Genomic DNA, 288358 nt, shown 5'->3' with positions numbered 1-288358 from the left:
TAACAAAAGGACTAAAGAGGGGAAATCATTTTAGTACTGCTATTGAGCTCATTTTCCAAGTCTTGGTGGAGCCAGGACCAGGTCTCCAAATCCAAAATCTACAGGTCAGTATCTTCACCTCAGTGCCAAATTTAATCAAGTACTAGTCTTCTTGTTGACAGGCTCTAAATTATACACAGGTTCCACAGGGAAGAGCACTATGACTATTAGAAATGTCTAGCATGGGCCAAAGAATGGGAAGTGGTGACTCTCTCACCACCTATGTATTATTTTTAATCTGAATTCTTCTTAATTAAGATCATTCCTATACTGAAATTAAGTAATTGATCTTTCTGAATCCAAATGAGGAATTTCACTTTATATTTACCAAGTTAGGAATTACTAATTTTAGTCCATTATTCTAGTCTGTTGATCTTATCTCACATCTTGATTCTGACACCAAATATATTTGTTATTCTTTATATTTATAGGACATTCACAAATTTGATAAGCATAAACACTACATTTTTATCCAAAGCATTCACTAAAATTTAGAACAAAGATATTTTCATACTTTAATAATCTCTATTTAATATTTTTCCTAAGCCAGAACTGAGAACAAATATTGTTCCCCATACCTAGGTTATATCTAATGGCAATCAAGGAGCAGGCCAGAAAACAGTGATATCCTCAGCCACTACAGATTTCTTTTAAATGTGATTTCATGAGAATATGAATATGAATAGAATACTACATATACTTGCCTTTGAAAAATAACATTATTTATTCAATATAAACGAGTAGAAGAGGCCAGTTGCAGTGGCTCACTCCTGTAATCCCAACACTTTGGGAGGCCGAGCTGGGTGGATCATGATGTCACATGATGTCAGGAGATCGAGACCATCCTGGCCAACATGGTGAAACCCCATCTCTACTAAAATTACAAAAATTAGCTGGGCATGGTGGCACGTGCCTATAATCCCAGTTACTTGGGAGGCTGAGGGAGGAGAATCGCTTGAACCAGGGAGTCAGAGGTTGCAGTCAGCCAAGATCGCGCCACTGCACTCCAGCCTGGGGACAGAGTGAGACTTCGTCTCAAAATCAATAATTAAATCCAAAAAAATAAAAATAATAAAAATAAAAAATAATAAAAAATAAATGGGTAGAAGAAAAGATGTGTAAGCAGTTCCGAGGAGGGAGTATATAGAAAAAAAAAAAAATTGCTCATGGAAGATGAAGGCAGTAGGAAAAGAATATAGACTATTTAGACTATTTAAAAACTTTTAAAAAATTGAAAACATTTTAGGCCGGGCGCGGTGGCTCAAGCCTGTAATCCTAGCACTTTGGGAGGCCGAGACGGGCGAATCACGAGGTCAGGAGATCGAGACCATCCTGGCTAACACGGTGAAACCCCGTCTCTACTAAAAAATACAAAAAACTAGCCGGGCGAAGTGGTGGGCGCCTGTAGTCCCAGCTACTCGGGAGGCTGAGGCAGGAGAATGGCTAAACCCGGGAGGCGGAGCTTGCAGTGAGCTGAGATCCGGCCACAGCACCCCAGCCTGGGCGACAGAGCGAGACTCCGTCTCAAAAAAAAAAAAAAATTGAAAACATTTTATAAATCATCACAAAAATATGAATTAGATCAAAGAACTAAATTGCAACCCTAAAAAGGACTTTACACTTCTCTTCAATGTTACGTAGGAAGATGCCCACAACCTTCAGGCGGCTTCCTAGCTCCAAAGTGGGGCAGGTCACAGCAAGCCCCCAGTGCTTACTGGCCAGTTCAAAGTATTTCACTCTTGGGACCAGTAAGAGAGTAAGTTGTGAATACTGAAGCAGTAAACAGCATGACACCTGGCTGCCCAGGAAACATTTTGTCTGCTATGCCTAAAAGGCAGCTTGCTTATGGGTCTTTAAAAATCCATACCGGCTTCTCACTGCTATTAGGAGGAAACTAATAAGCAAACAAAACTAAACTTTAGATTCTTTTTCCAGTTACCATAGAAGCAAACACTGGGACTCTTTTTGTATATATCTTTTTTTATATAAACTGGGTCCTGACTTTTCCATCAGTGTGCCTGTCCCAATACTAAAATAAATTTTTTTTGAAAAAGGCAAAAATATACATAAATCCAAAACACACTTCATGCTATGGCAGGGATTGTTACGGCAACCAGCACCTGGGTGTATATACACAAGAGGCCACTGCAGTTGTGCGTATTTCTACTGCTCAGTCAAGGCAAACAGCAACCAGCTGGCTGTGACTAGCTCAGACTAATAAGCATAAAATCAACATAGGCTGATCCAGGCTGAATATCAGCATCTGTTATGCCATTGTCTCTGCTGATATGTCTGACTGAGCAGAAGGAAGAGCCAAATAGACAGCCTGCTATGAGGCAGAACACAACATGAGGAGCCTCTAAACACCTGCCAAGTTTTTGGTGAAGGAGCAATGGTGAGGAGAATCAGTCAGCTCCACAGAGAAGGTGCCTCATGTGACCCTATAAACTCTGTGCTTTCTTTTCCAATCAATTTTCCCTTATGCATTGCTTTGGGGTACTTTTAAACAAAAGACAATAAAAAAGAGCCCATTGATGAGTCAGGAATTAGATTAAAGATCAAGAATCATAATATCATTTTATGTTTCATTTCACTCACCAGAGAGCCAGATGAGCAAATATAGCAGACCATGTGCTACTGCAACGAATGATGAGACATCGCTCTGACGTGAGCCAGTAATATGAAAAACATCAGTTATGGGGAAAACTTACCTCTCACCAGTTCCTTCCTCAAGCTACTGTGGTTCTGTTCCTCAACTTAGCTCTGTCCCTGGGTATATGCACCACTTCCTTTCACCTCAGAAGCACGCAGAACATTAACATTACGCTCAGGGTCCTCTGATGCTTGATTACTCCACAGAGTAAACTACTCATCTCTCGAGAGGATGGCCTCTTAAATCATAATTTAAAGGCCAAGACGGAAAACTGATGAAGAGGAAAAACAAGTGTTATTTTTTCCAATCTTTCTTCTCTAATAGGCCAGATTAAGGTTTTGAAAATACTATCCGTTCAATGAAATAAACTGAAAATCACTTGTCATGTTTTAATAGGATAATACTCTCTGAGTTCTGCAAAGTATTTTACAAAAAGAGTATGAATGCGAAAGTTTAGTGATTTTTAAAATGGTATTTCCGGCCGAGTGTGTTGGCTTATGCCTGTAATCCCAATACTTTGGGAGGCTGAGGTGGGGGGACATGGCGAAACCCTAGACAACATGGCAAAACCCCATCTCTATAAAAAAAATTACAAAAATTAGCCAGGCATGGTGGTGGGCACCCCTGCTGTCCCAGCTACTTGGGAGGCTGAGATGAGAGGATCACCTGAATCTGGGAGGTCAGGGCTGAAATGAGCTATGATGGAGCCATTGCACTCTAGCCTGGGTGACACAACAAGACCCTGTCTCAAAAAAAAAAAAAAAAGGATGTTTTAAAAGTGTGACCCAGAGGTGTGTGTGTAATTGACATGCAAACATTCAAACATATTTGTAGTAGCTAAAGAAAAAAATGCCATGAGGACTTAAAAAAAGAAAGAAAGAAAGAAAAAGAAGAAGTGGGTTCAACAAAATAATAAGAAGAGGCAAGGGAGATCAGAAATTTAGAATTTGTACTATTTAGTGTAAATTGAGAGAAAAATAAAAACTTGTCTTAAATCAATTGTGAGGATTCCAAAACTGTGAACAACTCTGAGGAAAAAAGACTGATGCTGCAAATTGGTTCAGCATTTTTATGTTTTCTAATTTCTTCAAGAAGTCCACACAGAGTACATTTAGAAAACAGATCAGTACCTTATAATTCAGTGCTTTTAAATTTTCTCTGTGCATCAGAATTATCTGGCTATTTTTTTTTAATGTCCAAACTTTACATCAACATCTCCTTCTCATTCTGTAGTTTGTATCACTTATGGGGGTGGAGCCCAGATACTAGAAACTTTTTAAAGCACTGCAGGGGATTTTACTCCAGCCACAGCTAAGAACCACTATAGCTGCAAAGGGAGAAATGCCCTAAAAGAACTAGCGAGGATAGGAGGAAAAGAGATTTTTTGTATCTCACCAACTGCCCTTTACAAGGTTTTTGAAGTCATGTGTGTTTGCGGTTTTAGAAAGTTTCCACTAAATGATGACACCATAGAGTACAGCTCCTCACTCTCTCTAGATACTTGAACTGGATAAACCAAGCTTTCATAAGAGAAAACTGAAAGTAAAGCTCAACCAATTCCATTGTCACATTTAAGAATTAAGACTTTTTTCGTTTGGTGTGGGTATTATAAATGTGATTGTGTACTTGATTTGGCTCTTAGTTTGAATGTTGTTATTGGATAATAGAAATACTGATGTTTGTACATTGATTTTGTATCCTGAAACATTACTGAAGTCGTTTATCAGTTCCCAGAGCCTTTTGGCAGAGTGTTTAGGGTTTTCTAGGTATAGAATCATATCTTCTGCAAAGAGAGATACTTTGACTTCTTTTCCTATTTGGATGTCTTCTGTTTCTTTCTCTTGCCTGATTACTTTGACTAGGACTTCCAGTGCCATGTTAAATAAGAGTGGTGAGAGTGGGCGTCATTGTTGTGTTCTGGTTCTCAAAGGGAATGCTTCCAGTTTTTTTTCTTATTCAGTATGATGTTGGCTGTGGGTTTGTCATAGATGGCTTTTATTGTTTTGGAGTATATTCCTTCAATGCCTAGTTTCTTGAGGGTTTTATCATGAAGGGATGTTGGATTTTTTATTGTTTTTTTTGTTGTTGTTGTTGTTTGTTTTTTTTAGATGGAGTCTTGCCCTGACACCCAGGCTGGAGTACAATGGCGTAATCTTGGTTCACTGCAAGCTCTGCCTCCCACGTTCACGCCATTCTCTTGCCTCAGCCTCCTGAGTAGCTGGGACTACAGGTGCCCACCACCACGCCCAACTACCTTTTTGTATTTTTAGTAGAGATAGGGTTTCTTCGTGTTAGCCAGGATGGTCTCCATCTCTTGACCTCCTGATCCGCCTGCCTCAGCCTCCCAAAGTACTAGGATTACAGGCGTGAGCTGTAATGTTGGTTTTTTATCAAAAATGTTTTCATGTATATTGAGAGGACCATATAATTTTTTGAAAACTTTCTGTTTGTGTGGTGAATCACATTTATTGATTTGTGCATGTTGAAACAAATTTGCATCCCAGGAATAAACCCTACTTGATCATGGTGAATTAACTTTTTGATGTGCTGTTGAATTCAATTTGCTAGTATTTTGTTGAGAACTTTTGTGTCTATGTTCATCAGGGATATTGGCCTGCTGCTTTATTTTTATTTGTTGTGCCCTTGGCAAATTTTGGTATCAGGGTGATGCTGGCTTCACCTAATTAAACTAAAGAGCTTCTGCACAGCAAAACACACTTTCTGCACAGCAAAAGACACAGAGTAAACAGACAACCAACAGAATGGGAGATAATATTCACTAACTATGCATTCAAAAAAAGTCTAATATCCAGAATCTGTAAGGAAATTAAACAACTTGACTAGCAAATAATAATAATAATAGTCCCATTGAAAATGGGCTAAAGACAAGAACAGACACTTCTCAAAGGAGACATACAAGTGGCCAACAAACATGAAAAAATGTGCAACATCACTAATCATCAGAGAAATGCAAATAAAACCCACAATGAGATACGATCTCACACCAGTCAGAATGGCTGTAATTAGAAAGTCAAAAAACAACAGATATTGGCAAGGCTGTGGAGAAAAGGGAATGTGTATACACTGTTGATGAGAATGTAAATTAGTTCAGCCTCTGTGGAAAGCAGTTTGGAGAGTTCTCAAAGAATTTAAAACAGGACTACCATTTGACCAATCAATCCCATTACTGGACATATACTCAAATGAAAACAAATTATTCTACCAAAAAGACTCATACACTCACATGTGCATTGCACCACTACTTACAATAGCAAAGACATGGTATCAATCTAGATGCTCATCAACAGTGGATTAGTTAAAGAACCATATATACCATGGAATATTTTATGTTGTTATGGCTGGTTATAGGACCATAAAAAAGAATAAAATCATGAATTTTGCAGCAACATGGATGCAGCTAGAGGTCATTATCTTAAGTGAATTAACACAAGAAAATCAAATGTTCCATGTTCTCACCTATGATTGGGAGCTAGACAATGGCTATGCATGAACATAAAGATGGCAACAATAAATGCTGGGAACTATATGGGGGAGAGACGGATGGGCACAAGAGTTCAAAAACTAACTGTTGGGTATTATGGTCAGTACCTGTGTGACAGGATCAGTCATACCCCTCTAGGTATATTGCATAATGTAATATGCCCGGGTAATAAATCTGCCTATATATAACCCCTGCATCTTAAGTACAAGTTGAAAGAAAAAGAATTAAGAAACCTGTTCTTAAAAAGGTGAAGTGACTTTACTTATTATATATGATGAACTGTATTTCAGATTGGAGGTCTGCTATATTCTCTTCAGTCCCTGTAGCTCTTTGTCCATGGCTAAAATAAGAAACTGATCAGTTTTAGAAATGTCATTACAAGTCTAAGAACCCTTAGCTTTTTTTTTTTTTTTTTTTTTTTTTTTTTTTTTTTTTTTTTTTTTTTTTGAGACCAAGTCTCGCTCTGTCACCCAGGCTGGAGTGCAGTGTCGCCATCTCAGCTCACTGCAGCCTCCACTTCCCAGGTTAAGAACCCCTATCTTGAAGTGTGGGTCTCAGTACTGTGCTCCCCAGGTGATTTTGGAGAGGCTGAATAGGCAGAGGGAAGAAGGAAACAGGGTCCACTTCAAGGAAGTTTAATGAATTCAGAGCCAAAGTGTTCATTTAGTTAAGAAAGTTGGGTGAGACAACAATGTCTATCTATATTTAAGAAAAGAAGGCTGGGCGCGGTGGCTCACGCCTGTAATCCCAGAACTTTGGAAAGCCAAGGCAGGTGGATCATGAGGGCAAGAGATCAAGACCATCCTGGCCAACATGGTGAAACACCTGTCTCAACTAAAAATATAAAAATTAGCTGGGTGTGGTGGTGCATGCCTGTAGTCCCAGCTACTCGGGAGGCTGAGGTAGGAGAATTGCTTGAACCCATAAGGCAGAGGTTACAGTGAGCTGAGATTGTGCCCCTGTACTCCAGCCTGGTGGCAGAGTGAGACTCTGTCTCAAAAAATAAAAAATAAAAACAAAGAAATTAGATCTTTATCTCATTGCAAATACAAAACATGGATTCCATTTGTAGAAAATGCCCAAAAGTTAAAACATAAATGTTTAAAATTTTAGAACAAAATACAGCCATTATTTTAAGGCTCAGTGCAAAAATAGATTTCTTAAGATAAACACAAAAGGCACAGATCACAAAATAAATAAAAGGAAAATTGGACGACAGTACATGTATAATTCTGTACCATAATAAGACACAATTTAAAAAACAAATTTCAAGACATAGGTTGGAAAAAAATTATTTTAAAATATATAACAGGGAAAGAATTGGTATCCAGAATATGTGAAAATACAATGTAATATTTTTAAATAACTAAATGGAAGAAAACAAGGGCAAATTCACAATTCACAGAAGAGGAAACTCTAATGACCAGTCAACGGATGAAACCATACCCAATCTAAAGAAAATGTAGATTCAAATAACCAGAAAATGCTCTTTAGCACTCAGCAAATTGGCAAGATAACTAATATCTGATCATTTCAAATACCAACAAACAATAGAAAGTACAAATTCTCATACTTCCCTAGGAGTAAAAGTTGCTCCAACTCCATTATGAAATGATGTAGAAATAACTGGCAGGTACACATAGATAAGACCAGAAATATCACATATATGTACATATCTTTGTGAAACTCTCACACGGCATACAAGAAATGTGCAGATTATTCACTGAAGCATTAATTTCTATTAGAAAAACAAAATGTGAACGACCTAAATATTCAACATGTGACTCTGAAAGTAAACCATGGCATGCCCTATAATGGAATCCTGTAGACCTGGTAAAATAAATGAACAAAGTTATATGTATCAATAAACGCTGAATGAAATAAGAGAAGAGGCAGTAGAAAAGAAAGAGAAAAAAGGGAAGTTTATTTCCTTTAGCCAAAAAACTTTCAGAGTTAGCGAGAAAACACTAAAGGAAGTACTGTAGTAAACTGGTTTAATATTCTGACCTTTGCAGTCAAGTAAAAGTGGGTTCAAAATCTTTATCTGACACTTATTTCCAATGTAATATTAGACAGTTGCTCAATTTCGGTAAGCCTATTATGTTCATCTATAATAAAAAACAATAAAATCTAACTTAAGAAATTGGTTCAGGCATTAAATTAGATAAGGGAAAATTAAAAGTTTTTCTGACTTAAGAAAATTGTTCAATTAAAAAATAGATTACAGTAATCTCTTTTCTCATCTTCTTTTTTCATCTTTATACATATTCTGCTAAATGCTATAAATATTATGTTGCCCGATAAGAATATGGTCCCTACTCCTGCAGAACCTATGACAAAGTTACGTCAGCTACCTAAGCGTCTCCTAGTATGAAACCTCTAACCTCTATGTGCTTTCACTAAACATAGCATTTCCTTGCTCAGGCTACCAATCAGCTGAACAATCAAAGAAACAAAACAACCCCTCAAACCAGAAAATCCATAATCTTGAAGCACATCTCGTTCTTTGAAGTAGATATTGCCATTATTAAAAAGGTCAGCTCTTCATTTAGGGTTTAGATGGGTGATATTTGAAGAAGGCTAACATATTGGATTAATGACTGACAGTAAGAGATTACCAAACTAGGTGTATAGTAAATGCTCTACAGATTAGCTAAATGAAGGTAATGTGTTCCATTTTTGATTTATCTAAACTGACTAGTGCTTTGCAGACATCAAACCATTTCAGAACATTAGGTTCATAAATAAGTGAACAGATTCTTTATCAGGATCAAACTAATAAAGTTAAGATTTGAGTTTCTCACCATGTAGTCAATAACATGAAGAAAGAATATGGAAGCTGAGAAAAAAGATTAGTGTGTATATCACTGTTATCTTCAAACCCCCTCCCTTATTTCAGTCTCTCTCAGTCTCTCATTAAAGACTTCATTAACAGCATTTTACAACAACCCAACGAAAAGGATAAATTTCAAGAGAAGTTTTATTAAATGGAATAGATTGCTTTACACATAAGAGTCATGGTTAAATTTCAACAATATAGCATGTTAATTGCAAAATAAAAATAAATGTAACTTTTAAGAGATCAGGAATTGTGTTAGCTGTGACTAATAACAACAACAAAAAGAAAAACACGCCCTCATTCCTATGCAATAAAGGCTAATAAAGCCTAGTTCTATAACATTTTAGTTTCAGAAATTATCCAAAGGAGAGCAGATCTGCCTCTAGTAATGTTGTTTGAAGTGGTTGATAGATGGTTTGAAAAAGAAAAACACGCTCTCATCCCTATGCAATAAAGGCTAATACAGCCTAGTTCTGTAACATTTTAGTTTCAGAAATTATTGAAAGGAAAGCAGAGCTGCCTCTAGTAACATTGTTTAAAGTGTTTGATATACTGTTTGAATTGAACAAGTCCTTTACTAATGTACTTATGCTTAAAAATTAAAAAATAAAAACAGAAAATGCTGTTACATTAAGTTGCATTTTAATGAGAATATTTACTTCAAGAGAATTTGTTCAGATTACTTAGGTCAAAGTTACACACATGTAACTTGAACATTTTGTTAGAAGTAGTAAAACTAATTTTAGTGAAACAAAAATATTTGAAGTTCTTAGGATGTATGCATTAGATAAATATTTATAGACCACATTCTTCAGATACCAAGATTAAATAAACCAATAACAGAACCATAACCCACAAAAAGCCTACACTTTATTATGTAAAGGATATTAGTAGACATCATTGCAGCTGTCTTTTTTCAGCAAAATTTTGAAGGATGGGTATAAGAGGATTAATTAGAAAAGATGGTAAGTGTGTCTCATCCTAGAGAGAGGAAAAAGCATAATTGTAAAATGCTATTACATTGGGGTAGGTCCTTGGGTAAAACTAAGTAGTTGGATGCAAATAAAGTAGTAGTATGGAGTCTCTAATGTCATTAATACTAGAGATTCAGTAGCAGTCTGATTTCTCAATCTTACCATCTACTTAGAGGAAAAGGCCATTCTCCTCTCTCACAACATCTCTTATCCTGGATCAATGTATACATTACGAAATATGGCCACTTTGGCTCCATGCTCTGATCTCCCAGAGAAAGGATAATGCTTCAACTTAATGGGTAAAGCAAAGATAACAGAAAATTTCAACCAATTTCAAGTAGCCCATGGGAGAAAGGGCTTGCTTTGTAATTGCATTCTTGCTCTCTCTCTCTCTCTCCCCCTCTCTCTCTGCATCTTGTTCCACTCATCTGCATATTCTCAGCTCCACATGGCCCAAAATCAAAACCATTTCCTTATACTTCATGGGACCCAATGATAATGACTTAAACTAGATTTTCTAATTTACATCTCATGAGAAGTTTACCCATATTATTTTACATTTTCCCAAGTGAACTTTTAAAAATTATTATAATATCATTGGCGTTGACTTTAAATGGTATTCTAACAAACCATGATGAGTAGGGAAACATTTCCTAGGTCCAGGATATTTAACTTTTGTTCCAAATTCTTATCCATGTTTCATGATTTGAGAAGTCTTGTTATGTGTCCCTTTTCATAGTACTAGATTTCTGAGTATCACAAAGAGAGAATGTTTTCTCTCTTTGCTTTAGTATCTTAACTCTGTTTAATGGGTAAATGAGGTAAATCTTGCCAATTACTCAAGAGATGAATAGAACATTGTGTTAAGTTTTGGGTTTACAAAGAACTACTAGATTATGTACGGTGTTGACCTTTACAATAAAAGCAAGAAGGCAGCATAGTTAAACAAAAATCAACAGTATGATTTATTTTCCATTAGTTCTGTGAGTTTAATGGAGAACAAGATCATAGGGGATAATTTTAAATCAATGAAGTAAAATGAAGTGAAGGAAAGAGAGTTAAGTGCATTTAGGAGCCTCTTTTAGGTAGCTTGGACTAGCAGTAAGTTTTCTCTTTTTTGTTTTCTCGTGACTCTGAAGTAGAGGTAACTTTCTAGCTAACTTTAGAATGGGAGCCATTCATACACTAATGAACAATATTTGGGTTATAAAGCAGTAGCAATTTTGTTTAGGGAGAAATGTATCTAATCCTTGTTATTTGAGAAAAATTTTGGATTCTTTCCAAAATTTTGGTTCTTTCCAAACCTATCATTCCACAAGATAACCATATTTCTGACCCTTAAAGGTTCTTATTTTCAAGATTATTGTGCCAATTCTACCTAACTGACACTTTAGGTTCATTAAATCCTTTTCACAACTAATTGACACCACAGTTTGAGTAAGATTGATGGAAATAAGTCTGAGAATAGTTCTTGAGTTAGGGAAAGATTAAGGGAGAAAGGAGAAAGCAGTTTTGAGGTAGTTAATACAGTTTCAACATAGAGGACATCCAGTGTTCAAGCACGAAAAGCCCAAGACATTTTGATGCAAATGATGTAGGAAAAAATTGGAAAATGTCCTTACATACATAAATGATTTCAGTCTAATATACAGGCTTCTTCAATCCAAAATATTACTTCTGATTGACAAAGCCAGAAAAAGATTTAGCCTACCTGCCCTGACACAGCAGATCAGATGGCATTTGGTAACCAATCATTTCCATAATGAGTGATAATACTTTGGCATCACTAGTGGGCTAAATCCCTGAGTTTTAAAGTTAGACCATTTACACTCCAATTTTCACTCTATTGCTCCTAAACTAAGTATCCTTGGATATATTATATAATCTCTCTTATTGCCAATTTTCTCGTATGTAAACTGAGAATGTTGCTTAGAAGTCAGAAAGAAAACGATAGTAATACATAGTAAATATACTGATTGCTTTGATGAGAGCAATAATGGTAACCTAGAAAAACAAGGGACTACTTTGCCTATGGGAGTTAGAGACGGCTTCCCAAAAGAAGAAAAATGAGTTAAAATCTAAATAATGTGAAGGAATTTGCCAAGTATATAAATTTCAGCTGTGAATTTTATGTGATAAAAACCTCATGCAAAGCCAAGAGGTATGAGAGTGCATGTTGAGCTGTAATTTAGGATGTTTGGAGTTTAAAGGGCAAGAAGGACCTAATATAAACCAAGGCAATGGGGAACCACATATTATTTAGAGCAGAGATAATATATATATAACCTTCAAAATTCATGTTGAAACTTAATCTGCATTGTAGTGGTATTAGGAAGTGGGGCCCTTTGGTAAGTGATTAAGATAATGGTTCAGTAAAACTTGCATAGTTAACATTCAGTAGTATCAGCTAAAATATTCTTAACAAAGTATTGTTTTCTTTTTTTCAAAAAAAAGTACACTAAGCCTTTTGAACGTGTTGAAGACAGTTCAATATACGTCTGGGAGATCGACAGACCCATTTTTATAAGCGTAAAACGAGTCCAGTATCTTCCCTCCACAATTTTAAGAGATATTCCAATACATGGTATTTCTTCCTTGGTAGGCTGAAGTGGGGGTGGTAAGTTACTAAAGATTAAGTTCTTTGGTCCCAAAACCTTACCTAGGAATAGCCCTCTTCGAATCTAAGACTACAATGCTTTTCCATAAATCCGTGGACAACGCCTAAAAAAAGCCCAGTATCAGCCTAACAGATCATGCAGTGACCAGGAATTACAGGACAATCAAATGGAAAGCCTGACTTCATGGGACAAATCATTTACTTAGTTGTAGGGACCCTAGGATTACATGTTTAAGGTTTAGGGGAGGGCTCTTTAGCAAATCTGTGCCTGTATTAGTCCATTCGCATTTTGCTATAAAGACATACCCAAGACTGGGTAATTTATAAAGGAAAGAGGTTTAATTGACTCATAGTTGTACATGACTGGGTAAGCTTCAGGAAACTTACAATCAGGGCGAAAGTGGAAACAAACATGCCCTTCTTCACAAGGCAGCAGGAGATGAAGAATGAGAACCAAGTGAGGGGGAAAGCCTCTTACAAAACCATCAGATCTTGTGAGTAAGTCTCACTTATCATGAGAATAGCACAGGGGAATCATTCCCATGATTTAATCACCCACGGGGTCCCTCCCCCAACACGTGGGGATTACAATTCGGATAACAATTTAAGATGAGATTTGGGTGGGCACACAGAGCCAGACCATATCAGTGCCTCTATGTCTTCCACTACAACACTGTATATAACAAATGTCCAACTGCCTTCTGTGAGGAAGTAGAGAGAAATGTATCACAGAAACAGATGTAGTGTCATTCCTCCTCTGGAATTAATGTAGCAGTGACAGTCCAACTGGAGAAGCCCAGTATAATTTATCTTTAACATGGAAATATCCTGATGATACAGCACATTTCTATTAGGTCTGATTTTTGAACTATTGTCAAAGGATATTAAACAAATCTAGGAATAGGCAAGATAAATAGCTTTTACTTTCTTGCTTATCATTTTGCTTTACGTTCTTGTGGAAGGCACACATTTAATATGATACAGACATAAACATGCTGAAATTTCACTTTTCTATTTCACACAATTTTGAGTCACTATTCTGTCTGATACAGAATGCTTAATTTAGTTGCTTATATAAAACTTTATCAAGTTGATAATTTATACTAACTCATTCAGGTTTCAAACGCAGCCACTTTGTGAAGTCCTCCCCTTCCTCTCTTTTCTGGGGCTGATTCTGAGCACCCTAGCTTATCCAAAGGGTCACTTGATCTTCAAACCATCAGATCTCTACCCCCCAATGTCTATATTCTATTCCAAAGAGTCACTTGATCTTCAGACCATCAGATCTCTACCCCGCAATGTCTATATTCTATTCCAAGAGGCATGAGAATTTCAAGATGCTCTCTCATACCCCAATAAGGTACTGGTAATGTTAAAGGGAGGATCTTTCATGCTTAGACAAACCTAAGGGACCCTCTATAAGGCTTGTCATTGACTTGAATGACCTCCAGAAATCAAACATAGCTATTCTAGAGAGACAGCACTACAGTCTACCCCTTCTTCTTAAGTCATGGATGAGATGGCTTAGAGTGAGCTGATAATGATTAAGAATGATCATATTCTTTATATACACACACAGCTTCTACTCATTCCTTGGTGTTGTCTCCCACTCTTTCCACCAATTTTAGGCCTATGGCTTAGGAAGGTAAACAAAAGGGGCACATTCTTAAATATGTCTTCCTTTAAGATTTTAAAAAAATAATTGTATATTTTTGTTCTTTGATTTACTATAGATGAGCCTAAAGAAAAGACTGCATATAGTAGTTTGTGTGAAAAGTTGTCAATGAATACTTTGAATATGGTTCTTTGAGGGCTTCTGCCAAGGGTACATTTTTACCAAAACAATGGATTTTTCAAACATTTATAAGCATGAAAATGATATGGATACATTAGCACTTATCAGAGAGCTCAATCGCAAATTCAGTTCTTGTTAGCTCTTTTTAAAATTGACTTGGAAACAAATAGCATTTGAACAAGTAAGTTTAAAGATCATGCTATGCTACCATTGTTCCATCCCAGTGCTTTTCAAACCTGTTAGAATCACCTTTTTCAAACCTGTTACAAGTTAGAAAACTTGTAAAAATTACCAATGTTACGCTTCATTCCATACCAATTATATCAGAATCTCAAAGGGTGGAGTTTAGGCATTAACTTTTAAAAATAAGTACCTGAATCTTTAATGTTTCAGATGTTCTAACGTTTTAAAACATTTAAATATTTTTATGGATTTAATGTGTAGCCAGAGTTGAGAGTCGCTGGTCTAGACTATCAATAACCGTTGCTTTTTTTGGTTTATTAAAATTGGGTATAAGAAACAGTTATAGGAAAAACAGTTTCTAACTTCTACAAACTTTCCACTGTGTTTCTCAGTAACCATTTGATATGGTTTGGCTGTGTGTCCCCACTCAAATCTTATCTAGAGTTGTACTCCCATAATTCCCACATGTTGCTGTAGGGACCCTGTGGGAGATAATTGAATCATGGGGGCAGTTTCCCCATACTGTTCTTGTGGTAGTGAATAAATCTCACGAGAGCTGTGGGAGATAATTGAATCATGGGGGCAGTTTCCCCATACTGTTCTTGTGGTAGTGAATAAATCTCACGAGAGCTGATGGTTTTATCAGAGGTTTCCACTTTTGTGTCTTCCTCATTCTCTGCCTGCTGCCATCCATGTAAGATGGCACTTGCTCCTCCTTGCCTTCCACCATGATTGTGAGGCTTCCCCAGCCACATGGAGCAGTAAGTCCAACTAACCTTTCTTTTGTAAATTGCCCAGTCTTAGGTACATCTTTATCAGCAGCATGAAAATGGACGAATACACCATTATAAAGAGAATAAAATGTTAAATGTCTATTATTTTAGCACCATGAAAATTTCCAATTTGGTCTCATTGAAACATAGATATGCTCCCTGACATTAGAGGAATGCTTGCAACCTATTTGGTCTTATTTGTGCTTTAGTTGCCAGAAAGTTTGTGGCTGAAATGATTGCCCTGTTGCATAATTATTTCATGTTTAAATTACTAATTAATATTACCCCTTTATTTAATATCATACCATTACAGTGAATTCAGTATTATTTTTATTCTAAATCAAAGTTAATGTCAGAATAAGCATTAAATTCATGGATCACCTGTTTGAGAGCTGGTTGTTAGTATAAAATTTTTGCAACAGTATCATGTCTGCTGGTTTAATCCCTAGTTGCCATTCCTGAATACATTTCCTGGTTTTTAGCTTGTATTAATTTGGAAGTTTCCATTACTTATCTATATCTGCTGGGAAGACAGTCGTGTCACTATACAAATGTATTTTACTTTATAAAATGATGTGTTTCAGAAACTTCAGGTATCAACCAGCCTTTTAAGATTCAATTATATTTTAAATACATGAGTTATATCTTTTAAAGCATTAAGCAGAAAGTATTTTTTCTGTGTGTGAATTGAATCATCATTTTGTAAGACATCTTACCTTACTCATTTATAATGGAATTCAATAATTTTCTATTATATCTCTACTTTTAATTTATGTAAGGTTATTATTATTACTATCTTTATTGCATTTGTTTCAAACCTAAAATGTTCATGATCCCAATTGTTTTATTCTAAGAAACTCTAAATAGATGGCCTTTGCTTCATGATTATCTCTAGAAGTTCAGGATAAACTTGAGAAGTTTGAATTAAGGTTGACCTAAAGTATTAGGATCCATTTAATGCTGGAAGAAGCAATTTGGTACTTCTTAGGTGATATTAGAAAAAAATACAGAAAAAGAATTTTTTCTCTTTTTTTGGGGGGGGGGATGAAAATGTAGCCTTGGAGTTTAAAACGTGATTGGAAAAAGAGTAATCAAAAGATATTTTGCCATAGGCAGTGTAGGTTGGCATCAATCTCCACACCTAAAAAAAACAATTGTGACTGTTCAGAAAGCAGCCTTTTAAATGGCTCCATGAATTTATCAGTCATAATATTATAGGCTATTAAAGTTGGAAAGAATTTTTGAGAATATTTAACAAAACACTTCAATATTTTAGATTAGAAAATGATATCCAGGCCTGGCACGGTGGCTCACCCCTGTAATCCCAGCACTTTGGGAGGCCGAGACGGGCAGATCACGAGGTCAGGAGATTGAGACCATCCTGGCTAATATGGTGAAACACCGTCTCTACTAAAAATACAAAAAATTAGCCGGGCATGGTGGCGGGTACCTGTAGTCCCAACTACTCGAGAGACTGAGGCAGGAGAATGGCTTGAACCCGGGAGACAGATTGCAGTGAGTCGAGATTGCGCCACTGCACTCCAGCCTGGCGACAGAGCAAGACTCCAGCTCAAAAAAAAAAAAAAAAAAAAAAGAGAGAGAGAAAGAGAGAAAGAAAGAAAACGAAAATGATATCCAAATAGATAAAATAATTCCCAGGGATAAGTTTATTTGTAGCAGGGTATGAATAAGAACCTCATTTAGCTCTTTTGTCCAAACATTAAATATCTCTCCTTTAAGCTCAAACAGAATGCTTTGCTCCAAATCCCCCTATTTAACACCCCACAGTTTCAATGGTAGACTTCTAGCTATCGTTAAGCATCTCAGAAAGAATGTCAAAATGCTAACGGTGAAGATATCCATGCTTGTCATTTCCAAGAACTAAAATAAGTTTCAAGACTGCGCTACCATGACAGAGGCTGGATAGAAATTTTGCTAGTATTGAATTTGTATTTTCTCTGGAAGTTATTTTTCCTTATATTTTCCTTTCAATTCACACACTTATTCAAATATATATAGTATCCAATCTTCCGAGACCATTTTTCTACTTTTTTTTCTTTACCAGTCATGAGTGAGTTATTTCATCAATGGTCTAATTTCCCACAAGCAAGTTTTTTTTTTTTTTTTTTTTTTTTTTTTTTTAGAGTTCTATAATTATAATCCATCAGAGGGAGGACATATCAACTAGATTTTTGCTACCGAATAATGTCCCAGATTAGCAGTGTCAGCAACATCTAGAACCTTGTTAGAAATACAGATTTTCAGGCCCTATTCCAAATCTACTGAATCAAAATCTGCATTCTGAAAGGATAAGGATAAGAATGACTCTAGGTGAGTCCCATGCAAGTTAAAGTTGGAAAAATGACTGAACTCAATCAATAATTTATGTAGATGTCAAGGGAAAAGTAATTTAAAAGTCCATAGTAAGACTATTTGTATTATTAACATTAGTTTAAAAATTCAATTCAATTCTATTTAAAAGGGACAGCTAAAGTGAAGACATCCAGGATAAATGGAGTGAACTCTTTGTTTTTCTTTGTTTTGTTGTCTTAGCTACTTCTGCTATTTATCTATTTATTTAGGTAAAACAAAACTCTACCCTTCTCTAAAGCAACATTGCCTATATTAACAACACGGTTTTTCTTTTTAAATGTTCAAAGGTCATACAGGTTCCCAGACACATAACGATAATTGAAATTACTAAAAGAATGAAAAATATCACTTTTGCATGCAGTGGCAACACTAGAATAAGATAAAAGGTGAGAGGTGGAAAGAAGTGGTGCAAAAAAACTACTTTTGAAAGAGAATCATCGAATCATTCATCCGATAATAAATCCATATATGATCGTATAAATGGATTATACTGTAGACTTGAATACTCCTCACTCCTGACATACATGCTGCCTCAAGTGGTCTTTCAGCACAAATATAGGACCCCTTGGTCAAAGAATACCCATTCTGCTTTCTACCACATTTGTGTCACCTTTAATATATACATCTTTAATTCAGTTAGGTATTTGCAATGGGTTAAAACGGTAATTTTACTTTTAACAGGTTTCAGAATAATTGGGAAATGTGGCAAAGGAGATGTGGTGAGATGGTCATGACTTTATTTAAACTAAATTTACTCTAGGGAAAATCTACGAGAGGGAACCAGCAGGTTACCTGTTCACTGAAGCAGAAAAAGCCTACTACGCAAAAGAAAAAGAGAGCACTTTTTACACAATTTTTCCATTTGAGTTTCTGGAGAGTATGCATCTTTACAATTGGTAGTCTGAGTGATAAACCAGTAAGAAATACTAACGTTCTTTATAAAAGTTGTCATATAATTTCTAGCAACTTGTCAATTTGGACAATGATGTTCCACTACTCTCTGCAACAGATGCAGGTGAACAAACATCTACAATTGTTTTGCTTAAAAATATTCACAGGCTGGATGCAGTGGCTCAATCCTGTAATCCCAGCACTTTGGGGGGCCAAGGTGGGCAGATCATGAGGTCAGGAGTTCGAGACCAGCCTGACCAACATGGTGCAACCCCTTCTCTACTAAAAATACAAAAATTAGCCAGATGCAGTGGTGCAGGCCTGTAATCCCAGCTACTAGGGAGACTGAGGCAGGAGAATCACTTGAACCCGGGAATCGGAGGTTGCAGTGAGCCAAGATCATGCGGCTGTACTCCAGCCTGGGCTGTGACAGAGTGAGACTCCATCTCAAAATACAAAAATATATTCACAAAAAATTTTGGTTGCAACTTTTAGAAAAAGAAGTTTCAATTCTCAGAAGGAACACTTTGCTTGTATACTGAGATCAGTACATGTCACAGCTGAGACTTTAAAATGGAAAAGCCTTAATTTAAAAGATTCATTGTCTCTTTTAGATTGCTGTATTGCTGTTGTTTCTATATCTTGTCTGCATTTAATCCCCAAAAGAGTAACGGCTCTGAGAACACAAGTGGGAGTGGCTGCTGCTACAATTATGATTATTTTCTCCCATACAACAGTTGTTAGCCAGTCGGGAGCAAGGGAAATTATTACTATACGCTAGCAGAGGCCTAAAGAACATGTGATGACATAATTTTCATGCTTCCTTTCCATATGAGGCCATAAAAAAAGAACAGGAGAGCTGGCTGTTTTCCTTCACACAGTGAGAAAGCTAAAGTATATGTTACTTTAAGAGAAATAATTTGCTCTTATGTGTTTCACAATGCCTAGCACATGTTAAAGCACTCACAAGTGTGTGTTAAGATCATGAATAAATGAAAAATTGAAATGGAATTGGGGGCAATAAGCCCAAACTTAAAGGCAAAACTTCGTATTTTCTGCTATCCGCATAAAAGTGGTAAATAATCATTTCTAACTTTTGATTAACATGCATTAGTCTTTTAATAAATGCTGATATTTTATTCCTTCAGCAAGTAGTTGTTGATCTCCTACTAAATGGCCAGTCACTGTTCTAGGCACTGAGTGTACAAAGATCAATGTCATATTCTCTGAGTCAGAAACTCAGAGTCCAGTCTGAGTGCAATGAATACTATCACATGCCCAGATGCCTTCTTCATGAAAAGGGGACTCACTTCTCCAGCTTCTGGGAAGATTGATGACCGGCGACTATACCTGAGTCCCTCTTTGAGAAGTTCTCTCAGCCTAAGAAACCTATTGGATGCAAGGTCACACCCCTTTCCTAGAGGTAGTCCACATCCAATGACTGGTTGCTATGAGTGAATTAAATCCTGGCTACCTTGTCTCAAATAATAATAATAATAATAACTGTGAAGTTCCATTCCAAGTCCAGAGGACTTCAAGTGATTTCCTGCCTCAGCCTCCCGAGTAGCTGGGATTACAGACCTGCACCACCACGTCTGGCTAATTTTTGTATTTTTAGTAGAGAGGGGTTTTCACCATGTTGGTCAGATTGGTCTCGAACTCCTGCCTTCATGATCTGAGGTCAGGGGTTCCTGGGGACTTGGCTGAAGATTGTGTTGCAACTGCTTTGCACTGCACCTCTTCTCTTTGCCAAAACCCACATCTCTCATTCTCCTCTGTGTTCCTCTGATAAATTTTCTCTCCCCAAATCTTCATCTCAGAGTTTGTTGCATGGCAAATTCAAACTAAGAGAGTTGAGGCTAGCAGAGGTCTGAGAAATAAGAAGCTGAAATGGATTCTGCAACCAGCTGTAGGGCACTAAAGATGCTCTCCCTAGTACACGGGCACTAATTGTAGGAGTGCAAACATCAGACTGTTCATGATTAGTAAACTGAGATGGGATATTGATGGAAGGGTATGTACTGACAGAGACAATAGGTTTTTAAGAAGATATATAATATACTCATTATAAATAAAATAAAAATTTGTCGATCCTTTTTGCAGCTCAATTGAATTTATTTATTTATTTATTTATTTATTTATTTTTACTTTTTAAAAGTTTTTGCATGAGTTATTGGGGTATAGGTCGTATTGGTTGAATATGTTTTTTAGTGGTGATTTGTGAGATTTTGGTACACCTATTCCCTGAGCAGCATACACTGCACCATATTTGCAGTCTTTTACCCCCACCCCCCTCCCACCGTTCCCCACAAGTCTCCAAAGTCCATTGTATCCTCATAGCTTAGCTTCGACTCAGTGAGAAATGGGCTTCTCATATCAGTGAGAATATACAATGTTTGGTTTTCCATTCCTGAGTTACTTCACTTACAGTAATAGTCTCCAATCTCATCCAGGTCTCTGCAAATGCTGTTAATTCACTCATTTTTATGACTGGGTAGTTTCTCTATCCACTCATTAATTGATGGACATTTGGGTTGGTTCCATGATTTTGCAATTGTGAATTTTGCTGCTATAAACACTAGTGTGCAAGAGTCTTTTTCATATAATGACTTCTTTTCCTCTGGGTAGATACCCAGTAGTAGGATTGCTGGATCAAATGCTAGTTCTACTTTTAGTTCTTTAAGGAATCTCCACACTGTTTTCCATAGTGGTTGTACTAGTTTACATTCCCACCGGCAGTGTAGAAGTGTTCCCTGTTCACCACATCCATGCCAACATCTACTTTTTTCTTTTATTTTTTTGATTATGGCCATTCTTGAAGGAGTAAAGTGGTATCGCATTGCGGTTTTGATTTGCATTTCCCTGATTATTAGTGATGTTGAGCATTTTTTCATGTGTTTGCTGTCCATTTGTATATCTTCTTTTGAGAATTGTCTATTCATGTTCTTAGCCCACTTTTTGGTGGGATTTTTTTTTCTCACTGATTTGTTTGAGTTCTTTGTAGATTCTAGATATTAGTTCTTTGTTAGATGTATAGATTGTGAAGATTTTCTTTCATTCTATGGGTTTTCTGTTTACTCTGCTGACTGTTCCTTTTGCCGTGCAAAAGCTCTTTAGTTTAATTAAGTCCCAATAGTTTATCTTATTATTATTATTATTATTATTATTGCATCATCTTTTGGGTTCTTGGTCATGAAATCCTTGCCTAAGTCAATGTCTAGAATGATTTTTCCAATGTTATCTTCTAGAATTTGTATATTTTGGGTCTTAGATTTCAGTCCTTAATCCATCTTGAGTTGATTTTTGTATAAGGTAAGAGATAAGGATCCAGTTTCATTCTCGTACATGTGGCTAGCTAATTATCCCAGCACCATTTGTTGAAAAGGGTGTCCTTTCCACACTTTATGTTTTTGTTTCCTTTGTCGAAGATCAGTTGGCTGTAAGTAGTTGGGTATATTTCTGGGTTCTCTATTTTGTTCCATTGGTCTATGTGCCTATTTTTATACCAGTACCTTTGTTTTGGAGACTATGGCCTTGTAATACAGTTTGAAATCAGGTAGCGTGATGCTTCCAGATTTGTTATTTTTGCTTTGTCTTCCTTTGGCTATGCAGACTCTTTTTTTGGTTCCATGAATTTTAGAATTTTTTTTTCCAATTCTGTGAAGAATGATGGTGATATTTTGATGGGGATTGCTTTGAATTTGTAGATTGCCTTTGGCAGTATGGTCACGGTCATTTTTATAATATTAATTCTACCCCTCCATGTGCACAGAATGTGTTTCCATTTGTTTATGTCAGCTATGATTTCTTTCAGCAGTGTTTTGTAGTTTTCCTTGTAGAGGCCTTTTGGCTCCTTGGTGAGATCTATTAATAAGTATTTTAATTTTTTTGCAGCTATTGTAAAAGGGGTTGAGTTCTTGATTTGATTTTTCACTTGGTCAACGTTGGTGTATAGAAGAGCTACTGGTTTGCATACTTTAATCTTGTATCCTGAAACTTTGCTGAATTATTTTATCAGTTCTAGGAGATTTCTAGAGGAGTCTTTAGGGTTTTCAAAGTAAACAATCATATCATCAGCAAACAGTGACAGTTTTACTTCCTTTTTTTTTTTTTTTTTTTTGAGACAGAGTCTCACTCTGTCACCCAGGCTGGAGTGCAGTGGCACCATTTTGGGTTCACGCCATTCTCCTGCCTCAGTACCCCCCCCCCACTCCCCCAGCCCCCGCTGGGCCTACAGGTGCCTGCCACCAAGCCTGGCTAATATTTGTTGTATTTTTAGTAGAGACGGGGTTTCACCATGTTAGCCAGGAAGGTCTCTATCTCCTGACCTCATGATCTGCCTGTCTCAGCCTCCCAAAGTGCTGGGATTACAGGCATGAGCCACCGTGCCAGGCCCAGTTTGACTTCCTCTTTACCGATTTGGATGCCCTTTATTTCTCTCTTGTCTGATTGCTCTGGATAGGACCTCCAGTACTATGTTGAAGAGGAGTGGTGAGAGTGGGCATCCTCGTCTTGTTCCAGTTCTTACAGGAAATGCTTTCAACTTTTTTTCATTCAGTATTAATGATGGTTGTGGTTTTGTTATAGATGGCTTTTATTACATTGAGGTATGTCCCTTGTATGCTGATTTTGCTGAGAGATTTAATCATAAATGGATGTTGGATTTTATCGAATGCTCTTTCTGCATTTATTGAGATGATCATATAATTTTTGTTTTTAATTCTGTTTATGTGGTGTATCACATATATTGACTTGTGTGTGTTAAACCATCCCTGCATGCCTGGTATGAGACCCACTTGATCATGGTAGATTATCTTTTTGAAATGTTTTTGGATTCGGTTAGGTAGTATTTTGTTAATGATTTTAGCATCAGTGTTCATCAAGTTTATCTGTCTGTATTTTTCTTTTTTGGTTATGTCATTTCCTGGTTTTGGTATTAGGATAATGCTTGCTTCATAGAATGAATTAGGGAGGTTCCTTCTTTATCTTGTGCAATAGTGTCAAAAGAATTGGTGCCAATTCTTCTTTGAATGTCTGGTAGAATTCTGCTGTGGATCCATCTAGTCCTGCACATTTTTTTGTTGGTGGTATTTTTAAATTACCATTTCAATCTCGCTGCTCAGTATTGGTCTGTTCAGAGTATCTAATTCTTCCTGATTTAAGATAGGAAGGTCATATTTTTCCAGGAATTTGCCATCTCTTCTAGGTTTTCTAGTTTTTGTGCATAAATGTGTTCATAGTAACCTTGAATGATCTTTTGTATTTCAGTGATACCAGTGTAATATCTCCCGTTTCATTTCTTAATGAGGTTATTTGGATTTTCTCTCTTCTTTTCTTGGTTAATGTTGCTAATGTTCTATCAGTAATATTCATCTCTTCAAACAACCAGCTTTTTGTTTTATTTATCTTTTCATTTTTTTCATTTGTTTGTTTCAATTTTATTTAGTTCTGTTCTGATCTTGGTAATTTCTTTTCTTCTGCAGGGTTTGGGTTTGATTTGCTCTTGTTTGTCTAGTTCCTGGAAGTGAGACCTTAGAATGTAAGCTTCTGCTCTTTCAGTCTTTTTGATGTAGGTGCTTAAAGCTATGAACTTTCCTCTTAGCATCACCTTTGCTGTATCCCAGAGGTTTTGATAGGTTGTGTCATTACTGTCATTCAGTTTAGAGAATTTTTAAATTTCCATCTTGATTTCATTTTTACCCAATGCTCATTTAGAAGTAGGTTATTTAATTTCCATGTATTTGCATGGTTTTGAAGGTTCCTTTTGAAGTTGATTTCCAGTTTTATTCCATTGTGGTCTGAGAGAGTACTTGATATAATTTCAATTTTCTTAAATTTATTGAGGGTCATTTATGGCCTATCATATGATCTGTCTTGGAGAAAGTTCCATGTGCTATTGAGTAGAATGTGTGTGTATTCTGTGGTTATTGGATGAAATGTTCTGTATATATCTGTTAAGTCCATTTGTTCCAAGATATAGTTTAAATCACTGTTTCTTTGTTGACTTTCTATCTTGATGACCTGTCTGGTGCTGTCAGTGGAGTATTAAAGTCCCCCACTATTATTATGTTGCTATCTATTTCATTTCATAGGTCAATTAGTAATTGTTTTATAAATTTGGGAGCTCCAGTGTCAGGTGAACATATGTTTAAGATTGTGATATTTTCCTGTTGGACAAGGCCTTTTACCATCATATAATGTCCTTCTTTGTCTCTTTTAATTACCAATGCTTTAAAGTTTGTTTAGTGTGATACGAGAATAACTACCCCTGCTAGAGGCAATAAATTAACAAATAGGCAAAATTATTCTGCCCAGTGACATCATGAGCTTGGGTCATGATCTAATCCAGAGTCAACCACATGTGTGGATAGAAGATAAAGCCAAATTGGCAGTATTGAAGATTATATATGGGCCCAAGGGCATGGGCTCCCACCCAACAGTGCCAAGCTAGTTATTGCTACTATCAGTTGTCTGGCCAGTCAGCAACAGAAACCAACAATAAGCATCTGATATGGCACTCATACTAAAGAATACCAAACAGCTATTTGAAGTCAAGTTGATTACACTGGACTCTTTCCATCCTGGAAGGGGCAGCAGTTCATCTTGACTGGAATTGTTCTATATTCCACACATATAGCCTTTCTTGCTGACAGAGTCTTAATCAACGTATAAGTGTATAAGTGTTTCTGAGTGTTTGGATCTACAGACACAGAATCTTACATGAAACAGCATCAGATCAGAAACTCCCTTTTAGAGCAAAGAAAGTGCATCATAGGACTTACCATATGGGACCCACTGCTTCTATCACATACTTCACCACTCAGAATCTACCAGAAAAATAAAATGGCCCTTTGAAAGAGCAATGAGGTACTAGCTTAAGGATGATACCCTGTAAGAATTGAGCACTATCATTCAGGGAGTAACAGACCCCCTAAATCAAATAAATAAATATTTTGTAGTGCAGTGCTGCTTCCAACAGGAAGAATACATGGTTTCAGGAAACAAGAGGTGTTTGTAGAAATGGCTCTGCTTATGACTAGTGATTGTATAGGGTAGATGTGCTTCCTGTCTATACAACTCTGGGATCTGCCAGTTAAGAGACCTGGGTTGGCAAATGTATTAGCAAAAACACTTCTGGCAGGTAATAAGGCAAGGGTTTTATCAAACTTTCAGCCACAGCTGTTTGGACTCCTTAGGTCATAAGACCAGCAGTCAAGAACAGGATAGTGTCACTGTCCTTCAATGGTAATTAGTAGGTCTGTGTAATAGAAATCTGTGTAATTGCTGTTAAACAAAGGGGGCAGAAAGAAAATGTTCGTAACTTTCTGGCTCAGTAAGATGTGTTTTGGTATCTCATTTCCTAATTTTGAAGATAAGCAGAGGAATGAAAAGGGTATGCTGCACTGCTCCTGACCCCGGGAAAAAAAGTGTTATCAAGTATTCAGATCATGCAGGCATAAGGCTCTGGATCAGTGGTATGTACACTATAGCCAAGTCAGACAGGCTTTCAAGCTGAGAACCATTTCTGTGCATCTCTTCCAAACTCCTGTTCAGTAATATCACACTGGTAGCTTGAAATTAGTGATGATGAAAGTATTTACATTATAGGAATTGGCAAGTGCTAGTAATCAGGATATTTCTATTGACTTATTTATGGAAATTTAGTTTGTCAGCCCATCATGGGTCTGGATCACGGACCAGACCAGTAGAATTAATCAACCTAGAATGGTTGAAGAATATATGAATCATTTGCAACCTCTAAACTAGTTGCAGCAATGGGACTGCAATTCCTCCCACTAACTTGTATTTTTTGTTTTCTATAATAAATCAACCAGAATTCTGGAGAAGTTATTCCCAGAACTTATATGAAGCAAATGAATCCAACCAGCACAAGGTGGTGGATGCACTAAGGTAACTATTCTTATTACAGCCAATTGCAGGCTATCAGTAAAATACTACTGAACGTGGAGTTGGAACAAGATATGTAAAAATGAGGCCAGGTGCGGTGGCTCACACCTGTAATCCCAACACTTTGGGAAGTGGAAGTGGGAGGATCACCTGAAATCAGGAGTTCAAGACCAGCCTGGCCAACATGGTGAAATCCTGTGTCTACTAAAAATACAAAAATTAGTCAGACGTGGTGGTACCTGCCTGTGATCCCAGCTACTAGGGAGGCTGAGGCAGGAGAATCACTTGAACCTGGGAGGCGGAGGTTGCAGTGAGCCAAGATCATGCCACTGCACTCCAGCCTGGCCGACAGAGCAGGACTCCGTTAAAAAAAAAAAAAAAAAAAAAAAAAAGACTATCAGCTTGAAGACCAGCTGAGTTGGCAGGCTTTGCTCTTCAGAGAGGACACTCTGGGACTGAGATTAGCAGGCAGTACATTTATTAGTGCGTACCCTTAGGATTAATACTCGTGGAAGGAGAAAAGAGCAAGTAGGATTGGGAAAAATAAAGAAGTCAAGCTGCTGGGATGCAGGGCTGGACAGTCTGAATCGGCTCCATGGTGAGCTCTGGAGCTGATATGTTCCATTAGAGTTCTCAGGCACTGGGCCAAAATGGATATGCCTTTATACTCTACCTCAATCAGCCACTGGATGGGCTCCCCTAGACATTGTGAACTTGACCAAGACAGCTCATTTCAGGTGATACAATCCTTGAAAATTCTGATAGATAATAGCTGTCTACTGACTACATACCAGTAGTGGGACTGCAAGCACCTTCTTAAAAAGGAGTTTGGGCAGAACATCTCCATATTCACCACAGTGTACATTCCTTCTTTAGGACTGTGACACTCATTACCCCAGCTTCTAAAGGGTTGGTATCTGATGGCTGTTAGCTGAGAGTCACTTTGAGAATTGCCTCCGCCAAAAAAAAAAGCTCCTTTGCAAAAATGTGTGGTCCTGGTCTAGGAAAATTCCAAATCCAAAGACTGGTTCTGTTAGGGATAGGGATGGATACAATAACTCAGTGTAGTTGTGTCAATGGCATCCCTTGTGAAGTATTATCCCAGCAGCAGGACTCTCTTGAGATCATCTGAGGCCTTTGTGTGACTATGTCATAAATCGTATATTCCCTCTTCCCATTCTCTCTTCCTTCAGTTCCCCACAAGTGTTGATCTGGAGGGCACATTCCAAGAAACTTCCTCCAAGCAAATCTCCCTCTCAGTGTTTGTTTCCTAGGCAACCTGATCTGAGAAGTGATGAAAGTCAAACCAGCAACTATATATCTGTGTAATAAAAGATAGGACATAAGTAAGCAACAGAGACACTGAAGCATAGTAAGAGCATTCAACTCGATAAGTTGTGAAGATGCAAAGAGGAGGGGTCAGTGCACCCTCAACAGGTAAGATGATATCTTCTGTCTCCCAGATGGCCCAACTATAATGAAGCTCTTAATCTCTCCAAATTTGAGGACACAATAGTTAAGCTTTTTATGAAGATATATGTAACTGAAATCTAATTATGTTAGCTTTAAAAATGTTTTGTTCTCATATATCGATAAATTGTTAGATAGCTATCCAGAGTTGGTATGGTAGATCTATAATGTCACTAGTGACAGAGACTTTTTTCTCTATCTTGGCTCTGCCATTCTTACTGTGTGACTGTTTTCCTCAGGTTCACAGCATAATTGCTGAATATATAGGCAATAGTTTTCTTTCTCTACAGAAGGAATGGGAAAGATCAAGAAGAATGGGAAAAATCAAAGAGCAAATTGCAACATGCAGAAGTCAAATCACTTGTCTCCTTTAAAATATTCGACTGAATATCTCTCCCAAAAAACTTCTGATTCTATCTTACTGGCCAGAGCCAGTTCCTATAGCACATCTGACTTCAGAGAGCATAGGGAGCAGCTAATCACCTTGTTCCCTCAACAAAATTGAGATTCTGTTAGTTAGAAAACCAGAAAAAAGCAGGTATTGGGTAAGCAACTAGTAGTATCTACAACAGAAGATTACTATGAAAGAAAAGCCTAGTAGCTGTGAGACCTTATAATTTTCACCAGGTTTTTCTATCTTGCAAATAAAATGTTATTTTGACTACGTAATACAAAAGCAGCCCTGGTTTCCAAATAACATAAAATGTATCTCTTAGAGTCTAGGGGAACTCACTAAAATAGGGTGGGGCATGGTAACATGATTTATGCAGAATCAATCACATACGCAAAATAGAGAAACTTAAGCTGATCATGTGGAAGCAATTTTTTCTTTTCTGTATCATATTGGTTTAAACTGCAAAAAGTAAATATCAAGAAAGAATCCAACTTACTGCAAATGCTGTTTAAGCAAAAACTTTTTATTGAACTCACAGACCAAATTTAAGGACTACGTTATTCACACTATGTCTTACATACACAGAATTCCAAAATGATTTATAAAGTTAAATAATACAATTACACAGTTAAATAACCACAAAGGGAGAAGAAAATTAAGAGAGCTTTAGGCAAGAGAAGAGACTTTCAAGAACTATATGAAAAGAAGAAAAGATAGCATCAATGAGGCAGAGAAATGTAAGAAGTTTCTTCCAGATGCCAAGAGCAATAAAGAAAAAGGCTTTTGATCCTATCTCACAGAAAAGCACCATGGAAGGAAGAAACAATTAGTGTCAGAGAACTGAAGGAATGAGACGGAATAGAGACAGATATTCCTTGAAATACATTTCCCAGCTACAAGCAGATGTAAACTTTAAAGGGAGTTGAGCATAAAAGGATCTCAAGAGTTTTTTTAAAAATGTCATGATAAAATATGTACATGATTCTGAAATTCCTGTGGAACTATACACAGTCCTCAAAGCAGAAAATATGAAAACATACCTGTTTCCTATACATAACTAGGTCAGCAATAGGGTTATAAGTGAGCTCTTTTTCTCCACCCCATCTGTCCTTAAATCAGAATATTTGATGTATTAGAAATAAAGATGTTATATAAACCTTCTTTTAAATGATAAAGATAGTACACTCATTGGACATCAACCCTGCTCCAGTGAGAAATGCAATACGTGTGGTTTATAGCTTTGCTCCAGCTTTTAATTCAACATCCCTACCTCCCATACCAATTCTATCTACTTATACTTCTTTACTTGGACCTTTAGCGATAGCCTATAATTATAGCTTATGTCCCAATTATGTTCTTTTCAGTGGGATGCTGAGGTATAATAAACACAGTACTAGATTTAAAGATAAAAGAAGGGATTTAGTAAATTTGCTCCACCATTCTAGTGTAGTGTGTATTTATCAATGCACCCTTAATGTTTTGTTTCGTTTTGTTTTGTTTTTGAGACAGTCTCACTCTCTCACCAAGGCTGGAGTGCAGTGGTGTGATCTTGGCTCACTGCAGCCTCTGCCTCCTGAGTTCAAGAATTCTCTGCCTGAGCCTCCCAAGTAACTGGGATTACAAGTGCCCACTACCATGCCCAGCTAATTTTTGTATTTTTAGTGGGGTTTTACCATCTTGGCCAAGCTGGTCTTGAACTCCTGACCTCATGATGTACCTGCCATGACCTCCCAAAGTGCTGGGATTACAGGCGTGAGCTACCACGCCTGACAAGCCCTTAAATTTTATGAGCCTCATTGTCCCCATCTATGAGAGAGGATAGCAGTTAAAGAGCCACTGAGAAACAAATCAAATGAACTTGATTACAGAAAGAGACAAACAAGTTTAAACGGAGGGAATGATGGAGTCAGCTAAGACAAGAAATAGCAGACACTTATTACAAATAGTATCAACAGAATATGTAAAACATATATGAGTGCTTTGTGAATTTTAAATACATGCATCTAAACTAGTCAGCTCAGGAAAGTCAATTCTGGAGGTAGTAGAACAAATTGTGAAGACTCTCTGAGGTAGGAAAGTCACTCTGGCTATCTCTTCAACACTAACTGTACAATCCAGTTTTGTTCCTAGAAATGCTCTTTAATATAGATGCCTTCTGGAAATGTAATATTGCATTATCCTATTGTACCCAAGCACTTATTTATGCATTCACAATCCTTCCTCCTTAGTGGGTATTCTGAAAGTGTAATCACCCTTTATTGATCTTTATACTGGGTGATATGGCTTAGCTGTGTCCCCACCCAAATCTCATTTTGAATTCCCACGTGTTGTGGGAGGAAGGCAATGGGAGGTAGTTGAATCATGGGGCAGGTCTTTCCCATGCTGTTCTCCTTACAGTGAGTGAGTCTCATGAGATCTAATAGTTATATGAGGGGAGTTTCCCTGCACAGGCTCTCTCTTTGCCTGCTGCCATCCACGTAGGACGTGGATTACTCCTCTTTGTCTTCCACCATGATTGTGAGGCTTCCCTGGCTATGTGGAGCTGTAAGTCCAATTAAACCTCCTTCTTTTGTAGATTGCCCAGTCTCATGTATGTCTTTATCAACAGCATGAAGACAGACTAATACACTAGGATATATAACTAATGTAAAACTCTAGAATGATAGACAAAATTATATATAACAGATACTAAAATAATGGTATTTGGATATTTGAAACGCTGTCCTATGTGCTCCATTTGCAATGGAAGGTGGATTTCATTAGTAGGTGTTTTGCCCTGTATTGCACTGCTTGATAAAAAGAGTTTCAAAAAGAGAGGGGCTAAGTTAAATTGCATGGCAAGTATATACAAAAATGGAATAGAACCCACAATTAAGAGGGAGAAGTGGGAAGAAACAAGAGAACTGGCAGAAGCTGGAAGGGGGAAAACACTGGGTAACGGGACTGACAGACACTTGAGGAATAGCTTTAGTGAAGTTTTAGCAAGTGATATGAGGGAATAGAAATTAGAACATTTTTGCTAGGTATCATGAAAGGCAGGCACTTCCCTATTTTTCCTCTTTTGTATAAGATATACTTTGCCTTTTGAGCCATTTTATTTTTAATGTTTAATTTATGTTTTCTTTTGTACATGACATTTTGCTAAGACAAGGACATGTGGCAATGTTAAGTGAGGTAAACATATATATATATATGGAGAAATTACTATTTATTTTAATATATATACATATAAATACACATACACAATTTGGCAGTGGAGGAAGGTTATAACTTTGAGGAAAGAAAAACTGAGTTGCATTTGAAACAACTCTCAGGGTACTATATATCTTCATTCCACTGAGATGCATTATAATCTCCAGTCAGAGTTCAGCACTTACAGTCTAGGGCTGCCACAGTAGTATTCTTAGTGAAAAGGAATAGTTAAATGGAACAAATAATGCCTAGAGCAAAATAAATATAGCAAATCATTTTTCAAAATCAGCTCCTATGACAATATCATAAAACTTGCCTTTAAGCCTTTAATCTTATTTATTTATTTTTTTTTTTTGAAAGAGGGGAGTATTCATATGGGAAAGTTTTCCCTTTTACATCTCTCTGGCTACCAATTTGACTCTTCATGTGAAAAGCTCCTGAGGTCCCAAATGTACCATTTTCAATAAATTATACTCCAAAGCTCATAATTTAAGTCACTTTAGATTTATTTCTTTCACCTCAATTTGTTGCTTTCCTTGGCTTTCATATTATATTTTTCTAAAGTCATCCTCAAACACTCTGCTTATTAAAAATGTTACAGTGAGAACTAGATAGTGATGGATATAAACAGCCAGAAGGAGTCACTATCACTGAAAATTGCTTTAATCAGTTCAGTTAAGTAAAAACATATGTTGATAAGAGTCATATTTCTCAGTAAAGCATATTCTTGTGGCTTAATTTGTTCTACAAGTGCAACCTCTTCCTCCCATTGTTTCTGTCTAAACACAATATTACTTTCTCTGTTTAATTATCTTAACAGCAGCCCTGTAAATAAATGCAATAGCTTAATTGTACTTTTTTGTGAGCTATCTGTTTCAGTGTGGTTCTAAATGATTACCTTTTTCAATTATTTTTGTGAAGCTGCTGCTCATAAAAATAAGATAAACCAGTGACTGAAGCAGAGAAGTGAAGGGTACATTAAGAAAAACATAGAATTGTACTGTAAGAGGAATGGAAAGAACTTTAGATACCAGCTCATCTTCCCTGCCAAATCATCAACCTAATCAAAGGATGAGACCCAGGTAAATGACTTGCCAAAACATTCATTAATTAGAAGAACTCTAAATACCAGAGTGTTGGATGCTGTGGTGTACAACCCAGGTCTGCCTTCCATTACTGAAATATTCATTCGTCCACTTGCTGGAAGTGTTGACTGCTGAAGGGTCACAACTGAGACCTCTCCAGTCATTGCCCTTAAAGTAAGAGTGTTGAGTCAATCAGAATTGCACTCCTTCTCTGGGGCATTTCACATCAAATTACTGAAACATGTAGATGCTTGAGCATCTTGTCTCAATTTGACATGTCTCTGAATGTTCCTTCAAGCTCGAGAACTCCCCATGATATGGGCCTTTTTTGAAATTACATCACAGTTCAGCTTTTGTCTCTACACAATCCTACTTCTTTTCTCATTCCCCTAAAAAACTGTTTCCAAGAGCACTTTCTAATAGTCTCTATACAGATTCCCACTTTAAAGTTTGTTTCCCAGAGAATCAATTCTATAGCTCACAGTTGGATCAATGTAAAAGTTGTCTAGTTGTCAACTTTAGACACTTATGGATAGTCTGCTGTCTGTTTTAATCAAGTTTTAAAGATAAGGACATTAATAAAATGATAATCTGAGGAATTTGCATCCTAGACACTTATTTCTTAGCAGTAAATTAAGAATTATAAGGTTTTGATTGTTAAAAGTAAGAAAAAGACTAATTTCAGAATCTAATCAGTTAAGTTAAGCAAATATTTATTGTGTCTCCAATAAATGCCCCCCATAATGCAAAGTGCAAAAGCGTTAAGCCAAATATGGCAGAGGCTTTGCATTCAAGAAATGGATATTGAATCAACTATTTGCAATAAAGTATGGCAATAAAGTGATAGAAGTATGTATCCCATTAGGCTGGGTGCAGTGGCTCATGCCTGTAATTTCAATACTTTGGGAGGCTGAGCTGGGTGGATCATGAGGTCAGGAGTTAGAGACCATCCTGACCAACATGGTGAAACCCCATGTCTACTAAAAATACAAAAAAAAATAAAATAAAATTAGCTGGGAGTGGTGGCGCATGCTTGTAATCCCAGCTACTCAGTAGGCTGAGGTAGCAGATTCACTTGAATCAGGGAGGTGGAGGTTGCAGTGAGCCAGCCACTGCACTCCAGCCTGGTGACAGAGCAAGACTCCATCTCAAAAAAAAAAAAAAAAAAAAAAAAGGAATTGGACATCACTACGTTGAAAACCATGGATAAAGGAAATGGCTTATAATTGGAAGGAAACTAAATTCTAAGACATCCAAATTTATATTTAAATTACTTTTAAAAAATTGGTATTCTTACATTCTCATGTTTGAAATGTATGGAAAAGTGAACAGATTCTATAAGAAATAAAATAACCTGCCCCAAAATAAATAACTTGCCCAAGTGAGGGGAAAATCAAAGATGATATTTCAGGTCACATAGGACATTCAATAGTTCAATTTAGTGTGTTTTTTCCAATATTAATACATAAGAAACCTACTACAATTCTAATTTCAGAAAGTCAGAACACATACTGTTAACTTGATTGGTAACACAATAGTCAGTTTTAGTTATTTCTTTTCATTCCATTTTAATTGAATTTTAAAGGAATTCTCCACTAACCCATTCAATTCCAGTTTTTTGCAAAAGCTTATTAACTTGTTATCCTGTTCCTAGTCTCCCTTCTCTTCAATACTTCCTCCTTACCATTCCCGGAATGGTCACTCTAAAACACAGATAATAGATTATTACGGAAAATATGTTCCTTTCCTTGTATTGCAGAGCACACTTATAGTCCAGCCACTCTTTTGCAAAAAGTCTCCAAAACCAAACTATGTATTTCAGCTTTTATAAATTTGTCCCTAAATTGTGTCTCTTGTCAAAATTGTGCCCTCTGAGTAGCCTGAACAGGAGCTCTCAGTAACTCTTCTCCGACCACAGAGATATTTGTTCCTGAAGTTCTGGGAATTAGTTCTTCAAAGAGAAGCCATTTTGAGGGCTGGCTTCAAATCCTTTTTGGTAAAAGTAGAATATAAATAGATCAGATTCAATATTGCTGAGGTTTTAGGCTTCTTGCTTCTTATCTCCAACAATTCTGGTTACTTAGAGACACTGAGACCAAATGTTCAAAAGCTCTCAAGTTGCAAACTCTCAAAAGACAAATGGAGGAGGCAGGTGGATGCAGGCCAGCTGTGAGCTCTGTCCTTAGACCTCACACTGAAAAGGGCAGCAGGAAATGAAAGGAGATGATGATACGTGCTCAGACCCACTCTTCAGAGTCCATATGTTAAAAACTAAAGTGCTGGCATCATAAATTCACTGTAACAAATATATAAAGTATTCGAGAAATTTGTGATGAAGATAAGCAGAGGAGAGCAAAGGACAGTTAGCAAGAAAAAAATTATGTATTAGCAATGATGTAGTAGAGGTAGAGTGATACTGAAGAGCTACTAATCCTTCTATTTAAAAATTCAAGATTGCTAATATCTGCAAGATTTTATTGCAGAACTTAAGTATACAGAAAACTCTATAATAGAGTTTACAGCAGTATTTTCTGATTGATCAACAATTTTGGAATTGTTATGCTTGACTTACATATAAAATGCATCATTGCCTTTAAATAATAGAGTCATGTTCAGAAACTCATTGAAGCAGAGTTATGAGTTACTCTCTCTTTTATGAATATAAGAGATATATCTATGCTAAGTGAATTACCCCATATCTCAGAGCAAGCAGAAAATCTCAAGGAGTCTATTAAAAATTTTATAACTCATAAAACTGTTACAAATAATTAAATCTGCAAAAATATTAACAGAAGTTAAATATTCAATATTGGACATATTTTAATTATAACATTTAAGCATTTATAATTACAGTTTAAGTATAAAATAAGAATTCAGGCGGGGCGCGGTGGCTCACGCCTGTACTACCAGCACTTTGAGAGACCGAAGTGGGTAGATCCCTTGAGGTCAGGAGTTCAAGACCATCCTGGCCAACACGGTGAAACCCCGTCTCTACTAAAAATACAGAAAATAGCTGGGTGTGGTGGCGCACGCCTGTAATCCCAGATACTCAGGAGGCTGAGGCAGGAGAATCACTTGAAGCTGGGAGGCGGAGTTTGCAGTGAGCTGAGATTGCACCACTGCACTCTCTAGCCTGGGTGACAGAGTGAGACTCTGTCAAAAAAAAAAAAAAAAAAAAAGAGAGAGAGAGAGAGAGAGAATGTATTTTTTATAGAGTTCTGGTTGAAAGCTACTCTTAGTAACTTAATGAAAGATGTGAAGTAAATGTTTATATAGAAAAGTATGTTGATGTATCTGATTTCTTTCATCACTACATCAGAATATCTAGTAATGAAGTTTGTGTTTGCTTATTTTTTCTTCTACATTAGAACAGTCTTAAAACATTATTTTAAATAAGAGATCATGTAAAACAGGCATGAAAAGCATATTTTTCTTACCAACAAAATTTTTATGAAAATAAGACTATCTTTAAAATATTTGATTAAAAATGTAAATGTGTTATCAAAATCTTAGAAAAGCAAGTCTATGGAGAGACTTGAAAGGAATTTAAATTTGGGGAAGGAGGGAACTATGATCTAAAAACCCAGTAGCATTTTTAGATTATCTATTTGGAAGTAGTATGTGGTTTTGAATTGGAGGTATATAGTCTCAATAAAGGTTTTCACAGTGGCTTTTGGGGTCTTCCAACTCCATTAGGAAGTTGGCGATATCATAATTTTTCAGCAGTAATATTATGTTTACTGATGGTGCAAAAACAATGATGGGTAAAAGCGTTGACAGTTTGTCATGAACAAGATAGTGGCAATAAACTGTACCGGTAGTCATTATGTCTTTCATTGCCACACACTCATGAAAAACAAAAAGCTAATATCACTAATAAGGGCCTTGATGAGTTGGGGAAATTATTACTCATATTAAATCCAAACCCTTGAGTAATATATTGTTTTAATATTCTGTGTGACAAAATGGTTAGTAGACATTTTAAAGCCTGTCTGCTGCATTCCTAAGTATAACATTTGTTTTGAGTCACAAGTTAAACTAGTTGCTTTTTCTCAGGGACCACAATTTTTACCTGAAAGAAGGACTGAGAAACAAAATAGTAATTTACTAGACATGGTCACAAAAAGGAATGAAGTGATTCTACCATGATAGCAAGTATTTGAAGCTAATGATGAAAATCTAAGTTTTGAGATAATATTAGCAGTTTGGAGAATTTGTGTTGACCACCCTGAGTTGACAGCTTCTCAAAACTTAAAGATAAGATCAATAGTGATATTAACAAACATTGTTGATATTACATCATTAAGTGAGTCAACTTTTGTAAGGTCTACGTGACCTTATGGACCAATATTTCCCGCATGACTACTTCATGATCCTACAAAACCTAAACCATGCTTAGGTAAAAGAACTATTCAGAATAGGCAATAGACTTAGGGCAAGCTTTATGAGACTGCATTTTGTAAAGTTTCTGTAATGTTGAATTTTAAAAGTACAATTTTTTTAATGTACAGTAGAATTTTACCGTGCCTGTTATCAACTTATTTCCTCTCAGTTACAAATCCACCCTTCAATACATGCTTTGTCATCATAGACAGAATTCCTTTAAGTATCTCTTTTCAATTTTGATCATAACATTAAGCTTTCTTAGTAGAGGAAGCTAGGGCCCCATTGCAGGAAGAAGGGACCCTCCTCCTCTGTCCAGCTCCTGCAGAGTGGATCAATGGTGTGGGGGTGAGAACTTCCTATTGAGGCCTGACCCAGTCAGTCCCCAGAACAAGTAGTCCCTCAGCAATCTTACAGGGGCAGACCTAGCAATGACCTTCCAAGGCCCTCTAGACACAAAAACCTCTGGCTAAAGCCGTCCTGCCAATACCAGTACTTTGATTATTTTACAGGACCCCTAGTAGCTGGCCATCACAGGGCTAAGGTTTTATCACTGGGCCTCCACTGTCTCTGCAGGCCCTGCCACTCACCTTTGGCTGGGAACGCCTATCTTCTTTGATTCCCTCACCATCACTTGCTGATTGCCTTGCTCTGTCTTCCAAAGGTTTTGTTCTGCTTGCCTAGGTACTACAGACAAGCTTCAGCCTGGAAAAACCCACAAACTCTACTACTCAATGGGTTAAACTGCACTTTTTCCAACTTTGTCTAGAACCCAGCCTTGAGAAGGAGCCTCCTTCTCTGTCTGTCTTCCTTGGGTATTCTCGTACAGTCCAGGGTATAGCATACAGTTTTTTTTTTCCATCCTGTAGTTACTATTTTATCATAGCTTAATCAGTACTTCTGTTTAAATGTAAATCATATGGTTTCTCTTCCGATTGGATGCAGATGAATACATATAATTGTGTCTCGGCATATAGACATATAACCACATGTCTGCTTGGCATATAAACATATAAGCACATGTCTGCATGACACTGTAAAAGAAAAGCAGAATACCCACAGTCATGCAACCTAAATGTCCACATGTTCTGTCATGTGCTTACAGGGAGCAATTTTCAGTTCTTGTTAACATCTTAGAACATACTTAAAGGCAGCAATGGGCCTCATTGAAATTACAGATCACAAAACAAATTTGGAGACTGGAAATAGTGTGATCAGTATGAGATAGGGATTGATCTGGCTGTAGGGATGTACCCCAAAGTGCATAGAACTGTGCCTGGTACATATAATAAAGGAGGGAAGGAAGCGAGGGAGGGAGGAAGGCCATCACATATATGGAAAAGAGTCTAAAGTGACAGAGTGATTTTTAATTAATCAGAGTTCCGAGTTGGTCACCAGTTGTTATTGTTGTTGTTGTTGTCTTCCAAATCCCAGCTCTATTATTTATTGAATGCATGAATGGGGACTTCTTTTTTGAAGTTCAAGGGTACATGTGCAGGTTTGTTATATAGGAAAGCTTCTGTCACTGGGGTTTGTTAGGCAGATTGTTTAGTCACTCAGATATTAAGCCTAGTGACCATTAGTTATTTTTCCTGATCCTCTCCCTCTTCCCACCTTCCACCTTCCAGTAGGTGCCAGTGTGTGCTGTTCTCCTCTATGCATTCATGCATTCTCATCATTTAGCCCCACCTATAAGTGAGAACATGAGGCATTTGATTTTCTGTTCCTGCTTTAGTTTGATAAAGATAATGGCCTACAGTTCCATCCACGTTCCCTTAAAAGGCATGATCTCATTCTCTTTTATGGCTGCATAGTATTCTATGGTGTATATGTACCACATTTTCTTTAGTGTAGCATTGATAGGTATTTAGGTTGATTCCATGTCATTGCTATTGTGAATAGTGCTGTGTAAACATATACATGCATGTGTCTTTATGATAGAATGATTTATATTCCTTTGAGTATATACACAGTAAGGGGTTTGCTGGTTGAATGGTAATTCCAGTTTTAGTTCTTTGAGGAATCACCACACTGCTTTCCACAATGGTTGAAATGAGTGTTCACAACCTCCTGCAGTGTGTAAGTGTTACCTTCTCTCTGCAACCTCACCAGCATCTGTTATTTTTTCATTTTTTAATAATAGCCATTCTGACTGGTGTGAGATGATATGTTATTGTGGTTTTGATTTGCATTTCTCTAATGATCAGTAATGTTGAGCATTTTTCATATGATTGTTGGCAGCATGTTTGTCTTCTTTTGAAAAGTATCTGTTCTTGTCTTTTCCCCACCTTTGTGGTTTGTTTTGAGGCAGAGTCTCACTCTGTCGCCCAAGCTGGAGTGCAATGGTGCAATATCGGCTCACTGCAACTTTCGCCTCCTGGGCTCAAGCAATTCTGCCTGCATCAGTCTCCCGAGTAGCTGGGATTACAGGTATGCACCACTGTGCCTAGCTAATTTTTGTTATTTTTAGTCGAGATGGGGTTTCACCATGTTGCCCAGGCTGGTCTGGAACTCCTGACTCAGGTGATCCACCTGCCTCAGCCTCCCAAAGTGCTTGGATTACAGGCATGAGCCATCGAGCCCGGCCCTTTGCCCACTTTTTAATGGAGTTGTTTTTTTTTTTTCTTGTAAATTTTTTGAAGATCTTTATAGATGATGGATAGTAGACCTTTGTCAGATGCATAGTTCGCAAAATTTTTCTCCCATTCTATAGCTTGTCTATTTACTCTCTTGATAGATTTGTGCTGTGCAGAAGCTCTTTAGTTTAATTAAGTTTGTAAATATTTGTTTTTCTTGCAATTACTTTTGGCATCTTCATCATGAAAATTTGCCCATTCATATGTCAGAATGGTGTTGCCTAGGTTGTCTTCCAGAGTTTTTATAGTTTTTGGTTTTATATTTAAGTCTTTAATCCATCTTGAGTTGATTTTTTGTATACAGTAAGAAAGGGGTCCTGTTTCAATCTTCCGCATACGGCTAGCCAGTTATGCCAGCATCATTTCTTGAATAATGAGTCCTTTCCTCATTGCTTGTTTTTGTCAGCTTTGCTAAACATCAGATGGCTATAGGTGTGCAGCCTTATTTATGGGCTCTCAATTCTGTTCCATTGGTCTATGTGTCTGTTTTTAAACCAATACCATGCTGCTTTGGTTATTGTAGCCGTGGCTTTGGTTATTGTAGCCGTGTATATCCTTTGAAATTGAGTAGCATAATGCTTCCAGCTTTGTTCTTTTTGTTTAGGATTGCTTTGGCTATTCAGGCTCTTTTTTGGTTCCATATGAATTTTAAAATAGGTTTTTTTTTTTTTTTTCTAGTTCTATAAAGAACATCACTGGTAGTTTGGTAGGCATAGAATTGAATCCGTAAATTGCTTTGCACAATATGGCCATTTTAATAAGATTCTTTCTGTCCATGAGCGTGGAATGTGTTTCAACTTGTTTGTGTCATCTCTGATTTCTTTTGAGCAGTATTTTGTATTTCTCATTGTAGAGATATTTCACTTCCCTGGTTAGCTGTATTCCAGGGTATTTTTTTCTTGGGGATCGTGTTCCTGATTTGGCTCTCTGCCTGACTGTTGTTGGTTTATAGGAATGCTAGTGATTTTTGTAAGTTGATTTTGTATCTTGAGACTTTGCTAAAGTTGTTTATCAGCTTAAAGAACTTTTGGGCAAAGACTATGAGGTTTTCTACATACAGGATCATGTAATCTTCAAACACAAATAGTTGACTTTCTCTCTTCCTATTTGGATGCCTGTTGTTTCCTTCTCTTGCCTGATTGTTCTGACCAGGACTTCCAATACTAGGTTGAATAGGAGTGGTGAGAGAGGGCATTCTTGTCTTTCACCAGTCTTCAAGGGGAATGCTTCCAGCTTTTGCCCATTCTGTATGATGTTGGTTGTGGGTTTGTTATAGATGGCTCTTATTGTTTTGAGGTATGTTCCCTCAATACTTAGTTTAGTGAGAGTATTTAACATGAAGTGGTGTTGAAGTCTATCAAAAGTCTTTTCTGCATCTATTGAGATAATCAGGTGTTTTTTGTCTTCAGTTCTGTTTATGGGATGAATTACACATATTAATCTGTGTATGTTTAACCAACCTTGCATCCCAGGGATAAAGTCTACTTGATCAATGTTGATATGTTTTTTGATGTGCTGTTAGATTCCATTATAAAATAATTCAGGCAAAGGTTATACAAAATAGAATGGTACAAATGATATACTCTGTTCTTTTAATGTCCTACTACAAAGTCAAATAGCACTTACCTTGAAAATAAATGCATCAATTTTTCTCAAGTATTCCATTCCCCTACACCACTGAAAGAACTGGATGTTAATAGGGAGGTCATGTTTATGTGTGTGAGAGAGGGAGGGAGAGACATGTAACTTAATGAGTATGTTTTTCAAAGCTAATTATGTACAAGCTACATGGGTACTTATTAAAATATCATATAGACCATATAGAGACCAGATGTGATGACAGTACAAGGGAAAACAAAAAGGATTCCAAAAATTCCTTTTAAGTTTATAAAAATTTGTTAGAGGGTTTTGGAAATAAGGTATACTGAATATCAAAGCAAAAAGGAGGTTCCTAATTTTTGTAATACAACAAAAACTTTGACATGACAGAATATGAAAAATGATAAACCATCTCAAAGAGAGATAAAGAAAAGAGATCCCATTGCTTCAAATTAGCTTAGGTTCTTTCTATTTGGTTCAGAATCTATGCTTCCAAGGAACACTACATAACCAGATATATCTATTATTTGAAGGAGGAAATGTGTTCAAATGTGGAACGATTGAAATAATATGTAGAAACTGTCTTTAAATAGTAAGACAGACAACTACTAAGTATTCAAAATGTGTTGCAATTGAAGTTTAAAAGAAAGTTTCAAGGCATCGCAAGAGAGCAACTAAAGCACCTCATGAAGCAGAGGAAGAAGAAGAGGAGAAGAGAAGGAATAAGACAATAGTAAATAAAGTCATTTAAAATAAAAGTAGCACTAATTTTTTATATGAATATCTTAGAATAAGAAAAACATCAGAGATGAAATAATTTAGTTTTGAGATGTTTTCTATTGATCTCATTAAACGTAATTTCAAAATTGAATTATGATGCATTATATTTCAGATCATGTGAGTAGAAAACACAATACAGCCATGCTTTCTGAACATTTCATATAGTGTTCTAAACATTTAAAAAATCAAGGGATATTCTCTTTTCATTCTGTACTAGTTCTTTTTCACGCTGCTAATAAAGACATACTTGAGACTGAGTAATTTATAAAGGAAAGAGGTTTAATTGAATCACAATTCAGCATAGCTGGGGAGGCCTCAGGAAACTTACAAGCATGGCAGAAGGGGAAGTAAACTCGTCCTTCTTCACATGGTGGCAAAAAAGAGAGGTGCCTAGCAAGAGGGAAAAGCCCCTTGTAAATCCATCAGATTTCAGGAGAACTCACTCGCTATCATGAAAACAGCAGCATGGAGGTAACCACCCCCATGGTTCAATTATCTAAAAGTGGTCCTTCCCACAACACTTAGGGATTGTGGGAACTACAATGCAAGATGAGATTTGGGTGGGGACACAGCCAAACCATATCACATTCTGTGTATTTTCCTCTTGCTAAACACGAAATTTAAAATGTTTTGCATTTTAAAGTTTCTTAGAAATCCCAGACAGTAAATTCCCTCACACAATTTTTAACAGCTAAAAAAATTCTTGGAAACATATTTAGAATTTCAATAAATTAAAAAGGGGAAATTATCTTGATGTTTATAGCTTTCATAGAGTAACATTGCCCTTTGAACAAATTAGGTGTAATTACGCCACAGTGAACATTCATTAAGTTTAGAGTAATTATTCTGTATACAGAGAATTTCAATTTTATTTTCATTCTTAGTTTTAAAAAGGTGTTCATCGAGTACAATAATTTACTTATTTAGTTAAGTGCAGTACTTTTTAAATTAAAATTATAAATCTACTTTAGAAAATGAAGAGCCAATTCAGCCATTAGAATTCCAGTGAAAAATTTGTATTTAAAACAATACCTAAGCTGGGTGTGGTGGCTCACACCTGTAATCCCAGCAGTTTGGGAGGCCAAGACAGGCAGATCACCTGAGGTCAGGAGTTTGAGACCAGTCTGGCCAACATAGTAAAACCTCGTTTCTACTAAAAATAAAAAGATTAGACGTGTGGTGGCACGTGCTTGTAATCCCAGCTACTCAGGAGGCCGAGGCAAGAGAATTGCTTGAACCCCAAAGACGGAGATCGCAGTGAACTGAGATCGTGCCACTGCAATCTAGCCTGGGTCCAGAGCAAGACTCCATCTCAGTAAGTAAATAAATAAATACCTACAATGCTAATTTTTGTACATGAAGAATGCTGAAATATTTTTGAAGGTTAAAGAGTAGAGTTGTGTTAAAGATACCAATGTGTTTTTATGCCAATACAAGAGCCTAAAAGATAAGGTCAAGAAGAAGGTAAATGAATTGTTGAAATCCTTAAGATATAAAAGGTAAATGTCTATGAAAATGGTATGGTTAGGGTAGTGGAATTATGGGTGATTTGTCTATACTTCCTTTTCTTTTTCTAAACTTCTTCTTATTATAATAAAATGCTTTTGAAATGTAAAGAAAACACATTTCTTTTAAAAAGCCATACGTTTTAACTTTTAACAAGTAGCTCTAGGCTTAAGACATAAAGGTTAATTTAGACCACAGGTGTAGTAATAGCCCAGAATACTTTAGGAAATTCAAGCATTGGGTTAGTGGTTGGATGAGATTATCTTTGTGATGGATTTTACCCAGAAAATACTATTTTTGTTTCGTACTCAAGAAACAAATGTATATGTATATCTTGTTCTCTTTTCTCTAAAGTATTATTATAAAGCATATGCTCTTTGATACTACAGCTTAGAATACCTTTTCTTTCTATTTCCAAAAGATTGTGAAGGAGGTCATTCCAAACCACCACCCACATTGGAGTGTTGAAAGTAGTTCGTAGTACCAAATAAACCCAGCAGGAAAGAAACAAGATACTATACTCAATGTGTATCTTTGAACATTTCTGACAAGTAGAAAGAAACTCAAATAACAGCAGAATATTTCCATAAACTAGCTACATACAAACATTTCTGCTCAACAACAAAGCTACAGCCCTTGTTAAAGGTATCCTTGTGCCAGGTACTTTGTTGAACCTCAATTGGTTCTAAAGAAAATATTATCCCTGTAATTCTATCCACTTATTGGATTCTTAAATGCTTTGTCTTCTAGGAGTCAGTTGTTAAAATTATCGGTCTTTCCAGAATATAATTTTTTTAATCAATTCCTGTGTCAGAAAACAAACAAACAAACAAACAAACTTCTTTTTCTTATTTGTACCATTTATTTTTCACTGCCTCTCAGAAGTGGTCACAACAGCATTGCCTGTTGGTCCTATCACGCCATCGGTTTAATCATTGCTTCTTACTTGTAGAATGTAAACATCAATATTTCACACATACCTTCTACATAAGTTGTAATAATACCCATAGGCGAGCTGCATAGTTTCAATTATTGATAATAATGTTCTAAGGGAGAAGGAATTCGTTTTTGAAGTTAGATTATTTATGTTCTCAGTTGCTACTGACACATTTTGGGAGGTTGGGTTTTGGAGGCATGTTTCCCCCCACCCTTGGAAAAAAAAGTCCTTTTGTGGAACTAAGATTGTCCAAAATGTAGAGCTCAGCAGTTTCAGAAGTCATATTTAATACTCATAATTTAAAAATGAAAAAACACGTATCTCCCGACAAAACAATGCAATCTTCTTGCCAACGCATGTTTCATCAGATATAAATGTGTTTATAACACAGTAATCCTTATCAAAACCACATTGACTTAATTGTCAGTTACTATTCTGTTCACCTCTGCTTTCCTCCTCTTTTATCATTAGCACTTTTTGAAAAAGTGGATAGTTTACAACTGATGTTCTCCATTTGCTATGCACTTTTAAACTAACAAAACAAACAGTGAGTTCCTGGAACAGGTCCTGTTACCACTATTGACCTCAGGCCAAGCCCAGGGAATGTTCCCCTCAGTGAGGAAGCAGCCACTCCTTCCCCTGGGAAACGCCAACCCAAGAGTATGAATAAACTAAGGGAACTTCAGTCTGCTGAGACAACAAATACTAGTGAATCATTTATTTCGTGGCTGGTTCTTTTTCACCTCCCACTCTCTCTTCCATATAAAATAAGAAAGTCATTGTGGTTTCACAGATCTAAATCTACAGTAACAAAGATAGATACTATGACCAAGGATAGTTGATCCAAAAATAACTGAGAAGAATCAGATGACTTGTCAGGTAGTGCAAGAATGTGTTAGTTCCATGCATGAGATCCACGAATTGATATAGATTTTGAACTCTAGACACAAAGTACATCCTTTACAAAGATGTTGGTACCTGAAAGAGGGACTCATGCAATGTCCGTCTAGCAAGAAAAAGTGTTCTTTCAGTATAAACCTTAACTTGGACATGGCTTGCACAGACAAAAGAGAGGTATTGAATTACATAAGATGAGAGAAAGAAAGGCCAGACAAAACAAAGCATTACCAAAAAAAAGTGAAACAAAAATAAAGACAAAGACTCAAACACATGATTTCCAAAAGAGAATATGATCCATTATGGTCAAATCAATTATTTACAGTATATCACAGAATTCTAATTAATTGGTTAAGCATTTCATGTTTTAAAAACAAGTATCATGTATACTTTTTACAATAGCTGTTAAGATAAAGTAAAAATATATTCCTTGACAAAATCTATAAGGCCCTACATTGTCTCCTTTTAGTCTATTTTCCTGTAATCTCACCACACTAAGTTATAATTATATTGAATAAATGGTTAATCTCCAAATAAATTATTCATCTCAAAATATGTTTTCTTCTGTCTGGAATGCCTTGGACACTCACTACTCACACCTATTTTTATTTCTCTACCTAAAGTACTTCTACATAACATTAACACAATTTAAATGTTTCTTCCAGTGTAAATGTCTTCTTATATGGTCCTATTACCTACTTTTATTACATGCTTTGTCACCTTGTCAAATAGCTGGTGACATGCCTTTGACATCACCTAACTATGTAAGGCGGGAATCATATTTTATTTATTTTAGCATTTGTAATATTATATACCACATTGAAAACCACATTTTTTTGGTGACATGTTTAAATGATAGAAGTGATTGAAGCTTATCTGTTTGGGTACAGCTGAGGCTTGTCAGTAAAAACTACTCTAAATTAATTATTCTATATTCAACATCTCTTTGGTAAAGGAAAATTAAATTAAAGCTTTCCTCTGATTAAAATGTACAATTATCCTCCCCAGAGTATTTCTTAACATCAAATCATGTTCCTGACATAATTGTCAAACACCAAATTATACAAATGTACATATTTTTCTATTAATGACCAAAGCAAATTTATTTCCTTAAGCAACATGATAGCATATATAACTTAGCAAATTTTAAATTAGATACTACAGAGACACGGGACAACTTTGGAAATCATAAGTGAGCTACTTATGGCATAATAACATATTACTAATATTGGCATTTCAACAGTGCATATTTATCTCACTTTCTTATAACAATTAATTAATTATATTCTTCTTATTCAGATGAAAATATATAGAAGATTCAAAAACTTACATCCACTTAAGATCTACTCTCTTTGACACACGAAAACCTGTATATAAATGTTTATAGCAATTTTATTCATAATTCCTCAAAATTAGAAGCGATTAAGATGTTCAAGCTAATGGATAAACAAACTGGTACATTTATACAGTGGGATACTATACAGTGATAAAAAGTAATGAGCTATCTACCCCCACCTTAATGGATATATTTTTAAAAGAATTGCAAAACAAATGTACAAACAAAAATAATAAAGAGAAAAACCAAAACACACTATACCCAACAGAGATAAAGAAGCCAGACGGAAAGGCTCTACTATAATTCCACTTCTATGACATTCTGGAATATGCAAAACTGATGGTAAACAAATCAGTGACTTTTTGGGACCTGGGGATGGGGCATATTCAATAGGATATTATTCTTTAGGATAGTATAGATAATTTGTAATATAATTGTAGATGTAAAGCAAGGCAGGAAAGTCCTAAAGAGGAGCTTAGCCCAAGAAGGTTCTTGGCTTTGCCCAGAAAAGAATGCAAGGGCAAGTTGGAGGTGGAAGAAAAAAGCTTCATTGAAGAGGCAGTGTTACAGATCCCATGGAGTCACAGCTCCGCGACTTCTCCTGCAGAGCAAGGCGGGCATGTCTTATGGAAAGCTGCTTCTGCCCTAGCCCTGTTTTAGCTAGTCCTCAATTTGGTCTGGTGTCCAAGCATCACCTCGGAGTCAAGTCCTGCCTCCTATACCAGATGTATGACAGTATGTTTTTATCAAAACTCATAGAATTGTAAAACACAGAGTGAAATTTAATGTATGCAAATTATAAAAATTATTTGGAAAATTGAGAGACTTCAGAGGATGAAATACGCAATGCAACAAAAGAATCAAACTGTACTACATACGTATAAAACAATTTCACAAAAGAGGATGGGGAAGAGGTATTGCCTTAAGTAACTTTGGAAATGAGTAGACTGTAAGACTAAATGCAAAAGGAGCTGTATGTAAGTACTGTATTCTATTAGATAAAGTTGTGTCCCTGAGGAGTGCAGTTTAACAATTTGAAACAAGTATATACGCATACTGGAATTGAATAATTATGTAAATAAATGTCCAAAGGTAGGAAGTTTTTTTACTGTTGGAATAGGAGGTTACAGATAAACAAGAAAAAAAGCTAGAATGGTCCATGTGGTAATGAAGAAAGTGGGGCTGGGCACAGTGGCTCACGCCTGTAATCCCAGCACTTTGAGAGGCCAACGTGAGTAGATCACCTGAGGTCAGAAGTTCGAGACCAGACTGGCTAACATGGTGAAACCTTGTCTCTACTAAAAATACAAATATTAGCCGAGTCTGGTGGCAGAAGCCTGTAATTCCAGCTACTTGGGAGGTTGAGGCAGGAGAATTGCTTGAACCTGGGAGGCAGAGTCTGCAGTGAACTGATATAGCACCACTGCCCTCCAGACTTGGCAACATTACAAGACTCCATTTCAAAAACAAACAAAAAAAATCGAAATTGGGAAACATCAGTATAAATTCAGGTTTAGCTTAAAATAGATATAGATGGTTAATTCTATCTAGAAATAGTATAGATATATGGCTATATCTACGGGTTAGGACACACACATATATTTCCTTGTTTTTTCAGCTAAGAGGGCCTAAAAGTAATGACAGCCCGTAGCAATGAGCACACCAAGTGCTCAGATCTTTGTTTCTAATGCTATTGCCCAATGAAAGAAATCGGTTTTCCTTGGAGAAATGGTTAATTCCAGAATTAGAGCAGGAAATAGACAAGATGAGCCTCCAGCATATTGTTGTGCTGGAAAATAAGAAAATGCAAAAGAAAGAAAGAAAGAAAGAAGGAAAGAAGGAAGCAAGGAAGGAAGGAAGGAAGGAAGGAAGGAAGGAAGGAAGGAAGGAAGGAAGGAAAGAAAGAAGAAAGGAAGGAAGGATCAAATTGTACTACATATGTATAAAACAACTTCACAAAAGAGGATGGGGAAGAGGTATTGCCCTAAGTAACCTAAGGAAGGAAGGGAGGGAGGAGGGAGGAAAAAGAGAAAAACTAAAACATGTCAAAGGCACAAGAACCAACTGAAAGAGTTCCCTATTTTCAAAGCTTGAACAACTTAGGAAAAAAAAAAAAAATTAGTATTAGGTTATAACCCATAGTTTAAAATAAATTTTTATGAGTCTTCAGTTTAAAATAATGTATTAATAATGAAAAAAGTTACAAAAATGTTGTTAACCTTGTACTTTCTTATTCTCTCATTCTCTTTCTCTTCCCAACACACACACACACAGAGCATACACACACTAGTGACACAGGATCCTTTAGGTGCCACTTCACCAGTTGGAAACCTTTGTGGCTTGCAGGGCCTCTACTCAAGCTTCCGTCGCACTCGCTGGGCTTGCTCTGCCCATTCAGCCCAACGGGCTGCACTCGGCTTGCACTACCAGCCCAGATTTTGTGCCCTCTGAGGTCACCAAGGGTGAGCCAGGAGCAGAGCAGCAAGGGTTGCAGGGTCCAACTACAGGCACAGCCAGGCACCCCAGTTGCTGTGGTGGGGCAGGCAGCTCCAGGCGCCAGGACAAGCACTGGCTCTGTGCGCAGCTGTGGCTGGACCAGGTTTATCTAAAGCAACTTCTGCCTTGGGCACCAGCATCTAGATGAGGGGAACATGGTGGCGCCCGAAAACTCAGAGACACCAGTAATCGTCGAGCCCCAAGGCGTGTTACAGCCTTTTGCTCAGGAAGCATTACAGCTCATACATTCCCGCCTTCCACACACTTCCGTGAACAGAGGCAGATCCTAGCTCGTTTGATCCCGCCGCCCCGCTCTGGCCTGTGGCTCCTGGGTTGGCGCAGGTCCCCCCACTGCTTCCCATCACATGTGCGGGGAGGGAGGGTTACAGTGTTAACAGCTCTGGCTCAGGGAATCCTGAGTTCTGGGCCACCTGAAGGGTTGCCATTCTTTCCTCCCACAGTCCAGCGAATGAGAGCATATCACCACCCACAGTTCGGCAAGCCAGCCAGGAATGTGTTAAAGTCCTTTTTACTCCCATTGTTCTGCGAATCCCAGGTTCTTGTCCTGGGTCCAAGAAGAATGAAGTTACCTGGACAACCTGAGAATGAGGAAGGCGGAGAAGAGTTGTACTGAATGCAGAACAGTTCTCAGCACAGAGAGGACCCAAAGTGGGTAACCCCTACCCAAAAGCCAGTAGGCCCCCATGTGGCTGAGTCCAGGAGTTCAATCGGCTCAGAATGGGGGAATGTGTGCTGATTGGTCAATGGGTGAGCTGGGAAAGAGCAGCATTTGATTGGCTAAAAGGCATCATGGAAGTTCTCACTCCAGATCAAGGACTTTACCCAGAACCGGCAGCTCAGTTTTCAGGCTTCCGGTTGTCTTTTGGCTTGAAGGTCAGGTTTCACCAGGGACCTGTCACTGTCTGCCTAGGAATCTGTCTGTCTCCTGCCACTATCACTAGTAACTCATATAATACATAGAAACTGACATGCTATGGCATTATTAGTGTTTATTTACCTTCAGTAACTCCATACTTATTTCACTTGAAATAAGACATAACCAAGAAGAATTTTGTGTTTATCTAATATCTGTTCTACAATAAAGATTACCTCTAAGCCATGTCACTTCCAAATATTTTAATTCCAAATTATAGAGACTCAAAAAAAATCAAGATTATTTTTTAAAATTTTTCTATAAGTTTTCTTTTAAACGAGTCTTTTTAAGTGAGGGAAATTTTGTATGATTTAAAAAATATGTATGATGATCACAAACAAATTTTCTAGTATTCCCAGAGGTACATTTGAATATTAACTGTAGGATATTTGAATATTAACAAAGAGGTATATTTGAGTATTACCTATAGTATTCTTTCTAAATCTGCCCAATAGTAAATGACTATTTACACGTGACTATATTGTTTTAATGTGTGGAAGAAAGGTCTAGAAAAAATATTAAATTATGAAATTATTTTTGTGTGTCTTCAGTTAAAAATTCTAGATGAATAACCGAGCTAGTGGATTAGGAGCATAGCCTAAGCTTCCAGTTTCTGCAAAAGTTTAAATCTCCAATCCTTGTCTGTTGTTATCTAATGTGTTCATTTCAGAAGCACCTAGTGCAATGAACAGAGTAAGGAGGCAGAGGCCCTGTATTATATTGAAGCTGGGGGAATGTGAAAGTTTCAAAACTATTGATTGTGAGGTTAAAGAGGTTAGTAAAATAAGTATGCCACCACTAGTGAAGAAACATTGAAGTTGTTTAGAATTAAGCTTTGGTTCAATTATCCTAAAAACTGGGCTGAAGTATTATTAGATTGTAGCACCATTTAATTTAGTGCTGACCTGCCTTTACAGTTGAGCAGATGAAACTCCACGATAGTTTACAATATTTGAACTGTATGCAAGTAACCCAAGAATTAATAAATAATTCAATTAAGTGTGCAATAATATTTAAGACATCCTCCAAAATTTGTTATTAGCAGAACATTTTTATGACCAAATTACTTACACAAACAACTGTGTTTGAGTGCATGTGTGTGTGTTAGAAAGAGAGAGAAAGAGAAAGAGGGCTGGAATATGAAAACACTATCATTTTACTTAAAAATTTAAACTGTGGAGTTCAGAAACTAATTTCCAAATAACATCTCTCATGTAGGTATTACTCAATTAATTTTTACCATTAACAAAAGAAATTCAGAAGCCTTCATTTTAGCTGACAAATACAAACATCTGCCAGAATAATATATAATCTTTGATACTTCTTTACTTTTTAACTTACAAGCTCTGAACATATTGTTGCAATTAGATATATGCATGGAATAATGTCACTGTCTTAAAATTACGTGAAAAAGTATTTATCATCACATTTCTTAAACAAAAACTCTTGGCCGAAACTGGATGGTATTTAAAAATTTTGCTTCAGTTTCTTGATAGTCTGACAGCCAAGATGACAGCTCTGATCTTTGGTAGTTGACTACCAAATCTGGGAAATGGAAACACAGTTCCTCATTTTTCGTCATTAAATTTATCAAATTTCAAAGTAAAGTTCCAGGTTTATTTGATATTTTTATTCCATTACAAATATATAAAACAAAAGACTGCTTTGAAAAGGCCATGAGGAAAATGAAAATTGTAAAGGACATCAAATAACTGGCAATGCAATTATAACTCTACATCATTAAAAGTAAAACTGAGCCATACATATTGTTGTAAAAATTGTGATAAATCACTGTGAATGTTAATTTTCTGTGTTCTTTGATTTTATTTCTGGTAAGTTCAAATTGTTTTAAATTTTATTATTTAAACATTTATGTCTGATACATCAGATATGATTCTCAGCAGTATATACATCTCTGTGAAGTATTACCAACCAACAATTATTATGATTAGCCAAATTTGCAGATAGAAAAGTGGGTGTCAGAGATCAGGTAACTCATCCCTATATATTCCCATAGAAGTGATGCAGCTAGGACTGAAACTCCATTAGCCTATTTCCAAATTAATGTTCTTAACTATTATGTCACCATGTCTCAATTCACCTAGACCTTTATTGATGTTGTAAATAAAATGCAATAATTATATCAAAGCAGATTATTTCTTTATATTAAAATAAATAACTATAGGACAGAAAACTTAAGAAAGCACTACTCAGGATAAATATTTACATTTGAAAATATAAAATGGAGAAGTTGTAAAAATTGTTAACAATGACCATTCCTTTTATACAGAACATACTTAGTTGTGTTTGAACCAAAAAAATTATTAAATTTTTATATTGCCATTATATTTCTTGTGACTCCAAGCCAAAAAATTCTCACTTAGTAATAACTTGTTATTACTGATATTACATGATTATACTTGGCAAATAATCCTTGCTATCAACTGTGGAATTTTGGTGCCATTCTAAATTTTGCTTTGGGCTGTAGAGTCAGTAATTATATCATAAGTTCAGTGGGCAATAACTATTATAGGAAAACCAGTGACCAATGAATTATGTTGTATAATCTCTACATATCTAGAATAAGTATTTTAACAAGTAAAAATGTGAAACAAAAATGACAAAGCTCACTTCTCTATTCTACCTAATATATATAGAGAAAAATAACTTTATCTTCATAATTAAATTTAATTTTATCCCAACAAAAAAGCAAGAAAGTGAGTTTTTTTAATAATTTATTTTTTTCATTTTCTTTAGTTTTGACACATTCAAAATTTCATTATGCTGAATTTACTGACTAGCAGTATTACATAAATATTTTTAACATACATGCTGTATTTATAAATATCAAACTGGTAAACTGTAATCATTGAAAGGTGGTATTTTAAAAGTATGCAATGAACTTTTCACGAATTACCTTCTTAAAAATGTGTTTTCATGATCACAGTTTCTGAAAATGTGACATCTGTTTCCCTTGGTGAAATAAAATCATTATAGAATTCCAAACATACTTAAGTATGAAGATCAACACTGCCTTTTCCAAATTATCATGGCAAGGCCATCAGTGGTAAGTCGGTTCTACGGAAGAGGCACTGATAAATTAAACATTCCTACCTGACTATACCTTTTTCCTGTCATAGCCTCTTTGAAACCTAAAATCATTACTCTACAGCTACTGAGTATCTTGGAATATTCTTTATTTCTTCTAACTCTTGACAGAACAGTTGGTCATCATATCAGATGAAAAAGTTAACTGACACTCTATTCTTATATTATCTGAGGAATGTGGTTTTAGAGAAAGGAAGGCTGGGGGAAAAGGAAGATAGGTTTAGCTATATTATACTTGACATTCAGATGAAAAAAAAATCCAGAAGAGACAGGAGGTACATATTTGGGAGTCACAGGCACAGCAGAGGCTGAATGAGTGAGAGGTCTTTCTACTTCAGAATATGCAAAGAGACAGTCACTTGGGGTGAATAATATTGGAGCTGTTTTTCACTTTTGGGGATCCATATTGTTATGCCTATCATCATATAAAGTATGTGCCCTAATAACAATTTTTAAATTCCTTCTAACAGAATCAAAGAACCAGTCTCCTCAGAAGTCTTTCAAATGGAAATAAGCCAATGAAAGACAATGTATTTGTCTAACTTGTCCATTGAATTTCAATGTGTAAGATTCAATTAATCCTGGGAAGGTATTAATTCCCGGGAATTAATACCTTCAGAGGTAAGTCGGTTCTATTGAAGAGGCACTGATAAATTAATCATTCCTACCTGATTATACCTTTTTCCTGAGATGACTTCATTGAAACCTAAAATCATTACTCTTGAGATCCTGAAGGATAATAACTTCTCACAAATATTTTCATATATTCTAGGTTTGGAACATATAGTTCGATATTCTATACTTCACAGCACTCCCATTGCCATGTGTTTAACTTCCTATAGTTGCTTTAATTGAGACATAAATCTTTTTTGGAGACTAGTAAATATCAAGGAGTTCCATGTTAAATATTTCAGACAAAAATCAGGTGAACTTTTTACTCTGTTTTATATAATATAATGTTTGATAGAGGAAAGCAAACAAGACCTCACTTTCAAAAGTCTCTTTATGTCTGCTTTTCAAACTCCTCCACAAATTCTTTATTTTCTCATTATCAATACAAAAATAACTGCCAAATGATGCTTAGGCAAACCCTCACTTTAGGGACTGCATTGAATTACTTTCCTTTAAACTTTTGACCTGGTGAAGGAAGTAGGGCCTTTTTCCAACAGGATAGTTTACTTTTTTGCATTCTTAGATGGGGGAGCATTGAAACAGGAATAAAAGCAGGCTTCATCTCATTTGTCTCTTTGCATGGGCACAAGGCCAGAAAGTCAGCATGCTCCGAGTTAAAAAGAGCTGAGAGCGTTATAAAACATGTTTCCACCTTTCTGCCCTTTTTGGGTTGAAAACAGAGTGGATTGTCTGCCTTGGCAGCTCCCAAAGTCAGTCACGAAAAGATACAGGCAGGCTCAGAAATGCCTTACCATCTAGACCAGCATTCTTAGTTACAGGAATTTGAAAACTACACATTTCTTAGAAAGGTAAAAGGACCAAATTGTTCTTTGCAGATTTTAAGCATACTCAGAGTAAACAAGAAGCTCTGTACACCCTTCCTCCACAGTACTGGCTTTCTAAAGTGAACTGTTTCACCATTTCTAATGGCAGATCCAGTGGGGTGTATCACTCAATTAAACAGAATTCCATTTGCCGGGTTTTGTTTCACCAAAAGGCAAATCGACCTCTGCGCTTGTAAGAAAATTGCAAGGGCATTTAGTCCGCGAGAATTCATCAATACGTAACAGGAAAATCAGATTCCTTGTGTAGCAACTTAATATAAAATGAAACCCATTTTCTGCCTACAAATTTCATAGTCATTCCAGTCTTTGTAGAATTAATTTTTTTTATGCTGCAGTATAATAAAAAAGTGGCATTAAATTATGGCTTCAAATTAGAAAAGTAGGAAATAGAGTTAAGATTTTCAAATCAAAATGATTTTCTTAGAGGCCATACTAAGCATATGCCAAAATGTACAGGAACATAAGATAGAGATATGTGTATGATAAAAATGAATTTTAAACCATCCAGAAATAAAGGAGAATGAAATCTCCTCAAATGAGTCTGTGATTCAAAATGTAATGCACTAAATTTTCTAATCTCATCTCATCTAAAAATACTATATATTAAAAGATTTAATGTCATAACCATTGGCTCCCATATATTCTAGTCCTTATTTTTGGCTGTAAATCATTCGTCCAATAACTTATTCTGTCCTTGCTCAGATGTTAAGCTCTTCAATGTTCTTTCATGTGATGTATCTTTCAGACCTCCGTCATTTCCTAACCTTGCTTTAGGCCTGCCTCTGGCTAAAATTAGCTCAGCATTGTCTCACCTCAGATTAGGTAAATTAAACCTGGTGGGCAAGGCTTATCAATGGCACTGAGCATGAGCAAAAACTTCCTTTGGGCAAAATAGCAGAAAATATGCAAGTTAAACTTATCAAATAGTATAATGTGGGATAAAAATGTTTCTTGATTTAAGTACAATTCCAGATTCCAGAATTATAATGTTCTTTTTTATTTTATAATCGTTAATGTTCAAAGCTTAAAACAGAGGCGTAAAAAAAAAAGCTTTCAGAAATTTGCTTATTCAGTGTCTCTGACCAACCTTATCAGTTTCCTGAGATCGAAAATGTTTTTTTAGGAATGCAGGACTTTCAGTGCAGGACTTTGTCAGAAAGTTCTGGACAAATGAGAACTTGGTTTGTGTGTGTGTGTGTTTGTGTGCCATTGTGTGTGTGTGTGTGTGTCTGTACATGCCCAGTGAGGAGAGATGGCTGGGGTAATTTGGGTGGGCATTGAAGAAATATAACTTGAAGTGAGTCATGGAAAGTGATAAATTTCTTAAAAGGGAAAATATTTAAGGCCCGAGGATAGCTTTAAAAGCCTTGAAATCTTGCATTCTGTACTATATCTGTGACCACTTTAATATAAAACCAGGGTTTATCTTTAGTGATGAAATTTCTCCCTTTCCTTTTCCAAACTTCAAGTACAAGTGGTGTTTCACATTTATCATGCATTTTCAAATACTTTTTTGGCACACTATCACATGCCTGTAAGAGATAACCACTTCTGGCCGGGCGCGGTGGCTCAAGCCTGTAATCCCAGCACTTTGGGAGGCCGAGACGGGCGGATCACGAGGTCAGGAGATCGAGACCATCCTGGCGAACACGGTGAAACCCCGTCTCTACTAAAAAAATACAAAAAACTAGCCGGGCGAGGCAGCGGGCGCCTGTAGTCCTAGCTACTCGGGAGGCTGAGACAGGAGAATGGCGTAAACCCGGGGGGCGGAGCTTGCAGTGAGCTGAGATCCGGCCACTGCACTCTAGCCCAGGCGACAGAGCCAGACTCCGTCTCAAAAAAAAAAAAAAAAAGAGATAACCACTTCTATTTTCCAATTCTAATAAAATATGCACTTCCAAATTGTTGGAATATAAATATATATATATATATATATCCCTGTCTCTCTCTCTATATATTAATATGTATATTTAATTATATAGATAATTCATGCATATATATAATGTATTACATAGTACATGTATTAACTTATTTTATTGTGAAATATAACACATACAATGAGAGCACAAAATAAACCTACACAGCCCAAGGAATTATCTAAGTTGTGCGTTTGCTACCCTAGCCAAGAAATAGAACATCAGGTATACTTAAGAGAGTCCACCTTATATGCCCTCCCAAACACTATCCCCTTTCCTCCAAAGTTAATCACAATCCTGATTCTAACAATAATCACTTTTGTCTTTTAGTCTTGTCTTTAACCACTAGGTATATATTTCTATACACTCCAAACCCAACTGTTCCATTTTATCTATCTTTTGAGTTTTATACATATTTTTGTGTGTATCTGGCATATTTTGTTCAAGTTTATGTTTGTGAGCCAAATCAATGATGCTGTGTGTAGTGGTTCATTCATTTCCATTGCTGTACAGAATTCCATTCCATAAATATAATGGAATTTATGTAACCATTTCATTTATAATTAACATTTGAATTGTTTTCAGTTTGCAGCTGACAAAAAAATTCTGCTATGAAAATTCTTGCATGTGTCTCTGGTTACCCAAGTGTACATGTTTCTATTGCACTAATTAAATTATTATATATAAGAAAACTGCTGGATTATAAATATGAATAATCTGCACTTCTAGTATATGATACTAAACCATTTTCCAAAGCTACTCCAAAACTTTACATTCCCACCAACAGTGTATGAGAGTTGCCATAGTTCTACATTGTCCCCCAGTATTAGTATTGTCAATCTTGTTAATATTGGTCATTGATTGAGGGTGCCTACTAGTACTTTATTGTGATTCTAATTTCCACTTTCCTGATTAGTTATTGTGTTGGATTCTTTTTCTTATAGTCTATTTGGAAATTATCATTTGTGAAGTGCCTGTTAAAGTCTCTTGTTTATTTCTTTATTAGGTTGTCTCACATTTTTCTTATAATTTGTAGAAATTATTTACATATTATTGATGTGAATCTTTTATTAGCTGTACATGTTTCAAATATCGTCTCCCACACTGCAGCATTTTACAAAAGTAAGTTTGAATAGAGCTAACTTTGCTGATCATTTTCTTTACTGTTGGTTCTGTTTTGTCACCTTTTGAAGAAATACTTCCTTATCCTGAATTCATGAAAACATTTTCCATCACTAATAGAAGTTATTCAAATCTTCAATCCACTTGAAATTCACTTTTGTGTATGACATGAGGTAGATGTTTCATTTCACTTCTTTTTTTTTTTTTTGAGACGGAGTCTCGCTCTGTCGCCCAGGCTGGAGTGCAGTGGCTGGATCTCAGCTCACTGCAAGCTCCGCTTCCCGGGTTTACGCCATTCTCCTGCCTCAGCCTCCCGAGTAGCTGGGACTACAGTCGCCCGCCACCTCGCCCAGCTAGTTTTTTGTATTTTTAGTAGAGACGGGGTTTCACCATGTAAGCCAGGATGGCATTTCACTTCTAAAACATGAGTATCCTAATTTCCCCCAGATTATGTGTTGAAAAGCCTACCCTTTCCCTCTTTATCATATATCAAGTGTCTAAAAATTTGTGGGTCTGCTTATGAAGTCAATATTGTATTGTGTTCCACTACTAGTCTATTCTTGAACATTCTCAAGCCACACTGTCTAAATTATTGCAGCCTTAAAGTAAGTCTTGAAATCTAGAAGAGGAAGTTCTTCCTTTTGGTTGTTTTCTTTAGGATGTTTTCCTTATTCTTGGAATTTTTATGTAAATTTTGATACTAGCTTATGTAGTTCTATAGACATACACACAAACTCAAATGCCCATTCATACACAATATAGATAGGGTTGCTTATCAAGTTGAGAATAAATGACTTCTTTATAGCATTAGTTATTCAAATATGTATAGTATATCTCTCTGTTTCATTAGATTTTCACGTAATTACTCTCTACAATGTTATAGCAACATATTCAGTTTTCCTATAACACCTTGAAGATTTTTAGTTAGAATTATAGATTTGTCATATTTTATGCTGTTGGATAACATCTTTGCATTTCGTTTTCTGCTTGCTGCTCTTACAGAAATATAGTTGATTTTTATACATTGCTTCTGTATCCAACAGACTTGTAAAATTGTTATTAATTACAAGTATGTATTCAAACATCCCTTTAATTTCTTGTCTATACAATCATATAGTCTAAATATTCACAACTTTTTTACCTTTCTAGTACTTAAAATTTTCATCTCACTAACACACTCTGGCATATAATTACTTATGTACTGAGATTCATTTCAATTTGCCCTACCCATTCTGTATTTCTTTTCCTTTCTTTTCTTGCAGTTATGGGTGTCTTCTATCTTTGCCTGACTCAATAGTATGAATATTCTTCCTGTGTTTTCTCCAGGAAGTTTATTTTAAGCCTTATCTTTGGGACTGTGACCTAATATTCTTGTATCATGTGAAGTAAAGATTGAAATTCATTAGTTTGCATATGAATATAAAATTATCTAACACCATGTGTCACGAAGACCACCCTTTCTCTATTAATTTAATATAGGACTTTCATCTAAAATCAATGGACCATGTAAGTCGTGTTTAATTGGGCTCACTGTTCTGTTTAATTAATCTATATTTCTGTCTAGTCTTGATTAATGATTTATAGTAAATCATAAAATTACATAGTGAAATTTCCTCCAAATATGTTTATCTTTTTCAAAAGTGTTTTAAGTATTTTAAGTTATTTTCCACTTTACATATATTGTAATCAGCTTTGATGTGTCCTACGTGAAATTTTTCTAATCAGTGTACCTTTTATTTCCTCTGTTTACACTGCGTAAGACCACCGGAAGAATGTTAAAATGTTAGGAGTGGATATTCTTGTGTTCTTCCTTAGATAGAAAGATTTAGTCTTTTGCAACTGAAGTGAACTGTAAGTTTTTTATAGATGCTTGTAATTTTGTGAAAAATTCCATTTTTTTCCTACAATGGTTTGTTTAATAAAATGTATTGAATTCTTCATTTTATTACATCTTTTAAGGTAATCATCATTTTCTTTTTTATTTCATTAATATGATGAATTATGTTGATAGATTTTCAGATACTAAAGCAAACATGACATTTCTAGAATAAATTCCACTTGGTGATGATTACTTTTCTCTCTTAATATTGTTGTATTCAATTTGTACATATTTTTCTAAAGGCTTTTGCATGTATGCTTTGAAAAACATTGACTTGTAGTTATTTTGTATTGCTTTGTCTTTGTCTAGTTTTGTTTTCTTTTTTAAATTTTATTATTTTAACTTCTTGTAGGTACACAGTAGGTGTATATATACACAAGGTACATGAGATATTTTGATACTGGCATGCAATGCATAGTAATAACATCGTGTGACATGGAGTATTTATCCCCCTTAAACATTTATCCTTTGTATTACAAACAATTCAGTTATACTCTCTTAGTTTATAAGATGTACACTTATTTTTAAATGTACACTTACATTATTATTAACTATAGTCCTGCTCTGTGCTATCACATACTAGCTCTTACTCATTCTTTCTATTTTTTTAACTCATTAATCATCCCCACTCCCTTCCCTCCACTACTCTTTCCAGTTTTTGGTAACCATCCTTCTATTCTCTCTCTCTATGAGTTCAATTGTTTGGATTTTTAGATCCTACAAATGAGTGAGAACATGTGATGTTTGTCTTTCTGTGCTTGACTTATTTCATTTAACGAAATGACCTCCAGTTCTATCCATGTTGTTGCAAATGATGGGATCTCATTCTTTTTTATGGCTGAATAGTACTCCACTATATATAAGTACCATATTTTCTTTATCCATTCATCTGTTGATGGACAATTAATTTGCTTCCAAACTTTTAACTATTGTGAACAGTGCTGCAACAAACATGAGAGTGTAGATATGTTTTCAGTATACTGATTTCCTTTCTTTTGGATATGCACTCAGCAGTGGCATCACTGGATTCTATGGTAGCTCTATTTTTAGTTCTTTGAGGAACCTCCCAATGGTTTTCTATAGTGGTTGTACAAATTTACATTCCAACCAAGAATGTATAAGGGTTCTCTCTTCTCCAGATCCTCATCAGCATTCGTTATTGCCTTTCTTTTAGATATGTGCTGTTTTAACTGGGAGGGAGATTATATTTTATTGTAGTTTTGGTTTATATTTCTTGGATGCTCAAAGATGTTGAGCACCTTTATATATGCCTGTTTGCTATTTACATGTCTTCTTTTTGAGAAATGTATATTTAAATATTTTGTCTCTTTTTAAATTAGAGTATTATATTTTTCCTATAGAGTTGTTTAAGATCCTTATATGTTTTGGTTATTAATAACTTGTCAGATGGGTATTTGCAAATATTTTCTCCCATTCTGCGGGTTGTCTCTTCACTTTGCTGATTATTTCTGATGCTGTGCAGAAGCTTTTTAACTTGATGTGAGCCCATTTGCCCACATTTGCTTTGCTTGCCTGTTCTTTTAGAGTATTTCTCAAGAAATTTTTGCCCAGACCAATGTCCTAGAGAGTTTCCCTGATGTTTTCTTCCAGCAGTTTCATAGATTGAGGTCTTATATTTAAATCTTTAATACAGTTTGATTTGATTTTTATATGTGGTGAGAGACAGAGTCCTAGTTTCATTATTCTGCATATGGATATCCAGTTTTCCCAGCACTATTTATTGAAGAGGCTGTCTTTTCCCCAGTGTATGCTCCTGAGACCTTTGTCAAAAATGAGTTTACTGTAGGTGTGTGGATTTGTTTCTGGGTTCTCTACTCTGTTCCATTGGTCTATGTGTCCGTTTTTATGCCAGTACCATGCTGTATTGGTTACTATAGCTTTGTAGTATAATTTGAAGTCAAGTAATGTGATTTCTCTAGTTTTGTTCTTTTTGTTTAGGAAAGCTTGGCTATTCTGGGTCTTTTGTGGTTCCATATAAATTGTAGAATTGTTTGGTTTTTTTTTTTTTTTTTCATTTCTGTGAAGAACGTCATGGTATTTTGACAGAGATTGCATTGAATATGTATATATGTATATATATGCATATATATATGGTGAATTTTGTATGAATTTCATGATTAAAAGGTTAAAAACAAGCAACTGTTCTAAGAGCTTACTCAGGAATGACTTATGTCCTGCCTAGCGCTGCCCTCAGCTAACATGGGGCTCCCACAGTGAAGGACAATGTGATGTCTACCCTTCCAGAGCCTAAGTGAATTCCAGCAGCCCTTCAGGAAATGTATTATGGACACTATACCAATATTAATTCTTCCAATTGATGAACTTAGAATATCTTTCCATTTTTTTTGGTGCTCAATTCAATTTCTTTCATCAGTGTTGTATAGTTATAGAGATCTTTCACTTTTTTTGTTGTTACTTTCTAGGTATTTAATTTTATTTGTAGCTATTGTAAATGGAAGTACTTTCTTGATTTCTTTTTCAGATTGTTCACTGTTGGAATATAGAAATGCTACTGATTTTTGTATGCTGATTTTGTATCCTGCAAATTTACCGACTTTGTTTATCAGTTCTAATCATTTCTTGGTGAAGTCTTTAGGATTTTCAAAATATAATATCATGTCATCTGCAAATAAGGATAGTTTGACTTCCTATTTACCTAATTGGATACACTTTATTTTTTACATTTGTCTGATTGCTGTAACTGGGACTTACACTACTATGTTGAATAACAGTGGTAAAGTGGACGTCCTTGTTGTGTTCTACATCTCAGAGGAAAAGCTTTCAGTTTTTCCCATTCAGTATGTTACTAACTGTGGATGTGTCATATATGACTTTTATTATGTTGAGGTATGTTTCTTCTATAACCATTTTTTTCAGGATTTTTATCATAAGGGATATTAAATTTTATCAAACATCTTTTCAGCATAAATTGAAACAATCATATATTTTTGTCCTTCATTCTGCAATATGATGTATCACATTGATTGATCTGCATATGTTGTAACATCCTTGTATCCCAGGGATAAATCCCACTTGGTCATGATGAATGATCTTTCAAATGTATTGTTGAATTCATTTTGCTAGTATTTTGTTGAGGGTTTTTGTATCAATGTTGACCAGAGATATTGGCCTATAGTTTTCTTTTCTTCTTTTTTTTTTTTTTTTTTTTTTTTTTTTTCTTTAATTGTCTTTGTCTGGTTTTGGTTTCGTGTAATACTGGCCTTGAAGAAAGAGTTCAGAAGTCCTCGCCCTCTTCTATTTTTCAGAACAATTTGAGTAGGATTGGTATTAGTTCTTCTCTTAATATTTGGTAGAATTCAACAGTAAGTAAGACCATCATCTCCTGGGTTTTTCTTTACTGGGTGACTTTATTATAACTCCAATCTCGTTACCTGTTATAGGTCTGTTCAGGTTTTAGGATTCTTCATGGTTCACTCTTGGTAGGTTGTGTGTGTCTAGGAATTTGTCCATTTCTTCTACATTTTCCAACCTATGGGCATATAATTGTTCGCTGTAGCTACTAATGATCCTTTGAATTTCTGCAATATCAGTTGTAATGTCTCCTTTTTCATTTTTGATTTTATTTATTTGAGTCTTTTCTCTTTTTTTCTTAGTGTGGCTAAGGGCTGGTCAATGTTGTTCAACTTTTCAAAAAAATCCAACTTTTTGTTTCATTAATCTTTTATGTTTTTCCTTCATTTAATTCTACTCTAATCTTTATTTATTTTTTTACTCATTTGGGGTTTGGTTTGCTCTTTCTTTTCTACTTTTTAAAGATGACTTGTTACGTTGTTTATTTAGTCTGTCTGTCTTTCTTTCTTTCTTTCTTTCTTTCTTTCTTTCTTTCTTTCCTTTCTTTCTTTTTCTTTCATGTAGGCACTGATGGCTATAAACTTCCCTCTAAGTGCTGCTTTTGCTGTGTCCCATAAATTATGCTGTGTTGTGTTTCCATTATCATTTGTTTCAATAAATTTTTCAATTTAATTTTTAATTTCTTCATTGACTCACTAGTCACTGAAGAGCATATTGTTTAATTTCCATGTATTTGTATAGTTTCCAAAATTACTCTTGTTATTTATTTCTACTATTATTCCATTGTGGTCAGAAAGGATGTTTCATAATACTTCAATTTTTTGAACATTTTAAGACTTGTTTTGTGACCTGATGTAAGTATGGTCTATCCTTGAGAATGTTCTACTTACTGAGGAAAAGAATGTGTGCTCTGCAGATGTCGGATCAAACACTCTCTAAATATCTATTAGATCCATTTGGTATATGGTGCAGATTAAGTCTTGTGCTTCCTTGTTGATTTTCTGTCTGGAAGATCTGTCCAATGCTGAAAGGAGCGTGTTAATGTCTCCAACTATTATTGTATTTGAGTCTCTCCCTCTCACTTTAGCTGTAATAATATTTGCTTTATATATCTGTGTGCTCCACTGTTAGGTATATATATTTAAACTTGTTATATCCTCTTGCTAACTAACCTGTTTATCAGTATACAATGTTGTTCTTTGTCTCTTCTACTAGTTTTTGCCTTGAAATCAATTTTGTCTCATATAAGTGTCGCAACTCTTGTTCCTTTTTAAATGTAGTATCTTTTTCCAAACCTGTATTTTCATTCTATGTGTCTTTTTATAGGTAAAGAATGTTCTTGTAGGCAAGAGATCAATGGGTCTTTTTCTTTTATCCATTCAGCCACTCTGTGCATTCTTCTTGGAGAGTTTGGTCCACTTACATTCAATGTTATTATTGATAAGTAAGTACTTACTCCTGCCATTTTATTGATTTTCTCATTGTTTTGTAGTTTCCCCTTCCTTTTTTCCTTTCTTCTTTTTAGTAAAGGTGATTTTCTCTGGTGATATGACCAAGTTTCTTGTTTTTTATTTTTTGTGTATCCTGTCTGTATTTTGGGGGTTTTCTCTTTTGTCTACTCTGTGTAGTTTCAAAAGCCTGTCTTCAGGGTCATTAATTCTTCCTTCTGATTGAATAGTTTTGCTTTTAAAAGACTCTGATACAGTCTCTAGTATGCCAGTTGCATTCTTCAGCTCCAGAATTTCTGCTGAATTTTTAAAACATTGTTTCCATCTCTTTGTTGAATTTATCTGATAGAATTCTGAATTCCTTCTCTGTGTTATCTTGAATTTCTTTGAGTTTCCTCAAAACAGCTATTTTGAATTCTCTATCTGAAAGGTCACATATCTCTGTTTCTCCAGAATTGGGACCTGGTGCCTTATTTACTTCATTTGGTAAAGGTATGTTTTCCTGGATGGTCTTGATTCTTGTATAATTTCCTGTGTCTGGGCACTGAAGAGTTAGGTATTTATTGTAGTCTTCACTGTCTAGGATTATTTTTCCTGTCCTTAAGAAGGCTTTCCAGATATTCAAAAGGACTTGGTTATTGTGGTCTAACTTGTATCTGCTTTAGGGACACTCTAAGTTCAATAACACTGTAGTTCTTGTAGCCGCTAAGAAGTACCACCTTGATGGTCTTGGACAAGGTCCACAAGAATTCTCTGAATTACCAGGCAGGGACTCTTGCTCTCTTCCCTTACTTTATCCCCACAAAAAACAGAGTCACTCTCTCTGTTCTGAGCCACCTGGTGCTGGTGGTAAAATGACACATACACCCCTATGGCCACCACCACCAGGAGTGAGCGTGGTCACTCCTGAAGCCAGCACAGCACTGGGTCTCACACAAGACCTGTCCTAACCACTCCTTGTCCATGGCCTATGTTCAATCAAGGCCCTAGGACTCTACAATCAGCAAGTAGCAAAGCCAGCCAGGCCTGTGTCCTTGCCTTCAGGGTGGTGAGTTCCCCCAGGTCTTGGGCAGTTGTAGAGGTGCCATCCTGGAGCCAAGAACTAGAGTTAAAAAGTTTGGAATTCTAACTGGTATTCTATTGTACTGCTGCTGAGCTGCCAGTCAAACTGCAAGGTCTTTGTCTAATTTTGGAATTCAGTTAAGGCTGACTTCATAAAGTTAGTTAAGAAGTGTTCTCTCCTACTCTATTTTATTAAAGAAGTTGTTTAAATTTAGTATTATTGCTCCTTTAAGTGTTTGATTTAATTCATCATTAAAACCATCATTGCCTGGAATTTTCTTTGGGGAAAGGCTTGTACTTACAAGCTAAATTTACTTCATTTACTTAGTGTGTTCAAGCTTTCTACATAGTTGCAGGCTGGATTTCTTAATTTGTACCCTTCCAGAGACTTATTCATTTCACATAGACTTTCAAAGCTTTTGGTATAAAGTTGTTCATAATATTCCTTTATCATGTTAAAGTCTGAAGAACTTGTAGTGAGGCCCCCTCTTTCTTAATACTTGTGATTTTCATCTCCCTCTTTTACTCAATCAATTTGGCGAGCTTTATCAATTTTCTTTTTCTTTCTTTTTTTTTTTTTAAGAACTAGATTGTGGTTTTATTGATTTTTCCCTATTGTTGTCTGTTTTCTATTTCATGGTTCCTGATTTTTTCTTTATTTATTTACTTTCATTTGTTTGCTTTGAGTTTCATTTTTTTGTTGTTGTTTTATTTTAAAGATTTTTACATTTTATGAATTGAGGTAAAATATACATGTAAACAATTTACCGTCTTTGTCATTTTAAGTATATAGTTCAGTGATAATAAATACATTTATATTCTTTTTTTCCCTTCATCCCTTCTTTTCCCCTAGCCTCTGCTAACCACAATTCTACTCTCTGTCTTCATGAGATCCACTTTTTTAGCTCCCACAAAGGAGTGAGAACATGTAGCATTTGTCTCTCTGTGCTTGGCTTATTTCACTTAACATAATGGCCTCCTGTTCTATCCATGTAGCTGCAAATAACAGAATTCCATTTTATGGTTGAGTAATTTTTCTTTGTGTATATATACCACATTTTTTTCCATTTATCCACTGATGGGCATTTGGTAGTTCTATTTTTAGTTTTTGTGTGAAACCTTCATACATTTTTCATAGTGGGAGTAATAATTTACCTTAACACCGACAGTATACGCAAGGATTCGCCTTTCTCCACATCCTCACCAGCATCTGTTATTGCCTGTTCTTTCGATAAAAGTTTGATAATTTTAGCTGGGGTGAGGTGATGTCTCATTGTGGTTTTAATTTTCATCTCTCTGATGATTAGTGATGTGGAGTATTTTTTCCTATACCTGTTGACTATTAAATCATTGATTTGAGATTGTTATTCTTTTTAACTATGGCATTCTAAGACATTCATCTCTGTAAGAGGACTGCTGTATCTGTATCCCACAAATTTTGATATACTCCACTTTAATTATTATTCATTTTACAACATTCTAATTTCTTGTTGCTAGTTCTTTACTTTATAAATCTAAATTATTTCTATGTTAACCCCATAATTACTTAGAAGTATATTGTTAGTTTCTTAATATTAGAAGTGTTTTAATTATATTCCTATTATTGTTTCTCATTAAATTCCATTGTGCAAACATTCTATCTGGTTTGAAGCTTTTGAAATTTATTGTGACTAGTTGAGGGATGTTTTCTATCCTAGGTAACATATAATGTGCACTTAGGAGAATGTGAAATCCATCGTTGCAAGGTACACAAATACATATACGTATATGTATACATATGTATGTATGCATATGTATGTATATGTATTTATATATGTATATATATGTATAATGTATATGCATAATAATGCATATATACATAGGTATATAAAATAAAAATATGTATATGTATGTATACATATATCTATATAAAATAAATCAATGTGATTGATAGCATTGTTTAGACCTTCTTTGTCTTTCCTAATTTCTTGAGTAGTTCTTTCAAGTTCTTTCAACTATGACTGTGGAATTTTTTCTTTCTTCCTGTATATTCTATCAAAATTTGTTCCATGTATTTTGGGGACTTGTAAATCAAAATATAAACATTTATACTGTTACGTCTTCTTGTTGTATTGAAATTTCGTCATTAAAAATATATCTCATGTCCCCTAATACGTTTTTTGAAGTCTATTTTATCTGATATTATTCACTCCCTCAAGCTTTCATAAGATTACCCTTTGCATGATGTATTTTTTCCCATCCATTCAATTACATCTTATTTGTCTTTTTACTTAAAATGTATCTCATGGATCCAGCATAGTTGCCCCTTTATTTGTTGCTTTTGTCTGTTTTTTTTTTTTTTAATATAGTCTCTGTCTTTTAATTGAATCTTTAGTCAATTAATATTTATTATCATTGTTAAAATTGTTGGGTATAGGCCTACCATTTTACCTTTTTGTTACTTGTTTCATGTGCTTCACTGATGACAGTTATAATAAACTTTTTAAAATTTTGTCTTCTGGTTCAAACATCTGGTGCATCTTAGAGCCAGTTTCAACTGATTGTCTTTCCTCTTGAAATGTTGTTACATTTTCTTGAATATTTCTATGTTAGATAATTTTGAACTTTATGCTGAGCATTATCAATGTTAAGTTGTGAAGATTCAGGATTATATTACTTTACTCCATTGTTTTGTTTTAGGAGATAATTTTCTTGGCTGAGATTGAACTAATACTTTAGTGTACAACAGGCCTGGGCTTTGTTTTGATATTTTTTTTCCTTTAGTTTGTCTTTTTGAGTTTGTCCTGCACATGCATATTTTGGGGACAGTCAGAGATGTGTATAGACAGATTTAAGGATTCTACTCTCTAGCTCTTTTTCTTCTGATATTCTTATATTTTGGGGGGGTGGGCATTCATGGTTCCTGACTTCACTTTTCTGACCCCTCAGCAAGAAATTTTGTAAGGATTTTCATCACTCCACTGTTCTGTTGCAAGTACTGTAGTTATTCCCAGTTTAAAAGTTGTATGGATGGGAATTTATTTGTATAGCCTTAGTCTCAATTCATCTATGTAAATGAGCATTCCACACTAGAGAATACCTTTGTTCACATGCCCATATATGCAGGAGAACAGCTATGGGATCTTTTCAGATATTTCTCATTTTATGCTTTTTTGCATGTCACAAACTCCACAAAACAGTATCATCATTTGGTAATAGCAATATGCTTTATAAAGAAACTAAAATAAAAAAGCAAAAATAAATATGTAGACTTTGCATTTACCCAGATGAGGGCTAGCTACATAATATTCAGGGCCCAAGGAAACATGAGAATTCAGGACTTTGTTATTCAAAAGGCAGGACGAACTGTTCCTTTCTACCACAATTTTTCTCTTGTAACCTGTCATGGTATTTTTTATTTGTTACTTAATGATGAGCTCCCTCTGGGTTAGGAATTTTATGAGGTGAATGCAGATCCCCATAGATGCCCAGCACCCTGCCCATTTCTGTGTGCAAGGCACAAACACCTGAGCTTGACCCTTCTTACGCCAGCACTCAGGCCTACCTGGGGCAGAGGATAGCAGTGATTGCCAGATGCCGATTTACAATCAGGCAGCAGAGAACCTATCTTGAGTTCTCGAGGAAGTGTTGGGAAGTGGGACCACGTGGGAGCTGAGACTCAAAGTCCCCAGGATTTCACACACAACAGAAAAATTTGAAGATGAAATTATTAAGAACTTCCAGACAATGACCACAGAATATTAACTCCCAAGTACAGAGCTTCTTTCTGAGTGTGGATAGAAAAAGGCCAGAAGTGTCCTGTGCAACACTATTGTTGCCATTCCCGTGAATCTGGTGCTGACCCAGACATTTACCATTTTTAATGATCTTCATTTTTTTGGAGGAATTAATTTTTCATTGTCTTATCTCTTTTCATTCTGAAGATCCTCCTTTGAAATTTCTTATTGTACAGGTCTGCTGACAGGAATTTTCTTTGTTTCTTCTCTTTCAAACCAATATAAACTTTCCACCAAAGTATGACTACTACTTTTCACTTTCCAGTACTTTCTAGTAGTTGCTTTTTGTACTACGTCTTGGATGTTAGTTGTATTCTTCAGAGGAAGATCATCTGGGATTGTCTTAGTCTCTCATACCTGCAAGCAGGACTTGATAATGCTTTATTATTTGATCCAATTTTCTACATGACCTCAGAAAGAATGTTAATATGAATTACCCCATTTTTCTTTTTCAGAATCTGAAGGCTCTGAACAACCACCACCACCACCACCACCATCAAATATTGTATTGATTGCTTTTCTTCCACAGAACAATGGTTATGTGGTTTTTAATTTCATTTTTTTCTACCTTAGATATCTTTTTGAGAACTACCCCTTCATGACTTTAAGACAATATATTTTCCAGAAACCATGAAGATGGGTCTTATGCCTCATCAACAAAATTTCTCTAATCCATCGGGTATGTCCATTGATTAAGAGATTGATAGATAACCCAGACTGAGGCAAGGAGGAAAAATCTCTTTTTTTCCTGCCAAGATCAATAGCTAAAAAGAATATGTGTCTTGAAGCACTGTAGCTACTACTGCTAACACTGGGCGAGGGTCTGCCTAAGAGTGACATCAGCAGAAAAGGAAACAAGCCTCATATAAGTTTTCAAAAAGATTTTCATTTATTGAAAGATAAATTCTGGTTATTATATGAACTCCTCACTACAGTGGCATCAAAGCCAACATCAAGGCTCAAATTTCCCAAATATGTGAACCAACAAACTCATTTCATCTATTTGTTTGAGATAGAAATATTTAGGTTTTGTCACATGCAATACAATAAGCTCTGAATAATGAATTCTTGTATCTTAAACTGAGAGATGAAATCAAGGCAATTAGGTTTACAAGGATTTTTTTTTGTTATTTTTTGTATGCATAATTTAATAAAATGATACTATATTAGCTAATTTGCAATCTGTTTACCTAATATATTGCACATGTTTTATAGTACATAACTTTTAATAAAAAATCTCATGACGCATTTAATGTCTTCACCCTTCTTGGTAATCATAGTTCAGCATCCACACTATATAAAAACGTAGTAATGATATTGTTGAAATACTTTAATATTGTGGATTCATAAAGCAGGAAGACATGTTATAAAGAGTATTTATTAAATTATTAAATATTTTATTGATATAACACACCAAAAGGTATAAACATACATTAATTGATACTTCAAAGCTATTCAATGTAAAGGCATATGTGCAGTGTTCACAAGGAAGAAATCTATAACCATATATTAACAGGTGATGAAAAACTATTTTCTATTGATATTCAGAGCATATGGCAGTGGGATCTCTCTCTTTTTTTAAGCCAGTACTTTAAAATTTGTATGCGATATCAACTAAGCGTCTCATTTGCATTTGGATCTTATCTCTTATGCGTTTTTATTGTTTAAAAACAAAGTTTAATGCTTTTTCTTTCTAGAATTAAAGTCTAAATTATACCTTTTACACCCCATGCAGGTGTTTTGGATAATCATTAGTTAATAATTCTTAACTACCATGATAGATTTATTTAAAAGCAGAGCACTTAGCATGTTGTGACATTGTGAATTAAGCACACAAGTTTGCAGAATAACTGGGAAAGTAAGCATTGCCACAGGAATATTAACTCATTCTCACAGCAAATTACTATACATTAAAATGTATATTTTTTTTTTACAAAGGGAACCACAAATTTAATATACTTTTAGACCTCAACAAACTCTCACAGAACATTTTTTAAGTCTTAATCAAAATATATAAAATAAAAGGTCAGAAATGTGGTTTTCTGTTTTGGTTGTTTTTTTGTGTGGTTTATTTTTTGTTTGTTTGTTTGTTTTGAGACGTAGTCTTGCCGTTATCACCTGGGCTGGAGTGCAACGGCAGGATCTCGGCTCACTGTAACCTCTGCCTCCCGGGTTCCAGCAATTCTCCTGCCTCAGTCTCCTGAGTAGCTGAGATTACAGGCACCCGCAACCACACTCGGCTAATTTTTGTATTTTTAGTAGAGACGAGATTTTACCTTGTTGGCCAGGCTGGTCTCCAACTGCTGACCTCAGGTGATCCACCTGCTTTGGCCTCCAGGCGGTTTTTGTTTGTTTGTTTGTTTTTGAGACGGAGTCTCGCTCTGTCGCCCAGGCTGGAGTGCAGTGGCGCGATCTCAGCTCACTGCAAGCTCCACCTGCCGGATTCACGCCATTCTCCTGCCTCAGCCTCCCGAATGGCTGGGACTACAGGCGCCCGCCACCTCGCCTGGCTAGCTTTTTTTTTTTCTTGTATTTTTAGTAGAGACGGGGTTTCACCGTGCTAGCCAGGATGGTCCCAATCTCTTGACGAGAAATCATTTTTTAACACAACAATCTAGGAATAGAAGGGAACTTCTCTAAACCAACATAAGCCATCTATAGAAAACTTAAATACTTTCCCCTAAAATTAAGATCAAGACAAGGATTTCTGCTCTCACCACTTCTGTTTAACATTGTATTGGTGTTCTAATAGAAAAAAATTGTGCAATAAAAAGAAAAAAGTCATCTATACTGTAAAGGAAGAAGTAAAGGATCTCTACTTGCAAATGATGTAATCTTGTATATAGAAAATTCTAAGGAACACACACACACACACACACACACACACACACCACAAACTATTAGAACTAATAATGAGTTGAGCAGGGTTGAAGAATGTGAGACCAACATGCAAATATCTAGTGTATTTCTACATTCTAGCAAGGAACAATCAAAATAAAATTAACAAAATAGTTTTATTTATAACAGTATCTAAAAGAATAAAATTCTCATGAGTAAATTTAATACAAGAATTTTAAAACTACACTGAAATCTGTGAAACCACTGCTGAAAGCAACTAAAAAGACCAAAATTAATGGAATGGCATCTTGTGTTCATGTATAGAAAGACAACATTGTTAACATGATAGTGCTTCCTGAATTGCTGTGCATATTCAACACTGTTACTATCAAAATCCCAGCTAATGTTTTGCAGAAATCGATAAGCTAATTCATGTGGTAATACAAGAAACCTCAAATACCCAAAACCATCTTTACAAAATACAAATTTGAAGTATTTACACTTCCTGATTTCACATCACACGTCCTGATTTCACAACTTAACTGCAAAGCTACAGTAAACAAAACTGCTTGGTACTGACAAAGGTAGATACATATTAATCAGTAAAATAGAATTAAGAGTCCAGAAATAAATGCTTAAATTTATGTTAAGTTTATTTTCAACAAGGTGCCAAGACCATCCAATGGGGAAAGAATAATCTTTTGAATAAATGGTGGTCAGAAAACTGGATATCCACATGCAAGAAAATAAAGTTGGACCTTTACCTCAGACCACAAATAAAAATTAACTCAAAATGAATCCAAGATCTAAATGTAAGAGCTAAAACTATAAAACTCTTAGATAAAAAGATAGGATTGTATTGTCCCAACCTTGGATTAGGCAACGGTTTCTTAGATGTGACACAAAAATCCAATGAGATAAGGAAATTTAGATAAATTGGACTTCATCAAAATTAAAAACTTTCATCCTTTGAAAGATAGTATCAAGAAAATGAAAAGATAAATACCAGAATAGATGAAAATATCTTCAAATTATATATCTGAAAAAGGATTTGTATCCAGAATGTATTTTTAAAAACTTACAATTCAATAACAAAAACAGATAAACCACTTTTAAAATGTGCTAAGGACACATTTTAAAGATACTTCTGTAAATAAGATACATAAATGGCTAATAAGCCTATGAAAAGATGTTCAACATCATGACTCATTAGGGCAATGCAAAGGAAAATCACAATAAGATACTACTTTGTACCCTCTGGAATGACTATCATAAAGATGAATGGTCAGCTTTGGTGAGGAGATGGAGAAATTGGACTCCTCATAGGTTGGTGCCAGGTATGCAAAATGTTGCAACAGCTTTGGAAAATAGTTTAAAGGTTTCTGAAAACCTTATACAAGCGTGTACTATATGACCTAATAGTTCCACTTCTAGGTATGTACCCAAGAAAACTAAAAATTTATCTCCACCCAAACACTTGGGTGGCTTATCTATATTATAGAATATTACTCAACCATAAAAAGAAATGAAGTACTGATACGTAGTAGAGCAACAATCAAACTTGAAAACATTATGCTAAGTGAAAGAAGCCTTGCATCAAATGCCACATACAGTATGATTCATTTTATATGAAATGTCCAGAATAGGCAATTCCATAGAGATAGAAAGTAAATTGGTGATTTCTAGTGGCTGGAAGAAGAGGAAAAGGAAGAATGACAGCTGACGGGTAAGAAGCCTCTTTGGGGATGATGAAATGTTCTGAAATTAAGAGAGTGTTGCTGTCTATGGAACTTTGTGGAAAAAAAATCCCTGAATTTTACGTAATAAAAAGGTGAATTTTATGATATGTGAATTATTCCTCAGTAACACTGTTTTGTTTTGTTTTGTTTGTTTGTTTTTGAGATGGAGTCTCACTCTGTTGACCAGACTAGAGTGCAGTGACACGATCTTGGCTCACTGCAACCTCTGCCTCCCAGGTTCAAGTGATTCCCCTGCCTCAGCCTCCAGAATAGCTGGAATTACAGGTGTCCACCACCATGCCTGGCTAATTTTTGTATTTTTAGTAAAGATGGGATTTCTCCATATTTGTCAGGCTGGTCTTGAACTCCTAACCTAGTGATCTGCCTGCCTCAGCCTCTCAAAGTGCTGGGATTATAGGCATGAGTCACCACGCCCGGCCTTTTTTTTTTTTTTTTTTTTTTTTTTAAGTCCAGAAAGAAATGATGAGATGAAAGAATCTCGTCTTGATCTGGACATTACATAAATATCAAGCAAAGTAATTTTTAAATGAGGATTCTTTCTCTAGATTGCTGAAAATAATACATAGCTTCCTGACAGTGGCAGAGACTGTTGACTAGTCAATAACCTAATTTCTTCTTATTTTAGAATTAAAAAAAAACACAATTATGATTTGTGACCATATGAGTGAGCTCTGACTAGTCATAGAAAGGAAAGTCCTAGTGAAGTATACTTTTTTCCACTCTGGCCCAGACAAACCTCTCATGTAAGACCTTCATAATCTTTACTATTCATCGGCTTAATGGAGACAAGCAAAAAGAAAGCCATGTGGTGAAGGCAGCATCGTTACAGTAAAAGTGGCTGACGTAACAAAACTGTTACAAGAGAGTCTCTCAGAAAATCCCTAGCGTCACTCTAATATTTAAATAAGCTAAAACTAAACTTTTATTACATTTTCCCGCTAAGATATTGGAGTTTACCCATTACTCCAGATAGCACTATTTTTTGTTTGTTTTGTTCTGTTTTTCTATAAAACTATTCTTATTAGGGAGATTCCAAAATTAGTAAAACAATTACAGGAAAATCAGAATAATCAATCAGAAGCATGACATGGAGACAATTATTTTGCTTCAGGTAAAAGAGTTTGTATTCCAGAAAGAAAATGAGACTGACTCTTGAATAGTCATAAAAGTGTCTCCCAGCATTCACTATATAGAATATAAAAAAAAAAAATAGCAATTGACCATTTAGATGGCAAGTTTATCATTTTAACTTCTTAAAAACTTTTAAAATGAAATGTCTTATCACAATTAGTAGTAATATAAACTTCTATCACTTTAATTTTTTGGTAGGAGAAATTGCAAAACTCTAATGTGAAAATACTTGAAGCCAGTTTTACAATTTGCTTCTTCCTAAATTCTTTGTTCGAGTAAAACTTAAATATTTTATGTTTAGTTCTGTAAGTTCAACCTATGAAAAGCAAAGACAAATTGCTATACCTATTCCCTTCACACAGGTAATTTTCAAAATTACAATCCAATATATTTAATTATCTACAATTACTCTGAAATTGTTCTTAAAAAATAAAATGCATTATTGTAATAGGAAATCATACTTCAAATTTGAGAGAGGAAATTGCATTCAGAAATGTTTATCGTTTATGTTTGATTTGAGTACTAAACTGTTAACCCAAATTATACATTATATATCATAAAAATTGAGGTATAGCCTAATTCTATTCAATTGTTTTGGATGGTTATCATGAAAGCCTGTGATAGTTTTTTGCAGTCTCTGATAAAATATATCATTTTAATGGTGAATAAAAAAAATGTAGCAAGACCATTTTGATGCAGAGTTATTGATATTTTTTAAAAAATCAACATCAAACAAGTGTTTTTTTGTTTTGTTTTTAGTTATTAAAATGTATACACATCAAACTTCCATGATCCACATCCCATTAGTGATTACTCCCTAACCCTAAGCCTTAAGGTTAAGACTTAAGTATTGACTTAGAGTGTGTTTAATGTTGAGCAGAAGTATAGGAATGGGATAAGGATGTTATTTATTCACATTACTTGTTAATAAAAATGCCAAAAAGTCTAGTAGCCCAATCACATCCATTAGCTCACCTTGGAGCCTCTACTTTCAAACTTATTCCAGGGAAGACCACTTTTCACCACGTTTACTCCTCATTCTTGATTGACTTCCCATATTTTCTTTTCTGAACTGCTATAAAAGCATCTTAATTTATTGTCTTGCTTCAATCTTACCTGCTGCAGCAAATCAACATGGAGGATCCTTTAAATACGTAAATTAATTCCAGTACCTTTAATACTCAAAAAAGTCCTCTGACTTCCCACAAACTTGAAAAGAAGTCCAAACTTGATCTTGATGAAGGCCTCACTGATGTTGAGAATAGAGTCACTGACTATACCTCGAACCACACCTTCTACGGCTCTTTCCCCTTCTTTATTCTAAAAGAGCCACACTGGCCTTCTTACTGTTTCTTTTTTTAAACTGCTTTATTGAAGCAAACATTACATACCGTATGATTTCATTCTTTTTTTTTTCTTTTTTTTTTTTTTTTTTTGAGACAGGGTCTCATCATTCCGTCACCCAGGCTGCAGTGCAGTGGTGCCAACATGGCTCACTGCACCCTCAACCCCCAGGGCTCGAGAAATCCTCCTGAATAGCTGGGACTATGGGTGCACGCCACCATGCCTGGCTAATTTTCTGATTTTTTGTTAAGATGAGGTCTCACTGTATTGCTTACGCTGCTCTTGAACTCCTGGGCTCGAGTGATCTTCCCACTTTGACCTCCCAATGTGCTGGGATTACGGGCATGAGCCATCATGCCCAGCCCATTCACTTTAAGTGTACATTTGTTTTAGCAAATTTATACTATTCTGCAAATATTAACTCTGTCTAGTCTTAGAACACTTCCTTTGTTTCAAAAAATTTATCTTGTGCTCTTTTCCAGTTAATTCTTCTCCCATTGACAGTTCCAAGTGACTGCTGATATGCTTTCTACATCTCCAGTTTTCCCTTTTGCAGTAATTGAATATAACAGAATCATACAATACAAATAAGCTGTTTGTGTCTGGCTTCTTTCATTTCATATAATGTTTTTGAGGCCTGTCTATGCCGTAGCATATATGTCATTCATTCCATGTTACAGGCATGCTACATTTGTGTATCCAGTCACCACTTTATTGACCTTTGAATTTTCTCTTGTTATTGGCTATTTTGAATAATACTCCTATGAGCATTAATATCCAAGACTTAGTATGAACATATATTTACATTGTTCTTTGGTAGATTTTATTTCATGTTCAGTAAAGTTCCTAGCTATTAAATAGTTATGTGACATGTGTATTTAACTTTTTAAGAAACTGCCAAACTGCTTTTCAAAGCAGCTATGCCATTTCACATTCCCACCAGCAATATACGAAGGTCCAGTTTCTCCACATTCATGCAACACTTGATACTGTCAGTTGTTTAAATTATAGTTATTCTAGTGAATGCATACAGTATTTCATTGTGGTTTATTTTATGTTTCTCTGATAATTACTCAAGTTTAAAATCTTTTTATGTATTCAGTTACCATTGGTAAAGTGTCTCAAATATTTTGCTCATTTTTTGAAAACTGGGTTGTTTGTCTTCTTGTTAGTAACTCGTACGTGCTCTTTGTATATTTTGAATATGTAGTTTTAAGCACATAAAATTTTGCAATTGTTTTCTGTTTATCTGTAGCTTCTCTTGATGTTCTTACATTTTATTAATTGCATTTTTTTTTTTTTTTTACTTTGAAGAAGCCTTCACTACTTTTTGAAGAAACTGAATGAGCCTTAACTTCCTTACTCTTCGTTTTGCTGGAAATGCTCTGTCTCTGGCTCTCACTCCCTCATTTTCTTCACGTCTCAGCTCAAATGTCACTTTCTCAGAGAGTTCTTTATCTGATATGCTTTATTTTGTGGTCATTAGTGCTATCTAATAAACGCATTTTAGGCTTCCCCACTTCCTGGGGACCATGTGGTTGGGTACAGCATGCAACTATTTTTGGGCAATGAGTTACAAGCAGAAATGAGATGTGTCACATTTCCTGGTTCTAATCCCTCCAGAATTTTATTTTCCCTTAAGCACAATAACAAACAACATTCAAGATGGTGCCTGCTCCTTCACCCTAGGTCTATGAGTAATTTCAGTAAGCAGAGCCTGGTGCTAACATACAATGTACATATGGTATAAACGGAAGAAGAAAAAAAACAAACAAAAAAAAACCTTTGTTTATAAAGACACTAAATTTCAGGTGTATTTGTTACCACAGTATATTCTGACTGATATGCCTGCCTGAGGAACTTTCCTATGGAAATTCTCTATTCACTTACACTGACCTAGAATCTGACATATGTCTGCCTTGCCTTCCAGCACAGAAATTCTATTAAGGTATTAAGGTAGGGATATCGTTTGATTCACTGCTATATCTGTACACCTAAAACAGCCTTGCACATAATAAATACTTGTGAAATATATGTCAAATAAAAATATGGCCTAACATCAAGAAAAGTGTGCTAAATTGGACATATCAAAACAAAACATATCCTTTAAAACAACATCCAAGAATATTGCCAGATTTGATTTTCTTCTGATTATTTGCTCAAAGCAGCAAAGTTTGGATGTATCTAGAATTGGACTTCCATTGCTAAAAGTTTTTATCTTTGATAAAACTTATAAATAAAACACTAAATCAATGGAAAATTATTTAATTCCTCTAAGACTGCTACTCTAGGCATTCTATACATTGCTTGCTAAGTAGAAAACTTGGGCCAATGCTTCCAAATGTAAACACTTATTAGTCTTGCATTATGTTTTTATCAGCTCTCACCAAGGAATTATATTCTTAGCTAGACATGGCAAGGCATTATTTTATCTTGATGTGTCAGCATTTTTATTTATCTTTATTAAATATATTTATTTTTATTTATATATATTTTTCTATTAAAATAAATATTTTATTTATTATTTTATTTTATTTATTTCTTCATAGCCTGCTCACCCCCTCTGTGTCCCATATTAATTTCTAATAGATTGATCATGTCAACTACTTTTTTTCCCCTTCCATTATAAATGAGTGTCTTGACTAGACCAGAGAAGGAGCATAGAAGTTGCTGTTGGATGGAGTTAAGACTTCAACCTTATGTCTATTCCGACCATAGTCACATACAACCTTCCCTCCTCAGGACTGCACACTTTAAGCATAATCTTCCTGCACTGATCCCCTCCCATGAACCTTGGCTCACTTCCTCAGTTTCATCATCTATTGGCTCAAATTTGTCCTTCATTGCAGGTAATCCCTACTTACTCTATGTCAAATTTAAAACCATTCTCACTCTTGACAAAACTTAATACCATTTCCTTATTTTATTTTTCTCTTTAGCACTTATTTTTATTTTTCTCGTTACTATCTGGTGTGTTATTTCTTGAATATTTAATTATTTATTCTATAATCACTGTGGAGGAAAAGATAACTGATTTTACAAATGTTTACATCTCTCTCTTTTTTGAACATTATGCCTATGTTGTTGCCTGGTGTATTGTGAAAAATGAATACATATTTGTTGAATGAATGAACCAACTTACTCTGATAAGGACTAGAAGTCTCCCTGAAGGAGTGGACAGAGAAGATGAGGACAAAAGACTTTTTACAATGATGTCCAGTTCTATACAAATATTTTTAACAGACGGGGATACCCTAACAGAGGAAAAATCGAATTTTATATTTAGCAAAAAGTCATCATAGGGAAAGATACTATGACAAGGACTAAGAACATGATTCAGTGACAAAGACTGAGATTAGCCATCCGTGGTAGTTCTGCTTCAGCATAAAACCCACCTTTGGGTAACAGTAGTAGCTCATGGATATTGAAAGAGGTGCACCACACTTACAACACTTAGAGCACTTATGAAGCTAAAGCCTCTCCCTCCCTTCATTAAAGCAACTATGAGCAAGTCAAGCCTCCATATCCATAGGTGGCATCTAGTATCAGTGACAGATGGCTGATTTTAAGCTCCGCCAGCACCAGCTCTGTAGAGATGCAACAGAACTATATTCCACCACTACTTGGGTTTTGCTTCATAAAGGAAGAAATGTTATGCCTTGTGTAAAATTGATATTGCAGAGTGCACACTTGACTAACTGTGAAAGTGACAGAAAAATTCACCATTGACTATTGGCATTCCGAAGCTCAAGTAATCTTACTGTGCAAGTCCCCATGGAAGAGTAATGAAAAAGGCAAGTTCTCCTTCCCACTTCTTATCTGTGACAACATAAATATACATGACTGAAACACAACAGTGGGTGTCTGGTTCCACTGGCACTGGGAATGGTTTCTTTCAAGATGTACACGTATGTACAATATATAAATATGGGTGGCAATTGGTAGTCTTGATGATGGAAACAACATTCTAGCTGAGGGAGCACTTCTGTGGAATGTTAGAGACTCCTAGTATGATTATCTACACTCAGCATCAGTGAACAACAATCAAAACAAAAAACGGCAGGCATTCAAGATTCTTGAAATTACTTGAGGAGAAAACTTCTTGAATAAAAATCAGTATCCCTTCAATCATGGAGAAAATGGCAAAAAACTTTTTATATTTGGACGTCAAAAATGTCGCCACCAACTGGTGAAATACAATAGAAATCACAACAAATTCTCAGAGATCTATGCTTGACACCTCTCTCGCTCTCCCTGTGTATACACATATACTTATACACACACACACATATGTATACACACACACACACACACGTATATATACACACACACACATATGTATATATACACACACACATATGTATATACACACACACATATGTATATACACACACACGTATATACACACACATATGTATATATACACACACATGTATATATACACACACATGTATATACACACACATATGTATATATACACACACACATGTATATACACACACACACGTGTATATACACACACATATGTATATATACACACACACATATGTATATACACACACACATATGTATATATACACACACACACGTATATACACACACACGTATATATACACACACACACGTATATATACACACACACACATGTATATATACACACACACGTATATACACACACACATATGTATATATACACACACACATATATGTATATATATACACACACACATATGTATATATACACACACACACGTATATGTACACACACACACACGTGTATACACACACACGTGTATATACACACACACATGTGTATATATACACACACACATATGTATACACACACACGCATGTATATATACACACACATATGTATATATACACACACACATATGTATATATACACACACGTATATATACACACACACACGTATATATACACACACACATATGTGTATACACACACACACACATATGTATATGTATATGTATACTTTTAGAGCTGGGATCTTGCTCTGTTGCTCAGGCTGGTCTTGAACTCTTGACCTCAAGTAAACCTCCTGCCTTGGCCTCCCAAAAGGGATTATAGGCATGAGCCATCACACCTGACCTACAGTTTATATTTTAAGCAGAGGGTTTTTATGAACTAACTTTTTATAACCTGGCTGCCATCAATGTTAACTTTCCACTGTACACATACAGACAATATAAAATTTTAAGACAGCATGCTCTTCAGTTTAGTACTGGAAAATGTATTTGTACTTATTATCTATTTTCTTCAAGAATGATTGCAAAATCTTGTCTGCTGTGGCATACGGAGTCATGGTAGGGGGCTTGAAAAATATCCTGAAGTTTTGGGTTGGAAAATTAAGACTTCCAGGCAAGTGCCATTATGTAGTCTTCCTCACTGGAGAGAAATTATTACTGTAATAGCTTCTACGCCACAGGCTATTAAATGATGTCACTAAGTGTTCCAGTCATCAAACTGTTTTCTGTCTTATCATTTAATTCTATATTTGTTAGTCTGAAATAGAAGAAGAGAAAGTAATATTATTACTTACCCCCCCTCAATTGGGATTTATCCCCCATGCTGAAATCTATATCACCACTATTAATGATTATACCAACACAGAGCTAAGTATAGTCAACTCAGAGTTTCCCTTATAGGTACTCTATCTTGAAGACAATCTAGTGTAAATTGTAACCGTTCAACCAACCTGATTATTTCTAGGGATACAGAGTTCATTTCCTATTTTTCCCTACCCTTTTCTTGTATGTGCAAACTCTAGCCCCTTGAAAATGCATTCAGGAGTTAAAGTTACATGACATTGGAATAGGATTCAAATGTAGACCTCAGAAGACCTCAAACTCAAACGACTGAGTAAATCCAAAGGCGATTACAAAAAATCTGGAGTCTAAAATGCCAGAGGGAGATTTATGCAGTCACCATATCCAACTCACCTACAGGACAAGGAAAAAAAGGATTTCATAAAATTTTTCTAAAGATGCAAATAAAGTGCACACACTTTTTAAAAAAATTGTTATGAACTGAATCTTCAATGTGATTTTATTAAGAGACTGAACTACTGTTGTGTATAGGGATGATAATTATATCGAAGAAATCCGAAAAGGAAGAAATATGATTTCGAAACTTTAAAAAGAGCACAGAAAATATTGCAATGTTTTGTATTATATATTCTTTTTCTACACGGAAGTCAATAATCCAGAACTGGTGTTTTAAACCTGTCCTACACTACTACACTTTCATAAAAGAAATGTTTCTGTTAATATGTGATTAGACAATATAAACTTTCCCATTTACAGACTCTATAATACATTTTAATAGAAAGATGTAAATCTGACTGAAAAATGAGAACTCATGATTTTAAAAAAATTATGTTGTTTTTAAAAACCCTTCATCAAAAATTATTTGAAATGGAGAAATTTAAAACTATTTAAAATGTGTAGGTGTCCTCAGGTTTAAAAATGCATGTACATAATTTTTTTTTCTGTCAAGTAACCAATTATTCTGCTTTAAAGAAAGAGTGAAGAGGTTCAAATAATAGCTCACTTCACATAATTAAAAATAACCACATTTTACAACATATATATATATATACACACACATATATATTTACACTTACTTAAATTTTAAGTATTATCTAAAACCTTATTCCCAGCTATTGTCATAGCAAATTGGACTCTCTGTACTCCTACAAATATTCACCATGTTGATAAGGAGAAGAGAAGGGGACATTACAAAGGTAAATATTAGGTGCCATAGTTCACACTTCCCTTTAAAAATAGAAATATGGAGGTGCAGCCAACATTAGAAGTCACCCAATGCCATCACTCATGAGTACTTAAGTAGGCACTTTCATGTGACATTAGCCCTCCTCTGTGGTTTAAATTCCATAGGATGATTATAGGAGAAGGGAGCCTATCAGCAAGCCAGATTGCTGCTTTCATCCCAGTTAGATTGCTGCTTTCATCCCCTCATTTCATAATAATCCACTATAATGAATTTGCAGTAAAGATTCATAATAGATGCATAGCAGCTGCCTTTTCAAACTTAAAACTCTCCTTTAAAAAATTCTGCCCTATTAGATATGACAGAATTATGTATTTATAAAATATCACAAAACTGATTTATGGTTTGTATTAACAAAACAACAAATATTTCTACTCCTAAGATTTCAGCTAAAATATATATTTTTAAAAGGGGGAGAAAAGCCCTGAATCTGTGACTCTGATTCATTTAACATCAACTGATTTAAATGTGAAATTTTGAGACACATGTGTTGTTCATGAGATCTTCTGTTGTCTCAATATTTCACACGATCATGACTCTTTATCTTTGCCCATATAAAGCTAATTATAATTTCATGCTGACAGCTACAAAAAATAATTGATGTTACCTTTAAAGCTTTAAAATAGGTCTGAATTTTGATAATTCACACTGGGATCAATTTCTACAAGGAAATGTATTATGTCTGAAGCTTTTGAGACATTATGATATATAGAAATTACTATTTTTCTCAGTAATTTTCTCTAGAAATCATATAGATTATTGAATAGCATCAATGGAGGTAAAAGACAAGTTCTTAATCTTAAATCACTGATTTCTTTGTACTAATATCTTCTTCAAAAAGATTCAAAAATAATATGTTTCCAATGAATATATTGTGTCACTATTGTCACATTCATAAAGGTGACAACATTGCTTAGTCACATTGGTTGCCATGGTTATACAGAAAAAAACTGTAGCTAGTTACGCACCAACATGTTGATAGATACTGTTGCCAGGTTGTTGATCTTTGCTTTCTATATTGTCTCTCATTTGTTTGTTCGTTTCTAAACTGAAAATGTGTAACAAAAAAAATTAATAAAACTTTTAAGCTCATCTAGTCATCTACATATAAAATAGCCTAACAAAACTAGTTTAGAGACTTCGATACACCCTCTAACAAACATTAAACAAGTAAGTATATAGCAAGACCCTTCAGACTTTCCACTAACTGTTAAGTCTTAGCCTGGGAGATGAATAAAACACAAAATGCTATGAATTCACTTGAAAATGGAAAACTAAGACTGAAAATAATTATATGAAAAAAGTGACTCATAAAGGATGAATATGTTTAGTTTTCATACTATCCAAACTTTCCGATGCTATACTTTGCACCTCTGTTTGTTGCACAAAGAATTCAGAATTTTATGCTCACAGACAAACATTTCAGGATTTACCATTTTTAGATTTTGCTGTAATATTTTGTAAGTGAATGTAAAACAACAACAGAAAAGAATATGTTGTTCTAGTGACAAAAAGTATGTCTCATAAACTTCATATAATTGAGATAATGATTGCAATCATCAGGTATGTCAAATGTGAAAATCATTAGGTGTAAAAAAACTTCAGTCATAAGACTTAAGCCTGTCAAATATGGATTTAAATGTGAATTAAAAGAACAAAATTAAAGCACAGGAATGAAAGCCTGGCTATATCATCAAACATCCTCAGAGGTGAGGTATAATTAAGTAAATTAAAATATTTTTAGTCTTCTCAGTGAAGAATGTTCTTTGTATAACATGAAAATATATTTTTCTGACATACTAAAACTTCCATTACATTTGCAAGTAGGCTCAAGGAAATACTGCTATGTAAGTATGTTGAGAATAAAATTACCCACTACTGCCTTGCAAGTTATGTATTTGTTTGTCAATTTTATAAGAGAAAAAAAGTAAGGAGACTTACTCAAGATGTATAGCAATGGACAGAATTACAGATCAAGTCCTTGCCTTTCTGTTCCCAAAAGTCAGAGGTCAGACTGTTTCCATTTCCATTGTACCATTCTTTTTTTCTTTTTTTTTTTTTTATTTGAGACAGAGTCTCGCTCTGTTGCCCAGGCTGGAGTGCAGGGGCACCATCTCGGCTGACTGCAAGCTCCGCCTCCCAGGTTCAAGCCATTCTCCTGCCTGAGCCTCCCAAGTAGCTGGGACTACAGGCACTCACCACCACGGCCGGCTAATTTTTTGTACTTTTAGTAGAGATGGGGTTTCACCATGTTAGCCAGGATGGTCTCGATCTCCTGACCTCATGATCCGTCCGCCTCAGTCTCCCAAAGTGCTCGGATTACAGGCGTGCTCTTTATTCAAATCAAACAAATAAAAAAAATTGTTTAAGATACGAATTTTCAATATCTAGTCAATTTCAAGAAGAATCAATGAAATTACTAGCAAACACATGGAATATCAAATCTGAAGGAATCTTGGAAGTTATCTAATCCATATATCTCATTTAGTGACTAAAGTATTGAAAGAGTTATCTGAAAGATCAAAAGATATAAAGAAGGGGAGTAACATCATTTTACTATCAATCTGGTATCTCAATAGTAACTGCTTGAGTTTTTTTCCAACATGAAGGTGTAATTGGAATGCAGTGTACTTTCAAGACTTCATTTCCTTCTCTTTTACTTGTTTCTGTCTTTTGCTTCCAGGGAATGAAGCATCTGTTGCCAATTAGGCTCATCAGCGCTCTACCATGGAGTCCCCGCAGATCCACTCACTCTTGTTAGTGGATCAGCAGGGGCATATGGCTGCTTGGGATGGGATTTTAACCTCCACCCTGCCAGGGTCCATGCAGGAACCATTCATCCCACCGCAGTGATCTGTGAAACTAAGTACATATGCACATCAAGGTTCTGATGCCATGGTAACCAGTGGGTAAGGAAGTCATTAAGAACACAGAGCAGTACTTGGAACTTCTGCACATTTTCATGGCTGCCAGCTGAGAGATGCAAATACTGTTTTCTAAACACCACCTACAGCTACTAGGAGTCAACAGGATATAGTATTTCATCAGAAAGTAGTATTTCAGATCAAGACAGAAAATACCATTTAGTTTGCACTTTTATGAATATTTGAGAAGAAATCTTTTGTTATATATTTTGATTTTTGTTATATCTCCTCTATACAACATTTAAACATTCTTATATATTAATATTTAGGTTTGCATGTTATGGGATAAATATCTTTCTAATTTCTCAACACTCTGTGGTTCATATATCATATGATAAGTAGTATATACATTTGGAAATATTTTTTTGAAGTCCATATAACTTTTTTCAATTCAATTCTAGATTATTTAACAAGTTTATGAACATTTGAATATATTTTTCTTAATTGACATAAAAGGGAGTATAAAATTGATTAAATCTTATCCAGTCACATTGTGATAACACTATAATTACTATCAGCATTCTCCTTATAATAATTTTTTTAAATTATCTTTTTCTGTATATTTCTGTCTTTGACATTCAGAGTGAGGTACAACCTTGATCTGGATTATAACACGGCATGTTCTCACAATGATCATGCAAATGAATACTAAATATCTCTCTGCATAGATATGTTTATTTGTACATGTGTATATATATTCATTTAAACTGTTATTTGGGTTGAATACAGTTATATATATATAATTGATTTAATATAATATCTTAATTAACAAAACACAAGAACTTTTGAAAAGACAAAAATCAAGATATATTTTTTTCATGCTAATGGCTTTCGGAAGTCTTCTGTTCTCCCACCACCTTTTAATAGTATAACTGGAGAACCTTCTGTAAACTCTCTCAAATCCTTTTGGAATGAAGTAGATATTAAATATGTATATAAATATAATAGTTGACATGGTTATTAGATTAACTGGATACAAACCTGATTCTGAGAAGAATCATCAAAGGTTAGAATTTTGTTTATGCTGAAAAATATTTCTCACTAAAAACAAATGTAGCCCTGATAAACTAATCACTGTCAGAAAAAAAAAAATTGCTAAGACTATATTACCTTTTAAAATATTTGCCATTGTCTAAGTGAGTAAAAAATCACTAAAGGTATACTGACAAGCCCATCAATAATTTGTTCTGTGAAAAGTAAATATCTGATAGGCTCGTAATGATGAATTTGTATTAATTTAAGGCAGCATAGTAAATATAAAAATTTAGTGAACTTAAATTCTAACATCTGTAGTAAGTGTCTAACTGTTTGAATACAACAATATTCATTTTTGAGGAAACGTTGGCTCTGTATTGGGCACATGTGTTATCCGCACGTGGGCAGATTTTGGACAGTTTCTTCATCATAACAGAAACCACTGTTGTCATGTTAGTACGTAGCTTTTAGTATAAATTAATGAATGGTATACCTTTAACCAATTTTATTGCAGGCCAGGAAAGAAGAATTCAACAATGCAATGATTGACATTCACCACATGCTCTCTTTGATATTTGAGAGAACCCAACTAACAGATATGTTAAACTTCCATTTCTCAAAGCCTAAGCTAGATTCCTATATTATTACATCTGGTCTGCATTATCTTGCCTCCCCCAGAGTTGTGCTTTTGCAGTTAAGACATAAAGTTATGTCTTCAGCTTTTCTTTCATTCTTTTTCACTAGAAATATCAACTTAAAGTGTTCATATCTTTTACAATCATGCTGTCAAAGATATTTGGATATTAAGTGATGTTATATTTCTTGAAGACCCAGCCATAGGATTGATTTCTCTGTAAGCTTACTACTAGGAAAAAGTCTATCTCTGCAAATGAAATTGTACTTCTTTATTGTACAAGAATTATACATAGCTTTTTTGGTGTGTTTTTTGTTGTTGTTGTTGTTGTTGTTGTTTTACTTTGGCTTCCAGGATTTTGAGAGTTAAATTCAATACTCAGTGAATGTCACAAATCTTTCTGGGTTGCTGGTACAGTGATCTTTCTTCTATTTATGAAATAAGGTCCCTAACATTTCTGGGCTTACTACTCCTTTGAGGACATAATCAATGTTATTAAGCCGCTGCCAAGATTAGCCAGCACATACACAAAAAGCTGAACATAAACTTTCAGGGATTTCAGTGATCTTAACCATAGGTTAAGCGCCCTTTTAAAACAATCTCTGATCCACCTTTTTGTTTTAACATCACAGGGCTAGTGTTTAATCTTATAAGGTATTAGAACTTCCTTAGCAGAAAACAAGTTCTAAAGTATAAATTCAAGCAATTTTAATATAAATAAAATAAATAGAAATAATAATACAGCAATAATATTAAAATATTGATAATAATAAAATACACAATATCAGTAACTTCTTAAAGGGTGATTAATCTCAAAATTAATAAATTTACCTCTTGTTTATACTATATTTTCTTTCCTTCCCTCTGCTAAGAATGGATATTGAAAAGGAAAGATTATACACAAAGACCAAAGGTTTATAAACTACATCCTAAATATTAGCAGCGTATTTCTTTACAACCCCTTCACCACAATCGTATTTCAAGCTACCAAGCCCTAGTTATGCCACATAATAGGTCCTAGATTTCTTGATTGTTCACTGAGAACCTTGATATCTATGGAATCCTAAAATCATTTTGAATCTCCATCCAGCATCAGGGCTCATATTGTGCTTTGTTATTCCATACAACACACTGAAATACTGAAAAGTCACAGATACCTATCACCATCCTATATTTCTCACTTGGAAATATTGTGGTAAGTGGATTTTCTAAAGGCAGCTCCTTGATATAAAGATTTTTCTTTTAGAGTCCAATTCAGATTCTTAGGGATCATTTGAAAAACTATAAACTGAGTGTGTGTGTGTGTGTGTGTGTGTGTGTGTGTGTGTGTGTGTTTTAAGATGGCTGACTAGGATGTCAGATACCAACTCCCTTCATAAGGAAGATCAAAGTTACAGGTGAATGATCATGGTCCAAATGAAGAGCTGAAAGAAGAGAGCCAGGACCTGTCAGAGAGCCCATGGGAAGAAGGTGGGCTGCAGAAAAGCAGCAAAGATCTGGCAGAGATTGACTCTCAAGCAACTCAGAACCCCATGAAAAGGATAATAGCAGGGGCTTCTCTACTCACCTTATCCCTACAACAATCTGATAACCTCCAAAATGTTGGGGAACCCCTCTACCCTGGTGACTCCAGGCAATCATGTTGGTGGCAATTTGGGAAGTTCCTGGGGACAGAGATCCAGGTGGCCAGCTCACATAGGTGCAGCTGTACTCCGCACAGGCCCAGACTGAAATGGTTGGTACCATACTGGTTGCACACTCGTTGTGGGCCACAGCCCTGCCAGGGGAACCTCATCCCTTAAGTTGCTGCATCAACAGATCCCCCACAAAGATAACTTGCTATGACTTTGACAATCATAGGGGACAGGTGGGTCCCTGGGGGAGCTAGCTGTGTTTCCCTGGAAAGCTACTCCTCAGCACAGGCCAGTTCTAGGGGATATGGGAGCACATCCCAGCAAAGCCACCCTTGGGAAAAAGGAAATATGGGCATAGCTCTGGCCACCGAAGAGGGCGGCACCAGCAACCGTGAACAGATGTGGTGAGGTGGTCACCTCCCATTTCCCCTGCGCACTGTTGAAGATGTAGCAGAGGCTGTCATCACTGTGGGCCAGCACATGTGCACTTGGAGACAGCCTTTCCAGTGTTTTTCACCATGGCTGTACCCCCATTAAAAGTGAGCTGGCATTTCACAGGCTTCCAGGAAGGACGGTGCCAATTGCTCCCTCCTTACACAGAGTAGCAATGTCCCAGCAACAGAGAGCAGACGAGCCACAGAGCTGTCTGCTCTGGACTGTGGAAAGAGGCTCTGCTCTTCCCCAAGCCTGTATTGGTGGGAGCCACCAGAGGAACATGATCCCTAACTGGGGCCAGGAGCCAAAGGACAATGTCTGTATGCACTGATGGTCATAAGCCTTATAATAGGACATGGTAAGAAAGCAGATTGCATTCTTGCTTGCCCAGGATGAGGAGCTGGTGCACAGCCCCTGCCACCCTACTCCCAAGACTTCAGTGCACCCCAACACAATCTCCCCTGCCCCCTCTGTCAGGATCAGAGCCTTCACTCACTATGAAGCCACCAGAGTGCAAGCCAGTACTTACTTCTAATCTCCACTTACTGGACAGAAGACTGAACTGTACCACCAAATAAAAAGCTTGCTGTTCAGAAGGGTGGGAGTGTATGAGACAGGCTTCCTGAAATGTCTGCACTCTCAGCCCCATAGAAGATAGTGTGTTGGCTCACCTGTCCAATACATCACTACCACAAGCAGCATTTGAGAAAGCCATCACACAAAAGCTATCCACAACCAAGGAACCCATACAGAGCCTTGGTCTCCTGAAAGGACAGGAAAAACAAAGCCAAAATATGATACACAACATACACTATAGTCATAACTTCAAGGGAAAAAAAGAATAAAAAAAATTAAGTCCCATTCAAATGACAGAAATTTTAAAAATGAGAAGTGACATCTCCTTCAGATGAAAGGGAATTAACAAAAAAATTTCAGCAGTACAAGAAGATAGAGTGTTTTGACACTCCAATGGACCAGACTAGCTCCTAGCAATAGACAGTAACCAAAATGAAAATTCTAAAGTAATAGATAAATTCAAAATATGAATTGCAGGGAAATTCAATGAGATCCAAAAGAAAATTGGAAATCAACATAGAGAAACAAGAAAAACAGTTCAGTATATGAAAGACAAACTAGTATATTTAAGAAAAAAAGAACTTGTGGCCTTGAAAAATTCATCTAAGAAATTTCAAAATACAATTGAAAGCTTTAACAATAGATTAGACCAAGCAGAAGAAAGAACTTTGGAGATTGATGATTTGTTTTCCAGATTAACCCAGTTAGACAAAAGTAAATTAAAAAGACTTTTTTGAATGAACAAAGCCTTTGAGAAATATGGGATCATATTACGTGACTAGATGTATGACTTACAGGCATTCTTGAGGAAGAAGAATAAAACATAAATAACTTGGAAAACATATTTGAGAGAATAATTCAGGAAAATTTCCCTAATCTTTCAAGAGAGGTAGATACCCAGATAAGAGACATTTAGAGAACATCTGCAAGATACCATACAAGATAAACCAAAACATATAGTCATCAGACTATCCAAGTTCAACACTAAAGTAAAAATTCTTAATGGGCTATAGAAAAGGGTCAAATCATCTACAAAGATTAAGCCATCAGACTAACACTGGACTTCTCTGCAGAAAACTTACAGGCCAGAAGAGACTGGGGATATATTTTTAGCTTTCTTAAAGAAAAAAAAAAATGCTATTTAAGAATTTTGTATCTTACCCAACTAACCTTCATAAGTAAAGGAGAAATAGTCATTCCCAGATAAGCAAATGCTAAGAGAATTCTTCACCACTAGACTGATTCTACAAGAAATTCTCAGAGTAGTTCTAAACATGGAAATGAAAGTAAGGTAGTTGCTATCATAAAAGCACTCATAAGTACATGTTTCACAGATCCTATAAAGCAATTACACAATTAAGACTACAAAGCAACTAGCAAGCAACACCATGACAAGAACAAAACCTCACATATCAATATTAATCTTGAATGTAAATGGCCCAAATGTTCCTCTTAAAAAATAAAGATTGTCAAACTAGATAAGAAAAAATGACTCAACCATCTGCTGCAATCGAGAATATGACATCCACAGGCTTAAAGTAAAGTGGAAGAGAAAGAACTATTGTGCAAATGGAAAACAAAAAAGAGCAGGGCTTGCTATTCTTTTATCAGACTTTAATAAAACACACTTTAAATCAACCAAATTTTTAAAAAAAAGACAAAGGAAGTGCATTATCTAATAATAAAGGAATTAATTCAACAAGAAGACTTGACTATCCTAAACAAAGATATACCGAATACTGTAGCACTCAAATGTATAACATACTACTTAAGGAAACCAGTGGTCATACAATAATAGTGGGGGACTTCAACAATCCACTGATAACATTAGACAGATCATTTAGGCAAAAAACTAACAAAGAAACTCTTGACTTAAACTGGACTCTTGACCAAACAAATCTAACATATATCTATACAACATTTGACCTGACAGCTGCAGAATATACATTTTTCTCTTCTGTGCATTGAACATTCTCAAAATTGACCACATGTGATACGGTTTGGCTGTGTTTCCACCCAAAATCTCATCTTGAATTGTAATCCCCATAATTCCCATAATCCCCACATGTCAAGGGAGAAACCAGATGGAAGTAATTGAATCATGGAGGCAGTTTGCCCCATGCTGTTCTCATGATAGTAAGTGAGTTCTTATGAGACCTGACGGTTTTATAAGTGTTTGGTAGTTCCTCTTGGGTTCATTCTCCTTCCTGCCACCTTGTGAAAAAGGTGCCTTGTTTTCCCTTCTCCTTCCGCCATGATTGTAAGTCTCCTGAGGCCTCCTCAGCCATGCTGAACTGTCAATTAAAACTCTTTCCTTTATAAATTACCCAGTCTCAGGCAGTTTTTTATACCAGTATGAAAATTTACTGATACAGTATTGTTGGTCACAAAGTCCGTCTCAACGAATTCAAATAAATCAAAATTATATGAAGTATCTTCTTGGATCACAGTGGAATAAAGTTAGAAATCAATACCAAGAGAAAGTCTCAAAATCACATGAGTACATGGAAACTAAACAACTTGCTCCTGAATGGCCTTTGTGTAAACAACAAAAATAAGGCAGAAAAAAATAGAGACACAACGTATCACGAACGGACATTTCTCAAAAGATGACATACACATGGCCAACATATGAAAAAAATGCTCATTATCAGTAGTCATCAGAGAAATGCAAATTAAAACCACAATGAGATACTATCTTACACCAATCAGAAAGGCTATTATTAAAAGGTAAAAAAATAATAATAACATATGTTGACCAAGATATGGAGACAAGGGAACCCTTATGTACCATTGGTGGGAATGTAAATTTGTTAAATCTCTATAAAAAATAGTATGATGAATTCTCAAAAAAAAAAAAAAAAAAAACTAAAAATAGAACTACCATTTGATCTAGCAATGCCACTACTGGGTATCTACTCAAAGAAAAAGAAATCGCTTTATGAAAAAGATACCTGCACTCATATGATTATCACAGCACTATTCACAATAGCAAAGTTGGTGAGTCAACCTACATCCATCAATGGTAGATTGTATAAAATAAATGTGGCGCATATACACCATGGAACACTATGCAGCCATTAAACAGAATTAAATCATATCCTTTGCAGCAACATGAATGCAGCAGGAGGCCATTATCATAAAGAAAAACAGCTCGGAAACCAAAAATCAAATACTACAGGTTTTCGCTTATAAGTGGAATCTAAACAATGGGTATGGACATAAAGATGAAAATAATAGACACTGGGCTGGGCGCAGAGGCTCACGCCTGTAATCCCAACAATTTGGGAGGCCACGGCAGGCAGATGACCAGAGGTAAAGAGTTCAAGGCCAGTCTGACCAACGTGGAAAAACCCCATCTCTACTAAAAACACAAAAATTAGTCTGGGGTGGTGGCACATGCCTGTAATCCCAACTACTTGGGAGGCTGAGGCAAGAGAATTGCTTGAACCTGGGAGGCAGAAGTTGCGGTGAACTGAGATGGTGCCATTGCAGTCCAGCCTGGGCAACAAGAGCAAAACACCATCTCAAACAAAAGAAAGAAAGAAAGAAAATAATAGACACCAATGACTCCAAAAGGTGGGGAGGTTGGAAGCAAGGTGGTGAAGGTTGAGATATTACTTATTGGGTACTATGTTCACTATTTGGGTCATGGGTTCACTGGAAGCCCAAACCTCAGCATTACATAATTTTCACATGTAACAAGCCTGTACCTGTACCCCCTGAAGCTAATTTTTTTTTAAAAATGTAATTTGCCATCTGGGACTTGAGAAAAAAATATGTATTTTTTCTATATATATGCAGGATGTAAAGAGACAGTAAGAGAGCACAAAATAGCTTTCTCCCTTGTTAATCTCTGCACATCCAATACAAAGAAAATAAACTAAATGCTTTTTATAAGTTTATTTTGTTTCAGCACAATTATTCTGTCATCTTATTTGGTAGCACCACTGTTCATGTTCTTGAGTATTACCTTAACCATTTGAAGTAAATCCAAAGTAGAGATTGATCATTCACTGGAGCTGCACTTGGCTCTCACCCACTGTGTTAGTTTCCCATGGCTGCTGTAACAAATGATCACTGACTCGAAGGCTTAAAACAGCAGAAAGTTATTCTCTCACAGTTCTGGAGAATGGAAGTTCAAAACCAAGGAGTCCATAGGGTTGGTTCTACCTGGAGGCACTGAGGGAGAATGTGTTCCCTGCCTCTCTCTTACATTCTGATGGGTGACAGCAACCCTTGGTATCCTTTGACTTGGGGCCAAATAACTCCAGTCTCTGCCTCCACCTTCATGAGACCTTATCTGTCTTCACGTGTCTCAAATCTGCCTCTCCTTTTTTAATGAAGACACTATTTAGGGCCCACTCAAATTCGTGATGATCTCATCTTGGATTTATCTTAATTACATCTATAAACACCCTTCTTTCAGATAAAGGCACACTGTTAGGCTCTGAGTGGACATGGATTTGGGGAAGACACTACTCAGTCTTCCACACCACCTTAGCAATTGCTTCTAAATAGTTCTGGTATCACCTGTCCTTTTCCTTTGTAATGCTGTTGCTGCTTCCATCAGACACTACTATAATGAAGTCTTTTAAAATAGCCTTTGTGTTTTTACTTTTACATACTTTAAAACAATATTTTTCAAAGAGAAAACATTCATTCCTTTTCTTTTCACCAAAGCAAACAATACTCATGGTAGAAAACTTGAAAAACATGGAAAATCAAAAAAAGAAAGGAAAGACTACTTGTAATCTCACTCCTCAGAGCTAATTTTTTTTTTTTTCTTTTTGAGATGAAGTCTCACTGTGTCTCCCAGGCTGGAGTGCAGTGGTGCAATCTCAGCTCACTGCAACTTTTGCCTCCTGGGTTTAAGCAATTCTCCAGCCTTAGCCTCCTGAGTAGTTGGGATTACAGACACATGCCACCACATCCGACTAATTTCTGTATTTTTTGTAGAGATGGGGTTTCACCATGTTGGTCAGGCTGGTCTCGAACTCCTGACCTCGTGATCCACCCCCCCCCCTCGGCCTCTCAAAGTGCTGGGATTTCAGGCGTGAGTCACGGTGCCCGGCCAACATTTTTTAATATAGTCATGCAAATGTTTTTTACTGGTTTATTCAAACATCCATAGAAATCATACTGGACATATTTCCTGCACAACATTTTATTTATCTTAAATATTATATTCCATTTTATAACAAGAATATGTAGTTTTCTCATGTCAGAATTAGAGACTATAAACTTTAGCAGACTAAAAGCAATCTTACAATAACCCCACTTCAGGAGACTGACTGCTGAGACAGGAGAACCCCAGAAGAAAAATGTATCCAGGGCACACCATCTGAATGCAGAAGCTGAGAGACTTTAGAGGAATCCAGTCACGAAATCTATCACTCGTGCTAAAGACTCATCATGGGAGTCTCAAAAGAGAGGGCTCTCAGAAAAGCCAACAAAAACATTTCAGAAGACACACACTGTGTGAACAACTGTCATACAAAGAATACCTACTGAAAATCCAATCCAATAGCATCAGTATTCCCTTTATACTTCAATACTCCTTATTCCCAGCCGATCTGGGATGAATTAGAACCAGTCTAGCAAGTGGACAAAAGTACATCAGATAATAATCCTTTAACCATACTCAGTAGGAGTGGGAGAAAGGCAGGTTGAATTGATAAGAGAGGTAAAAAGTTTGACTTACGTAAAACTGAATTCTTATTACATAAGAATGAGACGTTTGTACCACTTCAATTGCTCACAAAGTGCTGAGATACATAAGAGATTTGCCAAAAATGGAAAGGAAAGGTACAACAGAAGCCAGCAAAACCATTAGGAAAGGAGATTTTTAAAACTATAGACTTCACATTTCAGCTTGTTCAATGAACAGTCAGAATAGTTGTTCTATTGTTTATGCCCTTTCATGCTTCCAGACGAATTCTAAAATTAATATGTCAAGTTTCAAAAAGTTTTAGTGTGATTTTCAATACTTTTCTTTACTTTTTGAGATTTTGTTTGAAAACTGCTACATAAAGAATTAAATCGTCTGAAGTATATTAACAGTTACCATAAAATAAGTTAAGCCTTGTACCTCACCTCTGACTTAACTTTTAAGTTAAGTGCTTCCCAGCTTTAGGACAGTATCATTGCTATAAATATTACATCACCAGAGTTATATGGTATGTTCTTTCTGGTTGTTGGTTGATAAAATATTGTTATTTTAAAATAATTTCATGTAGAGTATGGAAATATTTTTCTGAGTCAATTTTATGCAGTGTTTCAAGTAGTATTTATTTTGTGCTTATTCTGAGAGCCATTGTGCAATAAGATTTTAATGATCTGAGGTGAATAAACTCCTACCCTTAAAAGGTCATAATCGAATAAGAGAACAAAATATATAAACAGATTCATGTAATAGAATAAATTGAATGCAATTAACATGAAAGCAAGTTCCATGAGAGAGAAGAAAAGAAAGCAAATGTTTTTGATGAAGACAGTCTAGGTATTTCCAGAAAACAAGGCTCGTATATTCAAAGATTATTTAAATTCATTTTTTGAGGCTATCTAGATAGGCAACCTGCAACTTAACAAGCTCAATAATTCTTACATTGTCTATGCTACTGTGATTAAGAGGCATCCTAAAACTACACTTATTTAATTTTGAATTTGTATATAGTCCCTAACATGTGGCATATTTCCTTAAGAAGCATTCCTTTTGCATTACCTGCTCATTCTCTGTTAGGTTAAACCTTCATGTGCCATGATGCCCCATCACTTTTGATATTTAGCTTGAATGCAGATTAGTAGATAGAATAAATATTTCCTCTAACATAACTTGGCAAAATAAATAATTTTTACATAGTTTCATCTGGCAAAATAAAGCATAGTGTACAGTATTCCCAAAGCAGTGAAAACAAAACCTCTATGTTCTCAGAGGGTATTAAGGACTCCAAAGCTACTTTTAAGGACGTGTATAACTAACAGCCTTTGAATATACACAGCTTAGAAACTCTGAAGATTCTGGTATACTAAGAAAAACTGTTCTCAGACACAAAAACTGGTAAACTTCCTCCTGAAAGTGGACAATTTTCATTGGTGAGAAGTGTTAAAATGTGAAAAACAAGACCTGAATATAGTGCCATTTTTCATGTTTGAAATTATGTTTCAAAAAGTGACAATTTTTAGAAGTCACTTCTACTTCACTGTAAAGGGTCGAATTTTCTTAGTATAAATAGAATCTGCATTTACAAAACGCATAAATTAGAAGGTGATTATTTATACTACAAATGATTCACTGCAGGGTTCCTTTAAGACTCTACTAGTGATTTTAAGTAATTGTTTATAGTTCATTAACTACTTCATAGAAAGACCAGACGAAGCAGACAGTCTTAATTACAAAGATCAACAAGATATAAAGAATAAAATATTTGGGAAATAGAAACCTCAAGTATTGGGTATGAAACATCTTATTTTTTAAGATAAGGAACTAAAAGAAAAAATACAAGTGGCAGTATGTCATCCAGCTAATTACCTGCATGAGCAAAGCAAAACCTCAGCCTTTTGGATTCCCTCCCTGAAAGTCCGTCCATTAAACAAAACCCAGCTAGCTACGGCTTAGTTTGCAAAAATGTGACCACCAAAAGACTGTTTAGTAAGACATCTATTGCAAAGTGAAGACTATTCATTTGTAACTATAAATCAAGAATTATTGATTTTATCGCATTCTTTATCAGATCAAAAGCTAGGAATAGAAAGTTGAGCAGAAAGAATACATACATATTGTTTGACAGCTTGGCATTAAAGCACCTCTTCTAAAAAAAAATTAAAATTAAAATTATTTGAGAAATTAAGGGATAGCCCAAGGGATGTAATAGTCCGTTTTCTAATTGACTCCTTGTGTTGCAAGTTGGGCTCTCCAGGAAAAAGAAACTTGGGCTGAGCGAGGTGGCTCACGCCTGTAATCCCAGCACTTTGGGAGAACGAGGCGGGCGGATCACGAGGTCAGGAGATGGAGACCATCCTGGCTAACAGGGCAAAACCCTGTCTCTACTAAAACTTCAAAAAAAAAAAAAATTAGCCAAGTGCGGTGGCGGGCGCCTGTAGTCACAGCTACGTGGGAGGCTGAGTCAGGAGAATGACGGGAACCAGGGAGGCGGAGCTTGCAGTGAGTCAAGACCGGGCCACTGCACTCCAGCCTGGGCGACCGAGCGAGACTCCGTCTCAAAACAAACAAACAAACAAACAAACAAACAAAAACTCCGATTGACTTTACTGCCCAGAATGTTTTAGGGAGTTCCTTTCAGATTAACTAGTAGACAAGTGGAAGAGGAAGTAAGATCAGGTTGAGAAAGAAATGAAGCTACAATACAGGTAAGCCAAAAGCCCTCAGCCAAACATAGGTGATACTGTGGGATTAAAATAGTCCATCAGAGTTATTTTGCCTTAGGTTAACGTGGTGGAATATCTTTACTGCCATCAGTCATTAGATGTGGGCCAGCCTGGGAGGGGAATGGCCTTGATGGTCACTGTTGGATCCTTGCAGGTGCTGATAGCTAAAGGCTGAGCACTACCAGCAGCTGGGGCAACATACATTTCCTCAAAGAGGGATCCATTCAGTGCATCTGTATGTCTAGCATACCCTCAAATTCAGGATTTCATGTATAATCTTTGAAGATAGCTAGGTACAAATATCTGCTTTGTTCATACTAGCAATATGAGTTTGCGCAATTTAAGAAAACTGGGTCTCAATTTCCTCATCTTTAAACCACAGAAAATAGTGCTTACCTCATAGAGTTATCTAAGTCCCATGCATAGCCCACACACGGTGATCAGCCCACAGCCAACACTACACTGAATGAACAAAAGCTGGACGCATTCCCCCTAAAAACAGGAACAAGACAACGAAGTCCACTCTCACCACTCCTACTAAAATAGTGCTGGAAATCTTACCCAGAGCAATCATGCAAGAGAAAGAAAGAAAAAGCATCAAATAGGAAAAGAAGTCAAACTGTCTCTCTTCACCAATGGTATGATTCTATGCACAGACAACCCTAAAGACTCCACCAAAATATTCCTTCAGCTGATAAACAACTTAAAAGTTCCAGGATAAAGACTCAGTGTACAAAAATCAGTAGCGTTTCTGTATACCAATAACATTCAAGCTGAGAGCCAAATCAAGAATACAATCCCACTCACAACAGCCACAAATAAAATACCTAATAATAGATCTGGAAATGAAAGATATCTACAAGGGGAACTATAAAACACTGATGAAAGAAATCAGACAACAGAAACAATGGAAAAACATTACATGCTCATGCATAGCAAGAATCAATGTTATGAAAATGGTCATACTGCCCAAAGCAATCACAGATTCAGTGCTCTTCCTATTAAACTACCAATGTTATTTTTCACAGACTTAAACAAATCTATTCTGAAATTCAATAGGAGTTGAAAAAAGAGCCCAAATAGCCAAACCAATCCTAAGTAAAAAGAACAAAGCTGGAGACATCTCATTACCCAATTTCAAATTATTTTGTAAGACTGTGGTACCAAAACAGTCTGGTACTGGTGTTAAAGTAGACAAATAGACTAATGGAATAGAATAGAGAAGCCAGAAATAAAGGGACACAACTACAGCCATCTAATCCTTGAGAAAGTTGACAAAAACAAGGAATAAGGGAAAGGATTTCCTGTTCAATAAATAGTGCCGGGATAACTGGCTGGCCATGTGCAGAAGAATGAAACTGAACCCCTATCTTTCAGCATATACAAAAATTAACTCAAGATGGATTAAAAATTTAAATGTAACAACTCACAGTATAGGAATCCTAGAAGAAAGTCTAGGAAATATCACCCTGGACATTGACCTTGGGAAATAACTTAGGACCAATTCCTCAAGCAATTGCAACAAAAATAAAACTTCCCAAGTGGGACCTAAGTAAACTGAAGAGTTTGAACACAGCAAAAGAGACTATCAACAGAGTAAATAGACACCCTACAGAATGGAAGAAAATATTCACAAACTATGCATTTGACAAAGGTCTAATATACAAAATATATAAGAAACTTAAACAAACCAACAAGATAAAAACACATAACCCTATTAAAACATGGAAAAAAGGACATGAATAGACACTTTTCCAAACAAGACATACAAGTTGCCAACAAAAATGAAAAAAAAAAAGCTCAATATTCCCTAATCATTAGGGAAATACAAATCATGATGAGATACCATTTCATGCCAGTCTATATGGCTATTATTAAAAAGAAAAAAATAACAGATGTTGGTGAGGCTGTGGAGAAAAGGAAATGCTTATACACTGTTGGTGGGAATGTAAATTAGTTCAGCCATTGTGGAATGCAGTTTCTAGATTTCTCAAAAGACTTAAAAACAGAACTATTATTTGACCCAGCCATCCCATTAGTGGGTATACACCGAAATGAAAATAAATTGGTCTACCAAAAAGACACAAACACTCATATGCTCATTGCAGCGCTATTCATACATACATGGAATTGTGAAAGGAAAATATCGTAGGCCCCCAAAATCACTAAACTAAAGGGAGAAATTCAAGGTGGGAACTGCTTAGGGCAAACTTGCCTCCCATTCTATTCAAAGTCACTGCTCACTGAGATAAATGCATATCTGATTGCCTCCTTTAGAAAGGGTAATCAGAAATCGAAAAGAATGCAACCTTTTGTCTCTTACCTATCTGTGACCTGGAAGCCCCCTCCCGCTTCCAGTTGTCCCGCTTTTGCTTCAAATTGTCCTGCCTTTTTGGACCAAACCAATGTTCGTTTTACATATGTTGATTGATGTCTCATATCTCCCTAAAATGCATAAAACCCAAGCTGTGCTCTGACCACCTTAAGTACCTGTCGTCAGGACCTCTTTAGGTTGTCATGGGCACATGTCCTCAACCTTGGCAAAATAAATTTTGTAAATTAACTGAGACCCCTTCAAATTTTAGGGGTTCACAGAATCAATCTAGGCGACCATCAGTGATAAACTGAATAAATAAAATGTGGTACGTAAACACTATGTAATACTATGCAGCCATAAAAAGGAAAGAAATCATATCCTCTGCAGCAACACAGATGCAGCTAGAGGCCATTGTCCTAAGTGAAATAATATAAGAACAGAAAACCAAATATTGCATGTTCTTATTTATAAGTGGGAGCAAAACATTGGGACATAAACACATGAATAATAAACACTGAGAACTGTTGGGGAAAGGGTAGGTTCAAAAATTACCCATTGGGTACTTTGCTCAGTACCTAAGTGATGAGATCATTTGTACTCTATACCTCTACATCACGCAATATACTCAGGTAATAATCCTACACATATACTCCCTGAATCTAAAATAAAAGTCAAAATTATTTTTTAAAAAGATTACTTATTATGGATATGATTTACTGATTATTCTCTTAATGAATGAGATAGTGTTTTTATTACAGGTTTCTTCCTAATACTCATCTCTTGGAAGAAATATTACAGACTCATGTGGCTTAGGGTAACTTGGACCTGAGATTATAAAAATTATCTTAAAATTTTCAGATTATGAAACAGAACTTCAAGGTCTTAAGAACGTATATAAACACACAAACATATCTGTATGTATATAAATAAATGTATATATATTTAGTTGTATATATTCATCTATATTCACAAATAAATATGTATTTTTATATGTTATATATAAATAAGTACACAATAACTCCTACAAAGTTCTCATCCTTACTGACTGCATAGGGTAGTTACCTTTATTTTCTGCATTTCATAGGTGAGAATACACAAATTTAGTTAAATTAAATTATTTGCCCATATCAGTTTGGTTATAAGGCCCCAAATCTAATACAATATACTTATTTGTCAAGGTTGGAGAACTTAGACAACCTCTAAATGTGTATTTTTAAAATTATATCTCTTAAACATTTAAAAGCCAATTGCTTCACTTAAAGAATATACTCTACTTTTTGTTTTATATCAGTTGAGTTTTCTCTTTTTGAAGTTTAAAGTGTAATTAAGTTGAAAATCACATATAATTAAAATTGTTATAGGAGATAATTTAAATCTCAGACGTAGTATGCACCTGTCTCAGGACTCCATTCTATTATAGTTTTGTTAACTGTATATATATGTATGTTCATATATTGCATTTCTTAAATACACATTTGTATTCATACACAAAAATTTCACTTCCTATGAACCAGTTAGACCCTTCCTGTAGCCATTATATCCATTTGACATAATGCTATGGGCTTTGCCTATTTTGTTTACCACTATCTTATATGCTTGCGATTGCAGCTGGCACATAGTAGACAGTCAATAAATTAACAATTATTTTCACATGCTTGCATGTGCATCCCTATCTCTGCAACTAGATTTTCAGTTCCCTAAAGGCAATGATCATATTGCTCTGGCACCCAGGATGATGCCTTAAATATAATAAACGTTCAGTGATACTTATTGTATGATTGAAAGGTCTAAGGAGCTTGTTATATAACCTTCTAATACCCCGAATGTCTATTCAAATGCAACCTTTCATAAGAGACCATTATTCAGTGGAATAGTAGATGGTCCCTAAGCACACGTCTCTATATATGCAGCATGGGAGCTAATCAGGAATATTGGATACAGGTTTTAATCAGAGTTCCTCAATAATTGATACAAAACACAGTATAAAAACACTATATTTTAAAATACTGTAATCCACATAAAATAAAAGTACAAAGTTAAAATAAATATAAGTCGATTAAATGTTTAACTTTCCTTACTTTTTAGGTTTGTTGTGGTTCCGATTTTCAAATATGTATTAGTTTTGCTTTTAGTGTATCTATAATTGAATCCTTTCTTTTCTTTATGGTAGCCTTTAGATAGAGAGCTTTCTTCTTGCTGTATTTATTTGGGGAGACTGAGTTGGCTAACAAAAATATACATCTTTTATTCTTATGAAGGAAAATGATATATTACCATACAGAAGTTGAGAGAAGAATAAAAACATAGGAAACTACAGGAAGAAATACAAGATCTATACTATTTTTAATGTAAATGCAGTTTTGTGAAAGAGGATCTTTGTAAAAGAGAATCAAGAAAGAGTTAAATAAATAAGGGGGAAAGCTCCATCATAGCCCTGTTTTTTCAGAAATGTTTCCTAGTTTCTGATATAGAGGTAGACAGAGAATAAAATTACAATGGAATTTAAAAATAGAATTTTCCTTAACAAGTAAATAACAATATTAGGGCCTAGAATCTATTTTAAAATAGGATTTTATACAGTTACACCTATTTAGCAATTCATTATTTAAAATAAACCAAACAACTGAGCAAAATAATGAAGTAAATAAACCAAATGAAAAGAAAATAGGAATAAATTATAGCCATCTTTTAGAGTGATGAGTGATGAGGCAATTTTAATATTTATTATGTTTCAACAAGGTAATCGTTGGCAAACTTAAACTTCAAAGAGTGTTGAAAGAAAGAAAGAAGTGCTGGTAAGCTCTGAGAAAAGTTTTACTAGAAAATAAGTGAAGCATAGAGGAGCCATTGAAATAGGCATCAAATTAGGAAATGAAGGCAGTGCTTGGCAAATATTCCAGAAAGGGGTAGAAGAGTTTATATGTAAGAAATAAAAGAGAAAAAAAAAAAAGTGAGGTGTATGAAGTTCATGGTATTGTTTTGCAATTTTGACATTGCAGCGACACCTAAAAGCTATTCTTGTAAGGAATTTACCACTACACTCTGATACTACATAGAGTAGTATTTGGGGAAAATGTATATAGAATAAGAGTGGAAAATAAGATAACGCTTACTGAGTTTTATCTTACATCATGTTCACCATAACCCTATGATTACCAATTTATAGATGAGGAACAGGAGGGGCATAGTAATTAACTAAATCCCCATGGTCTGAGAATAGGAGAGTCAGGGTTTTTACCAGGTATAACAACTAGACCAACAACTAGATGACTTCCTATTTCAGGCCAAGGAGTTTGAACTTAATTCTTTAAGAATCAAGGGGCCATTGCAGGCTTTTATTCAAGTTCTAGGGTTCTCTTATCAATAACTGTGCCTCATTATGATTGGGTAACTTAGTTATGGTAGCATCAAAATATCTGCTCACTGCCTGTTGAGAGTTTTCACACAGGAAAACTCAGAGAGACACAGGCGGTCTCTGAGCTGACTAGGCAGGTGAGAGTCCTGGGAAACCAAAGAACCATCTGCCTACAAAGACAAAGACAGAACCCCACAGAACACTCCCACCAAGCCTGGGCATTGCAGTTTACTGCCTCAGAATTTCCACTGAGGCTACGAAGGCTAGTCTCTAGAAGTTGTGTCACTTGCAGTAAACAATGTTGCAACTTCCATAGGCAAACGACACAATTATTGTTCCTTTCTTTCCAGTAATAGTGGCCAGATAATTGGCATGTATTGTTTGTTTTGCATCTATTTTAAGATCTCCTCCATATAAGAAGCAATTGTAAGTGCTGGGCAACCTAAATGGCAAGCATGCCCTACAAGCATGGAATAAATATAGCAAGCACTATTGAAAGCTTCCTCTGTAGAAGAGCTACGGGTTTCCCATGGATGATTTCATTAAATCCTTACAATAGCGCCATGAGGTAGGTGTGGTTATTATATTCAGTTTTACACAGTAGGAACAAAAGATTTAGAGAAGTCAAATAATTTTTGCCTGTATAATAGGTGATGATGTCAGGATGTGAAAAAAAACGTAATTCCTTAAATTGTGCTATTATCCGATGCATATACCATCTCTCAAATAAGGCAGCATTTGCTACATAGTTGACAAAAGGAAGGAGTGTGGCTATACCAGTTAAAATATATCTCCATCCCCGGAAAGAACAGTTCAAAAATAAGTGAAAGACAGGTTTTCTACTAATATTTTACAATTCTTATAGCACTTGACCCAATACTTTACATATACTGCATACTCATAAGTTATTCCACAATTTTTTTTTTCTTTTTTTGAGACGGAGTCTCGCTCTGTCGCCAGGCTGGAGTGCAGTGGCTCGTTCTCGGCTCACTGCAACCTCCGCCTCCTGGGTTCAAATGGTTCCCCTTGCCTCAACTTCCCGAGTAGCTGGGACTACAAGCATGTGCCACTATGCCCAGCTAATTTTTGCATTTTTAGGAGAGACGGGGTTTCACCATCTTGGCCAGGATGGTCTCGATCTCTTGACATTGTGATCCGCCCACCTCGGACTCCCAAAGTGCTAGCATTACAGGCTTGAGCCACCGTGCCCAACCTCTACTAATATATATATGTATTTTTTAATTCAGAATGTGTGATTATATAAAAAAGAAAGAAACAAGACAGAATAATTTCTTATTTTTCAAAGAATCCTGTCCTTCAACTATCATTTAAGGAAGCATTCTGGTCTTCCCAATTAGGCTCTGATAAAACATTAGGAACAACTTTAGAATTCTGAAATCACCTACACTTCCTTCTCAAGACCAATAGAATTTCACCCTAAGTGAAAAGACACAATTCTGAATAGCTTTGAAATGTGATTTTTAGCACGTGAGCCTCTTAAGTCAATGCTGAACATTGCCAGCATTACAGAGAAAGAAAAATACGAAGCGGGTAGATTAACAATACAAGGACTTAATAAAGAAGCTTCCTTGCAGATGAATAGAAAGGGCCACCTAGTCCTAGTGTGACATCAATACAGATATTGTGGTGCAGCACAAGCCCCTGCAGGTTAATGAAAGGGACAGGAGAAACTGGAGGGGAAAAGGTGGCAAAAATGACAAAAAAAGGTTCAATGATAAAATGTAGGGAAATACTGAGAGGGCAGAATATCTCTCTAGGAGGTCACAAAAAATGACTAGTAGACACTCGATCAAGGTCTGTAACTTCAAGTTAAAAACATAAATGAAGTAAGGGAGTTATTCGGAATCTCTGAATATAGTAGGGAAAAGATCAGTGCCTCGGAACTAAAGAAAAGCTACTTTGAACTTATATTTTGGGGGCAAAAGGTTTTTTAATACTTTGAACAATTGGACAATAGGCTTTAACACCTAAGGGAAGCCCATGAATGAATCTTAACTACAGACAGGGTATAAAAGGTTGGAGATGAAATCAACCAGACCCAGGGACTAAGTTGCTATCACAGTGGTAAGAATTAAGACTGTCCTTTTGCAAGTAACAAATATTCTATCACTTAAAAAAATTCAAAATACTTTGTTTGCTTAATCAAACACAGGAACTCCTTTGGTGCCTTTTGAAGATTACTGTCACAATGCAAGTTCAACTTTAAATGAGTGTGAAATAATAATGGGACTATGCATTGGGTATTAAATGCATAGCTAGAGGATGTTACATAATGAATTGTGCTTATTGAAGGTTCACTCACTATAGATTCTGTAAGCATGTGTTTGTTTCACCATAGCTCCTTTGAATAGATTCTAATCAGCCACATATTATTACATCAATGTAATAATATGACTAGGTGCTTGCTACTCCTTACCCTTGCCTACTACCCATTACTGACTGTCTTGAAATGTTTAGTCATTCGGTACTTAACTGGGTTAGAAAAAGCAAACAAAATGCTACTTATTTGCCAACACATTAACTGGCAATTTTACCCAAATTCTATAAGCACAGCGGATTGCAAAATATTTTAGCTAGAAATGCATGGATTTAAAGTGTCCTTCACTTTTTCTATCAACCTCAAACTAAATGCGTGCAGATGAAGTCTGGTTTTGTGAAAAAGTCTTTACACATATTCTTATTTCCTTTAGGCCGGGAACTTGGTCTTTGGAAACTTTTATAAATCCAATGTACGCTATTTATCAGAGAGCTTCTAATATTTATTTTCTTTTATTTTTTAAAAAATCAAGAAAAACAAAACCATGAAACCACCTCCTTTCTTTCTCATAAACTGCAGCTTTGAAAATTCTTTGTTCTGTCTACCTACTAAGCAACTACTTAACATTTTGTAACTAGTATAACCTATACACAATAAATTATAATAATAAGTACTTTTCTATATGCAAGATATAGATGTAGTATTTTAAAGTCACATGTATAAGTTATTTTATTCCATCAATTTTAGAACTGAAGGATTTAATACTAAGAGAAGTTTATAACTTGCCTAAGATCTTATAGTTATTTGAATAACAGTCAGAACTTAACTTCATGTCTTTCTGATACAAATGTTCATATTTTTTAATACCCTTTTACACTGTCTCATATTTACACCATAGAGACTTATGATCCCTATACCAGGAAATGTATGTGACTTTATTCCATTTCCATTAATGTACTGATCTTCCCTTGTAATCAGAGACAGCGCCTCATTAACCTCTGTGTCCCAGTGTAATATTTGACTTGTTGTACACAGTAAATAATTGATGAGTAAGTGGTCACTGCTATGGTTTGAATGTCTTTGTCTCCTCCAAATGTATGTATTGGAAACTTAATCTCCAAAGTAACAATGTTGGAAAGTGAAGCCTAATGCAAGGCAGAACCCTCATGAATGGATTAACGCCACTATAAAATGGCTCTCTAGAGTGAGTTCTCTTTTCCTGCTCTTATGCCAATGTGAGGAAGGAGCAAGAAGGTCCTAACAAGATGCCAGTGTCTTCTTCTTGGACTTTCCAGCCTCCAGAACAGTGGGAAATAATTTTCTGTACTTTATAAATTACCAAGTCTCAAGTATTCTATTATAGCAGCACAAACAGATTAATGACATCACTAAGGATGTGACATAAGAAATTTCTTTTTTTCTATTCTATTAGAGGTAAAACTTTATTTTCTTGCAATTATGACATACCTTGTTCTTTTAGAAAGTTTCAGGTTCCATTTTCACTGCCTGTCTTTTCCAAACCTTGACCAGATCCTTGACGTGTGGCCACAAGGTTATATAATAGAATAATGGCTTTGAAGTCTAAAAATTATGATTTCCTATTATAATTTCTCAGTAACTTTGTGGAACTGGACAGGTTTCTAAACTGTGTTGAGTAAAAACCTCATAATATAAAAACTGAGGGTGTAGATATAGGTGGTGTTGTGATATTTAGCCCCAAACTGGTACAAATAGTAGGCACTCAATAATGTGAGAGGTGATATCTTATTACCAAACATCTTAAGTATAACCAAATATGAGACATATATAGTTTAATAATAAACTTCAGGAAATATGTTTATGTACATGATGTTACCATGGACCAAGTCTAGTCTGAATTTTTACTGGAGTTCGATATTAGTCTAGTAACAATAAAAGATATAATGTCTCCGCTCTCAAGTGGCTCCAAGTGTATTGGGAAACACAGGTAATGAAAAAAAAATAGTTATACAACAATATGCTACAATAATGGTAAGAGCAGAGTGTTATGGGAACACAGAGAAAGAAACAATTAACTTTCCAGGGTCAGAGTAACCTCAGATAAGATAATTTAGAGGAACAATTAATTTAAAAAAAACCCACAATTTTCCAAAGAACAGGTAATTCTATTGTGAGCTCATTAAACAAAGACAATACTAAAAGCCCAGAATTTTCCGTAAGCTAGAATATAACTAGCTTCCACTGTAGCATAAAGACCCAGAACCATGACAGCACTTTCTTTAGTATTAATTTATTATTAATTTTATGATGTGATATATAGGTAAACAAGTGAACTTGAAAGATGAAAGGCCAACATTGCTGACTTAAAGAGCACTGAACTCCTTATCGGAAAACAGTGACTTTGACTACACACTTTGAGAATAGATCACATGAGTCTTAATTTTATGAAATGTCTCAAATCTTGGCTTGGTGCCATCACTGATTTTTATTTGAAGTCACGTGCTAAAAAAGAAGAAAAATAAATAATTATAAATATCATCAAAGAAAGAAAGGCAGGAATTTTTCCATGAACAACAGGCCAGAATTCCAACATCATAGTGGCACAAGCAAAGGTATGAGAATGTCACCAGAGTTTAGTGAGTTTACATAGATTTACCTCAACTTTTTCTGTGTTTAGTGGATTTAAAGAGAATTGCATGAAATTAAATAAGTGTCTAAAAGATAATAAGGAAAATTATATTTTTTCTTTCAAATTTTAAATTACGAGAAGATAATTGAAAAAAAATAAGTCTTTGAGACCCACAGAATGTACAACACCAAGTGGGACACTTATGTAAGCTGTGGACTTCGGTGATGATGATGTGCCAAAGTAGGTTCATTAGTTGTAACCAGTATATCACTTTGGTTGGGATGTTGATAATGAAGGGGTTGTGCATATGTAGGTACAGGGGCATATGGGAAATCTGTGTACCTTCCTATTAATTTTGAGGTGAGCCTACCACTGTTCTGAAAACATAAAGTCTTAAATCTAAAATAAAAATGTTTCTATAGCCATTATTTTCCATCCCTGTGCCTGTTTTCTTAACTCTGAAATAAGATGGTTTTATCACCATTCTAATTCTACAATTTATTTCTATTTCTAGAAAACTAAGACTTTCAGCATCACCAGCCACATTGTCCAGTTTTAAAGAGCCATGGAAGCACTTCCTCCATTACAGATTAAGTGAGCCATGATAGTGGAATAATTTTTTAAATTGCAGTGATTTGAGCTTTTCCAAAAATTGCAGGATAGTTATTTTTTATTTCTGTTGAGTTGAGGTAGATTGTTTTAAAATGCAATGATGCAATGGATACATACATTGAAATAATTACAAAGGTTATTTTATTTTTATTTTTATTTATTTATTTTTATTTATTTTTTTGAGACAGAGTCTGGTTCTGTCACCCAGGCTGGAGTGCAGTGGCACGAACTTGCCTCACTGCAAGCTCCGCCTCCCGGGTTCACGCCATTCTCCTGCCTCAGCCTCCCAAGTAGCTGGGACTACAGGCACCCACCACTATGCCCGGCTAATTTTTTGTATTTTTGGTAGAGACGGGGTTTCACCGCGTTAGCCAGGATGGTCTCGATCTCCTGACCTCGTGATCCGCCCATCTCAGCCTCCCAAAGTGCTGGGATTACAGGCGTGAACCACCGCGCCCAGCCTACTAATGCTATTTACAAACTTGCTATCTTTACAACAGTTCTAGTTATTAAATGCACATTATGTGCTTCTCATTGTCATTCTCTTTACATATTTCATTTCATTGCCACAGCCATCTTATTAGGTAGGTATTATAACTGTTTCTATTACAAGATGATGAAAGTAAGACTCAGAAAAATGGAAGTGATTTGTCAAAAACATAGAATTAATTCATATCCCAGGCACAATTTTAAGCTGAGTCTTTTTGATTGTATACCACCAATCACTTCTCTTAATCATGACCTTCAGATGTAGCAGTAATAGAAGAGTTTATTTATAGTTCTGGATTGTTTGGATGTTGCCCTAAGAGCTTATTACATTTGTGGACAGTAAAATAATAGGTATTTCTAATCGTAAGCCATTTATATTTGTGATAATGTATGTATAATAACTCCATGAAGTCAGACACTCGGTCTGGCTCTACTATCATAGTTTCCACCATAAGTTGAAAACACCTGGCATACAGTAAGCCTGCAATAGGCACATAATGTACACATTCACCAAATCATTGAATTTTGCTGGACTAACAACAGCATCAAAAAGGAAAGTTTAACTCAACAGAAATAAAAATACGATTTACTCATCCTTTGTTCAAGGATACTCATGCAAGTCCAAAGATAGGCATGGATTTACAAGCACAACCCAAATTACCTTAATAACACAGCAATAAAATCCAATCACAATTCCCTACAGAGATTTTGCACTCCAATGACCAGTGATTAAAACTGTCCTTCCATTCAAGCACATTAATTGTATACTTTGCATCTAGTAGTGACTCAGAAGTCTTGGGTTTCCCTAAATGGATGGTATTACTTTAAAAAATTAAACAATGAAACAAATGTAATTCTCATGTAGAATAAGCAAGTAACAATGGCAGCAGTAGACCCAAGGTGCTTGGTTGTTAATATTAATCTAACACTCCCTCAACCATCATACGCTACTGTGGCTATGTAGAACCTATTGGCAGTCTGAATATAACTTTTAAAAAAGACTCTTCCTTAAACAATTAAAATAAAGAGAAGACTTCTCACCACAAAATGTTCATGCATGCAAAAAACCTTATTTGTTTTTCATAACCAATAGAAAATTGTTTTTTTTAAAAAAAAAAAAAAGCTCGCTTGGCCCCAGATTTCCACAAATCTGTTTACTCCCTCCACCAAAGTCCATATTTCCAAATTGTCTGTGTTACAAATTAGATCTAAACAATATTCCCTATGAAGTTTTATCTAATAGGAATACTAGACCTTCAGTTCTATGAGACATTTCTTACCTGTCGGTTTTAAGAGAGGGGGTGATATCTCTATGATGTTCCCAGGTTTGCTCAGGGTTGAACTGGCTTATTAAAAATTCCTGGCCAGGCTCAGTGGCTCACGACTGTAAAAGCACTTTGGGAGGCCAAGGCGGGTAGATCAACTGAGGTCAGGAGTTCGAGATCAGCCTGGCCAACATGGTGAAACCTCGACTAAAACTCTGCTGAAAATACAAAAATTAGCCAGGTATGGTGGCACATGCCTGTAATCCCAGCTACTAGGGGGGCTGAGGCAGGAGGATTACTTGAATCTGGGAGGCGGAGGTTGCAGTGAGCTGAGATCATGCCATTGCACTCCGGTCCAGACAACAGAGCCAGACTCTGTCTCAAAAAAATAAAAAATAAAATTCCGTATTGACTTGCATTAATATAAATTAGTAGGTAGAGAACACAATCCAGCACAAAGTACAAATTTTTATTCAAATAATTCTATTAGCATAATTATCTTTTTTGAGGAAATTAAATGTACATTATTATACTTGATGTGCCACAAATTATAAAAGCAAAAATTTTCACTTGTAAGGTTCTGCAGTTCTCCAGTGATTAGCCATATTGTGCCCTGGAAACTAAAATTAAATACATAAATTAAACCAGTGGGGGAGATAATAACATTGTAAAGGGGGTCCAGATTTACTACAGCATATTGTACCTGAGGCTCAGCCTTAGAAGAGCCACTGTGGGTTCAGTCACACAAGAATCAAACCTGGTTTCCCATAGATCTGAGCTAGTGACTCAGATAATCACTTAGCATGGCACTCCACTAAAGGAAAATTCTATCTCTGATCAAATCGTATTTATGCAAATAGGTCTCTTCTGCCTACTTTCTGAACATTGTTCAGTCCCTTAATCTTGTGATACTCAGGGTATGAATTCAGCAGCAAGGTGTTACATAAATTCAGCACTACGGGTAATATCCTTTCTAATTTATACAAATGGAACTTGCGGCTCTTAGTTTTCTAAAGTCACACACATGTAGAGACATAACAAGGATGTTCACTGGAAGTAGCTTTTTGTTGAATTTATAATATTTGTATTAGCTACATTTAGTGATAATTGCTCCCCAGATGATAAGCCTAGGGAGTACTCAGTCTACTAGCTAATGATACTTAGTTGGATGGAAAGATCAGTCTGATACTAAGCTTAAAAGCAAATGAATAAAAACAAACTTGAAGTTCCCATAACGTTTTATTCCCTTCTGCATAGTCATTCTTTCTGATAAGATGGGAGATAAGTAACAAAATAACACCATGTATTAGGTTTTTCTTTGTGAGCCCCAGGCACATAGTGAAACTCAATTTAAACACAAATTCTCTCACTCCAAAAGACAAAATGGGTAGGAGTAGGAGGCTGTCTCCCCAGTAATGTTGGTATCATAGCTTCATCCAATATTCCCCAGCAATACCTGAACACCCAGCCCACAGATGTTCATTTCAGCCACATGTTCTTTTTAAATAAAATCTGCAATACTAGAGTAGGAGAGATTTTATGGTATAAGCTAATAATAGTAATTATTATTATTAATAAAAAAGATGAATAATAAAAAAGGAAGATAATAAAAAATTAAAAATCAGCAGCAAATGTGACAATCTTTTGATGTCATTTCAAGGCTCTCCAGAGAGCATTCTTCATTAAAGAGGCAGAAACAACTAGTGCTAGCACAAAGGATGCATGGTGGCAGGTATGGAAGCTACAATTGGGTCCAATATCATGGGCATAGACTCACCAAGTTAGGAGATACTGCTGTTGTCTAATGCCCAACCTGCCAGCAACAGAGACCAATGCTGAATCCTTGACAGACATCACATCTCAAGGTGACTAACCAGCCTATTGATGGTATTTTGAAATTCAGTTCTGGAGGAGTCAAGAGATTTATTTTGACTGGATACAATATATATTCTGTGTATGGATTTACTTGCCTTTTCTGCCCACAGAACCATTGTTTGAGACTTTCAGCATATTTGATCCAACAGCATGGGGTCCTAATAACATTATAACAAAAAAGATGCAAACGTCACAGCAAAGATTTGTGGGCTTGTGACCATAATGTTCAAGTTGTCCCATCACATACTGTATCAACCAAAGCTGTTGGCCTGATAAAGCTAGAGAATAGAATTTGATGACACAATTCAGGTACCAGCTTGAAGATGATACCCTGAAAGGGAGAGAACCATCCTCCAAGATGTAGTATGTACTCCTATGAGTGATCCTTATATGATATAATGTCTCCAATAGCAAAGGTGTTGCTATGGTATAAATGTTAGTGTCCTACCCCCCATCAAATTTATGTATTGAAACCTAATCACAAAGATGATGCTATTGGAAGGTGGGTTAGGGGAGGTGATTAGATCATGAAGACAGAGCTATCATGTATTGAGTTAGTGCCCTTATAAAACAGTCCCCAAAAAGCTGCTTTGCCCTTTTACACCATGTGGAGGACACAGTGAGAGAGTGCCATCTGTGAACCAGGAAATGGGTCCTCAGTGGACACTGAATCTGCCAGTGCCTTGATCTTGGACATCCCAGCTTCCAGAACTATGGGCAATAAATTTCTGTTGTTTGTCAGCCACCTAGTCTACAGTATTTTGTTACAGCAGCCTGAATGAGCTAAGACAGATTTAGTCCATGCTTTCATATTAAGAAGTAAGTGTTCTGCTATAACAAATACCTAAAAATGTAGAAGCAGCTTTGAAACTGAGTAATAGGTAGAGGTTGGGAGAATTTTGAGCTGTATGCTAGAAAAACCCTACATTGTGGTGAACGGGCTGTTACAGATGATTCTCATGAGGGCTCAAAAGCAAAGGAGGAGATTTGTAGAGAAAGCCTCAGTCTTCTTAGAGACTACATCAGTGTGAACACAATGTTGGCAGAAATATAGAAATATGGACAATAAAGTCTATTCTATTGAGGTCTTAGAGTGAAATGAAGAACATATTACTGGAAACTAGAGGAAAAAGCAATCTTTGTTGTTAAGTAACACAAAACTTGGCCAGGAGGGTGGCTCATGCCTGTAATCCCAGCACTTTGGGAGGCCGAGGTGAGCGGGTCACAAGGTCAAGAGATCAAGACCATCCTGGCCAACATGGTGAAACCCCGTCTCTAAATACAAAAATTAGCTGGGCATGGTGGTGCACGCCTGTAGTCCCAGCTACTTGGGAGGCTGAGGCAGGAGAATGGCGTGAACCTGGGAGGCAGAGCTTGCAGTGAGCCGAGATGGCGCCACTGAACTCCGGTCTGGGCGACAGAGTGAGACTCTGTCTCAAAAATAAATAAATTAATTAATTAAAAAATATAAATTTCAACCTGTGACTGGCACCTGTGCACTTTAGGTTCTGTGCTGAGATAATCAGCTTGCAAACAAAGCCGTCACTATTTAACAAGTACAGTTGATCCTGTGCATCAGGAGCAGGTATGGCTGCTGTTTCACAATGTGAGGAAGTTAAGACTGGCAGCTAGGTGAGCCCACTGGGTGTTCCTTTTTATTCCTTTGCTCTCATTTAAATGATATAAGAAGAAGTGCAATAGCCACAACCTGAGAAGAACATGGTGACTAGGGGCTAAGTTCTCCCATGGATTATGGTCTGAATTATTTGATTTCAGAGGAACTAACCATGAATGGATAACAGAATAAATAAATAATAAATCATGAGCATCAATTGTAGTCTCAATACCAGCTGCAGCTGCAGAGGATGCAATATATCCCACCAGCAGTCCTCTTACAAATTTCTCTCAGGAAGACAGCCCTACCAGAATCTTGAAGGAGTTGCTCCCAGAAATAATACAAACAAATGGATCAGAGTAGTACATAGTGTGGACTTCACTAGATGCTTTGCTGCTGCTCACATTCCCTAATTCTTTAAGGAGTGAAGAATTCATTTGCTCAAGCTTCTAGAATTAAGTAGTTGATGTAGCCTGGACTCCTTTCCTTAATGTGGGAAAATTCTAAATATCATCCTACTCCAGAGCTGCTTGTGGGATTAAATGAGTCCTTTGTTGTGACTGCACCAAAGCCCAAGGTCCAATGTCTCTCTCTGACCATTCCTGTTTTCTTTAGTCTCCCACAGTGTTGATTTTTTTTTAAATCCCACATATAAATATCTACCTTAGAATCTGCCTCACAGGAAGATGTACCTATGGGAATGATAATAATAAGAAACTAATACCAAAGTTCACATTAGTTTCCTAGAGCTGTCATAATTTCCCACAAACAGACTGGCTTAAAACAACAGAAATTTATTTTCTTGGAGTTCTGGAGTCTAGAAGACCAAAACGAAGGTGTCAGAAGGCATGGTTAATACTGCAGGTTTTAAGATAGACTCTATCTCATGCTTTTCTCCTAGCTTCTGGTGCTTGCTGGCATTTGTTGGTATTCTTTCGCTTGTAGGAACATTATACCAATCTCTGCCTCCATTTTCTTACTGCCTTCTTCTTTATGTGTTGCTGTGTCAAGATTTCATCTTCTTATAAGGAAACTGGTTTTTGGATTAGGCTCCACTAGAATTTAGTATGACCTCATCTTAACTTGTTTGCATCTACAAAGATTCTTTGTCCAAATAAGTTCACATTCTGAGCTTCCCGGTGGACATAAACTTCAGAGGGACTCTATTCAGCCCAGTACACAACAACAGAATAAAGAAGAAAAGCTATCTGATAATCTCAATCAATGCAGAAAAAATATATACAAAGTCAATAACAATTCATTATTGATAAAAATTTTCAGCTAAGAATAGAACATATTTGACTTGATAAACATCATCTCCATAAAACTTACAGCTAACATCATAATTAATAATGAAATATTGAGTGTTTTTCCTAAAATAGTGAATAAGTCACAAAAATATCTACTTCACCTATTTTTAGCAATGTGGTGAAAACGAAGAAGTAAAACTCTCTTTATAACAGACTTTATTGTTTCCATAGAAAATTTTAAGAAATCTGCAAAATACTAGTGGGACTAATGAGTGAATATAGCAAGTTTGTCAGATGTAAAGCCCGTATAAAAATGTATTTGTATTTCTCTAATATCCCAGCAAGTGATTGAAAAATAAAATTAATTTTAAAACACTACGATTTATAATGAAGACATAAAATACATAGAAGAAATCTAATATTACATATGTAACAATTTTACATCAAGCTGAAAACGTATGCACTAAAACTATAGATATGTAAATATCTAATAAGTGTAGAAATGTGTCATGTTTATTAATTAAAAGACTGAGTATTATTGGCCAGGCGTGGTGGCTCACACTTGTAATCCCAGCACTTTGGGAGGCCTAGGCGGGCAGATCATGAGGTTAGGAGATCGAGACCATCCTGGCTAACATGGTGAAACCCTGTCTCCACTAAAAATACAAAAACTTATCCAAGCATGGTGGTGGGCGCCTGTAGTCCCAGCTACTCAGGAGGCTGAGGCAGGAGAATGGCATGAACCTGGGAGGCAGAGCTGGTAGTGAGCCGAGACTGCGTCACTGCACTCCAGCCTGGGTGACAGAGCAAGACTCCGCCTCAGAAAAAAAAAAAAAAAAAAAAAAAAAAAGACTGAGTACTGTTAAGCTGTGAATACTCTTCTAAATGATGGACTAAAATCCCAAGTAACATGTCAGCAGGTTTTCTTCAGAAAAAATTAAGAAGATAATTATAATAAAGTTGAAGACTCACATGACTTGATGTATCAGTTAAGGTTCTCCAAAAAAAAAAAAAAAAAACCAGTAGGATGTGTGTAAATATATTAGGGGGTTTATTATGGGAGTGGAGATTGACAAGTTATACAATAGGGTGTCTGCAAGCTGGAGAACCAGAAAAGCCACTGGAGTAATTCAGTCTGAGTGTGAAAGTTTGATAGCCAGAGGAGTCAATGGTGTAATTCTCAGTCTGAGGCCCAAGGCTGAGGTGATGGACAACACTGGTATAAGTCCTGGCCTCCAAAAGCCTGAAAACATGGAGGTCTGATGTCCATCAGCAAGAGAAGGTGAAGCTATCTTCGCTCAAGGAGAAACAGCAAAATTCAGCCTTCTTCTACCTGCTCTTCTGTCTGGACCCTCTAGAGATTGGATGATTCTCCATGTTGGTGAAGGTAGAAATTGTTTACACTATATACTGATTCAAATGCTAATCTCTTCAGAAAACACCCCCAAGACAGACACACCCAGAAATAATGTTAGTTTTTAATTAATTAATTTTTTTTTTTTTTTTTTGAGATAGAGTCTCACTCTGTTGCCCAGGCTGGAGTGCAATGGCACAATCTCGGCTCAATGTAGTCTTGCTTCCTGGGTTCAAGTGATTCTCCTGCCTCAGCCTCCCAAGTAGCTGGGACTACAGGCATGTTCTACCATGCCCAGCTATTCTTTTGCATTTTAGTAGAGACGAGGTTTCACCATGTTGGTCAGATTAGTCTTGAACTCCTGATCTCAGGTAATCTGCCTGCCTTGGGCTCCCACAGTGTTGTGATTACAGGTGTGAGCCACCATGCCTGACCCAGAAATAATGTTTTACCAGCTATCTGGTCATTTATTCCAAGAATCAAGTTGACACATAAATTAACTTACAAGTTTTGCTGTTACTCAAGATAGCATACAGCAGGTATAACTGCTGTACAAGAGGCATAACTGGTATACATCAGACAAACAGATGAATGGGACAAAATAGAAATCATGGAAATAAATTTACACAGACACCAACTATTCAATAGGAAAATAAAATACTTTTTCAGCAAAACAAAAATTTAGTAACTTTATAAATTATTATATAAAATTAATCTGAACCTCTACCTCATACCATACACAAAAATTAATTCAACAGCAATCGTAGACCCAAATCTATATGAACAAAAACTATTAAGCTACAAAGAACACAAGACAATAATATATTAGGTTAAAAATAAGATAATCATCAATTGAATTTAATCAAAATTAAAAGCTTTCCTCTTCAAAATTCATCATTACAAAAATGAAAATTAAGTGAGAAACTGGGAAAACTTTATGTTCAATACATATACTGAGACGGAAGTTGTACCCAAAAGGTTTAAAGAACTTTTACAAATTAACAACAATATAAAGATGCAAAAATAATGTACAAAAGATTTAAACAGATACTTCAAAAAGGAAGATCCAGTAATTAATTTAAAATATTATATTAAAATGTCCCCAGCATCATTAATCATCAGGGAAATAATTGTTTGGGATAAGAGAAATGCATATTAAACACAAAGAGTTTCATTGACTAAAATGGAAACTTTAAGATAGACAAATAGTACTGATAAAAGATGAAAAATGCTACAATCATTTCGAAATATTGTTTGGTATTTTCTCACACCCAAACTTACAAATGTTTACCTTATGATACAGAATTCCACTCATTTACCAAAGAGAAATTTAAAATATGTACACAAAAATATTAGTACCAAAATCTTTCTAGTCGCTCTGGTCATAATCTACAATAATCAAGACAGTGTGAAACTGGACAGGTGACAAATTGTTCAAATAATGGTTGCTTATCTAAAAGAAAGTCCATTTAATAGGGAAGATTTTTTCAAGAAATAGTGCTGGAACAATTTTACAAATGTAGTCAAAATAGCTCGTATTTCAGATACAAGCTATTTTGACTACATTTGTAAAGATTCTGTATTTTTAGCAGAAGGAGAGTTTAACAAGTTGTTGTATACAGTGGAATTCTACTAACCATTTAACACAAGGAATGAAGTTTTTGTTATATGTGAGAACATGAATGACTCCCAAAAATAGTATTATGAGTAAAAGAAATCAGGAGCAAAAGAGAAAATATTGTGTAACATAATTTACATGAAGCACAAATAGAAAAAAATAATCCATGAATGTCAGAAATAAGCCAAATGTTTGCCTACAAACAGTTGGGGCTAGGGGTTGAGATTGACAAGAAAGGCTCAAAAGGGAAATTTTTGGGCTTATGGAATTACCTATATCTCAATTAGGATGTGGGTTACATGGATATATGTTTGTCAAAACTCTGAATTGTCCAGTTAAGATCTTTGCCTCTGCTACATATAAATGTTCTTCCCAGTGAAATCAAAGAAAATGTGCAAAAAGTATTCTAACTTTGGAATGCAAACTTAACAATAAAAAATTTATATTATACCAAATTTATATTATACCTAAGTAATCTTTAAGTGGAATACGGAAATTTCAAGTAGAAATAATAAATGGATTCGAGGAGTTTTACAAGTAATCTCAATAATAAAAAATGAACTATTGGACAAAGATTTCAATTTCTTGCTGATTTGACCTGAAAACTTGTATCAGTGATGGTAACATAATATGCCACAACAAGAACACTGATGACACTAAGGTCAGAATGGTTTATGAATGTCATGAATTTAAGCAGTATTTAAGATTAGCTATTGCACAAAAGAAACTCTTAATTCTCTGTTCACACTTGAAAAATAATTCCGAGAGCTTTTCTCATATTTGACAATTCTGAAATATTACCTTACGTTGTCAGTAATAAATAATGAAGCAGAAATAAACTTTTCTAAACTATCAATATTAAGGAACAATTTCAGATCAACCTTGATAGAGGAAGGACTTAATTATCTTTCTATTCTCCACAGAAGATGATAGTACAATGATATTTATAATATAAAAAAGCAATCAAAGAGTATGCTGCCAAAAATGCAGGAAAAATGATTATAGATGTCTGTTAGGTCTTTAATTAATAAATATATTAGGTTATTCTGCATTTTGTGATGCAGTATATTTTAGCATTTTTTAATTTGCAGTTTGTTATGGTTTCACATTTTAAAAACATATTTACTTCCTATTCAATTTTACAATCATAATTTTATCATCTTTTTTCTTAATAAGGATACACAAAATGACATAAGATTTAATCTCTGTGAAGCCTAGATCTGTCTGTGCTACAACTCTGGACTACCACTTCTTTCAAGGGTCAGTCTTACAGGTGACAATAACCCATTATTACATTCCCAGGGTGCTGCACCACTCCTTGTTAAGTGTTCTTCCCACTCCTACTCCAACCTGCCACCAACTACTCCTCTCCATAGCTTCCCTATTGCATTAATAGATTAATTCCACTTGAAACACTTGAACCTAAAGTTCAAGAACAGTGTTATGATTTTCTTAACATCTCATCTCCCTCTAAACACACAATCCACACTATGCTTTTGAGATAGGAGGTGGGACTTGACTCTGCAGGTGGGACTTGGAAACCAGAACAAATTGAGGTGTAGCTACAACAGGTCTGGGGCAGAAGCATCACCTCCATAAGACACACCCACCAGTGTGCCATGTCAGTTTACCACTGCCATGGCAACTTTCCATGGCAATGACCTGACAACATGGAAGTTACCACCCTCATTCTAGAAACTTCTGCATAAGCCACCCCTTAATTTGCATATAATTAAAAGTGGGTATAAATATTAGTGCAGAACTGCCTCTGATCTGCTAATCTTGGGCACACTGCCTATAGGGTAGCCCTGGTCCTCATGGAGCAGTACCTCTGCTGCTGTTGTACACTACTGCTTCAACAAAAATTGCTGTTGAAGACCACTGACTCTCCCTTGAATTCTTTCCTGGTTTACCCAAGAAACCTCCCAAGCTAAGCCTCAGTTTGGGGTCTTGCCTATCCTGTATCACTTTGTTACAATTTCTCACTCAACTCTGTTGCCGTTTGTAGTGTCTCCAAGCCTCTACACATAGGAGTTGTATTTATAGGGAAAGGGATAAAATTACAATATTTAATCAATATCAACTACTAACCCATAAATAATTTAATACCCTTATGACTCAATAAATACTGCAAGACAAATAAGGACAAGAAGATTTTATAATACAACAACGAATTCCAAATAGGAAAGGAGGAAAAGAAATATATTCTAAATTTTTTCCCTCCTTTTTCTTCTGAACCTCACAAAATTTACAATGAAGAGCAAATGTTGAGATATACCTAATGTAAATGATGAGTTAATGGGTGCAGCACAACAACATGGCACATGTATACATATGTAACAAACCTGCACGTTGTGCACATGTACCCTAGAACATAAAGTTTAAGAAAAAAAAATCTGCAAAATGGTATTTCTGCCAGTGAATAAATAGAAGATCTAATCATGGTGACCTTGGCAAGGTTGGCAGAAAAGCTCAAAAATGAAGAACTGGATTATTATGCAGTTATTTAGGTATTTACGTAAAAATTAAGCGAGAAAAATATTCAAAATATATTACATTTAAAGTTTGGTTACAAAATAGTTTGTACAATATGATACTAATGTTTATTTTAAAACATTTATAGATACAAAATAGACATAACATATACACAAAAATCTAGAGGGAAATAGATGCAAATGTGAAGGATATCTCTGGACAGTGAGACTGCTGAATTTATTCCTTTACACTTGCTTATCCATGATTACCATGTTTCAGCAATTAACATATTATATCTTGTAGTAAAGAAGTTTTTAAAATAAACTTATAAAGAAGGTTCAATGGGCTGGGCGTGGTGGCTCACGCCTGTAATCCCAGCACTTGGGAGGCTGAGGCGGGTAGATGATGAAGGTCAGGGGATCGAGACCATCCTGGCTAATACGGTGAAACCCTGTCTCTGCTAAAAATACAAAGAAGATTAGCCAAGCATGGTGGCACATGCCTGTAATCCCAGCTACTCAGGAGGCTGAGGCAGGAGAATCGCTTGAACCCAGGAGGCGGAAGTTGCAGTGAGCTGAGATGGCACTGCACTCCACCCTGGGCGACAGAGTCAGACTCTGTCTCAAAAAAGAACAACAATAACAACAAAAAAAAAAAAAACAGAAAAAGAAGGTTAAATGGCATGGGAATTATTCACAATATAATGAGGAAGAAATTGGATAAAGAAATGCATACACTATGATCCCAAGTACGCAAATATATGTGAATGGTGAATGTATGTATACGTACATGTATATGCAAATGCATTTTATTTAAATATATTCATATATATACAAACTAGCCTTCATGTACACTAGAAAAAGGTCAGAAGGCAATTTAGCAGAAAGTTAACAGGCTCTTTCTAGGAGTTAAGCATATGGATGACTTTGATTTTCTCACTTATACTTTTTATATTTAATTTCTTCTATAATTAACATATATTTATTTTTAAATTAGGGAACTAAAAAAAAAGAACAAACCAAAAAAAGATGCAAATGAAAGAAGAAGTGTCAGAAAACACTATCTGTTTTATAATCGTGCTCTGTGGCAATACTGCCCAAAGCCGAATGTTTACTGCTTCAGTGATGGGTTTTCTCCAAATTTTGGATGAATCTCTCTCTTTGTTCAGAGAGTGAGAAAGAATAAACCTCAGGGTTTAAACCTTAATGTGGATATAAACAACTGAAGAAAAATTAGATGAGTATGGAGAAGTGAAAAACAGCAGCACAAGAAGAAAGAAAATGACCAAGTAGATATGCAAAGATATGCGTAAAAATTTGCAGATAGGTCAGCAAGTTTGGAGTGATTGCAGCTTGATTTTAAGTTGTAGAAGGTATCTGGGGAACTCTAATACCTACATATTCTGGACAAAGATATTGTTAAATAAACCATCAACTCAGTAGAATCAAGAAAGACTCACAAACACACGCACATGCACACATACACACACACCACCACCACCACCATGTATTATGAATATTGACTCTGAGCCATAGATAGGCTGGAACATAGATCTGGCAAATGATTAACACCAACTTAAAGAGGAAAAAGGGCAAAGGAAAGGGAGTTATTGGGTGTTTCTGGGAAGATTCAACCCATACAGAGTATGTTTAGCAACAATGGTGTCCACTCTTAGATGAAAAATGAAAAATGTTTGATTTCATATTAAAAATCTGAAATTTCTTTAACACTGTGTTTATTGAGTGTTTCCCAGTTATCTTTGTTCAAATTTGATAAATACAAATAAATAATTCTTGTCAAAGAATTACTTGATCCTGGTAGATTTTAAGAATGATCATTAATATACCAGTGCCCAAGTAAGAATTACTTCTCCCTAATTAAATTAAACAGCAGCACCTACCCTCTGGGGAGATAAATTTGGGTAAGCATGGTTGTAGTTTTACCACTATAGATTGAAGGCAATAGCATCCTAAAAACAAAACAAAAAAGCTGAGGTGTGCCTATGTGTCAATGTTCTCAGAATAGTATTTCTTCAGTTATTAATTTCTGTGTACTTTGTGTGTGATTGATACATAAGTATTTACTTTATCTAACTGAATTGAACTGAGGTCATAAAATTATCGGGAGTTCCAGTTTTCAGTAGCACTTCACTCCTGAGTTAGAAGGAACTTTTATTACTTGACCCCAGAAACCATTTAAGCAACCCTTTCAGAGAAGGCTTCCATCAGCAACGCTAAATTAAATCTAATTGTTGAGGCTGGACCCTAGTACAGGGGAAACTACAAAGTGTACCCAAATCACCACTTAACTTTCAGAGTGTAGTAACTTTGTTTATTTCTAACTTATCCTATGTTTGAACCAGTGATTCACTTGTAAAAAGCAATTTTCAAAAATCATATTAACCATTTACTCCTTACAGAACCTAAGCCTAATCTCTTTTTAAATCTACTGTTTACACTAATATATATGATTATTTCAAGTAAGTATGGAAGATCTCATTCTAGGGTGGAAAATTATGCACATGTGGGTAGAGTCTAACATCCTTTTGTTTTTTTCAAAACAGATTACCTCATGCAACATAATCTCCAATTGGAAATTGAGGCGATAGCAAAAGTGGGATTAGAAAAAGACATGTAATGAGCATGTCAGATAATGTTAGTTACTACATGTGTTACTGAAACACCACAGGTTCCATCTAGGTCCTGCTGTTTGCTGCACAGAAAATCAATGACTGAGATGACAAGTCCTGCCACAGAAGGAGGCTTTAATCAGGTGCTGCAGCCAAGGAGATGGGAGCTCAAGCTCAAATCCGCCTTCCATACTGACTAAAATTAGGGGTTTATATAGCAGGGAAGAAACGTAACTATGTGTGGGAAAACAGGAACTCCGTAGGAGTAAAGAAGCAATCATGATGAATGAAGGGCCTAGTGTCTCACTGTCTGGATGTGATGATCTGGTGAGTTTCAGTTCTTTGATACTTTTTGAGAGGCCTGGGGATCCTTTCCTGAGGAAGAAACAGGTAAAACAAATGTAAGTTTCAAGCTTTAAGAGCAGAAGGATTAATTTCTGTTTTTATGAAAGAAAGAAAGAAAAAAAGAAAGAGAGGGAGGGAGGGAGGGAGGGAGGGAGGGAGGAAGGAAGGAAGGAAGGAAGGAAGGAAGGAAGGAAGGAAGGAAGGAAGGAAGGAAGGAAGGAAGGAAGGAAGGAAGGAAGGAAACAGTCTATGGAACTATTGTGTTGCTTTCTCAAGAATATAGTCAACGGGGTATACGGGTGGTAACAATGAGCCAGTGTTTAGAGTAGCTCCACACTTGAATACTTCAGTGATTTTTAAAAGAAGTAATACCATCTTATTCTATTTTCAAAGGTATCAAAATAAAAGTGTGCGTGGTGAGATGTAGACTTACCCCTGCAACTAAAAATTCTAATTTCACGTTTTTGAAACCTAAGAGTCTGATACAGAGAAAAGAGATTATCCTGCTACAAGAAGAAATTTGGATATGCAAACGCTTCATCATTAATAATTTATAGGAACTATTGGTACTGGTGGTGGATCCATACAGGTCTGCAGCAACCTCATTTCTTGCCTCCCCTGAAGAAAGAATTCGACTGAGCAGCATGAGGCAGAAGGAGAGACGGAGACAAGATTCAGATCGAAAGTGAAAGTTTATTAAAAAGTAGGATAGCAGGAATGAAAGGAAGTAAAGTACAGTTGGAAGAGGGCAAAGAAGGTGACTTTAGAGTTTCAAGTGTGCAGTTTGACCTTTGACTTGAGGTTTTTATACATGGGCATTCTTCCAGAGTCTCCATCTCTTCTTCCCTGATTCTTCCCTTGGGGCAGCCTGTTCATGTGCACAGTGGCCTGTCAACTCTTAGGAGGGGCCACATGCACAGTGTGTTTAATGACATTGTACACAGGCTCACTTGAGGTGTTTTTCCCTTTCCAGTCCAGCGTTTCTAGAGGACGGTCATAGGCCAGTTAAACTCTGCCATTTTGTCTTTTAGTGTGTATGCTTGAGCCCACTCGCCCAACACCTGAGATCTTATTGGGAGGCTGCTAATCACCAGTTTCAGGTGTTTCTGTCCATTGGGAGACTGCCTTCCCCTGGTGTTAGCTGCACCCAATTATGATTTTAGAGAGACAGCTTAAAAACAGGCTGGGTGTGGTGGCTCACACCTGTAATCCCAACACTTTGGGAGGCCCAGGTGGGCGGATCACCTGAGGTCGGGAGTTCTAGACCAGCCTGAGCAATATGATGAAACCCTGCCTCTCCTAAAAGTATAAAAATTAGCTGGGCTGTGGTGGTGCACGCCTGTAATCGCAGCTACTCAGGAGGCTGAGATGGGAGAATCTCTTGAACCTGGGAGGTGGAGATTGCAGTGAGCCGAGATCATGCCACGGCACTCCAGCCTAGGCGACAGAGGGAGACCCTGTTTCAAAAAAACAAAACAAACAAACAAAAAAACTGACCATCAGTCACCTGACCTTCCTGGTTGGGGGTTAGGGGATCGTCTCCTGTCCTGCTCAGGTCTGCCTGACTACCTACTCTAACACTACCATTGTTTTGTGGTAAGTATTTTCAAGTCCTGGAAAAAGGATGAAAAATAAGTCTTGCTATTTAATTTGTCAAACTTTTGCAACAAAGAGAAAAAGAGAGTCCTGGCCACTGTGCTTTACTGTCAGGCACAATCTTGCTTTCTCAGCTTCTAAACTATCTGGTGTTCCAAAAATCTACTCCTCTTTACCTGTGCTTTTGGTGTTTGTAATCAATAGACAATTTGGTAGTTTTATTTATGTAATTGAATGGTCCTCTAGAGAGCAGTAAAGTTTACATAGAGGAAATGTTTTAATACGATGGATCTCCAAAATGTAAAAGAGTAGATGAAAATATGAGTGCTCTAGTGTTTCTTGCCTCTTCATAGTTGATATCCACCCCCATTTTACCAGAAGTAGGATACAGTTACATGACACCCTGCTTCATACATTTGCTCGTCCCTGATATAGATATTATACTAATTTTACCCTCTAGATAAGGATGTGTACAGGGTCAAAAATAATAGATGCATAAAGTCAGGATGAATTTTAATTCCTGGTCCTCAAAAATTCCATTAAGCTCTATGGTTTCCCACAACCATGATTCCACCAATCAATTACACTAATAGTCTAAAGGAAGCAATCAAACCACAACATTAAACTAACAAATAAGTGTTTCTGTTTAAGGGAATGAAATGAACAACTTTAAAAACCGAGGCTATTAGATGTGAATGCATGTGTTTTATAGAGTTTACTGTGGCATTTTCCAAATATGCCAATAAAATTTATCCTCAAATTATAACAGGAGCATAGTATGCTCATAATAGGGAAGAAACGGATAGATGGGTGGATGAATAATATATGTGTTGATTTAACATCTATTAATTACTATATTCCAACTGCTTTTAGATGACAACCAGTGCTCTAAGGTGTTTGTCCCCAAGAAAATGAGCTCTGTGGTCTGTGAAAGGAACAAGGAGGTCAGTATGCCTGGAATATGCTAGGGAAAATAACACAGGGTGAATGTGGAAATGTAGGCAGCTGCCAAGTAATGTGTGATGTTACAAGCCATGGTATTTATGGTACTTGAACACTAACATAATCTATCTTTTTAAAAATTCATTCAGATTGTGACCGACAAAGCTGGTACCAGACAAAGGATGTAGTTTTTCCCTGTTTGATGTCACAAAACCAATATATGAGATCGAAAGTCAGTGCCAAGAAGTGGAGGCTTTATTCCATGGCCATGGAATAGAGAAGCAGGAGCACGGCTCACAAATCAATTTCTTCACTAGTAAGGGGTTAGAGGGTTAAAATATAGGTTTTCTCTAATGAAGGGGCTGGACATTAAAAGTAAAAGAAGGAATATTCATGTATTTTCTGGAAATGGGCAGCGAACTTCCTGGAACCAGAGTGGTACCTTCCTTTTTGTCTTTTTCTGACTTATTTCAGTCATTGTTACGACAATTGTCACCTGTCATGGTGCTGGTGGGAGTGTCATTTAGCATAGAAATGAGATTATAATGAAGTCTGAGGTCATTTTGAAGTCACTTGGCCTGCTATCTTGGTTCTAAGCAGTCTCAGCTGGTCTGGTTGCAAAGGGAGCTTTTTATCGCTGGTATCCTGTTTCTTAATGATAAGCAAAGTTACAACAGAGTAGAAATTCGGCTATTTACATAGGGATTACACCAGGTCACAAGATCATTGTCAGTTTTGCAGAGGGACAAGTGTGGAAATGAGACTAGACAAGAGTCTATTGCCAACAGGAGGTATTGGTAGCTTAGATTGAGATACTAAGAAAGTAGAAAGGAGAACCGATTCCAACTAGATTTGCAGTTTTGACAAATAGTACTAACTGATGACTTGCAAGGGAAAGATAAAGAGAAGATAAAACAAGGGGTTGAAAAACTCATTAGATGACAATATCATCTATTGAACTTGAAAAGACAAAGCACAGGGTACTAAAGGACAATCAAGAGTTACATTTTAGGCTGGGCATGGTGGCTCATGCCTGTAATCCCAGCACGTTGAGAGGCTGAGGAGGGCAGATCACAAGGTCAGGAGATCGAGACCATCTTGGCCAACATGGTGAAACCCCGTCTCTGCCAAGATACAAAAAAAAAATTAGCTGGGCATGGTGGCGTGTGCCCATAATCCCAGCTACTTGGGAGGCTGAGGCAAGGGAATTGCTTGAACACACAAGGCGGAGGTTTCAGTGAGCTGAGATCATGCCACTGCAGTCCAGCCTGGCAACAGAGCAAGACTCCATCTAAAAAAAATTAAAATAAAAAATAAAAAAGTTACATTTTGACCATCTTAATTCTGAAATGCCTGTTAGATACCTGAGATAAGGCAGATAGATATATACTCAGGTCTATATATAGTCTTAGGGTTGAAGTACCATAGGAAAGGTATGCAAAGAAAAATTAGAAAGATAAGTACTAGGTTTTGGATCCATTCCAACACTCAAAGTTTTAATAGAGAAGAAGTAGCAAATAAAACTAATGAAAGCCAGCAAAGTAGATGAATAGTGAGGAGAGTGAGAAGTCACCACCATCAAGAATTTTAAGAAAAAAAGGAATTGTCAATTACGTCGAATGCTACTGAGAAGTCAAGTGTGATGGGGCATTAAGCGAGCATTGAATTTGGCATTAAAGAGATTGTTTGGTAATGTAATAAACAATTTCAGTGAAGGTGTATGGGCAATATCTGGAGTGGAGTGGGAAGATGAGTAGATTTGAGGTGAAGATAGTGTGGGTAGTGCAGCGTGACTCTTGAGAACTTTTTCTGTGAATGACAACAGAGAAGTGGGAAGGCAGCTACAGCTGGGTTGAAAGATCAAGAGATTTCCTTGTTGTGTATGTGATTGTTGTTGTTTGTATGTTAAAGTTTTAAAAAGCATAATACCACAGCACGTTTGTATATAAGTGGGAATCATGTGAAAGAGAGGATAATAATGAAGATGTGATGATTCAGGAGAGGGAGAGAATTGATTGCCAGTGGGAGGCCCCTAAGAAGTCTAAGAGTACAGTGTGCAGAATACAAGGTGATAGGTTGGTGCAGGATAAAAGCAGGAACTCTTTTTCCATTGTAAAGAGTAGAAAGAAGGGAGCATGGTTCAGATACAGAATATGGATATTTTCTCTAATAGTTTCCAAATTCAGTGCATTCTGAAGTGAAGGGCATAGGGTGAGGTGAAGCAGAAATACCTTGAGTGAGCAAAGTAGCAGCATAAATTGCAGAAGTCAAGTGCAAGATGAAAATGCAGGATCCCTTGTTGAAAATGCAGGAAAAAAGTATGTAAAATACTGAATGTAATTTTTTCTTCTGTTGTCTCTCAACTTTCTATCATGTGTTTTGTTATTTAATATTGCTCTAAGCAAAGGAAAATTACAATATTAAATTCTTAGCATAAATTTAAGCACTCATTGTTACAATGCCTTTTTAACTGGGAATATAAGAGCACTAAATTATTTAAAGAAAATCAAAATTACACAATTTGTATTCCACAGCTAGTACTCAGAAGGTGCTTCAAACTAGCTAGAATAAACACTGCATACTAGATTCAGGGAGGTTGTAAGTAAAAAGAATTGGCCCTGCAAGGTGTGTAGCCAGCAGGAGGAGTGCTCCTTTGGGAACTAGGAAACTCACGGGGCAAGGGAAGACTCTCATATGTGCCTGGGGTCTCCACCCTATGTCTCACAGCATGCTGGGGTCCCATTCCTGCCAGCTGCTAGACTAACATAGGGCCTCATAGATGAGGTGGGCTCTAGGGAAGTCAAATCAGTTATCTCTCCTTCCTATACGCCTGTTGCTCCAACCATGGTGAATGAGCCATACTCAGGGTCCTTAAACTCCATTATGTGTCAGGCTGTACTTGGTACCTCGATCAAAGGTGGGTTACGGGCTTTCTCCCACCCACATGTGATCTTTTCCTGGCCTATATGCATTTGCAACTGTCCTAGAAGGCAAGGAGGTGTCAAGAGGCAGGACCACACATAATCCAAGACTTCAAGTGCTTGGCATCTGCTCTGTTATCCCATAGGACTTCATACAAAATGTGAGTTCTAAGATAACTTTAAGAATTTGAAGGAAGCAACCACAGATAACCACAGACCATTAAGCTACAGTGTGGGGTGGAGGTGACGGGGTTCTGAGCATAGAACTTGTGTGTTTTCAAAGGACCATAAACATGGTCCGGTGTGCAAGTCTCTGAAAGAGATCATTCTTGTCAGGTATGACGGCTTACTCTTTGTAAAACCAAATCATCATTACAGTTTAAGAGGAAGACATTTCTCTATGAATCTCATGTTTCTGCATATCTTGTTATCTTGCCAGAGAGTCACTGACTGCCTTTAATTCCAGACTCTTTTCAAGGATATTTGTATAGTGAACTGCCATGGAAGCTAGAGATAAGGCCTTTATCTGAAGCAAAGGGGAAGCATGCTTCTTGCCCATTATAAAATATTCAGGTTTTCAAAGCCCACACCTTCCTCCTGTAAGCAGTTCATTACTTGAGCAGGTTTCATCTAGCCCTCTTCCTATCTTCCTGTGGGAATTGGGGCTTAGGAAATTGGCCAAAATAGAAATGCTGATACTCTGGCTACCACTTAGGCTGACTCATTTATCTCTGACCTAAGGATTTCATAACTTCTATCAGCATCTATTAAAGTGTGGCAGGCTAACTTGAAAGTAAGGTAAGAATCCAAATTATTAATACCTTTGCTTTAGCTCTGCACTCTCTAATCAAGAGTTCTCAAGAATAATTGAATTTTCAAAGTACACACTGAAATTTAAGAAATTACCATTCCCCTTTAGCAGATCCAGGAAATGCAGACAAAAATGATTGGAAAAATAAGCATCTAGCTTCTAAAACATTGCTTTCCAAAGTGCTTCATTGGTTCATAATTGATGATACATACATACACAAAAAGTTGCCCACAGTGATATACATTCAAAGTAATATTGCTTTATTGCAAAAATTTTAAGATCCTTTAATGAAGAATTCTGAAAATTGTTTCTTCATACACTCCATCAATAACAGTGTTGAGCACATATCTCCAATACATATGCATGCATTTAAACATAAATTAAATTAAATAACTGAACTATAGTGTTAATATGATATACATTTTTAAGTATACAAAAATAAAAAGAAATTTAAAAGGTTATGAAAATAAATTTACAAGGAAACTTTCTCATGGTTCCTTCCTACCTGCCACTGAATCATCTTTGTACCCTCTGATATGAACACACCCCATTTGGAGACCACTGCTTCAGTGAGTTGATGTACATTACAAATCTGCAAACAGGAGATAGACGTGTAGTTTCTGCAACACAAATGACGATGGAACTTTTTTTCCTTTAGGGGGATTCTCTAAGATGAGTCTTTCTTGGAATGCATCTGCAATGAACCAAATGTTTATGTTCCCTCGAAATTCATATGCTGAAACCTAATTCCCAAGGTGACGATGTTCTTGGGAGGTGGTCAGCTATGAAGGTGGAGCCTTTATGAATGGGTTAATAGCCTTATTTTAAAGAGACCCCAGAAAGCTCCTTTGCCACTTCTGTTATGAAAGGGCACGGCAAGAAGGCAATTGTTTATGGACCTGAAAATGACACCGAATCTGCCAGTGACATGATCGTGGTCTTCTCAGCCTCCGAAACTGTGAGAAATAAATTTCTGTTGTTTACAAGCCATCTATTCTATGGTATTCTGTTACAATAGCCTGAAAAGACTAAGATGGTACCTTAAAAATACTGATCTAATCTCCAGAGGCTTCAAATTGGTGGCCCGCAGCAGTCTCATTTACTATAATTGAATTTGCATGACTTTACTGAGCAATGCAGTCAGTCTCCAATTTACCTAATCTTCGGAAATTTTTGAGTTACAAATCTTCTTTATTCATTTTTTCATCTAGCATATAAAGTCCTTTTCATGTTTTATCTTCACTTGGATTGGTTTGAATACCACACAAAGTTTAGTGAGAAGGTTCGTGGCTTTAGGGGAGCGTAATTTCTTCAGAATGGACACAGATATTTTTGGCCAGGGATAAGTAGGTGATAGCTTGCTTGATTTGGACCTACATCAAATGACATGCAAGGTAAGTTAATCTTTAATGCCTATCCCCACTATTGTGTTAGGATTATTTGTGCCCAAACACAGTATTCCTAAGTTATTTATGCTTTTTCACATTTTAGAGGGTTACAGCTTCAGCGTGTGGCTGAGTCTAAGGGAGACAAGTTGTTGGCTGATGTAATAATGAAAGAATAAGAGGTATAAATTTGTCATCTCTTTCTATGCCATGTCATTAGCTAGTGATCAACTTTTTCACACAGTTAAAAAAAAAAATGTTAAATTGGCTGGGCGCAGTGGCTCACGCCTGTAATCCCAGCACTTTGGGAGGCTGAGGCGGGCGGATCACAAGGTCAGGAGATCGAGACTATCCTGGCTAACGTGGTGAAACCCCGTCTCTAATAAAAATACAAAAAATTAGCCAGGCATGGTGGCATGCGCCTATAGTCCCAGCTATTCGGAAGACTGAAACAGGAGAATCACTTGAACCCAGGAAGTGGAGCTTGCAGTGAGCCAAGATCGCACCTCTGCACTCCAGCCTGGGCGACAGAGCGAGACTCTTGTCTCAAAACAAAAAAAACAAAAACAAAAAAAATTGTTAAATTTACTTCAGAGTTATTCTGTTGGATTTTAAATTAGATAGAAAAAAACAATTCAAATGTTTCTGACATTCTTATCAGGAAGGTAAATTAAATATTTCAAAGTACATAACTGAATTAGATGAATCCTGCATAATTTGCATTGCTTCTGTGATCCAGTGAAATAAATGGAAGAAGAGAGAAAGAAGTACATAAACAGAGTGAGTACCTTCTTTTATTTGAAACATTTTCAAATGTTAGCCAGGAAAAGGAGGTATTTTGCAAGGTGTTATGCCAACTGGAATTGTATTGCCATTCATTCTATTCCCGTAGGGAGAGAGTGAATGAGGCAGTAATTGATTTCTTCCAAGAGGAACCATCACCCGTGACTCTTACTGTTCTTATACATCATTAGTCAGACAATAGAAAGTTTCCTAATGGGATTTTAGAGTCTCTTGAACCTTAAAAAAAAAAAAGTATTTTCACATGTTTTAATTATTAAATTTCAATATTGTATGATGCATCATGTTTTTGCTATTCTCAGTTTTGCTAACCGATTTAGATTACAACAGTGGGACATATTATTGGACAGAATCAAAATAAAGGGTCTAGTGAATAAGGTACCTAGAATGAAGTATTTTTCCAAAGGTACAACACAGTTGTGGAGAGCTCATAATTTAACTTAATTATCCTAAAAAGGGAAATATATTGGAGGCATAAAAAGTACAATATTTAAATGTTTGAGCAACAAACAGGGCAAGGTGAACATAAAAATTGTCCATGTTGAGTGTTTCTAGTCCATATCCACATTTCTCTCTCGATCCCGTAAGAACCAAGAGGGCATGTTTGATACCCCTAACATTTGAACTAGAAAACTGGAATGAACAACTGTAACGAAACAGAACCAGAAAGGGTGATGATAAACATTCAGTCTCATGTTCAAATAAATGAATAGATTTGCATTAGGTTTTAAATGGTTTCTGTTACACCCAGTAGAACTTCAGAAAACAGATTGTGGAATCTCATCATCTTACCATTTTCTTCTTTCTCTCTCTTCCTTTTTATATGTATAGAATATATGTAAAAATGTTACATATATAAATATTTCTCTATATAATAAATTTCTACAGATAGAAACACATGTATATTTCTATGTATGCAAAGCATATATATATTTTTTTTAATCATGTCTCTGTGGGAACAAGACGTAATCCTCTCAAGTTGCCGTCACACTCTATTTTTATGGCTTGTACTTTTGGCAGGCTTAGATAGTCTAGGATGAAGAATCATATACAGTTAAGCCACTTGTCTATAACAAAGTACAAAGTCAGAGGAAAGAAGCAAGCTATCAGTTAAGCAGTAGTGTTTTTCCATCCCCAGGTATTGATCATATCACTAAACCTTAAAAGATTAAAGATCTATTTCTCAAAATGTAGAACTCAGGGATTGTCTTTCTCTCTTTCTCTCTCTTTTTTTTTTTTTTCATGTTGCTAAGGTGGCAACTAAATTAATAGTTTATTTGCAAGGTATGAAGTTTATTAATAGCACAGGAGAGGCAAATAAACAGAAAGAGATTACAGAATAGTGCTGATGGTAGTTAGCACTAAATATTAAAACTACCTCCTCTGCACAATTAGACTCAGTGCTGAACATTTGGAAACAGAAGAAACTAATGGCAAATTGCCTCAGCTTTCCCGACATCGGAAGCTTCCAAAGCTATGTGAATACTGTGGAAGTGATGAGGGCAGAAGTCAGGACAGTGGGCTCATGATTAAGCTGTCAGGAAGACTCACCAGGTGGAGTAATGCAATTCCAAAAAGCAGCATTAATAGCACTGACTGGGCATCGAAGAGGTTAATCTGCTGATGCAAATACTAAATAGCCTGATTTCAGTTTCCAACTTTGTTCCTCAGAGAAAAGTCAAACCCGATTGTACCAATGTTGATTTCCCCCCTTTCTCTATGCTGTAACCACAAAACGTAAGTTCCTTCCATAGTATCAGAATATATGTTCACAATTATAATTCATGGCATTAGTTGGCAACATTAGTTCGTTGTTTCCTTATTTGAAAGAGCATTTGAGTGCCCAAATTCTGATCACTATCAACAGTGAGTCGCCATGTTAAACCTAGGCAGTCCGAACTTTATTTCATCTCAGCGTAACTACTTTTCTGCTGATGAATTAAATAGCAAAATGTTGTTTTAGGTTGTGTTTTAAAGTTGTACCCTAGAGAGAAATTCCAGAATCAGCTTCGTCGACAGAGCTGCATTTCCTAGCTTACATTTGATTGAATGTGATCTGTCCACAGAGTGCTTTGGAATGAAGATGGTAGGTGATATATAATAACTAAAGAGAGAGAATTATATTGAGGCACTTAGGGAGGGAAACGTAAGAAACGTTATGGCCAGTTATTGACATGGCAATCAAGCTGTTCTAAAGGAACCTCATACGAAATATGTTGTTAATAAGAGCAGTTTCAATTACTTATTCTTATCAACATAAGCAAAAAACCATCAGTTGTAGAAAGATCATTTAAAAATATTTGATCAAGTTTTGCATCAAAAGTCCTCTTTTTCATTAATTTCTTTCTCCATATTAATTTTTATGCCACTTTTTTTTATATTAATACCTTTAAAGCATCTAATTATTTTCTCTCAACAAATTTAAATTGCCCCCCTGCAAAATACTAATAATGTCTAAACTAACCAGGAGAAGACTTTGCTTTTGAGACCAATCAACCCACAGAATTATTAGACAAAATAATTTTTTTCGTGAGACTGAGTCTCGTGCATTTGCCCAGGCTGGAGTGCAGTGTCGCGATCTCAGCTCACTGCAACCTCCACCTCCCGAGTTCACACCATTCTCGTGCCTCAGCCTCCCGTGCAGCTGGGACTACAGGCGCCTGCCACCACACCTGGCTACTTTTTTGTATTTTTTAGTAGAGGCAGGGTTTCACCAGGTTAGCCAGGATGGTCTCAAACTCCTGACCTCATGATCCACCTGCCTCAGCCTCCCAAAGTGCTGGGATTACAGATGTGAGCCACCGCCTGGCCGTAAATTGTTGCTTTAAGCCACTACATTTTTACATGATTTGTTAAATAGCAACATATATGTAAAACATCAAACATAGAAAATAATAACATGATAAAAATTTTGAAATTTCAGAAATTTTGACACCAAAATTGATATCAGTGTTGGTTTAAATATTGATACGCCTGTAATCCTGAGAGGTGAAGCCAGCTGGACTTCCTGGGTTGAATGGGGACTTGGAGAACTTTTCTGTCAAGCTAAAGGATTGTAAATGCACCAATCAGTGCTATGTAAAATGGACCAATCAGCAGGATGTGGGTGGAGTCAGATAAGAAAATAAAGCAGGATACCCCAGCCAGCAGTGGCAACCCACTTGGGTCCCCTTCCATGCTGTGGAAGCTTTGTGGAAGATTTCACAATAAATCTTGCTGCTGCTCACTCTTTGGGTCCACACTACCTTTATGAGCCATAACATTCACTGCAAGGGTCTGCGGCTTCATTCCTGAAGTCAGCAAAACCACGAACCCACCAGGAGGAACAAACAGCTCTGGATGTGACACCTTTAAGGGCTGTAACTAACACTCACTGAGGTCTGCGGCTTCGCTCCTGAAATCAGCGACACCACAAAACCACTGGAGGGAAGAAACTCCAGACAACACCATCATTAAGAGCTGTAACACTCACCGCGAAGGTCCGCAGCTTCATTATTGAAGTCAGTGACACCAAGAACCCACCAGAAGGAACCAATCCCAGACACAATTCCAGCACTTTGGGAGGCCCAGGTGGGCGGATCACTAGGTCAGAAGGTCAGAAAATCGAGACCATCCTGGTTAACATGGTGAAACCCTGTCTCTACTAAAAATACAAAAAATTAGCTGGGCATGGTGGTGGGTGCCTGTAGTCCCAGCTACTCAGGAGGCTGAGGAGGGAGAATGGCCTGAACCCGGGAGGTGGAGCTTGCAGTGAGCCTAGATCGCGCCACTGCACTCCAGCCTGGGTGACAGAGTGAGACTCCATCTCAAAAAAAAAAAAAAAATTGATACCAAAGTATAACCCCAAAAAATAACATTACAGCTTAGTCTTCCATGAAATATTGATAAATCTCTCTCTCTCTCTCTCACTCCCCCCCACACACAATATTATTATTACATAGATGTAAGCCATACATTAAAAGAATAAGAAATACAAATATGAGTAATTCACCCCAGCAAAACAATGTAGTGCAATACTAGAAATACGATGAAGATGTGAGTAATAAAGTATATTCTCACATACAATCAGAGAGGCAATATGCCAATATCAAAATATAACAAATATATGCTTTTTTATCTGGTAATTCCACTATTTGAAATTTATCTGATAGAAAGAAAAAAAAATATGGACTTAATATACATACTGTTGATTGTAACATTGTATGTAAATAGTAAAATCTGAAAATATAAATACTCATTAATAAGAAAACGATTATAGGATTTATAGAAATATTATATATTAGGCAGAAGTTTAAAATATGAATTAAATAAGTGTCAATATGGATAACTGCAGGAAACAAAGGTATGTTATAAAACAGTATGAGACAAGGCAAGTAATTGATACTATCTGCAAAATAGGGATATTGGCCTTTTCTCGAACACACATATGAAATTTTAAGAAGAAAACAGGAAAACATTAAAACTGGAAACAGGAAAACATTAAAGCCATGAAAGTAATTATCTTTGATGAGTGAGACAGGAAAAGAGAAGAATGAAGAGAGAAATTTACTAATTATATTATATATTTGTATTTGTCTTTAATTGTTACATGTGTGTTACATATATACATATATATATGCACATACATATATCTATTCTCTATGTTTATGCATCTGTCTTGGCACTCCCCATGTATTTAGTCCTTTTCCTCATATTACCCTTGTCATTATTTTAGTAAGGAGACCAGGCATCTCATAATGTCTCTCTTTTAATAAACTTTAATGAACATTTGTTAACTGTCTAATAAAAAAGAGGCATTATAAATGTGTATAGTTTTGAAACAATATCACTTCCAGAAATATAGTCCAGGGCACTGTTTTTTAAACTATGGTTTTATTAATTTGTGTGTAGGGAAATCAATGTGTCAGTAAGAAATCAACATCTTATACGAGCTATATTCAATAAACTAGAATAGGGATGAAACAAAAGAAAGCACATAGAAAACGTGAGTGTTGTTGGTTAGCTTCTGATGTATATGTAAGAGTATGAAGATATTTTGCCATAGGTTGCGAGTACTGGCTGAGTAGATTAGACTATCTATGTCCTGTTTCTTTTATATAGTTCAATGCTGTATTAGTTAATGATGAGTAAGCACCTAGAACTCTAACAGTGAGAAAAAGCTGAATAGCTTACAAAATCATAATTTTGGAAGCCTTTTAGATAGTGGAAGACACAAGGAGACTGGGTAAACTGTATTCTCAAAGAAAACAAGCACCTTGGAGAAAAGGTAGAACACAATTTAATTTTGTGCCAAACAAGACAGCAAGAGAGTAAGAGTCCGCCTCCATAAAAGCAGGTGAGAAGCACACAATTGAAATTTAATGAATTATTTAAGGCTAAATGTGGGGTGCTGTGACTTTTAGAATACTTGGGAATCCAAGATACAAGGAGATTTTTCACCTACTCATCAGGCCTTTTCACAGGCCTTCCTGAGATTCTCATTAAAAACTTGGGGGCAAGGGAGAAGACCTGTGAACATTACCTGAGTGTGTGGGCTTTGAGAGTAGGCTTAGGTCTGAGGGCGGAGCATCAGTCTCTGGAGGCACCATTCATGGTTTTTCACGACCTGCATGAGTATAAGCAGGTGATCAGCTGCCACTTCAGGACAGGCGTCAAATCTGCCCACACTGTGGAACCTTTTCTGACACATAGCAAAATCCATCTTCTGCTGGAGAGGAAGTGGGAATGCTCTCACTCACTAGTACTTGCCCTGACACTGGGCAAGTTCACCTGCCAGTAGATTAGATTTGTATTAACAAGGGCAAAAGCCTCTGTCACTAGCAGAGGGGCAGGATGCTGAAACATATTCAGAATCCTGCACTGATACAGGCACAGTTCATTGCCACAGGGGAGCAGAGAAGGGCCCTGCTCAGAGAGCATACTTGCATTAGAGGAATGGGTTGTTTATCATTACGGAAGGAGCAGGAATGCTGGGAAAGTCTCACCATTACTTGAAGGGTTATATTAATAATTGAAGGTACACTCATACATTTAAAATCTAGATTTTAAACCTAAAAGCAGAATTTCTCAACCTTGGTGCTATTAACATGGCGAGCCAGGTATGTTTTTGTTGTGGAGGCCACTGTATGTATTGTAAGACATTCATTAGGATCCCTGGCCTTTACCTTATAGATGCCAGTAGCATCACCCAGTTGTGACAGCCCGAAAGTTCTCCAGATATAAATATTGCCGAATGTCACCTGGGTGCACAAAATCACCACAGGCTGAGAACCAATGGCCTAGACTAATGATAGATAGATAGGTAGATAGGTACATAGATAGTTACATAGATACATAGACAGATAGCTCATAAGCTAATAGACTAAATTATAAAAAGTAATCACATTTTGAAGAGACCAGAAAGAGAAAAAAGGAACAAAAAATAGACAGGTCAAATAGAAAATGAACCATCCAAGTACCGCAAATAAAAACATTAAGGACTGTCTTCCATTTCATCTGAAACCATCTCTCAGATGTGGTGTTTGTCATTTGGGGTATGTCAGACATTAGAGAAAGTGTAGTGATATTTTACCTTCATCCTTAGAACATCCCTGTTTCCCCCTTTGTAGGTCTCCATCCACAGTAACTGCCTGCAGTCATCTCCCTTCTTTTTCAGGTAGATTACTTTTCACCAAAAATTCAGGGCGTAATCTTATGTATCAAAAAGTCATGTTTTCTGTTTGGCTCATACATGCTTTATTTACTCCAAGTGTCCTCATTAAAATGAACTTTGTCATATGCTTTCCCCACACGCTCCAAACATAGACTCATAAGAGCAGGGATCTTAGTCTATTTTGTTCAAAAATGATGTTCAGGTTGTTAGAACAGTGCCTGGGACAGTATTTGGAACCTAGAACTCCAGAAAAAAATATTTCCCGAATGAATGAATGAACGGGTGAGCGGATAATTGAAATAATGCAGTAAATAGGTATTTTTTTCCCTCTTGAAATTTATCTGCCCCATCTTCTTATAAGGAAAAAAATTCACCTCTTATTTTATAGTTTTTATTATCATTTTTATTCCCAATACATATGAAAGACAGATTTATTAAAATATGTTTTGGAGTAGAAATTAAAGCCCAAAGAAAAAATAGAATTCCTTAAGAAAGAATAATTTTTTTTTTTTTTTTTGAGATGGCATCTCTCTCTTTTGCTCAGGCTGGAGTGCAGTGGCGTGATCTCAGCTCACTGCAACCTCCACCTCCCAGGTTCAAGCAATTCTTCTGCCTTGGCTTCCCGAGTAGCTGGGACTACAGGCGCCCTCCACCGCGCCCAGCTAATTTTTGTACTTTTAGTAGAGACAGGATTTCACCAACCTGGCCAGGCTGGTCTTGAACTCCCGACTTCGTGATCCACTCGCCTTGGCCTCCCAAAGTACTGGGATTACAGGCATGAGCCACCGCGCCCGGCCAAGAAAGAATATGATTTTTAAAAAAAATGAATAGACAAGATTCCTTCCCTCCAAGAGGCTAAAACTTATTTGTGGAATATAGAAAAGCTGAATGCATCTAGCGTACAGATACAAATCAATTTGTCAGTCAGTGGAGAACAATCTACTGTAAAAATGAAAGACGTGATATGAGTGGTGGAGGGAGTGAATCCAGGGAGAATTCCTAGAAAAAGTTATTTTTTGAATAAAATAGTGAATAAAGTGTTGGAACACAGATTGTCAGCTCAGACAAGGAAGGCCATTCCCCTAAGATTAAAATGCTGACACTAAACATAAAAATCTTCAGGCAGGTTTTGTTGGAATGGAGTTAAATATGAAGAATGGAAAACAGAAGAGAAGATGTAGAAGCCTTATAAAAATGATAGAAGTTGAATGCTAATGTGAAAATAAGGGAACTTACCAATATATGTAAATATGTGGAATTAGAATTTAGAATGGAATTAACAGTTCTCCTAAATTGTGCTTAGTAAATGTCACTAAAATTATTTTAAAATAAATATAGCTTTAGGGTAGAGCAGGTCAATTCACTGATACACCCTTATACTCCAAGGAAACAGCAGTGATAAAGTAAAATATGAAAAGTGAAATCCCAAAAGGAAAACATGGCTCAAAACTATGATAATTATCTTTATAAACAAGAAATATAACAAAATTACACACTGCTAAGTGGGGGTGAACTGTACACAGACATGCTGGGCTCAGTCTCCGATAAGCAGTAGCAGATGGGAAATCAGCTCCAGCTAGGTAATAGAGGCTATAGTCCTGCCTACAGGACAGAAAGCATGTGCCAGGGTTTCACAGCTCAGCTCAAGGAAACATGCTTGTGTTCAAACCACTGTTCCAGCATTAGCTACCTGTGATAAGCATTTTACCTGTGATTAGCTACCTGTGGTCAAATGGTGCTAGTAATAACTACCTCATAGGACTGAATGAGGATAAATTGAATGGGAACATGAAAGGCATTCAGAAGAGTGCTAGACAGTCAGTAAGTGTATTCGAGTCCATCCCTATTCATCTATTTAAAGCTTAAGCTACGACGTTGTTCCATTTTCTTTACATCAAGTTTGTGCCTCCCGCTGGATCATTTATAACAGCATACAAACAAGCTCACCTCACTGCTCCTGCCAGCTCTTACTCCATTTCTTGCCCTCTCTGTAGCAAAATACCTTGAAAAAGTTGCTATATTTTGTCCAGTTCATCTCCTGTTATCTTTTAAACCCACTTCACCTATTTTTTTCATCCCCAAAGCTCAATGAAACTGCTTTTGTCAAGGTCACTAATATCTTCTGTTGCTTCTCAGTCCCAATCTTATCTGGCCAATCTGCAGCCTTTGACATAGTTGCTTTTTTTTTTCCTAACCCTTGATAAGATTTTCTTTCCCCCTGACTTCCAGGACTCTAACCTATTTTGCTTTTCCCCTTCTACTTTGTTGATTACTCCTTTTCTGTATGCTTTTTTTTAAATCTTCCTCCTCTACCAGACTATTTCATGTTTTAGGGAAGCAGACCTCTGTTTAAGGATACAGAGCTCCGTTCTAGGCCTCTTGTCTTCCCTATCACGCTCACTCATTTGGTGATGTCATCTAGTCTGTGGCTGTAAATACTGCCTATATACTGAAGTCTCCCCAGTTTATGTATCTTATTCAGATTTCAATCTCAACTCTAATTCTGAAATCCAGTTGCCCACTAGATATCTCTACTTGAATGACTAAAAACATCCCAGACTCAATACATGAAAAATTGAACTCATATTTTTCTCCTCCATCCTACCCTAGAAACTTGCTCTATTGCAGCCTTCGCCATTATATTAATAGTTGTCGTCAAATCCAAATTTCTTATTTGCTCTAGAAAAAAAGAGAAAGAGGGAAGGGAGAAGGTTGGAGGAAGAAGGAAGGAAGGAAGGAGGGAGGGAGGGAGGAAGGGAAGGAGGAGTGAGGAGGGAGAGAGGGAGGAACAGAGGAAGGAAGGAAGGAAAGGAAGGAAGGAAGGAAGAAAGAAAGGAAGGAGGGAGGGAGGGAAGAAGGGAGGGAGGAGGGAGGGAGGGAAGAAGGGAGGGAGGAGGGAGGAGGGAGGAGGGAGGGAGGGAGGAACAGAAGAAGGAAGGAAGGAGGGAGGGAGGGAGAGAGAGGGAGAGAGAGAGGAAGGGAAGGAGGAGGGAGGAGGGAGAGAGGGAGGAACAGAGGAAGAAAGGAAGGAAGGACAGACAGAAGGAAGGAGGGAGGGAGGAAGGGAAAGAAAAGGAGGAAGGGAGAGAGGGAGGGAAAAAGGGAGGGAGGAGGGAGGAGGGAGGGAGGGAGGAACAGAGGAAAGAAGGAAGGAAGGAAGGAAGGAAGGAAGGAAGGAAGGAAGGAAGGAAGGAAGGAAGGAAGGAAAGAAGGAAGGAAAGAAGGAGGGAGGGAGGGAGGGAGGGAGAAAACATTGGTGTTATCCTTCTCTGACATAACGCATAAAATCCATCAGCAAATTCTGTTGGTCATACCTTCAAAACGGATATTATATCTTTAATATAGTTGAAATTTGACTACTTCCAACTATAATCACTGCTACCAATCCGGTATGAGCCACCTTGACAGGATACTATAATAGAGTCCTAACTGCTTCTGCCTTTACTTGCTTACAGTCTATTTTTAACATAGCAAAAAGGATGATCCTTTTAAAGTTTATGGCAGATTATATAACTTATCACCACACATCCCTCCACAGGTTCTCCACCTTATTTAGAGAAAACCTTACATTCCTACGATGGCCTGCAATGTCATGATCTCCCACACCCATCTTTATGGCCACATCTCTTACTGCCCTTCTCCCAGGCAAATTTGCCATTTTGCTCATTCTCAAGTGTGCCAGGCACACTCCTGCCTTAAGAGTCTGTGTTTGAGCAGTTCCCCGAACATGCTTCCCCCAGGAGTTCACTGGACTAAATACCTCATCTGCTTCAAGTATTTGCTCAAATTCAAATTCGTAACGAGGCCTATTTTACCACTTAATTCAATACGGCAACTTGCCTCTTACAGTCTCAGCCTCCCTTTCTCTATAATAATTTATGCTTCTAAAAAAAAAAATATATATATATATATATATAATCTTCCAGCACACCCCATCATGGACTTATTTATTAAATTTATCATCTATTATCTGGGTTCTCCACTACAGTGTAAACTTCAGAAAGACAGAAATCTCTCAATATTTTGTTCCCAATGTACCCAAGTACAGACAACAGTGCCAGTCTCAATTGTTACTGCCCAAAACTTTTGGAAGCCTTTCTGTTAATGGAAATTAATAAATTGATCAAGAATGCCCACAATGAAAGCTTAAGTCAAACTGAAAGTACTAGGCAAAACAATAAGATTGGAAACAATGTTGCATGATATTTGGGGAAAAAGTTCACATATTTATAATTTGCACAATGACCTACACAGAAAACCCAACTACAAACTTTCTAACAAGAGAATTTATGTATATTGCTGTATATAAATTTAACCTGAAAATAGTGTTCTCAGAGATTAGTAAAAGAAATGGAATAAAAAGGGAAACCACACTTATAATGGCAAAATAAATAAAGAAATCTACAAATTACTTAAGATCAAAAGCAGTAGAAGTGCAAGAAAGTTATGAAGAAAATTACCATAACATTGAGAGACATTCTCACCAGGCACAGTGGCTGATGCTTGTAATCCTAGCACTTTGAGAGGCCAAGGTGGGAGAATCGCCTGATCTCAGAAGTTCAAGACCTGCCTGGGCAACATAGTGAAATCTCATCTCTACAAAAAAAAAATAGCCAAATGTGGTGGCATGCTGCTGTAGTCCCAGCTACTTGCGGGACTGAGACAGGAGGATAGCTTGAACTCAGAAGGTTGAATCTGCTGTGAGCCAAGATTGTACCCCTGGGTGACAAAGTGAGAACCTGTCAAAAAAGAGAAAGAAAAAAAATTGAAAGACATTGTAAAATACAGAGTAAATTAAGATAAACATTATGTTCATCAATAGAAAGTTTCAATATTGTATACCCATTTATTAACCTTTAATCAATATATACATTCACATCCCCCAAAAGATTTCAATTTCTCATTTATACTTGTTTGCAATCAACTATAAATATGTATGAAAGAACAAAGTGCTAAATGGCCAAATTTTTAAAATCAGCTTGTCTAACAAGGATTTAAGGCCAAGAATAGACAAACATACCAGTGGAAATGAACACAGAACAAAGGCACAGATCCTAAAAACAATCACACACATAAGCAGAATTTTTATATATAATAGAGAAGCTATAACAAATCAGTGGTAAAAGTTAAAATATACAATATATGTGTTAGGGTGTATGTTAGTGCATGGAAAACAATAAAAATTATCTTTCTCATACAATACCTGAACATAAAATCTGATTAAATTAAGGAGTTAAAAGTGAGAAAAAGTTACTCTGAAGATTTTAAAAGCATTTATGGAAAACTGTCTTCATAAATTCATAATAGGGAAGAATTTCTTAGAAACAAAAAGCTACAAACAACTAGGACAAATAAAGAATATGTTGACAAGTTGCATTCCATTAAAATTAAAATTTCTACAAACAAATACAGTGATAAAAACTGAAACAATAATTTAGATTGGAACCTTGTATTTGCAACACCCCAACACCACTAAAATTATGGCAAGAAAAAGAGTATTTTAAATGACTGTCATTAAATAATCAAAAGACATAAACCCTATTCTAAAAAGGGAAAATATGTTAACATACACATCAAAGACAAAAAAAATTATCGATCTCAATAGTACTTGTAGAACTGGAAATTAAAATAAAGCATAATGAAATAATATAAGACAATTTTCCACACAATAATTTGTTTTTATTTTTGTTTTAATGTTATTATTTTCCTTTTTTTAAGGTGAGTTCTTGCTCTCTTGCCCAGGCTGGAGTGCAGTGGCGTGATCATAGCTCAAGGCAGCCTCAGACTCCTGAGCTTAAGTGATCCTCCTGCCTCAGCCTCCTGAGTAGCCAGGACTACAGGCACACACCACCACACCTGGCTAGTAATTTTTATTTTTATTTTTTGTAGAGATGGGGTGTCGTTATGTTTTCCAGGCTGGTCTGGAACGCCTGACCTCAAGTGATCCTTTCACTTTGACCTTTCAAAGCACTGCGATTACAGGCATGAGCCATCACAACCAGCAATAAATTGTTTTACATATTTAAACTAAACTTTCTACCTGCCAGAAAGCATACTAAGTGTTCAATTCTTATTAACTCTTTTAATCCTCATGACAACTCTTTGAGAAAGGTGTCATTATCATTCCCATTTTGAAGATGAAGAGTCTAATGTAAAGAGAATTTGTTGTTGGCCATGGCCACAAAGCTAGTAAGTGGCAGAGCTGGATTTGATTGCAATTCCAGCTCCAGGATGCATCTTTTATCCCCCCTGAAGTACGTGATGATTATAAGTCTTGGTGAGACTGTTGAATAGAAACTCTAATTCACTGCTGGTGGAAGTGTCATTGATACAAACAAACATTTTAGAGAAGTAATTCGTTCTGTTTAACAAAGCTGAAGATTGGAAAGTATTTAGAAACCCTCTTTCTAGGAATATATCCTCAGATATATTTCACCCATTAGCACAAAAGGCATATATAGAAGTTTTCATTGAAGTGTCATTTACAAAGGTGAAAATCATAAACACGGTAGTTATGCATCAACAGAAGAATACATTTTTTAAATGTGATATTCCAACAATAAAAAACTTCATGGCAAGTAAACTGAATGGAATGGGTGTCTGTGATGGTGAATTTTATGTGTCAACTTTATTGGGCAATGGGTGCTCAGACATTTGGTCAAACATTATTCTGGGTGTGTCCCTGAGGATGTTTCTGGATAAGATTAATTGTTGAATCAGTAGACTGAGTTAAGCTGATTACCCTCCTTAGTGTGGGCAGGCCCCATCCAATCAGCTAAAGGCCTGAGTGGAACAAAAAGGCTGACTCTGTCAAAAGTAAGAGTGTACTCTTTCTGCCTGATGGCTTGAGCAGCAACCATCGGTCTTTTCTTACCTTCAGAATAGAACTGAAGCCAGCTCTTCTTAAATCTTGGTTCTTCCAGCTTTCAGACTGGAACTTATCCCATCAGCTTTCTTGTTTCTCAGGCATTTGCACTTGGATTGGAATGGAATGACACAATTAGCTCTCCTTGGGTCCTGCTGGCCAATTAAAGACTTGGAATTTCTCAGCCCCATAATTGCATGAGACAACTTCTTATTTAAAAAAACTATTTTTCTTTATATATGTACATGCTATTATTTTTGTTTCTCTAGAGAACTCTAATTAATATGTTATTGATATGGATAAACCTCACCAACAAAAATTAAAAGATTGAAAATCATACATAGTAAATGATTCTATTCACATAATAATTTTGGAACATGCAAAGCTATAGTTTATGTTGTTCATATTAATCAACACAATAAATATAAAACAATTTATGATATGATAAAGTAGAGATTAAATTGCAGAGGAAAAAGAGTAGGGCCAGGAGAATTAAATATTAGTTATTAATTATAAAATGTTCTAAAATGATTATAGCAAAGATTAAGATTTTTTAGACTAATTAGCATAAATGTACAACATTTTTCTCTTTAATTATCTAAAAATGTGAAATAGTTTACAATAAGAAGTAAGTGTACAATAGTATAATTTGGAATATATTAATAAGACCATCTAATATAATAGACATATAAAGAGAATCTTATTAAATTTTAATAAAAACAATTTTAAATTTCCTAATTTATTTTTTAGCTGTGTTCACAAATTTCTCATAAAATACATATTGACAAAAGCAAATTTGATAGCAAAGACTCTCCAAATTATTAAACATTCTAAATTAACCATTTACTGAATATGTACATCTGTTAAGTTTTAGATTTTATGACAGTAATAACTGACATATATGTCAGATACATGTTAGATATATGGTTGAATACTTAATTAGATAAAAAATAGACATATATGCTTGATATGGTTTGGTTCTGTGTCCCCACTCAAATCTCACGTCAAATTGTAATTCCAGTGTTGGAAGAGGGACCTGGTGTGAGATGATTGGAACATGGGGCCAGTTTCTAATGGTTTAACACCATCCCCCTAGTGCTGCTGCTTGTTTAAAAGTGTGTAGCACCTCTGCCCCGCTCGCCTCCTCCTGCTCCAGCCAGGTAGGACATGTCAGCTTCCCCTTCACCTTCCCCCATGATTCTAAATTTCCTGAGGCCTTCCCCGTCATACTTCCTGTACAGCCGGCAGAACCACGAGTCAATTAAACCTTTGTTCTTTATAAATTAACCAGTCTTAGATTATCTTTTTAGCAGTATGAGAATGGGCTAATCCAATCCTCAATAAAATTGCTGAAAATGTAGAATATACTAATTTAAAATGCATAAATATTTTTACACAAATAAAACTTGTTCATATCGATACAGCTTAGTCAACTACAATGGCAGATATAATATTTAAAACATCTACCTAAATAAACAATTTAAATTCCATTCAATATCCAAATGTGAGATATTTTTATACAGCTAAATATGTATTTGGGAACAAGTTTTTATGAATATTTTTACATTTCCGTATGATTCAGGCTTTCAGAGAACATTGCATAGGTTAAAGTCGTGTCAATCATGCCTTAGAAGTTAAGGATTGTGTATTACTCCAGAGAGATTTAGAGACTTCTCTCTCCAGAACCACTTGATTGCATTCCAGGGTAGAGCCCTTTTTCTACATTCCCCAGAGAAAACTTGAATACATTCCAGGATGCAGCTTTCTCTGTCATTTTCTCTAGCGTAGAAGGATATATATGCCAGTTGACCTGTATGAGTTCTAAGTCTCATTAATTGTGGAGTTCCTCTCCTGTGGTAACACCCGTGGCACACCCAGGTACATCTGGCTATCACCTTTTCACTGTGGGTATTAAGGCTTGGAGAAATAGTACAAGATGCATCTCTGACCACTGTTTAAGCTTTAACTGGTAAAGAATATATTCTTTGGACCAGGCGCAGTGGCTCACGCCTTTAATTCCAGCACTTTGGGAGGCCAAGGTGGTTGAGTCACCAGTTCAGGACATCGAGACTATCCTGATCAACATGGTAAAACCCTGTCTCTACTAAAAATACAAAAATTAGCCGGGCATGGTGGCACGTGCCTATAATCCCAGCTATTCGGGAGGCTGAGGCAGGAGAATCGCTTGAACCAGGGAGTCAGAGGTTGCAGTGAGCGGAGAGCGCGCCACTGCACTGCAGCCTGGGTGACAGAGTGAAACTCCGTCTCAAAAAAAAAAAAAAAGAATATATTCTTTGATTCAGAATCTTATGTTTTATATCACAATATAAATATTGATGTAACCTCTCAATATGCAGTGTACACTTGATTAGATGTGTGTAATTTCTATATAGTAAAATATATCTTATTTGTTTATTGAAATAGGTAGCCCATAACATGTTACTAAAGAAAATGAATCCATAAAATCTTAATAAGTATTAGTATCCTACATTAATGTATAACACAGTTTATTTTATATTTCTATTTGGTTATGACAAATAAATTATAAATAAAATACATTTGTTGCCGGTCAGTGTATTAAATGAGGCCAATAACCAGCAAGGCAAACCCATTTTCTTTATAATGTGGTGAAAGAGGGAAAATTAAACCTTCATAATATATCTTTTTAACTGGGTCACACAGGAATGTATCATACGTTTAGCAGAAAATAAGCCATTGAAGGTTTATGTTCAGATAGTGGTGAAATCAGAGGAATAAATTAGAAAGACTAACCCATTATTACAAAGGATGCACTAAAGCAGGGGATGATGAGACATAAGTAAAGAAGGTGAGAAGTTCTTAGAAAATCACAGTAAGATACTGGATTCGTGTGGAGACAGTGAAGTAGCTATGACAGCAGAAATATCAGAAATAGATATTTGGAGGAGTAGATATGGCAATTGAATAGATGTTAGGTGGTCAAAGTCTTAAAATACAGAGGCTAACAATTTTAATATATATATAAAGGAAATAATCTTGGGAGACTGAAGCAGGCGGATGATGAGGTCAGGAGTTCGAGACCAGCCTGACCAACATGGTGAAATGCCATCTCTACTAAAAGCCGGGCGCAGTGGTGCGTGCCTGCAATCCCAGCTACTGGGGGGGTTGAGACACGAGAATTGCTTGAATCCGGGAGGTGGAGGTTGTGGTGAGCCAAGATTGCGCCACTGCACTCCAGTCTGGGCAACAGAGTGAGACTCGTTTGCCTGACCCCCCACCCCCCAAAAAAGGAAATAATCATTAGCTATTCATTCAGCCTAGATATCTAACAATTAGTCCAAACTTGTGTGATTTTACTACATATGTGTTTATATGGCAGCATACTTTTGGCAGTGCTTCACAATATTGACTACTTTGACATACTCAAAACATTTTCTTTCCTCAATCAACTCCAAAGACTTTTCTTTATATTCTTCCGAGTTTCTCTTTCCTAATCTTCTGTGCTGGATTTTCTCTTCCAGGTAACTCAAGTATTAAAGCACCTTAAAGATTTCTCTTAGATGCTCTTGTCTAATCACAGTATGCATTCTCCCTTAGCAAACTCATTTAACATGCTAATAACCTGTATCTGAAATCAGGATCTGAAGTTCATAATCCTCTAGTCTACTCCAAAACTACATACACAAACTCAAAATATTATCTCCACATGCATGTCTCAAATACCATTAAATTCAACATGATGGCTGGGCGCGGTGGCTCATGCCTGTAATCCCAACACTTTGGGAGGCCAAGGCTGGCGGATCATGAGGTCAAGAGATCAAGACCATCCTGACCAACATGGTGAAACCCCGTTTCTACTAAAAACACAAAAATTAGCCGAGCCTGGTGATGCGCGCCTGTAGTCCCAGCTACTCAGGAGGCTGAAGCAGGCTTGAACACGAGAGGTGGATGTTGCAAGGAGCCAAGATCACACCACTGCACTCCAGCCTGGCGACAGAGCGAGACTCCGTCTAAAAAAAAGAAAAAAAGAAAAATCCACATAATTAAAACTGAATTTATTACTACCCTTTTCCCACACTTGCCGTCTAATCAATCACCGATCATTTCCATCTGACAATTTCTTAAAAAGTTGCATTTCTCACCTTTCCCATTTCCCCCATATTAGTCCAAGTCACTATCATTTCTCTTAATAAGTAAGTCTACAATTTTCTTATTCTCTCCCAGTGTTTTTCATACATTTCAGAAACATGATTTTGAAATGTAAATTAATTCATGTAAGTTACCTTTTAAAAATCTTTTAGGCCAGGCGCGGTGGCTCAAGCCTGTAATCCCAGCACTTTGGGAGGCCGAGACGGGCAGATCACGAGGTCAGGAGATCTAGATCATCCTGGGTAACACGGTGAAACCCCCTCTCTACTAAAAACTAAATTAAAAAAAAAAAATAGCTGGGCGTGGTGGCGGGCGCCTGTATTCCCAGCTACTCTAGAGGCTGAGGCCCGAGAATGGCCTAAACCCGGGAGGCGGAGCTTGCAGTGAGCCGAGATTGCGCCACTGCCCTCCAGCCTGGGCGACAGAGAGATACTCCATGTAAAAAAAAAAAAAAAAAAAAAATCTTTTAATTGCTTTCTATTAAGTAAATAAAAGAAATATAAAAATCTTTCTCATCCAGAAGGTTCTGCATTTCTAAATTCTTTTTATCTGGCCAAAATTTCGCTGTGTTTTTACCAGAGGACTGAAATGAAATCTCCTACTAGATGCACCTTATCCTGTTTTATGTTTCCACACTAACATATACTTCAATTTTCTAAACACATTCAGTTGTAATTTCTAGATTAATGTTTGTCTTCATTAAACTGTAAGAACAATCACCATTTGTTCACTGTTATATCTTCCACGTTCAACAGGGCTTGGAAAATACTAGATCTAAAAATCCTTACTTATTTAATATTGTGTGTGGTTGTTAAACCTAATAATTAGTTTAGATGCAATATATTTCTACAAATCTGCAAATGTTAATGAATAATGAGAACACCAGCCCTAAAGTTTCTTTTGGTTTTGTTTTTGTTTTTATAGTTGTATTAATGGATATGAGGGAAATAGTAACTTTATATTCAATTCTACTTGGTATATATACAGAAGAAATGAAATCAGTATTTCAAAGGGATATTTGCACTCTCATGTTTATCGGTGCCCTATATACAATAGCCAAGACATAAAAGCAATGTAAATTTCCATTAACAGATGAACTGATAAAGAAAATGTATATATACACATAATGGAATACTATTCAGCCATAAAAAGGAATGAAATTCTGTCATTTGTACCAACATGGATAAGCCTAGAGGACATTATGTCAAGTGAAATAAAACAGGCACAGAAAGACAAACATCATATGAGTTCAGTCATATGTGTAATCTAAAAAGTTGATCTCATAGAATAGTGGTTACCAAAAGGTGGAGAGAGTAAGTGGGGAGAGGAGATTAGGAAGAGGTTCGTAACGGGTACAAAGTTACAGTTAAATAGGAGGAATAAGTTCTAATGTTTCATTGCATAGTACGGTAACTATAGTTAATAATATACGGTATATTTTTAAATAGAAGAGAGGATTTTACATATTTTCACCACAAATAAATGATAAATGTTTGAGGTGATAATATGCTAATTACCTAATTTGATCATTATACATTGCATACATGCATCAGAACATTACACCATACTCCAAAAATATGTACCATCGTTATATGTACACTGTTTCATTATTTCTTACACTAGGATAAATTGGTGTTTACACTACTTTGAACCAAGGAAAACTGAGTTAAAAGAAGTTGCTTAGCCAATAAGTTTCCTAGATCAGACTCTGGCAGATAATAAAGTGTGAATCAGGATAAATAAAGAAGGGTTTGAATAATACTTACCAAGGCATTGTAGTCTCAAGTGTCCCTAAGCAGGGAAGGCTGATGAACATTTTTCAGGCACCATTAATAATTCTGTCATATGCTTGTACATTCAGAGGCTAGAGCAATTCAGTGATTTACCACACCCACCACTAATCTTTCATTTCAAATGCTATTTACTCTGAGGAGAATATTAATTAAATCAGTTATATAGAGATATAGTCTCATCAAGTGCAAAAGCAAACACTTGAAGTACTCTTATCAAGACTGATATTAATATTAGGTTCATCTACAAAATCCCCTGAGTGTCTGAAAAACACATACTTTAGGTTTTGAAAAATATTTGGTTCCAACATTTCAATTTATTCAAGTATTTTGTTTCATTTCCATAATCTGTTTTTGTGCACTGCGTTTTCATTTTAAAAAATGGGAGTGAGTTGAAATTAATTGCTTGGTTGCATGAGCCTTAATAATTACAAAATTCTCACATGGTTTATAAAGCACACTCCATTTTAAGAGATGCTTCTGAGTAAGAAAAACTGAGTTAAAATGTGGTTTTATGTATGAATGCCCCTTTGGTGAAAAAATAGTCTACTGAACTTTTAGATGGAATTACTTAAAAGTTTTATATTTTTCTATTACAATATCCTAGATATTGTTTACTTTCAATCTTCCTCTAATGCTCCAACAATCACAGAGGGCATATTGAATAGTCTCCAGGAGGTATAGTTTTCTACAAATTTCTCCATGCCACATATTTTCTAAGAACCTTAAAAACATGTATCTATGGGCTTCAAATCTCTCATGCCTGTCACTTTTACCACTTGGTCTCTTTTGGTTCCTAAACCTCCAGGTTACCTCTTGCCACTAGTAACTGGCTTCTGGACGTTCCTTTTACTCACACAATTTAAGTATTAATAACGTGTCCCTTTTTTCATTCCTCAAAGCTTGTCTTACAATAAGCCATTATATTTTTGGACTCTTTTTACTGAAGGGACAAGAAAAACGCAGCAGAGAGAATAGCTGATGTCCTTGCCTAGCTGTCAGTGCACAAAAAGGAGGAAAGTCATCTCAGCTTCCACCAAAGTTATCTCCCCACTTTAGTGTCACAGCACAACTCTAGTTCCATCTTACAGGGAAAAAAGAAATGATCTCCGCTCCCACCCAAGACTTCACCATTTCTTATTCCAGAATTTAATCCTTCTCAGGTGAGACACTTTGTAAACATTTTCTGGAAAAATTCCTGTCTCCACCTAAAAAAGAGGATCTGGGAATCAAGACCACAATACTACTTTACAGTATTTTCTGTACTTGACTTTTAAAACATTAAAGAGCATTGCGCATGGCACACCAATAGAGCAGCACCCGTTGACTCATGATGTCCTTAATCCAGGTTGGCAAGCATTCTTCTAAAATAGGGTGAAGTCACTATCGGTTTTATACATTCTTCTTGAGGTGATCTGTCCTTCCAACAAATATAAGTAAATGTATGAATGTAAAGAATAACATCTCCCAAGAACAAATAATAGTTTTCAGTCATGGGATAACATAAACCCAAATTCAAGAAAAAAAATAGTTTCTCTCTCTCACTAGGAATGCACATTTGCATAAGATAAACCTAACTTCTATCATTAACAACACAGGAGACATCTTGCTTGGAAGCAGCTGCATTTTAATTACCTTTCTTTTTCAGGGTTACTCTATAAAGAGAGGGTAGATATTTGCTTTATACATGCGTGAAAGAAAGTGCAAATCAGCAGTCAGCTTCCCAGCCAATGTAAACAAACACAAAGTCCAATTTCTACCCCTGATCACAAAAACTCCAAGCAAACCCCAAAATAGCAGTTTTCAAGTTTTCACATTTAAAAACTAAATCTTCATTACACACACACACACACACACCCCAACACACACACACACCCCCCACACCACACACTTCCAAAAACCCAATAGTCAGTAACTCCCTTTGCTTATTACTTGAAGAACGCTGACATACCATAAACTTCCTGTAACTTCTATTACTTTCCTTCCTGGTCACCTGTAATTAACCTTCTTCTTCTTAAATCTTGTAAATCATTAGGCAATTAATCATGCACTGCTTTGGAAAATCTTTTCTATTGTTTTTTTCAGTATTGCTTTTAATCGCACATTTTTGTCTTATCTTTCCACCTCCGTTTTATGCTTGGAGGGTACAATTGTGGAGAGGAGAGGCAGATTTGTTTCTCAAATTTGTTTTCACTGTTTCTCTGTACCCAATAGGTGACCATGAAATATATGTTAAACCTAGTCTATGCACATGTTCAGAATAATCTGGTCTCTTGTCTTTTATTAACCCATCATACCATCTATAAATTAAAGTTATTTTGGTACCACTGCAGGTTAAATATGCTGGCTCAGGCAATACTCTCATCCTACCTCCTAAATTAGAAATGACCCCAAATTTTAATCATTCTCTCTTCATTCTTGCTAGGCTAATTGTTTAATAGTTTGTCTAAAACTTTACCTGAGCAAAATCTGGGAAACTATACCTCTTTCTCCAATTCCTGTGTCTCCTTTAGCTTAGGATTCACCTGGAACATTCTAAGGGCTGACTAATAATTTCCCATCCTATATCCAATGAACATAACTACTCACCCGAGTATTTCTACTATCCCCATAAACATATTGCTGCAAAAAACATTGATTTTGTCACCCTCTTGATTAACATATTCCAATATTTTCCTATTATAATCTTAGCTTATCATCAAAGATCTTTTCATCTGATTTCATTTTTCCTCTTCAGTCTCATACTGACCAAATTATATTATACACACTACATCCTGCCATACTGAAATTGTTGCTTCATCTTGGATATACCACTTACCATGTACATATATATATTTTGACATAAACAAAAGCACGTCAGCACATTCTATCTGCAAAGCATATTTGTCCTTCAAAACACAAGTCAAATATCACCTCTGCTATAAATTTGTTCAAATCTTTTCCAGGTAAAATTATTAACAGCTCTCTAATTTGTATTTTTACAGCACTTTGTTTACATCTGTCATGATATTTTTAGTGTTTATTGTTTGTGATTTGCTTTTATGTATGGCTGTTTTTCCTTGTTCTTCAAAGGAAATAACTACTTATTTATACCCCAAATATAGCATGGCAGAAAAAAAGTGCAAACTTACAAGGTATAAAGATGTAGGTTAAAATTCTAAATGTGTCATTGGATTCAATCTGAAACTCAACTTTGATCAACTGTAGACAAATCATTCCACCTCTCCTCCAATGCAATCATAGTGCAGGGCTTACAACATTTATCTAATTGAGTGGTCATAAATATCAGTGGATTTTATATCTGTATATGGAAGGCTTTTTTTTTTTTCTTTTACAGAGTTTCGCTCTGTCACCAAGGTTGGAGTGCAGTGGTGCAATCTCAGCTCACTGCAACTTCTGCCTCCTGGATTCAAGTGATTCTCCTGCCTCAGCCTCCCAAGTAACTGGGATTGCAGGCATGCACCACCACGCCTAGCTTTTTTTTTTTTTTTTTTTTTTTTTTTTGTATTTTTAGTGGAGACGGGGTTTCATCATGTTGGCCAGGGTGGTCTCGATCTTCTGACCTCATGATCCTCCCACCTCAGCCTCCCAAAGTGCTGGGATTAGAGGTGTGAGGGAAGGGTCTCTTTAAATGAAAATTTTTATTATATCATTTTGGAAAATAGTTGAGTAAATGAATTCTTTAACTTTAGTATTTTCATAAATTGTCTGTGTGATTTAGCTTTTGGCCAATGAGTCTGCATCCACTAATGACAAGTCAAGAAAAAGAAATATAAAACTAGTTCTGCTTAGATGTAAAAAGCTGTAAAGAGTATTGCTCCCATCCCAACAAATAAAAAGAGTAGGAAAAACACACAATCACAGTTTTTCCACACCTATCAGAGAGCAGATAGGTGTAAAAATGGCGCCCAAGTAACTAAGTAAATTCCAAAGAAAGACAAACCTCTCCATGGAGAAACAAGGTGTAAAAACACCTTGCAGATAAGAAAAAATAGCCAAAATCTTATTGAACTGCCAAAGTCCAAGTGTAGGCAAGTGCGCTTGAATTAGTTGATTCCTAGCTATCAAGGAAGTCTCCACACATTTGCAAAATCTTTCTCATAGCTGTCTGCCGGTTGAGACAAGAAAGATCGGAAGCAGGACATGAGTGCAGAGTTATGCATTTGGGAGCTGATATTTGGGATCTGAGAAGAAACAATAATTAAATACTGCACATATCTGTGGACCTTTATCTGCTATGAAATGAAAGCCTAAGTCGTCTAATATAAAGGCAGCAAAGTCTGTCATACCCAGTACACAGGCAAAGATCCTGTGGCTAGGGAAATAACAGAAGAACAAACTCTACTTCAAAAAAGAACAGGGAACCACCTTGGGCCTAAGTTCCTATATTGACCCCAAAGAGTAGTCTCTCATTGCTAACTGATGGAAAGAAAACTTCCAATAAAACAAACAAGAGAAGAGGAGCTAGAATGCTGACAAATCCAGAAATTCAACCGAAACTCTACAAACAACTCAAAAGCAACGCAAAGTAAAGACATTTGAAGCAACTGAAAATAGTAATAGTAATAATAAAACCCACATTCAGCTCAACTTCCAAACAGAGGGACTCAGACCTATACTTCACTAACAACTTGAAGAAGAGGCACAAGTTTTCAAGGCATAAAAAGCATTGACAGTCTTTTACTCTTTTTTTTTTTTTTTTTTTTTTTTTTGAGACGGAGTCTCACTCTGTCGCCCGGGCTGGAGTGCAGTGGCGCGATCTCAGCTCACAACAAACTCCGCCTCCCGGGTTCACGCCATTCTCCTGCCTCAGCTTTCCGAGTAGCTGGGACTACAGGCGCTCGCCACCACGTCCGGCTAATTTTTTGTACTTTTTAGTAGAGACGGGGTTTCACCGTGTTAGCCAGGATGGTCTAGATCTCCTGACCTCGTGATCTGCCTGCCTCAGCCTCCCAAAGTGCTGGGATTACAGGGGTGAGCCACCGTGCCCAGCCTACTCTTTTACTCTTCTACAATAATGTCTTGGCAAGGTGGAGCAAGGTGGCAGAGTAGAAGCCTACACCATTGGGCTCCCCAGCTGAAAAAGCAAATTTTAACAATTATCTCCACACAGAAAGGCACCGTCACGAGAACCAAAAATCAGATGAGCAATCACACTACCTGGTTATAACTTCATATGGTGGAAAGAGGCATTGAGGAGGGCAGGAGAGAATCTTGAATTGCAGAATTCATCCCTTCCGCGTCCCCCAGCAGCATCCGTGCAGGATGCAGAGAGAGAATCTGAGCACTTTGCAGAGGGGCAGAGAGCAGCAACTGGAGGACTTTACGGTTGAACTTGGTGCTGCCCTGTCACAGCAGAGAATAAAACTGAGCTACGATCAGCCAACGCCCATGAACTGCAAGAGTATTTTGAGCAGCCCAAGCCAGGGGGAAATTGCCCATCTCAGCAGTCATAATTTGAGTTTCTTGGCAGGCTTCAGGCTGAAGTGCTCTGGGGTCCTAGGTAAACTTGAAGGCAGCCTAGGACAAAGGACTGCAATTCCTAAGCAACTCCTTGTGTTAGGCTGGGCTGACAGCCAGTGAACTAGGATGGCACATGACCCAGGCAAAGAAGATTTTGTCCTGCATCATGGGTACAGCTCAGCCACAGTAGGATAAGGCACTGGGCAGAGTTGCAAGGCTCCCACTCCAGGCCCTGGCTCCTGGGCAATATTTCTAGACACACCATGGGCAGAAAAGTAACCTGCTGCCTTAAGGAGAAAACCTCAGTCCTGGCAGGATTAATTTCATCTGATGACTAAAGAGCCCTTGAGCCCTAAACAACCCCCAGTGATACCCAGGGAGTTACTCTGTGGGCCTTGGTCTCTGAGATGTGCTAGCTTCAGGGCAGACCCAGCACATTCTCAGCTGTGCTGTCTATGGTGAAAGACTCTTCTTGTTTGAGAAAACCAAAAGTAAAAGAGAAGGGGAATTTGTCTTGCACCCTATGTACCAGATTGGCCACAGGTGGGTAAAGCAAGAAGCAGGCTCTTGGGGTCCATATGTCCAGAGACCCAGGCTCTTGGACAGCATTTCAAGACCTGGCCTGAGCTAGAGGGGAGCCCACAGCCCTGAAGGGTGAGTCCGAAGTCTAGTAGCATTCACCACAAGCTGGCAGAAGAGCCCTTGCACTTTAAGTGATCATTGGCAGTTACTGTCAGAAATCCTGTGGACCGGTGAATGAGATATCCACAGGGCAGAGCTCCCCTGCCTGTGGAAAGAGGAAGGAAGAGTGGAAAGGACTTAGTATTTTGTTCGAATGCCAGTTTAGCCATGGTAAAATAGAACATCAAGAAAAATGCTAAGATTTTTTACTCCAATTCCTATTTCCTAGACAGCATCTCTGTATATGTACAGGGCCTGGGGGAACTCATCACCCTGAAGTGAAGGGCCTTGGGCCGGGACCGGGGATGTGCTGACTTCAGGTTTGACCCAGCCAAACCTGGGTCCTAGTGGTGGTGGCCACAGGGGTGCTTGCATTACCACACTCCCACTTCCAGGTGGCTCAGCACAGAAAGACTCTGTATGGTTGGGAGAAAGTCAGGGAAAAGAACAAGAGTCTCTGTCTGGTAACCAGGCAATTCTTCAAGATCTTATCCAAGACCACCAAGGTGGTACCTCTTCAAGTTGCAAAACTACAGCAGTTTGGACTTGGAATTCAAGTCCCTTCAAATACCTGGGAAGCCTTCCCAAGAAAGATAAGCACAAACAAGCCCAGACCATGGAAACTGAAATAATTACCTAATTCTTCAATGCCCAGACACTGAAGAACACCTGCAAGTATCAACACCATCCAATAAAACATGTCCTCACCAAACAAACTAAATAAAGCACTAGGAATCAATCCTGGAGAAACAAGGACAGGATATAGAACCTTTCAGACACCAAATTCAAAATAACTGGTTTGGGGAAACTCAGAGAAATTCAACATAACACAGAGAAGGAATTCAGAATTATGTCAGACATACTTAACAAAAAAAAATTGAAATAATTTAGAAGAATCAAGCAAACATTGTAGAGACAAAAAGAGATGTTACAACTGATACTGCAGAAATTCAAAGAATCATTAGTGGCTACTACGAAAAACACATGTCAATTAATTGGAAAATCTAGAAGAAATAGATGCATTTCTAAACAAATACAATCTACCAAGATTGAACCATGAATATCTCCAAAATCTGAACAGAACACAAACAAATAACAAGATCAAATTCGTAATTAAGTCTCCCAGTAAAGAAACAACTGAGACCTGACAGTTTCACTGCTGAATTCTGTGAAACATTTAAAGAAGAATTAACACCAATCCTATTCAAACTCTTCTGAAAAGCAGAGAGAAAGCGAATATTTCCAAACTCGTTCAATGAAACCAGTATTACCCTCATACCTAAACTAAACAAAGACACAACAAAAAAGAAAACTACAGACCAATATCTCTGATCAACATTGATGCAAAAATCCTCAACAAAATACTAGCAAACCAAATTCAACAATACATTAAAGAACATCATTCATCATGACCAACTAGGATTTCTCTCAAGGATGCAGGGATGGTTCAACATATGCAAATCAATCAATGTGATCCATCATATCAACAGAATGAAGTACAAAGAACATATGATCATTTTAATTGATGCTGAAAAAGTACTTAATGAGTTCAACATCCCTTCATGTTTAAAATCTTCAAAAAACTGGATATAGAAGGAACATACTTCAACATAATAAAAGCCATATATAATAGACCCACAGCTAGTATCATACCGATTGGGAGAAAAGTAAAAGTCTTTCCTTTTAGATCTTGAATGCAACAAGGATACCCACTTTCACTACTGTCACTCAACATGGTAATGGAAATATTAGCTCGAGCAACAAGACAGGAGAAAGAAATAAAGGGCATCCAGCTTGGAAAGGAGAAAGTCAAGTTATTCTTATTTGCAGATGGTACAATCTTAAATTTGAAGAACCTAAAGAATCCATCAAAACACTATTAGAGTTGATAAATTCAGTAAAGTCACGGGATACAAAATCAACATACGAAAATCGGTAGCATTTCTATATGCCAAACGTAAACAATCTGAACAAGAAATTTAAAAACCAATCCCATTTACAAAAGTCACACACACACACAAATAAAATACTTAGGAATTAACTTAAGCAAAGAAGTGAAATATCTCTATAAACAAAAAGTGAAATACCTGTTTATAATGAAAACTATAAAACAACAATGAAAGAAATTGAAGAAAACACAAAAAAGAAAAAGGTATTCCATGTTAATGAACTGGAAGAATCAATATTTTTAGAATGTTCATACCACAAAAAGAAATCTACACATTCAATGCAATTCTTATTAAAATATCAATGACATCCTTCACAGAAATGGAAAACACAATCCTAAAATTTATGTGGAACCAGACCTAGACTTGCCAAGCCTGTCGTGAGGAAAAGGAACAAAACTGAAGGAATTACATTATCTGTCTTCAAATTATTCTACAGAGCTATAATAACCAAAACAACATAATACTTGAATAGAAGCAGACATATAGACCAATGGAACAGAATAAAAACGTGGAACAAATCCACACACCTACAGTGAACTCAAATTCAAAATAGCTGGTTTGGGGAAACTCAAAGAAATTCAACATAACACAGAGAAGGAATTCAGAATTATGTCAGACATATTTAACAAAAAAATTGACAAAGGTGTTGAGAACATACACTAGGAAATACCTCTTCAATAAATGGTGCTGGGAAAACTGGATATTAATATGCAGAAGAATGAAAATAGGTCCCTGTCTATTACTGTATATAAAAAAACAACACAATATGTATTAAAGACTTAAATATAAGACCTTAATCTATGAAACTACTAGAAGAAAGCATTCGGGAAACTCTTCAGGGCATTTAATTGGGCAAAGCCTTTTAGAGTAATACTCACTAGCACAGGCAACCAAAGCAAAACTGGACAAATGGAATCACGTCAAATTTGAAACTTCTGCACAGCAAAGGAAAAAATCAACAAAGTAAAGAGCCAACCCAAAGAATGGGAGAAAATGTTTGCAATCTACCCATCTGACAAGGAGTAATAATGAGAATATATGTGGAGCTCAAACAACTCTATAGGAAAAAAAATTAAAAATGAGTAAAATACTTGAATAGACATTTCCCAAAAAAAGACATACAAATGGCAAACAGGTGTATGAAAACGTGATCAACATTATTGATCATTATATAAATGCAAATCAAAACTGCAATCATATTATCTCATCCCAGTTGAAATAGCTTATATCCAAAAGACAAGCAATAACAACTGCTGCTGAGAATGTGGAGAAAACGGAACCCTCATATGCTGTTGGTGAGAATATAAGTTAGTACAAACACTACGGTGAACGATTTGGAGGTTTCTCAAATAATGAAACACTGAGCTACCATGTGATCCAGCAATGCCACTGCTGGGAGTATACTAAAAGAAAGGAAATCAGCATATCAAAGAGATATCTGTGCTCTCATGTTTGTTGCAGCACTATTCGCAATCACAAAGATTTGAAAGCAACCTAAATTTCCATCAACTGATGAATAGATAAAGAAAATGTGGCATGTATACGTGGTGGAGTACTATTCAGGCGTAAAAAATAATGAGATTCTGTCATTTGCAACCACATGGAAGGAACTGGAGGTCATTATGTGAAATGAAATAGGTGAAGCACAGAAAGACAAACATCACAGGTGCTCATTTATTTGTAGGATCTAAAAATCAAAACAATTGAACTCATGGAGATAGAAAATAGAAGGATGTTTACTAAAGGGTGGGAAAGGTAATGGAGGGACAAAAGAAAGTGGGGATGTTTAAGAGTACAAAAAAATTGTAAGAAAAAATGAATAGTATTTGACAGTGCAGGTGGGGGACTTAAGTCCATAATAATTGTATGGTTTAAAATAACTAAGAGAATATAATTGGATTGTATGTAATACAAAAGATACATGCTAGAGAAAATAGATACCCAATTTTCTAATAGGTGATTATTATGTATTGCATACATAGAGCGAAATATTTCATGTATCCGACAAATATACATACCTACTATGTACCTGCAGAAACTAAAAATTATTGTAAAGAATAATGTCTGACTTTCAGTCATAGATTTCAAGATATTAAAATATAAATAAGGAAAAACAAAGCAACAGAAAACCTCAAATATATAGATATATTTTATATTATATATATAAAATATTATGTTTTAATGAATTATTTTATATATACATAAAATAAGCTGCACCACAATAAGAGATGGCCCTATGTCATAACTATCCAATGAAAACTTTAAAATAATTATGATTAATATATTTTTCTTTCAATGTAGTGAGGAAAACAAAAAAGAACATAAATGAACAGATAGAGAGCTCCAACAGAGATGAAAACTACACGAAAGATTCAAATATTATACAAATATAGGAAAAAAATTTTGTGAAGACACACAGGAGAAAAATTCAGTTGGCAGGCTCATAAGTAGATTCAAAATAGTTAATTAAATAAGTTGTAAACGTAAAGATAGGTCAATGGAAATTAGCTGACCTGAAACACAAAGAGAGAAAAGATAGGGAAAGGAGCAAAAATATTAAATAATTGCATAAGTAGTAAGCTTAAAGATAGATTAATGGAAATTTTCTAAACTGAAACACCAAGGGAGAAAAGATAGGGAAAAGGGCAAAGAGATTATCCAGAAGCTGTGCAAAATTTTAAATGGTCTAAAATGTGTTATTTGAGTTCTAGAAAAAGCAGGAAGAGAACATAGCAGAACATAGAAGAGAACATAGCAGAGAACAAGTAATTTGTGGTAGAGAACTTTCAAAAATAATGAAAGACATAAATACATATTTAACAATCCCAATCAGGATAAACTCTCTCTTTCTCTCTCTCTCTCTCTCTCTCTCTCTCTCTCTCTCTCACACACACACACACACACACACACACACACACACACTTTGTGCAAAATCTGAATAGCAAACAGTAGTGGGTGGAGATAGAGAGCATGTACATTATGTATAAAAGACCAAATATCTGAATTACAGCAGACATTTTGCCAGGAATTATGCAAGCTAGAAAATACCTCCAGAGTGGTAAAAGTAAAAGCCTGTCATTTCAGAACCTTACACCCAATAAAAATGTTTCAAAAATGAAAGGTTTTTTTTTGTTTTTGTTTTGTTTTTGTTTTTGTTTTGAGACAGAATCTTGCTTTGTCAGCCAGGCTGGAGTGCAGTGGCACGATCTCGACTCACTGCAAGCTCTGTCTCTCAGGCTCAAGCGATCCTCCTGCCTCAGCCTCCTGAGTAGCTGGGCTTACAGGCATGTGCCACCATGCCTGGCTAATTTTTATATTTTTAGTAGAGATGGGTTTTCACCATGTTGGCCACGCTGGTCTCGAACTTTTGACCCCAGGTATTAGGCCCGCCTTGGCTTCCCAAAGTGCTAGGATTACAGATGTGAGCCACCATGCCTAGCCAAGTAAAGACTTTTATAGATCAACAAAAGCTGGGAGTTCATTGCCAGAAGACTTATGATATGGGCAATGTTAACGGAAGTTCTTCACACAGAAGAAAAGTGGTACCAAGCAGAAACTAGTTTGCGCTCCAGACATAATAAAAAATAAAAATCAGTTTTTAAAATACTTTTTTCCTTATTTTTAGTCACATTGAGTTACTTTATAGTCAAAGGGATAATTAATACAAATATAGGGCTTCTTATATTCAGAAATAAAATGTGTAACAATACAAAGATTGTAAGAAAGGAAATGAAAATTTTGTAATTTCTTTTTTTTTTTTTTTTTTTTTTTTTTTTTTTTTTTTGAGACAGAGTTTGGCTCCTCAACCAGGCTGGAGTGCAGTGGCGCAAGCTTTGCCTCCCGGGTTCACACCATTCTCCTGACTCAGCCTCCCAAGTAGCTGGGACTACAGGTGCCCGCCACCACACCCAGCAGATTGTTTTGTATTTTTAGTAGAGATGGGGTTTCACTGTGTTAGTCAGGATGATCTCAATCTCCTGACCTCGTGATCTGCCTTCCTCAACCTCCCAAAGTGCTGGGATTACAGGCGTGAGCCACCATGACTGGCCGAAAATTTTGTAATTTCTTACAATATATATTTGAATTAGAATCAGATTATTGGAAAGTTTGTTTTGATTTACAAAAGACCTATATTGCTAGTCCTAGGAAATTGCAAACATTTATAAAAAGATATACCATTGAGTAAAGTAATCATAAAAAATTCACAATTAGTTTGAAAGCAGGAAGAAAAAGTAGAAAACTGGATAAAGAAAAGGAAGAGAAACAGAAGGTAAATAGGAAATGGTAGATTTTAATTCAACTGTGTATATTGTTACATTGAATGTAATAAACACAAATAAAAGTTAGAGATTGTCAAATTGCACTAAAAACAAAAACCAACTAAATCCTGCCTACAAGAAATCCACTATAAATATAAAAATATACACAAGTTAAAAGCAAGGTGATTTCTAAAATAAAATATTGGAAAACTACACCATGCAATCTATTTTAAAAAGAGAAATGAATATATTAATGTCCAAAACATGCTAATTAAACTTGTATAAGAACAAGGATAAGTAACTTGTTTGAGAAGAAAGATAAGGAGGAATGTTACTTAATGATAAAGGGACCAATTCATGAAGAAGACATAAAAATTCTATATATGAATTAATGAATTAATGAGTCAAAAAAGAGACCTTAAAAATGCATAAAGTAAGACAGAATTGAGAGAATAGAGAATTACACAATTAAAGACACTAATAGTTCTCTTCCACTAGTTGATAGTACAAATAAATAGAAAATCACTAAGTATGTAAAAGATGTAAGCAACACTATAACTAATTTGTCAAAAAATTTACAAGAGAAAGACACTAAATAAACCAATAGTAGAGATAAAATCAAGTAATAAAAAATACTAACTCAAAAGAAATGAAGTAAAAATAAAAAGGACAGAGATAAGACAAATATAAAATGAAAAACCAGATGGTATTTTAAAATACAGCTATATTACTAATATTACCAATTTGTGTAAAAACTTAAAATAAAAAACAGAGTTTATCAGATTAGGTTTTTTCAAAGCCAGCCTTTCTGTTTGCTGTCTACATAAAACTCAACTTTAAATATAATGACATAGATAGACTAAAATTAAAAGGATAGGAAAAGATAACCAAGCAAAAGCTTTGACAGCAAGAGTTGCTATATTAATAAGAAAATAAATTTTAGAACAAAGAATGTTATCAGAATATAAAAGGAAACTACATAATGATTTCCGTAGGGGGTCAGTTCATCAAGAAAATGTAACAGTCCTTACCATTCATGCATCTAAATGCATAAAGCAAAAATGTATAGAACTGGAAAAGTGTATAGACAAATGCAGAATCATATATTAACACTTTTACCTCAGTATTTGTTACAATAGAAAGACAAAAATATCTTATTAAAAGATGATAGATTTAACTATACTACCACCCAACTTAATCTAATGATAATTGTGTAACATTCCCATCAAAAAACAGAAAAATACATGAGTACAAGTAAAAATGAACCTTTACCAAGATAGAACATCTTCAGAGTCATAAATATAAATCCTCCACCAATGTAAAAAAAAAAATACTGGAAATAATACAAAGTATGTTCTTTAAGCATATCATAATTAAGCTTGGAGTCAATAACAGATATCTAGAAAATCTTCAAATATTTAAAAATTTAAAAATGCTAATGTACTAACGAGTGAAAAAGAAAATCACAAGGAAATATTAATATTAAAATAAATGAACTGAATGAAAGAAAAGTAAAACATTTGTGTGAAGCAACTAAAGTAGAGCTTGGAGAAAACTTTGTAACATTAAATGCTTACATTAGGAAAGAAAAACTTATGAAATTAATGATCTAAGATTTTATCATGGGAAAATTTGAAAGAGGAAAAAATTAAACACAAAGCAAGTATTTATATGGGAATAACAAAAATAATAATGTAAATCAATAAATTCAAAATGGCTAGTAGAGGAAACAAATTCATATAAAACATGGATCTTTGTAAAGCTCACTAAAATTGGTAAACTATTGAAAGGACCATCTAACAGCAACAAAACAGAGAGTAGACAGACATAAATTATCAATATTGGGAATGAAAGAGGAGCATAACTGTAGATTTTAAAGATTGCCTAATATAATAAGCAATTTTTATATTAAAAATTAAGAACGCAGAAAAAATGAAAATAACCCCTTTAAAGACAAAATGTTATGCCAAGCTCCATCAAGATGTAATAGGAATTGTGAATAATCTTACACCAATTAAATTAAATTTGTATTCAAAAACGTTCCCAGGATTAAAACTCCAGGACTAAACACTTAAAGTAGCAATACTACCATGTTTCCCATAGATTGGGAACACTCACTATCTCATTGAAAATTCTAGCCAGGACAATAAGGTAAGAAAAATAAATAGAATTCACAGAGATTACAAAAAAATAAAAATAAACTTGCCTCCATTGGAAAATATGATTGTCTACAAAGAATATTCCAAAGATACTATGAAAAATATTACTAGAACTAATAAATGAGTGTTGCAAAATTATAGGATAGAAAATTTCTCCATGAAATTCAATTGTATTTTTAAACTATCAATGAACAAACAAAAATTAAAATAATTGTATGAAGTACCATTTAAAATAACACAAACCTATGAAATGTTTAGAAATAAATCTACCCAATTATTTGCAAGATTTGTATTCTGAAATATAAAAAAAGTTGATTAGATCAAGCAAAATATTTAAATAAATGAAGAGACATACCATGTTCATAGATAACTGTATATTTTTAAGATGTCATTTGTCCCCAAATGGATTTAGAGAGTCAATATAATTCCAGTAGAAAACAAAGCAGGCTTATTTCATTTTCTTTCATTTAATTAACAAGCAGATTCTAAAATTTATGTAGAAAAGCAAAGAGTGTAGCATAAACAAAACAATTTTGAAAACTTAAAACTAACTTGAAGGTCTATACTTTCTGACTCAAAACACATTGTGAAGCTAAAGTAATCAAGGTCAGAGGCTGATGCAGAAGACCACTTGAGGCCAAGAGTTTGAGATCAGCATAGGCAATATAGCAAGACTTTGTCTTCAAACAAAATTTAAAAATTAATTAAAATTTTTAATTTAAATTACATTCCTTTAGTCCTGGCTACTCAGGAGGCTGAGGGTGGAGAACTGCTTGAGCCCAAGTGCTTGAGACTCTGGTGACTATGATCATGCTACTGCACTCCAGTCTGGAAAAAGGGGTGAAATCTTGTCTCCTAAATAAAAAAAGTAAAATAACCAGTAAGTGTAGTATTGACAAATAGATAAATATGAAGGTCAATGAAACAAAATAGAGATTCAGGAAATAAACTCAAATGTATGGGACAATTTATTCTAAAAAAGGTGTAAAGGTAGTTCAATTAAAAAAATAAAGATAATTTGAGCAATAGTGCAAGAAAGTATGGACCCTGCCAGGTGACATTAAATTTCTAGCCTCCAAAACTGTGAGAAAATATATTTCCATAGTTTAATCTACATTGTTTATGATATTTTTGAGAGCAGCCTGTGCTGCCTAATACAACAAGCAAATAAGTTAACCTTTATTTTCTATCCTGCAGCATATACAAAATACACAAGTAGATCATTGATCTAAATGTAAAATTCAAAATTAATAATGTCTCCAAAAACATACGAGAAAATATTTGTGACCACAGATTAGGAAAGATTTTTAGATATCACACTAAAACAAAACCAACATAAGAAAGATTTGAAACACTGAACTTCATCAAAATTAAAACTATTGATTTTTAAATTTTTACATTAATTAATTTATTTATTGAGATTGGATCTCACTCTGTCACCCAGACTGGAGTGCAGCCTCAATCTCCAAGAATTAAGTGATCCTCCTATGTCAGCCCAGCTAATTGTGTTTGTTTGTTTGTTTATTTTGTAGAGATGGGGTCCTACTATGTTTCCCAGGTTGATCTCACACTTTTGGACTCAAGCGATCTTTCCACCTAGACCCCTCAAAGTGCTAGTATTACAGATACGAGACACAGTGCCCAGCCAAAACAACAGTTGTTTCTTAAAAGACACTATTATGCATATAAAAACTGAAGCCACAGATTGTGAGAATATATTTACAAATTGTGTATTTGATAAAGTACTGGTGTTTAGGATATAAAAAGAATACTCAAAACTTAATAACAAATTCCCCCTAAATCCAAAAAATGGACAAAAAATTTACACACTTGACCAAAGCAAATATTCAAATTATCACCAAAAGATTTTCAACAGAACTAGTTATCAGAGAAATTCAAATAAATTGTAACCACCATAAGATGTCACAAATGGACAAAACCTAAAACCTGAGAATACAAAGTACTGATGAAAATATTGCACTAACTTGAACTCTCATACATTGCTGGAATGCGAAATTGTATAATCACTTTGGAAAATGATTTGGCAATTTCTTATAAAATTAAACATATATTTACCAGGCAACCCAGCAACTCACTACCAGATGTTTGTCCAAGAGAAAATGAAGATGTATATGTACACAAAAACCTGTATCTAAAAATTTATAGCAATTGTATTAGGCAGCACAGGCTGCTCTCAAAAATATCATAAACAATGTAGATTAAACTATGGAAATATATTTTCTCACAGTTTTGGAGGCTAGAAATTCAATGTCAATCTCCTGGCAGAGTTAGTTTCTGGTAAGGGCTCTTTTCCTGGCTTGCAGAGAGCCACTGTCTATGTCCTGACATGGCCTTTTGCTGGCATATGCACATGCAGGTGGGGGAAGTTATCCGATATCTCTTCTCCAAAGGAAACAAATTCTATTGCATCGGGGATCCTCTTATGACCTTATTGAATCTTAATTACTACCTCGTATGACTCATCCGCAAACACAGCCACACTGAGAGTTAGGTCTTCAACATATGTTTTGGGATGACATAAACATTCAGTGCATAACATTACACCTCTGCTTACCCCAAAATTTACACCTTTTCAAATGCAAACTACGTTTACTCCATTCTAACAGCTGCAAGAGTCTTAACTCATTCTAGCATCAACTCTAAAGTTGCATGTCAAGTCTTATCTAGATATCATTTAAATCAGATGTGGGTGAGACTGAACATAATAACTCATCCAGAGGTAGAGTTTTTCCCCAGCCATAAACTTTTGAAAACAGACAAGTACGTGCTTCCAAAATGTCATTTAGGACCTTTTGGTAGTAGTGTCATATCCATAAATCTGCATGGTGGCCCCACCCCTTCAGTTCAGAGGGGTAGCCCAGGACCAGTATTTCCCTATGACAGCCCCATCCACATGGCTCTCTTTAGTGGTTGTCTAGTTTGCTGAAAATGAGGTGGATGACCTAGTGAAACTGAGAAGAAAGCAGGTTTATATACAGGGTCTATAGTGGGAGTAGTAGCCCTGATGATCCCTGTATTACTTTCAGGATTACTCGTCCCTTATTTTTGAAAGATGAAGCATGTGTGCAGCCCATTGGCTCTATTTTCTCCTCCTGTAGAATCCAAGAAGTTAGCTAAGATTTTTTAAAATTTTATTTTATCTCATATTCTCTGTGCCCTTTAGTTCAACTGGTAGTGTTTCTAATTATGTAATCCCATTTCTATTCCTGGCTTTTCCTGAGATGGATGGTTAAACTAGGAAGTCACTCTCATGATCTCAGCATAGAATTATTGCTCAGTCACACTTTTAGTGTTCTTATTGGAATATGCTTTCCCATTTCTTGGAATACAAATAGGCTGAGAATATGTCCAAATCTTTGAATTCTTTTTCCATTTTGCTTAATGATTTACCTTTTCTCCTTAAATTTATTCTGCTCTTCTTACAGTTTACTATCAGTAGTGAGAAGAAACCATGCTGCTCCTTCAACACTTGATTTGAAAGCTCCTCAGTTAAATATTCAATTTCAATGCTCATAACTTCTACTTTCCAAAACACACTAGAACACAATTCAGTCAAGTTCTTTGACCCCTTTTAACAACGATTGCCTTTCCTCCAGTTGCCAATAATATGTTTCTCATTTCCCTCTAAGACCTCACCAAAATGGCCTTTGATGTCCATATTTTTGTCAATATTTTGTTTATGCGAATCTATGTGTTTTCTAAGACAATATAGGTTTTCACTATACCTCTTCTTTCTGAACCCCCATAGAATCATCTTTAATATACATGCTTTTACTGAAAGTCCCTTCAAGCCAATCTAGCCTTTTCTAGCATGCAACTCTGTATTAGTTCATTTTCACACTGCTATAAAAACTATCTAAGACTGAGTAATTTATAAAGAAAAGAGGTTTAATTTACTCAGTTCTGCATGACTGTGGAAGCCTCAGGAAACATACAATTGGAGGTGAAGGGGAAACAAGGCATGCCTTACGTGGTGGCAGGAGAGAGAGCGAGCTACTTTGAAACAACCAAATTTCATGAGAACTAACTTATTATCATGAGACCAGCATGAGGGGACCACCCCCATGAATCGATCACCTCCCACCAGGCCCCTCCTGACATGTGGAAATTGTAATCCAAGATGAGATTTGCATGGGGACAAAGAATCAGATCATATTATTCCACCCCTGGTCCCTCTCAAATCTCATGTACATCTCAAATTTCAAAACCAATCATGCCTTCCCAACAGTACCCCAAACTCTTAACTCATTCCAGCATTAACTCAAAAGTCCAAGTCTCATCTGAGACAAAGCAAGTTCTTTCTGCTTATGATCCTGTAAAACTTTTAAAAGTTAGTTACTTCTAAGATAAAATGAGGTTACAGGCATTGGGTAAATGCTCCCATTCCAAAAGGGAGAAATTGGCCAAACCAAGGGTTACAAGCCTCCATGCAAGTCCAAAACCCAGCAGAGCAGTCATTAAATCTTAAAGCTCCAAAATAACAAAATAATCTTCTTTGACTCTAAGTCTTACATCCAGCACATGCTGTTTCAAGAAGTGGAATCCCAAGGCCTTGGCCAGCTCCATCCCTGTGGCTCTGCAGGGTACAGCCCCTGCAGCTGCTTTCACAGGCTGGTATTGAATGTCTGTGGCTTTTCCAGGTGCACTGTGCAAGCTGTCAGTGGATCTACCATTCTGGGGTCTGGAGGAACGTGGCCCTCTCTCACAGTTCCACTAGGTAATGCTCCAGTGGGGACTCTGTGTGGGTGCTCCAACCCCACATTCCTCCTCTGTACTGCCTTAGTAGAGGTTTGCCATGAGGACTCCACCCTTGCAGCAGATTTCTTCCTGGACATTCAGGCATTTCCATACATCTTCTAAAATCTAGATGGAGGTTTCCAAACCTCAATTCTTGTCTTCTGTGCAACCACAGGCCCAAAACCACATGGAAGCTGTCAAAGCTTAGTTGGGGCTTGCACCCTTTGAAGCAATGGCCCAAGTTGTACCTTGGCCCCTTTTAGTGATGACTGGAGCTGGAGTGATTGAGACACAGGGTACCATGTCCCAAGGCTGCATAGGAAGTGGGGACTTGGGCCTGGCCTATGAAACCGTTTTTCCATCCTAGGCTTCCAGACCTGTGATGGGAGGTGATGTCAGGAAGGTCTCTGACATGCCCTGGAGACATTTTCCTCATTGTCTTGGGTATTAACATTTGGCTTCCTTTTACTTATGCAACTTTCTACAGCCAGCTTGAATTTCTCCCCAGAAATTTTTTTTTTTGTTCCTTCTACCATGTGGTCAGGCTGCACATTTTCCAAGCGTTTATGCTCTGCTTCCTTTTTAAACATAAGTTCCAATTTCAGACCATCTCTTTGAGAATGCATATGACTGTATACTGGTAGGAGCATCCAGGTCATAGCTTGAATGCTTTGCTACTCAGATGTTTTCTCTTACAGATACCCTAAACCATCTCTCTCAAGTTCAAAGTTCCATGGATTCCTAGGGCAGAGTTACAATAGCACCAGTTTTCTTTGCTAAAGCATAGCAAGAGTGACCGTTGCTCCAGTTCCAAATAAGTTCCTCATCTCCATCTGAGACCACCTCAGCCTGGACTTCATTGTCCATATGACTATCAGCATTTTGGTCAAAACTATTTTATAAGTCTCTAGAAATTTCCAAACTTTCCCTCATCTTCCTGTCTTCTTCTGAGCCCTCCAAACTATTCCAACCTCTGTTCATTCATTACCCAGTTCTAAAGTAACTTCCACATTTACAGGTATCTTTATAGCAATGCCTCACTTTCCTGGTGCCAATTTTCAGTATTAGTCCATTTTCACACTGCAGTAAAGAACTACCTGAGACTGGGTAATTTACAAAGAAAAGCGGTTTAATTGACTCAGTTCCACATGACTAGGAAAGCCTCAGGACACTTACACTGATAGTGAGAGGTGAAGGGGAAGCAAGGCACACATTACATGGAAGCAAGAGAGAAGGAGAATGAAGGGAGGAGTGCCACACACTTTCAAACAACTGGATCTCATGAGAACTAATGCACTATCATGAAAATAGCAAGGAGGAAGTGCACCCCCATGATTCAATCACATCTCATCAGACCCTTCCCCCAACCCATGGGGATTACAATTTGAGATGAGCTTTGGGTGCTCGCTTCGGCAGCACATATACTAAAATTGGAGATGAGCTTTGGGTGGGGACTCAGAGCCAATCCATATTAAACTCAAAATTCTTCCAGCCTATATTCACCACCCAGTTCTAAAGCCACTCCACATTTTTAGGTATTTGTTTGAGAAACAACTCACTTCAGCAACTTCTCCATGATCACCAACATCTAGAAAATATCCAAATATTCTTCAAGTAGCAGATAATTTTTAATGTAGTATATGTCTATATAGTGGAATACTACTTAACAATAAAAGAACACACTAGTAAAAAATACAACATATGGATGAATCTCAGAAGCATTTTACTAAATAAAATAAACTAGTCTCAAAGGCTAGATACAGGATCATTTCTTTTCTGTGGCATCCTGGAGAAGGCACAAGTATAGAAACAGAAAACACTCTTGGATGTCATATGCTTAGATTGGGGTAATTTGATTGACTATAATGAGACAAATAAAAAGGTTTTTTGTGATGGAACTATTCAATATTTATATTGTACTAGCGATTACACCACTGTAGACATTTTTCAAAATTGTACCATGTGTAAATCATATCAAAAGTGAAAAAGAGATGAGGATGCAAAAGAAAAGTAGGGGAATGGGGATGAGAAAGAAGAAGAAGAAAGGAGAGAAAAGGGGCTATAGAAATGTGATATCCTGGCTGTAAGATTTTTCCCAGATGATCTATCTTCCTCAATATTCATACATTTGTTTAGACCACTCCTTCCTTGATTTGGGGCTTACCATGTGTAAACTAATATATCATAGCAGATGATACATTATTTTGTTGCAAGATTTCTGAGATTAGGTTGTAAAAACCCTTGCTTTCTGCAAACATTCTTAGAGCCCTGACCTGCAAGGTAAGAAATTTGACTACCCTGAAGCCACCATGGTAGAGAAAACACATAAAAACACATCCTGGAAAAATTCTGGGAATATAAGGGAAGAGAGAGCTGGCTGTCCAGCCCTATTTGTTTCTAACTATAGGTGTTTCACTTATTTCAGAAATTGTGTGGCAGAGACAATTTGTCCTTCTGTCCCCTGAAAAATTACGTATTTATGGAAAAAGTAAACAATTATTGATTTAAGATACCAAATGTTAGCCTGATTTGTTAAGCAGTAGTAGATAAATTGAACAAAAACAACAAAAAAGCAAATGGTCTGTAAATGAGTATAAACCATCAGAGAAATGTTAATATTTTAGAAACACAGGAACTAATTTAGGACAGAATTATGAAGAAAATTATTTCACAAATATGGGGACTTTTCCCCATGTTTCTTTTCTAAAATTATCTTGAAACATCCATTAATAGTGTATTAGTCTGCTTTCACGCTGCTAATAAAGACATACCTGAGACTGGATAATTTATAGAGGAAAAAGGTTTAATTGACTCACATTTCCACATGGGCTGGGGAGGCCTCACAAATCATGGTGGAAGACGAAGGAAGACCAAAGGGATGTCTTACATGGTGGCAGACAAGAAAGCTTGTGCAGGGGAACTCCCGTTTATAAAACCATCAAGTCTAGTAAGACTTATTCACTACCAGGAGAAGAGTTTCAGGGAAACTGTCCCCCATGAATCAATTATCTCCACCTGGCCCTACCCTTGACACGTAGGGATTATTACAATTTAAGGTGAGATTTGGGTGGGAACACAGCCAAACTGCATCAAATAGGGATCACAAGAGAGCCTCACTGCTTAAACTGAACATTAATGGAGTCAAGTTCTCTGAAATTTAAAGCGAGAGCAACTCATAGTTTGGATATGGTATGCCTGAATTCTTTAATGCATTATGATGTACAATACAAAAACTAAAATAGTATGTCAAATCCTATATTGAAATCTATCAAATATAGTTAAACATCTGTACAATAAACTGTGGGTTCATCTGTAAATTGCCTATATATTTGCAATAATTTATTGTACACAAAAAAGTCAAAACCATTTTTATGCTGATCTTAACTATCAAGATTTGATTATGAAAACATGACAGCGATCTGACCATAAAATACATGGTTTTTAATGAAAATGTAAAAGCTTCTCCAGGATGACCTGCATTTCTTTAGTATTATTCTTTCAAATGATGCCTGTACAAAGTTAGTTCTATCTGCCAAATAATGGGAATTTTTCTAGGTGTTAAATAGCATCACGCGGGGGAGGTCACATAAAACTTGAAGGGCAATTAATGCCAGTACTGGAATGTCTGAGCTGATAGAAACCAGGTGGAACTGTAGTGAACTAGAAGTTAATACATTAAAAGAAAGATCTTGCCAATTGAGAAAATGGATATAATTCAAATAAAAAGTGGTTTTCTTCTACCTGAAATGAAAAACTGTATCTTCCCTTACAGTTTGTTTCTTTATATCTTACCATCTTTCCTCTTTAGCCATCACTGAGTGTTAGAATGTACGGTTTCAGAAATTTCTTTATCTCCTGACTGCATGGAATTTTTCACAGTGCAATGAGCTAGAATGGAAAGTCATAACTAATTTATTACACTAACATTTATTAACCTCCTGTTAATTGCTGTTCCCTTAAGGAGCTCAGAGTCTAGCACAGAATATAAACAAATAATTACAATAAAGACTGGTAACTGCAACAGGAGAAGTCTGTACAAGGTACAGATGTGGGGTCAATGCATACCTATTTTTTCTGGACTACAGCAGGCTTGTTGAACACTTCCAGATGAATGATTATCGGACATTAATTTAAGTTTGCCAGGAGGATAAGTGGTGAGTAGGATGTTTCCAGCAAAGGGAATAGCATGTGCAAAGACAGAAGGCTAAAAACTGCATAATGCTTGGTATTTGACATGTTATCAAGTACGAATAGGGGAGTACCAAGGGATATGAAAGGGGTCAGACCAAAAAGGGATTCATTTTATACCAAGGAGTTTGGATTTATAAATGTAAGGAATTGGGAAAAAAATGAATTTCCTTAAGTGGAAGAGAAACATGATCGTATAAATATCGTTTTATCACTTTAGCAGTAGAATGGGGGTTGGCTAGAATATAGGAAATTTAAAAACAATACTGTTTAGCTACCAATTTAATAACCTCATCATAAGGTGATGACGTCCAGAAAAGTGATGATAAATGTGGCAACAGGTGGAGAGAAAGAGGCAGTTTTGAGACTACATAGGAAGCGTATTGTTTGATGACTCTTTAGAGATAGATATTGAGTACTGGACTTCTGGAATGACTCCTAGGTTTTAACATAATATATTAGATTATTTGTGAGTCATCATCCTACACAGGTTATATAGAAGGAACATATTTGGGTGGGAGATAAGTTCAAATTTAGAATTCTGAATTTAGAGTGACCATGGGAAATGGAGGTAGAAGTGAGAAAAGGAAGAGAGTGGTTGGGATTCCCTGTAGCCCAGGGAGCCCTACCTAATTAATAACATCCTCTGGTAATATTCTCTAGTGGGGTGATCTTTATGAGCATCTGCTTAAAATATCACTGGCTAACAGCATAGACTCTGAATCAAAACCGCCAGAATTCCTATTCTTGCTCAGCTATGAAGCTATTACTTAATATTTCTATGCCTCACTTTCTTTCTTTCTTTTTCTTTTCTTTTCTTTTTTTTTTTTTTTTTTCTGAGACAGAGTCTTGCTCTGGCTCTGTTGCCAGGCTGGAGTGCAGTGGCGCGATCTTGGCTCACTGCAACCTCCACCTCCCAGGTTCAAGTGATTCCCCTGCCTCAGCCTCCTGACTAGTTAGGACTACAGGCACGCACCATCACGTCCGGCTAGATTAATTTTTTCTATTTTAGTAGAGACAGCGTTTCACCATGTTGGCCAGGATGGTCTCCATCTCCTGACCTCGTGATCCACCCACCTCAGCCTCCCAAAGTGCTGGGATCACAGGCATGAGCCACCACGCCTGGCCACCTCAATTTCTTAATCTGTAAAAAGGAAATAATAAGGAATCTATTTTATAGTGGCGTTAGAATCTAATGAGTTAGATTAACACGGCACTGAGAACAGTGCTTAAGACATAGTGAAGACAAAGTGTTTACCCAGTAAGACAAATAAGGGCTGAAAAGACAAAACATTCATCTCAACATGAGATTTTTCTGATGTATAGAAACATAAAGCAGAGACTACATTTTATTTTGATTGCATAGAATAAGAGCAGACAGGGATTTTGTTTTGTTTTGATAAAAGTCGATAAACCACTTCAATTAGTTGCTTCCAAAGAAGCAAAGTAGAAGACTTTACTTTGTTACATTTATTTTTTTGTTCATTGCAATGTGGTTTACAAGAGACACAATTTTAAGGCTGTTCTGATTTGATATTTAGAAATTAGGTGGTTTATGATTTTGCATAGGAAGCCCACAATTCTGAAAAATAATTTTCTCATAATTTAAACTTACTCTCACATTTAACATTAGTAAATGGGCCAAAAACATTGGGAAGAATACAATAATGGGAATATAATGTATGGAAAGACTATAATTTTAACTCAGTGGAAATGTATAAGGATTTTTTCTAGAAAAATGAAGATTTTACAGTCTTATTCTGTCGTATAACCTTAAAGAATAGTCCATGAACCTTCCTGTCAAGATGCCTTTTCATCATCTTGTTAAAGTTCAGTGACTCCTTTCAGAATCCCACTGAACTCTCACCCTTTTCACTTCTTGGCACCTCATTAATTGTTAACTTCTGCTTCTTGTCCAGCAGTCTGTGGTTTTTCCATTTCACCTTCTAACTCGTATCTGAATCAGAAATTAAACCACTAACTCTCCTGGAGCTATGAAATGAGCTTGGAAAACTAAGAAAACAAAATTACTTTGGAAACAACTTCATTATAAATGCTGAAATTATAAAGAGGCATCTGAACATGTGGCCTAATTGCAAAACTAGAACTAATCCTGTCTGAATTAGTGGAATTTTCGGAAAAAAAAAAAACCATGTAATTGGTAACATTTTACCTCAATTCATATCTAGAATATCACTTGACTTTAGCTAGAAGTAATTAAGTCCGAAGAAACATCCTCTTGGTACTTGAAGTAACGAGAAGCAGAGATCAGCAAATAAAGACAAAAATTAGTCTTCCGAATACAGTATCAATTGTTTGGTGGTCTCACCATTACACAAAATTTACTTTCTTAAATAAGTTCATACTTTATTACAGAATAAGATAGTAATTTGGCACCCCATTCCTGACTAATTCTTCATACAGTATAAAACAATAAATAAGACAAACATAATGTCATTTTAAAAACCATCCTATCATAAAAGTACAATGATGACAATGTTGCCAAATAATGGCTACAAACATAGTCCCAATGTTAAAGCTGTTAAAGCACAGAGTGATTAAAAGCCTCAACTGTCCCATGTCATAAATTTAAAATAGAATTAATGTTACTTATATTATGGAATAAATTTGCTTCCATTATACAAATTTATCAGGCTTCCGGGGAATAATTTTCTTGGCCCAGGTCTCTTTTTAAAAGCTGTCCAAAGGAGCATGAAATCATACCATCTTTTTATAAATTTCCCTGTGGCAAGCAGAAGCATTCAAAATCATTTCATTTGTTCAAACGGTGAGGACTCTCTAAAGGGACTTAGACCTTTACTGCAATCACCAGCACCTGCAAAATTTATTCTGGCGCTCAGCACACACCTGTGAGCCTTCATCCATCCACATCAGAAAAACTGTTTAACACTAGGAAAGAAGGATTATAAGCCTCATCATGGGATTTGCTGTCATACTTCCAAGGCACACATAAGTGAGGTATCCGCCCACACATTCAAGAATTCTGGTCATCTAGTTCCAATAGATTCTCTGCCTCTTCCTTGATAGCTTAAGTCCTGAATTCTGTCCTTAAATACTGTGCAGCTTAAGCAGTCCCGCCTGACTTAGACTTCCTGACACTAACCTCAGCTTTTACCTATGACCTGATAGATTTTATCCTTAAATGTTTAGTTTGAAAATGTGGCAAGTATGTTTATTTTAAAAAGAAAATTTATTTGCCTTAGGAGGCATACTTGGTGGTAGTCATTCATAAAGATTTCTTATATACATTGTTTAATTTGATCATCATAGCCATCAACTGAGGTGGGCAGTTAGCCTGTGTTACAGCCCTGGCATTTATCTTCTCCTGAATTCCAGGATTGAATGCATGGTTCCCAGTTGCAGACCAAGGCTGAATTGAGTTCCTAGGCCAGTCGACAGTGGTAGGAGGCATAAATATTTTGCTACCGGGAATGTAGTCCAGTTTCTTACATTCAGTGATTCAGCCAGGATATCTGGGTTTCCTGGTGTCCCAAGATGCATTTGTACAAAGAGTTTTTAGTCTGAGGAAAACACAAGACAACTTTGTCCCTACCAGACTGTAGCCAAGAGTCAGCCCCTTTTGTAAATGTGTGTGTGTGGCTGGAACCTCCCCTGTTGCTTCTATTACTTGGCTCCGTACTTCATGGCTCCAAAATTGGAGTCCCGCCTTCCACTCCAGACACTGACACATCGGCTACCTCCTGTCAGATCTCCCTTCAGGAGGTGGCTCTTTTTCACTCTGTGTTTCCTTGGTGAGTTTCCCACCTACATCCTTGCAGAATATAGATTGGTTTCTTTAAACTGATGGATCTTCCCTAAATTCCCAATTGCAGCTATGACTAAAATTCCTTACCAACTTCACCCCAGCCCTGCCTACAAAATACATCTGGATATATGGTAATAGTAATAATAAGAAGAACAGTAACATTTTTTGAAGTGTTTGCTGTTTTTCAGGCACAGTTCTAAGCTGTTGACTTATAGCAATTGTTTAATTTTCTAATAATTTTATGAGTTAAACATGTTTTTTCTTAATTTTACTTATGAGGCAATTGAAGCATAGAATAACTTAATCAATTAGTCAATTAGTCAGGAAATAGCAAGCTAGATTTTATATGCAAAGTTGTTTTGTTTCTAGAGTCCATGCTCTTATTCAAAAAGTCTCATTAAACCCTGTTTGAAGATAGACTTTGAATATTGCAACTTGAACCACTGGCTTCCGTCACAGGATAGGATACTATTACTAGTGTCTATACCTCAGCACCATCTGATGCTCAAGCCCCAAATTTTGCACTTTCTCTTTGGCAAATTATTTTTCAATACAGTCATCACAGTATCTTCCATCTTGCATACCTTCTGCAGAGACATTGCCACTCTTTTCATCAAGTTGTTGGACTGATTTCTTTTTCTCCCCTTGAATAAGAGCTGGCCTTGTGACTTGCTTTGCCCAATAAAATGTGACAGAAGGAATACTATAGGACATTCAACATTAGGTTTAAGAACTTTGTAGCTAAATCCAACATGAATAATCCAGGTTAGACAGGTAGAAAGCTCACTTGGTCAACCCACACAATCAAGAGAAATAAATTTGTGTTGTAAGACAACAGTTGTCATGGTTTGCTACATAGTGATAAATAGCTGAAACACATTCTCAGTCCTAAGGTGCCTGGATTCTGGCATACTTCATCCTTGAACTGCCCTAAGTAGCACAGGTATAAATTTTAGAAAAGATGAAAATGAAGCTGAGAGAGATTTAGTGAATTGTTCTAAGTTACACAGAGATACACAGAGTAGACTCTAAGTTAGTGAGATACACAGAGTAGACTCCAAGTGTAGACTTCTAAATTTTAAGTGCCACGGACTCTTAGGACTGCGGATATAGTGTGGATGTCCCCTCCAAATCCCCCATTGAAATGTAATCTCTTGTGTTGAAGGCAGGGCCTGGTGGGAGGTATCGAATCATGGGAGCAGATCCCTCACGAATGGCTTAGCACCAACCCTCAGTGATGAGTGAGTTCGTGGGAGATGTGGTTGTTTATAAGTGTGTGGCACTACTCCCTGCCCCTTGCTTATGCTCTTGCCATGTGACATGCCTGCTCCTGTTTCACCTTCTGCCGTGAGTAAAAGCTCCCTGAAGCCTCCCCAGAAGCTCAGCAGGTGCCAGCACCATGCTAGTACAGCCTGCAAAACCATGAGCCAGTTGAAGCTCTTTTCTTTATAAATTACCCAGCCTCAGGTATTTCTTTATAATGACACAAAATGACCTAACGCATCTCCTGTCTTCCCAAGCCAATAGACCATATTACACCATTCTGTATTAAAAACAAAAACAAAAAAACAAAACAGTCTAGTAGCCATGATCTCCAACCCGCTTATTATTAGACCGTAGCATTTTACCAGAGATGTTTTCCAAAAACAGTCCCTCCTGGAATTCCCAGTGCAGTGTCTGACACCATTAATCTTCTAATAATCCTCTAAGAACTAAAGTGAATGCTTTTTGATGAAAAACAGGGGCATACTTTTCCCACTGACAGCCACTTTTAAAATAAGGTATTTATTCAACATGTTTTACTCTCATGTTCTCCTAAGTCTTCAATTATTCAAAAGAACAGGTGAACCTATTTAGCATCAGTTCATGAAAATTTAAGGTCAACTAATCGGTTATTTTTGTCCCTGTCCACAGTCTATTTTACTACTTGTTCACAACTATTAGGGTCCTTTAAGTGTCTTTGAAAGGCCGTGGAGAAGTGACAGGTTAGACTTTAAAGTAGAATTTTAAAATAAACTTTTGAGAAGAATTGTGTGTTCTGGCCATTCAAGAGACTTTGGTTTGTAATACCCCAAATCCTGTGAGGAATGAATGCTTATTAAAACAGCATCATCGGATAAATAACATTAGCAAAACTAGGAGAATTACTGTATAACCATGCAAATGGGAGAGGGATAACTACATTTACTTGAATGTTATACAAGTTTAGATTCTGTGCTATAAGATTACATTTTAAAATGTTTTCATTTTCTAAGAAAACAATATAGTGGAAAAAGTAATATTATATTGTCCTCATTATTTTTTCTATATTAACTTTTCTCATTCTGTCATAATTCATAAACTTTACTGCAATCAACAGCAATAAAAAAACCCAGCAGTCATTTATCCTAAATATTCTTGAACAATCCCAATGTAATTTTATCTCTCTGTATGAATGAGCTTCATTAAATATAAAACTAAATATGTATAGCTTTTCTATCTTTGCAACAAGTTCCATATTTTTAAAAATAATAATAATGAATAAGACCTACTATTTGATAGCACAATAGGCTGACTATAATCAATAATAACTGTACATTTAAAATAAAGAGTATAATTAGATTATTTGTAACTCAAAGGATAAATGCTTGAGAGAATGGATAATCCTTTCTCCATGATGTGCTTATTTCACATTGCATGCCTATATCAATACATCTCAGGTACCCCATAAATATACACCTACTATTTACCCACAAAAATTGTATAAAAATTGAAAATTAAAAAATAATCACAATAAAAATACTGTATACCAGATCACATAATAATGTTTTCATTCAAAAGTCATTGGTTGGAATGATGAATATATCATTCTGTCCTCATATTCCAACCAAAAAATGGAAAAATAGATCTACCCCATAATCTGAAGAATTGGGTAAGATTAAGATTATTTATCTGTTCAGGATTATACCCTTGGAAGCAGCTACATGACGGAACCATGAAGTGTACACTGCCAAAGAGAAATTTCATACATGTTATTTCCCTGTTTTAACAACAAAAATGTCATGCTTTCATCTTTTTATTGACTTATTAAATAGAAAGGCCACTCTGACAGATCACATTAAATATTAGAAATTTTTTTTAAAAAATCCTCTTATTTACAAAGTGACCAAGTTGTCATAAATGATGCATACATTTTAAGCAATATAACCTAATCCAGACAGAAATGCATATTTCACATGAACATCTCCAATGCAACCTTAGATACATCTTCTATCTGTTTGTAACTCAGACCCTGAGAAACAAGTACATTGTTTCTTAAAAGTCATATGTTCTCATATATACATGAGTTGTGTGCAATATCAATGATTTCTCTAGATGTTAATGAAAGTAACACATGTTATACAGGCTTATAATAAAGATTAAATACAATTCTTATTGTGAAAGGGCTGTGTACACTGTAGATAGCTCTCAGAACACTTTATTCCTCTACTTAACTTATTTAGAACCCAATAATAGTAGCATCATTCAGATATTGCTGTTGGTCAGTTCTGTGCAGCTCATCACTCTCCCTGACTGAAGTACCACAGTTAAGAACTGGGGGGGGGGGGGGGGGCGTGCAGGGGGAGGGGGCGGGTAATTTTAACAAATCACAAAGCAGACTTTTGTCTTTCTGCACTTTCAGAACAGCTTTCTCCGCCAGCCCTCATCGTCCTTTCTCATGCCCCATTTTTATAGATTGAATGCCTAATTGACTCTCAACTGGACAGATATTGCCTACTATTTTCTAAGATAACTTGAAATTTAATAGCTGCACTTTTGAAGACTTAAAATCATTCACACCAAAGGAGTGAATCTGTAACAGCAAAATGATAAGCTGTTGGGATTTAATTTAGTACAATAAGTCCCACTTTAGATTCCATTAACTCCTAAAATACAGATACTATCCCATTCTGCTTTCTCTTGAGGTAACCTCTGTCAAGACTTTATTAATGTCTCTTCCCACTTTAAGACATTTCACATGAGAAGGTTTCTCCTTTTTTTTTTTTAACAGGAAGAGAGGCAAGTAAATATATGTGTAAACTTACACACAACTTAAAAAAAAAAATTACCCGCTTTTTAATGTGGTTGTTTGTTTTTTCTTGTAAATTTGTTTAAGTTCCTTATAGATGCTGGATCTTAGACCCTTATCAGTTGTATAGTTTTCAAAAATATTCTCCCATTCTGTAGATTGTCTGTTTACTCTGTTGATAGTTTCTTTTGCTGTGTAGAAGCTCTTCAGTTTAATGAGATCCCATTTGTCAATTTTCGCTTTTGTTGTAACTGCTTTTGATGTCTTCACCATGAAATCTTTGCCTGTGCTTATGTCCTGAATGGTATTGCCTAGGTTGTCTTCCGGGGTTTTTATAGTTTTGAGTTTTGTGCTTAAGTCTTTAATCTGTCTTGAGTCAACTTGTGTATATGGTGTAAGGAAGGGGTCCAGTTTCAATTTTCTGCATATGGTTAGCAAGTTATTTAAGCACCATTTATTGAATAGGGAATCCTTTCCTCATTTCTTGTGTCAGGTCTGTTGAAGATCAGATAGTTGTAGGTGTGTTGTCTTATTTCTGCATTCTCTATTCTGTTGGTCTATGTGTCTGCTCTTGGTCTATGTGTCTGCTCTTGTAACATTACCATGCTATTTTGGTTACTGTAGCCCTATAGCATAGTTTGAAGCTGAGTAACATGATGCCTCCAGCTTTGTTCATTTGCTTAGGATTGCCTTGGCTATTCAGGCTCTTTTGTTGATTCCATATGAGTTTTAAAATAGTTTTGTCTAATTCTGTGAAGAATGTCAGTGGTGGTTTAATGGGAATAACATTGAATCTATAAATTGCTGTGGATGGTATGGCCATTTTCATGATATTGATTCTTCCTATACATTAGCAAAGGACATGAACAGACACATCTCAAAAGAAGAAATGGATGTGGTCAAAAAGTATATGAAAAAAAAAAAGCTTAACATCACTGATCTTTAAAGAAATGCAAACCAAAACCACTATGAGATACCATCTCACACCAGTCAGAATGGCTACTATTAAAAAGTCAAAAAATAACAAGTGCTGGTAAGATTGTGGAGAAACAGGAATGCTTATATACTGTCAGTGGGAATGTAAATTAGTTCAACCATTGTGGAAGACAGTGTGGTGATTCCTCAGAGACCTAAAGTCAGAAATACCATTTAACCTATCAATCTCATTACTGGGTATATACCTAAAGGAATATAAATTGTTCCATTATAAAGACACAGGTACACATATGTTCACTGCAGCACTGATCTCAATAGCAAAGACATGAAATCAACCCAAATGCCCATCAATGATAGACTGGATAAAGAAAATGTGGCATATATACACCATGGAACACTATGCAGCCATAAAAAGGAATGAGATTATGTCCTTTGCAAGGACATGGATAGAGCTGGAGGCATTTATCCTTAGCAAACTGACACAGGAACAGAAAACCAAATACCACATGTTCTCACTTAGCTCAAGTGGGAGCTAAGTGATGAGAACATATAGACGCAGAGAGGGGAACAACACACTAGAGCCTATCAGAGGGTGGACAGTTGAAGGAGGGAGAGAATCAGGAAAAATAACTAATGGATACTAGGCTTAATACCTAGGTGATGAAATAATTGTACTACAAATTCCCATGACACACGTTTACCTATGTAACAAACCATCATACACATGTATCCCTGAACTTAAAAGTTTAAAATAAAAAAATAAAAACAAATTTTAAAAGCATGCTAAGTAATGACAAGCTAGGCAACTCTGTCAAAGTCTTATGGCCCTGAAGAAATGTGGACTTAACTTGAAGTTTATTTCTCTTAGTATGTGTTTCATACCTACCACATATCAATTACTTCCCTACTAAATAAAACCTGTGTGGGCAGAAGGTAAAATGTGATGACTCTGTGTAAAAGTTAATGATTCAGGACTCAAATAAAGCTTACCTTCAAAAAGGTCTTTGAGGTTCACATCTGATCACATCTACTATGAACAAGAGCAGATGGCATGTCAGTAGTTGACAGGGCATCAGCACTGTGGGATTAGCTTGGCATCTCTGTAAGTGTTCAGGAATGGGGATTAAAAACTTCCAGGTTGGCAGCTACTTTCCCACTCCTGCACTTTAAATGTCATATAACTTCATCCAGGCTAAACATGACAGATGATGTTTCTATTCCCACTGGATTTGCTTTGCAATATCATTGCAAGAAATGTGGAAACAATCAAGATATCCTACATTTAAATATCAACTTGATTTGGGGCTAGGAGAAATATAAAAATGACTTGGAGCCAAAATATCCAAAAAGAGAAACTTGACAGCCCTCTTTGTGGTTACTCTTTTTGAAGCTACTCTTTATATACTTTCTCGATGCATCTCTCAGTCATGAAAATAAACCCTGGGATGTATGCTTAAAAATGAGAAAGAATCTACGTAGGTCAAATGGAAACCAGACAGAGAGCAGAATGAAAACCAGGCTATGATGAAACTCTGTCTTTCTATTCTCTTTTGGCTTTATTTTCATGGTCTCTTTATGAAGTGTATCAGTGGATTTGCTGCTGCCAGAGGTTTGTTTGTGGTAAATTTGGGGGATAGGAAGAGAGAGTAAAAGTGTCCAAGAACCAGGGGAGAATCTACAAAAAATGTTGGACAGTGAAATGTAAACATTGGTGGTCAAAGTAGAAACTAGCCACACAGGTTGCTTTACAAAAATGGTTTCCAAACTTGGCAGAAAGCCAAATGTGAGAGAAGAAAAAAAGAAAAGAAGCAATAAATAAATCAGGACAAATACAATTATTTAACTATAAAAAATGAAAAACAAAGTAAGGATCAGTGGGACAATACCCGGGTCATATCATGAAGCCCACATAGCTCTGTTATTTTCCAATATGTGAGCTACTATTCCATTTCATTTCCCAAGTATAAAATCATTAGTATTGTGAACAGTGACATTTCACTTGGAAAAAAAAAAAAAAAAAAAGCTTCATAGTACTGAAGGGTCTCTCAGAAGAGTAGAGATATTTAAAAGAAAAGTTGGTGTAGTAATTTTCTTTGGAATAAAATATTGCATCATTATCTGATGTTGTCTTTAATTTTCAGGCTATGCTTAGAATTTCTGTGGCAAAGGAAAAAACAAGGATGCATATTAAGGACACAGAACAGGCCGTGAAAGGGGGCTGCTTTCAATAATGAGAATTGAGCATGTAGAGGCCAGTCCCACCACTGTTATTTGCATAAGAAGTCACAATATTACGTTACATACTTTCTTTTTAACCTGTCTTCATAGGTATCAATGATGAGCTTTGGGTGGTAAAAGAAGCCCCTGAAACAGAATGGTAAATGCATGTCTAACTTTTGGGGGAAAGATGGTCCACTGCCTTTTACCAGAATTCAAAGGGATCTATAATCACTACAAATCTAAGAGCTATTAAAAAAGAAAATCTTTGAAGTTTTCTCTAGTTCTGTGCTTCTGAATTTTATGCTCTTTATGTCAAGATACAACTAATGGATAATTTCTAAAAAGGATGATTAGAAATTATAAATAATAGTGATATAAATAGGTCATAGTTTTTGAGTATTTACAATATGCCAGGCACTTTTCTTTATAAACCTTATCTTATTTAGTGCACAAAACAATCCTATAAAGTAGGTATTTTTATTACCGGTGTCTTCAGGAAACGGACTCAGAGAAGACAGATGATTTTCCAATGAGCAAACAACTTGGAGGTGGCAGAATCTGTCATAAAAGCTATATGGGCTAACTCCAAAGCTGGGGTTTTCATGACTGTACTTTACAACATTTTCATAATGACATGATTATGTAACCTTTTCCAAAAACAAGAGAAAAATAAATATTTTCTTTGAAGGTCCAGGGCCACACATGGGATAGAGTATAAGAAAAGGGAAAAAATGTATCTTGCCTGCCAGCATTTTAATCTGCGAGTATTAGGACTAAAACCAGTATCAAATTGCAAAAGAAAGAAGAAAGCACAGAATAGTGTGTTAGACAGACAGCCAAAGCCAACATAAGCACCTCGGGTGTCTTGGGTACAAGCTCATTCACAGGCAGTATCAATGTCTCAAGTTCCAAGCTTGGATCCCATCTTCCTTCTAAAGTGCAATGAAGCTACAAGTCATTCAGTCACTCAGATTTATTTTACCCTATGGACAACTCTATTACTGATGTTTGGTGGATTTCAAGGGGGGCAGAGGGATGATCTATTTAGGGCCAGCTTTGTGGTGTGCAACTTGTGTAGTCACACAGGACCCCATGCCCAGAAGGGTCCTGCAATTGTTTTACTGCTCTGCTGTTGCCACCTTGAAAAATTTAACACATTTTGGAAAAGGGCCTCTACATATTCACTTTGCACTGTGCCCTGAAAATTAGGTAGCTGGGCTTGGTCTTGCTTTGAAGGTTACGTATCACATATTTTCTGTTTTAATTGAATCATCAAGCTTTATTCACATTACGAGCTGATCACAGAGACAGGGATGGGCTAGAGAGTAAGACAGGTGACCCTTAGCTGTCTACAAAGAACCATCCACTATCCAACCATCCACACTACATACTGCATCCCATTTCATCCCTTTAATCCATTGTATGCTAAAGGTGGAAAAATGCCTTAATCTTCGTCAAACTGATACTTCCATTTTTACAGTTAATCGATTCAGTTCAGCGAGGCTGATTCAAGCAATGAAAAAGAATTCAATTAAGCTGTTTCCCCTCTCGGTCCTGAAGACTGCTCATCTGTCATGCACAGAAACACAGAAAAACTCTGATGAGAGTCTTCATGCCTGATAGCATATCTTCTGGAGGTGACTGAGGGCTACTAGTGGGTATCTGAACATGACAAAGCTGCTTAATCCACCTACTTGTGTTTCATGTCCTTATAGTGCTGAAATACAGCACTGTATGCCCAATTAAACATCTTTTTCCTGGATCGTTTTAATTTAAAGGGTATTGGAAACTTAATTCTGACTCAGTTTTTCTTAAGCTTTCCAATACAAGAAGCACTTCAACAAAGCAAAGATGTATTCTTTCTTCTTACTTATCAACACTGCCTAACTAGCCACGGGACATTTACTCTCACAGGCATTTGTAATTTAACTTAAACTACAGATTAAAATATATGTATCCTATTTTTCTAGAAAATACACATCAAATTTTAAAAATGTATTTGTATTTTTATACTTATCCTCTGAAAATCTTTTTTTGACTTTTTTATTATATTTTAAGTTCCAAAAATCTTAAGCAATTTTAGAGAAATTCACAGAACTCTCTTAAAGAACCACTAATCAAACATCTTTCATGTGTAAAATCAGGATCAAGAGATGTACTTAAAAGTGCCTTCTAAGCTGTAAAAATTAATAAAACATTTATTACTCCCCTAAGAGGGTTTAAGGGTGGGTGCAATGATGAAACAAACTTTGCTGTTAGTTGGATTTATAGTATGAGGCTTTTTCTAAGAGGAGTTGATATGAAGAAAGAGGGTTCTCAAGCATCTGGAGGATAACAGGAGGTCCCTGAATGCTGGAGCGAGATAGAGAGATACAATATCAAGGTGCGTGTCAAGGAAGGCAGACAGGAGCAGATGAGAAGTTTGTCATTTTTCCCTCTTCATATGTTTTTTTCTGAGCCAGTTCAGACTAAAATCTTAAACTGGTCATAAGAAACCAGTTTGACATCTGTTAGAATAGCACAGTATACTCTTTGTTGCTCTGAATCAAACCTCTAAAATGAAGCAAAGTCAAAAGATCCGTTACTGCCTCAGGGGAGCCTTTTTCCACTAGACATGTCAGTGGCCTACAGTAATAGATGCAATATAAGCAGTACATAGCACGCACCTGAAACTTTATTATCTTATTTAATCTGAAAGTGTGACTAAGTGTTACCCTCTGTGGCAGACACACCCAAAGGTGACCTTCACTGAATCATGGCTCTGCATAAACCCCTCTTCCTGACTGCAAATGAAATCTTTGACTTGATTCTAACTAACAAAATACATCAAAAGTGATAGATTATTACTACCTTGATTAGGCTACATCAAATGTCACTCCTGTGATGATATTATGTTACACAAAATTTAGTCTTTCCAGAATGGAACTAGAACTTCCCTTTGCTGACTTTTTGAGCAATGTGGAGGAAGTCCATGTGCAAGAACTTATGGGTGACCTTGAGGAACTGCAAGATCTGAGGACAGTCAACAGCCAACAACCAGCAAATAACCAAGACCCTCAATCATACAATTTTAAGGATATTAATTCTGCCAACTCCTTTGGTGAGCTTGGAAGCATATGTGTTCTGTCATGCCTCTGCATGAAAGTGTAGTCCAGCCAACACTTGATGGCTGCCTTGCATGACCCCATGCAGAGGACTTATTGTAGACTCCCAACTTCTAGAAACTGCCGGATGATTAATGAATGTTGTAAGCTACTAAGCTGTGATAATTTATTAACCATCAATAAAATAATATATGATATGGTTTGGCTGTGTCCCCACCCAAGCCTCATCTTGAATTGTAACTCCCACAATTCCCACACATCATAAAAGGAACCTGGAGAAAGGTGATTAAATTATAGGGCCAGGTCTTTCCTGCATTGTTGTCATGATAGCCAGTAAGTCACGCAAGATCTGATGGTTTTAAAACTGGGAGTTTCCCTGCACAAGCTCTCTCTTTGCCTGTCACCATCCACATTAGATGTAACTTGCTCCTCCTTGCCTTCCACCATGATTGTGAGGCCTCCCTGGCCATGTGGAACTGTAACTCCATTAAACCTCTTTCTTTTGTAAATTGCCTAGTCTCAGATATGTCTTTATCAGCAGCATGAAATAGACTAATACGATATACCATTCTGATTTGTAATGGGACTTAAATATCAGACACGTTAAGCATCTTCAGCCATCTATAGCAGACATCAAACATGCATCTATACAGTCTCCAACTCTGCATTTCTTCAATTTTCATCCACACAATCGGCTAATGAACTCTCGCTCCTGAAAGTCCAATTTCTGAGTTTCCTACATTTATCTTGCTTTCTTTGTACAGCTTCTCAAACTTCAATTGTTATTTATGAGACATTACTACCCTCCATCGCTACCCTCCATGATTGTCTTTGAACCCAGATCTAGAAATCAAGCTTGGGTGCTGATATATGTTCTTTGTTTTGGTTAAAATCTGGAACTATTCAGCTGTTGTTGTTGTTTTCTCCTTAGAGAAACCACAAAATACAAAATTAGAAAGGTTCTGAATTCAAGTTTGCTTTCAAACGTGCAAAAGTTTAACAGCACTATTTATGAAGTTTCTCTCCTCCTACCAAAGAAGGAATTTAAAAAGCAGAGATGCCTTCACGTTTTCTTATATTTACTGACAGAAATGATGCATTTTACTATTAATAGTCTTTCCATTTTTTGGAGGGAACAAAATGTACTGTACACCATTATGGACAGAATTTTGGGGTTTCCTCCAAAATTTGTATAAGGAAGCCACAACCCTCTGGTTGTATTTGGAGACAGGGCCCCTAAGGAAGTAATTAAGGTTAAAAGAGGTCATAAGGGTGGGTCCCTGATCCAGGAAGATTAGTGTCCTTAGAATAAGAGACCAGAGAGCATTCTCCCCACCCTACCTCACCTCTCTCTGTCTCTCTCTCATCACACAAAGAACAGGTCATGTCAGCACACAAGATGACCATCTACAAACCATGAAGAAAATCCTCATCCCAAACTGAGCCCTTCTGGAATCTTGATCTTGGATTTTCCAGCCTCCAGAACTGTGAGAAAATAAATTGCTGTTGCTTTAATCTACCTAGTGTGTTGTATTTTGTTATGGTAGCCCTAACAGACTAGTGCATACATTTTTCATTTAAAAAAAACTCTCAAAATTAGTGGACCAAAAATTATTTCTCCTTTAATATTAAGGTGCAAATATTCGACATATCACATCAAATTAGCTGAAAAACTTCCATAAAATACACTTCCCACAGTACTGCCTTATTCAGATTCTGATTTAATTAATCTTGGGAGAGACTCTGGAATTTGTTTATAAGAAGCAGCAAGGTATGCTGGGTGATTGATTCTGTTGCTAAAATGCTTGGACCACCCATGGAGAGTACAACTCTAAGTATTCTTATCTACGTGTCCCTAATGAATTGAAATGATGGAGTAGGGAATGATTCTTCATAAGTCAAATGCTTATTTATTATTCAAGAATAAAGAAGATATTTAGGACCTAGAACTTTCAGAACGTATATAGGCATCTATGTTCAAATATAATAATTGAGATTCTTTTACAATTAAGCAATAAAAATGATGTTGTTTTAATTTTTCTACTTTATTTTCCATGTTCATTTTTGCTCCCAATTAAAAAACACAGGGGAATATTCCTTTTCATGCTTACTTTACAAAGTTAATATACATTTAGCATTATAAAGAATCCTGGGTCTGGGAAACTGAATAAGAAACAGATGTTGGGAAATTAGTGCAATCTAAAAGGCAGTCTACCTTCATTTCTATTATAAAGAGATCCACATCAGAACCCCTGTTGTGGCTATATTCTCCCAACAGAAGTTTCATTTAGGTTTTTTTTTTTTTTTTTTTTTCCAGTAATGAAACTTAAGTCGGGAAGTTTTCAAACTGCTGATACTCCTACAAAGGCTATGGATTCTTTTAGGCAAGTGTTGTATTGAAAATACCTGCCCCATTCAAAAGACTGCTGCAGGGCACCAAAGCAATAGAAAATTTTCAAGCCCTGCTGCCCGTATCTTCTTCCTTCTGATGCCCAGCATGACACCCCACAGCAAATACATGAGCTACTTGCTAAAGAAGTGCTCTTTTAAAAAAAAATTATTATTTGCTTAAATCCTGTAGTTTCTCAGAACATTCCCTATATATGCCCTTCAAATCTTCACTTTGTAGATTCTCAGCTGACAGGACAACTCCAGAGATATGAAGAAAGCCATACTTTACAGTATTGAGCTGATCCTTCTTCTGAAAAAGATAACTGCCAAGTCAAGGTTATTATTTGTATGCATTAATTTTTAATTGAGCTTGAGAGCCGAAACTATTTTGATATCCTGATTTTCCCAAAGAAATTGCTTGCCTAAATTGATTAATGAGGTAACGACTCAGGAGCCCACGCAACCAAGCAAGGCAAAGGAATACAGCAGATATATCAAACACTAAAGACTTATTTTCCCTCAATTCAGAAAAAAAAAAAAAATGAGTTTTTTAAAAAAGTTTTTAAAATACAGGCTTAGACAAACTTGTGAATTGAAACCATATTCTCTTATCATTTTGTATATTTTTTCAATATCATCACCAACATTTTTCTTCTACTTTTTATTTCTTGGATGTTTTTTCCTCTCTTTCTTATAACATTATGTTACTTTCCCCAGGTTGAAGATCTTGAAGATTTAAGTCTAGACCTGGCTTTGTTTCTTTTCCTTTTTCTCAATTTGAACACCTCTTTTATCCTCTGGTCAAATCTCCTATACACAGCACAAGCTCCCCTACACATTTTATTACTATTCTACTATTCTACATCATTACTCCAATGGTGATTTCACAGAGCAGTTAACAAAAGACACCTTCCATAAAAATAATTTCCTCTCAAATATACATGATGGTTATTTTGTCCAAAATAATCATCATGCATCAATTATATAGTGAAAACATAATTTTTCATCTGCCAATTTATAAATTTTAAGACATTACTTCTTACAGAATACTAACAATAAAACAAAATGGTGCCTAATAGTGAGACACAGATACACGAATGTATGTTTCCGAATGCTGTGGTTAATGTTTCTACATAGCTATGTGTCTTCTGCCTGGACCTACATCTCCACATCATTTTCCCCAAAAACTTGTTTGACAAACCAGTATTTTCAGTATACGTTAATTAGTCTTGGGGAGAAAAAAGGATATGCAATCAAATAAATATGAGAAACACTGTTGCAGTTAAACAAAGTTCATTAGATTTATATATTTTAAGATTTATCTTGAAATAGGTAAAGTATACAAAAAAAGTAAAGTGTTTCAAAATTATATGTGCTATCCCTGTACAAGAACTACGATATTATTTTGTGTTTCTTTGCAATTTTTGGTATCTGTCTTAAGTGAAAAAGCAGAACTGATTTGCTTTTCATATTGCAAGGCATTGTGGATTATTGAACATGGGAGGAAAAGAATGCAGCATTCACCAAATATATTTGACAATAAAGTCTTCCCATTCTCCCACCTGTTGCACTCACTGTCTTCTCCTAGAACACGTTCCTACAACAATACTCTATAGCGCACAATTGAGAAAGTCTGTTCAAGCCTGTGCCTTCAGAGTGTGACGCCCCAAAGAAGAGAGCCATAGGAACAACAAAGCACATTGGACAGAGCTTTGGAATAAAAATAATTGGTTTTAAATTCATTTCTTAATTATGCAACTTACTCGCTGGATTACCTGAGTATTTCTTTAAATCTCTCAGTGATACAGTTTCCTCATCTATAAGATGGAGAAGACAATGATGTGCCTCTCTTTGAGCTGTGATTCTTAATAAGATAACCTGTATAAAAGTCCCTGTGCAGCTGTCCATGGTGGCTCATCCCTGTAATCCCAGCACTTTGGAAGGCGGATCACAAGGTCAGGAGTTCGAGACCAGCCTCACCAATATGGTGAAACCCCACCTCTACTATAAAATATAAAACTTAGCCAGGCATGGTGGCGGGCACCTGTAGTCCCAGCTACTCGGGAGGCTGAGCCAGGAGAATGGCGTGAACACAGGAGACAGAATTTGCAGTGAGCTGAGATCCTGCCACTGCACTCCAGCCTGGGCAACATAGTGAGACTTTGTCTCACAATAAAAAAAAAAAAAAAAAAAAGAAAAAGAAAAAGTCTCTGGTCCCTGTGCATAATGACAGTTTGTATTCATGGAGCAACTACTGAATGCTGTAGTCAGCTTAGCATACATTTCTAAGTATAACAGTAAGTCAGAAAAAATCAGATTACAGGTTACTTATAAAATTTTGTTGGGTTTTAGCAAATGCCTTCTCCTTAAAACAAAATTTGTGATGAATTGTAATCAAGGTTTTCTTGTGTTTTTTTTTTTTTTTTTTCTCCTGAGTTTCAAGCTACTTTAAACCAGAGTTTCATGTCTCATTTATCTTTTCATGTGTGTACTGGAACAACATTAGTTAATCAATTTTGGTAAATTTAGTTGAAAAAAGTTATGTGACGATGTTGGTGGCCAATATTTTCCAACTATTTATACCTAACCCAACAACAAATTTAATCTATTATTAAATTATAAATAATGATAATAACAAATGATATATTGTTGTATTTTATTCATTTATACATGCAATTACAATTTAAGCTCTAATTGTCGTGAAATACAATGCCTATAAAATCCTATTCATCAATTTCTTTAGAGATTTGTACGTGTACATTTGTCTAGTGGGTAGAGTCATATAGTGGAAGTAGATTATGTCAAAAGTATATTCCTCTGATTTAGGAGTATATAATTCCTATAAATAATTGTATTTATTGTCAAGTTTAAAATAAATGATTGTTTAATGTTATCATCTAGTAGAAATTTAAAAATTAATTCTGAAAAGATTCATTCACCAAATTCTCAGAAATATAAAAGTGTCACAAACAGCCACAAACTACAAGTCCTTGAAAGTGACATTGTTTATAAATTAACAAGCATGGCTTTCACATGATCAATAAGGTTTACATATTCATTTCCTACAAACCATACCCAAGATAACTTTTGAAAAGAGGGTAAAATGATGCTCATTAAGACAGTGAGAAGAGTGAGAAAAAATATTAAATATTTTATTGAGATAAATTTGAAGAATATAGTCTAATCTTCCAACTTTAAGTCTGAGGTCTGCAAATTGTCCAAGTGTTTGGATTAATGTTCAAACATTTCAGTACACTGGGACGTACAATTACATAGAGATAGCAGAACTTTTATATGTATAGAATCAGCAACAGAGCATGTAACCTGCATAGTCATAGACCGTTGGGTCCTGCACTTGGTTTACTGTTCTGCTCTTGCTGTCTTGTCATTTGTGATAATTTTAACTTTGAATTTGTGTTTCGTAAGTGAAGTCCAGTGGGATGGTGGAACATGCACAAGCAGAAGACACAGACTCAGTGTACCCAAAGGCTCAGGTGGGCAGCATGCCTCCAAGCAGGTGACCTGACTGCAGAATGTGCAGGTCAGGGAAAGTCTGGGGCACTGCATGATCCCCGAGGTGGCAGCTGGGACTGGGAGCTGGACCCAGATTTGTGGCAATGAGAACAGCAATGGCAGCACAGCAGCAGCAAGAATAATGGGATGCCAGCTTGCTTGTCCATTCCCAGAGCCTGTATCTACCACATCTGTACAAATATTAACTCTCCCTTTCAGTAAATTATTACAAAATTAAAGTATACAGATGGACATTGCAATAAAGCATATTAGGGAAGAATTGCAAAGCAAATATCCATAAGCAGAAACATAGAAATTGAATTTAAAGATCATCACTTACAGAGGAAAAGAACACTATTTTCATAGGAAGCTTCAAATGAACTAATAACTAATCAGCAATATATTTGAAATTATTTCTTTTATAATTAAAGGACAGATATAGAAAGAATGAACAGATATCTTTAGTTATTAAAAAACCTATGAAGTCTTTTTTTCTTCCACAAGTTACAAGTAATGCCACAGGAAACATTAGAATGCCACTGTACAAATTTTCATTTAAAATTAAATTTAGACTTATATAAAACTGATTCACATAAAAAGTATGATGGTTTTAACAAAAATTTTCCTCAGGAATTATAGGCTCTAGATATACTAAAATATATATTTTTAATAATGTATTTAGAAAGTTATTCTAGTTCTAATAACAGTTACATAAGCAGAAAAATCTTTCTCAAAATTAAAAGTAATCAGGAATCATTTGATTTTTGTAACTAATGTTGCTTTCATCTATACAGATGAAAATTAAGTTGCGAAAGTATAAATTTGATGACAATAAATAAAGTTTAGGAAAGCAGGTCAGAAAATTCAAGATATCACATTAACAAATGATTATGATTTTTCATAGATGACAAAGTATATTAATACTTGTCATTATTGCATAAATTATGAGGTCAAACTGTTATTTCTCCTGATACTTCTATGTTTTAACTCATGTCTCACTACTATAACTACTATGTTTTATAAGCAATAAAATATTTTTAAGAAAACATATTTATGTTTTGGTATTTTTAATTGCATTTCTTCTTTAAAGCTGTTTGAATAAGGGGCTCTAAATTTCATATTATACCGGATCCCACAAATTATATACTCAGCCCTGTATGGAGATATCTTAATTTCTTTCCACTTACTCTTGCCATCTTATTTGTTATTTCACTGACAATTAATTCTAAATTATCCTTATCAAAAATTTTGAAGTGTTTAACCTTGTGGGAAAGAAAGTAAACCAGTGGAATGGAAATTGGACTAGATCCTCTGGTATTCAAATTACACCTCCAACATTAACCAGCTGTGGAACTTCAGGCAATATACTTAATGTTTTCAATTTCTTCAAATATAAAAGTAGGATGTAAGTTGTATATTATAATATTCAGTTTTCTACCAAATACGGACAGCATGAATGGCAAAATACATTTTATATCTTGTAAAATACACTCAATGTTTTTTTCTTGGAAAGTTGTTTTGCACATTAGCCTTCTAAAGCAGAACTTGTATTTAACCCGGGGTTCTGGACAAGTATCTGTCTGTGGAAACTTTTTCACTCAACACTGTCAATTTTCAGTGTATCTGGAATTCTCCTGGACATTCTTTGAGAAACATACAAGCACAATGTTTCCTTCAGGTTTTAATATTAGATTTTAAAAAGGCAAAAATGGCCTTAAAATGTAAGCTTGTAAGCTAATTTTTATACTACTTAGGTAGGGTGGGGAGTCAAATCAAACTTGAAAGACATTTATGCATATGTGACTTGTCAACCACCAAACTATACCAATATAAGACATTTTCCTTTCATGGGCAGTCCAAGGCACCACAGGGCTCCCAAATGGGTAGCTGGGACTGGGACCTGGACTTCAATTCTCAGGGAAGATACACAGGGTTAAGACACTACTTGCTACTCAGCTGTTGCTGTTTTTATAGAACACATACCAAAACCTAATCTTTTAACCAAAGGTCAGGACATGCTAATTGTTCACCTACTAGAAATATTTTGTTCCATAGATAATTCAGGTGATCATATAAATGTGTTTATATAAATACTGTATCTTTTCAAAAGCTTATGAAAAACTTCAAAGATCTTATAGCATTACACAATTTTAAAAAGACAATCATTGAACTATATTTATTTTTCTTTCTGATAATATACTAAATTTTACCTATTAGCAGTAGTTTCTGTAAATCAGTGCCTCACTATCAATGTGAAAATGGCAGGGATAATATAACTTAGGAATTAAGAAAGCCAGCAATGGAGTCACGTTTGTGGATTTGATCCATCACGTTCTTGCCAAGTGACACAGTGCAATTTAAGTCACTTTATTCATATATAATGTGAAACTTAATACAGTTCCTATCCCTTAAAATTGATATGAAAATTAAATCAAGTTAAAACATAAAAACACGAAAGAGAACAAAAATAGAAGGAAATTGAAGACATAAAAGAACAGAGGAAACCTAATATGATCAATATCTTCAAAGAGATAAGGAAAATTATCATATCCTTAAAATACATATGGGATGTTGTTTTAAAATATATATAATAAATGAATTAAAAAATTATAGGAATTTTAAAAATGAAAGCAGTAATTAAGAACAAAATCAAAAGATGAGTCATAATAAAATATAAACTTGATGACACCACCGCCAAAAGTAGAGGATTAAAAAACATACTTTTATTAAGTATTTCTTTTTCTTTTTTTTTTTTTTTTTTTTTTGAGAAGGAGTCTTGCTCTGTCGCCCAGGCTGGAGTGCAGCGGCACCATCTCAGCTCACTGCAAGCTCTACCTCCCAGGTTCATGCCATTCTCCTGCCTCAGCCTCCCAAGTAGCTGGGACCACAGGCACTTGCCACCACTCCAGGCTAATTTTTTGTATTTTTTAGTAGAGATGGAGTTTCACCATGTTAGCCAGGATGGTCTCGATCTCCTGACCTCATGATCTGCCCGCCTCGGCCTCCCAAAGTGCTGGGATTACAGGAGTGAGCCACCGTGCCTGGCCAAAGTATTTCTTAAGAATCACTAAAATCGAGAATCAATGTAAGAGATTTAACATCCAGATAATAAGATTTTCAGAAAAGATAAACAGAGAAAATGGAGGAAAAGTAATTTAAAATATAATAATAAGAAAATTTCCCAGAATTAAAAAAAGGAGATGTTACAGAATTAAAATGCCCATGAGAACAATAAATGAGAAGAAACCCACACCAAGGAATATTATCATGAAGTTTTGAAACATGATGAATTAAGAAAAAACCTAAATTGTCAGAGAAGGAAAACGGATCACTTAAACAGGTTGTGAGATCAACCACAGCAATACAGTATAAGGGAAGCAAATGATAGTTTCATACTTGAGAGTTTTCACAGGTGTACCCCTACTGCTTGAAGCTACTAGATACACCCATCCGAAAGATACAGCATGCTTCAAGGTGAAGTTAGAAAATTGAGGATCCACAAAAAGAAGGAGGTAAACGGAATCTACAGGATGGTGATGAAAGACAATTCTAGGAAAACATTTGATGATCAGGAGAAAAGAACAGGGAGTCCAGATCAAAATAGGAAGACAAAAGTCTGTGGGAGAAATGGCATTGACGGAGAATAAATGAGACTGATAGAAATTTGATATATTAGACTAGAAAGGACAATTTTACAGTCCTTTTCAATAATTTGGGATAAATTAGTAAAAAGAAAAAGAAATAATGAAAAGGAGTGAATTATTGTCCCCATGAAAAAGAAGACATACAATGTTATATGGCAATAGGATATTCATGTATAAGAAATGAACAATATTGTTATACTCATAATTTAAAAACTTTTAATGTTAATTTAATTAAAATCATGATGCACTGTTTTAACAGTATTGTGTTAGCAGGAGTGCCTCAGGAAAGTGATTCTGGAAAGTTACAATATCAGTGTCAATTTTAAGAAGTCAAAACATAATATCAATGTTTGAAAAAGCAAGGTGAACATATGCAATACACATGTCACATGCATGTTACATATGTGCCACACATACTGATGTATGCCATGCATGTTACATATATGTCACATATATGACATGTTTGTCACGCATATGTTGCATGTGTTGTATATGTCATATATGATACATATGTGTTATATATGTTGCATATATGTTATATATATGTTACATATATAAAACAAAGAAAATATAATTTAAAGTGGTAGCCTCAGAAAAGCAGAAATTAGGACTAGGGAAGAATAGGGTAAGGAACCAGTTTTTCTTTATGCAACTAATAGCACTATTGGACATTGTTTAAACTGTGGAGATTTGTATATGTTTACATATATGTATTATATCTAAAATACATATTATACATAATGTATTTAGGTTGGTGCAAAAATAATTTCGGTTTTTGCCATTGAAAGGAATGACCAAACCTGCAATTACTTTTGCACCAACCTACTATTATTTTGATAAAATTAAAAAATAAATTTGAAAACAAGATAATAATGTCAGGCAAAACATTTAAAATAGATGTGCCCAACTGAGGTTTGGTTTAAAAAAAAATGATCTATGCTAAACATTTGTCTGTGGGAAATTATTAAGCCCAGGGTATATTTTTAATGCTATTCATAACATTTATGGGATACTTTCCCTTTCATCCACCAGAGTCTGATCAAGGAATATAGATTAATTTAACTCAAACAAAAGAACATTTTTATACATTGCAGAATCAATAAAATGAGTAATATCTTGTCTTTTACATTATCTGCATGAGTGCTTCTTAAATTTAATATGCATATAAATCACCTGAGAAACTTGTTAAGATGCAGATTCTGATTCCGGAGGTCTAAGAGCCTGAGGTTCTGCATTACAAACAAATTCTCTGGTGTATTAATTGTGATGTTCTGAAGACAATCCTTTAGATTTGGCAGCTCCATGCCATTTTTCCACTCCATTATTGAAAATTGAAAGTTAAATATAACGACTCCCTTCCAAAAGGTCTCTTCCAAAAGGTTCCAAATGTGTTTTGGAAATTTTAGGTTAAACATCATAAACTGCAAGACTTAGGGTCTTCAAATGCTAAAGTAGATTATCTCCAAGAGGGGGATGAAACGCAATTCAGTTTCTCAATTGTCTTGGTCATTAACCCATTTTCTTTTTTTTATTTTTGGAAAACAATAATGTATTAGAATTTGACATTACGTATATGCCTGGCAAAACTAAGGAATGCTAAATATCTTTGTATTTTAGTTTACTTGGGGAATACACAAAGAAGGGAAAAAATTTTCCAATACTTAGCAATTAGCAATTTTTTTAAGCAAAGACACAAAAGCATAAAAGATTAACTCTTTCTCCAATTTAAGCATTTAGCTAACAAATACTAATTGAATACTTCCTACTTTTCCGGTGGGGTTTTTTCTTAAGGTTACAAAAATAAATTAAAGCAGTCTTAAGAAGAATAATCTTAAATAGTTTTTGAAAAAACTTGGAATCTGAGCAGACTCTATTGTCCAGTCTTAATTTTCACTACAGCAAGAAACTTGAAAAGGATTTCCTTCCTTTGGCACGCTGTGTCTCAGTTTCAGGGAACTGTTTTCCCAGGTAACTTGTGCCCGCTGTGGCTTTTTTTATTTACTTGCAAGCTCTTTGACCCTAACATACCTAAACATATGAATCACTGGAAGGAGACTTGATAAAATATATATGGCTGGGCCCCAATTTACTTTAGAATCACCAGAAGCAGGTCCTATTTACATCTGTAGTACCCATACTGGGTAATGCTGAAGTAGCCAGCCTGGGAGTGCTACCTCGGCCAGCATTTTGATATCAGTAATTAGACCTCCTGAATATTTAGGGATGTAGCACCACAATGTCTGAAACTGACTCTCCAAAGGTTTAAAAGTGTGCGTGTGGGTGTGTGTGTGTGCGTGCATACACATGCGTGTTGGGGGGCAAAGAGAGAGTACTAGGTGGAAAGAAAGATTTAACAATTGGTGACTCTAAGTAAAGAATACATATATTTTTCATGCAACTATTTTTGTTGGTTTAAAAGCTTTCAAAATAAAATCTGAGAAAATTTTCAACTGCCTCTTTCTACTACCACTACCACCACCAGCAGCTCAGGCACTCTGAATCGATCTACTTTACTCTGCTCTATTTTTTTCCACTGCATTTATCACCTCCTGGTAGATGACATTACTAAATTATTTATCGCCTATTGTCTGTCTTCTCCAATAGAAAGTAGGCTCCATAAAGGCAAAGATTTTCTTCTCTTTTGCTTACTGATATTTTCCAAAAGTCTGGATTAAAGCCTGGCACATAGAAGATACTAAGAATCAACTTTTTAATTTCTAAAATAAAAATTCTTATTGTGAAGATGTATTAGCCTGTTCTTATGTAGCTAATAAAGATGTATCAGAGACTGGATAATTTATAAAGGAAAGAGGTTTAATTGACTCACAGTTCCACCTGGAGGGAGAGGCCTCACAATCATGGTTGAAGGTGAATGAAGAGCAGTCATGCTTTACATGGCAGCGGGCAAGAGAGAGCTTGTGCAAAGGAACTCCTCTTTATAAAACCATGAGTCTCATAAGACTTATTCACTATCATGAGAACAGCATGGGAAAGACCTGCCCCCATGATTTAATTATCTCCCACTGGGCCCCTCCCACAACACATAGGAATTATGGGAGCTACAATTCAAGATGATATTTGGGTGGGGACACAGCAAAACCTTACCATTCTGCCCCTGGCCACTTTCAAATCTCATGTCCTGACATTTCAAAACCAATCATGCCTTCCCAACAGTCCCCCAGAGTCTTAACTCATTTCAGCATTAACTCAAAAGTCCACAGTTCAAAGTCTTATCTGAGACAAGGCAAGTCACTTCCATCTAAGAGCCTATAAAATAAAAAACAAGTTAGTTACTTCCCAGATACAATGAGGGTACAATTAGTGTACCACAATTAAAAAATGTATTTGTTATACACAGAGAGACACTTTCCAAAGTGCTATGGAATAGCCAAAACCTCAACAGATTTCACATAGAAAAAATCATGCCATATCCCACTATTCACAATAGCAAATACTACACCATGGAATATTATGCAGCCATAAAAAAGGATGAGTTGATGTCCTTTGCAGGGACATGGATGAAGCTGGAAAACATCATACTGAGCAAACTAACACAAGAATAGAAAACCAAACATCACATGTTCTCACTCATAAGTGGGAGTTGAACAATGAGAACACATGGACACAGGGAGGGGAACATCACACACTGGGGCCTGTCAGGGGGTGGGAGGCTAGGGGAGGGATAGCATTAGGAGAAATATCTAATGTAGATGAAGGGTTTATGGATGAAGCAAACCACCATGGCATGTGTATAGCTATGTAACAAACCTGCATGTTCTGCACATGTACCCCAGAACTTAAAGTATAATTAAAAAATATTATTCCACATCTGTTCAACATACTGCAGTAACTTAGTCAAAGGATCAGCTTTCTACTCAGAAATGTAATAATGCTTCTGGATAACTCTGGGAGGAAAATGAGTAATTAAAATGAAAATGGAAATTACAAATCATATATAAATCAAAATTAATAAGTGTTATATATATAAAATCCTATAGGATACGGCCAAAGATTTATTTGGAACAAATCACATAGCTATAAATGTAAACTATACACACATTTCTATATTAAGGTGAAAAATAAAAGGTTGAATTAGCTATTCTTTCAAAAGGTGAATAGGCAAACTTTGTCTGGTAACCTCACCAGTATTTGTTCAATAAACTAAGGATAAAAGTAGTGAATTGAGTACCATTTCTCCTGAAACTATTACAAACAATTGAAAAGGAAGGACTCCTCTTTTAACTCATTTTTATGAGGCCAGCATCATCCTCACATCCTGATACAGGATGTGTATCATCCTGGCAGAGATACACAAAAAAATGAAAACTTCAGGCCAATATTCCTAATGAATATCAATACAAAAATCCTCAATAAAATACTGGAAAACTGAATCTAGCAGCACCTCAAAAAGCGTATTCACCATGATCAAGTTGGATTCATCCATGGGATGCAATGTGGGTTCAACCTACACAAATCAATCAATATAGTTTATCATATAAATGGGACTAAAGACAAAAACCACATGATTATCTCAATAGATGCAGAAAAGGCCTTTGATAAAATTCAACATCTTTTCGTGTTAAAAACTCTCAATAAGGCCGGTCGCGGTGGCTCACGCCTATAATCCCAGCACTTTAGGAGGCCAAAGCGGGTGGATTACAAGATCAGGAGATTGAAACTATCCTGGCTAACATGGTGAAACCCCGTTTCTCCAAAAAAAAAAAAAAAAAAAAAAAAGACAAAAAATTAGCCGGGTGTGGTGGCAGGCGCCAGTAGTCCCAGCTACTCGGGAGGCTAAGGCAGGAGAATGGCGTGAACCCGGGAGGCGGAGTTTGCAGTGAGCCGAGATTGTGCCACTGCACTCCAACCTGGGCGACAGAGTGAGACTCTGTCTCAAAAAAAAAAAAAAAAAAAAAAACTCTCAATAAACTAGGTATTGAAGGAACATACTTCACAATAATAATAGCCACATATGACAAACCCATGATCAATACCATACTAAATGAGCAAAAGCTGGAAGCATTTTCCTTGAAAAACTGGCACAAGACAAGGATGCCCTCTCTCACCACTCCTATTTAACATAGTATTAGAAGTTCTGACCGGAAAAGTCAGGCAAGAGAAAGAAATAAAGGGTGTTCAAATAGGAAGAGAGAAAGTCAAATTATCTTTGTTTGCAGATGACATGATCTTATATCTTGAAAACCCCAATGTCTCAGCCCCTTTTTAAGAAAAGCTTCTTAAGCTGATAAGCAACTTCAACAAAAACTCAGGATACAAAATGAATGTACAAAAATCACTGGCATCCCTATACACCAACAGGCAAGTAGAGGGCCAAATCATGACTGAACTCCTATTCACAGCTAATAGATGTATATATACAGGGGAGTATATTAAGGAATATTGACTTCCACAATCACAAGATGAAGTCTCACAAGAGGCCGTCTTCAAGCTGAGGAGCAAAGAAGCTAGACTGAGTCGAAAAACCTCAAAAGTAGAGAAGCCAACAATGAATGCAGCCTTCGGTCTGCGGCCAAAGGCCTGAGAGTCCCTGGCAAACCAGTGGTGTAAGTATAAGAGTCCAAAAGCTGAAGAACTTGGAGTCTGATGTTCAAGGGCAGGAAGCATCCAACACAAGAGAAAGATGAAGACCAGAAGACTAAGCAAATCAGCTCATTTTACCTTCTCCTGTCTGCTGTATTCTAGCCATGCTGGTAGTTGATTAGATGGTGCTCACCCATATTGAGGGTGAGTCTGCCTCTCCCAGTTCACTGACTCAAATATTAATCTCCTTTAGCAACACTCTCACAGACACACCCAGGAACAATACTTTGCATCCTGCAATCCAATCAATTTGACACTTAATATCAACCATCACACAAGGGAAGTGAAGGACCTCTTCAAGGAGAACTACAAACCTTTGCTCAAGGAAATAAGAGAGGACATAAACAAACGAATAAAAATTTCATGCTCATGAATAGGGAGAATCAATATCATAAAAATGGCCATACTGCCCAAAGTAATTTGTAGATTCAATGCTATTCCCATTAAACTCCCATTGGCATTCTTCACAGAATTAGAAAAACGTATTTTAAAATTCATGTTAAACCAAAAAAAGAGCCCATATGGCCATGGCAAGGCTAAGCAAAAAGAACAAAGCTGGAGGCATTACACTACCCAACTTCAAATTATACTACAAGTCTACAATAACCAAAACAGCATGGTACTGGTGGGGAAAAAAAAAAAAAAAAACCAGACACATAGACAAAGAGAACAGAATAGATACCTCAGAAATAAGACCACACATCTAGAACCATCTGATCCTTGACAAACCTGACAAAAACAAGCAATGGGGAAAGGATCCCCTATTTAATAAATGGTGCTTGGAGAACTGGCTAGCTATACGCAGCACATTTAAACTGGATCCCTTTCTTACACCTTACAAAAAAATTAATTCAAGATGGATTAAAGACTTAAATGTAAAACCCCAAACTATAAAAACCCTAGAAGAAAATCTAGGCAACACCATTCAGGACATAGGGATGGGCAAAGATTTTATGATGAAAATACCAAAAGCAATTGCAACAAAAGCAAAAATTGACAAATGAGATCTAATTAAACTAAATAACTTCTGCACAGCAAAAGAAACTATCATTAGAGTGAACAGACAACCTACAGAATGGGAAAAAATTTTTGCAATCTATCCATCTGACAAAGGTCTAATATTCAGAATCTACAAAGAACTTAAACAAATTTACTAGGAAAAAAAAAACACCATTAAAAAGTGGGCAAAGGACATGAACAGACACTTCTCAAAGGAAGACATTCAAGTGGCCAAACAAACATATATTAAAAAAGGCTCCCTTGTAATCCCAGCACTTTGGGAGGCTGAGGCGGGCAGATCATGAGGTCAGGAGATCGAGACCATCCTGGTCTAACACGGTGAAACCCTGTCTCTACTAAAAAATAGAAAAAATTAGCCAGGCGTGGTGGTGGGCACCTGTAGTCCCAGCTACTTGGGAGGCTGAGGCAGGAGAATGGCCGGAACCCGGGAGGCGGAGCTTGCAGTGAGCTGAGATCGTGCCACTGCACTCCAGCCTGGGCGGCAGAGCGAGACTCTGTCTCAAGAAAAAAAAAATCTCAAGATCACTGATCGTTAGAAAAATACAAATCAAAATCACAATGAGATACCATCTCACACAAGTCAGAATGCCAATTATTAAAAAGTCAAGAAAAAACAGATGCTGGTGAAGCTGCATAGAAAAAGGAAAATTTTTACACTTTTGGTGGGAATGTAAATTAGTTCAACCATTGTAGAAGATAAGTGTGGCAATTCCTCAAAGATCTAGAAGCAGAAATACCATTTGACCCAGAAATCCCATTACTGGGTATATACCCAGAGGAGTATAAATCATTCTATTATAAAGATACATGCAAACACATGTTCATTGCAGCATTATTCACAGTAGCAAAGATATGGATTCAATCCAAATGCCCAACAATGATAGACTAAAGAAAATATGGTACATATACACCATGGAACACAATGCAGCCATAAAAAGGAATTTCATTATGCCCTTTGCAGGGACGTGGATGGAGCTGGAAGCCATTATCCTCAGCAAATTAATGCAGGAATAGGAAACTGAACACCACATGTCCTCACTTATAAGTGGGAGCTGGACAATAAGAATACATGGACACATGGGAGAAAACAACACACACTGGGGCCTGTCATGGGTTGGGGTGGGAGGAGGGAGAGCATCAGGGGGAATAGCTAATGGACGCTGAGCTTAATACCTAAGTGACAGGTTGATCTGTGCAGCAAACCACCATGGCACATATTTTACCTGTGTAACAAACCTCCACATCCTGCACATGTACCCCGGAACTTAAAAGTTCAAGAAAAAACATAAACATAAATAAAGAAATAATTTCAAGTGGAGATAATTAAACGAACAGTTATATATAGGAGCAGCAGTATAAAATATGAAAAAATAGGCAAATATTGATGATTATTCATGAACTTGAGTTGGTAATAGGCATAATACCATGTATTAACTGTGTGGAATATTTGATATGCAAATAAAAGGAAAACACAAACTACTAACTTGCCAGGAGTAAAAATGTGTAGTATTAATTGTAAATAATTGCAATAGCTCACATGTGATATCTGCTCAGTTAACTCCTAACTAAATGGAGCCATACAGGTCACACTGCAAGAGTGTACTGGAGACATATACTTTGAAGATGTTGCCTTCCACATCCTAAAGCTTATTATCATAAAAATCAAGGTCTTACTATGTCTCAGGTACTTATTGCTAGTATGTTAAACATATTTAGATGTTTTGTTAATATGTACCATGTAACAAACTGAAGAAGTAATTTACTAAGAGTTTCTATAGGTGCAATTAATTTTTCCAAAATTTACTTAACATTTGTTGGTGACTGTCACTAATTAAAGACTCAAAAATAGAGTAAACATTTTTCAAAAGTTACTTCTTAACCTTATTGCAAAGTCTTAATATAATTGAAAAGATATACCTGGCAGGATAAAACATCAGTCTTCTAAGTGAACTCACTACAAATACATTTTAATCTGTATTTCATTTAAAAAATCACATTCTTGCACATTCTGAAAAGTTAGTGATAGATATCTTCTTCAAACCTCCCTCTCCTCCACCTTTCATTCTTTCTCCTTCTGTGTCCTAACCCTACTACAATATCATTATCCACAACCCATGAATAGGGGATTCCTTGTCTCCAATGAATGATTGCTAAAATGCAATGACAATGAGTGAAGCTCCTAATAACCAAATCAACAAGATGAATAAGCCAGCTATGTCCACTAACCGCACCAGTATTTGCTTAATAGGCTAAGGATGAAAGTAGCCCCATTGTCAAGAAAGGCGTCTGTGTATTAACCTAAAATAGAGAATTTCCCTTGCTAAGGATGATCTGGCTATAACTGCTGCAGGGCACCAAATAGTTCAGCATTAGCAATCAACCTCAACGTTCTAATTCAGTACCAAATATTAGAGTTGGGGAATAAGATAGAGTTGATTGGACAGGGTGGCACAATGAGCATCTTCCCTCTATGAGCAAGAATCAATTGAACTCCCTGAAGCACATACTATTTTAAAATGTCATGGCAAAAGAGAATTTTTATGGCAATTCAAAGGTGTTTCATTGTTTATGAATCTATTAATACAACTGCCTACATACATAGATCAAAGGACAAATTCTTATTTTCAAATGCATGACCCAAATTTATCTAATAAATTAATTGGACATTACTATTAAATGTAATAGTTGAAAACGTAATAAGAGAAAACCATCTAATGTAAAATATTATTTCTCCCAAATTTCTCTTCTGATTTTTAAAATGAGACAAGAGTCCACAGTATCTCTACCCTTACTTAACATAAGTCCATGTTACCCCATGTAATTAAAAACAATAAAATAAAATAGAATGTATAATTATGTGGATGATTTATAGATAAGAAAAATATACATGGAAAAAAACAAGAAAATTGACTTAAAAATAGAAGTATTAGAGAGATCAGCCTGGAGGTATATGAAAAATTTAACACAGAAAAATGTTCTAGCTATTCAGCTATTTCCAGTTTAAAAATGTGATAAATGAACCTATTAAATTTAAAATAATAAAGATTAATATTCAAGTTATAATAATAAAACTGTCTAAAGTTATATTGATATGTTTGAAAATATGCAAAGACATAAGAATGGAATCCTTCATAAATACCTAGGTATGACATTCCTGGATGGGAATAAAAAGAAAAACATCAGCATAAGATCTGGGGACTAAAATGTAAGGACAAATAAAGATGACAGAATAATACATACAATGTATATGCTCCAAAAAATTATAAAAATAACATTACTAACAAGAAACTGGATGGAAAAAGGAGGAAAAAGGGAAAACTAGACCACACTTGCTGACTTCCTTCTAAGTATTAACTAAAAACGAAATCCTTTGGCCGGGAGCGATAGCTCACGCCTGTAATTCTGTTACTTTGTAAGGCCGAGGCAGGTGGATCACCTGAGGTCAGGAGTTCGAGACCAGCCTGGCTAACATGGTAAAACCCCATCTCTACTAAAAGTACAAAAATTAGCTGGGTGTGGTGGCATGTGCCTGTAGTCCCAACTACTTGGGAGGCTGAGGCAGGAGTTCCAACTACTTAAGAGGCTGAGACAGGAGAATCACTTGAACCAGGGAGGGGGAGGTTGCAGTGAGCCAATATGGTGCCACTGTACTCCAGCCTTGGCAACAGAGCAAGCAAGACTCTATCTCAAAAAAAAAAAAAAAGAAAGAAAAAAAAAAGTGGGGGAAATCCTTTGAAGTTGATACATCATCTACTGGATACTTAAGTGGAACCACTTTGTAGAAGACCTATTTCTTGATTCAGTGCAAATTGCACCTTCATTATCCATAAATGAGTTTGTAAACAGGGTATTCCATTTTGATAGTGACCATTCTGGAAACTGCAGTTGTCAATGTGACCCATGGAGTCTGATGGCTATCAATAGCAATACCTAAAAGAGAAAATTTATCTACAAACTTTATGGCAACACTTGAACCCTCATTATGGACACAGTTTTCAAAATCGTGATTACAACCAAACTCTTAGTCCTAAAGTGTTGTTTTTCATTATCATTATTAATTTCCAATTCCTCTTGACTGGGAATTATTGAAAACCCTCTAGAACATTAACAGAGCTCCCCATGTCTGGTCCAACCTGACTTCCTCTTCTTAGAGACCTTCTCTTCTGCTGTATTTCTTGTAAAGTATTCCATGCTATTCTTTCTGGAATGGTTTCAAGTTTATATCAAAACCCTCACTACCAATCACAGAAAGCTGCAGGTTGCTGTTTAGATCCTTGCTCGTCAGAGCTATGACATTCGCTGTGCTTGAAGGCTCCCTAATGAAATGGCTGCCGCATGTTAGTATGACTTTGGGAACCGTCTCTCACAGAATGGAGCCTGCGTTATCCTTGTGAGGGCCTGTGTGCTGTTCTCTCACCACTGGGTGGTCTATGTTCTCTACCAGGCTTCAGCAATGAGGGGGACGTGTAAATTCATCACTTTTTGTTAGGAAGAATAACAAGTATTTTCTGGGAAGAAAAATGAGCTCCATGATTTACTGTGCTCAACACTTAGCCTTAGCCCTCTCCATTCTTTTTTTTTTTTTTGAGACGGAGTCTCGTCTGTTGCCCAGGCTGGAGTGCAATGGCGCAATCTCTGCTCACTGCAACCTCCGTCTCCCGGGTTCAAGTGATTCTCCTACCTTAGCTTCCTAAGTGGCTGGGATTGCAGGCACACACCATCATACCCGGCTAATTTTTGTATTTTTAGTAGAGACGGGGTTTCACCATATTGGTTAGGCTGGTCTCAAACTGACCTCGTGATCCACCCACCTTGACTTCCCAAAGTGCTGGGATTACGGTGCCCGGCCAGCCCTCCTCACTCTTAATGTCCCCTGAAGTACGTTAAAGATTTGCTTTTTAACCATTTCATGTCTAGTTTTTATGTGAGCTTGAGGATAATTGATGACATTCACTCAATGTTATATATTTTAATGTAAATAAGTAACATTAATTCCTGTAAGTAAAGGTCTTTTCTCTTTATTTCTTACTATTTTAGGATCACGAATCACACACTGATTTTAATAGAAAGAAGAGACTTTCATTAATTACATAAAATGAAATTAATTTATATTCACAGAAACAATATTAAATTAGTGCTTTTCAAACTTTAAAGTGCTTAAGAATCACTTAGGAATCTTGTTAAAATTCAGATTTGGATTCAGTAGGTCTGAGAATGTGTCTAATAGTCTGCATTTCTAACAAGTTTCTTAGTGATGCCAATGCTACCTAATTATGGGCCACACTTTTATTTGCAAGTATTTAAGTAGACTTTATTATTAATTGTCATTGGAGTATTATGCAAGCTTAAACAAACATATACAGACACTCACAAAAACGCTTAAATATAGTCATCCACTGCCTAAGGACATTTTAGTCAATGATTACCACATGTATGATAGTGGTCCCATAAGATTATAAAGACATTGCAAAATTCCTATTGCATAGTGACATTGCAGTCATCATAATGTTGTAGCACAACACATTACTCAGGTATTTATGATGATGCTGGTATAAACACACCTACTGTGCTGCCAATTGTATAAAAGTATGACACATATAATTATTTATAGTACCTAATACTTGATAATGATAATAAATGAGTACATTACTGGTTTACATTTACTATACATTTTATCATTATTTTATAGTATACTCTTAATTATTAAAAAAACATAAAACAGCCTCAGGCAAGTTCTTCAGGAGGTATTCTAGAAGTCATTGTTACAGGAGATGATAACTCCGTGTGTGTTACTGCTCCTGAAAACCTTCCAGTGGGACAAGATGTGGCGGTGGAAGACAATGATATTGGCTATCTCGACCCTCGGTAGGCCTAGGCTAATGTGTGTATTTGTGTCTCAGTTTTTAGAGAAAAAAGTTTAAAAAGTTAAATAAAATATTTTAAATATTTTAAAAACATAAAATAGCTTATAGAATAAGAATAAAAAATATTTTTGTACAGCTGTACAATGCATATGTGTCTTAAGCTTTAAGTATTATTTTTAAAAGTCAAAAAGTTAAAATATTAAATAGTTGTAAAGTAGAAAAATTATAGTAAGCTATTGCTAACATATTATTAAAGAAAAATATTTTTATAAATTTAGTGTAGTCTAAGTCTACAGTGTTTATCAGGTCCACAGTATTGTATAACAACATCTTAGGCATTCACTTTCACTCATCATTCACTCTCTGATGCACCCAGTTCTGCAAGCTCCATTCATGGTAAATGTCCTATACAGGTGTATCCTTTTTCATCTTTTATACTATACTTTTACTGTATCTCTTGTATGTTAACATACACAAATATTTATTGTGTTACAATTGCCTAAAGCATTCAGTTCAGTAACATGATGTACATGTTTGTAGCTTACCTGCAATAGGCCATACCGTATTTGTAGCCTATAGGCTATAGACTACTAAACTATAGGATATACCATCTAGTGCAGTAGGCTATACCATCTAGGTTTGTATAAGTAGACTCCATGATATTCTCACAATGACAAAATCGCCTAACAACACATTTCTCAGAACATATTCTCATTGTTATTTGATTCACAACTATATATGAAAACACTCAAACAACACTTTTAAAATAAGCTTCTGTATAACAAAGAGTATGGTACTTCTTATGAATTTTTTTTCTGATACTTAAGAAGTTTTTCTTTCTTTTTTGCCTTCAGTAAAGAAAAAACAATCTTCATAAAATACCATCAGATCAGGAGTTGAAGATTCTCTCTCGTAACTTCTAATGGACGTTCTCAGACTTTGTAGCAATTCTTGGAAAATCAAAGCCATTCGATACCATACGTATAATGAGGTAATATTCATTTTTAACTGAAAACAACTACACCAATAATAAGGGCATGCACATGACACCATTCGCAGGAATATAAGCCAGCCTCCATAACAGGAAACGTTTGGTATACATGCATGAGACAGTTAATCAAGCCGGGGAGAATTTGTTGAAGTAAATAACATGCTTCCAGAGATCATGTGCCGATTAATTGAAAATATTGGTTGGGTGTGGTGGCTCACACCTGTAATCCCAGCAGTTTGGGAGGCCGAGGTGGGCAGATCACGAGGTCAACAGTTCAAGACCAGCCTGGCAAAGACCGTGAAACCCTTTCTCTACTAAAAATACAAAAAAAACTAGCAGGGCATGGTGGCGGGCGCCTATAATCCAGCTACTCGGGAGGCTACTCAGATTTTACCTTACAATCAGGCTAATAAGTTAGAGAATTGCTTAAACCTGGGGGGTGGAGGTTGCAGGGTTGCAGTGAGCCAAGACCATGCCACCACACTCCATCCTGGGCAACAGAGCAAGACACCATCTCAAAAAAAAAAAAAAAATTCAACCAGTTCTATAATATTTACGAGAGATTTGTATCTTTTTTATATAAAGATATGTGTAGTTATAACATAACCATTCTAACCACAGTTTAAATGAACTGAGAGGGGATTTAATATTTAAAGATTTGTTTCACAAATCTTCATCGTAAAGCAAGTTACTTGAGAAGAGTAATATAATGATGTTTTCGTTTACTAAGAACCTAGTAATTGCCACCACACACTATGCAAAGCACTTTACATAAATTAGCTTATTTAATACTCAAAATCTCCCCTTGAGACAGGTATTATTATTAGTCCCACCTTACAGATGAAGAAACTGAGTCTCAAGGAAATTATATAAATTTTCCAAGGTAACACAGCCAATTAATATTAGAGCTGAGATTCTAACCTAATTCTGTATTATTCTAAACAATGAGTTCTTTAAACATGTTGTATCATTTCCAGGCATCTTTCTTTATCAATGGTTCTCAAAGTTTGTTCGGAAACCTTAGCATCACCTGGGAGCTTGTTAGAAATGCAAATACTTGGTCCCCATTTCTGACAGCTCAGAACGGAAACTCGAGAGGTGGAACCGAGTAATCTGTGCTTTAACAATCCTCCAGATAATGTTGATGCATATTAAAAAGTAAGAATCAGTGATATGTATTAACATTAATATCATACATTAGAAATTTGATTTTTCTTAGATGATCAGAAATGTGAATTTGGACATTTTAATAGCATTCTATTTAAGTGAATACTATTAAAGATGCTAAGAAAGTGTACCTACACAAAAGAATTTCTCCTTGACATCTTGGCTCCTGGTTATACATATTTAACAGGGAACCAATTTTTTCATACGATTAAGAATAAGGCACAAATTGTATGCACTTAATCACATTGCCTAGAATCCACATTTTCATGCTGCTATTTATGATAAATACTTTTATGTTTCTTAGTTTTTAAGAGAAGCCCCCTAATGTTTTATTTGATTGAATACACTTATTGTAATATGAATTGTCAGAAAAAGTGTGCTTTCTGTGAAGATCCAGGTAAAATCAGAACCTGATTTTACCCTACAATCAGGCTAATAAGTTAACCAGCCACAATGTGGTAAACGCTGTCAGAAGTCAGAAGGCTCCTAGGTCAGAGACAAAAGATTTTATTAATCATGGCAATAACAGTAGCCCGAGTATCAACTTTTTCTTATAGAGATTCCCCAAGTCCCGGTTACCACAGAGGGACCTGATGCGAAGAGGGCCAGGTGATACTTGCACACACAGTGAATTTCATTACCTGAGAGGAACACTGACCTGAGCAAGCAGTACATTTTTAAATGGGCACTAAATATGTTTGACCTTTACTCTAGAAGGAGCCACTATTCTCTTTCAAAGCTATAAGCAAACCTGCTTTTGCTCTGAAGGGAGACACACGCTGTACTTCCAACATTGTTTGTTATACAAGCATCCTTGCAAAGATAGCCAAAAAAAAGGCTATTAGTGCCCCTGTTTGGAAGACATACGGAAACATAAGAGATTCATGGAGAATTGTTTCTCAGTACCTTCATTTGATATATGTTGAAATGACATATATGGGCTGACAAGAGTACGCTTTTTCTTGAAAATGCCAAGTGGATATAGTCAAGAGTTGCACAGCTCTAAAACATTAGATTTGTCTGTAATGCAATTGCTTGTTAAATTTTTAAAAGATGCCATATGCTGAATAGTTTAAGGTCATTTTTAAACTTGAAAAAAAAAAACACATTCTGAGCAGGAAATGTTCTAGATTATCTGAAATAAGTTCTACTTCACATAATTCAATATAATATGGACATACATGTCATTTAATATTAAATTATAAATCAAGAATACATTTTGGAATCTGCCACTAAAATCTCAGAATTCAGCTTTTCTCACTGTGTGGTGTTGCTTAGCGATAAGCCTAGCAACACATTGCTTTTAAAGAGGAGCCAAACTATCACATTGGGGTGGTCCAAAAAGAATCACTTAGAAAAATAGCAATTATTCACAATGCTATTACTGTCTGATACAATTAGGAACAACTCTTATTTCCCACTTTGAAATCAATTCTCTGATTTAAGTGTTCACAACTTCTGCCTGAATCAAGAGAAAATAAAAGGGTTAGGGTTGGTTTTTGAGGAAACCTGGGTGAATTAATGTGGTTTCATTTATATTTTTCTTTGCAAATAATATCTCCTTAATTCATTAGTATAACCTATGAACAGCTACTGTGGATGTGTTTTAGATTTTGCTATCAGGTGATAATTGTTGGTCCACATTTTCTGTTCTAAATTAATTAACTTCGCAAGCTAAGTTGCTTGTTAAGGAGATATTTGTTTTCTAACGGTAAGATTAATTGCAATATCCTACTGCTCGTCAAATACCTTTTGGAACAAAGAGTAAATAAACAGAAATGATAAAAAGAAAGTAAGAAAGGAAGGTGGGAGAGAAGGAAGGAGGGAAGGAATCATGAAAATAGAAAAGAGTTGAAAACAATTTAACATACATAACTATCTATTTAACGATTATGGAAAACATTGAAGGAGAACTATTAAAAGATATTTTTGTTTTTCAAGTTAAAAGTAGGACCTCTTCCCAAAGGACATTTGTTTGGGATTTTGGCAATAAGTTACTGTAAAAGCAACAGTTCAAACATCAATGAATACATACAATTTTTATAAGGCACAATAGTGTTGAAAGCGGCCGGGCGCGGTGGCTCAAGCCTGTAATCCCAGCACTTTGGGAGGCCGAGACGGGCGGATCACGAGGTCAGGAGATCGAGACCATCCTGGCTAACACAATGAAACCCCGTCTCCACTAAAAATACCAAAAAATTAGCTGGGCGTGGTGGCGGCGCCTGTAGTCCCAGCTACTCGGGAGGCTGAGGCAGGAGAATGGCGGGAACCCGGGAGGCGGAGCTTGCAGTGAGCCGAGATGGCGCCACTGCACTCCAGCCTGGGCGACGGAGCGAGACTCCGCCTCAAAAAAAAAAAAAAAAAAAAATAGTGTTGAAAGCTTATTAACAGAAATTTAATGTTGAAGTTTGTAAGTTCTTATTTCCTTAACACTGTTTATTACTCAGAACTGCATTAGGACATTAGGCTTTACTTTACCTGTTCTCATGTTAAAACTGATCTTTCAGAATTCCTCCTCTGATATTCATTCGCTTCCTTTCCTCATGATATTCCATCTTTGACAAATATGTTCATGTAAATGTGCAGAGTAAAACATAAACTATTCTATAGATTCTTAAGAAAGTGCCCTTAATCTATAGTATTATATTAATATATTAATGTATAAAATCAAAACTCCTCTGGTGATTTTCTTTTGTAAAGCCCAAGAAAGTAAGAGGTGTATAATCACACCCACATGCAGAAAGTATTCAATATATATTGTTACTTAATACATTGGCACAACAGTAATTTAAAGTAAAAATCAAGGTTAAGATTGTTGCCTAGAGGCCATAGGAATGATATTTAATACATTAAATGCTAGGAATGTGTTTCAATCATTATTCTATGTAACAAAGCACCAATTTAGTGGTTTAAAATAACAAACATTTCATTTCATTACAATTCTGCAATTTGGGTTAGGTGCACATCTGGGCAACTCTTCTGCTGGTCTTTTCTAGAAGCACACAAGTGGGTGAAGTCATGTGGTAGCTCAACTGGAGCTAAAAAAATATTAGATAGTCCCCATCACATTTCTGATGGTTGTTGTTCACTGGTTGGTCTTGTACACTTCAGATACAATAGCTCTTCTCTGTCTCACGTTGTCTTTAATCCTGCACTGGCTAGACAGGGCTTCTTCAGGTAATGGTAGAAGTGTTCCAAGACAGCAAGGGTAGAAACTGCCAAGCCTATTGAGTCCAAGTCTCTTTTGCCATACTCATGTCATTGTTGCCATATTCATCTGATGAAAGCAAGTCACAGATGAGGCCAAATTCTAGAGGTGGAGAAATCGACTTTACCTTTTGATTGGAGAGGTGGTGAAAACATTTTGCAAAAGAGCATGAACACAGAGATTAGGAGAATTATTGAAGTCCTTATTACAAGTAATATAACGCAAGATTGAGTCAAAGCTTGTCCTAAGATTTATAAGTATGCTTAAAAATCAGAAACAGAGTAATCACACACAGCACACCCACACATACACACAATGCTCTTCCAAGTTGTGGGTGCCAGATATTACATAAAGTCACCATTCCATTTATTCCCTTCATTTATTCCATCAAGACAATCCTGTCCCAGCATTTCTGCCCTCACTTTTGAAGATGGATTATTCAAGAGAGTACTTAGATCATAAAATATACTTAATGAAGTCTTGACCATTGTCCTAACCTACATCTACCACTCAGAGGAATTTGCACTGTTTACCTTGCCAACTGTCAATGAGTGAACCTTCAGTCAAAACGAATCAGTTGTTTTTAGTGAATTTACAACACAGACTTCTTCCTAAAAAGATAGAGATTAGAGGCCGGGCATGGTGGCTCACGCCTGTAATCCCAGCACTTTGGGAGGACAAGGCCAGCGGACCACTAGGTCAGGAGATTGAGACCACCCTGACTAACTCAGTGAAACCCCGTCTCTACTAAAAGTACAAAAAAAAAAAAAAAAATTAGCCGGGCGTGGTGGCGGGCGCCTGAAATCCCAGCTACTCGGGAGGCTGAAGCAGGAGGATGGCATGAACCTGGGAGGCAGAGCTTGCGGTGAGATTCTGCCACTGCACTCCAGCCTGGGCAACACAGCGGGACTCTGTTCCAAAAACAAAACAAAATAAAACAAAATAAAAGGTAGAGATTAGAAACTCTAAAACTCAATTCAGAAAGCATCCTTCCTTCTATGTTATGTGTTTTTATAATTTTTTTAATTTCTGATAGCCCCTTAGGAGTCTAGTTAAAATTTATTACCTTAAAGAAGAATGTTCACTCTGGAGAGCTGATGAAGTAGACAAGATTATTTAAAATATTTTACTATAATAAGTCTTCCTTTATCTTCTTTTCTTTTTTTCTTTCTTAGATAGGATCTTACTCTGCCTCAAACTTCTGGGCTCAAGTGATCCTCCTGTCTCAGCCTTTTGGGTAACCAGGACTGTAGACATGAGTAACCATGCGTGGCTAATTTTTTGTCATTTTTTTAAGAGATGGGATCTCTCCGTGTCGCCCAGCCTGGCTTCAAACTAGTGGCCTCAAGTGATCTTCCCACCTCAACCTTCTGAGTATCTAGGTTTATAAGTATGAACCACAGAGCTCAGCTAGCTTTGCCTTTATTTCTATCTAATGTAGCATTTGGGTTTGAATGTTGCTTTTCACCCTCATCATCTGGCATCTCTCTTCTTTCTAAATCCAGAAGTAGTCATCAGTTTTCATGAAATGTAGCCTACTGAAATGGAAAAAGTCTAAATCACGAATTTTGTATTAATTTCCTAAAAACCCCTTTTCTAGAGAGGCAATGTGGAACATAGACCTCACCTAGTCCCAAACATCAGAGCAAGACTGAGTTGAAAAGTGAAATTTCCAGCAATGGCCTTAAAAGGAGGGAAAATTAAATGCAAATAGGTCTTGGTATCTCCAAACACACACAATGACTTTAGTCCAGTAATATTATCTATTAAATACTAGCATGTTCTTTGATGCCTTGTAGGACATGAGGGAAATCAATCCTTGACCCAGGGCATATGTTTAAAAAATTATACAAATTAATGCAGCACAGGGCATGAAAATTTGAATGCAAGCTACTCTCTTAGATTATATATTTTCCTTTGCTAATATCTTTGATAAAATAAAATATTTTTTGAATCTGCAAGTCAAAAATTGAGAAAGACAAAGGTTTTTTAAGTTCAAAAATCTATAGGATTTCTTCATGACTAAATATGTAGACTTGAAAAAGATAAAGCTTGAAATTTCACATCCACTAATAAAATATAAGATCCCGAGAAGATCAGGGAAAATCCAAAGCTTGAATGAAAGTTCTAAGGTCAACATAAAATAATTTTAAAAAGAATTGTGGACTTATCATAGATTCTAACTGGACGAGTTCACTTTGTTTTGTGGAATTGTCTTGCTTTCTCTTTTCATCAAGACTTCAAACCATGCTTCCTTTTAGAAAAGGAACCAAAGCAGCTCTCCACATTGTGTCCTGCAGATGAAATTTCTACCATGTTCAAGACACCCTTGCTACATAGCTCAATAAGGAGATAGAGTCAGAAGGAACCTTAGAGAACATGAACTTCTATTTCAATAATTTCAACTTTTGTTTTAGATTCAGGGGGTACATGTGTAGGTTTGTTATCTGGGTATATTGCATGATGCTGAGGTTTGGGATATGAATGATTCTGTCACCCAGATAGTGAGCATTTAACAGTTATTCAACACTTGACTTCCTACTTCTCTCTTCCTTCTATTAGACCTCAGTGTCTACTGTTGCCATCTTGATGTCTATGAGTACCCAATATTAACTCTGACTTATAAGTGAAAACATGCAGTATTTTATTGTTCTTTCCTGTTTAAATTTACTTTGGATAATGACCTCCAGCTCCACCCATGTCACTACAAAGGACATAATTTCTTTCTTTTTAATGGCTGTGTAGTATTTCATGGTGTATACGTGCCACATTTTTTATCCATTCCACTGTTGATGAGCATCTAGGTTGATTCTCTCTCTTTGCTATTATGAATAGTCAGCAATGAACATACAATTGCAGGTGGTTTTGGTAGAAGGATTTATTTTCTTTTGGATACATACCCAGTAATGGTATTGCTAGGTTTAATGGTAGCTCTGTTTTAAGTGCTTTGAGAAATCTCCAAACTGCTTTCCACAGTGGCTAAGCTAATTTACATTTCCACCAACAATATATGTGTTTTGTTTCCTCTGCAACCTGGTAAGCATCTGTTTTGTTTTGTTTTGTTTTTGACAGAAAAGCCATTCTGAGTGATGTAAGTTAGTATTTCATTGTGGTTTTGATTTGCATTTCTCTGATGATTAGTGATGATGAGCATTTTTTCATATTTGTTGGCTGCTTGTATGTCTTCGAGAACTGCATATTCATGTTGTTTGGCCACTTTTTAATGGGGTTATTTGTTTCTTTGAGTATTGAATTGTTTAAGTTCCCTATAGATTCTTGACACTAGACCTTTGTTGTATGCATAGATTGAAAATATTTTCTCCCATTCTCCAGCTTGTCTGTTTATTCTGTTCATGTTTATTTTGAGGTGCAGAAACTCTTCAGTTCAATTAGATCCCATTTGAAAATACTTCTTTTGGTTGCAATTGCTTTTGAGGACTTAGTCATAAATGATTTTCCAAGGCCATTGTCGAGAATGGTATTTTCTAGGTTTTCTTCCAGGATTCTTATAGTTCGAGGCCTTACATTTAACTCTTTAATCCATCTCGAGTTAATTTTTATATATGATGAATGGTGGGGATCAGGTTTCATTCTTCTTCATATAGCTAGCCAACTGTCCCAACTCCACTTACTGAATAGGCAGTTCTTTCCTCAGTGCTGATTTTTGTCAACTTTGTCAAAGAATAGGTAGATGTAGGTGAGTGGCTTCATTTCTGGGTTCTATATTCTATTCCATTGATCTAATGCTTCTGTTTTTGTACCAGTACAATGGGTGTTTTTGTTACTGTAGCTTTATAGAATAGTTTGATGCTAGGTAATGTGATGCCACCAGCTTTGTTCTTTTTCCTTAGGGCTATTCCTTCTCTTATTTCGTTACATATAAACTTTAGAATATTTTTTTTTCTTATTCTCTGAAAAATGACATAGTTTGATAGGAATAATGTTGAATATGTAGATTTCTTTAAGCAATATGGCCATTTTTAAAAATGATACTGATTCTTCCAATCCATGAGAATGGAATGATTTTCCATTTGTTTGTGTCATCTACAATTTATTTCATCAGTGTTTTGAAGTTCTCCTTGTAGATATATTTTACCTCCTTGGTTAGATGTATTTCTAGGTATTTTGGTTCTTTTTTGTGGCTATTGTAAATGAGATTTCATTCTTTATTTGACTTTCAGCTTCAACATTATTGGTGTATAGAATTACTACTGATTTTTTACAGCCCATCAAGCTAAGAAGTTACTGATTTTTGTATATTGATTTTGTATCCTGAAATTTTATTGAGGTAGTTTATTAGTCCCAGTAACCTTTTGGCATAGTCTTTGGTGTTTTCTAGGTGTAAAATTATATTATCAGTGAAGAGAGAGATTTTGACTTCTTCCTTTCCTACTCAAATGTCTTTTATTTCTTCCTCTTCTCTGATTGCTCTGGCAAGGACTTCTAGTGCTATGTTGAATAAGAGTAGTGAGAGTGGGCATCCTTGTCTTGTTCCTGTTCTCAAGGGGAATATTTCCAGCTTTTGTCTGTTCTCTATGATGTTGGCTGTGGGTCTGTCATAGAAGACTCTTATATGTTGAACCAACCTTGCATCCCAGGAATAAAGCCTACTTGATCATGGTGAATTAACTTTTTCATGTGCTACTGGATTCAGTTTGCTAGTATTTTGTTGAGGATTTTTGAAGTTATATTCATTAGGGATACTGTCCTCTAATTTTATTTTTTCATGTGTCTTTGCCAGGTTTTGGCATCAGGGTGGTGCTGGCTTCATAGAATTAATTAGGCAGGAGTCCCTCCTCAATTTTTTTGAAACACCTTCAGTAGAATTGGTACCAGCTCTTCTTTGTACATCTGGTAAAATTCAACTGCAAACCCATCTAGTACTGGGCTTTCTTCTGGTTAGTAGGATTTGTTCTTTACTTATTCAGTTTTGGGACTCAATGTTGGTCTGTTAAAGGTTTTAATTTCTTCTTGATTCAATTTTGGGAGATTGTGTGTTTCTAGGAATTTATTTGTTTCCTGTAAATTTTCTAATTTATATCCATATAGGTTTTCATAATAGTCTCTGAGGATATTTTGTGTTTCTGTGGGATCTGTTGTAATGTCACATTTGTTTTCTCTAATTGTGCTTCTTCGTATCTTCTCTCTTTTTTCTTTGTTAATCTAGCTAGTTTATTGACCTTGTTTATTCTGTCAAGAAATGGCTTTTGGGTTCATTAATTTTTTTGTATGGATTTTTGGGTCTCAGTTTTGTTCAGTTCCAATCTGATTTTAGTTATTTCTCCTGCTATCTTTAGGGTTAGTTTGTTCATATTTTTTTAGTTCCTCTAGGTGTAATGTTAAATCATTAATTTGAGATCTTTCTAACTTTTTCTGGTAGGCATTTGTACTATAAACTTTACTCTTAACTCTGTTTTTGCTGCATCCCAGATACTGTGGTATGTTGTATCTCTATTCTCAGTTATTTCAAAGAATTTTTTATTTTGGCTTTAATTTTGTTGTTTACCCGTAAGTCATTCAGTAGCAAGTTGTTTAATTTTCATGTAATTGTGTAGTTTGGGGAGATGTTCTTGGTATTGATTCCTATTTTCATTCCACTGTGGTCTAAAAGTATGGTTGGTATAATTTCAATTTTTTTTTAAATTTATTAAGACTTGCTTTATGACCGAGCCTTTGGTCAATCTTGGAATATGTTTTGTGTTGAAATGAGAATTATATTCTGTGGTTAATGAGTGGCATGTTCTGTACATGTCAATTAGGTTTAATTGGTAAGTGTCAAATTTAAGTCCAGAATTTCTTTGTTACTTTTCTGCCTCAGTGATCTATCTACACTGTCAGTGGGGTGTTGAAGTTCTCCACCTCTATTGCGTGACTGTCTGAGTCTTTCTTTAGGACCAGAAGTAGTTGTTTTATGAATCTGAGTGCTTCAATGTTGGATGAGTATATGTTTATGACAGTTAAATCTACTTGTTAACTGAACCCTCTATCATTATGTGATGCCCACTTTGTCCTTTTTTTTTTTTAACCATTGTTGGTTTAAAATGTTTTCTGATATAAGAATAATGACCCCTGCTCTTTATGTTTTCCATTTGTGTCATGGCTCTTACTCCAATCCTTTCCTTTGAGCATATGAGTGTCATTACTTATGAGATGGGTCTCTTGAAGATAGCAGATAGGTCTTTTTAAAAAAAATTCAACTTGCAACTCTGGACCTTTTACATGAGGCATTTAAACCATTTACATTCAAAGTTAATATCGGTGTGTGATATTTTGATCCTACTGTGAAGTCATTAGCTGGTTGCTTTGTTGTCTTTATTATGTGTTTGCTTTATAAGGTCTGTGAGATACGTACTTCAGTGTTTTTTTGTGTGTGTGGTAGCAGGTATCATTCTTTCATTTCCATGTTTACAAACCCCCTAAAGATCTCTTGTAAGGTTGGTCTAGTAGTAACAAATTCCCTTAGTGCTTGCTTGTCTGAAAAAGATTTTACTTCTTCTTTACTAATGAACCTTAGTTTGGCAGGATTTGAAATTCTTGATTGGAATTTCGTTTCTTTAAGAATGCTGAAAATAGGCTCCCAATATCTTCTGCTGAGAACTCTGCTTTAGCCTGATGGGGTTCCCTTTGTAGAATTATTTGTAATAACTGTTCCGATAATGGAAGAGAAGATGCCATGTGGCAGGAAGTATGAAGACTATAAACTGAGACACTTCTGCCTTTTCATAACCTAAGATAATTTACTAAGAAAGCCCTACAAATTTTATAATACAAAGTAAGAAATATTCAAAAGAGTTGGAGGTTGGGATGACAGTTATTTGAAATGGCATTGTGCTGTATGCTAATATCTCTATATAGAAAATAGTCTCCCTTGTTTTCCACGTCACTTGCTTTAAAACTACAATAACACAAAAATTATATATTTTTATAAAACAAATATATTTTTAATCCAATTTTAAATGATTTTTCCCATAGACACCTGTGAAGAGTATTCTATAGGCTGAGAATAATGCTGTGTATTTAGTCTATATTATTTGGCAAGGTAATCAAGGATAAGATTCTTTCAGGCAGTAAGTTATAAAAAGTACAAATAAAGTATAAAAGTAAATCAGCACAAGGGTGATGAGAAATTAGCTTTAATAATTCTTACTAGTGATGAGAAGCTCTTTTTTTCTTTGTAACATTATATTCATGCCAACATAGTTTTTTATCATTAGCTCATTATGGCACAATCTACATGAAATTCATCAATCAACAATTATATCATTAGATACACTGAAACTACATATTATTTTTGAGGTCTTTTCCTTTTAATCATCAAATGCTTACTACACATTACTAAGTAATTTATACACTTTATCTCATAAAACCCTCACAACACTCTATTAAAAAGTATCATTAACCCCATATCAAAAATAAGGGATCCAAAGTTTATGAAGATTAATTTTCTCGACCAAGATATCCCAGGCCATACCTAATGGAACTATTTATTATCAAACTTAAGAACATCTGATACCAAAAGCTATCACACCAGGCCCTTCCATGCATCCTCACTTTCTCTTCCACTATTCTGTCCTATATTATTTTCTGATTTCTTTCTTAAAGTAGTCCATGACTAAGGCTTTGGAACCAGAGAAACTTAAAATAATATAGAGCTATATACAGCTTTAGAACTTTAGAACTCAATGAAGTTCTAAAATTCTATTTTATAACAATTTATACTCAATTTTCTTATATATAAAATAAGAAAAATTATCATGGAGAGTCATTATAAAGATTAGAGGGAGATACATAGATACAGAGATATAGATAACAATATGCCTTACATATTGTTATGGGCTTACATATCTACATATTTATTTATCTATATCAATAATTTTATCTATATGTGTGTGTATAAAATGCTTAGTATATGCTTGTTAGCCAGTATATGTTAAACTCTTTTTACCTCTAATCAATATTATTTGAAATCAGCAGGCACCTGTATTCATCATGCTCTCCACCAATGCAAAATGGTTCTGCTATTATCTACCAAAAGTTCATGTCTTACTAAATTCCATGGATTTAAGTGAAAAACTGTATATTGTAGACTGAGTGCTCTCACTGGAAGACCATTCATTTGTTTAACAAAAATATGGTTAATGATTTTCTCTAAAAATTAAAAATGATGCATTATTGCCCAATCCATAGATGCAGAATGTAATATTATCATTAATAATACTATATTTAGGTAATTGCTGCCATTTATAAAGCACCTACTACTGACAAACAGAATGAGCTGCACTGAACAAATATTATCGTGCTTAATTTATCTAGGCAGCTTATTGACTCATGAAGATTTTGCTATACAATCACTTCATGCCCACTTATGCTTGAGTTATAGTAGAAAATTAAAGAGGAAGGGCATTGAATAGTGAATGCTTTAATTCTTGTTAAAGAATAATGAATGATTTTAAGAAAAGTACTTCTACTTCTGCCCTCTGGTGAACAAGATTCTCCAAAAGACCTTTTTTTCTGGAATACAAAATATCAGTTACTGTACAGTAAGCACAATGTGGAGTATGGTTCCTGAAAAAGTGCCTCACTGTGGCTCATGAAACTACGCTCTGACAGCTACCCATGAGAGCAGTCCACAACTGATGTTCACAATTGTATCCTATAATTGGTACTGGTCTTATTTATTTCTTTTTGGCCCATTAATATTCAAAAGAAGAAACTTGGGTTTGATTTCCTTTACCACCTTGCCATCATGTCTTTGATCACACTACCCATATCTGAAGTGACAATACTGCTAATGTGTCATCATGAGGTGCTTCACACCTTTTTGGAAGTTGTCCATTTAAAAACTTGTTAGAACTTCCATTAAATACGTTTCTCAAATAATAGTCTTCCTTTCCACAAGAGTCTGTGATTGTTTAACTTACTATTCTTAATATATCTATGTGAATTGAAGCTAAACTTTTTTCTTACTTGATTACGAAAAAATAAACTGTAAAGCCTTAAACAGAAAGATTATTAACACCATCGTCTTCAGTGAAGAGATAGCCCCTGATTTTAACAGAAAATCATTTTCTGAAAAAGTGACACATTAACCAATTAGTTTTTTCTAACTATCTTGAATTTGCTAGTAAGATTAAACACACATTGTTGGGGGGCAGAGGAGGAGGGAAAGGAAGAGAAAGCTACAGAGTGTGGCATACTTTCTTTTTTTGTCTTTTGAGATGGAGTATCGCTCCACCATGCGCCACCATGCACCACCATGCCCGGCAAATTTTTGTATTTTTAGTAGAGACAGAGTTTCACTATGTTGGCCAGGATGGTCTCGATCTCTTGACCTCGTAATCCACCCACCTCAGCCTCCCAAAGTGCTGCGATTACACGCTTGAGCCACTGCGCCCATCCAAGTGTGGCACACTTTAGAGAAAGGATAGAAATGTGGAAGTAAAATATCAAACCCTTGATGTAACAGATTGCCAATGTCAAAATAAAGGAGAACACTAACACCAGATTCACAGTAATCATTTGAAATGTTTTGTATAAGTCTAACCCTGAAGATCAAAACATATCTCAGGAAGGTTGTCAGCAGTGTAGAATGCATACCTAATGTTATCTCATGAAAGTAAGTAAAAAGTGGAGTGCTGAGCTGTATTTGAGAGGCATTTTAATTTTCTGGTGGTATTGAAAGTATCAAATAAAGGTAAAGTAATTTTTCCAACTTCTTTCCAAACATGCCTTTGGTTTCTGTTTAGGAGTCTTAGAGGTTTCAAACTTTAATTCACCACTATGATACCAGTGCAATTTAAAGCAGAAGAAACAAAAAGGGATGGGTAACGTAAAAATCTGGATCAATATACTAGTTCTGGGCAATTATCCTGCAAGTTCTGCCCGGTAATGAAAGTGAGTAGGGTGCCCATAACCTGGAGGTTTCTTTGTTTGGGAAATAAAACCAAGAAACTTCATAAACCACCAAAGGGAAATTTAATATCTTGGCAAGTAAAATTTTAGATAGAAATTATCTACTACACCACACTTGTGGGAATTGATATACTCATTCTATTTGCAGTAGGGTTGTACATGGTAGCACCTTCTAACTGAAATATTGAACAAAGAGTTTATGTTTTATATTAATATTTGGACCCTGTATACTCAATACTATAACTCCAATTGTTTCCTCTCACCTAGAAGCAATCAGACTCCAAATGGTGCTGCAGACTGAACCATGCATGGACATGCCATTCTTCCAAGGACCCTAGGAGAAGCCGTAGCTGCTGTTCCCCAGTTGACCCCCTTTTTCAGCAGGAGTGGCCAAAAAGAGTCATCTCCCAAAACCCACTAACAGCAGTTAGGGTGACATCTCCATAGGTGGGAATATTATAGGAGTTACTAAGAAATTATTTTAGACAGATAGAGAGGAAAGGGGCCCTTGGGAAGTTTTTGTTTCTTTTAAAGCGGCTCTTAGAGCAGGGTCAGCAAGCTTTGATATGCAAATGTAGGCCATTGGAAACTAGGTCCACCCAAACATGGCAATTCCTGCCCTCTTCTTCCTTGCCTGGACATGTGCCTGGCAACATGACCGCTCTCACATATCCCCATGTGTGTAGAATATCATGGCACCCAGTATTTGCATATTAAAAGGCTAGGGTGGGAGGGCCAGGTGTTCCGCGGGCTGCATGAAAGACATGCCTGGTCAAAGCAATCCCCTGAACCCTATGCAAATCAGACACCACCTCCTCCAGCCTCCTCGTATAAACAGCCACCTTTCCACCACGCACAGGGGGTTTTCTGTCTGTTCGAATCTCCCATCCCTCTGTCTCTGTCCAGGGGAGCTATTTTCTTCTTCCTTCCTTCTTTCTGACCCATTAAACTCTCCACTCCTTAAAACCAAAAATAAATACATAGATAAATAAAAATAATAAATAAAGCAGAGGTAAGTGGGCTGTGTATGAGTTGCTGAAGGTAGTACCTTTATAGAACTACAAAAAAAAAAAAAAAGAAAAGAAAAAGAAATATTCCATATTTCAAAGGTGAAGAGGCTAAAATATTTAAGTTCTACTTTTCACAAGATGATAAAGCGTCTTTGGTTGTGCAGGGCTGTTGCTTTCAAATCCAAACACGGAGAGAGTACAGGATGGTACATGTGAAGACTGGAGGAGTGTGAGGTGATTTTTTGCCTCCTCTGGATTTGCACTAAGCCCAAATTGGATATCAAAAGATTCTGTCACATTAGTTTAAATATTTGCTTAATTTTACTTTGCTAAGGGGCTATAGGCAGCTGGTTCCCCAGGTAAATCAGTCATGAAGAAAACAGAAAAGTCAAGCGTACTGATTCCCTGCTGATTTGAAGACAAACTCCAAATTATAAAAATTGTTACGAGCCATGGTAGAAATCATATTACTTTTACATTTGGTCACATAAGAAGCTGTTTTTATTTCCTAAATCAAAGACACTGGTGGAAACTACCTGATCCATGAATGTAATATATATTTTTTTTATTCAGCAATTAAGCATTGAGTTACTACAATGTACTTGGTACTCTTACAAGTTCTGGGGATACAGCAATGAACAAGAAAGTGGTTAGGGCTGTATTTTCATGCGTATAGAGGTGGTAGAACATGGATGATAAATAAATAGACAAGCAGATAGGAAAAGGTACTAAATTGTGAAAAGTACTGAGGAAAGAATGAACCACTGCTTAAGATTTGATTGACAGAGAAATTTTAGTTGATATTTAAATTGAGACCAAGTGGCAAAATAAATCAATGATATAAAGATTAAGGGGAGCAGTTGGCACATGGGTTCCTGTGTGTTAATGAGGGAGGAATGCCCAGTGTGGCTTCATGGAAGTGGGTGAAAGGAAGAGTACTACAGGAAATGCCGTAAGTTAGCCAGGGAGTAAATCATATAAGACTTTACAGGCAAGGTAAGGAAACTGGATTCATTCTAAGTGTGATGGGAAGCCATGGAGGGTTTTAAGTAAGGGCTTAAGATGGTCTGATTTATAATTTTAAAATACTATCTTGGCTTCTGTACTAATTGTTAGCTAAAGTACAACAAAAAAAAAAAAAGAAAAAAGAAGTGGCTATTTCTCTAAGTGTACATTCTCTTTTGTTTAGTGTGAAATATATGAGTGCCAATTCTGAGACAAGCACTACTAGTTACAATGTGAGTTAACTCAAACAGTGGTCTTTACTCACATAGAGCTCACTGTCTGGGAAGGGAAACAGACATTAATTAAATAATCATGCTAATAAAATAATAATGACCTTCTGTAAAAGTGCTCAAAGGAAGAAAACAAGGTTATATCTGACCATAGAATAATGGATCCAAATCTGACTGGGAAGTCACAGAAGGCTTTATATGGGCTGTAATATAAAGAGGGAATGCCAGTCAACTCATTATATTACCTTAAGTGCAATGAAGGTTTTAAACAGGGATGGATGGTGAGGGAGTGACGTGATTCAGTGTGAGTTTTTAAATTTATTTTTTCATTGGCCAATATAAATTGTATATGTTTGTGTTATACACCATGACTTTTGAAATATGTGTATGTTGTGGAATGACTAAATCGAGCTAATTAACATATGCATTACCTCACATATTTATCATTTTTTGTGGTGAGAGCACGTAAAATCTACTCTCTTAGCAATTTTCAAATATATAATACATTATTATTAACTGTAGTCATCATATTGTCCAGTGGATCTCTTGAACATATTCCTCCTAACTGAACAATGTGAGTTTTAAAGGGATCATTCATTCCGGCTTCAGTTGAAGAACGGATAGGAGCAAGAGCAGAATGAAAGTAGAGGAACTTGTTAGGAGGTCTACTAATAAGGACAGAGTGAGGGTAACAATAAAAATAAAAACTGATTCCATGGATATTGAGATGATAAAGGTAATTAATTGGCCTTGGTGATGGATCAGGTAGGAAGAGTTAGTGATACAGTAGGAGAGTACCTGAGCAAATGAGTAAATGAAGATTCCGTTTACTATTAGAAGGAATAATGAAAGAGGACAAGGATAGAAGAGGAAGACCACAAATATGGCCATGTACGTCATGAATTAATGATATCTTGAAAATATCCAAGTGATAGGTCAAATCAGTAGTTGGATCAACTAGCCCAGAGAAGAGCTCTCGGCTAGAGAAATAAATCTGAACACCACCACAGTAACTACAACTGTGGATGTGTTTAAATCTCTTTGTGAGAGACTATAATAGAAAAAGTTATTTTAAAGCTTCGAAAATCTACAAGATTTAGTGACCCAGTAGAAAAGGAACAGCTTGCAAGAGAAACCAAAATGGCATGGTCAGAGAGGTGACATTTCAAGATTGTCAAATAATATCAAATAATTATCAGGAACTACAAAGGTTCTGTGAGTTTTCACCATCTGCAAGCTAATAAGTTAGTCTGTTACTATTTTAGCAAAGCTGTCAGAAAACACATGACTCTTGGTTCAGAGACAAAGGACTGTATTATTCATAGCACAAACAGTAGTTCAGAGGGCAACATGATGCTTGCATGGGTGCCCCAGTCCTCCAGGTGCATGGAATAATACAAAGTGCCCATAATGGATGCCTGAGCATGCAGTGGGTTGCATTACCGGAGGGAAACTTTGGAAGTTTGGGAGATTCACCACTTACATGGTAAAGTGGAAGCAAGTATGTGGTTTTTCTGTCGGAAAATGTTACCTTATTTCTCAGGGTTGCTTGCTGGAAATACAACCCTGAGAAATGGCCCAAGTAAAGAATAGCAAAGGCTTTACTTTCACAGCATGCGCAAGAAGAACATACAGGGATGCTTAAGGCCCCGTGCAGATTGCTTCTTTGAACCCTGATCCTGAAGAGATAAGCAAATTGAGGACAGGAAAAATCTTGAATTTAGCAAAAATGGAGATCATTGTTAACCTTATTAAGAGCTGTTTCATCAGAGCGATGTATTGTAAAAACATACTACAGTGGGTTGAAAAGTGAATGTGGGGCAGGCGCAGTGGCTCACGCCTGTAATCCCAGCGCTTTGGGAGGCTGAAGCAGATGGATCACAAGGTCAGGAGATTGAGACCATCCTGGCCAACATGGTGAAACCCTGTCTCTACTAAAAATACAAAAAATAGTTGGGCGTGGTGGTGGGCACCTGTAATCCCAGCTACTTGGGAGGCTGAGGCAGGAGAATGGTTTGAACCAGAGAGGTGGAGGTTGCAGTGAGCTGAGATGGTGCCACTTGCACTCCAGCCTGGGCAACAAGAGCAAAACTACGTCTCAAAAAGAAAAAAAAGAAAAGGAAAAAAAGAAAAGTGAATGTGGGATATGAGAGAGAATGGAGAACACACAAACAAAATAGTTTTTTTATTGTTTTTGTTTTAAGAAATGCAAGTGTAAGGTGATAAAAATAGAAATATCTTTAGATGGGATATTGAAATGAGGGAAGATATTTTTGTTAGTCATTGGGTATGTTTAAAAACTAATGGAAATTATCAAATGAAATGCTCTACAAACATCAAAATATAAATTGCTATTATATGTTCATTAATCCTGGGTAGGACATTGTTATGGATTGAATTGCGCTCTCTCAAAAAAAAAAAAAAATGTTTAAGTCCTAACCCCCAAAGTCCTATGAAGGTAACCTTATTTGGAAGTAGTCTATGCAGATGATCAAGTTATAATGAAGTCATTACCGTTGTCCCTTATCTAATGTGACTATATCCTTATGAAAGGGGAATCTTTGGACACAAAGACAGATATACAGAGAGGATGCTGTGAAGACACTGGAAGCCAAGGAACCCCTGAGGCTACCAGAAGCTTGGAGAGAGTAATGAAACTCACAGCCCTCTGAAGGAACCAACGCGGCTGACATTTTGATTTGACTTCTAGCTTCCAGAACTGTGCGAGAATAAATTTCTGTAGTTTAAGCCACCCAGTTTGTGATACTTCATTATAGCAACCCTAAGAAGCTTATACTACAGACATCGTTTTCAGAAAGACTAAATACTGATAACAAGAAATAAAAAAGCAAGGCTTAAAATCTTTAGAGCAGGCTTTATTTCACTGCATTTCAGCAGGACATTGATCATAGCAAAAACCTTTTTTTTTTTTTTTTTTTTTTTAAACAGGGTCTGGCTCTGTCACCCAGGCTGGAGTGCAGTGGAATGATCTCGGCTCCCTGCAACCTCTGCCTCCCAGGTTCAAGCGATTCTCCTGCCTCAGCCTCCGGAGTAGCTGGGATTACAGACATGCACCACCACGCCTGGCTAAATTTTTGTATTTTTAGTGTAGACGGGGTTTCACTATGTTGGCTAGGCTGGTTTTGAACTGCTGACCTCAAGTGATCCGTCCGCCTTGGCCTCACAAAGTGCTAGGATTACAGGCGTGAGCCACCAAGCCCGGCTGCAAATGTCTTTTTTGAGGAGTGTATCATGTTGAGAGCACTACTTAAATGTTCATTCTTAGAAAAACCTCAAAAAGGGAAGTAAAAGAAGACAGAATAAAAACTCTTAAGAAAATATTCTCTTAACAAAATGAGAATTCAATATGTTAGCCTAATTAATAGATACTCCATTATCAAATGCTTTGCATTTGTTAATAAAATACTTCAAAGAAAATGGGAAATACAATTTCTTTTAAGTATATAAGAAAATTATTAGACTGGTGGAATGGCTTTGTGAAATGGTCTAAGCTGATTTGTAGAACAGGAAGCTTAAGCAATGATTCCTCCAGACTTTAAAAAAAATTACCTAACTACTATGGTTTTACATCTTCTCATCTGCACATAAAGAGCTCTATTAGATTACTACCCAGAATGATTATGGGAATTACTTTAACAACATATGTTTCTAGTATAAGTGTCTGTTCTTGTGTAAATTGAATGTAACACCTAACTGAGGCATTCTTGATGTTGAAATTATTTCTGTTTACTTACCAGCAATGTTTGTTCTTATAGGTATATATAATCGTATTCTTTTAACACAGATTCCAAGTTTTTTCATAATTTTTTAAATTCCAGTTTCCCTGAAAATGCATTTTGGGGTTTACCTTGGATGCCCTCTTTAATTCTTTCAGAGGTAATGTTCATGCATTCACATGGGTCCTGCTTATAGCTCATTAAAGGAAGCACACATCTGCACCTACAGCCTGACAAAGACCCCCAGTGGGCCAACTAGAGTCAATCTTCCAGAATTTTAATGTAGATCAGGTTCTACAGTCTCTGACTCCAAAACACGTTCTCTATTTTATAGTAATATTAATAACTATTATTATTATTACTTTGAGGAAGTGAAATTATCTCATACTTCTGCTGGCTAAAGAGTATTCAAAATATTTCCACTTAGCTCTCTCAATGCCTACAGATATTAATGAGTTTCTACTTGTAACAAAATTGAGACACAAGTTAAAGACTCTGACCACATGATCAGAGAAATATTCCAGCAAAATCAAAGGTAAACAGGACCCTCACAGATAAGCCAAAAGGACACATAATTATTTGAGCAAATGGAGAAGAACAATTTGTTCAAGTTGTTGAAGTCGTTTCAGATTATTGCCAAGAATTCTCAGAATATCCTCTGAATGTATACTTCTGTGCTGAAAACAAAACCACATGCTCATAGGAAATTTCACAATTAGGAATCTTGTTTACCTAGCTGTTTAAAAAAACATGCCAGGATAGGCAGTGAAGGCTACATCCTCACTGTGCAGGTCAGTGCCTATCAAATCAAAATGGTTCAATCACCTTAAAAAAAAAAATCTTCATACAAAGGATGAAATAGCAGGCATACCTGCCTAGCCTTGTACACTGGCTATGTGCACACTGTACCTCCGGAAACAGCCTCTGGTCATAATAGTTCTTTTTCTTCAAGACAAATAAAACATGAAAAGTGAATTTGTTTATAAAAATAAACCCATCTTAACTTTTCATTTATACAAGCATGCATTTATATGATGGCTTGCCCTTCAAAAAACTGGATCTTACCTTGAAGATCTCTGTAATATCAAGTTCTTAAGTTCCTAAGAGTAAGTTTTATCTTTGTTATTATTATCATTTAAAAGTTATTCAGTGTATTAGCAACTCGAGATGTAATTATACACATACACAAACTTTCAGTATAAGTTTATAGTCTCTATTAAATTGTTTTAATTATATGCATTTGAGTATAAATAAAAACATAGAAACTTATCAAAATATTTTCTCCCCTGTATCAGCAACTAGGCTTTAAGATCAGGGAGAGAAAGGAGTGATATTCTATATGAAAAATAATCAAGATATTTTGAAAAAAACTTTTCTCAGTTCAGTACCCTAGAGAATACATTTAATGTTCTTCCTTAAATTTAACTCTCTATGAAACTGAGAGGTTAAAGTACTATGTCTAATATCAGTTATTTTCTCATAGCCCAGCACATTCTCAAGAGAAAAACATACTATTAAAATTATAAAAGATATTTATAATATTTATTTTAAAATGGTCAGTGCTCCTTTTAAATGCTGATTTTTAATACTTAATTGTGCTTATTTTTACTATAAATACACTGTATTAGTTTGTTATCACACTGCTAATAAAGACATACCTGAGACAGAGTAATTTATAAAGGAAAGAGGTTTAATTGACTTACAGTTCAGCATGGCTGAGGAGGCCTCAAGAAACTTACAATCATGGTGGAAATGGAAGCAAACATGTCCTTCTTCATATGGCAGCAGCAAGGCGAAGTGCCAAGCAAAAGAGAGGAAAGCTCATCAGATCTTATAAAACATCATATCTCACAAGAACTCACTATCATGAGAACAGCATGAGGGTAACTGCTCCCATGATTCAATTACTTACCACCGGGTCTCTCCATGACACGTGGGGATTATGGGAACAATTCAAGGTAAGATTTGGGTGGGGACAAAGCAGAACCATATCATATACTCTACTCTAAGTATATTAAAATAATATTTACAATATAATTCTATTATAAATATTTTGAAATATAGCTGAGGGCTATATTAGAACTCCTTTGATATAATGAAAGTAATATATTGTCCTGGTTATATTTTTCAGGATTGCAATCTACCTCTCACATTTTTTTAATTGATAATTACGTTAAAGACAAGAGGAAGGAGCCATTAAAATCCAATATAAATTTTCCTAGGCTTCACATATGAAAAGGAATCAGAGATGACACCCTTCATATGGCATCAAGAATATTCAGCAATTATATGAAAATGAAAAACTCTAATTTAGGAAAATAAAATGGCTGGAACAGATTTGAATGCCATCTAAATAATAGTGAAATTGAAACTGGAAAAGAAAGAAAAATATAATAGCAGACAGCAGAGTAGAGAAACATTGGGCCCATATCCAAAGAATGGGAAATGTCACCTACTAAGTCAGTCAGATTATATATCAGAAAATGTGTGAAGCTTTGGATATTTCAGACAGATGTCTTGGGATAGGCTTCCATGACAAGTTACAGAGCAATGAACCTGGGAGTGTGGATAAGAAAATTGTCATTTTTCTTTTTTACAAAAATACAGTCTTGTCATTGATTTTAAGTTTTCACCCATAAATGCTACAGGGATTTTTAAAACAAAGCTTAGTAACTAACTATACAGGAATTAAAATTAATAAGATTATATAGTTTTTTAACAAATAAGAATTGTGGGTTCCAGCTCTATAGTGCCCCTTCAACATAGTTGTATTAGTAGAAGTCACATACATTCCAGTCATTGTGCTAGGGCTCAAAATACTCTGAAAAAATCTTCTAAGTTTGTAACCTTTTCTTTTGAATACCTTGAGTGGTGATAAACTTCCTTTTGAAGGTGTGCTTGATCTTTTAAAACAACTATATAAATACAGTTAATAGTTTAAAACAAGTATATACAAAATAACTTTTTTAATATTGAGTCCTCACCATTCCTTCTTCATTCCCTTTCTTATCTTTACCTTCCCTCATGCAAATAGTGAACTAAATATTCTCAAATCTGGCTGCACTAGAGTGCTTTTAAAAAATACTCCTGCCTATAGTGTACCTCGGGGGTAGGGTCCACACTCTGGTATATTTCAGAAGCTCCCCCAGATATTTCATTTGTGCAGCCAGTGTTGAAAAAAAAAAAACTGAGATAGACAGTTTTTTACTTATTGCCTCAAGGAGGTTATATGGTAGGACAGAATAAAGTAAAATCTTGAGTCTCTGCCTGTCTTTGTGCTTAGAAAGTCTATATCCTTGAGAGAAAGTTTGAAGGTTTAAAGAGGGTTCTCCTGCCATTGAACTGGGAAAAGACAAGAGGAAGATGAAGGGATATCAGGAAGAGAGAGCTAGGACAAAAGAACACAAGGGAGATATCTTACAGCCAAAGGAAAATGTAAGGAGTATTATCCAGCATTAGGGAGCTGGATCACTCCCTAATGGTCACTTACCTCAGCCTCAGTAGAGGATCCCAGCTCCACATAAGTGAATGCAGTTCATTGCCCCCACCAGGGATTAGACTAGCTGTTTTGTCTTAGTATGTCCATTGGCAGCTCTCCTTTTGTGGCTCGCCACACTTCTCCTGGATGCTACCAGCTGGGATGTGGCCAGCTACACCTTGAAAGTTTGGATCTACTTTTAAATCCAAGAGAATTGAATTCGTTCATCTTTTCCTTGAGAATTACTTAGGTCGAACCTTCAAAAGGAGGCAACAGGAAAAATATATTGCAATTTGGGGGACATATTATGGAGATTTTTGTTTGTTTCTTTCTTTAAACCATATAGCCAGTAAAATGCTTTATATTTATTCAGTGTTTATATTACAATAGATTACATAGAATCATCCTTAGTAGTACACAGAACAAATCCTTGAACCAATTTTTCAGTGTATGAAATCTCTTCCATTTGGGAACTGAATTTTATGCCAGTTTGGCTCCCAGAACAGAGCTTGTAATGTCAGGCAGTACTTTGGGGAAACAGCTGCATACAGAACACTCTGAAACCCTCATAAAAATATATGGTACCATCACTTTTTTCTTTTTAAAAATGTTTTATGGGATCCCCCATAGTATCTTTTGCTAGTCTTGCTGTAAAAATAATGTTTATGGTGATTGAATATACTTTCAGTAAATAGCTTATGTGGCTATCAAATAACTGTTTTTCTTTTGCATTTAATCACCTGGGAGGAAAGAAATGATAGCAAACAGATTTCAGTGTCTTAAACAATATTTGTTAAGAAAAGACTTTTGCCCTGGAGCATCTTACTCAAAAAGTAATTTCCTGGTCACTGTTTTGGAGCTATTGCCTTATTATTTAAGATTTTCCTTTTTAGCATGAATCAGCTTTTTTTTCTTCCTTGTCTGGCCTCTATCTACATAGTCCTGAAACGACATCATACTCTCTTAACATAAAAGTGAGTGAAAAACATTTTCAATTTCTATTTGAGGCTAAACAGCCTCAAATATTCCTGTTCTGGTGAAGTTTTGAGTATCTTATTTTATATTAATAAGAGTCCAGAGGCCTTTCAGTAAAATGTAGATTCATGTAAATCTATGTGAATCAACTTCACTATGTGAATTTTGAAATAAAACTTATGCTAAGCAGTCTTAAAAGGTTGTTACCCTGAATTAAAATGTGATATATCTCTGAAATTAATTTTTAAGTAAATTGACACTAAAAGTTAAACAATCCATTTTAGTAGCTTTCATATGTAAAGCTGTGATATTTTGATATAATAAGAAATACATATTTGGCTTCTGCCCTGACTTCTAACCTAGATCTCATAAAACTCTTGTAGATAAGGGTGCTAGGAGAATCTTTTGTTCAATATTTGATCTTCGACCCAGTTCTTAATACAGAACTCCTGATACCTTTGTAGTTTCCTGTGTGATAGAAGTATCTGACATAGGACTCCTAAATCCCTTGGAACTTCCTGGGTAATAAGAACATCTTTGTTCTAATGAGGCAATTATTGGGGCAGCCTCCTGGACAGCTTCAGGATGGGGGCTGGTTGCCAGGGGAACCAACCATGTGATTAGAGAATTGGAACTCTCAGCCCTATGCCCCATCCATAAGTAGCTGAAGGTCGAGTTGTTCCTCAATGGCCAGTGATGTAATCAGATCATGCCTGTGTAATGAAGCTTCATACCCCTTCCCTTCCAGACCTCCACCTATATGTCTTTTCATCTGACTTCTGTATGTATCCTTTCTAATACCCTTTATAATAAATGGGTAAATGTAAGTAAAGTGTTTCTCTAAGTTCTGTGAGCTACTCTAGCAAATTAATTGAACCCAAGAGGGGGATTGTGGGAACACTGGTTTCTAGCCAGTTGGTCAGAAACCCAAGTTACAACCTGGGGCTTGCAAATGGCATCTGATGTGATTTTGCAGTCTTGTGGAACTGAGCCCTCAATCTGATGCTATCTCTGGGTAGATAGTGTCAGAATTGAGTTAAATTATAGGACAGTGGATTGGTGTCCACTGAACTGTTTGACATACATCTGTGGTCAGAAGTGTTACATTGTGAGGTGTGTGAGAATAGAAAAAAAAAAAACAAACTAGTTTTTATCTCTTACAAAAGTTTTATTAAGATTTCACATATTTTTATAAGTTCCAGTAATAAGTTCCAATGACAATAATATAACTGCAACAAGAATTTTGTTATTTTATGCAAAGTTGATTAAATAGTATCATTGAATAGCAAAAATTGAATTATAAGAAAATATTTCTAAGAGGAAATCAAGCATAGCAAAGTGAAACATAAAATAAATTATAATTTCCTAAGAACTAACTTGGCACTGTAAATAATGCTGTTAATATATAAGAATATCTAAATGAACAAAGAATATCACTAATAAATTTAATGTTTGTAATTCTAATCTTTTGGTTATTTGGTTGTTTTTACTACTTTTTTGTACCAGATGTTCTGTAAATACATTCTCAAGATAAGTTAAAATTCTACATACAAAAAGAAAATTCTCTACATAAGAAAATTATTTTATTTATTTTTTAGAAATATTTGTGTACACCAGGATAATTTCACAGACTAACTCCTTCTGATCCTGGCTCCTCCTATCTGTTATTCAGCTATAAAAACTAGGTCCTCATTTTGACTAAAGTTTGTCATATTAATAGTAGAAACAATAGTGACAATCAATCGATTCACCATGAGAACATTCATTACTTTTAAGAATACATGTAACAATACACCAATATACAGTATTACATATAGTCAGAGTTGAATCCAGGGTAATTGTGACCTCTGAAAATGGAATTATCTTACCCAGCACTTTATTCTTTTTGCCTTTGCTGCAACATTTAAGTGTTGACATTCTGTCTTAAGGGAATAGCAAAGAGCTGGCTCTCTGTAGTGGCGACCCTCGCAGCTCTTACCAGTGTATGGCTTCTGCAAATGAACAAGGCTGTACTAAATAGAGTCCCTTGTCACATTTCATTCATGTGGTATATTTGCTCCTTTAATCTCTAGCTAGCAAGGAAAGGTGTTAAGGCCATCAGTGCACCAGTCTCCAGGGAGTAAGGAAAGCCAAAGATTAGCAACTGCCATTTAAAATATTGATTGGGTCACAAATGGACCTGGAAAGCAACGAGTTAGAAGTAACAGGAACCAGAGAGGTTAGAGAAAATAGATTCCCTATTTTAATATATTCTGATAATATAAAGAACAGGGCCTGAGAATCAAATTCATTTTTCAAATTCATTATAGCTTTCTTTTTATTTTTCTTTTTATACATCATAGTATTTTATAATGCCAAATAAGTGTGTGTGTGTGTTTGTGTGTGTGTATGTTTGTGTGTATGTTGTGTTTAAAATACAGGTGCTTGACAAATTATTATACTGATCAACTATGACCACTTTTTTAAAAAGGTAGTAGTCGAGTTACTGACATATATTTTAATACAAACTAAAACTCAGACTTTAGGAGCCTGCTGTGATTATACAGCACAATGGTATTAGTCCATTTTCATTCAGCTGATAAAGACATACCCAAGACTAGGAAGAAAAAGAGCCTTAATTGGACTTACAGTTCCACATGTCTAGAAAGGTCTCAGAATCATGGTGGCAGGCAAAAGGCACTTCTTACATGGCGGTGGCAAGAGAGAAATGAGGAAGAAGCAAAAGCAGAAACCCCTGATAAACTTTAGGTGCCTGCTATATTTATACAACATAATTGTATTAGTGTGTTTTCACACCTCTGATAAAGACATACCCGAGACTGGGAAGAAAAAGAGGTTTAATTGGACTTACAATGCCACATGGCTAGGGAGGCCTCAGGATTGTGGCAGGAGGTGAAAGGCACTTCTTACATGGCAGTGGGAAGAGAAAATGAGGGAGAAGCAAAAGTGGAAACTCCTGATCAACCCATCAGATCTCACTATCATGAGAACAGCATGGCTTTCAGCCAGACTGTTCAGGAAAAGTCTGGCTCTCATGATTCAATCACCTCCCCCTGGGTCCCTCCATCCCATGACACGTGGGAATTCTGGGAGAAGCAATTCAAGTTGAGATTTGGTAGGGACACAGCCAAACTATATCATTCCACCCCTGCCCCTTCAAATCTCAAGTTCTCACATTTCAAAGCCAACCATGCCTTCCCAATAGTCCCCCAAAGCCTTAACTCATTTCAACATTAGCTCAAAAGTCCACAGTCCAAAGTCTCATCTGAGGCAAGGTAACTCCCTTCCACCTATAAGCCTGTAAAATCAAAAGCAAGCTAATTATTTCCTAGATACAATGCGGGTACAGGTATTGGGTAAATACAGCCATTCCAAATAGGAGAAATTGGCGGAAAAAAAGGGATTTCAGGGCCTTTGCAAGTCCGAAATCCAGTGGGGCAGTCAAACTTTTTTTTTTTTTTGAGACAGAGTCTCACTCTGTCACCCAAGCTGGAGTGCAGTGGCACGATCTTGGTTTACTGCAAGCTCCACCTCCCAGGTTCACACCATTCTCCTGCCTCAGCCTCTCGAATAGCCGGGACTACAGGCACACGCCAGCATGCCTGGCTAATTTTTTTTTTGTATTTTTAGTAGAGATGGAGTTTCACCGTGTTAGCCAGGATCTCCTGACCTCATGATCCAACCACCTCAGCCTCCCAAAGTTCTGGGATTACAGGTGTGAACCACCATACCTGGCCGGGGCAGTCAAACTTTAAAGCTCCAAAATGATCTCCTTTGACACCAGGTCTCACATCCTGGTTACACTGATGCAAGAGGTAGGTAAGTTCCCATGGTCTTGGGCAGCTCAACCCCTGTGCCTTTGCAGGGTACAGCCTCCCTCCCAGCTGCTTTAACAGGCTGGAGTTGAGTGCCTGTGGCTTTTCCAGGTGCACAGTTTAAGCTGTTGGTGGATCTACCATTCTGGGGTCTGGAGGACAATGGCCCTGTTCTCACAGCTCCACTAGGCAATGTCCCAGTGGGGACTCTGTGTGGGAGCTCTGACCCCACATTTCCCTTCCATACTGCCCTAGCAGAGGTTCTCCGTGGGGCCCTGCCCCTTCAGCAAACTTTTGCCTGGGCAACCAGGCATTTCCATATATCTTCTGGAACCTAGGCAGAGGTTCCCAAACCTCAATTCTTGACTTCTGTGCACTTGCAGACTCAATACCACACGGGAGCTGCCAAAGCTTGGGGCTTCCACCCTCTGAAGCTACAGCCCAAGCTGTACATTGGCCCCTTTCAGCCATGGCTGGAGGGGCTGTGACACAAGTCACCAAGTCCCTAGGCTGCACACAGCATGGGGACTCTGGGCCTGGACCACGAAATCACCTTTTACTCCTGGACCTCCAGGCCTGTGATGGGAGAGGCTGCCATGAAGGTCTCTGACATGGCCTGGAGACATTTTCCCCGTAGTCTTAGAGATTAACATTAGGTTCCTTGTTACTTATGCAAATTTCTCCCCAGAAAATGGGTTTTTCTTTTGTACTCCACATCAGGCTGCAAATTTTTTGAACTGTTATCCTACGTTTCCCTTTTAAAACTGAATGCCTTTAACAGTACACAAGTCGCCTCTTGAATGCTTTGCTGCTTAGAAATTTCTTTGGCCAGATACCCTAAATCATCTCTCTCAAGTTCAAAGTTCCACAGATCTCTAGGGCAGGGCCAAAATGCCACCAGTCTCTTTGCTAAAACATAACAAAGTCACCTTTACACCAGTTCCCAACAAGTTCCTCATCTCTGCCTGAGACCACCTCAGCCTGTATTTTATTGTCCATATCACTATTAGCATTTTGGGCAAAACCATAAAACTAGTCTCTAGGAAGTTCCAAGCTTTCCCACATTTTCCTGTGTTCTTCTGAGCCCTTCAATCTGTTCCAGTCTCTGCCTGTTACCCAGTTCCAAAGTTACTTCCACATTTTCAGGTATCTTTTCAGCAACGCCCCACTCTACTGGTACCAATTTACTGCATTAGTCCATTTTCATGCAGCTGATAAAGACATACCTGAGGCTGGGAAGAAAAAGAGGTTTAATTGGACTTACAGTTCCACATGGATGGGGAGGCCTTAAAATCTTAGTGGGAGGTGAAAGGCACTTCTTAAATGGTGGCAGCAAGAGAAAATGAGGAAGAAGCAAAAGCGGAAACCCATGATAAACCCAGCAGACCTCATGAGACTTACTCACTCTCATGAGAATAGCATGAGAAAGACCTGCCCCCATGATTCAGTTACCTCTCTCCGGGTCCCTCCAACCACAACACGTGGGAATCCTGAGAGATACAATTCCAGTTGAGATTTGGTGGGGACACAGCCAAATCACATTAACAGTCGACATTGTCATACTTAGTTACAAAACAATTCTTTGTAAGGGCAACACAATGCCAATTATCAATCTGTTTCCAAGTCAATGTTTCAGTGTCCAAAGTATACTTTAGGGAAGAGTAAGTTTTTTCACAGGAATGTGTTTTCAAACTGTACTCAAGAATAAGGACTGTGTTATGGTTTTTTACTCTTCAAGATTAAACAATATCTACTAAAAATAGAGGTGTGAATAAAGGCTAGTTGTTAAAAGAATATACAGCTCAGGGTTGAAAGCAGTCCGGAGTTGATAAACTGACATTTTAATGTCACCCATACGGATAGTAGCAAGTATGCTATGAAACACACAAATGAGCTATATTTTCCATTCCAACACTAATACATAACTTCTTACATAAGTTATATCCTCTAAGCCCATCAAATATGATATATAGCCAGTAAAGACTTCCCACTAAGATTAGTACTCATAAAATGCAAATATTTTTCTTTAGTTAAAAAAAGAGAACATAGCTACCAAAAGCAAACTCCAATTATGTTATACTGTTGCATACACTAATACTCAGCTAAGCGCAACTGACTCCTGTAAACTTGCATTTTTCTTTAATCTACTAGGTTCGGGAAGGATCACAGACAATCATGCATACAAATTATCATCAATAACTGTTGCTAAAAAGCCCACTGGCTATGCAACCAGCAACACTAGTCGATGATAATTTGGAGATACCATTGTTATTGATCTTTGCAAACATAGAGGATGGTTCTGAGGTAGATACAGATTGGGGTTTAAGTTCCTACAGGAAATTGCATTTCTTAGAGATAAGATAATAAAGGTTATTCTAGCCACTTTAAGTGTAGCAGATATGTTTTAAAAGATTACTTAAATGTGTAAAGTTTCCGATGTACCTTTTTTTTTTGAGACAAAGTCTGGCTCTGTCGCCCAGGCTGGAGTGCAGTGGCGCGATCTCGACTCACTGCAACCTCCGCCTCCTGGGTTCACACCATTCTCCTGCTTCAGCCTCTTGAGTAACTGGGACTACAGGCGCCCGCCACCACGCCCGGCTAATTTTTTGTATTTTTAGTAGAAACGGGGTTTCACTGTGTTCGCCAGGATGGTCTCGATCTCCTGACCTTGTGATCTGCCGCCTCGGCCACCCAAAGTGCTGGGATTACAGGCGTGAGCCACTGTGCCCAGCCTACCATTGTTATATTTTAACCTCACAAAATTCTGTAAGGAAAGCAAGGCACATAATGCACAGGTGAACAAATAGAGCCTCAGAGGCATTTGGTGATTTGCTTAAGGTCCCCAGATTTTTCAGTGTTGTAGGTCATTTGAACCCAGGTCATAATGCAACAAACTTGCAAAAATATAACAGGATGACAGTCATTACTCTCTCTCTCTCTCTCTGTGTGTGTGTGTGTGTGTGTGCAAGTGCGCACTTGAGAATAATAGAGGGAATAATAGTAAAAACAAACAAACAAACACACACAAACTTTGGTTATTTTCTCTGAGCCCCTGTTTACTCCTTCTTATAAATAGTGGAAAAACTTACTTACTCAGTGAGTTTGAGATAAAGGGCAATCCTCATGTCTGGCCAAGAATGTTGACTGTTAATCTCTCTCTGGAGTTCACCTGCCTGTAAGGAGTGCACACTTCTTCCTATTCTTGTCCTCTCTGCTCAAACGCCAGTAGAGCATGTTATTTTTCAAATCTTTCTCTCTGTTTCCCAACTCAAATAATTTTGAATCCTGAGGTTCTCCATGCAACTGGTGAGATAAAGATCTGTTTTGTCCTCATCTCTCCATGGGCAAGTCTTATGCCTTAAATTTTAAGGGAGAACTAGAAAGAAGTAATATGTTAACTTCAAATAAGAACTTCACTCTACAATCCCATTTTTCTGCCAATAAAGGCAATATTTTATTATATGTATATGGTCTCACAATCTTTAACATGACTCTAGGAAGCCACTACCTATTAATTAGAATTGTCACTTCAGTTGAAATCTATTTGTCAATTCTTCTCTAGGTCTTACTTTTCCTTTGAGAACTATCTTATTTTTACCTGTTTTAATCAGACATTCCACAAATTACTTTGGTTTATTTAAACTTCTCACTGCTAAATTCTGGTGACCTTCATTGGCTCTACCACCTGTTTCGTACTTAGTACATGCTAACTCACGATGTGAGCTATATTTTCCAATGTATCTTTTCATTTCCTAGATAAATCCTAAGCCCACTCAGGAGAAATCTGACCCTCTTGCTCTCTATAGCAATTTCTTTATAGCTCCAGAGACTGACATTCAAAGCTCAATTACTACTCCCTAATATTAATGATGAGACTCTTAAAACATTAACGTGACAGATAATGTGAATATGTCAATTATCTATTGAATCATGCTTAACCCATTTATGCACACATACACACACATTATATTTATTTCCTAATATACACACTAATTGACTACATACTTTGGTCAAGTCATTCTACTTCAAGTTGATTTCCTTTCCCAGCATTAACATGAAAATATTAATGCTTCGTATTTTCCAGACTTCATGAGGATAGTACAGAGCTTAGGGGATTTGCAGAAATATTTTGTGTTCTTCAAAAGGAGGCTGTTTAAATAATCACAAATCTTTGTGGTTCATTAAAATATTAAGAGGCTAATACTACCGACGAAGGACTAATATGTAAGCTAGTTGGTCAATGAATTGAATACGTTTTAGAAATCTAAAAATTTAGCCAACATAAGGTATATCAGTGCAATGACTTCCTCCTCAGTGGTTGTCTTTATAAATACGCCTATTAAATGTATTTGAATTCTTTTACAGAGTTTCTATGGAATAGAGAATTTATTCTTTAATTTGCATTACAACAGGATAAAAGAAATTTGTGCTGTAAAGGCACAATGGGGTGCATTTTTATGTGTTGACAGAATGAGCTTCTGCATCTAGAATGTAGATAATATTTAATATGCAAAGTCAACAGCAAATAGAAGAAACAAAAATAGTTATCATTACCCTTTTTATATTTAACTTGCATATTTACTCTTCTAGTGCAAACATTGAAGAAATACTGGCCAAAGTTAACTCTATAGCTGAAAAGCCAACAGAGTAAACTCCCATAATTGTTTTAATAAAAAAAAAAAAAAGCAATTTTTAAATGTAATATCAGAAAGGGGAAAAAACCTCCAAAATTTTAAAGCACTGCTGAAAAAATTACAGAAGCTTCCCCCTAGGTCCATGTAACCTAAATGTTTTTGAATCATGACCATACAGATGCATAGAAAAATACTGGCAAAATCAAGAGAACTTCAATAAACCCTTACAAATTGCATTAGAGAAATTGGGGTAAAGGAAATACCTTTTGTCATATCAAGGAAATTTTTTGGCGAGATCTAAATCACTTACTTATTCATAGATTTATGATCTGCTTATATCTGGGTCTAATATTCACCTGCCTCTGAGGTGTTACCTTGTGCCTCTTTCCTTTCTTTTTAGCAGCTCTTAAATTAGTTCCTCACCACTAATTGTCCAAACCAGCCCTCACCCCTCCGAACATGAACAAAAGTGTGCTAATGTTACTCAAAGTCATTCTGTTGTTAAAATATTCTCAGCCTGTTTTTCCTCCATTTCTTCCCTCCCTTTCAATGCAATTACCATTTGTAGCTACAATTAGCTTCCAGGGAGCACCTACTGTGTGCAAGCATTCTGAGTACTTTACACAGACTCATATCCTCACAGGCACATATGTAAGTCTATTACATAGACATGCACATACTCTCATAAACATAAATTCATAATCACATTCACAATTATAATCACATACTTCGACTCAATCACATACTCATAAACATGGGCAGGAAAACATATACATGCTCAAATATATATGTATTCACATGATCACATACACAGTAATATATGCATACACTATCACACACACATATACTATCACATGTACATACAAAAACACACACCTATGTGGAATATTTTCTTATACATAGTCACATACACAATCATATACAATACATATTACATCCTCCTAAAAATCCTCTAAGTTTGTGTTCCATTATCATCATCTTCATTTTTCAAATGAGGAAATGAGGTACAAAAGTTGTACAAAATTATACTGCTTGTAAGTGATAAAGCCTGTATTTGAAATGCGAGGAGCCTGACTCCAGAGTCCACGTTCTTAATCAAAATGTTATACGTTTTGACACCAAAACATTTGCTTTGGTATTTAATACTAATAACTGTTTTCCCTGTCCACTACTCTGTGTTTAGCCTATAGTAATTCATTGCCTGCATTATCTTTTTAACCATATTGTTTTGTTCCAAGTTATGACCTTCTATATGGCTCCAGGGTTCTAAATATAATTCCCTTTATATATTTTCCTGCATTAGTAAAGAAAGTGTATTTTCTCCATTATAACAAATTCATATAAATTTATCTGAAGGTTAAATATTTTTTAAATTAATATTTTACACATTTCTAAATATTAAATGATAACTACGTTTTTCCATGTTTTTGTTGTTTTCATTATATTCTAGCTTCATCTTTTTCCTTTTCTCATTTTATTCTATCATCTGTGGTATTCTACCTCACTTTTTGCATCTCCATTTCTCATAGTCTCTCTTATTCCTTTTACTCAAGCATAGGAACATAGAACAAATAATATTGTCGCAAAGGGATCATGTCCACCCTGAATGTTTGGATTCTGTGTCTGGTGTGGCTGATCAACACTGACAACAAAAAACAGACCAACCAGTTCCTGGAATATGTGGCTTAGTTAGTAGACTAAAAATGTTTAACATGCACCTTTAAAGAGTTTTATTATTTTTTAATTTTCTTTTTTGATTGACATATAATTGCACCTATTCATGGAATACAGAGTGATGCTTTGATACATATAATATACCATGATCAGATTAAGGGTAATTAGTATATTCAGCACTAAAACACTTATCATTTCTTTGTGTTGGGAATTTTAAAAGATCCTGTTTATTAATTAATTCATTAATTTACTTGTTTGTCTTAATTTTACTTATGTATAAATTTACCAAATGTTAGAATATTATATAGGCAATGCTTTAGAATATGTTTTCTAGCAATAACAACTTAAATTATATCAATTTTTAAAAGTCTGTTTATTGGGGAAGGAAAATACGTATTTCATTAGAGCAAGAAGCTATCAGATAACCAATTTGTAAACTTAGAGAAATATTAAAAAGCACAAGTCCATACCCAGTTTCGACTGTTCCTCAGAAATGTACAATCCAGTAAAAATAGACAATAAGCTCAAGTAATATTATTCAGTTCATCCTCCAGTCCTCCTCTCAAGACCTTATTTTATAGACCAAGAAATCAATGTACTGAAGATTATATACACCAAGTTAATTTTTAAAAAGTCATCTATCTCAAATATTCATGTCATTATAGACTGAATTTCTTCCATGCTACTTACAAAGAGAATCTTGCCTTAAAATAAGTGCCAAGATCCACTTTCTCTAAGAAAAAAAATCCACATATATTTAATTTTAAAAATATATAAATATAAAATTAACATTATATTCTAACTACTAAATCTGTAAATATAGATGCCCTGGTACTTATAGAAGCATCAGCAAAGCCTCACGGTAAATCTTAACATAAATTACTAATTAATGATATTTACTGACAACAAATATACTACACAAAGGACACACTACACTGAAAAATTTCAATTGTTGCATTTATTTATATGCTTTTTCTTATAGACAATACATTCATAAAACTCCAGAAATACAAGATTTTTTTCAAATTATATTACAAAAAGTAAGTTTACAACTTTTCATAGAGATATTTATCTCTAGCAGTATAGAAGTAATCTTTATTGTAAAAATGTCAGCAATGTGTTGTTTAAAGAAAAGAACGGTCTAGTTTAGGAACTTCCTGTGTCATGGGAAACACTCAGGTTTCTAAGATAGATGGAAATTCTGATCTGTTCACGTGCAAATGATATTTTTTACTACTTATTCCACAGTGGTGCTTTGGGTTCTTTTCCTTGACCCACTTCCCTCGACTATTGGTTAGAAAGTATTTTCTTGGCAAGCATCTGCCTACTTTGGGACATTTCATTTCCTTTGTAGTTGAAGTCATAAATGTAAAGATCTTTCATAAAGGAAAAAACCATTCTCAGGGTTTTGTATGTATTAATCCATAAATCAAAACAGTGGTTAATTCTGTGATATACTAACTGATGTTTTGATACTATTTCTAAAAAATCTAATATTGTTTGAAATTTGTGCTTTTTACCCAGATGTATCTACCAGAAAATTAAAGTCGTATACCTTAATTATTTTTTTCCAAGTATAAACCAAAAGTAAAATCCTAAGCCCCTCAACTGACTAAAAAGACCACCTCTTGGCCAAGGCCAAGTCCCTAGAGAAACCTGAAAAACTGAATTCCTGGCCATGATGGGAAGAGAGGTCAGAAGCGTCTCGTTATATCCCATTCCTTTTGGAGTATAGGCACAACTAACCAGCATTAAGATTAAAATAGAGATCTTAAGACTGACAAAATAGACTCTTTGTGGCAATAAGACACCAAATTATCAACAAAACCTAAGACCATGCAAGGCAAAGATTAAGTCACACCCTACAGAGAATAAAATCAAATTTTTAAAAAATAAATCTGTATAAGGTGGCTTGCTTTTTGAACTCACTCTAGTATAGCATCACATGACAGCAGACCCTGAAGGAAATCAAAATATCCTACCCCCAAGTATATTTATTTGACATATTTTGAAATGGTTCTGCAAAGCCATCTTTTGTTAGGGAAATTTGCTTCTGTGGAGAATCTCCATTAATGCAGCCATGCCTTCCCTTTCTAGGCCATTTTTGGATTTAGGAGAGATCAGAATCTCTCCTCTCAGAATCTCTAGCTGAGATTCTGATATATTTAAGGTCTGAAAAGAGACATTCACCATTTATTCTCTCTGAGGGCTGCTACCTGTGAGACTTCATCTACATAACAAGAGCCTTGTCGGTGGGGGAGGGGGTGGCCACCCCTCAGTCTCCTTATTTAACTCAAGCATTCCTTTCTATTGACTTCAAGTCTTTATACAATAGCTTAACCCTCTCAACAAATTGTCAACTCAAGAATGCCCTGTAAGGGCATTCTTCCAGATGACTCACCTTTTCTGACTGAAACAACTTATACTTCCCATGTATTGATTTATATCCTTGTTTGTAACTCTTGTTGTTATAGGAAAGGGGTCCATATCCAGAACCCAAAAGAGGGTTCTTGGATCTCATTCAAGAAAGAATTCAGGGCGAGCCGAAAAGGGAAAGCAAGTTTATTAGGAAAGTAAAGGAATAAAAGAATGGCTACTCCATAGACAAAGCAGCCCTGAGTGCTGCTGTTTGCTCATTTTTATGGTTATTTCTTGATTATATGCTAAACAAGGGGTGGATTATTCATGCCTCCCCTTTTAAACCATATAGGGCAACTTCCTGATGTTGCCATGGCATTTGTAAACTGCATGGCGCTGGTGGGAGTGTAGCAATGAGGACGACCTGAGTTCACTCTCATGGCCATCTTGGTTTTGGTGGGTTTTGGTCGGCTTCTTTATTGCAACTTGTTTTATCAGCAAGGTCTTTATGATTTGTATGTTGTGCAAATCTGCAGTCTCATCCTGTGACTTAGAATGCCTAACAATCTGGGAATGCAGCCCAGTAGGTTTTAGCCTTATTTTACCCAGCTCCTATTCAAGGTGGAGTTGTTCTAGTTTGGACACTTCTGATACTGTCATGCTAAAATGTATAAAACCAAACTATAACCTGATTGTCTGAGGACCCCTTATTCAAGGCTTCTTGGGTTTGTGTTCTCTCTGGGACGCAGTAACTCATATTGGCTCAGAAAAATCTCTGCAATATTTTACAGAGTTTATTTTCCATTAACACAAGACTTATTTTAAAATTTTAAACATTTTTGTTCATAAAATTAATACAATTCTCACCATTTAAAATTTGAAAGTATTGAAAAACAAAGGTAATATAATAAAATCATTCACTTTCCCACACTAAAGAAGTTATCATTTAAGTGGATTTTCTTCTGAATATGCATTATGGCACAATGCATCTCCTAAAAATAGAAAAGGTGACACAAAAGCTAAGGAATTGAGAAAAAGACCAAAAACAAATACAAAAAACCATGGAACAGACATAAGTTTCCATATATATGTTATTTGAGCATTCAAAACATGACATCCACAAAATACCTCCTTTTAGTCACTAATTTCAATGTCCTTCCTCTTCAAACTTTTGTAGGACTTTCTGAAGAAAAGCTGGTAGAAATTAGAGAAATATTTGTAAGTCAAAAAAAAAAAAGAGAGAAGTTGGAGAAAATGGCTTTAATGAAGCCAGGATAGTTCACAAACTAAATAATCTATCTCTAGATTAAAAAACAAAAATTTACATAATGTATCCTGAAGTAATTATTCTGAGTTATTTAAGCAGATAACTCCTTATCGTTTACATCTTGCATCCAATTTTCTCTTAATGCTAATAATTTCTTAAAGGTTCATTGCCTAAAAGCTCAAGGTAAAAATCTAGACTGAAGTTTAATTATATTGATATTTCCAGGTGCTACAATATTCAAGTTGCATGAATACATTTTAAATATAGTTTACTGTTGACTATTCAACAAGAGCCTGCCTACTTTATAATCATTTTGAAATCCCTTCAACTATATTTTTAACAAGAGAGATATTCATCTGTTGCTAGCCTGCCAGCTGCATGGCCCTACACTAAGCAGTGAAGCAGATTACACTAAGCAATGGGGCCGAGGATGTAAAATGTGTCAAAGCTATGGCCCACAGTGACCGGCACTTAGTATGTGCTCAGTAAATTGAGTTCCTGTTTCCTTCTTTCACAAAATAGATGTGACTTTTATTATTAAGGCCTGTTTTCCTTATCTGATGCTTTATTCTTCTCATCTAGTACAATGCCTGTCACAAAATATCAATATACAAAAATAAATGGTCAATAAAAAAGAGGCATCTAGGAATTTAACTTTAGATATCTTTATTTTTAAAATTCTCTTCCACGTATCATCAAAATTATAAGAATTTGCATTTTACTACTTAATAAAAAGATTGGTTATTTTGAACAGAAATGTATTTAAATTTACTGCCATGAAATAAATTGATTGCATAGGAAGATGTACTGGGTTTGCACTAAGCATTCAGGTTCTTCCAGAACGCCATCACATATACCTGTGGCATGTGCCCCAGAGTTGAAGAATATTTGACAGAATTTTAATAAAATTAATAAAAATATTACTTGCTAACCTTTAAAAAAACTCCAAAATAATCTCAAGTTTTAAAATTCTATCTTTGTTATTACAGCAAGAACTGATTATATAAAAGATGTACGGATCAAACAACTCAAAATGAATTTGAGGCCTTTAAAGATGAACATAGATAATTTATCTTATTTTAAAAGCCTATCCTCACTCTGACAGTTGTCTACATCAGAACATTGACAGGGAGCCCAAAATCCACAGTGGGAATCTAAACTCCACTTTTATAAATTTGAAGGCCTACAGCAATTTGTTCTCAAACAATCTTTGACACCACTGCATTCACCTAATAATTTCACAGCAGAAAACACCAGCCTGATAACAACATATTTCAATGAGTTTTGATTGCATAACTCTCCTTCTTGGCACAAGCTGTAATAGCTTCTACATTAGGTAGCAAATGGCTTTTGATGCAAAGCCAAAGAAAGTGTTATCAAGGAATAGAGGTAATGTATACTTTGGGAAAATCCATCTGCCACATTAGAGTCATCTTCTAAATCTCAGTACTAGTCATGTCATATTTGTCTTCAAAAACTTCAGTGGCTCCCCTTCATCTAACAAATAAGTCCAAACGTGAAGTATATGTTAGGATAGTTTAAGAGCACATAAAACTGATACCTGACTATTAAGGATTAATAAAATAATGTTTTTTTCCACATATCATGAAGTCAGAAGTTAGTAAAGGAAAAGTAGAATGGCTCCAAAACATGAAAGAAATTAAAGTTTCTTTTCTGTTCATTCATATGAAGCTTTTGTTTTCACATTTGTTTTGGTGTGATTGCAAGCTTGCTATAGTCTTCATCACTGCATCTACAATTTATGCAAGAAAGAATGGAGGAGGTCCTGCATGCTGCCCAGCAATCGTTCCTGCTGCATTCCTTTCTCCACTGCCCAAGGACTATTTCATATGGTGTCTCCTTAAGCCTCCATGCCTCCACACCACATCTTCACTTTCAGCTGATGACCTTGCTTCACATTTCACTGAGAAACCTGAAGCAAGCAATAGAAAATGTCTATAAGTTTCCATCATCATATTTACTCCTACCTGCTTCAAGGTTGTATATTTTGCCAAAATGTTTTCTTGTTTACAAGATCTCATTCCATCTCAACCATGAGAGAATGTTGTTCTCCATCTCTGATTATTTCCAATCAGCAAGTAAACATGCCATTGTTTCTCTACCTTAGTTTTTTTTTTTTTAACTCAAGTCCATACCTCTCTTTATTTATTGTGCATTCCTTCAAAGAATGACTTGTATATTATAACTGCTTTAGATATTTTTGTTGTCATTTTGCCTTAACCACAATCAAACCAGGTTTCAATTCCCAACCACACCAACAAAACGCTTCTTGTCAAGCTCATTGATGATCTCCACATTGCCAAATCCAGCAGACATTTTCAGTTTTCTTTTCACTTGAGTTACAAGTAAGCATTTGAAATAATTAATGTGTCTATCTGCTTTGAAACTTTCTTCACATGACATCCAGAATGCCCACTGTCTTCACTCTCTTCCTATGTCTCTGGCTGATCCTTCTAAATCTCCTTTGTTAATACCTTCTCTCCAACTTGAACTCTTGACATGGGAAAGCCCCAGGACTCTGCTTCTCCCCTCCCCTCCCCTCCCCTCCCTTCCCCTCCCTTCCTCTCCCTTCCCCTCCCCTCTCCTCCTCTCCTCTCCTCTCCTCTCTTCTCTTCTCTTCTCTTCTCTTCTCTTCTCTCCACCAAATCCTGTGATCATCTTGTGCAGTCTCAAAGCTTTAAAATTGTTTTTATGCTAACAGTAGCTAATATATATCTCCAGTCAAGAATTTTCCCCTGTCTAAACCCAAATGCCAGTTTGACAACTCTACATGAATGTCTGATAACTCTCAAATTTTCTAGTCAGAAAACAAATTTCTGATTTCTACACCCATTAGGAAAACAAACAATGAAACAAACAGAAAACCCATTTTTTCCCAAATCTTTTTTATCTTAATTTCTCAATTAGTAGCCATAACATTTTATCATTATCTTAGTACAAACGCTCAGCATTTTCAAGTCCTAAGTTTTCTCACATTTTAACATGTAATATTCCAGAAACCTCCCTTCAAAATACAGCATACCCAGACCCTGACCACTTCTCCCCACCTTCCTATTACTACCCTGTGTTCAGCCACTATCATGTCTCACATGATGACTCTAACAGCCTTGTTACTTGCTTCTCTGACATCAACTTTGACCCTGTACAGTCTACTATCAACGCAACCACTAGAGAAATCCTGTTAAAAGTCATGTCAACGCTTGTCATTTCTTAGCTTGAAATTTCTAATGGCTTTCACTCTCACAGAGTAAAATGCCTACAAGATTCTAGAGCATCTACCTCTTAATAATTATTCTCTGTCTTCCTTTTCTACTGTGCTTGCAATTCCCTGAACACAGTAAGCACATTCTTGACTCAGTTTTAGTACTTCGTCTCCCTTATGCCCTGAATTCTCTCTCCCCAGAAATCAACAGGGTGCAGTGCACTTTCTTACCTTTAAGTCTTTGACCAAATGTTCTCTTTTCAGTGAGGCCCACTCTCATTGATCACACTATTTAAAAGTAAAACATTTTTCCTGTTTGATATTCTTTCCAGGTTACTTATCACCATATACCATATTATATATTTTGTATGGTTCTTTTTCTGATGTGTTGAGTGTCATCCCTTTGCTCCGTTAGAAAATTAAGTTTATCCACATCAGAGACTGTGTTTGTTCTTTTTGTTTTATTTTATTACCGTATCTCCAGTGCCTAACTTAGGAAAAATAGTAAGAAATGTTTGTTCAAATACATAAAGAAAACACAAAAAATTGTGTAGCATGGCCACCCCCCAAAGTCTTGAAACTGTACATTTTTCTTGTGTACATCATTTCAGTGAACAAAAATGGGGTTCCATTTATAAGAAAAACAGTTTGAAATGGATTTGGGGTAGATTGCCAATAGAGTCTTCCACACATAGTATTCGAAGAAATAACCCAAGACTGTACTTTTTAGCCTCCTTTCCCACCACTTACATAACAGAACTATTTCACAGCACAATACATATGTTTTTAATATTTCTTAACATGTGCTCAAGTTATTTATTATTATTATTATTATTTATTTTTTTTTTTTTGAGACGGAGTTTTGCTCTGTCGCCCAGGCTGGAGTGCAGTGGCCGGATCTCAGCTCACTGCAAGCTCCGCCTTCCGGGTTTACGCCATTCTCCTGCCTCAGCCTCCGGAGCAGCTGGGACTACAGGCGTCCGCCACCTCGCCCGGCTAGTTTTTTTGTATTTTTTAGTAGAGACAGGGTTTCACCGTGTTAGCCAGGATGGTCTCCATCTCCTGACCTCGTGATCCGCCCGTCTCGGCCTCCGAAAGTGCTGGGATTACAGGCTTGAGCCACGGCGCCCGGCCTGTGCTCAAGTTATTTACGTTTCTGAAATTCATTCCCTGGGCACTTACCTAAAGAAATATTCTATATTACACGACATTCAACATTCTCTCTTCCATAGAACTCATACTGAAACTTGAAGACCCATGTCAAGTTTCACCTTTTCCAGAAAGTTTGCCCATTCCCTCCATGGGCTTCTATATGAAACCATTTACCTGTTTCTATTACTGTACCCATAGTTCTATATTTGTTATTTCTGACTTCTTAATTGTTAGTTGGTAAGTTCCATAAATGCAAAATCTGCTTTTTATTAGTTTCGTAATTTCATTTTGCTATTTTTTTTTTCTATTTGTGCCTTCATTTTTCTCCAAAATAAATTAATTAATGTACATTGTGAAACAGTACAATATCACTTGGGGCTATTCCTAAGTCTCACAGAGTTTGAATATAAATTTCACTTTTCAGGGCTATTTAAAGACTTTAAAGTAAGAGAAAAATCATTGTTTTATTTGCCTTAGTCCAATCTTAAAACCAGCTCAGAAATTTCACTTTTTCCCTTGTTGGGTTTGAAAGGACACAAAGATAGATGTGTACCCGCCCCCCACCCGCTACACCCTTGTTCTGCTCTCTAATCTTTGCACGTATCAGAGGTTTCGTAAGTTCTGTAAGTACATGTTTCTCTTTCTGAGGCCAGGTCACAAGGAATGTTTAAGTAAGATAGCCAGGTCACAAGGTGTGTTTAAGCAAGATAGCCATAAACTGGTCGTGCAACCTGATGCAATATAATTAACTGCCTTTGTGTAAAACTGCTCTTCCGCCTCAAGGGTTGTACTGAAATATCAGAAATGGCGGGAACCAATCATAGTTTGCCAAATCGCTTTGTTCAAACTCCAGCCAATCATACCTCTAATTTGTATAATGATTCTATGCCTACTTTCCTTAGACTATATAACATTGTTCGGAGCTCAGTAGGGGAGCTCTCCTGCCCGTCTCGTTTCACGAGCAAGTGAGAGCTCCAGGTTCGAACCTGTAATAAAGATCCTTGCTGCTTAGCTTTGACTCTGGACTCTGGTGGTCTTCTTCGGGGAATAAACAGTCTGGGCATAACAAATGGGGGCTCGTCCGGGATTTCCCCCAAGCCCACCAGACCCCCAAGTCAATGGATCTTAATCTGTAGGTAAGCCGGCTTTGTCACTGTCTCTGTCTTTGTCTCTGTCTGTCTCCCTGAAATTTCGCGAAATCCGTAATCTGTAATCTGTATTGGTCTGTTCTGTAAGTGGCACGGTCTTGGCGGACGCGCTAGAAGACAGCCACTCGGGACTGGTGGGAGACGTTCCCCAGTGCCCATCTGGGGGCCTCCATCCTTGGTTGCCCCGTCTGACTCAGGTCGGAAGTCCGACACGCGCTCGCGAATGCTCATCGTTATTACTGTCTGTCCGTTATTGTTAAGTGTTAAGTGTAAGCCCAAAACGAAACATAAAACCTTTTCTTCCCCCTCCAGGACCGGACCTGTCGGATACTCCCCTCTGCTTCACACTCATTTTCGTCCCCCCTTCTCTTTGTAGGAGCAGTCCAAAGATGGGCAACAACCAGAGCACGCCGCTCTCACTCCTTGTTACCAATTTTAAGGATGTGAAGGCTCGGGGGCGTAACTTAAGCGTAGAACTAAAGAAGGGAAAGCTAGTTACTTTCTGCCGTTCGGAGTGGCCCTCTTTCGGCGTAGGGTGGCCCTCTGAAGGAACTTTCTGTCTCTCTATTATTACTAAGGTAAAAACTAAGATTTTCCTGCCAGGGCAGTCAGGACATCCTGATCAAATTCCTTATATTCTAGTGTGGCAGGATCTTGTGGAAAACCCACCACCCTGGATAACTCCATTCATCCTTGAGCCCTGCAAAGTCCTAGTAACGCGACCTACAAGACAAAAGACTCCCTCTGCTCCCTCGGCCCCTGTGCTGCCGGACAGCCAGGACCCCCTAACGTTAGAACCCACATTTCCCCCACCATATCAGCACCTTATCCCGCAGGACCCAGTCCCCCAGGGTGGTGCTTCTGTAGAGGGAAACCGAGAAGCGGAAGCAGCCGAGAGTGAAAGTAACCTGGGGGGGCCGGCCGGCCGAACACGAGGCCGCGTACAGCGGGACCAAGCTTCCCGACTCCCTGACTCCACTGTAGCCCTGCCTCTCAGAGAAATAGGATCGTTCGATGATACCGGGCTCTCCCGTCTCATGTATTGGCCTTTTTCCACCAGTGATTTATACAATTGGAAGTCCCAAAATGCTCGGTTCTCAGATAATCCCAAAGATCTAACCTCGTTGTTAGACAGTGTCATGTTTACTCACCAGCCGACCTGGGATGACTGTCAACAGCTCCTCCGAATCCTGTTCACAACGGAGGAGCGGGAAAGAATCCAAGTTGAGGCCAGAAAACTGGTTCCAGGAGATGACGGCCAGCCAACTGCAAATCCTGACCTCATTAATGCGGCTTTCCCTTTGACCCGGCCCAGATGGGACTACAACACGGCAGAAGGTAGGGGACGACTGCTCATTTATCGCCAGACTCTAATGGCGGGTCTCCGGGCTGCAGCTCGCAAGCCCACCAATTTGGCTAAAGTATATTCTGTGTTACAAGGTAAGACAGAAAGCCCCGCTGTGTATTTAGAGAGATTAATGGAAGCCTTCAGACAGTTTACCCCTATGGACCCGGAAGCACCGGAAAATCAGGCAGCGGTAGTAATGTCCTTTGTAAACCAGGCAACACCAGATATTAAAAGAAAACTCCAGAAACTAGAAGGTTTAGAGGGAAAGCAGATTCAGGACCTCCTTCAGATGGCCCAGCGAGTTTATAATAATAGGGATACTCCAGAAGAAAAACAGTTCAAGGCAACCAAAGAAATGACCAAAGTCTTAGTAGCAGCTTTCCCCCAGGCAGGAAATGGCCAAAACAGAAAGCAGAAAAAGCAAGGCCCTAGGCAAGGATTAGAAAAAGATCAGTGTGCTTATTGCAAGGAACGTGGCCACTGGATTAAAGACTGCCCAAAGAAACGGAGACCAGCTAACCCTACCTCCGTACTCGTTACCCAGGACTCTGACTAGGGAGGACGGGGTTCGGACCCCCTCCCCGAACCCAGGGTAACTTTGCAAGTGGAGGGGTCCCCAGTTCGCTTCTTGGTCGATACTGGGGCGGAACGCTCAGTCCTAACCAAACCAATTGGAAAAATGTCTAAGAAAACATCCTGGGTGCACGGGGCCACAGGCATCAAAAAATACCCCTGGACAACCCAGAGGACTGTAGACTTAGGAACGGGAAAAGTCTCCCATTCCTTCCTAGTCATCCCAGAGAGCCCCTGCCCTCTACTAGGGAGGGACTTGCTGACAAAGATGGGGGCCCAAATCCACTTTGAGCCAGAAGGGCCCAAGATAACTGATTCCCAAAACAGGCCAATATCTATCCTGACTGTCACCTTAGAAGATGAGTACCGACTCCATCAAGAGCAAAAGCCCCCCGATCAGGGAATTGACTCTTGGCTCCAGCGTTTCCCTGAAGCATGGGCAGAAACTGGGGGCTTGGGGCTAGCTAAACATCGACCTGCCATATTTGTGGAAGTTAAGCCAGGGACGGACCCCGTTCGGGTTCGGCAATATCCTATGCCCCTGGAGGCAAGAGAAGGAATTACGCCCCATATCCGCCGACTCCTAGACCAGGGAGTCCTACGGGCTTGCCACTCACCCTGGAATACTCCACTGTTACCTGTTCGTAAACCCAACAGTACGGACTACAGGCCAGTACAGGATTTAAGAGAAGTTAATAAAAGGGTCATGGACATACATCCCACTGTGCCCAATCCATACACCCTCTGAGTGCCTTACATCCCAAAAAACAGTGGTATACCGTTCTTGATCTAAAAGACGCTTTCTTCAGCCTTCCTCTGGCTCCCAAAAGTCAAGAACTCTTTGCATTTCAATGGACGGATCCTGAGAGGGGCATCAACGGTCAGCTAACATGGACCAGACTGCCACAAGGGTTCAAGAACTCGCCAACTCTGTTCGATGAAGCCCTTCATGAAGATCTGGGTGAGTACCGGCGGCAACACCCTGAAATAACTCTTTTGCAGTATGTTGATGATCTCTTAATAGCGGCCAGGTCCCCGGAAACTTGTGTTCGAGGGACTGAGGACCTCCTGAAGACTCTGGGGGAGCTAGGCTACCGAGCCTCAGCAACAAAGGCTCAGATCTGCAAGTCGGAGGTAACTTATCTGGGGTACCTATTAAAAGGGGGGCAACGCTGGCTAACCAAAGCCCGAAAGGAAACAGTCCTACGCATCCCTAGACCCCAGTCAACACGGCAAGTGAGAGAATTCCTGGGGTCGGCAGGGTTCTGTAGGTTATGGATACCCGGATTTGCTGAGTTAGCCAAGCCCCTATACCAGGCAACAAAGGAACGGCAGCCCTTCAATTGGACGGAAGAGGCTGAGCTGGCCTTTCAGCAAATCAAAACTGCCTTGTTATCAGCCCCCGCGCTGGGGCTCCCTGATGTCTCCAAACCCTTCCACTTATACGTGGATGAAAGTAAGGGTGTTGCAAAAGCCGTATTAACACAGTACCTAGGCCCCTGGCAGAGGCCAGTTGCCTATTTGTCAAAAAAATTAGATTCAGTGGCTGCTGGCTGGCCACCCTGCCTCCGGATAATCGCGGCGACCGCCCTAATGGTCCGAGACGCTGATAAACTTATCATGGGGCAAGAGTTGCGCGTTATAACCCCGCATGCCATTGAAGGCGTCCTCCGGCAGCCGCCGGACCGATGGATGAGTAACGCCCGGCTCACCCACTATCAAGGACTGCTGTTAAACCCCCTCAGAATAACTTTTCTGCCCCCAACCTCTTTAAACCCTGCTTCACTGCTGCCAAATCCAGACTTGGACGCCCCGTCCCATGAGTGCACTGAGATACTGGCTCAGGTGCATGGGGTGCGGGAGGACCTGCAAGATCGTCCGCTCCCCGACACAGAACTCACCTGGTTCACTGATGGCAGCAGCTACGTCCACCAAGGCCAGCGGTATGCAGGAGCGGCTGTAACGTCAGAGACTGAGGTAATCTGGGCGGAACCCTTGCCTCCAGGGACATCGGCCCAAAGAGCCGAACTGATAGCCCTTACACAGGCCCTCACCCTAGGGGCAGAGAAAAAACTAACAGTATACACGGATAGCCGCTATGCTTTCGCTACTGCGCACATACATGGGGCCATCTACAGAGAAAGGGGACTATTAACAGCCGAAGGCAAAGAAATAAAAAACAAGCAAGAGATCCTAGCTCTATTAACTGCTTTGTGGAAACCAAAGAAATTGGCTATTGTACATTGCCCTGGGCATCAGAAACCAACCACGCCAATTGCTCGAGGCAACTTCTTAGCCGACCAAACCGCAAGGAGCATAGCAAAAGCTCCCAGTCAGCTCCTCGCGCTCCAGCTCCCCGATCCTGGCCCGCGAAATTTGCCATGTTTTCCCGACTATACCGAACAGGATCGCGAATGGATGAACACGCTTCCACTAAAACAGGTTAAAAATGGGTGGTGGACTGATATAAATGACCAAACCATCCTACCAGAAAAATTAGGACGGCAGGTGTTGGAACACATCCACCGGACAACCCACCTGGGTGCCCGGCGAATGATGGACTTAATCAGGCACGCCAAGTTTAGAATCAGGCGCATAGCTGAACTGGCCAGCGATGTCACAACAAATTGCAAAGCCTGCCAACTAAACAACGCTTGCCCCCAAACCCAGACCACCACAGGAATTAGGTGTAGAGGAACTAGGCCTGGTATCTATTGGGAAATAGACTTTACTGAGATAAAGCCTGGAAAATATGGGTATCAGTACTTACTTGTCTTTGTAGATGCTTTTTCAGGATGGACAGAAGCGTTCCCAACTAAGAGAGAAACTGCTCAGGTTGTAGCAAAGAAAATTTTGGAAGAAATCCTCCCCAGGTATGGCTTTCCCGTCCAAATAGGGTCAGACAATGGACCAGCCTTCGTTGCTAAGGTAAGTCAGGATTTGGCTTCCATTCTGGGGGCAAATTGGAAATTACATTGTGCTTATAGGCCCCAAAGCTCAGGACAGGTAGAAAGGATGAATCGGACTCTGAAGGAGACCTTAACTAAATTGACCATGGAGACTGGCGCTAATTGGGTAGTACTTCTCCCCTACGCTCTGTTCCGGGCCCGAAATACCCCTTACAGACTAGGCCTCACACCATATGAAATCATGTATGGCAGACCCCCACCCCTGGTCCCCAGTCTAAAAGATGACTTACTCAAACCTGAAACTGAAAATGTCTCTGAGCTCCTGTTCTCCTTACAAGCCTTACAGAAAATTCACCAGGAAATTTGGCCCAGACTACAAGAACTGTACGAGGCAGGACCTCCACCGACGCCTCATCCGTTCCAGCCGGGAGACTGGGTCCTAGTCAAGCGCCACCGGCAAGAAACTCTTCAACCCAGGTGGAAAGGACCACTGCAAGTACTCCTGACTACTCCCACCGCTCTCAAAGTAGAAGGCATCGCTTCGTGGATCCACTACACACACGTCAAACCAGTGGACCCAACATCCGACCTTCTCGAGCCGTCTGGAGCACCGGTTACATGGACTGTAGACAAAGCTAAGAACAATCCCTTAAAGCTAACCCTGCGCCGTCATCCCCATAGCCGTAACCATGTCTAGCTTACCTATGCTTTTATGCCTTATGCATCTGACTCTCCTCACTGCTGCGCCGTCTAATCCCTATGTCTGGAGGTTCTGGCTCTATGAAAACAAAACTCACCCCGGGGAAACCCCCCAAGCGGGTAAACTGCTAGCTAGCACAGACTGCCCCCCCTCAGGGTGTAATACTATAGTTTACCTCAATTTCACTAGGTTCCAGATTGCCCAACCAGCAACACCCATGATCTGTTTTGAATATGATTAAACTGAATATAATTGTAAAAATTATTGGTGGCACCAGAGTGCAGGTTGCCCATATAGCTACTGTAAGATGCACTCTGTCCGATACTGGAGAGAACGACAAGGGTGGTATTTTTACAAAACTGAGTCTCCCGTCACTTACACTTGGATAATTAGAGACCCATGGGACTCTCGGTGGACAACCCCACAACATGGGGGAGTATATTACGCATCAACTAGTACCTGGCCCAGTAGCCATTTATATCTGTGGAGAAGTCTAGTCCAGATTCAACCCTTAATCCACACACAAATCCACAGGCAAGAAACCAAGTTATCACAAGACTTGCAGCCCTTCTCCTGGCTAACTCTATTACGGGAAGGGCTAGCATTCGCCAACCTCACTGGTTTAGGCGACCTGTCCTCTTGCTTTATGTGTGCAACCCTAGGAAGACCACCATTAACGGCTGTTCCTCTATCCTCCCCTCCCACAAACTATACAGGTTTTAACTCATCAATAGTCACGATACCCGATGTAGCCCTGTACCGTGACCCATACCAAGAGAAATACCCCTATTGTTATTCGGCATTTAGCAACAGCCTCTGCAACCAATCGGCTACATACCCTAATAGTCCCATATATGCTCCCCCTGGTGTGTTCTTCTGGTGTAATATGACTCTGTTAAAAACTCTGTCCAAAAGCATCTCTGACGGACAGTTGTGTATCCCTGTTACCCTAGTTCCCCGACTGACACTGCTAACCCCGGCAGAGTTCATAGGCTGGGCAGGGACCGCCCCAACTAAAACTGCGCGACATAGACGAGCAGTTTTTCTACCACTAATTGCCGGAATATCCTTAACCACCTCTGTCGTCGCAGCGGGGTTAGCAGGAGGGGCCCTACAACACTCCATGATAGAAAACGACAAGCTGTTACAACAATTCTCTGTTGCTATGGAAGACTCCGCCTATTCCCTAGCCTCCCTTCAGCGGCAGCTCACCTCCCTAGCACAGGTCACCCTTCAAAACCGCAGAGCCTTAGACTTACTCACGGCTGAGAAAGGAGGTACCTGTATGTTCCTCAAAGAAGAATGCTGTTTCTATATAAATGAGTCAGGGTTAGTTGAGGAAAGAGTCCAACGCCTACACGAACTAAGCTTAGAAATGAAAAAGCAACAATTCACTACAGCCGCTAACAATTGGTGGAGCTCTTCAATGTTTTCCCTTCTGGCACCCCTTTTAGGCCCCCTAATGTCTTTACTACTTCTATTCACTATAGGCCCCTGTGTGGTAAATAAAATTTTACAATTTGTCAGAGAAAGGTTTGATACCATCCAACTAATGGTCCTCCGTAGCCATCACCAGCCTCTCCTGCACCCAGAAAGTGAGGCTATATTATAAGACTCTGGAAATCCAAGATTGGACATCCAGTTACTTATGAGAAGGGAGAAATGAAAGGACACAAAGATAGATGTGTACCCGCCCCCCACCCGCTACACCCTTGTTCTGCTCTCTAATCTTTGCACGTATCAGAGGTTTCGTAAGTTCTGTAAGTACATGTTTCTCTTTCTGAGGCCAGGTCACAAGGAATGTTTAAGTAAGATAGCCAGGTCACAAGGTGTGTTTAAGCAAGATAGCCATAAACTGGTCGTGCAACCTGATGCAATATAATTAACTGCCTTTGTGTAAAACTGCTCTTCCGCCTCAAGGGTTGTACTGAAATATCAGAAATGGCGGGAACCAATCATAGTTTGCCAAATCGCTTTGTTCAAACTCCAGCCAATCATACCTCTAATTTGTATAATGATTCTATGCCTACTTTCCTTAGACTATATAACATTGTTCGGAGCTCAGTAGGGGAGCTCTCCTGCCCGTCTCGTTTCACGAGCAAGTGAGAGCTCCAGGTTCGAACCTGTAATAAAGATCCTTGCTGCTTAGCTTTGACTCTGGACTCTGGTGGTCTTCTTCGGGGAATAAACAGTCTGGGCATAACAGGTTCTTCCCACATTCCCATTGCTTTCCCCCATTGGTTTTTATTCTCACTTTCACCTCTACTTCTGTACTGCTTAATCTTAGGATCGAAGGCAAGGTCCTAAAAAAAAATCTGAGTTCACTGAAATAAACTGGACAGAACTAGATTAGGCCAAGCAAGGTTGAACTAGGTAGAATTTTGAAAAGAGCCTTGGATTAATTGGGGATGGAGCTAGTTGTCCCAACACCATTTAACTAGCCTAGTGCCTCATACACAACAATATCCAATAATTTTTATTAGATGAGTGACTGAATGAATAATTGAATGAAATTAATATAGAACAAGAAACAGAGTCAAGTATACAGGGAAATTTAGGATATGCTAACAATGGCATTTCAAGGCCATAGTCAGGAAATATCTGAAATTACAAAATAAATATTGAAGACTTTCTCATAACATCTCAAAATTCATTTATAATAATTTAAAATGAATTAAAGGTCCAGATGTGGTGGCTCACACCTATAATCCCAGTGCTTTGGGAGGTCAAGGCAGTAGGATCACTTGAGGACCAGAGATTCATGGTGCATTCCTATAGTCCTAGATACTCAGCAGGCAGAGGCAGGAGGATCTCTTGAGCCCAGTAGTTTGAGGCTGCAGTGAGCTATGATTTAGCTACTGCATTCCAGCTTGAGTGACAGCAAGACAGTAAAACCCCGTCTCAAAAAAAAAAAAAAACTGTAGAGGACTACGTGCTCACAAACAGGGTGCTCCCCATAAGTCCTGCTCTCGCAAACGAAGCAGGGCGTTCCCGACAAGTCCTGCTCTTGCAAACAAAGCAGGGCGTTCCCAATAAGTCCTGCTCTTGCAAACGAAGCAGGGCGTTGGGGGCCTGTTTATATGTAAACATCTTGAAAATCCAGAAAGTCAGGGAAAGGTCAGAAAAACAACGATGTGTCTTGTGACTTGGCAACATTCCACAAACGACTGTGTAAAATAAAGCGGAGCGCGCCATTTGGGGCGGCCGCCATGTTTGTCTTGTCTTGTGTTGTCTTGTGTGTTCATTCCTTTGTTTAGGAAACACGCGGACCCCAACATCTGGCGCAGCGAGCAGGGTCCGTGGCTCCACGAGAGCAAGGAACCGGAGGGGGAACACCCCAGGCAGGTAAATAAAGAAAGGGGGACCCACGGGAAAATTATGGGGAATTCCACCTCTCTGGCCTCTGAATATTTGCGGTTACTCCAGGGACTGTTGATGTCTATAGGAGTAGAAGTTAGTTAAGGAACATAAGACATTGAAGTGATTGTTTGCCCTTGTTGAACTGTTGGAACCGAACTATCGATTCCCTCCTGGGCAGGGGTCGCCGCGAAGGATCACCGACACGAGATTCACAGCAGAGAGTTATTTATTACTAGCGCGCTAGGGTCCCAAGCTCTAAGTTGGCCCTGGGACCCCGAGTGCTTGTTACAGGTTGTTTATATAGGCAAACACAAGTTCAAACACAGCTTAGGGCGCGAAATTCAAACAAAGCTTTAGGCGCGTGGTAATTGGGTCTGTCTATGGCCTGAGCAAGGTATCTTGTTCTGATTGGTTGGGGCGGGACCTTAGGAGGTTCTTTCCTGGAATTGCTGATTCCGGGAACATCGGGGACATTGAGTCAGGGTGGGACCCCATGAGGTTATCAGGGTGGGACCTCATGAGGCTATCAGGGTGGGACCTCATGAGGCTATTTCCCGGAATTGTCTTTCTGTTTGGGTTCTGGGAACATCGGGGGGCTATCCGTGGCCATCTGGGGTTTAAGTTTCATGATGGCCAAGCTTTCTAAATTTTATGAGGCTTAGGAATTATGAGGCCTAGTTTCAGAACAACATTGTTATTGGTTTCAATAGCAAACCAAAATGCAGTTAAATCGAAAGGAATGGTTACAAGTGGTTAAAGTCCTGCGTCGAGCTCATCAGCGGGGGCAAACAATGCCTCTGACTTTGTGGACTTTGTGTAATTCCATTACTCAGGCATTAGAGTTACTTGAAACTGACTTGGAGCATGGCGATACTGCCACAGGAGGTGAGGCATCTGAAGGTTTAGAGAGGAATGATCTTAGAGAGGAACATGTTTATGCTCCGGTTATTGAGGACAAGGAATTGGAAAAAGAGCTAATGCCTCCTTCATCTGAAGGAAATTCTGATTTGCAGCACATTTTATAGATGTTACAACAGTTGTTAAAATTGCAAGATACCGCTGCTCCTGTTTCTCCTATCTCTCCGCCATGAGCCTTCCCTGTTACCTTCCCTTATGCTAAAAGGATTTCCCTTTGCCTCCACCTCCAACCTCTTTGTCTATGTCAGGTCAGGTTTTCTCTGTGCCTCTTCCTCCTATAGGAGAAAAGAAGGAATAGAAGGAAAAGGGTGATTTCGAGGAATTAGATTTATTCCCAATAACACGGGCTGCTTTCGGCCCCAATGCTCAGTTCCCAAACGGTGGCCAGAATGTGACTTTTACAGCCCTACAATTTAAATTTTTGAAAGAAATGAAAGCTGCAATTTCTAATTATGGACCTCAATCACCGTTTGTCCTTGGCCTTCTCGATTCCTTCTCTTCAGAACATATGATGATTCCTATTGACTGGGAAACGTTGGGACAGGCTGTCCTTGATCGTTCGCAATGGCTTCAATTAAAAAGTTCGTGGTGGGAGGAAGCAAGAGTACAAGCTAGAAAAAATGCTACGCGAAATCCCCCAGGACCTACTGAAGAGCAGCTTACGGGTTCAGGACAATACGCCACTCTTAATGCTCAGGCAGGCCTAGATGATATTGCTCTCACTCAGATTAAAGCCTTGTTTTTAAAAGCGTGGACTAAGGTTGAAATAGCAGGTAAAACTTCTTTATCTTTTGTAAAGATCCTACAAGGAGCCACAGAGCCATATCCAGATTTTGTAGCCCATCTTCAAGATGCTGTATTAAAGACTGTAGGTTCAGGCCCTGCTGCTAAAATTCTTTTGGATACTCTGGCTTTTGAGAGTGCTAATCCTGAGTGCCAAAAATTGCTGCGTCCTCTGAAAGCTAGTGGGGCTGATTTAGATGAATACATTTGGGCTTGTGCAGGTGTTGGAGGAGCTATTTACAATGCTCAATTGTTTGCTGGGGCACTATCTTTTTTTTTTTTTTTTTTTTTGAGACGGAGTCTCGCTCTGTCGCCCGGGCTGGAGCGCAGTGGCCGGATCTCAGCTCACTGCAAGCTCCGCCTCCCGGGTTTACGCCATTCTCCTGCCTCAGCCTCCTGTGTAGCTGGGACTACAGGCGCCCGCCACCTCGCCCGGCTAGTTTTTTGTATTTTTTAGTAGAGACGGGGTTTCACCGTGTTTGCCAGGATGGTCTCCATCTCCTGACCTCGTGATCCGCCCGTCTCGGCCTCCCAAAGTGCTGGGATTACAGGCTTGAGCCACCGCGCCCGGCCTGGGGCACTTTCTAAGGCTTTAAAAGGCAATTCTAAACAAGGTATATGCTATCAATGTGCGAAACCCGGTCATTTTAAAAAGGAATGCCGGAAAAAATTAGGCTTTTCTGCTCTAAAAGAAAAAAGGTTACCATCTAATATGTGTAAACGATGTGGCAAGGGTCGACATTGGACCAATGAATGCCGTTCAAAAACTGATAAAAGTGGGAATGTACTGTCACCCCTCTCAGGAAACGGAAGCCGGGGCCCGCAGGCTTGGGGCCCCCAGGCTTGGGGCCCCAACAACTACAATGCAGGCCTACCCTAGTACCCAGTGAGCAGTGGCTTACAACATCAAGGAATGACCTCGAGTCCTACCCCAGTTTCTCAGCTTTATGCTGCCACTAAGCAGAGTGCCGCTGCTGACCTAGCTATTGTCCAGCCTTATACTTTAACTCCTAATAGAGGAATATATAAGTTGGCTACCGGAGTGTGTGGTCCTTTGCCAAAGGGACATGTAGGACTTTTATTAGGTTAAAGTAGCAACGCTATGCGGGCGTTAATGGTGGTCCCAGGAATAATTGATCCTGATTTTACTGATGAAATCCTTATTATGGTACAAGTCTCACAACTTATGCGCCTAGAGGCAGGGGAATGTATTGCATAATTGCTTTTATTGCCTTTTTTTCCTTTCTTATCTGGAGATGTGTCTCGTCAAGGAGGTTTCAGTAGTACTGGAAAAACTGTTTTCTGGGAAACTTTAGTTTCTGATCAAAAATCTTTATGTTCATTGCAAATTAATGGGATACTTTTTGAGGGCTTAGTCGACACAGGAGCGGATGTATATAATAATGTTTGGCTCAATGGCCTGATCATTGGAAAAAGAAACAAGTATCGGTTACTCTATCCGGCCTAGGTACTGCTTCTATAGTCTACCAAACTGTCGAGCCCCTGAGCTGTGTAGGACCTGAAAGACAACAAGGAAAAGTGTTCTTCTATATTGTATTTGGGGCTGCGATCTTTTACAACAATTTGGTGCCTTTTTAAGCATTCCTCATATTTCTTCAGCTGCCAAAAATATGATGTTCAAAATGGGCTACAATCCTTTAAACTCTTAGCCACTGTCCACAAGCCTCAAGCTTTAAAATTGAAGTGGAAAACTACAACTCCTGTTTGGGTGGAACAGTGGCCATTATCTAAAGAAAGACTTAAGGCTTTAAAGAATTTAGTTAAGGAACAATTGGCCGAGGGGCATATTGAACCAAGTACTTCTGCATGGAATTCCCCTGTGTTTGTCTTGTCAAAAAAAAAAAAAAAAAAAAAAAAAAAAAAAAGGAAAATGGCACTTATTAACTGATCTTAGAGCTGTAAATACTTGTATTCAACCTATGGGGACTTTATCCCCTGTAGCAGAAGAAGAATTGTCATTTGTAGAAAATAGAATTAATGAAGCTCACCTTGATTATATTGTACCCAATCTTCCACTTCCGTTGTGTCTTTTTCATACTCCCCATTCACCAAGGGCCGTTTTACACCAAGATAATAATATTCTGGAGTGGCTGTTTTTGGCTAATAAAGCCATTAAGAAAATTCACCCATATATTGATAAATTGGCTGAATTAATTATTAAAAGATGACATCGAGCTCGTCAGTTGCTTGGTGCTGACCCTGTAAAAATTGTTACCCGATTATCTAATCAATACATTGAATCTCTGCTGGAAACTCATGAGGGTTGGCAAGTGGCTTGCGCTGAGTATACTGGTTCTTTTTCTCAGCATTATCCTAGTAATAAATTGTTTGCTTTTCTGCAACAATATTCTTTACTGCCATATAATCCTATCTCTTACACTCCAGTTAAAGGTCCCACCTTTTTTACTGGTACAAGTCTCACAACTTATGCGCCTAGAGGCAGGGGAATGTATTGCATAATTCAAGCAATGGAATTACTGATGCTTCAAGCAATGGAAAGGCTGGATATTGGACTTCAGACAATTCAAAAATTTCTGACTATCCATTTGAATCAGTCTTTATTATTTGTAACTCTTACTTCCCGCATTGCCCCCCTTTTTATCACTCATATTCATTCTCATTCAGCTTTGCCAGGACCTTTATCTTTTGGCAATAGTCAGATTGATTCTTTACTTATTGGCAGTGTCCAACGGGCTCAAGATGAGCACCAACTACATCATACTAATAGTTTAGGATTACAACGGCGATTTTCTAGAACACGCCGACAAGCCCGAGCTATTGTCAGAGCCTGCCCACCTTGTGCTCCTATTATTGCACCTTTTTAAAGTCCAGGTATTAATCCTCGAGGCATTCAACAAAATCACATTTGGCAAATGGATGTAACTTATGTTCCTTCCTTTGGTCGTTTAAAATATGTTCATCATACTATTGATACGTGGTCACATTTCCAGTGGGCTACGCCATTACCCTCTGAAAAGGCTGACTCTGTTTTTACTCATTTACTTGCTTGCTTTGCAGTTATGGGAGTCCCTGCTGAATTAAAAACTGATAATGCCCCTGCTTATTGCTCTCGCAAATTGGCTGCCTTCCTCTCTTTATACCATATTCATCATTCCACTAGTATTCCATTTAACAGTCAAGGTCAAGCAATTATTGAAAGAGCCAATGCTACATTAAAATTACAACTTTTAAAGCAAAAAGGGGGAGATGGTCGAGATTCCCCAAAACATCAAATTCTGAAAACCTTTTTTACTTTAAATTTTCTCAACCATTGGCGCCAATTACAGCAGTCTGCAGCGGTGAAACATTTTCAACAGCCTTTAGAAAAGCCGCAAAACAGTAATCTGTGGGTGTATTATCCTTCATTACAAAGGAAATATTTAAAAGGAAAAGTTTTACAATGGGGCCGAGGCTATGCTCTTGTCCGTACAGGTGCCGGAAACGAGTGGTTTCCATCTCTATGGTTGAAAGAGTGCCATGGCGAAGAGGAGCCAATCCAAACAGTTCCTGAAGGAATTCCAGGAGCTAAATCTGAGCGCTCAGAGAACATTCACCTTTGGAACTCGTGCGGAGCCCCCGACATGGGGACAACTGAAACAGTTAAGAACCTAAAGGAGTTGTTCAACAAGCTAGGCAGCCCAAAACCCCACTGACTTTATTCCTGGCTATGCTGGCCGTAGTAAATTGTCAGGTAACAGCTGGAGAATTTACATACTGGGCTTATATTCCTTTTGCACCCTTATATCAAGGTGTGGCCTGGGGAGACAGAGAAGTCCCAGTATTTACTAATGATACTGCTTGGATGCCATCACCTTTTTTAAACCAGGATCCTGAATTAGACACTGGCACAGTAAATAGTTCATATCAATTTGGGGTTGAAGGGTTACCTATATGTCTTGGGGGTAGTCCGCATTGTCTGCATCTTTCTCATGAGGCTTGGGCTGTTCGCTATAACCATAGTCATATCTCTGCCTTTACTATGATTGTTGTGGCTCAAAGTTTCAAGTATAATCATACTGCAGTACTTAATGAAACTCTGCCAAGTACATTACCTTTATGCCCTATCCCTGATGTGTCCGGAGGTGTTTCCCAACTAGAGTGGACTAGATGTAGAAGTAGTGGGCCATGATTATTGTTAGAAGTAAAAGGGAAGAGTCGTAAATACTTTGTTACAGATTGGAGTGTACATGGAGATTTTCAGACTAAATTCAGCCATGTCAACCTGCATTGGCATAAGGTAATCACAGCATTTCTGCAGATGGCAATGAAACTATTATTTGGCATGATGGTGGTCTATCACCCCTTGCCACATTTGGCTAATACCTCACAAATACAAGGTCATATTTGGAAGTTGCTAGCTGCTGGTAAACCAATGTTCACTTTCACGGGAAACATGTCCTTAAATCTTACTAATATTGCTAACCCTTTCCATATATCTTTGCGTCGAAATAGTTCTAGATATGTTATTGCATGTGTAAGAAAGCCTTACTTGTTGTTGACAGGAATTTTTAAATGGGAAAATAATACAGGGGTAGTTAACTGTACAAACAATTGTACATTCTTAAGTTGTATAAATACTACTTGGTGGAATAATAATTGGAATGAGTCTCATTCCGATTTATATATACTAAGAGCCAGAAAGAAACCTGGCTACCTGTAAACTTAACACGTACTTGGAGTGAATCTGCTGGGGTTACTCAAATTTATAAGGTTATGCAAGATCTTGTCCACCGTAGTCGGAGAATGGTTGGAATCGTCGTGACCGCGGTGATAGGACTTGTAGCAATTGCTTCCACTGCCGCTGTTGCTGGATTAGCTCTACACCAGAATATACAAAATGCAGAATTTGTGCAACAATGGCATGAACAATCACATTTGTTGTGGCAGCAGCAACGAGACATAGATGCTCATTTGACTGAACGAGTAGATAATCTGGAACAAGTGGTTTCTTGGTTGGGAGATCAGCTAACAGTGTTGAATACCCAAGCTTTGTTGAAATGTGATTGGAACACTACCCAATTTTGTATTACTCCTGTTCCTTTTGACAGCACTATACATAATTGGACTGAGATAAAGAGACTTTTAATTGGTCATAATAATCTTTCCCTAGAAATACAAGAATTAACACAGAACATTTCTGAAACATTTTGCAATCAGTTACCGTTGCTGACTGGTGCAGATTTGATGACTGGTATTGCACAAAGTTTGACATCTTTGAACCCTATGAGTCCTGTGAAAACTTTGCTGACCTCTGTTTCTAGTAATGTATTGATTGTTGTTCTTGCCTTTGTCATTTTTCACAGTCTGCTGGAGACGGTGCCAAAGGGCAAACACCGAATCCCAGCGAACCCAACATGTAATGATGGTTTTAAAAGAAATTCAAACTTGTAAATAAGGAAAGGGGAAATGTAGAGGACTACGTGCTCACAAACAGGGTGTTCCCCATAAGTCCTGCTCTCGCAAACGAAGCAGGGCGTTCTCAATAAGTCCTGCTCTTGCAAACGAAGCAGGGTGTTGGGGGCCTGTTTATATGTAAACATCTTGAAAATCCAGAAAGTCAGGGAAAGGTCAGAAAAACAACGATGTGTCGATGTGTCAACGAGAGTCTCGGGACTCTCCATTTCTCAGTCATGTATCTTTTTTCAGAACTCCTTCAACTTATATTTTGGAAGCACTTATAAGACACTGGATTCAGAGTCTAAATACAGCAAACCAGTCACAGACCATGCTCTCATAAAACATACTTTTAGGCCATGAATTAAGTAATCGTGAAAATGTATAATGAGAAACGGACAAATGTTAAAAAGAACGCTAAGAAAACATGAGAGATGACTTGATTTCTTTTTTTTTTTTTTTTTTTGAGACGGAGTCTCGCTCTGTCGCCCAGGCTGGAATGCAGTGGCCGGATCTCGGCTCACTGCAAGCTCCGCCTCCCGGGTTCACGCCATTCTCCTGCCTCAGCCTCCCGAGTAGCTGGGACTACAGGCGCCCGCCACCTCGCCCGGCTAGTTTTTTGTATTTTTTAGTAGAGATGGGGTTTCACCGTGTTAGCCAGGATGGTCTCGATCTCCTGACCTCGTGATCCACCCGTCTCGGCCTCCCAAAGTGCTGGGATTACAGGCTTGAGCCACCACGCCCGGCCGATGACTTGATTTCTTTTGTGAAATCATATTTTCTGCCACTGTGTGGTATGTACCTTATTTTGAAAGTGTATTATGTTCCTCAAGTTCAAGGTATCCATAAGTTACATCTACAATAATTTTGCCTTGACTCAGCATTACCTCTACATTTAGTATGTTTTCAGGGACAATGTAGGTGCTTAAAAAGAACATCTTGATTAGACCACACCTGACAGAGCAACTGATGACACTCTTAGGACAACAACAGAGGCCAAGGATCTAAGAAGATGTCCAGAGAAGAAGGCAGGCAAAAACTGAGGCTGAGCAAGGTCCCTGGCGAGACCACTGACTAGGACTGAAGAAAAGAAGATTGTGGATCGTGTACTGCTTCCCATGGAGCTGACAGGAGGGGGTTAATCAAAGACTGAAGGACACTGACAGCAGCTAATAGAAGATCAAATTAAAGAGGCTCTCTACTTTCATACGACCTGCTTTCCAAATTCAGAGGTCTAAAGCAGTCACTTTGATTTTCTTTCACAAACAAGCATCCCCCAAAATTGGATATTAACAAACTTACTTCACTCCATTAATGATAATGAATCAAAAGGATTAGGAGGAAGAGTACGGTTTTAAACAATCAATAGGTGACTTCATATGCAGAAGTGTCTTTTTTGCAAGTATCTATTGATTGGCCAAGGCAGACCTTCTGACCGCTCCGACTCTCAGTCTCATCCTTAATGTCGTTTATGGTTTGATTTGGGAGAAGTGAAAGAAGTATTTGAAAAAAAAAATGGTAAGTAAAACAACAAGAACAAAAAACTCTTGATATCTTAGTTACAAAAGAGACCCCCCCAAAATCAGTGTGAAACATTCAGCTTCTCTTCTTACTCCATGTTTGTAGAAATACATAATATTAAAGTTGAATTCATATGTAATATTTTATACAAATAAGGCATTCCTAAAGAAAAATTTTGTTAGACTTCAGATAATCTAAGGCCACTATTCTTTATGGGTGCACAACATTGAGGAACATGAGTTATTTAATGTAAGACTTCCAGAGTATTCTGACTAACTCACCATTTTGCCCTTCATCTCTTCAAAACAACTATTCTGAGAACCACTGGTACATAGCCAGCAACATTCAAACCAAACTGTGGCTACATTTTCTAAATATCATTCTTCCACAATGCTCATATCAGCAACTTATTTTAAACTACCACAACTATAAAAATAATTTTGTTCTTTTTATGTTAAAAGTACAAAAGTTGTCATACCTTTCTTTTATAACTCATCTTCTTTGGGGAAAAACAAGCGATTTCTGCTACCAAAGGAAAAAAAAATGAATTTGCTACAGTATAAAGTATATAAAGCATTAATAACTTTGTAATGAAGTAAATCTCTTCAACTTCTTTGATCTTTTAATCTCACAAAAAAACTAAACTAAATCTCAAGATCATTGTTTTCATACCAAATCAAACTTTTATTTATAAAAACAAATGCTGAACATGAGTAGTGCCCTCAAATGATTATAATCTTTTAACATGTGCCTTATACCCTTTCTTAGCTTTTATTTGTACACAGAAAAAAATTATTGGATTTCTGATACCAACATCTCAGCAGCAACCATCCTTTCCTTAATGACCTCTTTCTGCTTTTTCTCAATATTTTAATCGTTGGTTATCAAAACTGTCAAATTTCCCAAGTTCTTTCAACACTTTTAGTGATGCATTAAAGTTAAGATAAAAACCCACCTGGGCTTAACACAAAGTCTCTTGTCTCCCTGAATGAATGTCAAAAAATACATATATATATATCCAATACAGCACAAATTCTGTTGCTAAGTCTGAGAGGTTTAACTTCTATAAGTCTATCTTAATTTGTTTTTGTTTTAGTTTATAACAGTGGCTCTCAAATATTGATATATATCAAAATTACCTGTAAACCTTGTTAAAACACAGATAGATGGGCCTCAACCTTAGAGTTTCTGATTGAGCACACGTAGAGTAAGATCCAAGATTTTGCTTTCTAACAAGTTTCTAGATGATGCTGATGTTTCAAGTTGGGGTATCATGTTTTGGAAGACACAGACTTAGGTGAGTGAATTCCACTCTAGGGTTACCTCTAATAGTCACATTTGCTCAAATGACTCTTAGGAAAATTCACAGTAGTAGCCAAAATTCCAATCTGAGGATTAATTTTCATCTACTTTTTCAGTCTTATTTCTAAAGCCCTACAGGGATATTAAAAAATATTCAGCCCTCTCATGAACACAGACACATCAAAGAACTTAATATTCCAATAAAAGAGGAATCAATGTGTGCACGGTTGGTTGGTCAAAGGTTAACATCCAGAAGATGGCTATTATCACCTTTTTGCAGTGAAGAAATGTAAGTGCTAATAGCTTAAGGGACTTACCTGATGTCATTTAAAAATTTTCAAGTGGTATTTAGAACAGGACCTCATCAGCATTTTTAGTTCCTTATTTGTGGTAATAATCAAAAGGCAATGCTATTTGTTTCTGGATGGCAGAAACAAAAATCTTACTTCTTATTTTCATACTTAAAAGATGCTGTTTTGGAAATACTCTATAAATTTTGAATTTTAATGATAATTTTACCTAACCAAGAAAGTGAAAATATTTATGTTTGCCACACATATCATCACCAATAGATAGTAAAAAATTATTGTGATAAAGTACCTGCTTGCATGAAACCTACAAATACACAAGGGCTTTCAATAAACAAAATAAAGGAAACAAACGCATCTTCACAGAGGATTAGCTAAGCAATAACCTGGGGACCTAAGGGTCTCATCCCTCACTCCCAACTTTTTCTCTAGTGAGCTTTTAAGAAAGTCAGACCATCTCTCTCCTCATCTGTAAAAGAAGAAGCATTGGACTAGAAGAGCTCTAAATTAATTCAAGCAATAAAGATGATCACATAGCAGTCAAGCAAAAATTTATCTCTTTCGCTTTTTATTATTTTTCTCATTTAACTGAAGATGGTAATTAATCCCAGCTAAAAAGCAAATTTTTAAACATATATTAATCTGCCCATATACCTTAAAAACAGAGATTCATTTCTGCAGCAAAATGTTTGGTCCCAAAGTGAATCTTGCATCAAAAAAAATAAATGAACAAGCAAATAAATATATCCTGTTGAAATTATTGCACACTGTAAGAATGATAGAGAATAAATGTATACTAAATTTTAAAGCCCTACATGAGTTGTTATTATCATTGTTTGTTAACATTTATGGGCTAGTTCTTTTTCCTTAATAAACCGTTAGACTCTATTTTTAAATGTTGCCTTACCTTTCATAGCTATCTCTCTCTTGCTCTCTCTCCCACACACATGTGCAGTGATTTTTATTTTCCTTCATTAAGTCAGCTTCAAAATAGTTACAAAAAAAAAAGATTTAAACTGATATTACAATCAGGGTCTGATTGCACCCCCAGAAAAAAAATCAAATTGGCAAATTTAGGCATCTAGGTAAACTTCAATAAAAGATACTCAGTAGGAGCCAAGTAGCGCAAATATCTATTAAGAATATAACATTGCCATTATATAAACAGAGAACATTACCTCAGAAAACATATATTTCAAATAACGTTTCATAAAAAGCATTACATTGCTCTATCATTTGAATAGATACATTAACATTCCATTTAATTTTTGCTTTCAAAGTAGTACATCTATTTTGAACTCTAAGGCCAGAAATAATCACGAATGTTTCTCATTTTAAAAAGGTTTTTCAAATCTAAATATCAGTCACAGACCTTGTTATTATGAGGTATGAAAATATGCAAAATAAATGTCTTTAAAATACTCATCAACCTCCACTGATTTGTGCCACTTGGATGCCTGTTGGCCAACATCATTATATCACCAAAAGCAATAAACCTGAGTTAGAGCATTCCATCTATCATTATTACTAGAGAAAAAATAAAGCTCACCATCCTAGAAAATTCCTCTCAACTTAACATTATATTTGCTATTATGAACATTTTTACTCTAAGAAAGAGTTCAGATTTTATGAAAATTTAAACATTCTTGAGAGCAGTTAACTGTTAATCTTGATTGGCCATTTAAAACAAACCAGATATACTGATAACCTGAAGGTCACTTTGGTGGCTATCACCCCACTGTTAAATTTGGGAGGAGGGCTAAATAAAGAAAAGAATTTAAAGAAAGATTGCATCATTCTTAGTGCATTAAGATCAAAAATAATATTGATTTACTTGTATAGGTGAAGGATGGATATTCCATAAATTATTTATATAATCATATATTTTCATTATTCCTTTTATAGATTATATACTTAGCAATTATTATATTAGGGGATAGGACAAATTTCTGCCTTTGTTTGTTTATTTGTTTGTTTGTTTTTCACTAAATAAACAAATCTACTGAGGCAGGCTTATCTCTTTCTCAGGCCAATCATTATGCAGAGGGCTGTGCTCTCACCAGTAGAGAATGTAATGGGCAGTGGCTCTGCTTGTTGCCTTCCCTAGAGCACTACAACATGCCCCAGTGTTCCCACAGTTCATTATGAGACTGTCTACCTCTTTCATAAACTGTGGAGTCACTTGGGAATCTATTTATACTGGCAACTAAAAGGTGCCATTCTATATGATGAAATATGACACTATTAAAATTAAGGTTTTTGAAGATAATTCACTGATAAAAAATGCCAAAAATGTAATATAATATAAAAACTTTATGCCACTGATTTTTTGTAAAGTATAATCCTAATTATATCCCCAAAATGCCTAGAAAAAACAGAAGGAAATACAGTAAATTGCTATATGCAGTTTCCTTTATTATTACAGATTTTAAGTTTTTTCTTTCACTTTGCTTCTAGTACTTTTTAATTTAAAAACAAAAACAAAAACAAAACAGTAAGCATGTTTCCAATATCATAGTTAAAGAAAAAAAAGAGAGAGCTCTGAAGGGACCAGCGAAGGCAAAGGAACAAATAGAGAATTTGTGTGTGGCATGACCTTTTAAGAGTCAGCAGAAATTCTGAACCCTCAAGGATTAAGGGTGTTTCAGAGGAAATGAGTTTACAAACTGAGAATCATCACGTAATGGACACAAATATAAGGCAGAGGAAGAAGATGAAGCAGACAAGGTGATCCTTTCAAAAATATTCATGATGTTTTAGATATTTAAATTTATGTTAATACTTTAAGTATTAACGTGAATTTAAATATGCTAATACTAGACAAAGTGAATAGTTAAAATTAAGATTTTATGTTAAACTACTACTTGAACCAAAGGAATATCAAATCCACTATTTAATAATAGTATTTAAAAAAAAATTTTAGAGCCCAACAGCTTTCACTTTCCTTTGCTTTTCAATTTCTTTCAAAACTGCAAAATTATAGTAAAAGCCACTTAATTACTGATCTCTTTCAGTTTGCATATCTGCTAACGAATGGTATAGAAGACAATAAAAACCTTTTTATCAGACAAATAATAATCTGTGTAAAATATATTCATTGTTATAATTCTGGACTTTTAAAGGTAGAATTCATTATAAGGTTTTGTGAAATGTTCTAAACACAGTTCTCCCCAGTGACTAGGAAAATATATTTATATGAAATATAAGATAACACAACCACTTATGAAGATGGAAAACTTGTATTCCTAGCACTATGCCCAGAATTGAAAAGAAAAATTCCATTCCATTAAAATTCATCTTAAGTTTGTCTGAAATTAATGGATTCAAGTATATTCTAACAACTCTTCCAAAGGAGGAGGATTAGTGAACTAACATTAACAAAACAAATGGTGTAGGTTATTACAAACAACAATTTCAAAGAGATATATTTATGAAGATATTCTAAAGACAGATATCTCTGAGGTTTTTAAAGATTATTAGAATTCATAAATCAATTCAGCCAAGGTTTATTATTAAAATTTCATAAACTAAATATTCAAAGTACTTCACAATCAGACCTCATTAGTTTATGGCTTTATTTTCTGTCACCCATCATTCTAGAAAGAGGAGTAAGAAAGTTTCTACAAAATTAAAATCTAAAGACTTTAGGGCTCTTGAATAATGACCCCATAAATGAAAAGTAAAACTATAAACAATCATATTTGTGCATAGGAAATTGAGCTTTTAGAAGTAACAATAACAACAATGATGTTCCAGAAGATAGAGGCTGTAATGCTATATCAGAGTTACATTTATTTAAGTTTAAACATGTACCCATGGTATTTCTTACAAAGCTTTAGACGCAAGTGCAAAGACTGCACAAAGAAAACAAAACTTCCAGTTTCAACTCAGAATTCACACAATAATAAGGGCATAGGTTTAACTAAGTTATAATTCTGATTCCAAACTTGCTACTTGCCTGAAAACTTCTTGAGGGTAAAAACTATATCTGTCTCAATTATCATTCCATCTGTAGCTATAGGCACAGCACTCAATAACTACATCCTAAGTAAAATCCACTCATTTTAATTGAATTCACATTTACAAAATATCTACTCTGTGATAAGCAATGGTGATACAAAAATCACAGAGTATGTGTCTGAGCGTGGACCACCTGCAGTTGTTTTGGCCTTGCTTTCAACATCTTTTAAAAAAATACTGGACCAAATAATTTCTCAAGTTCTTTCCTACCCTGAAATTCTAAAGTTTTATTGCCTTAAGTATTAATTATACACATTTTAAAAATATTCCGAGCAACATTAGAGCAACATTATCGGTTTTAACTTGTCTGTGAAATGGTAAGGAACAGTGGCTGTAAAGGTTAAAGGTCAGAAAAGATGGACATTGAGGTCAGACAGTCTTTTTTTTCAGACAAGTTTTACTCTTGTTGCTCAGGCTGGAGTGCAGTGGCGCGATCTCGGCTCACTGCAACCTCCACCTCCTGGGTTCAAGCAATTCTCCTGCCTCAGCCTCCTGAGTAGCTGGGATTTCAGGTGCCTGCCACCTTGCCAGGCTAACTTTTGTATTTTTAGTAGAGACGGGGTTTCACCACATTGGCCAGGCTGGTCTCGAACTCCTGACCTCAGGTGATCTGCCTGTCTTGGCCTCCCAAAATGCTGGGATTCAGGCATGTGCCACCAGGCCCAGCCGGTCAGACAGTCTTGAGTCTAATAAAATGAGAGAAACCACACAGTAATTTGAACACAGTTTAGTATAATGAATTTTTACCTATAACAAGGGATCAGAATAAGGACAGATTGACTAGTAAGAAATAAAAGGAGACCAGGCACGGTGGCTCACACCTGTAATCCCAGCACTTTGGGAGGCTGAAGTTGGAGGATCGTGAGGTCAAGAGTTCAAGACCAGCCTGGCCAACACAGTGAAGCCCCATCTCTACTAAAAATACAAAAAATTAGCCAGGCGTGGTGGTGAGTGCCTGTAATCCCAGCTACTTGGGAAGCTGAGGCAGGAGAATTGATTGAATCTGGGAGGCAGAGGTTGCAGTGAGCTGAGATCATGCCATTGCACTCCAGGCCAGGCGACAGTGTGAGACTCCATCTCAAAAAAATAAATAAATAAAATTTAAAAAATAAGAAATAAAAAGAAATCTAAAAAATATATCAATAGCAGATATAAGAAGCAGTCATTACCCATAGGGCTTGGATACAGGCCTTATAGGAGAGGGCATAGTCATATTTGTTGAATGGTAGAGAATTTGCTCAGGTCCCTAGCTTGCAGAACTTGCTGGGATGTTGTTATAGAGTTCTGTGAAAGCTAATCACTAAGGGGTGCCTTTCACTACAAAACAACCCAAGTGGAAGCTGCTGGCCATTGGCTGTGGCTGCCTGACATACACTGAAGGCACTGGATTCTGTGGAACCTGCCCACCATGCAAGAGCCATCAATGAAGAAACTATTCATGCTGTGAGAGAGCCTACTGAACAAGCACTCCAAAACCGGAAAGCAAAGTCCTTTCCTCCCACATTACCTCTCCATCACTCACTACTGACAAAGCTTAATATTATACCAGTCGGCAAAGGGCCCAGATCTGTTTTCACAGAGCAGGCAAAAAGGATGAATTTGGAGCTGAGAGGCAATTAAAAAATAAGGAGCACAGCCCACTCCTTTGATTCAGTTTCCATATGCTCCCTGATACTCACACTCTGACTCCCATACAACAACAGAAAAACTTTATGTGCTACGTAGCACTGTACAGCGATCCTTCTTAAAAGAGAAGGTTTTATTCTTCTCTCAAAGTGAGGGGCAGCTCAAAAAGTCTATGTATCCATCCCAGGCTGCATTAATTACTTCTCAAATTCAGTAGCAGTACCACTGATTATTCTGACCTAAAGACTAAATTGTAAACTGCACTACCAATATCATATATGTAATACAAAAAAGAAAAGTGACAGATGAAAAACAATGGTTAAGAAACATATGTGTTTAAATGAACACATGTATCTAACACATATGTATAGATAAACATGTATATGTAGTCAAATAAAAATATGCAAATCTTGTACAGTCTTCATTTCGGTAATTGGTTATAGGATTTTAATTAATATATTTGACTTCTTCTGTCATTACCCTTTGAGTATTACCTCTGCCATCTGCCAGAACGTTAGCCAGGTAGGTTTGAGTGACCTAACCCTTCACTGACGAAGAATCTGAGCCCTCAATTGTTCCATTTTTCACCTTTGTTAAGTTGCTTGAACTCTAAATTATTGCAACCTCATTTATAAAATAGCAACAAAGATAAGTTACTTTTTACGTTCAGACTTTGTAATTAAATATTAAACGAGTTAAAATATTAAACGAGTTAAAGCATGATGAACTCCTAGTACATAGTAGATATTTTCAAGCCTTTCTGTATGTTCTCTATATCAATGCTTCCTCTCATAATAAAGGTAGCAGGAGGCGGGTTAGAAGAATTACACATTTACATCAGGTATAACTCCCAATGCAATGGGTGCTGACGAGTTGATGGGTGCAGCACAGCAACATGGCACAAATATACATATGTAACAAACCTGCACGTTATGCACATGTACCCTAGAACTTAAAGTATAATAATAATAATAAATAAATTTTAAAAATAAATAAATAAATAAATTAATTAATTAAAAATAAAAATAAAGAAGAATTACACATTAAGCAATATTTTCCTTTTGACTTCCAAAATAATTTTCAAGGTAAGCTTTCAGAAATGCCCATATTATAATCCCTATGTTTGGATCTTATTTGAAAGACTGGAGAACAAATGCTATATGTCTTAAAGTTGGAATCTTTCTTCTTTCTTTGTACATTTCTGTAGTTTTTATTACTATAAATATGCATGAATTTGTCCTAGTCCCATGTCTGTACATTTTGAGTTTTATTACCTAGAACAAATCACTTTACCTATTTGTAGTTCTTTTCTCCTTTACAAAATGAAGAAATTTTCTTTCAATTATACTATGATTCTATTCCTGGTGACTTTTGAGTTCTGTCCAGATATACGTTGCATATGGTAAACACATACATCTTTTGTTTATGTGAAGAGCACAATATTCAGACTAAAGCAATAGCAATTCAAAGGCCATCATTTGCCAAATACATAACTTTGAGTGAGTTACTTAACTTTGGGGCCTCAGTTTCCTCATTTGTAAAATGGAAAAAAAATAAGACTTTATGAATATTAACATTCTACAGGAGCTCAACAAATTGTAGCTGTGTTATTTTAATCAAATACATGTCCATATTAATTCTAAGTCATATCATCACTTTGTTGTGATCCAGAAAGAAAAAGAGAGAAAGAAAGAGAGAGAAAAGGAAGGGAGGGAGAGAGAAAGGAAGGAAGAAGTGTTTCCAATTAGATCACGGCCTATCATCATTGCAGATGCTTTCCAATTTCAACGATGGTGTAATGTAAGAAGAAAAGGTATTTTTAAAATCAGTGAAATAAGACATTACCATTATTGTTATCCATGAACATATACCACTCCAGTTGATAAGACACAGCAATCATTTTTCATCTCCATTCCATTAATTAAAATACTAAATCTATATTACAGAATGTGGAAAAGAAAGAGCAAGTACTATTTGTCCTTTATGGAAGGACGGGTTCAAAGCATTTTTAAATTAATTAATTATAGAGTGCCTACTATGTGAAATAGGATGTTAGACACTGGAGATATAACAGTGACCTAAAATAACCAAAATTCATATTCATATTAGAGTACAAAGTCTGGAGGAGAAGGAAAGCATTAATATAATTTGGTGAGGATAGTAAGTAAAGAGAAGAAGTATATGACGAACAAAAGGGAATATTGTATTTTTTTGTTTTCTTAAAATAGAACAGGGAAAAGAACATTTTGAAGTACCTACTCTGGAAAATCTTACATGTATGTAATGTAAACAAAGTACTTTAAGATGAATCAATATGAAGCAAGTGATTCTGTGATCAGAGGCAAGGTGCCTCTAGGATTGGAGTAAGAACCCCAGAACATTGTAAGGAAAGAAAGAGTGAAAATATCCTTCTCCTAAGCCTGGTGAATTTATGAACCTTCTGTCTTCAAGAAGCTAAAGTTTTGATTCCTTAATGAAACAAAAAAAATGCATAAGGAAAAAATAGATTTGCTAGTCCAAAACAAAAATAGAGAAAAGGTGAAGCCGTAGAACAAGTTGCCAACTTGGAAACAAAAATGACACACTTCAAGGTTTTTCTGTCATCTCACTCAGGTACAAGCAGATATTCTCTAACTTTAGGGGAGAAAATATATCTTTTCCTCACCTGTCCTAGGTTCATGGCTGAGGCACCTGTAAACACAAACCAAATTAACAGAAGAAAAGCAGAAATATGTATTTAAAGTGAGTTTTACATGACGCAGGAGCCATTATAAAGAAATGAAAACCCACAGAAATGTGTAAATCTGTACACTTTTTATGCTAAATTTAATGAAGTGGAGAGTCACAGAGAAGTATGACTGGATATAAAAGTAGGATCTAATCATAATAAATTGCAGAAAACATAGCAAGATCTGTTTGTTCAGATTCTCGTGTGTCCCTGTGTCTTCAGGGAAAAGGATGTTCTTTTCCTCTAGGTGTAGGAAGATCACCTCTAGAATGATCTGCTTCAGGGGAAGGTCAGAAAATCTTTCCTAGGTTTTATGACCTGCTTCTGGAGAGAAGGGCAGAGGGAAAGTGAGAATGATATTCCTGCTTCTGCTGTTTTCTCAAATGCCAAGGGTACCATATTTTAGGATACTGTGTCCTAAACTCCATCACTAGATAATAGTGGTTATGGTAATACTGGTCTAGCAACAGGGCCAGAAGGCAATCAGAAATCAATCACTTACTTAAAAGCATACTTTGTACATCTTTCTGAGGGTAAAATAACATATTTGGTTTTTTTTCTTCCACCTTAAGAAACTGTTTTGTTTTAGCTTTGAAGCTACTGTAAATAGGCATTTTGCTTAGTGTTTTTAACAACAAAGCAAGTACTGAAAAAAAATTAATGACTAACATACAAAACAGACTTTTATGCATAATTTTGGCAAATCTTTTTCTCTCCATAAAGCATCACAGGCAGAGTATTACAGTATAAAACTCTATAGACTTCTGCAAAAATAAATTCTCCATTCCAACAAATCCATTTGGTATTTTTACATGTTGTCAAGTGCTTTCCATGTGTTTCAAATTATATGAACATTAGAAATTGAATATGCAATATACTCCGCCTTCCGGACCCATTTACATTAACTTCTTAAAGAAGCATTCAGCTATGAAGTTCTGGATTTCACCTGTGACCCTGTGGCAACAGGTCATCTTACCATGGAAACAGAGTTACAAGTAAGGCATGGGAGAAAAGATGGTAACAACACATTTCTAATACTGAGTACAAAAAAAGAAGACAAACAGGAAGATATAATTCTAGAAGAAACCAGTCCTAATAAAGGCCAATCTGTGAAGAGCAGACATATGAAAAAAACAAACAAACAAACAAACAAAAAAAAAAAAAAAAACAGGGAGAGTTTATAGAATACAGAATTTCCATTTCCACTATAGGCTTTAGTATCAAGCCTGTCTCTGGAGGGATTCTTGAGCACCTGATTTTTACTTATGAAAGAAATGGACTTAGAATGATCTGGTTAAGCATTATGAATTTAGCACATGTATGTATGTTTGCTCTATCTCAAACACCACGAAATTGCTGCAATTAAAATAAAAGACTGGAGTCACAAAGTTGAAGAAAACTAGAACAATGCTGAGTAGAGACATTAACTAAATTTCAGAAACTGGAAGGCAAGTAGGCAGTTATTATTGCTTTAGGAGACCTGTGTAGAGAAGGGGTATGTGTGAGGAGAAGGTGGGGTTCACAGTGAATCTAGTAGTTTCACACCACAGGAGACTGAGGAATTGGAAGGATCAGTTACTTCACCGAAGATGCAAGGAAGAGCAGAAAGCAAACTAAGTGGCCAAGAGTCTTTACAAAAGCTGATAGATCCTCTTCCCAGATCCCAATCAGCCAAGCAATTCTCTCTCTTCATGTTTGTGTTAAGGACCTAAGACTTAGTCTCTGGAAAGTTTGAACAATGGAGGAACTCATCTAAAACTATAAGGCACAGAGGAGAGAAGAGGTAAGTGAGGTACTAAAAATGGAGTTCAAATAAAAGCATTCACTGAATACTGAGCCCACTGGCATTCCCCATCTTGGTGCTTAGACTACTAGCATCTGGGTCTATATTCCCCAGGCAAAGATATAATGAAAAATCAGATTTTAAAAAAATCCTGGTCAGGCACGGTGGCTCACACTTGTAATACAAGCACTTTAGGAGGCTGAGGCGGGTAGATGGCTTGAGTCCAGGAGTTCTACACCAGCCTGGGCAACATAGTGAAACCCTATCTCTACTAAAAATACAATAAATTAGCAGAGTGTGGAGGTGCACGCCTGTGGTCCCAGCTACTCGATAAGCCGAGGTTGTAGGTCGACTTGAGCCTGGGAAGTCGAGGCTGCAGTGAGCCCTGATTGTGTCACAGTACTCCAGCCTAAGTGACAGTGACCCTGACTCAAAAATCAGAAACAAACAACAAACAAAAATCCTACTGACACTGACAATAGGGGATCCTCTCAAACGCAACAAAAAACTGGAGTTCTCGCATGGGTGAAACTCAGCAGGAAACCCGCCCCACCCCGAGAAACAACAGCTTCAGTAAGCTCTCCCAGTGCCTCTCTCTTAATAGAAATGGAGGCCAATAATCACCAGAATGTTGGGGAAAACCTCTAATATAAAACGTGGAAATGAAAACAGAAAAAAAAAAAAAAAAAAAAAAAGCAATCTAAAGAGCAAAAAATGTTTTAAAAATATTTTGTTGTCTTAAAGAAATGAGAGAAACATTGTAACTGAGGCTTCAAATCAGAATGCTATTTATTTATATATTTATTTTATTTTTTTGAGAAGGAGTCTCGCTCTGTAGCCCAGGCTGGAGTGCAGTGGCGTGATCTCGGCTCACTGCAAGCTCCGCCTCCTGGGTTCCCGCCATCCTCCTGCCTCAGCCTCCCGAGTAGTTGGGACTACAGGCGCCGCCACCAGGCCCGGCTAATTTTTTTTTTTTGTATTTTTAGCAGAGACGGGGTTTTGCCGTGTTAGCCAGGATGGTCTCGATCTCCTGACCTTGTCATCCACCCGCCTCGGCCTCCCAAAGTACTGGGATTTCAGGCGTAAGCCACTGCGCCCGGCCCAGAATACTATTTTTTTATAAAAGTATTATTCCAGGCCGGGCGCAGTGGCTCACGCCTGTAATCCCAGCACTTTGGGAGGCCGAGACGGGCGGATCATGAGGTCAGGAGATCGAGACCATCCTGGCTAACACGGTGAAACCCCGTCTCTACTAAAAAATACAAAAAACTAGCCGGGCGAGGTGGCGGGCGCCTGTAGTCCCAGCTACTCGGGAGGCTGAGGCAGGAGAATGGCGTAAACCCGGGAGGCGGAGCTTGCAGTGAGCCGAGATCCGGCCACTGCACTCCAGCCTGGGTGACAGAGCGAGACTCCGTCTCAAAAAAAAAAAAAAAAAAAAAGTATTATTCCAAATAACAACAACAACAACACACACACACACAATCTTAGAAAATTAAAATATAATAGCAAACACTAAAGATAATAGAGGCATTGAAAAATAAAATTCTGGGATATCTTTCAGGAAATGAAAATAAAACAAAACAAAGAAAAATAGGACAGAAAATATATGAAAGAAAAAAATATTGATTCAGGGAGTTCAACATTTACATAATATGAGCTCCAGATATAAAGAAGGCAGATAAAATGGGGAGGGAAGCATTATTATTATATAAGAAA

Source organism: Macaca thibetana, chromosome 2, assembly GCF_024542745.1.
Source record: "Macaca thibetana thibetana isolate TM-01 chromosome 2, ASM2454274v1, whole genome shotgun sequence".
In the NCBI taxonomy this organism is placed as follows: domain Eukaryota; kingdom Metazoa; phylum Chordata; class Mammalia; order Primates; family Cercopithecidae; genus Macaca; species Macaca thibetana.
The sequence above is the reverse complement of the archived record's forward strand: the minus strand, read 5'-3'. Positions refer to the sequence as shown.